General features: G+C 36.0%; 2 protein-coding genes across 3 annotated transcripts; both read left to right on the top strand.

Annotated features, from left to right (window-relative positions):
* Positions 1–13,803: 13,803 nt before the first annotated feature.
* On the top strand, positions 13,804–14,979 carry LOC131039335 (uncharacterized). Its single transcript, XM_057972047.1, has one exon. The coding sequence runs from the start codon at positions 13,864–13,866 to the stop codon at positions 14,527–14,529; it is 666 nt and encodes a 221-aa protein (XP_057828030.1). The 5' UTR covers positions 13,804–13,863; the 3' UTR covers positions 14,530–14,979.
* Positions 14,980–184,454: 169,475 nt separating this feature from the next.
* Positions 184,455–284,516, top strand: LOC131039339 (uncharacterized). 2 transcript variants are annotated; one of them, XM_057972049.2, is made up of 8 exons: positions 184,455–184,743; positions 185,962–186,031; positions 203,499–203,665; positions 203,837–203,939; positions 204,026–204,142; positions 204,552–204,722; positions 205,026–205,149; positions 283,920–284,516. In XM_057972049.2, the coding sequence occupies exons 1-8, from the start codon at positions 184,538–184,540 to the stop codon at positions 284,033–284,035; spliced, it is 1,074 nt and encodes a 357-aa protein (XP_057828032.2). In that variant the 5' UTR covers positions 184,455–184,537; the 3' UTR covers positions 284,036–284,516. The 2 variants fall into 2 exon arrangements, with proteins under 2 accessions (XP_057828032.2, XP_057828033.2); XM_057972050.2 differs by lacking the exons at positions 184,455–184,743; positions 185,962–186,031 and adding an exon at positions 188,233–188,379.
* The last annotated feature ends 3,842 nt before the right edge of the window (positions 284,517–288,358 follow it).

Raw genomic sequence — 288,358 nt, 5'->3', positions numbered from 1 at the left:
CCTGGTTAAGGGATTGACTGCAATGCCTTGTTAGAAGCAATACCATGTAAGGAGTAACCTCAGTAGAGAATTTGAAAATCCAAGCTAATGGATCACCTTGTTGGAGGATTTGAATAGTACCAAGCTTGTTAGAGCTTACCTAGTTAGGGGATTTCAATTCTGTTGTAATTGTTAGAAAACAACAGAAGTTTTTTTATTTGTTTGAATAGCACTACACTTGCTTGATCAGATCCATTTCATGCTTCTATCTGCCTTTACTCAAACTATAGATACACCATCTGGTTCGGCAACCATACACTCAACTAATCTTTTCCAACTCTTGCCAACTCATTAAACTAAACAACTTCATTGACCTTATAAACAAATCAATTAGGTCGGTAACACAATGAAAACCTAATTCTCATAGAGATTACAAACAAGTCGGTTCAAGTATGACCGTTAGATTACATAGCAATCTCTGCACATCAAGAAAACCTTGATCGCTCCTTGATCACTGCTTCATCGAACTTAGTAACTCATCACACGCTTTGCAGTATATGCAATACATTTTCTCATTCCCTAGACAAAAACCATTACAACAGTTCACCAAAATCACTTGAAATTGTCTTCATATAATAATTGTACATGTCATAATCATTTTCGCTCATCATCATATCATAAACCAATATAACCAATTCACCAAACTTAATTGGTTAGGGTTTATCAAATACAACAAGTAGGGTTTACCGGTTACCGGTTCAACTCTCCAATATATAGCAATATCAGATCACTCCACAAATTCTTCCTATGAGTTACAAAACAATATTACAATAATATCAACAATATCATTACCAGTTAGTTGACATCAATGACAACATAACATATCATTAATGCAATCTTCATGCAAATGCCAACAAATCGTATAGATGATAAGAGCTTGTTGATCACCCTTCACGGTTAGGGCTTCCACTTCCCTATTCAAAATTGATTTCTTTGTCAGAACTTATCTATTGTCGCACAAGTTGGTGATCTTAGAAATGATTTCCTTCATAATTGGATAGGGTTTATCCAACACGGTGCAATTACCTTGCCCACGACTAAGGATTAATTTGATTACCTTTGCATTATCAAACCATGGGAATTTGGTCCACATATTTAGACCTTTTATTTGAACTCTTTAACCCTCTACAATTCATCACCCTTCAAACCTTCTACAACAATTCTAATTTTCTGCAGGCTAAACTCATCCAGAAGCACTTTGTCCATAATCTGAAATTCTTCATTGCTAGATTCTCCGATGATCATTTTTCCTTCCATGGTCGCTCTTCACTACTCACTTTACTGCTTCTCTACTATTCACAATGATCTCAAGAAAATTTAACTAATATGAAAGAAATGAACTTCAAGAATTGATACTTATCTTGCTAAAGATGCTTCATTACGGTTTTGCCACCAAAAACTCTTTTTGATGATGTCATCATGATTCTTCTGATTACCGGATACCACACAAGCACTGTCGTGTCGTATTAGTGACATGATCCATATAGATGAGGAGGCTAGAAGATTTTTCTTTTAGATCAAAACTCCCCCTGACCCAAAGCTTTAATATTAGTTGCCAGAGGAAGAGGTTCCTGCACTAGATCTGGTACTATAGACTCACTTCCTTTGTTCTTATTTTTCTTTCTCTAGACCAATTTTTCCTTCTTCTTGGATTCATCACTCTTCATTGCAACCTTTTCAACAATTTTTTCTTCATTTTCTTTCCTACATTGGTTACCATAATGTTCGAGTTGTTTGCACTTGAAACAACTAGCAATTTTCTATTGGAATCAAAGAACATTGAGAGGGGGGGGTGAATAAGTTTTCTACAATTAATAAATTTATTAAATTGATTCTTTAACCACCAGATGCATAAGAATGAAAGTAAAGTGCAGAAACATAAACCAATAAACCACAAAACCATAACACCAGAATTTTTACGTGGAAACCCGAAAAGGGAAAAACCACAGTGGGTTTTGAACCCACAATATTATTATACTTTGATCAGGAGTATGATAATATTACAAAAAGGGGAATGCACTTGCATTCAGACACACTACCTAGAGCTCACTACTCAAATACAAAAGAGGGCTACAACCCCGAGGACTCGCTATCCTACAATTGATTACAAATGATTACAATAATGAATGAATTGAAGAATAACATCTACTAATGTCAAATGCTAGTTTTGGTTAAGCACAATCTGACTATCTTCCATTGTTCTACTTATCTGCTCTATTCTTCTATATAATCATATACCGAAGCACCAAATATTCATATTGATGATCATTCACTCATCACATATCAATATTCGCACATCTACCATACATCTACCATATCAAAATGATCATACAAGTCGATCTTATATATCTACACCACCAAAATAGATCAATTCTCATGTCAGCTTCCAAAATTTGCATAACACGCAACATGAAATGTGTAACCTTAAGTCGGCTCAATTCATCCACAAATATATATATATATATATATATATATATATATATATATATATATATATATATATATATATATATATATATATATATATATATATATATATGCGGACCTAAACAAGATGATAAAAATCTTCACATATGTCAATTCAATCTCCTCGAACACAAAACAAATCATTGAAATCAACCCAAAGATTTTGCATCATAGGTTACACAAAAATAGCTTTGTTCTTCCTGAATTACCGGATACTAGACCTTCAATCTCGCTCACGAATCAATATTGGATATCAAGATTACAAAATAAGCTTCCTCGAACCTTGAATCATCTGCCTCTATTACCGCAACCAAAGTTATGCAACCAAAATCAAGATCTACACAATGCACCTATACTCTGTCGGATATTGTATTCCACCTTCCAGACTTGTGCCAAATGATAATACAGTAAATTAAATCTACACATGCCAGATATGATTTCTGAACTGAGTTGCCATCAATGAAAACTCCTAAATATTTCTCATGCATCAATCTTCACCAAAATAGTGTCTCTTGCCAACAATCTCCCCATTTGGCATTGATGGCAACACTATGAAAAATGACACTATACACTCAAGACTGCAAATATCCAAAACTCCAAAATCTCCAAGACTCAACAAGACTCAACAAGCTCCCCTTAAGAATATACACCATTTTTCACCTCCCTCTCTCAGTCATTGCATCTTTCTTACTGTTGATCAATGTGTCTATTCGGGGAGTGATAAGGCTTCTTCTTCTCCCACTCTACCCAAAATAATGTTTGTCTCCTGATTTAGACTCTTAATCTTATCAATTATACCCATAACTTGAGCTTGAAAATTGCTAGCTTGGACTGATTGAGGTGCATAGGATTGAGATATGCTAGCTAACTTCCCTTCACACACTTTTATTGTCTTCTCAATGTCAATAGTGAATTTAGGCAAAATTAGACATGACTTGTATATTTGACCGCCTTCATCTAATGCATCTTGTATGTTTTTCATACCGGTTGTCAAATTCACTCTATCTCCTTCAATCATCTCCAAAATTGTTCTCAATCTCATAGCATTAAACTGAGTCAAAATTCTAGCATATGTTGCTTTCTCTAAAGACACAAAATGAGATTCTAGTGCATTAAGCATGGTTCTAAGCTTACTGGAGGGAGTATAAGTTGTATCCAGTTTGAACGATGACAAAAAATTCTCTAACATATCTACCACCATGGAGATCAACTCCTTATCTAGAGTATCAGTATCATTTGTAGAAGTGGTTTGTTCATTTGTTTGCCTTGCCAAAATGGCTTTCTTAGTTGTTTGATCAATCTGTACATCAGGAACCACTATATGCACTTTCGGAATGGAAGTATCTTGTGCCTGCTCTTCTGATTGGGTGTCATCTTGTGCCAGATTACATCATATCTATGCTCTTTCAAAAATTGTTTCAAAATTGCTTCGATCTCTTTAACAACTTCATCTATATTCCCAAGCATAATTTTTTTAACTCTCTTTTTGCGTCTGAATCTATCCTTTGCAAGATTAAGAAATCTATCAACTTTAGCTTTAGAAATTACAGAAGACAAATTGACTAACATATATTATTTTATTCTTTCATCCTCTACGATGGTTGTATTCCTCTTTGCATCCAAAATATCATATACTCCCTTTGGAATCATGGACAACAACTCTATCAAGGCTTTGCTATAAACATTCATGTATTTTACAACTGCTTCCTCTATAGATCTTTGATCATTATCGTCACAATTTTCATAATATACAAGTACATTCTTCAAATTGTTGGCAATTGACACTCATTTGATTGGTTTCATATGTTGTCATTGATGGCAACATGTTCTGGCTTCATTCTTTGGTTTGGTACTTCACCGGCACCAGCAGGTATCTTCACCAGTAGGAAGGATTCTATGTGTACTAGTATAGGAGGCCAACATCATTGGGAGATCCGGCAATCAGAAATTCATTTTTTTGTTTATGTATATATGTAATGAGCCGACATGTATAATCATTTTTGTATTATCTATGTAAGCCGACATAAGTCATGAAGGATTGTAAGGGTATATAGGTCAGTTATTAGATCATTTTGTGTAATAATAAATAATAGATATGATGATGTTGTGAGATTAGATCAGTAATGCAAAGATCATGTATATGAGGTCATTTATGTATGAGATCAATATTCTGTAATGATTTGTAGATGATTTTGGATGCACTCACAAAGTGAAGGTTATTTCTGTAAGGGTTTAAGGTTTCAGAACTAGAACAGTCAAAGCTTGAACCAGAACTCGATCAGGCATAGAAGATGCATTAAATGAGTTCAGTTTTATGTTTCATTATTCAAAGTGACTATAGTCAGTGAGACTCCTTTGTGTTGAGCAGTGTGCTCTAGAAGGTAAGCCTTCCTACATGTGCAAGCCCCCATATTATGTAATATCTTTTCATATGGCTAGTGGATTGATATTGTGGGTCACAAATCCCACTGTGGTTTTTCCTCTTTGAGGTTTTCGACATATAAATTCTTTGTGTTATGGTATTAATTTGTGTGATTGGTTCATTGATTGCTTTACTTCTTTCAATTATATATGTATCGGTTTACTGGTTGGTGAATGCATGTTATAATAAGGTTAAAACCATAGCCAACCATTGAGAAAGTCTAGGATATAGATCTAGGATAAATGAGGGAAGAAAGGCATAGATTTTTACTTAAACACTTATCTTCTTTCTTCAAATTATTGTTTGAAATTGTGAATGTTATTACTTGTTGTCCTTGCACATTAGCAATTGGTCCTTTACCCTTGGTTTGATCACACTCTAGAATCATCTTAGTTCATAATAGCTTCTCTCAAACTTCCAAACCTTTCTTTAGTAGTGAATTTAATTTTGGGATAGCCAAGATATCCCACAAAGACACATTAGTTAGGGCCTTCTTCATATTATCAACCATATTGAATGATGTAAGAGGTAACTTCAAGCTCTTTTGGTTTATAGGGAACAATTTCCCTTTGGTTTTTGAAATGGTTGTACCACCACATAGGGGTCAGAACTCTTCTCAAAGGTAAACTTAGGCTATTGCACTCAAGTTACAAGTTCTCTAGTAAGCCCTTTCTTTGAGTGAGTGTTATAATTGGATTGCACTCATGGATATTTTGATATGGATGATTTGTTTGCATACACATTGTCTTCACCCTCCATCCAAGAGAAGAGTGCATGATCTGAGGTGATTTCAACTTCTTTCTCTAAAGACATGTACCCTACATCTATGTAGTTAGAATAACAGTATCTATGCTAAGAGATGAATAGGCATAAACTGTAGCATCTGATATAATGCCTTCACTGTGTTTGTCTGCCACCTTTTGTTGCATATTACCTCATGGGAAATTTTGAGGCATGTTTACATCATTACATGGAAAGAACGAAACATTTGAATCATTTGCCAAGTTATTCTAGCCAACAATTATCTCTCTATTTTGGTTGGGGGGTATGGCCTAAAGAGGTGGGGGAACAAAAACAATTTGATTCAAGGCTTGCAGTTGATTGCTTGCTCTAATACCTCCTTGGTATTGAACCTATTGAAAAGGTGGCCTTCTACCTTGATAACTTTGATAGGGAGGTTTTGGAGGCATTTCTTGTTGGTGATTGATATTAATTATTTCATTTGAAAAGGTCTATAGTAGATTCTTCATGTCATTTATCTCAACAGTTAGCAAGGATGATGCAATAGCATTATACAGTTGGGTAGATATACATCACTTGAGGTAGATCTGGCATGTTGGGTGCAACTTCTTCTTGTGACTGAGTTAAAACCTCTAGGAATATTGGCATAGGTAGTCTTAGTAGGAATTTCCCCACATCAATCAAATTATTATTTGCTCTTACTATCATGTCATATGCATTTGGTAAGGTAGTGCCTCCTAATGATTGGATCATCACCACTAAATTAGAATTAAAATCTCTAAGATAAAACACAAAATCCATGTGAAAAGGAGGACGAGTCATCATTAGGATTCTTTCCCAAGTTCTATGAAACCTAGTATTAAAATTTATTGTATAAACAAGTTCATGTGACAGTCTCTTTAGAGTTATCAATTGTTGCAACAAAGATGAACAATATCCTGTCTTGGTGAATCATTAAAAGAAATAATCCCCAAGTTAGTATCAATCTCTAATGGAGTTAGGAGGAAGGGATCTATAACAATGATGGATTTCTAGTCATTCCTTTATTTCCATGATAGCCTCAAGCTTGGATTTTGGGGAACTTATTTTGATCACTAATGTTTACACTTCAATTGATCTCACTGGAAATAATTTTCTTTGGTCTTATATAAGGTATGTTCAAACTCTTTCTCCATTCCTTCCTTAGATTATAGCTAGTGACTTTGATACGGTGTTAAGCTTGGTAGAGAAAATCATAGAGAGACCCAGATTGGAACCTTATTTTAGACTTCTATGAGACAATATAGAGTTGAACAATCTAATTGATGTAAAACCATTTAATATAATCTACACTTGAAATAATAAGTGTTCATTGATGTTATTTCTGAGTGATTGGATATATTATTTGTCTCCTACTTTTGGGTAGGGGATAGTTGGACCACCAACTTTGAGATTCTAGATTGGAGAGCCTTTGATCATTGGCCAGTCAATCTTACAATGGCATCTTTTAGAATTCCTAAGAATCCTTTGTTCAAGTTTCAACTCATGTTCCTTTGTGATTCCTCGCTTCAAGATTTGATGGGTGTATGATGGCGATAAGGTAGTCCTCTTATTGTACAACAATGTATTCTTTGTTAAGAAATTGCAATTTGTGAAGACAAGCTCAAAAGGTCAAATAGGCAGTGCTTTGGTAACCTTGATGTCACTAAAAGAGAAATTCATGAATGTCTTGCTAGTATTACTCATAAAATTCATGATGATGGTTTAACAAAGGATTTAAGTAGAGTAGAGTCTCAAGTTATAAAGGAATTGGAGGAGTGGGAGCTTCAGGAAGAATTTTATTGGAAACAAAAGGCATGAGTTGTTTGGCTCTAGAAAGGTGACAAAAATATAGGTTTCTTTCATCATTCTGTTAAATCTCGCAAGCATGTGAGTTATATTTCCTCTCTAGTTAATTCAAAGGGAATTCAACTGACATCCCTACAAGAGATGTCCCACAAGACTAAATACTTATATTCAACTTTGCTTACTGAAGATTCTACTCCCGCTGGCAATGAAGAGACATTGATTTTGGATTGTATTTTGTTTTTAGTCATTAATGTGATGAATGAGGCTCTAGTTTGGCCAATCACTTTGTTATAATTGGAGGAAGTTGTTTTTGGAATGGCTAAAAGCAAAGCTCTTGGTCCTAATGATTTCTCAACAGAAAATTTTCAAGAGTTTTGAGATGTTATTAAATGTTATCTTTTGGTCACGGTTTAGGAGTTACAAAGTAGCAAACAAAATCTCTATGCCTTGAATTCTACTCGTTTGGTTCTTATTGCAAAAAAAGAAGGGGATAATAGTTTGGATTACTTTTGGCCCATTGTTCTTTGTAATGTGTTGTATTAAATTATTATTAAATTGATTGCAGAAAGGCTCAAGACTTTCCTTCCTTCAATAATCTCAAAAGAGCAAGGGGGATTTGTAGCTGAAAGACAAATTCTAGATGAGGTGGTGATTGCTATAGAGGTTCTTCACTCTATGTTAGTGTCTAAGGAAAAGGCTTTGTTTATCAAGCTAGACATGGTGAAATCTTATGACATGGTTAAATGAAAATTCTTGTGCAAAATTCTTCTAGATTTTGGTTATAGTACTAAATGGGTGGATTGGACTATGAGCTATGTTACTTCTACATCTTTCTCAGTCATTATTAATAATGAGCCTTCTAAGTTTTGGGGGCTTCTCGAGGTCTCCACCAAGGAAATCCTTTATCTCCATATCTATTTAAATATTATTATAGCTGAGGGCTTTAGTAGATTTATTAAGGCTCAGATGTCCCAAGGTTTGATTTAAGACTTGAATTGGGGTAATAAATTGCCAAATTAATCCCACTTGCAGTTTTTGTGTGATATTACTTTGATGGGTATAGCCTCCATTCAAGAAGAAAATAATTTTAAACAAACTTTGATATTTATCTAGCTTCTTCAGGCCAAAAAGTCAATAACATTAATAAACCTTCTATTTTTTTAATACTCCTAAGTCTATTCAAATACAAATTGCTAATATTTTGTGATTTTGAATTGGCTCTCTTCTTTTAGTTTATCTTAGTATTCCTTTGGCTATGAGTAGATAGCTTACTAGCAGAATTGTTGGATAAGTTATATAGAAGTATCGATCATTGGACTCATCGATGGCTCTCCACTACTATAAGGGTGACTCTTCTAAAGTCTATCATCCAAGCTCTCCCTATTTATAGGTGTTTTGTTCAGGTGACTCCATATTTTATTAATGAATTCAATGCTCTTTCCTAGCAATTCCTTTGGAGTGGCACTTTGATTTCTTCTAAGTGGAGTTTAGTTAAGTGGGATAAAGTTCGTAGGACATAGAAATAAGGAAGGCTTGGTCTTCTCAGAGTCTCTAAATGGGAAAGCTTTAGGTACTAAATTATATTGGCAATGGTGCACCAGCCAAGATCAAGTTTGGGCTAGAATTGTTTCTAATAAATATCTAACAAGATTTGACAACTTAGATGTTCCTCGATCTTGAGGGGAAGGGAGTTGTTATTTATCATTCTTTGAAGATAAAGGCAAAGCTAATTAAACAAGAGCCTTTTTGGATCTGTAATAAGGGCTCAGATTCTTTGTTTTGGCTTGATTCTTGGGATGGTCACCCTCTGTTTCTTTCAATGTATTCGCACTTACAATCCCTTTGTGATAGTTTTATTGCATCTAGATGACACACGATGGTTGATTATAAGATTTTTCTACATTTGGGCTCAATAGATGTTTGTAAATGGAAAGACCCCCATGAATGGCCACTTAGAGAAACTAAGGGAGCTCGATAAGATTTAACTCAAATTCTTTGTAGGAGGAAGTGCAATTCTCTTACAAGGATGAAACTCTTGGCATGGGGTAAGGATTCTATTGGTATGTACTCAATGGATTCAAGGTATTTAGAGCTAGATAGATAGATGTTTTTAGTGGAAACATGTGTGGAACAAATTTTGTTTGTCTAAGTGCATTTTTTCCTCTGATTGGTTGTTCAGAATAGATGTAATACTTGGGGTAATTTGTGCAAGTGTGGCTTCCAAGGACCTTCTATTTGTATGCTTTGCATTCATAGTGAAGAATATACTTCTCATATTTTCTTTCAGTGTTCTTTCTCTAGGGAGATTTGGCATCTTTGGTGGGTAGTTTGGAATAAGGCTTATGTGTATGCCTCCTCTTTGGCTGAGTTATGAGACCACTTGGGTTAGCCTCTTGTTAAGACCTCTTTTCTTCGAGTTTCTTGGGTTATGGGGCCTCCTTTCATTTTATGGCATCTTTGGTTAGAACGGAATCATAGGAAATTTCAGAATGCAAATTTGGTTGTTCAACAATTGTGGAGGGAAATTATTAATACTCTTTAAGAGGCATTCTCGGCTAAGTGTGATCTTTCTGGTGCTATGGATCTTGGTGATGTAGGTATTCTTCAAAGGTTGAATTTTTTTGGTGGTGCAAGAAGTAAGCAAGTTACGTGGACCAGATTAGACAGTCAAAGAGGAAGATTAATCAGGTAGGCCAATGATTCCCTCCTCCTTAAGGAGTTTTGAAGATAAATACTGATGGATCCTTTAGGGGGAATCCTAGTCATGCAAATATAGGTGGTATTGGAAAAGATATCTCTAGTGTTGTTCAATTTCTCTTTTTCATTTATAAAGGGTTTCATACGAATAATTTCATGGAGGCCCTCGTCATCTTGTATGCACCGAAGAGAGGTTGTGTTCTTGGTTTGAAATAGATTATTTCTGAATCTAATTCACAAGTGATGGTGCATATGATGAATGAACAACAATTGGATGATGTTGATTGGCATTTAGTTGTGGTTATTTGATAGATTCTATGGTTGAGTAGGTCTTTGGAATTTGTTACTTTTTGTCATATTCCTAGAAATTGGGATAGAGTACCAAATTTCCTAGTGAAATGAGCATCTAATGGAATGCAAGGTTGGAATATTGTAGAAAGGGGACATTTGTTGGTAGATTTATCTCATTTGTTAGAGAAATTAGTTGGGGAGGATAGGAATGGTTAATTCTTTGTTCTTTGTTGGGCTACAGGTCTTTCTTGCTTTGTATTCTTCATTTTTTATTAATAATTTTTTACCCCTTTTGAAAATAAATAGATAGATAAATAAATATTTAATCTAAGGTAGAGTCTCAATATTATTTATAAATGGATTTTTTTCTCCCTCTTAAATTACAAGAGGGTTCTTAAATATTTCTTTTCCAAAGTCCAAATAAATCAAACTCTTGTAGGGTAGGTCGAGCACTATTTTCTTTTGTAAGGTCACATGTTTGTTTTTTTCTTAGCTTTGCTTTATCATTCTAATTATAGGATGTGATCTAATCTTATTGTTTTTTTAGGATTTGTTCATTGATTCCAAAACATTTTGTCTTAACTTCACTAATAATTATTTACTAAGGGTAAATTAGGATATAACATTTATTATTATTTTTAATTAAATATTATTTGTTATCTTATGTATTTTTAAAACATTTTATTTATTTCATCAACAAATAATATTTAATCTAAAGTAGAAGATCAATATATAATGTCATTTATATACCATATCTTGATATTAAAAGGATTGTATTCTCCTTAAAATAGGATGCCAACTAATCTTAATCCTTTTTAAGGATTTATTCATTGATTCCAAAATATTTTGTCTTAACTTCACTAATATTGATTGTTAAGGATAAATTAGGATATAACATTTATTATTATTTTTAATTAAATATTATTTATTATCTTATGCATTTCTTAAACATTTTAATTATTTTCATCAACAAATATTTAATCTAAAGTAGAATCTCAATATTTAATATCATTTATATACTTACCATAAATTGATAAAAGGGATTTTATTCTCCTTAAATTACTAGATAGTTCTTATATTTTTTTTCCCAAGTCAAAATAAACTAAATTCTTGTGGGGTAGAGAGAGCACTATTTCCTTTTATAAAGTGGCATGTGTGTTTTTGTTCTTGACTTTTCTTTGTCATTCTAATTTTAGGATGTGATACTTTAACTATTTATTTTAGCACATTATCTTTTTGAATCACAAAAAGAAAATCTTACATTTAGTACACTCTATATATAAAAAGGATTTTATTCTCCAACCAGTGAAGTACTATTTTCTTTAATAAAGTCACATTTTTGTTTTTGTTCTTTTGTTGCTTTGCCATTCTAATTTTAAGATGTGATCTAATTTTATTATTTTTTGCAATTTAATTATATACCCCAACTATTTATTTTAGTATATTATCTTTTTCAATAACAAAAATTAAACCCTAAAAACGAGTTGATATATATCCTTTTCAACATTAAAATAAATAAAATTCTTATAAGACTAGACTATATTTCCACTTTTTTTTTTAAATCAACTATATCCTTTAACTATTTATTTTAATATAAAATATTTTCATTAAAAAGGCCAAACAAAACCTATATTAGGTAGAGTTGATTTTCCTATTACATACTTTAGAGTGTTCAATAATTCATGGTCCCCATCTACATGACAAATTTTCTCACATGAATAGGGAAAGGGGTCAAATGGTCCACACTCCATAAAATAGCATGGTGTGTATGTTGTTTAGGAAACATGGAGGTGACCTTTTGAAACAAATTTAAAAAGTGCACCTCACCCACGTTGAAATTCTACTGTGTCTTCACATGTCTTGCCTTATTCTCATCCAAAGATGAAAAAGAAATTAAAAAAGCATTAATGGTGCCCATTTGTTGGCTTCTACTTGGACTGCAACATGATTTGGCCATTGCTATTCACATTACATGCATGGCCCCTAGTGGATTACTTTTGTTCTCCATTACCTTATGTCCACATTTGAGCTTGTGGGCCTTTTATGTTGGCCCTTCCACTTTTTCTATTTGCATTTTGTACATTATTTGACATTAAATAATTGAATTTTGTTTTCTAGGCATAAAAATTATAATATTAATAACAATTCTTACAAGTTATTGAATTTTTTTTAAAGAGAAAATCTATATATAATAACATGAAAACATAGATAGTATTTGTTTAATAATTTTATATAATAAAAATGTTTTCAATATAATATTATTTAAATATTGTAAACTTTTTAATCATTTCATTTTAAATATTGTAGTAGTCAAAGAATGACTATTTTAAAGATTTTTTATATATAAAGAAAATCCTTCTTCATTGTAAAGGGAATTCTCTTTTATTTTAATTAAAGATGTGAAATTTCTAGAGTTTGTGATAATAGTTTGAAATGTTTTTTCATTTGACTATTTGATTTTTCTTAGTAAAAAATATAATATGATAATAATTTCAATTTTTCACAATCTGTTATGTTTAAAGATTTTTTTAACAACAGTATAGTTTATTTCTATTAATCTTACATCCTCTCTAATTTAATTTTTTTCTTGATTTTTGAAGAAATTTTTTTAGGAATATTTAGGTTCAATATATAAATAATTTTCTTTTTTCTGATTGAGAAGATAAGGCTGTTTTAAAATATATAATCATCATATATTAAACACATTTAAATCATTGTTAATACATTTTAATTATGAATAATTCATTTTTCTTGACAGGAAGAACAAGGATTGCAGACTAATTTCTAGATTAAATCGTCTTTAATTTTTTTAGTATCAAGGTTTCCCTCACACACCTTGATCCATCATCAAGATAGTAGATAGTTGTAGGAATAGAATATAGCTCTCTACTACCCTGATGATAGATCACTAAGTATGAACATTGATACTAAAAAAATCAGACACCTTTTAATCCAGAAACTACTCTGCTTATCATTATAAATTGTGGCAATCTAATATCATTAAAAATTTAAAAAAATTAACAAATTAAAATTAATAAAATACCACTAAGTACAATACAATCATATAAAACAAAATGAGTAATATTATATGAGAATCAAAGATTTCAATACTTTTTATTGATTGAAAGAATCGTGAGAAAACCTTGGTAAAGGTGGTTAATCCAATGTATCATCATTGAAAAATAAATAAAGGATAGGAAGAATCAGCTCACTAAGGTGGTAAATTCTACCTACAATCGTACAAACAAACAGTTAGTGAAATCATAAAAACAAAAGGCTTTCAACTTTTATTTTTTTGGTGAGTGACTCATGGTGGAAATGATGGAAAAGTCTACAAGTATTTATCTATGTGACATTGATCATAATCAGATCAATCATCAATGGGAAACAGAAGCTGTTCTTCTACCTGCAAGTCAGGTGATGCAGGCAAAATCAAGGTGTTGCATGCCAATGGAAGCATTATCCTTGTGAAAGGCCCCATCAAAGCAGGAGAGCTGCTTGAGCAGCATCCTGGATATTGGATCTGCCACTCTGAGGCATTTTATATAGGAAAACCCATTGCTGGACTGCCTTCTAATGAGGACTTGAAAGTAGGCCATACATATTTTCTCCTTCCAAGGAGAAGCTTTCAGTCTGCACTTACAGTCTCCACAGTTGCTTCATTTATCTCAAAGGTGGTAGCAACATCTGCAACACAAAATGCTACTGCTAAGGGCCCAAGGAGCAATGCAAATATGCAGGCCAAGCCCTTTAAGATTCAGAAAAAGGGTGATTCTCTGCAAGTCAAGATCTCAGCTAACTTTCTTGCAGATCTTGTAATGGAAAATGGCTTGTCTTTCAGAGAGCATTCATATGGTAGTGATTCTAAAAGGCCTTTGTGTGACAGTTATCAGCTGATGGAGGATTATGCAAAGTTGGTGAGGCCAAGAAGCAGGCCTTGGAAGCCCAAGCTGAGTACCATCAAAGAGACTGATCATGGTAAGCCAGCCTTTCTGCTAAGATTGTTCAGTCACAGTGTCAGAGGTAACTTTGTCTATGGGGTTTGATATACACAACACTGAAGAAGATGTTGCAAAGTTGTGTTTTTTTCTACTTACTAAAATTTGGGTGCCCTTTAGAGCCTCATATTGTAAGCTTGGATCACACTCTTAAGATTTGTAATATTGTCCAGACTCTAAAGTTCTTATAGCTCAACCTGGCCATAGTTCTGTTGGAGTTATAAGAAGCTCTTGTGGACAGTCTTTGTTGTAATTGAAAGATTTGTACATATGGGTGTAGTGTCGTAAATTGTATGTTCATACAATTTCATGTTCATTTGATTCCTAGTTTGCATGTTTAAACTGATAAACCTCATTCCACTACTTTACAATAAATTAGCTTGAATGTACCCAGTGATCCTTATACCATCATCTCACCATAGGTTTGGTGGAGTGGTGGAAACCCTTGGACATAGTCATACATACTCAATATACTGGTAGTAATATCTTTTCTGAATACCTCCTACTTGTCCAACTTCATTGTATTACTTCTTTTATTACAGTAATGTTTGTGTTTCACTGAGATATATACTGCTAAACAACTGAAATCTATGATAGTCATGTTTGTGTCTAATTGAGATATGTGGTGCTAAATAACTGATGAAATCTAGGTGGGTTTCTCATGAATTTACTAATTTTGTTCAGAATGCATGCTGTTTAGGACCTTAAATGATGAGAGCAGATAATTTTATTATCATTCAGCAAAAATTGCATTATAAGAATTATTAAAGCCTATTTAAGATTGTTTAAAAGATTATTGTATGAATCATTTTAAAAAATTGTTTACTATCCTGATTTAAGACCTCTTATATGAGATTTTAACTGTAGATGTCTATATATAATTGTATGCTGATGACTATACCAAGCACAAAATTTAATAATAAAATCTGTTCAAAGCTTTTGATCTTGACTTAAATCAATGCTATACAGATTCATATTCTGGAAAATCCAAAGGTGTCCTTGATTTAAATAAGTTTAAACAAACTCAGCTTACGCATAGATTAATTTTTTTTTGGTAAAGATGAAATGCATACACTAGATTTTCAATTTTTATCATTTTTTAAATGGTCTGCTTCTGTTAAGATTGGAGTGTTCTTAGACCAGAAGAGACTCCAGAAATCCCCATAGGTTGGAGAAATCCTATGAATTTTACTGCTTAAAAGTAATACAAATGAAACATTCGATATCCTTATTCATTTTCTTTTAGATCAATAATTTCTGTGTACTAAAATGTTTATGATATTTAAAGCATTTCAGTTTTTTTTTTTAATGAAACCAGTCACAAATATTGTTGTATCTTCATTATTATACATACAAAAAGATCAACAATTGACAGTATAACATCAAATGAAGCACAACCATTATATTTTTATTATTATCGTTTTCTTACAATTTAGTAAAAAAAATTCAAACATGAAAAGTATGGTAACTTAATATCTGTAAAAATCTAAATTGTCAATATGAAAATCTTCACCAAGATATAAATTTGATGGCTATACGATTATATTAAAGAGATTTTTTATAATATAATATAATCAAAATTTTAAGAGAACTGTATTTAATAAAGAAAAAGATTTTGTATAAACTATCAGAAATTATATACAATTATGGTTGAATTTACATATTTTAAAATAAGATAGAATTTAATATTTGAAAGAAATTTTTTAATAGATCACTATTATAAAATATTTGTTTTTGACAGTCAAATCAAAACCATGATTTCTATTATTTAATAATTCTAACTATAAGAATTATCAATATTTTATTAAAATTATAATATTTCATAAATATTCATTTGAATAGATGAAAATGGTATTTTTAACTTGTAAATTTTATATCATTAATTACAAATTTTAAAAGTAAAACTAATTTAAATATATTTTATAAAAAAATAACAATGTAATATGAATAATACAATACATAACCACTCAAAAAAATTCAATGAAATAACCAATATAAACATTTAATCATTTTTAAATCATAATTTAATTAATTAAATTAATAAAAGGCTCTTCATTTTTTCATCTTGAAGAAAGGCAACTTTGTAATAAATTGATATTAGGGAACACCCATAGTGAAAAAAAAAAAATAAGACATTTTTTTTTTTTCGTCCATAAAATTAAGACATTTTGTTTTTTCTCAATACGCGGATGTCATTGAAATATATATGGGGAGGACTATGGAATAGATCTTAAAACATTAAACTATTCTAAAGTCAGAGTTTTATGTATCTTTTATATTATAAAAAATTATTATTAATTGTATTAAGGAAATGTATTGTTATTTTGTGATTTTTTTTTTTGAAATCTTATATTAATAAAATAAAATAAAAAAATTGTGATTGCTTTTTACTATTGAAAATCTTTTATATTTATTTATAATAGATGGAAGCAATTTTTAATTTTGAAAGCTAGAAGTTGTGATATTGTCATTATTGTTTATCTAGATATCAAACGCATTTCACAAAGTTTTGAGAAACTAGAGGCATTTCACAAGTAATAAGAAACCCAACACATGACATATTAAAAACTAAACAAGGTTGTCTATAGTTTGTCTAATGATAGACTTGTGGAGGTGATGGATTGTCCAGGTTAACCCTACCATTTGTAAAAGCTACATAATGTGAATTAATTAAGCTAGGTTGAATCAAAACAACCCTTTTGTATTGTTGTGTTCTAAACATGAATTTAATTGTAGTTTTATGTGTTACATATTTGTGCACACTTGAAGCTGTAATGATGTTAAATATGTAGTAGGCTCCAATCAATGTGAGATTCTCCTAGCAAAAAGGTCACTTTCCCTTATAGTCACATGGAAGGATGAGAATTTGACAATTACAACTTGTAGGAAGTTCTTGGGATAAAGTGTGTCTAGAGAAAATCAAAACAACATGCACAAAGTTAGCTTTCTTTCAAATCCATAACATTAATATGAGTCTTTTTCTTTTCATGAATAAGAAAACATGTGTATTTATTTATATGCCTCAAATTACCTACATTCTTGTCCTCATTTTAGTTTGAGGGAGACACCATCTAATCCAACATTAATGATGACCAAAGCCATGTTTAGGAAAATCTTAGACTTGGCCATGATCTTGAACCCCAAAATAGCATTACATGCATTTCAACATGGGGTATCATACATGCTACCTTTACATTGATATTAGCATCCACATATCATTTGACATGGAGGCAGTTGGCATTCTCCTTTTATTCATTATTGCACTTTAGTGTAGTACTTTTCTCATATGGGGCCTCTTATTCAATTTATATTTTTTATGTTTATATATTATATTATTGTGTTCATTTAAGTCATGTCAATTATATGTTGAAGTATTATGCTAATCTCTCTCCTTCTTGTGAGCCTTTATCCTTTATCATGACTTATACCTTATGCTTTGGGCCCTTTCCCACAAGTTCAATTCTATACCTATGAGTGGCTACTTCCTTTATCATTCTTTGTGTGCTTGTTCTTTTGGATGCCACATTGGGGAGCATATATCTATTCCAGTTGCTTATATACTTTCATAGGTGTTACTAGTCCATTAAGGGGACTCATAATTGATAGTTCTGATAATTAATGTAAGTACAGATGCCAAGCTAATAAGATGAGAGGGGGGGGGGGGGGTGAATCACACAAACTTAATCTTCCATAAAAACATCAAATTCAACCTCGGTAACCTTTACTTCAATAATATAACCAAAACTGTTAAACATGTAAACTCACAAGCATATAAACATCATAACACTCATAACACCAGATTTAACGTGGAAACCCAAATAGGGAAAAACCACTGTGGGACATCGGACCCACTAAGAAATATACTCTTCTAGAGTATGCTCGGTTAAAAGCAAATCCTGTTAAAGATTACAAACACATTGCTAGATGTGACCCGATTAAGGGATTTCCCTCATATCTGTTAGGATCTTCACCTTGTTAGAAGTGACCTTGTTAAAAGGATTTCAAACACTCAATCAAAATGTCACCTTGCTAGAGGGTTTTACAAATAAGACTGTTAAGTTGACTCGGTTAAGAAATTTTCTGTCACTTCACAAAATAACAGTAATAAAAATCTATCTGCAACTTCACATCTAAAATTCTAAAGCAGATTCTTATTTTCTCAATACTATATAGACATAGAACTAATCTTGTCCATCTGCTGGGCTCTATACTCTGTTATTGAAAACAGGTCTTCAAGCTTTAGTGCTCAGTAATCACTATGTAGCATCCTTGTGCATACACTTGCCCACATACATTGTTTATCAACAGTTCCTTATTTATAAACAATAGCTAACCGCTTAATCTCCCTGATCACATTTCCCATGATCAATCATAGCCATCAGATCTTTAAACTTTGTCCAGGTTCAATGTATTCGCCGATCTGAAAACATGTTACCCCACTTTGGAACTTGCATACATTTCTTGGAACTTGTGCTAGGGTATTACAGTTCAATCTGAGCTATAGATCTTCCTGCCGATTTTCCTTTGCCATAGATTCTTTAACAAACTTCATTCACGACATACCAATCATTTAATCATAGCCAACTCATCAGCTTCCTTCATTAAATAATGCTTTTATTCATTCAATGCATTTTGTTATTACTCGGTTGCAACTTGGTAAATACTAAACTTCACTCGGTAGACATTCCGCCTTCGTTAACCGATAGCGATAACCTTAGGGTTTACCGACTAGGTTCTTTGCTCGGTAACATAGTATAGTATTAACCTTACAATCAATAACATATGTATGATATCAAAACAATCTAAACATCATGATCTCATCATTGTCTAACTCGATAATAGTTGCCCATTGAATAACTTATTTCTCCCCTTATTCATCATATTCTTTCTGTGTCTTTTACCGACATCTTTATACTCATCAAATCATACTTCTTAAGATATGGCAACATCATACTGAATTAGAAAATCAATTTCTTGACATCAATGACAGAATAATAATATTAAGACAGTAAACATCCTTAATCAGTTTTATCCATAATCATCAACAACCTTCTCAATATCCTTATTGAAATGCCAACAATCTCTCCTTATCTGTTATAATGCCAACAATCTCCCCCTTTGGCATTGATGGCGAAATCAATTGATTTGACCTAATTGATTCGGATTGTTGTGAGATTCTAAAATGCTGAAATGCTCTCCTTCTGTCATCAAAATTCTCCCCCATACATTAGTCTTCTCTTCTCTTCTCTTTAGTCTTGCTTTTATTCAGTCTTCTCCCCCTTTCACAACAATGCCAAAAAAAGTAAAGAACTAAAACATAATTTCTGCCTGTATAAAGTGAATTCCTGCTGTTATGTATCAACTTAGTCTCGGTCAGAGAATTTTGTCTTCAATTCATGTTCCCTGTATTTGTTTCCTGCACACTTTTTAGAAAATCTCCTAAAGTATGTAAATCAGCATCAACTCCTAAAGATATTATGTAGAGTCACCGAATTGATGCCTTCATCGAACTTGGTCAATGAATAGAAGATAGGGGTAGGACCCCTAACTTACTTCTGAGATATTCAAAAGCGTCCCTTGACAGTGGCTTGGTGAAGATGTCTGCAATTTGTTCCTTTGTGCTAACATACTCCAACACCACTTTCTTCTCTTGAACTTCTTCTCTAAGATAATGATATTTGATAGAGATGTGCTTTGTCTTAGAGTTCATAATAGGATTCTTTGAAATGTTAATGGCACTAGTATTGTCACAGAATATAGTTACTGGCTCGGTAAATTTCTCATTTATACCTTCCAACAGTTGTTTGATCCATGCTATGTTGGTACAATTCAATGTTGCAGCAACATATTCAGCTTCTGTTGTTGACTGTGAAACACATCCTTGTTTCTTGCTAAGCCAACTCACTAGTCTTTCTCCTAAAAAGAAAGCTCCTCCACTTGTGCTTTTCCTGTCATCAATGTTGCCTGCCCAATCAACATCAGTATAAACTTTTAAATCAAATTTATTTCCTTTCTTATATACTAAGCCATAGTCTTCAGTGCCTTTCAAGTATCTGAAAATTCTCTTGATCACTGTCATGTGTGTTTCCTTAGGATCTGCAGAGAATCTTGCAACTATACCTACTGCATGTGCTATGTTTGGCCTGCTGTGAACAACATATTGTAACTTCCCAATCATGAATCGGTAAAGTGTCTCATCAATAGATGCAGATTCATCATTCTTTGATAGTTTACAGTTGGTAGTCATAGGAGTACTTACTGGTTTTGAATCCTCCATTCCAAAAAATTTCAAGATTTCCTTTATGTATTTGGATTAAGTAATGAAAATCTCATTTTTCATTTGCAGTATCTGTAAACCTATAAAATACTTTATCTCGCCGATTAATGACATCTCAAATTCTTTTCTCATTTCATTTCCAAAGTTCTTACATAGAGAGTCATTTCCACAAAAGATAATATCATCAACAAATATGGCTGAGATCAGTATTCCATTTTCATCATTCTTCATGTACATATTGTTGTTTTCACTTGTTCTTATAAAACCAATCTTGATTAAATAAGAGTGCAATCTTTCATACCATGCTCTAGGTGCTTGTTTCAAACCATATAAAGCTCTGTTCAATTTACATACCTAATCTTTATTCTTGTCTTCAACAAATCCTTCAGGTTGTTCAATAAAAACTTCTTCTTCTAATATACCATTTAGAAATGCAGATTTGACATCCATTTGATATACCTTGAAATTCTTGTACGCAGCATATGCCAACAATGTTCTTACTCCTTCAAGTCTAGCCACAAGTGCAAAAGTTTCACCATAATCAATTCCTTCTTCTTGAGCATAACCTTTGCAAACTAGTCTAGCTTTATTTCGATTGACCTCTCCTTTTTCATTCAACTTGTTTCTGAAAATCCACTTTGTATCGATTACATTTTTGTCCTTCAGTCTTGGGATTAGTGTCCATGTGTCATTCTTCTTGATTTGATCAATCTCTTTTGTCATCGCATTTATCCAATCTTCACTGTTAAATGTCTCTTTCACTATTCTCAGTTCAAATTTAGATATCAGACATGTGTTATGTCTCGGTTTGTTCCTTGTCATCACTGGATCATCCTTATCTCCTATAATCTGACTTGATGCATGTTGTCTTCTGACATACTTGGCTAATACAGGCTCAGTAGGCTCTGTGTGATCTTCTTCATCACTCGGTAACTGGATATTCTCTTCATTTTCTTCAACAGTTCTCTCGGTAAGACTTGTCGGTTGAACATAGACAAATTCATCATAATCTTCTAGTTCTTTGGAGTTTCCTTCATCATTTCTTTCTGCAAATTCTTCAATTTTCACATTTGCACTTTCTACTATTTTGTTAGATGATTTGATCAGACATTTAAATGCTTTACTTCTAGAAGAATAACCAAGAAATGTTCCTTCTTCACTTTTCTGATCAAACTTGTCATTTCTATCATCTTTGTGTACATAGCATCTACTTCCAAAGATTTTAAAATAACTTACATTAGGTTTCTTGTCATACCAGATTTCATATGGTGTCTTCAAAGTACCTTTCTTCAGTTGTACTCGGTTTAGGGTGTAAACTGTTGTTCTTATTGCTTCTCTCCAAAATGTTTGTGGCACTTTCTTTTCAATCATCAAGGTTCTGGCACAATCCACAATAGATCTATTTCTTCTCTCAGCTATTCCATTTTGATGTGGAGTTCTCGGTGCAGAGACTTGTCTTTTAATACCATGATCATTGCAGAATAAGTTGAACTCATCAGATGTGAACTCTCCTCCTCTATCTGATCTAAGACATTTCAGTTGTCTTCCTGTTTCATTTTCAACTCTTGCCTTGTACCATTTAAACATTTGAAAAGCTTCTGATTTTTCTTTTAAAAACATAACTGACATCATCCTTGAATAATCATCCACAAATAATATGAAATATTTATCACCATAATAACTTTGAACTTTCATAGGACCACAAAGATCGGTGTGCACAAGATCTAAAATTCCCTTAGAAGTGTAAGACTTACTTGTAAAGCTTGATCTTGTCATTTTACCCATCTGGCATCCTCGACACATAGCATTCTCAGGTTTTTCAAGACTCAGTAGACCTCTTACTCGGTGCTTCTTGCTTATTTTGATCAGATTATCAAAATTTACATGACAAAACCTTTTATGCCATAACCAGGTATCATCTATCTTTGCATATAGACATTTATTCCAAGTTGAGTCAAGGTGAAATGTATTACCTTTTGTTTGTGTCCCGGTAGTAGCTAACTTTCCATGCTTGTCATAAACTTTGACAATTCCTTTCTGAAATTCTATTCAGTAACCTGTATTGTTTAGCTGTGCTACACTCAACAAATTGTATTTCAAACCTTCAACCCAATAAACATCATTGCATCTTGCATTGTCAATAAGTGTTATGGATCCTTTACCTTTTACCGGACAGGGTGCATCATTACCAAATCTTACATAGCCTCCATCATATTCTTCTAACATAACAAACTTGTGTTTATCACTTGTCATGTGATGTGAGCATCCACTATCTATGATCCAAGAGTCATTAGTATTTATGTGAGATATTAGGGATTTTTCTTCATACCTTTCTTCATCTGATCCATCTTTGATAGCCACATAAACTACTTCCTATGTATCAGTTTCATCTGATTTATCATCATTGGATTCCTCATCAGCTATTAAGCATGTCTTTCTATCTCTTCTTCTGAAGTCTTGGTGTCCTCTGTAATGATTATCTTTCTGTCTGTCATCTTGGTAATCTCTCTTTTTAGTAGAATCTTTGTCAGGACAGTTAGAAGCCATATGTCCTATCTTATCACAATTGAAACATTTCAAAGGTAGTTTTCCCTTATACTTACCTTTGCCTCTCGGTAACCTTCTGGCTAATAGTGCTTCAAACTCTTCTTGCTTTCTGATTTCCTCATACAATTTGTGTACTTCATCCATGTTCTTGCGAAATCTTTCACTTGCTCCACTATGATCTCCTTCAGAGTACTTATACTTTCTTTCATTGTAATAATTAGATTCATCAAGATGAAAAGAGCTAAATGCATGTTCAACTTTATTTACCGATGACCCACTGTTATCAAAGTTACTTAACTCAAATGCATGTAGCTTACCAATAGTAGCATCTAAAGAAATTGGCATATTTGGTACAGACCTCAATTCATTGATTGCAGAGACTCGGATTGCATAAGCTAGTAGAAGGGTTCTTAATAACTTACTTGTTATGCCCTTTTCTTCAATGGTTCCACCTGCTCCTTTGATTTGATTGACAATCTCCTTTAGTCTTGTATTGTACTGGGTTATGTTCTCACCTTCATTCATCCTCATAGATTCAAGTTGCCCTCTTAAACTGTCCACTTTTGCTCTTTGAACATGTTCATCTCCTCCATACACTGATATGAGCTTGTCCCACATAGCCTTTGCATCATTGCAGCCTTCTAGATCATTAAAATCTGAATCGGTCAATGCAGATGTTATTTCAATCATTGCTTGGATATGTTCTTGCTTTGTCTTTATTTCCTCCATTGACAATGGATAGGTGCTCGGTGTAATGAAATCATTCTCTAGATAATATACAGCATATTCTCCAACTCTTGATAGGTGCAGCTTCATCCTTTTCTACCATGTAGAGAAACTTGACTTGATCAGCGTCGGTGCATGATCCCTCTTATACTTCTTTGGATCTTTGCCTCAAGTACCTTTAAACTTTTTCTTTCGGAGTCCAAAGCTTTGATACCAATTGATAGTTTTGATACTTAATGTAAGTACAGATGTCAAGCTAATAAGATGAGAGGGGGGGTGAATCATACAAACTTAATCTTCCATAAAAACATTAGATTCAACCTCGGTAACCTTTACTTTAGTAATATAACCAAAACTGTTAAACATGTAAACTCACAAGCATATAAACATCATAACACTCATAACACCAGATTTAACATGGAAACCCAAATAGGGAAAAACCACTGTGGGATTTCAGACCCACTAAGAAATATACTCTTCTAGAGTATGCTCGGTTAAAAGCAAATCCTGTTAAAGATTACAAACACATTGCTAGATGTGGCCCAATTAAGGGATTTCCCTCAGATCTATTAGGATCTTCACCTTGTTAAAAGTGACCTTGTTAAAGGATTTCAAACACTCAATCAGAATGTCACCTTGCTAGAGGGTTTTACAAATAAGACTGTTAAGTCGACTCGGTTAAGAGATTTTCTGTCACTTCACAAAATAACAGTAATAAAAATCTATCTGCAACTTCACATCTAAAATACTAAAGCAGATTCTTATTTTCTCAATACAATATAGACATAGAACTAATATTGTCCATCTGTTGGGCTCTATACTCTGTTATTGTAAACAGGTCTTCAAGCTTCAATGCTCGGTAATCACTATGTAGCATCCCTATGCATACACTTGCCCGCATACATTTTTTATCAACAGTTCCTTATTTATAAACAATAGCTAACTGCTTAATCTCCTTGATCACATTTCCCATGATCAATCATAGCCGTCAGATCTTCAAACTTTGTCTAGGTTCAATGTATTCGCCGATCTGAAAACGTGTTACCCCACCTTGGAACTTGCATACATTTCTTGGAACTTGTGCTAGGGTATTGCGGTTCAATCTGAGCTATAGATCTTCCTACCGATTTTCCTTTGCCATAGATTCTTTAACAAACTTCATTCACGACATACCAATCATTTAATCATGCCAGCTCATCAACTTCATTCATCAAATAATGCTTTTATTCATTCAATGCATTATGTTATTACTCGGTTGCAACTCAGTAAATACTAAACTTCACTCTATAGACATTTCGCCTTCATTAACCGATAGCGATAACCTTAGGGTTTACCGACTAGGTTCTTTGCTCGGTAACATAGTATAGTATTAACCTTACAATTAATAACATATGTATGATATCAAAACAATCTAAACATCATGATCTCATCATTGTCTAACTCGGTAATAGTTGCCCATTGAATAACTTATTTCTCCCCTTATTCATCATATTCTTTCTATGTCTTTTACCAACATCTTTATACTCATCAAATCATACTTCTTAAGATATGGCAACATCATACTGAATTAGAAAATCAATTTCTTGACATCAATGACAAAATAATAATATTAAGACAGTAAACATCCTTAATCAGTTTTATCCATAATCATCAACAACCTTCTCAATATCCTTATTGAAATGCCAACAATCTCTCATTGTCTGTTATAATGCCAACAATAATACCATTTTGTTGCTCCTATTTGAGCAATATCCGTATTCATTTATTTTATCTTCAAACCATGTGCTTACACAATGCATTCTTTATATAGTCATTGATACGTGCTTTGATACTTATATGATTACACAATTAAATGCTTATATTTACACATGGGGCTTCACTAGCTAGGCCATATTATATCACGTGTGTTCATATAGGAGGGTTTAATATCCCAAAAAATGAGCTCAATATATTGCCTATCTAGTGAAAATCGGGGGGTTTTTAATTCGGCGTATGAAAAATGCAATATCTGGTGAAAATATGGGGGTTTTTAATTTGGGTTGTGTATTGGGAGGGGGTGACAAAAAAGATTTTAGGGTAATATTTTTTGAAAATAGGGGGATTCTTTAGTATGCCATGAACGGACGTGATATAAGCCAGGTTCACTAAGTGAAGCCCTCGTGTATTTATATGAATATATGTTTGCATGCTTATATTACATTTTTAACACCCCAAGTTTAAGTGCCTCATTTTGTTGCTCATTTGTATTTTGGATTTTAATACTACATTATACTTGTTAATGATGTTATTTTAGTATTTTCATCGAGGTGTATGAATCATGTAATTTGGATTTATATCTATATGTGTGGAATTGTACACGTACAAGATTATGTTGTGTTTGGTACTTGTATTGTACTTACTAATGTTACTTATAAGGATTGTCATTAAGGTGAATGAATTTTAACCTAAATTTTTGCAAATGTGGGAGTTTGTTTATAATTGGGCTTAGTAGTGTTTACCTTCACTATTTTCATTTTGATGTGATATTTTTTCAATACATATTGAGTTCAATATTGTGATGAGTTATTTCAGAATTTTGTACAATTAAATTATGCTAGTGTAGATGGTTTCCAATTGTATTTACATTTTGGTATCAACCCATTGGTGACTATTAATGTACAGTGTGATTTGGCTATTTTGTATTTGGAAGGTATCCTTGATTCTTTCCTTGAGTTTGCAAGCAAAAGTGTCTCCAACAAAGATTAATTGGAGGCCATCAATTAGCATATATGTTATGTTTTATTTCCTATTTTACTCAAGTTTGAGAACTGTAAGATGTGACCTATGTAGCCTTGTGAGCCAAAATCTAAATTGGTCAATTCTAGATTCTCAATTCATATGAAAACTAGTAAAATATGCATAAGTTTATTTTCCATAAAATTTCCTAACTCCTATGCTTGATTTTATTTAATCATTCAATTTTGTTGACATGTAGTGATGAAATAAATTTAATCATAGTAATGAGTTATACCATAATTTTGGGTGTTTCATATTGCAATTAAATATCATGTGTGAAATAATAAAAATGTGTATTTAATCTACTTAATCATATTATTATCTAATAAACTACATATAAGTTTGGTTGTGTTGTCTTCTTTCAATTATTTAAAGTAAAATAAAAGACTATTTTTTTTATAGATTAAGCAAGGAAAGGGCCCTAATCTCAAGTTAATACAGCATTTAAGAATCATGAAAAGTACCAGTGAGTCAAACTAGCCTCACAACCTATCAAAAAGGCAAACAACCTCAGATAATAGCAAGATTAAAACTAAAACAAATAGAGAATAGTAGAGGAGAGCAGTCCTAGATGCTTCTATCATAGTGAATACACAATGCATGAAAATATTTAAAATGGATAATATCCAGCCTCTTGAAAATAATATTGCAACTATTTAGACAGGCCTATCTTTCCCATAAGGCAATGAAGAGATTGGAGAATGGGACTAAAATGTCTCTTTTCATTATTTAAAGAAATCATATGTAGAACTTGCCATAAATTCCATACAGCTTTAGTTGCCAGCATTACTTGTACCTCCTGTCTATTCTATTATGCAAAATGGCTCATCCTATGTGAATTGTACTAGTACTTCATCTTATTTGGTACTTTCTTTATTAACATGTTGTCAAGCTTGATTTTAGAATTTTTTGATTTATTTTCTTTCATTTGAAATAAGGTCTTTAATTTTTTTAGGGAACTTATAATATGACCAATAATTCCAATATCTATGTGCCAAGCCCAGGTTGGAAACAACATCTATTATATCGAGTTCCCCTTATAGTAAACATGTTAAATTTTGGATTGAATGGAGCTCCTTAAATATTTTTGTTGTCTTACATAATATCTCTTTTTTTCGTGGGGAGGAACCTCACCATTTAAAATTTGGATATTAAATTTTGAGTCCCCTCCTATCTCAAATTTGTTATATCCCTTATTTTTAAGTCTATTATCCACCATATTGTAGTAGCTTTTGCTTCATTTTTAGTGGTCAAGTTCCTAGACTCTTTGTAAATCCCTCCACAAAATTTCTTTTGTCGTCTCTTATTATCCCTCCACTTGTAGCCTCATCTAGATATCCTTTTGAGTATCCATCCAAATTTAATTTAATCCATCTCATACCAGGAGGAGTCCATGTGGTGTTTTTTTTTTCTTTTAAGAATTATGAGCCAGTTTATTTTTGTAAATCATGGAAAAATCCCCAATTTTGTTTGATTCTTAGTTCTAGATAGGAAGGCATATTCATTGAGCATCCATGGCCTCTTGATTTTATATTTTCTTTTAGACTATTAAATATGCTTAAGTAGAGCTCCTTATTATCTCTTTTATGATCTCTAAAAATGTGGTTGTTCTTTTCTTTCTATAATCCCCAAACAATAAAAGGTGGATTTTTTTCCACAATTCCTATATTGTATGATGAGAGAAAGACGAATTAGAATACCACCTCATCATGAAATATTTTAGAGACCTAGGGGAGAACCAATGAGAAGAAAGATTTTGAAATATCTGTAACCAAACCTCAAACTAGAGTAACAACAATGAAATAACATGTGATTACTGCTTTCTTATGCTTGATAACATAAATTACATATGTTAGTGTAAAGTGGAAAATTCAAGTTTAGCAAATTCACCACATGAAAGGGAGAAATCACTAAGACAATTTTCACTTGGAGGACTTTACATCAAAAGAGGGGATGAATCCATTAGATCCAATCCTAAATGACACAAGGACTAAATACTAATTAGATTGATTGTGTTTGGAATGTGGGTGTGTGCACCAAGATGGTGTGCAAAAAGTGGACACACACCAAAAAAAACTTGAAAAAAAAGCAACCATGTTCACGGTTTTAAAATTTTAAAATACCCCGTACATGGTTAGGTTAGTTGTGGCTAAGCCTAAAGGGCATAAACCACGTACGAGGTCCTTTAGGAAATAATACCGCATACACGGTCCTTTAGGAACTAGGACCTCATACATGGTCTTAGTTCCTAAAGGACCGCGTACACAGTCCTTGCTAATTTAAATTGTTTTTTTTAACTATCGACTGTAAATTTTCTACCTCACGGCCGAGAGAGAGTTTGAGCATGTTTTACCCTCGAAACCATGCACGGGATCCATTTCGTCACACCCAATCGCCTTGGAAAGAGGTTAGTTATGCATTTTTTTGTTTTTTTTGCACATTTGATAAATTTTATTTACGTTTTCAATTTAAATTCGTTGATTTTGATTAGTTTTTTTTAATTTTTGTTACCAATATCAAATTCTGAAAATCCAGAACCACAACAAGACGCGCCTCAAACCCCACAACAAAACCCATAGCAAAACCCTCAAGATACACCTCCAACTCCTCCTTTAGACCATACAGTAGCTACACAAGAGGAATTGCTTAATGAATTAAGGCAAAACACTGCTAAAATAACTAGACTGATTAATAGATTGACAACATCTGAGCTTGAGCATCATTTATCCCTTGCCACTAGCCTATAAACATTGGCTAGTGGTGCCACTATAGTTTCGAGTCAGATTACAAATGGGGAAACCATAGGGATAGATGTTGCACTTATTATGCTGATGGGTTATCATATGATGCAGTGAAAAATTAAAAAACATAAGTAAAGCACAAATATGTGTTCATTTTGTTGATCCTAGAACTGGTGATTCCTTACCTCTTAATGCAAAGAGGTTTCCCATACATTGGTGTACCAATGTGTAGATGAAGAATCTTTTTGGAATAGGTGGTGGATGGTCTTTGACGAACCACCTTATAATAATTTTGAGGTTCCATTATATTTTTTGAGGAAAGTATATTGTGAGTTTGTCCTCAATGAGTGGCCTAATTATTTTGATTTGAGAGAGTTCCATGGTAGAGGTGGCGGCTCTGCCCAAGATAGACCTAGAGCCCGTAGGGTATTAGACCCGCAGAGTCATCGCCCCCCTAGAACCCAAACCCAAGGTGCATGCAACGGTCCCAGTAGCCCTGAAAGAGTCAATGGAGCTACAAACTCTTCAGGCGGCCATAGAATTGACTGATGCGATCATCCAGCATGGGACATAGTTAGCACACCCTCTTGTCCCAGACGATGATCCATTAGATGAGGCAATTGGCATTGGTCTGCCCATTGAGCATGTGTGTCCCACTTTCTCAGGCATATGCACAGGGATGGATGTCAAGGCCAGTACATATGGTTCCACATCCAATCTATGCACGATTTGTGGGAGCAGATGTTAGACCCGCATGACTAAGGATATGGCACTGATGGATAAATTTAAGGACATGTTGTTTGTTATTCACCCGTAGACACGGTTGTGTTGATTTGAATTCATAACATTTTATTTATCAGACACTTAAAATTTGTAATTGTAAATGAATTTTTATTTAAAGATCAATTTAAATAGATACAAATAATATGCATTTCAGGATGCAGCAACGGGTGTTAATACACCATCTGATATTCCTCCCGCAGTTATTGCAGCTGCAACTTCGACGCCTGGGGTATAAAATTTGTAACATGTTAAAATAGAATAGTACTTTGAATTCAAAAAAAATTATAAGATATACTAACTCTCTTTAATGCTTGACAATTTTTTGTTTTGTAGGTGTTGACAGGGGACCAAATGTCCCACATTCAGATATCCTTATTTATATCCTTATTTTTTGTTTTGTAGGTGTTGACAGGGGACCAAATGTCCCACATTCGGATATCCTTATTTATATCCTTATTTTTTGTTTTGTAGGTGTTGACTGCTTAAAAGTAATACAAATGAAACATTCGGATATCCTTATTCATTTTCTTTTAGATCAACAATTTCTGGGTACTAAAGTGTTTATGATATTTAAATCCATATGCATTTCAGTATTTTTGAATGAAACCAGCCACAAATATTGCGTTCTTGTATTTTCATTACTATACAAACAAAAAGACTAACAATCGACAGTATAATATCAAATGAAGCATAACCATTATATTTTTTTTTATTATTGTTTTCTTACAATTTAGTAAAAAAAAATTAAACATGAAAATTATGATAAATTAATATCTATAAATATGGAAATTGTCAATGTGAAAATTTTCACCAAGATTTAAATTTGATGGCTATATGATTATATTTGAAGATTTTTATAATATTATATAATCAAAATTTTAAGAAAACTGTATTTCATAAAGAATTCTTTTTTTATAAACTGTGAAAATTATATACAATTATGATTGAATATACATTTCTGTTTTATAGTATATATTTCAAATCAAAACCATGATCTCCATTATTTAATAATTCTAAATATAAGAGTTATCAATAATTTATTATTATATTTTATAAGTATTCATTTGAATAGATTGAAGATGATATTTTAAGTTTTGTATCATTAATTATAAATTTTAAAATTAAAACTAATTTAAATAAATTTTATAAAAAATAACAATGTAATATGAATGATACAATACATAACCACCCGACCAAAAAAATCAATGAACTTTTAACCATTTTTAACTCTTAATTTAATTAATTAAATTAATAAAAGGCTCTTCATTTTTTCATCTTGAAGAGAGGGAACTTTGTAATCAGTTGATCTTACGGAACACCCACAGTGAAAATCATAAAATTAAGACATTTTGTTTGAAAGTAAATACATCAATTTATCAAGACTCGGATGTCATTGAAATGTGCATGGGGGGGACTATGGAATAGATCTTAAAATATTAAACTATTCTAAAGTCAACGTTGAATTTGTTTAAGACTTCTCAGTATCCACAGTTTTATGTAACTTTTTATATTTTAAAAAAATTATTAATTGTATTAAAGAAATGTACTATTATTTTGTGTTACACTGAAATCTTATATTAATAAAATTAAATTAAATTAAAAAATTTGTGATTGCTTTTCATTATTGAAAATCTTTTATATTTATTTATTTTAATTTGTAATAGATGGAAGCAATTTTTAATTTTGTAAGTTAGAAGTTGTGATATTGTCATTATTGTTTGTCTAAATATCAAACGCATTTCACAAAGTTTTGAGAAATTGGAGGCATTTAACAAGTAATAAGAAACTCAACACATGACATTAAAAACCAAACAAGGTTGTCTATAGTTTGTCTAATGATAGACTTGTGGAGGCAATGGATTATCAACATTAGCCCTACCATTTGTAAAAGCTACATAATGTGAATTAATTAAGCTAGGTTGAATCATAACAACCCTTTTGTATTGTTGTGTTCTAAACATGAATTTAATTGTAGTTGTATGTGTTAAATATTTGTGCACACTTGAAGTTGTAAAGATGTTAAATATGTAGTAGGCTCCAGTTAATGTGAGATTCTCCTAGCAAAAAGGTCACTTTCTCTTATAGTCGCATGGAAGGATGAGAATTACAACTTGTATAGGGATAACTTTAAGAAAGCACCCCCCGAGCAAAACTGTAAAACCCTAGCAAATCAGGCATTATTTTTTGGGGGAAATTTTCATATTGATGGCGAAATTTTTTTTCAAAGTAGGAAAAAACATTAATTTGTATTGAAGAGAAAGCGGGGGGGGTATTATCCCAAACAAGCATATTATTGTTGATTTTTGTCATTTTATTAAGGAATTGAACCTGGTGATTGTAAAACTCATAATGGTCCTTTTACTTGGACAAACATGAGAAAGGATTTTTTCCAAATTACTGAGAGGTTGGATCATTTTTTGGTATCTAAAAGTTGGTTTGGTTTGGATTGGGAATTCTTTTCCTCAGTTCTCCCTTATACTGGTTCGGATCATTTTCCTATTTTATTTTCTATTTTTGAGGATAGGGCTCATCGGAAGCTTCCTTTTAAGTTTGAGCCGATGTGGTTTAGGGATCCATCTTTTTTGCCCCTGTTGAAATTGTGGTGGATGTCTGCCCCTCATGTCAATGGGTCTAGAATGTATAAGATTGTTAAAAAGCTGGCTTATCTTAAAGGAAAGATTAGGGAATGGAATTCTCTTCATTTCAAGAATATTTTTGGAGAAAAGGCTAGGATTCAGGAGGAAATTGAACAAATGAATGAGTTTATCTTAAAAGTTGGTATGGATTCTTTGTCCTTTAATAGGCTTAAATATTTGAAAGCTCGGTTTGAGGAGGTTTTGGCTTGTGAGGAATCTTATTGGAGATAGAAGTCTAGGATTTGTGGTTGTCAAAAGGTGATAGGAATACTAAGTTTTTTCATTCCTCAACTAAATTAAGGAGGTAGTGTAATAGGATATTGATGTAGAGGTTCAGGGTTTTTAGGTGACTTCAATAAAATATGTTTTCAAGTGCTTCACACTCCTTGCATTTGCCTAGTGTTTCCAAGGCACCTTAAGGCTTCAAAGGGGCAAATCAATACCCAACTCTCCACTATGACTCCTAGTGTCTTAAACAACTTATTCCAACCCAATTAAATAAGTTTCAATTAGTTTTAAGGTTTCAAGACTTCTCCATGCTCTTAAACCCCACTATGCCTGCTACTAGCCCTAGAGCCCCAATTAGCCCACTCGAGGCTAAATTAATTCAGTTTCTCCAATTTTTCCCAAATAACTTCCAAAAAAAAATAGCTTTTTGGATACCCTTTTCAGCTTACTACAACATATATCAAAATTAGGTATGGTTTTTTTGGACCATGCCTTTGTTGTCCTAAGACTTAGACTATTTTTTATGCAAAAACCCACACTTTTACAAAGCAAGTATATAAAATACTTATCCCCCAACCTTTAAACTCTCAACAGTAGTTTTTTATGACTCCAAACCAAGGAAAATTCAATTTTTTAGGTTCTATGATCTTGTTTAATGTGCAAACCCCAAAGCCCTCACCAATAGGCTCCCAAAACCAAGGGTTTCTTGATTAATCACTCTCCCAGCACTGCTGCAACTTAATCAAGGTTCATACACCTTCTCCTATACCATATTAGACATATCCAATCATTAAACTACCCCTTTGTTAAGGTAGATCTTCTGCTGCTATAGGCTTGCTATGCTTCCTACTCACTTCTCCTTCATCCAACTCACGGTGATCACCTATAAACCCACTCTTCCTGCAAGTTATATTGTTAGAATAATAATTTACAAGTTATAGGGAGCCCATTCCATGAGTATCAGATTACTACATTCAAGGAATGGCTCCAAGTTGCATTTTGTGTCTTCAATGCCAATGGCAAAACCCAAAAATTTAAGTACAGTCAGCAAAAAATGGAAAAATCTGATCAAAAACCTCTAAAAAAGCATTCAAAAACACTTATTACAATGCTCAATTATTTCCCAAGGCTTATGCCATGAAATATCAATCACTTTCAAGCAACAAAACACAAGAAATTGCAAGAAAATGAAGGTTTTATTCACTTTTTCTATTAAATCCGTACAACATCCGTACTATATCATCCAAACCCACCAAAATGGAATTCCAAGGTTTTATAATACCTTCCCCTAACTTCCCAAACTGAAATCCATCAGTTATTCATGATTAAAATGCTTAACAAACAAGTTTTTAGCTTTTCCCCCCAAAATGACACTAGCCACTATTTTCAAATTTTTGAATTTAAAACTCTTATGAAATGGACTTCTACCCCAACCTAATGACTTCTAAAGGATCAAAATGATTTATCAAATAGTTCTAAACACCTTTGAGACCCTTACCAATTCTATACCCATGAAATCCTATATTTGGTCCTATGGCCTTATTAGGTCCATTAGGACAATTAATCATTACATTAGGATCATTACAATAAAATGCCATAATTGGCTTCAAGACATCATAAATGAGTCTATTAGACCCATACACCTCCTTGTCATGCTTCCATGGTGTCCTCCAAGTTGTCTTCATTCCTAGTGCCCCTGCACCAGATATCTTTCATTCATGATTCTAATGGGAATTGCATGTCTGATGAGGGTGAAATTGCTTACGAGGCTGTTAAATTTTTTAAGTCCTTTCTTTTTGCTGATACAGTGGATTCAGATACTAACTTTGTTAATTCAATTCCTTCTCTTGTTAAGGAGAAAGATAATAAGATGCTTATGGCTCCTTTTACCAGTCTTGAGTTAAGAGAGGTGGTCTTTTCCATGTCCCCAGAGAAGGCTTCAGGGCCTGATGGGTTCACTGCTTTGTTTTTTCAAAAATGTTGGGATTTTGTGGGAAATTATGTCCTATTAGCTCTTGAGGAGTCTAGGCATAATAGAACTGTTCTGAAAGAGCTAAATACAACTCTTATTGCAATTATCCCTAAGGTGGAGAATCCTAATTCTTTTTCCGATTTTCATCCAATTGCTTTATGTAACACCTTGTACAAAATCATCACTAAGGCAATATCAGTTAGGCTAGCTAAACTCATTCCTAATATTATTTTTGTTGATCAGGGAGGTTTTGTTCCTAGGAGAGAAACTTCAGAGGGTGTTATTGTTGCACATGAGGTTTTGCATTCCATCTCTTTATAGAAGACTTCGGCTATGATTCTTAAACTTGATATGCTTAAAGCTTATGATCGGGTGGATTGGCACTCATTAGTTTCTATTTTGAAGCATTTTGGTTTTGCTCATAGTTAGGTTAAATGGGTTTTTCCCTGCATCTCTTATGCTCGATTTTTAGTATTACTTAATGGTTCCCCTTCTAGTTTTTTTACTTCCTCTCGAGTGTTAGGCAAGGCGATCCTTTGTCCCCTTTTCTATTTATTCTTTTAGCTGAGGCTTTTAGTAGGGCTATTTATGCTACTAGATCTTCAGGTTTTTGGAAAGGAATTAAGATTTATGGTTATCTGATATCCCAATCCCATTGTCTTTTTGCAAATGATACTCTTCTATTTGGTTTAGCCTCATTGGCAAAGGCTAAAGTTATCAAGAAAATTATTACAGACTACTCTTCTTTTTTTGGGCAGAAAGTTAATAGCTCCAAATCTAAGATTTTTTTTCTGAATGTCTCCCCTTTAGTACATAATAGGTTGACTCAATTTTGGGGTTTTGAGGTGGGATCCTTTCCTTGTAAGTATTTAGGCATCCCCTTTTTTGTTGGTTCGGATAAGACAATGTTTTGAGACAAGGTGGCTCATGTGGTGTCTTCCAAAATTTCTTCTTGGAATCACAAATGGCTTAATTTAGCTGGTAAGATTCTTCTGATCAAGTCAGTTCTTAATGCTATTCCTATTTATTTGATGTCTATTTTGAAGACTCCTCCCAAGGTTGTTCATGAGCTTATGTCATCTTTAAGATCCTTCCTTTGGAATGACAATATTGGAGGCAAGAAGAAGATCCCTCTCTTGCCCTGGGATAAGGTTTGTCTTCCTAAGGAGTTAGGGGGTTTGGGTATCAGAGATTTGGTTATTCTGAATAGATCTTTGGGGGCAAAACTAGTCTAGAAGCTCTATAGCAACCCCTCAAGTAAATGGACTTCTCTTATGTTTGCTAATTATTTGAGGGGGGCTCCTAGAGAGCGGTTATTCACAACTACATCTCTTCCAAAAGGGTCAGTTTTTTGGACTTTTATTAGTAGTTGTAGATCAGTTATTCTTCCCCATCTTTCTTGGGTAATTCATAATGGGAGAAAGGCTCGATTTTGGGATGAAGTTTGGAATGGCCATGCTCCTATGAATAGCATCTAGGATTGGTCCCCTTGATCCGATATCCTCAAAGATCATTGGGGTATGTTTGTTGTCGATTAGTGTTATGTTGATGTTTCAAGTCCCTATCCTGTCTTTAGTTGGAAATCTATTGATTCTGTGTTGGTAGACCAAGAACTTAAAGATGCCTATGTGTAGGAGCTTAAGAATAAATTGCTAGTATTTCAGGACAGGGAGGATGATTTGATCTAGACTAAGAATGTATCAGGTTCTTATACAGTAAGGGAGGGATATAAGGCTTTGTCTCATCCCTCTTCTTTCTCCTCTTGGCCTTCTCAGATTTTTTGGCATCCGGCTTGTCTTCCTAAAGTTGGTTCTTTTTCCTGGTTAGCAGTTTAAGATAGAATTCTTATGGGGATGAGATTAGATAGACTAGGGATTACAACTGTGTTTCTTTGTGTGTTTTGTGGCTTCTTTATGGAATCTTTGGATCATGTGTTTTTACATTGCCCTTTTTCTTCGAATTGCTAGTATTGGTTGTTTGGTAAGCCTGGATGGACATCTTCTATTTGTCCTAATTTATTATCTCAATTCATGGCTTGGCCTTTGTTGTATTCGACCTCATTCTATTCTTGTCTCTGGATTGTTGCTCTGTTTATTGTTATTTGGAATATCTGGCTTGAGAGGAATTATAGGATTTTCAAACACAAATTTGCTTCCTTAGTGGATGTGATATGCAGGATTCAATCTTCCATTTCTGAAGTGGTGCTCTCCTTTATTTATAAAAATTTGGATCATTTGTGTTCCTTTTTCTCACTAGGATAATTGGGTGACATGGAATTGGGAGGCTCTTCGAGTCATTCCCTCTCATGGGGTTGAATCATTATGTTTGTCTTCTGTTGTCAAGCGTAAGCTTGCTAAATGGTCCCCTCCTCCGCCATTATCTTTCAAATTAAATTTCAATGGGGCTTCCAAGGGCAATCCGAGCAAATCTGGGGTTGGAGCTATCATTTTTTATCATAATTCAAAAAATTTCAAGGCTGCTTGTAAGTATATTGGTCTTGGTTCTAACAATTCTATTGAATTCCATGCTTTATCATTTGGTCTGGATTTATCTATTTCTGTGAACATTAAGGATATTGTAATTGAAGGGGATTCTATGGTGGCTTTTCATTTGGTATCCAATAAGAAATGTGCCTCCTGGCAGTTACAATACCTTTTAGATCGAATTCTTGCTTAGTTATAGTTTTTTAGTTCCTTTACTATCTCTCATTGTTATAGGGAGATTAATTGTATTGCTGATTTTCTTGCTAACAAGGCATTAGTTGGGTGCTTGGAGTATTTGGAGGTCTCCCCCATAGATATTCCCTCTTCTTGCATAAGCATTTTATACTAGCTTTGTTTGGTCGATATTTTTTGCTTATTCTATTGATTCATGGGCAAGGGGGTGCTTTTCAATTTTGAATTGGTTTGGCATGTGTTTTATTTGGTCTTGTAGGTGTGATATTTGAGCTTTGACAGTTTGGTTTAATCATTAGGTCTGGTGGTGTCCTTTCAGTAAGTTGATGGTTTGATTCTTTTATCATGCATCTTTTTTGTTGTGGGTATACTTGTATGTGTTACATTAGGGAGGGTGTTGTCCACTTGTTTTTCTTGTGGTAATATTTTTGTTGATGCCATACATATCAAGTGTCTTCTCTATGAAAGGTGGTGTTGATGGAGTTTATCCGTGTGGTATGTCTCTTTCATGATTCCTTTGTCAGTTGGATTGGGTTTTTCTGGTTGCTTATTGGTATTTGATTGCTTATCATGCATGATCTATTTCTTTTTTCCATTCGGTACTACTGCAATCATTATTGTTCATTTTCCTTACTTATTATTGAGGATCGAATCTTGGGAGATTGGTTTTCTTAATTATCAATGTGTGTGCTCTTCATCTCGATTGCTGATCATTTCTTCAGATCATTGGCTTGGTAATCATGATTGTGTGAGTTGTTTATCTCAGCTTCTGTGAGATTTCGAGCATTGCTTCACGTTATATTTGTTATGATTTCTTCCTTCATTTGGTTTGAGATATATATAAGCTTGTTATATCTCTTATCTTAGCATTCCTTCCTTTTGGTGCTTCTATCCTTCTAGGGGTTGTCATTCTCATGCGTTTTAAGATGAGGATTTTGCGTGGGAGTGTAATCTGCTTTATCTGAATGATTTTCTTGAAGCTTGGAAGGTGGTGGTTGAGTTTTGAATCTTGGAATATGTAGGTGTTACGGTATATGCAGTGGTTTCTTGTTTTTCTTTTGTTTGCTTGGTTCTTCTTATGGTTAATCTTTTGGTTCAGCCTCTTGTTGATTCCATCGGGATTTCAGCATCCTGCTCTCCTTCTTATCTGGGTTATTCTCTATCTGATATCGGTTTTCACTATGGCATGCTCTCTTATAGTGGTTTCATTTCTTTTTTTTATTTTTATGCTAATAAATAGATTGGAGCATTATTCTGTGTAGCCAGGGGTGGTTCGAGGATCTTCAATTTTTTGTTGTTCTAATGTTGTAATTGGTAGTTGTTCTTCTATGCGATTATTGTGGTGTTATTCATAGTGAGATGATAGGATGATTATGCATCTGATATCTTTTTGTATGCCTCTTATGACAGCTTCTTTTGTATCTAATGGTAATGCTATGTAATATGGGGAGGGGTGTTTTGGATTATGCCCAAGAGGCCTCTTTATAATGGGTAGGTAGGCCTTAAGTTTTTTGGAGCAATACTGGAGGGTTTTCTTACTGGCTCTTTTCCTCCAGTGCTCGTTGAACCAAACACCATGTAAAAAAATTAAATATTAATATAATTTAGTGGTAAATCCACTTTTATCAAAAAAAAAAAAAATTGTATTGGCAATTTTTTTCTAGGGTACGAAAATTCCATTAAATTCTAGCGAATAATACATTGTTCTGTGAGGAAAATATATATTGTAGGAGGCAAATATTTTTCATTTAAAGGAACAAATATATAAGTGTATGGGCGAAAAATTTTACTCCGAAGGAAAAATTATTTTAAGTGTATTGGCGATTTTTATCCACCGCTTGAAAATTATTTAATTTGTTTTGCTAATATTTCGTTATTTATGGAAAAAAATATTTTTTATTGGTGATTTCATGAATTCATTGTCATTAATACACAAGGCACATCACATCACATTGAGTCCGGAGTCTGCACGATATATCGATAAGCATGGCCTCTTTGACACGTGACACATACCTAAAATCCATCATTGATTTTAAATCGTTCGATGATCATAGATCAATGGCTAAAGTTTTATTTCAGCCCAAATTTCTAAAGAGAATGTAGTTCACCAAAAAGTGACCGGAATGGAATTGGATTCAATAGACATGTATCAAATGTCACGGTCGATAATGTTGGTCATTTAATACATGTCTAGTCACTAACTGCAATCCACTCTATCCCCATGACTTCCAATGTGGTATTTGGTACTGGTTTATAGTTGTTTCCACTTTTGTACACTAGTGCAATTATGAGAAAGATTTGCAGAAATATATGAAAGATTTAAAAAAAATTAAAGGAATTAATATGGTTAGAGAAGGAATTATTACAATCAAGAGCTTCAGCTATTTATAGACGATCTCTGCTTCTTTCATCTTCAATTAGCCTTTGGTAGATAAATCATCGGAGCTCATGGTATTTAAATTGTGCCTCTTATTTAGGTCTATAGGCTCAGGTTGTATAATTTGGTATTCTGATTTCTCAAGATGGACACTCCTATTTGCTTGAGAAGCATTTTTGCGAATGGCCTTTTTGGGCTCCGTTAGAGACCCAACCCTCCAATCAGTCTGTAAGGTGGTTGGGATGTTCACTAATGAGGTTGTGAGGATGGTGTTGGGCAGAGAGTTTTTGCATAATAAAAATATAAGATACCATTTTAACATGGACGTTACATCCCAATTATTGGCATATCTTCTGGACCTCGAAGGAGACAAGGTGGATATGTTGATGTTGTTAAGGAAGGTGTTTAAAGAAGACTTCCTTGGGGACAATGTTATTGTTGTCATCTTTGCATAAGTAGGGGTGGGGATCCCTTGGCCCAATGAATTAACCAATCTTCTCCTCCCTAACCAAACAATGGCTAGGAAATCATTTTTTTTAAACCTAAATGTAAAGCAGTTGATGCGTCATAGGAAATGGGTGCAGATTGGTAGGGACTTTCTCTGAAAATGGTTCCTCCTGGATGACTTTCTAGACTACAATTGGCTTGAATAATTCTCACAGCTTTTAATGTCTAAAGAATTTGACATGGAGGGAGGGCAAGATTCTTAGGGTAAACCATGAATGTGTCCACTACCTATGCCCTAGCCCCGACCCCCTACTAGTTTTTTTTTTTTGGCTATTTCCTCGTAACCTCACTCATTTCGGTTTTAAAATTTTTTAGGGACTCCGACATGTAAAAATTATAAATTTGCGAAACATATATATTAATGATAATTTTGCAAATTCCAGTTCATTTTAGTTTGCCTCTTATGGATATAATTTCTATTTTATTTTATTATTTGTTGTTGCCATCATGGCATGGTAGGATAATTAGCATAATCATTATGTTTTGAAATAGCTTAAATAGTTATTAATTTGTGTGGATATAAGATTTAATTTTCACCATAAAAAAATAACAGGTCTATTCTAATTTCTTCTCTAAAGTTAAAGAACAAACTCAGTGTCACTTCTGAGATGACCTTTTCTAAAAGATATTTGAAGTGCTTGACAAATAAGTATTTGAAAAAACATAATGTCAGGGATTGGCTGCAAGTGATAGCATCCAATAAGGATCGTAATGTCTGAGCTACGTTTTTTTTTTGTCTATGAGCTACGTTATTTCAATATTTTGTTAAACAATGGAAACAAATTTAATACTGTGATCTTTTTTATGTAATTTTTCTTCCTCTATATTTAATATATATAAAAAAATCCAATTCGTTCCATTAATTATTTGTACATTGATTATAAATATAAAAAAAAAGATGTTTATCTCGTGAAAAACAAGTGAATTAAAAGTCCAACTTACTTTTTGTAATTTTTTCTGCATAATTTCAATATAAAAAAAAAGTCCAACTAACTAGATACATGTACATTGAACACCGAAAATACGTGTCATTGAACACTGACATGAAATAAAGGCTATGGCCCATGGGATGATGAAGCGCTAGGTGATGTGGCATTTGGGTGGTAGAAATCCTATGTATAATGGGACCCACAAGAACTAACAATGGATATGCAGTGATATTGCCTTATGGACCTATGGTACGCACATCACTATCATGAAAGTGAATGATTAACATTTAGCCTTTATGCAGCTTTAATGCCGGCTTCTGCAGACGAATTATGTGGTTGAACTAGTGCATGCAAAGGAATGATGGCAAAGTTTGTGATTAATACCGATGGTCGCCATGATTGGATGTCAAAAATTAGAATTGAGTGAGAGGTGTTTAAATCTTGGGTGGATTGGAAGTCTTGGTATCATACCGTCTACACTTGCAAAAATGTCTTGGGTTTCTTAAGTAGCATGGAAGCCAATTTCTCCTTCCATACTAATAAGAAATTATTATTTTTTCTGAGATGATTTATGGATAGGAAGTTGAAAGGTTTGTTCTTGTTTAAGGATGAGCGGTTGTACGAGAGTGTGAAAATGTTGTTGGGAGAGGAAATTGTCTAGGTAGGTCATCGCTACAGGACAAACATGGAGGCATATTCATTGATTATTGCTTGGGGTTTCCAATTTAAGGACAAGGTGGACAAGGTAAAAAATGCCCCGAGATTTGTAATTGATGGGCACTACCTGTTAAGTGCTCATGTGGTCCCGAAGGTGGGCATTTGATGGGCTGATGATGATTTGAAGGCAAGATGCAGAGCTCTTGCTTGGTGCAGGTGGAAGGTCTTCAAAATGTTTGCAAGGTTGATGTAGTGTGATGAGGTTTTAACAGTCCTTCATGAAGTGGCACATGCAGAGGTGGGTAGAGAGTTGCAGTCGAGACCCAAGACTACCTAAGCAATGAAGCGGCTCTCAGAATTCTATGATGACCCAAAGTACAAGTCATTTTTGGGTTAATCCTGCTATGGTTGGTGGTGTTTAGTATTGTCTATTTGTATCTTTTTGTTCCATGTTTTTTTTCTCCCCAGGCCCAACCTTGTATGTATGAGTGGATGTCTGCTACAAATTTTGGTACGCCGAATTGGAATTCTAGGGTTTTTGCATGTAGTAGGGTTTTATTTTTTGTTGGGAATGGTGGTTTTGGCCATTGGGGGTGTTTTTTGTAGTGGCAGAACTCTGGTGGTTTCACTATACCACCTATACTTGCATATTTGTAATATTTTATTTCCAAGTAATACAATACAAAAATTATCGATAAAAAAAAATGAAATATCATGCAAGTTTTGAAATTACATATTTAAATTATATATTTAATTCATTATAAATTTATATATTTAATTTATTTAATTCATATTCAAATCCTATTAATAATGGGACGGACGGCAAATGACAATAGATACTGTCATCTGTTGGATGAGCATGGATCAACGGCTTAAGGTGTAATGTGGGCCGAATATGGAATCTCTAAAAAAAATTGTAAACTTTCACCAGAAAAACGTATCATTGAACACCAATAGGAAAGAAAGGTTATGACCCATGGGATGATGAAGTGTCAGGTGAGGTAGCGTTTGGGTGGCAGAAATCTTATGTATAATGGGACCCACAACAACTGACAAAGGATACTATCGTTCGTTGGATGAGCACAGATCAATGGTGTGAGGTGTATTTCGAGCTGAATGTGGGAACAATAAACATTTTTTGCAAACTTCTAACAAAAGACTTTCATAAATGATAAACATTTAATTAAGTATAGTTAAATTATAAATTTGTAATTGTATACTTAATTAAATTTAATAAGCTCTATTTTGGGCAGAAGTTGAAAAGGATTAAAAAGTCTTCAAAACCATTCTCAAAAAGTGACTTGTGTCTATTGACGTGGCCAAAAAATCACAAAAGTCTTGGGACCCACGACAACTGATAACAGATACCATCATCCGTTGGATGAGCACAGATCAACGACTTAGGGTGGATTTCAGCCCGAATGTGGGAAGTAAACACATTTGTGAGAACTTCACCCAGAATTGAATGTTTTACATTTAATTAACTATAATTAAGTCTAAAAAGCTCTATTTTGGGCGAAAGTTGAAAAAGATTAAAAAGACTTCAAAAACAGTTCGAAAAAGTGACTCGGGTCTAGTGCCGTGACCAAAAAATGGAAAAAGTCATGGGACCCATGACAACTAACATCAGATACCATCGTCCGTTGGATGAGCACAGATCAATGACTTTTGGTGGATTTTTGCTCGAATGTGGGAAATAAACACATTTTTGAGAACTTGACCTGGAATTGAACGTTTTACATTTAATTAATTATAATTAAGCTCTATTTCAAGAGGAAGTTGAAAATGATTAAAAAGACTTCAAAAATAGTCCATAAAAGTGACTCGTCACTCAAGTCTAGTGATGTGTCCACTGTCCTCAGAATTTAGACTAAAGCAATGAATGTTTTGTCCTTCGACAACGAATAGATATTAATAATAATTTATAAAAATACACCAGGATTCTAGAAATTTTGCCCTTTAGGTATTACTTTTGAACTTTTCAGTGTTTTCAAAATAAGTGACTCATAATCTATTTCATTTCATGGACAAAACAGTAAATCCAAGGAGATTCAGAAATGGCTACTAGATTGAGGAATGCAACAGAGTTTGTTTGTGCCAATTTAGTGAAATAGAAATTTTGGGTAAAATCTAGAACACCTACATCCCGCATTTTTTTTTTTTAATCGCGTGGTTCAATTTGAGGGTTAGAATTTTTAGGCTTGTATCTAGCATTATTTTGAATTATTAATAGTAACAGCGATGGGGAAATCGGGAAGCAGTAGTTCAATGGGAAGCCAAGTGAATAAAAAAATATACCTAACTGAATTGGTTAAAACATCAGGTTTCACTGATGAATACCATGATATTTATGACCTTGTTATCCATAGTGAAAAGCGTATCATAGATATTAGATATGCATTGTCTAATAAAGCGGCAGATCCAAGCAAGGCAAAATTTACTATTTTCAACACAATGTTAAAACAAAGAACAAAAAAAATCGCATTGTGGGATTCTAGATTGGGAAACATGGTGTTACCTAAAGTATTCCCTTGCCTTGAATTTGTCATGGTCTGCGCTGAAAAATTGTGATGATGATAAAAAAGCAATTGTCAATAAAAATACAAAAGAGAAAATTCTATCCATAAATGAGGGAGAATTTGCTCGTTTGTTGAACCTAGGGTTTGAAGCACAAAACTCAAACGTCCACATTGACCTAGGAAAGTTGGTAGAGAATTATGAGACTCTCAATCCAAGTCATAGAGATTCATTTATCAGAGCTCTAATAATGTGTGGTTCTCCATTGGATCAGAATCATAAGCCTCCTTATGATTGTAACATTTTTGTTCCATGGGTTTGGGATACTATTTCCTTGCTGACATTTTTCCTGGGATTGCAAAATGATAGGGAAGTGGATGCTAGCCTTCTTGAAATGATTTTTAATATCCATTGTGTAATTCAACCAGTAAGATAATTTTGTTGAGCACATTTTTCAATCCATGCAAAAGCAATTACTAATTATCAAAAAAAGGTTCATGTAAGACATTAGGTTCTCATCCTACTTGTGCTATCTTCTTCTATCCAAGAATCGTGCAATATTTGAGACCAACAATCTTCACATTGTGAACTATAAGATTGATGAGAAGACTCGGAACAAAACAGAGTGTCCAATATATGAATAGACACCTAAGATAAGGATGCATGATAACAAAAAGAACTACAACCATTTTGTAGACTTCTTTTTGGCACCAATGTATAATGAAATTGCAAGCACTCCAATGCCTAGATTGCCTGTGTCTTGTAGAGTATGGATTCAACTCGGAAGTCAAATACAATTGGCTGACTAGTTCTTCATGGAAGAATACACTATGTTAAGGTTTCACGGATCAGCAGTAAAACCCTACAGACTTCCAATACATGTCAATACATTGTGTTAAGGTTTCACATTTGAGAGAAAAGCATTCAATGTGGCATATGATTTTTTGATAGTTTTTAGCTTTGGTGATGAGGGTCTTTAGCAGTATGATCCAATTGTTGTAGTTCAAGAAAAGCTTAAGAAAAATGGGAACTCTTCAGCATTATGTCAACATGAAAGTAAACCATTGCTAGAAAAGCTTAGAAACATGGACTCCTAGGATGAGGTAAAAAAAGGGATGAAAAAAATTGTACAATAACATTTCAACAGAAGAATTATCGTCACAAATTATGGCATTGCACACACGGAGGACAACAGAGGAGGGCATCCAAAATAGGAGGTCCTACAATTTCTACCAAAAATATACTAATCCATCTAACAAATCTATTCCCAAACTAATTTTGAAAGAATGTAGAGACAGTTGTTGGACTCAAACCAAAATAAAAAATTTTGGACTATGAGAAAGAATCTCGGTGAACCAAAGACCAGTGCAGAATTTGAGTCCATCGATGAAGATGAAGAGTTAAGAAAATTGTGGAATATGGAGCATCCCACAACATCATATGACATGAGTGATGATGAAAATGAGTATGAGGTTGAGGCCACTCCAACAACTACTACAGTCCCTGTAAAATTTGGTGCAGTCAATGAGTCCATGAAAGAAAAATATAGCAAAGGGGAAAACATTGTGGAAAAAAGGGGTTTTGAAGGTGGTGGTCTAGGTCCCAGAGGAGAAGGCATTTGGTTTCCACTTGAGGTACAAATTTCATCAGATTCAAAATCAAAATCTCATGTTAAACTAATCATTGGACTTGATTCGTCAGATTCATCACGGAAAGGTACTACTCATTACCCTCCAGCTCCACTTGCATTTGTTAGAGGTTCAAATCCAAAACCGCCACCACATCATGGTATTCCCATTGGTGGTGAATCAAGTGCCATTGCCACTGGTGGGGAATCTGGGGATAGTATTCCTATTAGTGTTCATTCAAGTGCCACTGCGATTGGTGGGGTTGGCATGGGTACTACTTCTGATACTAGTTGTCTTGGTGCTAGACAAGTGCAACAACAAAATATCTCTCACAAGAGGTCACTAGTGGTAGATACTCATACTATTCAGGATCCTATATCAAGTGTCATTTCCGCTACAAATCTATCATTTGCAGATTCAGAACAGACCCCTCAAAAGGCTATAAAAACTACACATGCAAGTGACAGTGGGACAGAATCAAGAATGGTTGTTGGTACTCCTCATAATGCATTAGTTAAAACAACAGGCATAGATAGAACTGGAGCCTCTGCTATTTCACCTTTCAAGCATTCAATTGCTTTAGCAAGCTCAGCTTTTTCAATTTTGTGATTACTATGAAAAATTTGAATACACAACAAATGCAAATAAAGAAAAAAAGAGAGCATTGCAGAGGGTTGCCCTGACTGAAGTTTTAGATGAACAGCCTACAAGGAACGAGGTATTTCCAACATATGACCCACACAAAGATATGATGGAGTTCGTGGTTGTTATGCCCCCAAATAAAGATAAAAATCCACCACACAGTCAGATAGATCCCTCTGAATTTTAAGTTAGCACCCTCCAAATGGATTTTTCCAAAGTATAAAATGTAGACAAAATTAGTGTGTCAAAAAGGACTAACGAACTGGTCTACACTTCACTACTAAAGGTGGAGAGAAAAAAAAAAATGGAGAAACAAATAGAAAAGTTACAAGCAAACCTAGCAAATGAAAAATCAAAGAGGAAAGCAACAGATAACAAGTGCAATGATTTACAAAAAAGGGATAAAAAATTTGGGCTCTGCAGTAGAAATTGCAGAGTGAGAAAAGATGGAGGCAGAATTGAACGAACTGAGGGAAAAACTGGCTAAAAGCAGTAAAAAAATTGATGATGAAAGAGCCAGTTTTCAAAAATTATACAAAAGTTATGAGTATGTTGCTGCTGAAATAAGAAAAATATAGGACCTATTGGATCATGAGAAGGAAAAAGAAAAACATTTGGAAGAGGAAGTAGAGGAAGAAAGAAAAAAATGTGCACAAATGAAAGAAGACCTACACAATGCAAATGATAAAATTAAAACTCCAGAGGATAGATTGAAAGATAATATGAAAAATACAATGAAGTATATACAAGAAAACATTTGGGGGCAAATAATGTAGAGGAGTGACAAGTTGTGTGAATGGTTTGAATTTAATGAAAGTCTGAGATTAATTTATATGAAAATCAAAGGGCACATTGAGAAGAGCATTCTTGTTTATTCAAAATAGGATATGGCAAAATAGATTTTGCAAGTAGTCTACAGTACCAATGACAGTTATTTTGCATCCAAGGGAATTAATAGCCGCATTGATGTCATAGTTAAGACATCATTTATCCTTCAAAAATGCCAGAAACTAAGGGAAACATCAGAAGTTATGGATAAATGTGGCAAAAGATATTGAAGCTGCAAGAAAAGACAACTAATTTGATTAAACTTGGTATGCCTAAGTCCGTTGACCCATCAAATAAATTCATTGAAAAATAAGCTTACAAAAAAATCATGGAGAAAAAAATGAAGTCTAATTTAGACTTGCTTCCTAAGAACACAACTCCCCAAAACATTCTGGAATTCATCAAACCATTTACAACTCTGAATGCAGTATTGGGTGAAATAGTGATGTCAAGTCACTCTTCTAAATATGGATTGTTGACAAAGTTGCAGTTGAATTTCCATAGTTTAAATAATATTGACCTTCCATCAAATGAAGAGTGGAGCACCCTACAAAAATTGGCATAGAAATCTCAAGAATCATAGTATGTATTGCACAGTTTTTTGCTTTTACTCTTAATTTCAAGGTTTTATATTTTTTCTGTTTGGAATTTGGCATCACTTGAAATAACTATGTTCTATGAAAAGGAAAAAACTAGCACTCGCTATTGCTAATCCATCCTATGAATCTATGATGCATAGTGCAAACCTTCAGCCTGTAAATTTGTATTCTCAAATTCTCCCAAGTTTTAACATTTTTGCATTTCTTTATTTCTGATTACTAGGTTTTGGCCACTGCTATTATCTATATTTAATTTGTCATGGCTTTTGTTAATATTTAATTTTGAACTATGTTTTTGAATAGGAGACATGTAGCAGTTGTTAAATTGCTAAATTGATAATTCGGCCTGTGATGGCCATGTAAATTTGTGTTGAGTTTGTGATACTGATGGCAGTTGGGACGATATATTCAATGTTCAGTGCCTTAGTTATTGATTTTGATGTTGATTCCTCACATGTTGCAAATCGACCTGAAGCTGTTGTGGCTCCCTTGTTTCTATAAAAGGGAATTCAAGGTCATTTGCAAAGGTATCTGAAACTTTGTATTGACTTTTGCATGGAGAATCACACAGAGTGGTGTATTGAATGAATTGTATCATATGCTATATTTTAAAATAATTAATGAAAATCTAAGTTCTCAACATGTCTAAATAAACATCTTTGTATCAATAAACACATTATGGTCTTTTATTATGCTACTTTAAATCTAGAAATAGAAAGTTGAAAAATACAATTACAAATCAATATTAAATTCTAATTGCAAAAAGTTGACAGACTCATAAAATATCATCAAGTTGTCAACCATAATAATATGATTTTGTAATATGAATGATAAGATACAATGATAATATTAATAAATACCAATCTCTTATAGTTGCCATTCATCCCCATCAAATTCAGAGCTTTATTGATTATGGTCTATGTTTTCTTCACTCTAAGTCTGCATACCTTCACTAAACTGCATCTCAATGCTACCAGTAGGTCCAGTACATGATTCAATAGTCCCACTGAAAATTTGGTTTGAAGTGTTGCCCAAACCTCTTCTTTCACATTTGGACCTCCATATTTTCAGTGCCATATCATAAGGAAAAGTGTGGACATCATACCTAGATGTATAGAAGCTCAAGCAATTTTCCAAATTTTTGTCTAGTTTGTTTCTTAGCTTTGATTTTAGGAACCTAAAAGCACTGAAATCTCTCTCATCTTCCACCGAACCCAATATCATGGTAAGACATAAATCAGCAAGCTTCATATATTCTGGTATTGAATCACGCAATGCTACATTCTCAGCTATATATTTTCAAAGCCTTGTTATTGATCCCTCTTCGCGAGGGTTCTCCATTCTGCCATATTGTTCTCGCATAGTGTATGCAAAATGAGATGATTTCTCTATAAGATGATTTTCATCTAATATTCTATTTATAGTTACTCCATTCAATTCTCGGGATATGCAAAATTGTTTTATCAAAGTCAGTAGCTTACTTCGAAAATCAGCTGCACTGTTGAGGCTCTAATATTGAGGAAACACAATAGACATGGCTTCAAGTAGGTTGTCAGGAAGGAATCTACTTCTAATCTATGAGGAAAGATCATAGGCAATTTTGCTCACAGAAATAGTTACAAACTCAATAATCTTGTTGAAATCTTCCCTTGTAACTCTTGCTAGTTGCTTCCTGGGGTGCTTTCCTGGTTCCTCAGGGTCGACCGTGGCATAGAAGTGCATTGGTATCTTAACTCCCCATACATTGGCACATACCTCCCCATTTGCACCAATTTGTAAAAAGTTATCAGGATTGATCAAATCTGTGAGTGTCTGCCACTTAACAAGTTTTTCATCAAATAGTGTTGGTTGATTTCGATAGAGATTGTTGAAAGCCATGCATGTCAACTTATGCAACGTAGCATATTCTGCAATATACAGAGCTCTTTTTTGGGCAACCTTCATAATATTCCTTATTTCCTCTAGCATGGGCAGAAGAGCTGGTAAAGTTAAGAGTGTCTCTAGATTACTTAACCTTTGAAGAAGGTCAGGAAATTTTGGTTGCTCTGATTCGTCATGAGTTGTGTGAAATAGTCCAATCAAGGATGGATATTCTGAAAAAACTCGATGTGTTGGACCATCCAAAGAGATCCATCTGGTATCATAATCCTTGAGAAGCTTGTTCCCATTAGTTATTCCATCAGTAGTGTGTTGAAATTTCATAAATCGCTTGGGACTTCGACAGAAGTGTGAGTAGAGCTCTCTGATTAAAATTCCAATTTTTTTACTAAAGCATACTTGCTCACAATTCCAAAAGCTTGATTCATTCTATGAGCCATGCAGTGAATTGCAGTAATGTATGATGCAAAAGAAGTTTCAATCTTTGTACAAATATTGTTCATGTGACCTTGCATTATTGAAGCTCCATCTGCTCCAACTCACACCATTTTTTTTGCAACCATCATGTCATCCATACCTCCATATTCAATTAAACATCTTTTTACTAGTTGAAATAAATTTTCCGTCGTCGCACTATCCTTCATTTTAGCAACAGATAGTAGATGAGGTTGGTGGGAATGATTATGTACAATATAAATATGCATGTATACCCATGAATTATTGTCTACTGTCGTAACTTTGTCTAAAGAAAATGCAATAAAGTTTGACTCTCTTATTTTTTCCTTTACGTCTTCTTTTTCAACCTCAACAAGATAACTTGCCCATTCCCATCCATTGTTTATTGATCAGTGACTATTAGGATAGTTAGGAACTTTCAAAAAGTGTAATAAACCACTAATTGATGGGAAATTTATCAAAGCATGCCCTCTACTCCAAATATAAAAACAACACTTAACTGAGCAACTTTTCCCAGTTGTTCTATTTGCATTGCTTTTCTAAAACTAGCTTCAATAGAACCTTTAACTTCAGTAGGCTTCGTCTATATTTTCTCATGAAAATAATACTCTTCGGCATTCCTCACATGCTTACATTCCTCCTTTGTTTTCCATCTTATCACTGATTTTTCAACTTCGTCTATCATTTGTTTTTTATAAACTTTATCCATATGCTTTTCTATGGTGTCAAATTTTAGCTACAACCTAATTTCCTTGTTATGTTTCCAAGTGCAAATCTTACACCTGTATTCTATTGGAGGCTCGCCTTCAATTGGATTCTCCACTGGTTCAATGAATGGATACTTTGATGCCCAATTAATTTGAAAAATTCCTCACTGACATATCCCACTCCTGATCCTTTTTTTATTTTGGTTGATCCTTTTTTGATCCGGCTTTTCTTTTCCCCTTCCATGCATTATCATCTATGATATTATCACCCAAGTCGATTATATCATTCTGGCTAACTTGGGTATCTACCAGATAATCTTCTTCAAGATCATCCCGATTTGAGATATCAGGTTCATCGTCATCTTCAACATGTGGTGTAGGTTGTGAATTTTGTACTTGTACTTGTGATGATGTACCTTCCTGATTTTCACCACAATCTTTTCCAAAGCCAAAGTACGAAGACAACGTTCTGCTTTTTGTTGGCCTCTCGTGGCTTTCCCCACATTTAGGTTTCCTACCCTTCTTCATGTTTGACATCTCCCATGAAATAAAGGCTACAAAAAAATATCAAATTTTTGAAGAAGCAATAATAGACTATAAAGTAAAATATATGTTTCATTGGCCCTATGACCTACAATCTAGATGTTTGAGGTTTGAATCTCCTGGCTGACCACTTGGCACGGACAGGTCCACACTAAATAAGAATGAACTCAACAATGCAAATAGATATAGATAAATTTAGAATAATATTATAACACTTCAAAAATATGATCGCTCACCTTTAGGTTACTAGCAATCGCCAATGCAATCAACAAGAATGATTTTCCTTGGTCTAAAAAGTTGCTATTGATCTGAATTCAGAGCCTAGAACCTACCAGATTGTGTAGGATAGATCTGATCTTTGAATGTATTTATACCAATCCTTATATGGTGAATTATACAAGAATTTTATATGGTATACAAATATTTGGCGAATCTCGCTTAACTATAACACGGCTTATGTAATTTTTGAGGTGATTATGAGTCATCCAAATAATTGGCAAATACAATATAGTTGGTGAAAATTGGGGTGAATGGAGACACGCGATGACAGAATGTCAGGTGAATTGGGTCCTCCTAGCTAATAAATCTTCATAAGCCTATAGGAGAATTATGGTCATCTATTAAGGTAACCTCAGAGAGTGTAGGCAAAAAAATTAAAATTACCGTGTGTCCACTGTATATTGTAATGGCGAAATCCTCACATAGAAACATTTAATTACATAAAACATATTGCAATCGGGCCATGAATTTGATGGAAATTGATAATGTTATGGCGACATGGCCACCCCTAGTTGGTACAAAATATTCGCCATTTCCCAGGTCACCGACATGAAAAATTTGCCATTGCCGAATATTCACCACTAAAGTAATCTTTGAACTTGTAGGAAGTTCTTGGGATAAAGTGTGTCTAAATAAAATCAAAACAACATGCACAAAGTTAGCTTTCTTTCAAATCCTTAACATTAATATGAGCCTTTTTCTTTTCGTGCTTATTGTCAATGCACAGAGAAATAAGAAAACATGTGTATTTATTTATATGCCTCAAATTACCTCCATTCTTGTCATCATTTTTGTTTGAGGGAGACACCATCTAATCCAACATTAATGATGACCAAAGCCATGTTTAGTAAAATATTAGACTCGACCATGATCTTGAACCCCAAAATAGCATTACATGCATTTCAACATGGGGTTTCATACATGCTACCTTTACAATAATATTAACATCCATGTATCATTTGACATGGAGGCAATTGGCATTCTCCTTTTATTCATTATTACACTTTATTGTAGTACTTTTTCTCATATGGGGCCTCTTATTCAATTTTTTTTTTTATGTTTATATCTTATATTATTATGTTCATTTAAGTCATGTCAATTATATGTTAAAGTATTATGGTAAGCTCTCTCCTTCTTGTGGGCACTTAACCTTTATCATGACTTATACCCTATGTTTTGGGCCCTTTCCCATAATTTTAATTCTATACCTATGAGTGGCTACTTCCTTTATCATTCTTTGTGTGCTTGTTCTTTTGGATGCCACATTGGGGAGCATATATCTATTCTAGTTGCTTATATACTTCCGTAGGTGTTACTAGTCCATTAAGGGGACTCATAACACCATTTTGCTGCTCTTATTTGAGTAATATCCATATTCATATGTTATCTTCAAACCATACACTTAAACAATACATTTTTTATATAGTCATTGATATGTGCTTACATCACTATATGTTATGATGCTTATATGATTACATCATTAAATGCTTATATTTACACACGAGGCTTCACTAGCTAGGCAATATTATATCACGTGCATTCATATTGGGTGGTTTAATATCCCAAAAAATGAGCTCAATATATTACCTATCTAGTGAAAATCGGGGTTCTAGAGAAAAACTACTTGATCATCCCTACCAATGTCAAGTCCTTATTGTTATCCCATTAAAAAAAGAAACTAGTAAAAAGAAAAAAGAAAAAATCAAAATGAGCAAAGCAAATTGTTAGATTTCATTTAAAAAATGAAATGAATACTTGTACCAAGTATGCTATGGCAAGCAATCTAACCCCAATTTATAGTCCCCAAGTCTAATAGGGGGATTTTTACTTTCCAATAGGAAAAAGAGGTTTTCCTTGGCAAGGAGAAATTGTACCATTCAACCATACCCACATTTGACTCGATATATGGGTATAATCAGCTCTCATCTCACCAATACACAAAGAAAACAGATTGTTATGAATCAGAACTAAATTAGGAACTAAATTTAATAATTGTCCCAATACAGTCTATAATGCTTCAACAATGGGTAAAGTAAGTAAAATTGTTTGTAAAGAAAAGGGTGGATATTCCCAAAAGTAAACCAACCCCTTGGGCTACTCCGAAAAACACCATCCGATTTCAAAGTAGCACGATCAGTAGGATGCAATAAAATTAGCATTAGTTAGATTGATATGAAAAAAAGGGTATAATAAACCTTTCCTAATTCCCAGGCTGACAGGGAACGGGGGACACGCTTCATACAAGCTCCTTAGGGTAGTAAGGTGTTGGTTTTTCTAGTGAATCCCATCCTTTCACCCCTAAGGGGATTCAATGAATTAATAAACCCCCATAGCCTCCTCCCACAATTGAATCGGCCCTCCAGTCAAGGAATTCTAGTTGCTAGAATATTTACTTAATTAGTACCATATAGTTGGGCGGGCGAGTCCCCTACTCTTCTCAAGGAATCAGCTCGCTAGGCCATCTCCTCCTAAGCTCCCACCCACAATTAAATCTGAGGGGGGGCCTACGTAGGGGCCATAGAATTGGGTGGGGGCTAGCCCTACTATTCTAAGGGGCATGCAGGGTGGGTGGGAACTAGAGGGTAGAGTATAGAGCAGTTGGCCCTACCATTCTATAGGCCCCTACTATTCTCAAGGGGGTGGGGGGAGATAGATGGGGCCTCCCACCCACCCCGAGAAAGTTCCCACCCACAATTGAATCTGAGGGGGGGGGCCACCCCTATCAAGGTAGGGCGAAAGATTCTATACTACACATTCCCACCCCCTACCCTCGGATAGCTCTCCCTTCCGTCCTTCCCCTACCCGCCCTACTTAGAAACTTCCTTTCCTATTTGGGGTGGGAAGAGGAGAGAGAAGTGGGAGGAAGCTCGAGGGGGTTTTAATTCGGGCTATGAAAAAATGCAATATCTGGTGAAAATAGGAGGACTTTTAATTTGGGTTTTGTAGTGGGAGGGGGTGACAAAAAAGGAGTTTAGGGAAATATTTTTTGAAAATAGGGGGATTCTTTAGCATGCCATGAATGCACATGATATAAGCCAAGTTCACTAAGTGAAGCCCTCGTGTATTTACATGAATATATATTTGCATGCTTATATTACAATTCTAACTCCCCAAGTTTAAGTGCCTTGTTTTGTTGCTCATTTGTATTTTGGATTTTAATACTATGTTAGACTTGTTAATTATGTTATTTTTACATTTTCATCAAGGTGTATGAATCATGTAATTTGGATTTATATCTATGTGTGAAATTATATACATACAAGGTTATGTTGTTTTGGTACTCGTGTTGTACTTACTAATGTTGCTTATAAGGATTGTCATCAAGGTGAAAGAATTATGAACCTAATTTTTGCAAATGTGTGAGTTTGTTTATGATTGGGCTTAGTAGCATTTGACTTCACTATTTTCATTTTGATGTGTGATTTTTCTAATACATGTTGAGTTCAACATTGTGATGAGTTATTTCATAATTATGTACAATTAAATTATTCTAGTATAGATGGTTTTCAATTATATCTATATTTTTGCGTCAGCCCATTGGTGACTATTAATGTAGTGTAATTTGGCTATTTTGTATTTTGAAGGTATTCTTGATTCTTTCCTTGAGTTTGCAAGCAAAAGTGTCTCCAACAAAGATTAATTGGAGGTCATCAATTAGCATATATGTTATGTTTTGTTTGAGTTGTAAGATGAGACCTATGTGGCCTTGTGAGCCAAAATCTAAATTGATCAATTCTAGATTCTCAATTCATATGAAAAGTAGTATAATATGCATACGTGTATTTTCCATAAAATTTCCTAGCTCCTATGCTTGATTTTATTTAATCATTCAATTTTGTTGACTTATGTGGATGAAATAAATTTAATGATAGTAATGAGTTATATCATAATTTTGGGTGTTTCATAATGTAATTAAATATCATGTGTGAAATAAAATAAATATGTATTTAATCTACGTAATCATATTATTATATAATAAACTACATATAAGTTTGGTTGTGTTGTCTTCTTTGAATTATTTAAAGTAAAATAAAAATATATATTATTTTTGATAGATTAAGCAAGGAAAGGGCCCTGATCCCAAGTTAATACAACATTTAAGGATCATTAAAAACACTAGTGAGTCAAACTAGCCTCACAGCCTATCAAAAAGTCAAACAACCTCAGACAATAGAAAGATTAAAACTAAAATAAATAGAGAATACTAGAGGAGAACAGTCCTAGATGCTTCTAACATCGTGAATACACATTTTACAAAAATATTTGAAATGGATAATATCCAACCTCTTGAAAATAATATTAGAGAATGGGGACTAAAATGTCTCTTTCATTATTTAAAGAAATCATGTGTAGAACTTGACATAAATTCCCTATAGCTTTAGTTGTCATCATTACTTGGACCTCCTGTCAATTCTGCAAAATGGCTCATCCTGTGTGACTTGTAGTAGTACTTCATCTTATTTGGCACTTTCTTTATTAACATGTTGTCAAGCTTGATTTTAGAATTTTTTGATCTATTTTCTTTCATTTGAAATAAAGTCTTTAATTTTTTGAGATAATTTATAATATGACCAATAATTCCAATAACTATGTGCCAAGCCCAGGTTGGAAACAACATCTATTATATCGAGTTCCCCTCTCAGTAAACATGTTAAATTTTGGATTGAATGGAGCTCCTTAAAATATTTTTGTTGTCTTACATAATATCTCTTTTTATGTGGGGAGGAAACTTCACATTTAAGATTTGAATATTAATTTTTGAGTCCCCTCCTATCTCAAATTTGTTATATCCCTTGTTTTTAAGTCTCTTTATTCTCCACCATATTGTAGTAGCTTTTGCTTCATTTTTAGTAGTTGTTCTTAGACTCTTTGTAAATCCCTCCACAATTTCTTTTGCCGTCTCTTATTATCCCTCCACATGTAGCCTCATCTAGATATCCTTTTGTGTATCCATTAGAATTCAATTTAATCCATCTCATACCAAGAGGAGTCCATGTGGTGTTTTTTTTTTTCTTTTAAGAATTATGAGCCAGTTTATTTTTGCAAATCATAGAAAATTCCCCAATTTTGTTTGATTCTTAGTTCTAGATAGGAATGCATATTCTTTGAGCATTCATGGCCTCTTGATTTTATATTCTCTTTTATACTATGAAATATGCTTAAGTAGAGCTCCTTACTATCTCTTTTATGATCTCTAAAATGTGGTTGTTCTTTTCTTTCTATAATCCCCAAACAGCAAAGGATAGATTTTTTTCCACAATTCCTATATTGTATGATGAGAGAAAGACAAATTTGAATACCACATCATCATGAAATATTTTAGAGACCTAGGGGAGACCCAATGAGAAGAAATATTTTGAAATATCTGTAAGCAAACCTCGAGCTTGAGTAACAGCAATGAAATAACATGTGATCATTGTTTTCTTCTTCTTGATAACATAAATTACATTTGTTAGTACATTGTAAACCTCTTTTTTGTACATTGTTTATGGTTAAGATCTTGTTATGAACCGATGTCCACCAAAAAGAAGTGTACTTTTGGAATTAGGTGGGGATTCTAAATTGAATTCTAGTCAAAGTTTGAATTTTGAATTTGTTGATCCTATAGAGTATTTTGATTTCACTAAGAAGCTTCTTGAGGGGAGGGCTCAGTCTAGATACATTCATCCATCCTAGTAAGGGAGGAAAAAATATGTTCTCCAATTTAATTTTGTAAGAGTTGCACAACATTATATAGAATTTTTTGTTTCATTCCTTGAAGCTCTATCTATCATCAATTGTTCCCAAAAAAAATTCCACTTTGGTCTTCCTTCCTCCCATTGAATACAGCCATGGAGGAATATTCCATTGATTCTAGTAAGGATTAATGTAAGTTGGTTGGAATTTTGATTAAAGGATAAGGGAGGACCTTCTAGCCAAGAGTCATTCCAAATAGACATTAAAGTAGATTATGTCTTTGGCATTTATTTTCTTGAATAGAATGCTCCAGCTTGAAAAAATTGAAAGTAGTTTTTATTTATCAATGAGTAACATCGCATAGGCATTTGAAACAATAATGTGATATCCAAAATTTAAAAAGGAGGTAAAAAATACGAGGATAGGATTAGAGATGTCACACTAGAAAAGAATAGGGAGACTTGATAATGCCACATGGTACACTTTAAACTATGTGGTACTATCTATGGATAGATTTAAATAATGTAATAGTAATGCAGCTATGCTTGGGTATGAGAAACAATAATGATGTCACATGCCCCTTTATTTTGTTAGATGGAAAAGATGTAAATAGATTTCAAAACATTAGAAAATAGATATAAATCAAGATAAAAAAATATAAAGGTCAATGATCATAAAAAAAGATAAGTTATCATATGATGTCAAAAATACAATAACATATGCTCCCCAGTTCAGTCAACAAACGATTGCAACAGTCAAGGAGATGGACACCACAACTTTTAAGGGTCTAGTGGAAAATGTTTTCAACATTGAAGAGTTACTTGAAAATAATGATATGTTTGATACAGTCATGGTTCTAAGAGATGGTCTTAGTGAAAAAAAAATTGGAGATATTTGAGTATATGATATCTGTAAATGGGAATATGTTTCTCCCAAAACAAATTGAGATAGCACAAGAAGTCATTGAGACTATCAGGACCCTAATGTTCTCTCTCTCTAGCTGAAATACATAACTCTTTTTTTTCTGAATGAATATAAAGGTAGCTACCCCTAGGAAGAAATTTGCCTAAATAATAACAATAACAATAACAATAACAATAGCAATAACTATAACAATAACAATGACAATAACAATAACAATAACAATAAAAATAACAATTTAACATTAACAATAACAATAATAATCAAAGCACCATAAATGGCAGGAAAGAATATATCCCAATGAAACCTCAAATAGGGAAAGAGATAATACTCCTACAGTGTTATCTACTCTACAGAATTAAAGGAAAGGGTGAGATATCATCATGAAAATCATAAATATCATAATTATGTGTGTAAGGTATGTGCATGATAACAATAACATGATCAAATTAAAATAGTTTAAATTGTTTAGTTTAGGTGTGGTAAACCTTACAAATATAGGTAATATTATAATTAATTAATATTTTATAAATTTAGAGATACATGGAAAAGGGCATCCCACTTGGGAGAAATCTCAAAATTCATGTGGATGACACACTATTCCACTTGAAATTTATACTATGACATGTGCATAAGAATCTATGATATTGGGGCATGTGCACAAGATGTGGAACAAAAAATTGGCCACAACCACTTTTGGGTCCATAGAAATAAAAATGTGTGTTATAATGCACTGATGTCATTTAATTATTAAAATGAAAAGAGGGGAGAGGGAAATCTCATTAGAGACCAACACCCTTTCTTGGAATCCCTAATTTGAGAAAGAAAAAATGTGAATGCATTTGTGGTATCTTTGAATGGATACAAGCTAGTACAATGTTGTTGCAATGTCCATGAAGTCGAGGAGGTAAAAATTTTACATAGTTAAGAAGAAGTGTACATACAAACCTACCTTGAAGAGTTATTGTGAAACCATATGTTTTGTACTTATATACAAGAAGCCATCAAAATTTTGAAGTAAAACATCTACAAGGGTAACAAGTTAATGTAATTACTATCTGCGATGAAATCTTTCTTTTTCTTTGTGTTGGGTTTTGATTTTATCATTATCATATACTTTGGTGGGACTTATCTTTATTTTTCCATTTGAATATACAATACTTCATTGTCTTAGTCATAGTATCATTACCTAGGAAAAGACTACAATTAATTGTGGCTTGGGGCTGGGGTTGTGCTAGTTTCAATCGGCTGGCCATTTTTCACCAAGCAAAACTTGTGAAAAATCATAAATAAAGAATTTGTTCAATGTTGCTAGTTATTTTAAATCAAGTTTAAACATCCAGATAAAATTCATGGTTTAAAGGCAAAGGTGCCAATTTAAAAAAAAAAAATCAAGAAAACCTACGGGTTATTTGATAACCAAAGAGGAGAAACTTTTCAAAAAGTTCAAGAAGAAGGTTCCATTTTCCTATAATTTATAATAAACTTGTCCTCTTTGCCTTTAAACCATGGATTTTTCACTTACAACGCATGTTTTCATTTAGATACTAACTTTTTTAATTTGATTGAGAATAACATTGAACAAATCCTTTATTTATGTATTATGTTTTTTTCTCTTTTTATACATAATATTTGGTACAAATTAAAAATAACATTTTTTTCTCTATTTTTATGAACTATTAAACTATTGTTGTAATATTTTTTATTTTTTATTCTTTAATGCTATTTTTGTAATATTGAGACCTTGATTCCCCACTTTTATTATATAAACAAAGAATTCAAATTAACCTAACAACCAAAGTTAAGATAAGTGATTACTTATTTTCAAATTTAAGTTGTAATAGGTAAATGGGTGAGTTTAAGTGAATTTTTGGGAAATTTAACCCTATTTGAACTTGATTCATTTGAACTATCAAAAAGGTAAAAGGAAAGTAACCAGTAAAATATTGTAATAAATCATCCCACCAATGATTCTAAAGTGATTAAGGATAGAATTATTCAGGATTAATTTTTTGATGAATAATCATTTCCATTGAAATTTAAATAAAAGTACACTATCCACAAAAAAAGGTAGAGGGATGTGAGATCGCCCCTCAAGGGTCATATGAGAAGTGCCCAAAAATAGCACTAAACATAAAAAATACACGAGTAGTGTTTGAAAATAGAAACAGCTAAAAACAAGCCGCTAAGTTGCGAAAGCAATGGTAGCAGGAGGCAGTAGGGGATCACGATTGTCCTTGGGACCTAATACATCAATGGGGTCAAGGTTGTCATCCTGGAGGGACCACTCTTCATTCGTAGTCATCTCTTCATTCTCCTTCTCCTTCCTAGATGGGGAAATAGCCAGATCAAGCTGCATGAACCCTTTGGAAGAGTCAAGCCAACTATTATCTCCACTAGTATCCAACCGGCCAGAATCGCCACCGATAGAAAAGTCAACACCCACATGCCTCACCCGGAGGCAAAGCCACCACATGGCGAAGAGGCTGAGTAGTGCCAAGTGAAATTTCTACCACCATTGGATAGACATCAAGAAAACTAGGCTCATGGGGGCTATGAACAATGAGCAAAGGAGCCACAACCATGCCATCGGTCCCAAGGCGGAGAATGGTCACAGGGTGAAGAGTGCTCACAAGAGGTAGAAGGGTTTGAAGGCACTTGTGCCACCATATAAGGGGCATTTACCTAATGATCCAATAACACTTGCAAGTGTGCCAAGTTGAGTGCAACCTTGTTGGCTTGCACTTGAATTTGAAGCATCACATTATTACAAATACACACTTTAGTAAAAATTGAAACATGAATATCAATAGGACTATAAAAAAATAAAACAACATTTCTATCCTTTAATAATGTGAAGATGATTTCCATCCTGAAAGCATGCCAAATCTGTGTGAATTTGAAGGGAATCTGAGAGGAATCTAATTCCACAAATGTTGAGCTCGGTAGCAGAACTAGAAAAGATAGGTGAAAGTTCTAGTTGACCACAAAATGGGCAGTGAGGGTCAGGAACTCCCAAGTGCTGCAACCGAGCTCCCAGCGGCAAGCCTTGGAAAAGAATACACCAAGCAAAATGAGCCAGCTTAGGCTCAACAATTACAAACCAAATAGTTTAAAATTGGTGATTTCATATGTGTTGCAATGACTGTAAATGCTACTTGAGATTCAAAGTTGAGACCATAGGCAAATGAGGCATGAGCCAATAGTAACCCAAATTGGACCTATAATTGCAAAAGGGTATGTTGGGAAACCAACACTAATCTTTCCACCAAGGTTAGATATACTAAATGCCCAGCTTGTGTAGCATATTCAGAGGCAAAGCCGACAAGACAAGGTCAAATGTTTGTCAATCTGGTTAGGCAAGATGAAATTAGACTTGTATGTCCTCCCAAGTACAGAGTTGCATGGTAGCTGGAGAAAAATTCCCTAGGGGTGAGAATGTCACATTTATGAAAACACAAAGTGCTAATCCCAGAAACATGGGTGAAAGGAAGCCCTTGAATATAAAAGAGAAGTGACCACCAAGTATTATGTTAATTGAAAGAAAGACAATCCCTAAATACAACTCCATCCCAAGGAAGCCAAGGTTTGACAACTTCCTAAGTACGTGAAATACTTTTGGCAATAAAAGTGCCTTGAATGTGCACTTTTTCTTTCATAACAAGAAGGGTTTCAAAAATTATTCCCTTTCATGAGGGCCTATTAGCCGGATATCTAATAGAAATACAATGACTGAGAAGAATTTTCCAGGCTTCATCACCAGTGATGGACCGAATGACCCATTTGGTGCAACGCAAGACCCTGGTTTTGGTTGGAGATAAGGCCAAGCCCTCCAGAATTCCTGGGGAGACAACAATACTTCCAAGTGACTCTACGAAAGCCAAGATGGACACGTGTAAGAAGGTTTCAAGGGGTCCCAACAAGAAGAGTAGTACACATGGGTAGTAGCAAGAACAACAAAGAGCCGAGAGGGAACAACAAAGAGACATTCCCTCAAAGCCTTATCATGTTCTAGAGAATTTCCCTGAGCATAAAACACCTTCTCATAATGTTTGACAAAGGCTTGAAGGATATCTAGTAGCTCAAAGAGTACTATTTGACCATCTTTAATGTGCTTAATACCAAGTGAGGAATGCCAAGCTTTGAGAGCCAATAAATTTCCTTTGGATGCACGATCTCTCACTTTAAGAAAGTGAAGCCTAAACTTGATCTGAGCACCATGGGCAACATAACTGTTAGTAATTTTTTTATCATTCCTGAGTTGAGTAACTCGAATCTCCAATGAAGGACATAAGGGGTTGGCAATGAGAGCTTTTGTGGCATGACGCAAGTCCAAAGTATTGGTGTCATAGAACTGTCTAGTTGTCTTCCATAGATGTGAAGAAATCGATCCATGTGTTGCATAGCATCATTCCACCATGTAATCCAACCAAATAGTTGAGTGGGACAACTTTCCAAGTTCCAAATTCGTTGAATGTGGGACACCATTGGAGGATGATTCAGCAAAGTATTCAGAAAAAACTAGGATTTGAAAGGTCGGACATGATCCACTTGCCAATTAATGATTAAATTTATGGGGAAGTGGTCTGATAGTGTTACCTCAAGGAGAGGTAAAACCAAAAGCTCTTGGTTATCTCCAAAAGAAAAAAACAATTGAGTTGTGATCATAGCATGATTGAGCCTTTTATCAATTCTGTCAGTACTTGCTCAAAAATTACATCAAGTGTACCAAACATGCTAGGGATGATAGCGATTGGTATTGGGATCAATGATGTAGGAGCATCCATGGTCAATTAGCAATCTTGCATCAACCAAAAATATTTCCTTTCAGTTCAGTGTTTTAGTTTTTGTGTTCTTTCAGTAACTGGTTATTTTTCATTGCAGATCAGATTTTCAGTCTCCAGCAATGTTCTTATGCTTAATTCCACATTCTCAGTCCATTTAGGTTCTTTACCGGTGAGACGTTGCTTCCAGTTTGACTATTCTGGTTCTCGGAGCAATTTTTGAGCTTAATGGCTAATTGATCTCTTGGCGTGTGGATCTAATTAGGGTCTTGATCGATGATCCTGAGTCCTTGGCCGACCTTCCTATTGATCCACACTCCTTGGTTGTTCTTTTTTGGAGGAATTTCCCTTCATTTTTGGGGCTGACCTATTTACATGTTTCATTTTCCTATCTTGGTAGATGTAATCTTTTGTGGCTGACCCGGATATGTTCCGGAGGGTATAAGTATTGTTATATGAGATCCTTAGGAGATAGTTAGAGGTTTATTAGTTCTTAGTTACAGGATTGATAATTGGAGGTCTCTCAAAGATTCAGATGGATTATGTTTTTGCCTATTAATTAGCCTGCATGTAACTGGTTGTATTCTAGCTTGTTAGCCTACATGTAACCGATCGATTACCGGATGATCTATGATGAATATATGATGATGCAAAAAATTGATTATGTAACTTTTCAATGTGTTGTCGTTGCTTCTGTTGTGTTACACGTGTTGCCTGATCTATTCCATGCTCTTTGAGGACTCACCGGATTATGGCTGCATCAAGTGGTATCGGAGTTGGTTATGAACCTATTGATGGAGGAAGAGCTAGTTATGAACCTATTGATGGAGGAAGACCTAGTTATGAACCGGTTGGTGGAAAATAATTTGAGGCAGCTTGTGGACTTGTTCAGATCGTCAAGAATTGAGGCAGTACAAGGCTTGCAAGTAGACCGTCGAACCTAGAAGTTTGAGCTTGAGGCATTTGGTAGGTGGGGACTTGAACAGATCGTTGAACCAAGGTAGGCTGTAGGGTGGTCTGGTAGATTCATCAAGGAGAGGCAATCAGAACCTATAGTTAGACTATCGAACCCCTGAGGCAGTTGCAAGTACCTACTGACAGATCACCAAACCAAATCAAGTGATGGGACTCACTTTTCAATTAACCCCGAGAGTTTGATGTAGGAGCACCGGAGTAGTTCATCTAGTTGAGGCAGGAGCACCAGAGCAGTTCATCTGGTTGGAGTAGTTAACCGTGGATTTGCTTGGAGATCGTTGCATTTCATCATGTTTTTGGATTATAAGTTGTGGATTTTGATTTATCAACTTGAGGTCTTTGTCTTGATCATATTCGAGGTTCATGGCATTTGGATTTGATTCCGGTGAGATATCGATTCTGGTATTGTTACAGTATTGGTGTGTTCTTACCAGTTGGTCTTGGAGTGAGTAAAGTGAAGCTGAATTGGATTTTGGATGGTTTCCATAACTTGCAGATCATTAAGAGATGTTAAGAGATGGTTTCCATAACATTTTTTTTGGCCATTTGGAGGAATTGATTATGTGTTGCATTGATGTTTTGTCATTGATGTCAATACTAGTTGTTTTGGATGCTTTACCGGCACCCTTCTCATCCCGGTAAGCTGAGTAGTTTCTGGTTGGTTTGAATCTGACATGATCTGGTATGCTTTGGTATGGTTTGGTTGTGGAATTGGCTTATTCATGATACTCATGTTCATATTCAGTCAGTTGGTTTTGGTCTGGTGATTGGATGCTATCCTTCTTGCTTGGAAGCTTGGCTTGTGGTTCTGGCGAGGGTTTCACCGATAGAGCTTTTGATGAAGATCTTTGATGAATTGCGTAAGTGGTGTTGGTGAAGCTTCTAGTATGGATTCAGGATGTTGATGGTGATCATATTCAAGACTTGGCGGATTGGGATCATTGCTTTAGCATGTGGACCTATATCGAGTCCCGGTTGATCTAGGTTATGGACCAACTTAATGTAAAATTTGGATTGGACCTCTCGATGTGTTTCTGGAATGTCTTATGTGCTGGATATTGTTTGTTTAGTCTAAGGCCAACATTTTTTGTAATTATATAATTGGTTTATTGTCTGGGGCCGACCTGATTGTTATGGTCGAGGATTTGTATATATATGATGTAAGATCTCATTGTATATCATCATGGTATATGGTCAGGGAATGGGATGTGGATATATAATATGTGAATAATGTAATATCATTCAGGTAGAGGATTTGGTCGATCATTAGAGATCAAATTGGGTTTATGGAAGAGGATTTAGTCCTCTGGTATTGAGCTTGACCGGAACTGTACTCAGGCATAGGAGATGTTATCTTTGTAGTTCATTCATTCTTTCGGATTGTATTCTGGATTTCTATGTAGTTAGTGAGACTCCTTTTGTGATGAGCAATGCGCTATAGGTTGTTGGCCTTCTTGCAAGTGCAGGCCCCTCAATTGTAATTCACATACTTATTGTAGAAGTATTATCTGACTATGGGTAGGCTTCCCACTGTGGTTTTTCCCTTTACCAGGTTTTCCACATATAAATCTTAGTGTCATGTGGATGGTATTTATTCTTTGATTATTGTTTATGCTTAATTGGTTTAACTGTTATTCCAGTATTTGGTTTAAGCATTCTTGTATTAATGTTTTGGGTTCCATTATTAAAGTTTTAATTGCTAAATATTCTGGTAATCTATGACAACTGATTCACCCCCCCTCTCAGTTGTCTTCTGGTTAGTTGAATTGTCTAACAATTGGTAATATATCTTTGGTCCTCTCTGCAAAAAGCTTAACCACTTGAGGAAGATCCTATGGTGACTAATAGTTAAAGTTCATCTAGAGATAACTTTAGGAGAGATATTCCTAGGCTTGATGGAACAAATTACACAGTATGGAAGATTCAGATGGAGACTCATCTGAGATGTCTTGGTAAGGAGATTTGTGAGATCACAGGGAATGGTGTTACACCTCATAATCTGGCATTTGGAAATCCTCCTCCAGAAAACCTGGATAAGGAGCTTGAGAATGATTGTAGAGCAAGAGAAACCCTCTTGTGTGCACTTTATGATCAGCAAATAATGGGATTAACTGACAAATCATCTGGAAAGGCTATATGGGATAAGTTGGAGACTCTTAATGAAGGTGACCCTACAGTGAAGATTGATAAAATTGATGGTTACTGGATGAGATATGAAAACCTAAAGATGGAAGAAGATGAAAGGATTACTGCATTCATGGAAAGGGTAAATGAGATTGTTATGGGAATTCAATGTTGTGGTGGAACTCTGAGTGAAGATGAAATTATTTCTAAAGTTCTGAGATCCCTACCACCAGCTTACAAGATGAAGGCTACTGCTATTAATGAGTTGAGAATAATGGCTAATACATATGTCAACAGCGATACCTTGGTTGGGAAATTATCTCCTTTTGAGCTTGAAGAATTTGGACCTTCTAGAGCTGTGAAGTCTGAAACTGCTTTTCATGCATCTGTATCAGCAATCGATAAGCAAGATTGGAAAGCTTTATATGCAAATGAATTGGATGATATGAAGAGAGAAGATGATGAGTTTGAGAAACTTGAAGCATTATTTGCTAGAAGAGTACCTAAAGGACCGGTAGGAAGTAAGTATGAAGGAAAAGCACCTTTTAAAGGTTTTGCATATAATAAGATTGGTCATTTTGCATCTAGATGTCCTGAAAGGAATTCAAGATTTGAAGAAAGAGTTAGAAGATCTTTTAATCCTAATCTTGGATATCAGAACAAGTATAAGTACAGGAAAAACATAGACAAATCATGCTACATAGTAGATGAGGAAGGTGTTACTGAATCTGATGATGAACTAGCAGAAAACTCTGCTAATGGTTCTGGCAATGGGAAGGAATGGGTGTTCCTGGCTATCAAGGAAGATGCTCTTGCACTGGAAGAGAATGTACTTGAAGTAAAGGAATTTGCTACTAAAATTAAAGACAAGGATGAATGGGTAATTGACAGTGGTTATTCACATCATATGACTGGAGATAAAGAGAAGTTTATATCTTTACAAGAATTTGATGGCAGTCTAGTTATATTTGGAGATGAAAAAGCATGTATGATCAAAGGAAAAGGAACTATATCATTGGATGGTAAGAACAATACTGAAAATATTTATTATGTTGAAGGTTTAAGGCATAATATTTTGAGTGTAGGATAATTGGTGGATAAGGGATTTCAATTACAGTTCAAGGATAGAAAATGCAAAATCATTAACAGATCTAGTTTAGAGATTGCGACTGGTACACAGACAAAAGGTAATATATTTCATTTGAATTTCAGTGAGAAGACATGCTTCATTGCACAAATTTATGAGAGTTGGCTATGACATAAAAGGTTGTGTCATGTGAATTTTGATTACATTGTGAAGATCAGTTCAACTAAGGCAGTTAGAGATATAACCAATATTGTGAAGCCCTATAATCCGGTATGTAAAGAATGTCAAATGGGTAAAGAGGTCAAAACCTCTTTTAGGAGTATACAAGATAAATATAATGATGTTTTTGATCTTATTCATACTTATTTGTGTGGCCCTGCTAGAGTTAAAAGTTTTCAAGGTGATATATATTTCATGCTAATCATTGATGATTATCCTAGAATGATGTGGGTTACTTTTCTAAGGGAGAAATCTGAAGCATTTAGAAAGTTTAAAGTCTTTAAAGCTAAAGTGGAAACTGAAACAGGACTGAAGATGTTTGAGGTCAGATCATGGTGGAGAATTCACATCCGGTGAATTTAATAATTTTTTTGAGAAGCATGGTATAAGGAGACAATTTTTTTTCTCCCCAGACACCTCAGCAGAATGGATTTATGGAAAGGAAGAACGGCGCTACCTTGGATGTTGCTAGAATAATGATGATGGAAGCTAGTCTACCTCATATCTACTAGAGAGAAGCAATGAGCACAGCGATTTATACATTCAACAGAGTACATATCAAAGGAGAAACCAGTAAGACAACTTATGAATTACAGTTTGGTAATACACCTACAGTTAAGTAATTCAGAATATTTAGTAGTTAATGTTATATTAGGAGAGATGATGTCATTGGAAAATTTGATCCTAGATGTGATGAAGGCATATTTCTTGGTTATTCTAATGAAAGCAAGGCATAGAGATGTTATAACAAGAGATTGCAGAGAATTGTGGAGAATGATAATGTCAAGGTGGATGAGCTGAATAGAAGTCAAATCAGAGTTTATGAGAAAGAACCGATGGTGGAAATGATTATATCTGAACCTGTAGCATCTTTACCGAAACACGGTGTTGAACTAGTTACTCCGGAAATATCAAAAAATTCAACAGTAACTGAATAACCGGGAAGAGGAACAGAGAGTCAGAAGACTCCTAGGTATGTGAGATTGAATCATTTAGAAGATCAGATCATTGGGGATAAGAACAATGAAGTGTTGAAAAGAAGAAGATTGGCAAATAATGAGGTATGTTTAATTTATCAAGTTGAACCGATATCAGTAATTGAGGCATGTAAAGATGAATATTGGTTGAAAGCTATGGAAGAAGAATTAGATCAGATTGAGAAGAATAACACATGGACTTTGGTTCCCCGACCTAAAAATAAGAATGTTATTGGAACTAAATGGGTTTTTAGGAATAAATTGAATGAGGATGGTCAACTTGTAAGGAATAAGGCTAGATTGGTTTGCAAAGGATATTCTTAGAAGGAAGGAATTGATTATGGTGAGACTTTTGCACATGTAGCTAGGATTGAAGCTGTAAGATTATTTCTTGCCTATGTTGCCCATAAAAACTACAAGGTTTATCAGATGGATGTTAAGTGTGCATTTTTTAATGGGGATCTTGATGAGGAAGTTTAGATTGAGAAACCTAATGGTTTTTCACTATCAGATGATACAAACACAGTTTGCAGGTTAAGGAAAGCTTTATATGGATTGAAACAGGCACCTAGAGCTTGGTATGCAAGGTTGGATAAATATCTTTTGAAGCTTGGTTTTACTAATGGTAATGCTAATAGTAATTTATATTATAAGATAACTAATGATGATATACTGATTATTGAAGTATTTGCTGATGACATTATTTTTGGAGGTGAAGATAAGTTATGCATGGAATTTTCTAAGAATATGGAAAAATAATTTGAAATGTCTATGATTGGGGAAATGAATTTTTTTTTAGCTTTGAAGATTACTCAGACTGATAAAGGTATTTTCATTTGTCAAACTAAGTATGCTAGGGAATTATTGAAAAAATTTGGTATGGGAGATTCCAAACCTGTAATTACTCCTATGATTACAAGTGAGAAATTGACAAGGAAAGAGCACCAGTAAATCCTACAAGATACAAATCTATGATTGGAGGTCTGCTTTATTTGACTCGAACTAGGCCTAACATAATGAATATTGTTTGTATTGCATCTATATTTCAAAGTGATCCTAGAGAAAATCATGAGAGTGCAGTGAAAAGGATTTTTAGATACTTGCAAGGTACATCAGAAAATGGTTTGTGGTACCCTAAGGATGATGACTTTACTTTATGTGCATATATAGATGCTTATTGGGCTGGAGATGTTGATGACTGGAAAATTACTTCCGGTGGAGCTTTCTTTCTTGGAAAGAAGTTGGTTTCCTGGATTAGCAAGAAACAATCATGTACTTCTTTATCTACTACTAAAGTTGAGTATGTTGTTGCTGCTACCAACTATACATAGGTTCTATGGATAAAGCAAATGTTGAAGGATATCAAAGTGCATTGCACTGGACCGGTAGTTATTCACTATGAAAACTCTGCTGCTATTGACATATCAAAGAATTTGGTATTTCATTCTAAGACAAAGCACATATCTATCAAGTATAACTTTTTGAAGGAGAAGGTTGAATAAAATGTAGTTAGAATAGTTTATGTGAACACTGAATAGCAGATTGCAGATATTTTCACTAAACCTTTGCCTAAAGAACCATTCGAGTACCTGAGAGACAGGTTAGGGGTTTCTGCCCCTCCGGTAGAGAACCACTTGATGCTTTTTGGTATCAGTCTGGTATGCATTATCAGAGATATTTTTCATTTCAAAACTGATGTGGGGATGCTAATGCTTAGGGGGAGTAGTTAGCTTTGTGATTTAGTGGTCTATGTTTTTACTTTGATATTTTTGTCAGATTTCTGGCATTGATGTCAAAGGGGGAGAGATATTTATGTGAAAAAGGAAAAATTAAGGAGGTGTATACATTAGGGGGAGAGATAGATGTGTAATTCAGATCTTTGCAGAGATATCATTCATAGGGGGAGTTTGGTCTTTGTTTTAAACTTCATTGCTATATCTTTGTGTTGAGATTGTTGGTTGTGTTCCATTGGGGGAGACTTGTTTGGCATTTCTTTGGCACTTGGATGTTTTTCGCATCTAGTGTTGTCATCAATGCCAAAGGGGGAGATTGTTGGCCATTTGGAGGAATTGATTATGTGTTGCATTGATGTTTTGTCATTGATGTCAACACTAGCTATTTTGGATGCTTTACCGGCACCCTTCTGGTCCCTGTAGGTTGAGTAGTTTCTAGTTGGTTTGGATCTAGCATGATCCGGTATGCTCTAGCATGGTTTGGTTATGGAATTGGCTTATTCATGATACTAATATTCATATTCATATTCAGTTAGTTGGTTTCAGTTTGGTGATTGGATGATATCCTACTTGCTTGGAAGCTTGGCTTGTGGTTCTGGCGAGGGTTTCACCAACAGAACTTTTGATGAAGATCTTTGATGAATTGCATAAGTGGTGTTGATGCATCTTCTAGTATGGATTCAGGATGCTGATGGTGATCATGTTTGAGACTTGGTGGATTGGGATCATTGCTTTAGCATGTGGACCTATATTGGATCTCGGTTGATCTAGGTTATGGACCGACTTAATGTAACATGTGGATTGGACCTCTCGATGTGTTTTTGGGATGTCTTATGTGTTGGATATTGCTTTTTTGGTCTAAGACCGACATATTTTGTAATTATGTAATTGGTTTATTGTCTGGTGGCCAACCTGATTGTTTATGATCAAGGGTTTGTATATATATGATGTAAGATATCATTGTAGATCATCATGGTATATGGTCAGGGAATGGGATATGGATATATAATATGCGAATAATGTAATATCATTTAGGTAGAGGATTTGGTCGATCATTGGAGATCGAATTGGGTTTATGGAAGAGGATTTAGTCCTGTGGTATTGAGCTTAACCCAAATTGTACTCAGGCATAGGAGATGTTATCTTTGCAGTTCAATCATTCTTCTGGATTGTAGTCTAGATTTCTATGTAGTTAGTGAGACTCCTTTTGTGATGAGAAGTGTGCTCTAGGTTGTTGGCCTTCCTGCAAGTGTAAGCCCCTTAATTTTAATTCACATACTTACTAGAGAAGTATTCTCTGACTGTGCGTAGGCTTCCCACCATGGTTTTTCCCTTTACCGGGTTTTCCATGTATAAATCTTGGTGTCATGTGGATGGTATTTATTCTTTGATTATTGTTTATGCTTAATTGTTTTAACTGTTATTCTGGTATTTGGTTTAAGCATTCCAATATTAATGTTTTGGGTTCCAATATTAAATTTTTAATTGCTAAATATTCTGATAATCTGTGACAACTGATTCACCTGCCCCCCCTCTAAGTTATCTTTCGGTTATTTGAACTCTCTAATAGTTTTAGTCTTGACCGATGTTATTGGAGGTTCACGTGAAGTTCTAAGCATTATTGGAGGTGTTCTTTATGATTTGGAATAACATATTATTATTTGCACATTTCATCATGAACAGGTTGATCTTTGGCCAACTTGATTTAGTTGTTGTTGTTTGCGGATGGTATAAAGAGGAAGTTTGGAGATTCATTTTGGAGGACAGAGGTCTGAGGAAGAAGAGATCGAGAGAAGATGTAGTTTTCAGAGAGATTTTGGTCCAGGGGGACTGAAGTTCGGAGGGACTGAGGTCTGAATCAATGCAGACTGTTACCAGAGGCCGAATTGTTGAGCAGATGATTTGCGGATTATAGTTCTGAGTTGTAAGAATTATTTTGTAATCCTGGGATGCGGTCCAGCATGTGTAAATCCTGAGGGCATATGTAATTCATTAAACTATTATAAGGATAGCTCTTTTCTGTTTTACTAGTTATATATTATGTTGTGTGAATAGGTTACCGGTATCTTTCATGTCGATTGTGTTATAAGCTGCATGGTGGGGTTGTCCTTCATTGGATCTCCCCACCTTGTCTTCATCAATCAAAAAGATCCAAATTATTATGCATGTAAAATCAGGTTTATCTCTCCCTAGTTGTCCATCAAAAAGGCAGAATACCTTCCTTATCAGAGACCACCTCAACCATATTAAAGTCACCACAAAAACCCAAGAAGCATGTGGAAATGAATCCGCAATCCACCATAAAAGGTAATATCTTTCTACATCATCATTGGGATCATAAACATTAATGATCCCAAAGAAATGATTGTCAGCTGACATGAAGGCCTAGACCAATCGCTGAGTGGGGTCTGCTCCATAATTCACAATAGAGGACTGCCAACATGGTGAGAGAAGGGTGATGACACCTCCTCGACTAATTTTGTGTTCTCAAACAAAAACTAGGTCATCTAGACAAATAAAATGGCATGCAATAGTAAGCATGAAAGCAATAATTTTAATCTCTTGAAGACAAAAAACATCAATACCAGGATATTTCAAATGGGTATCCCACATGGAATACTTCTTGGAAAGGTTAGTGAGACCTCAAACATTCCAAGACATGAAGTTCATGATTGAAAATCATACATATTATCCTCATCCTCAAGAGAGGACAAATTATTTTGCAAAAAAACTTTTGACTAGAAACCTAAGTGTGGAACCACTTGGCACTTTTTAGAAGTTCCATCACCATCCTCAACATGCCCAAAAGGGCTGCAAGAGAAATGCAAAGAGGAAGTTTGATTTGAAAAAAGAGAAGTAGGTAGGGGGTGCGAACTCAAGAAGAGCGGGCACCACTAGAACCTACAAGCTCCTTCCCCTACAAAAAAAGTTTTAAAACTGGCTGCTATGGTGGTGATGAATGCAGCTACTAAGAAACTTGGGGTTGTGTTTGAACAGTAGCAGAGCTTCACAATTTTTGAGAAGTGGTCAAAGAGCCCTTTCATTTGTGAATAATGGTAGTCCAACCGTCAATTTTTGGAGCTTCAGAAGAACGAGGAAGAGTAGCCTCCTTGGGAGGAGTTCTAGCTCTCAAGATACCCAATGGGTAGTCCTTAATCTTATTCTATGAAGACTAGCACTGAATGAAAGTATTGGGCAAGTTCAAATAGATTACTCATTGAGAGTAACACAAACCTCCTATCTGAATATCTATAGTCTTCTTGAGATCTTGAGACAAATCCACTTCAGCACAATACCCTTTTTTGAGGATGAATATAAAAAAAATGGTCGGGTTCCATGCAAACCACCTTGCTAATGGATTGGGCAATGGTCTGCAAAAAGGGCCAAGAAGGCAAATAGAGACTAGGAAACTCAATCCAGACTGGGACATTAAGCTTCTTGTCATCAGAGATAGAAAAGTCTTGTGAGAAAGGTTTTAAAGAAAGCAAAGAGGACTGAAAAAAACAAGGCCCATGATGCAGAATATCATGCACATGGGTGGAATTGACAAAGCGAAACAAAAAAAGCCTTTGGTGCGATTCTAGATGTTGTCAACCTTGACCTTATGAGGGGCCTAGGCCTTGGCAATCCCATTATGAAGCATTCTTTTAGGTGGAACCCTCCCCACAAAATAACCTATTAAAGTAAACTTTTCAAGCCATTGACAAGCATTATCAAAATCTTGAATAGGCAAGACAAAATTTGGGGTACCAGAAGGTGTACCTCGTGAAAAAATTTGGGAACAAATTCCTAAGTTGTTTGTTCAAGGTTTAAAGATTGTCAGATGCCAAAAATCCAAAACCAACATGAATAGCTAGGTTGAGGCTTCCTGAGGCCCTTAACAGGTCAAAAAATCCTGCAATAAATGTGGTATGATAGTGGGAAAACCACAAAGAGACATACAATACAAAGAAACAACCATGCAAAAAACCCTCAAGGATCACCAAGGAGATCATATTGTTTCTTTGTTTTTGAAAATATTGTGCTCCTTTAGGATTAATTTTAAAAGGATAACTTTCAAAGATGATTTAGTTGCACGTCTAGAAGAAGAATATCCATGTGCAAAATGGTTTCTCAATAGATTTAAAAGGTTTGATCCACCAATCTCGAGATTTAGGTATTTATCCATTTAAGACTTGATGATTTTAGAATTATTCAATCATTATCATTGTAATTAAATTTAAATTATCATTGTTCGGATGTTCTTATCTATTGAAGATGATAGTGAAGTAGTGTAAATTGTGATTATTATTCAATTGTGTAAACCCTTGAGTGCCATCTAGTTTTATCATAGTGATTCATGATTTCACTGGGGTTTGCATCATATTTTTTCTTGCCACATAAATTAATAATTTTGATATGTATTCAAATATTCTAATTCTATAGAATATGCAACTAGTTATCAATTGGAAAATATCCAAATTTGTAAAGGAATATGCTTTCATTCAATTTGAAAAGTTGTTGATTCTCCTAGAATATTCCAAATTCCAACTGTCAAATACTAATGTTGAGGGAATTAACTTCTATCCTTGTCATTTTGAATTGCAGTCATCTAGTATTTTTGATTGATTTGAACTATTGATATTTGTAGCTCACTAGTAGCACCTCATGTAAATAAAAGAGTCCTAGCTTTTCATTTTTAAGGATTAGAAATTGTTGATTAAATTGTGAAATATTGGTCAAATAGTTTTTAACACTTGTTTACTTCATGCTTCCCTCTTATTGTCAATGAGAATTCTTGTATATTCTTGTACAATATAGTGAATTTGAGGTGGTAATTTTCAAATTATAAATCAATCATAATTAAGAAATATCAAATTGTTGTACCAATATTTGAGCTAGTTTGAGTAATTTATTTGTGTGATAAGTCTCCTTTGAAAATTTACATCAGTTATGTATAGTTTTGAGAAATTTGGGTAAAGTGTAGCCTATTTTAGGTCTTAGTTCATTATTCTTGGAGGATATTCAAGAGTGATTCCTGAAACTTTAGTTTCTCTAACCCTTTTCCACTTTTCCCTTATCTAAATTTTATTTTAATCAAAATATTTAGGAATTTCCAAAATAGGCTTGATATTACAAAGGATTCCCATAAATATTTCAAATAACTTATGAAGTTAGAGAGAAAAGTGAGGTCCTATGAGTTTTTATAGATAATTTTAGGAATTTTTAGATATTTCCAAAACAAATCATCAAATTCATCAATCATCCTTGCAATTCTATCATTATAATTATTGATCTTAGTACATAAATGTAAAATTTCATGAATTAGTAAAGTATTATGTGAATCTGTGTCATATGATGCTCCAATAAATAAATTTACTTGCATGTAAATTTATTTTGAAATTAGTCTACAAAAGATATTGAGTAAACCTAGTATGTCAAGCCTAACCATTGAAGCCTTGGGATTGTAAATTCAACCTAGAATTTAAAATCATTCAAGAGAGATAGAATTGTATTTGTTGAATAATATTTTTGTTGTGTGTATAAAAACATCAACAAAAGTGGTTCTATAAGAAGATATTGAGTATTTATAGTAATCTTTACAAGCTCTAGAACTACAAAGTATCATCATGAGGTTCTTATCTAATGATTTTGGAGGATAATCCATTGAATTAACAGAGTTCACAAGAAATAAAGGGAACAAAGAAAAGTATATTAGAGATATAACTCAAAAACAAGATCCATTATTTCCTCTAGGAACTCCCATAGTTTTATTTAACATAGTAATGCATATCCATTTTGGCGTTTATCATGATTTAGCAAAAAATCCTAAAATTATACCCAAAGTACTAATTACATAAATTGTAGAGGATTATCTATGAATTTTCAAAGGCACGTATTTTTGTGCATGAATCTAGCATCAAGATTTCACTTTCCACCTTTCCACAGACACTTTCGAAAAAGAGGCACATGACTATTATATTTACCTTCCACATAATACTATAACAATCTAGGATCAAATGCAAAATGTGTTTTTGGCTATATTTTGAGTTATAATTAATGGTGCTACCTTGTATCATTGTGTAGTGTCGTAAATTGTAACCCTATATAATTTTACACTCCTTTTTGTTGTTGAATATCCAAGCAAATGAGAGGGAAGGTGAATCAGTTGACAATTAAAATCTTCTTTAAACTTAATTCACAAATCCAGAATAATTAGTAGATTAAATCAAGACAAATATAGCATGAAAACATATGCACAAAATAAATCAGACACGATGAACACCAGAATTTATGTGGAAACCCCAAGAAGGTAAAAAACATGGAGAATGCTAATTCTCAATATGAAAACATTGATTAAGGTGACACTAATTAAGGTGATTTTTATAAAAGATGGCTCAGTGCAAAGATGCTTACTGCAGGAGGGATCACTGCCCAGAAAGGCTCGCTGTCAGAGGGCTCACTACCAAGAAAGGCTCACTATTGAAGAAATAAAGAAAGAAAATAAAATCCACCACTAAACCACAGTTTGCACTACCAAAACTGCTTTCGATAATAATCCACAACACACTTCACAAAACAACTAGATTCTTTCAATCTTGCATATCTTCTACATAATTAGTCGTTCACTAAAATGCCACATCATACACATACATATATTGTCTTCAAAAAAACATAACCTTCCAAGTCAGCCAAGACAGAGATCTAAAATAGGTCAACACTAAACATTTTGGTGGTGGGAAGGAATGAGAAGTAGACCACATCACAACATTCTCCATCGATCCTATCAACACATTACATACATCACCAATATCGAACCCAAAATGCTATGCACATGCTATACAAATGTCGTTACATCATCTCAACTTTAGAAACAAAACCTCAAATTTTGGATCAAATCGAACCCCAAGATAGCACTAAGAAACATCAACAACACATCTTTTGAGAAACCAAATCTTTCAGCAAATCACCAAATGACCATCAACATCACATACATACCTATATTCCATCGTTGCTCAATATACCACATTCGCACCTAACCGGACCATAGGATTTGACATCAATAATAAAATACAACATGATACTAACAATTTCCCCCTTTGTCATTGATGGCAACATCCATCAAGATGAATCAACACACAACATACTCTCTCTCTCTCTCCCTTTGACAATAATTACAAAGGTGGGCAAAACTCGCCCTAAGAGGAAGCACCCAAGCATCAGTCTAGAAAAAGAATATACAAGTTGCTCACTAGACCAATGCACATCCAAATGCACATTATTTCAAACTGGAAAGGGGTAATACCCTTAACTTCTGCTAGAGATACTCAAAATTATCTTTGCACAACACCTTAGTGAAGATATCTACAATCTACTCCTTTGTAGGTACATATTCACGTCTTGCTTCATTATCCACTTTCTCCCTCAAGAAGTGGTACCAAATAGACATATACTTTGTTTTGGAATGTTGTATATGATTATTTAAAATATTAATTGCATTGGTATTGTCACACATGATTGAGATGGGGTCATCATACTTTACACCAATGTCCTTCAAAGTCTTCTTTCCATAAAATTTGTGTGCAACATGAAGATGTTGTAATGTATTATTCTTTATTTGTAGATAGAGACATAGAATCATGCTTCTTACTCAACCAAGAAACCAATCGGGAGCCAAGAAAGAATGCTCCTCCACTTGTACTTTTCATGTCATCAACACTTTTGGCCTAGTTCGCATTTGTATAAGTTGTTAAGGTAGAATCTAAGTTCTTGGGATACCACAAACCAAATTATTTTGTGCCTTTCATATATCTGAAAATTCTTTTTACTACTACAACATGTCATTCTTTTGGTTCTTGCTGAAATATGGCTACCAAGTATACTGCATACATGATATTTGTTCTAGTAGCAATCAAATATAATAGTCCTCCAATCATTGACTTGTATTGACTTGCATTTTCCTTAGGAGATTTATCATCTTTGGTTAACTTGGATCTAGTGGTCATAGGTGTACACACCGATTTGGAATTCTCAAAAACAAAATTCTTTAACAACTCCTTAATGTACTTAGACTGAGAAATGAAAATTCCTTTATCATTCTGATTAACTTGCAAACCAAGGAAGAAACTCAACTCACCAATCATGGAGATCTCAAAATCCTCTTGCATCTCATTAGCAAATCTTCCACACATACCTTCATTTCCTCGAAAGATTATATCATCAACATATACTACAACAATTAGAATTTTACCTAAATCAATCCTGAAATATAAATTATTCTCAGCTGAACCTTTCTGAAATCCTTGTTTAATTAGGTACTTGTCTAGCCTTCCATACCAAGCTCTAGGGGCTTATTTCAGTCCATACAGGGCCATCTTCAATCTACAAACTATTGGCAAATACACACTCCAATGAGATATTGTAGGTGATTGAAGGCATTGTCATTGATGGAAATCTTACAATCATATGATACCGGCAGGCAGACACCGACCTTAGCACCAATAGACTCTACACCAGTACCGAAAAGGAAGATTATCGGCACCCTGGCTGACAGCAATTTTGTATTAATGCATTTTGTAATTAATTGTAAAAAAAATTGTAAGCCAACATGGAAGATTGTAATATGACTCATATATGTATGAGATCATTGTAGATCATTTAATAAGGATATGATGTAAAATATGAATAGAAGGTAGCAGACCTAATATGCAAACCATTGGTTAAGGGTTTATGTATGTAGCAGAACTTAAACCGGTACTAAATCTGGCATAGAAGATGCTGATCTGAAGCAGTACAAGACATTGGATTAGTATAATCCAATTTTGTAAGTCAGTGTGACTTCTTTTGTATTTGAGCAGTGAGCTCTAGGCACTTGGCCTTCCTGCATGTGCAGGCCCCTATTGTAGCGGTAATATTCTCTTATTGGCCAGTAAGTGAATATTGTGGGTCACAAATCCCACTGAGGTTTTTCCCACACTGGGTTTCCTCATTAAAATATTGTGTTATGGTGTGCTTTTCATGTTGTGGTTGTTATTCTTATTTGTTGCACTATTTCTGGTTTACTGGTACATAGTTTTAATATGCTTTTCATGTTATAAGTTAAGAAAATTAATATACTGGTCAGATACTGATTCAGCCCCCCCCCCCGCTCTGAGTATCTTTGGGAATCCTAACAATTGGTATCAGAGCTTGGTCCTCTATTTTTAGAAGCCTAACAGCTTGAGGAAGATCTTGTCACCGGTAGAGATGGAAAATTTGAGAAAGCAATTGGAAACAGCTCTTTCAGACTATGATGCAGAAAAAGTAAAGAATATCAAACTTTAGGATGATCTGAAGGCTGCTCAGGATATTATTCGAGGGCTTCAAGAAAAATACACAATAGCAAGGAATAAAAGAAGAGAACTTTGTGAGAAGATGCAGAAAGAGGAAGATGAAAAGGAAACTCTTAATGATCTGGTGAACCAACTGAGACAAGATAATTGTACAACGAAGAATGAGATGCAAGATATGACACTGAGATTTTGTAAAGAAATTGAAAACAGAAAGAAGAATGAAGATGACTTGACTAGAAGACTAAATGATGCTAGAAATGAAAACACAAGACTCAGTCATGAAAATGATATGTTGAAGACGAATTTGATACACACACAAAATGACATAACTGAACTCATAAGATAGAAAGGAATCTTGGAGAATGAACTAGCTGCTGCAAATCAACACAAAGAGAAATTCAAGAAAAGTTCATAAGAACTTGTTGATGTGCTAAAGAATCAGAAACCTAATGGTGATACAAATGGCCTTGGCTTTGAAACTGGTGAAAGCTCCGATACTGTAAACAATCATGATCATAATAAATTGTTAAGACAACTTAATGCATACAAATTCAATGGGAAATGCTTTAACTATGACAAGTATGGTCATAGAGAAAATTAGTGTAGATCTAGAAATTATCATAACACCAATACACCCACTGGTCAATGTTCTAAATGCAACAAAATTGGTCATAACTCAGAAAATTGCAGAATGAATGTAAGATGTTATGTTTGTGGAAGATTTTGACACTTATCTAATCAATGCAGAACACATACTGGCATAGGATATGGGAAAGCTATTCAGAAATATAATGTGACTTGTTATGCTTGTAACAAAATTGGACATATTGCAAAATTTTGTAGAAGCAAGTCCCCACCGGCAAATAACACAGGTCCTAGTTTGAAAGGTAAAGAAAAGGTTGAAGAGGTAAAGCAAGAATTCTCAAAACAATGGATCAGAAAGTCAAATCAAAATATTGATGGGAATACCCCTCCACCAGTAGAATAGAGTAACACTCCACCGGCAGGAGACTCTTCATCTAACTGAATGAAAATCCTTGGGGGTTTAGCAACAAATTGAAAAACATGCTATTATTCCCTCGGTTGATGGTGAGAAGTTGAATTACTTCTATACTGGCAGATGAGTTAAGTTGTGACTTAACCGGCAAGCATTAAATGTGGTAGTTGGAGAAAATAGCATTATAAAGCAAGTGTTTTGGCTCCTTTTTCATTCACTGAGCATTCAAATCTTCGAGAGCATGAAAATTCCCGAGCGAAGGCATCCTTACCAAAGAAGTGAAGCAATTCATCCAAAAACTCATTATTAAGGCAGATTGAGGTATTTATAACTATGGCTTCTTCATCCACTCCTGAATTTATTGCAAACCCTACTGTGATTGAGGTTAAGCATCCTAGACCTATTTTCAAACTAGTTCTCGAAATAGCGAAGAAATATGATAGCATAGGTGCATTCTCTCAAATTCCTAAGGGAGTAGTATATGTTGAAGACCCTAGGATATACATACATTTTCATATAGAGGAACTAGGTGATGATGAGATCAAAAACATGTATAGCATTGTGATTTGTGATGAAGATGGTAATGTCAAGCCAAAACACAAGATAGTAGAAACCCTAGGTTTTATGGATATTCTTAGCATTCCTGATTTTCCTGAGGATATTATAAGAATTGTGCTAAGAAGATCTCATGGTGAATTCTTCTGGTTGGATTCAATCCATAAAATCACCAAGGAAGCCATTAAGGCAGTAACAGGGTTACCTTCCATCAGTAGCAGACCTGACAGAACCAAAAGAGTCTCAAATGACACAGTGATGGATTTAACCGGTGCAAATTTTGACAAAAGGTCTCTAAGGGTAAATGATGTAAAGGACATCAATGTCAAATTTGTTAGTATGATTTTAGGCTACAAGGCTACACATGCATATAGGTTGAACTCAGTTTCTAGCCTATGTATTAAAAGTGCATATGACATGGTAAATGATAATGCTAGAATAGATGTGTGTGAATGGCTCAAAGATGAATTGATAGACAATTTAAAGAAGATTAAGGGAGATAAGAAAGGAACCTTTAGATTTGGAAATTTGCTTGTTTGTCTAATGTTGTATATCACTAAACAAGTACCCTGTATTGGCAGAAGAGACTTTGGCTTTGACATACTGGTAGGAAAGAAACTATTGGATCTATTGAACAACATGGGAGAAAACAGGGAGAAAAACTTAAATGAACATTTTCAAGCATTAAAGGCTCGAATGAAAACAAGAATAAGACTGTCACGGGCTATTGTGGACAAATATCAGAAAGAAATTTGTTTTGTAATCAAGAAAGATGAAATATGGATGGAAGTAGTTTTCCCTAGAACTATCTGGGTAACTGAAATGGGCTATGAGATAGATGATAACATTATTGAAACGTATGCAAAAGCCCTCCTTGAAGCACCAAAGGAACCCACTGAGAAAGTCTTTGGAAATGTTGAAACAATAGAAAGTGGAATTGAGTCTAGGAAAAGGGTTAAGAAGGTTGAAGAAACAGTAAGGAAAGGAACCAGACAGGCAAAAGCTATTAAGGAAGATGTTTTGAAACAAACTGGTATAAAGGAAAGTGAGTTGGAAGGACTTCAACCAAAAGCTCATCTTTCACCGGTTGGAACCTCCTCTGAGAGTGATATGCCAGCGATATTTAAAAAGGTAGAAAGGAAGGAAAACCATCACCAGTACCCTCACCTACACCCAAGAAAACAAGGCAAAAGCAACAAGCAGTCAGGCCTCCAGTGAAAAAGAAGTTGACTACAAAGAAGAAAAAGAAGGTAAAACAAGATATTTCTCCACTAGATAAACTCTTAAGTGAAATAATAGAGGATGGTAAGTTGAAAAACATCAGCAAAATATATAACACACTATTTGCTGACGATAAGGAGAGCATAGAGAACAGTGTAATCTTACACTTGGATATATATAAGAAATTTTTGATGGAAATTGTTGATGAAATACCAAATGATTTGTATAGGAGACTAGAAGCTAGAAGGTTAGCCATTGTTGAGCTAGATAAGAAAATTAAAATTGAAAAATTACTTGCAGTGCATCCAGTTAACTCACCTGATGAGATAGACAAATTAATCAGTGAAGCAAACCGGACAGTATTTTCAACTGCTCACCAATATGTAGCAGTGATGGCAGGTAGAATGAATGAAGTATCTGAGGAAACAGCTGATGCATGGGATATATTCTTTATAGAAAAAGAGAAACAGGAAGAGTTACTAAGACCTAAAACTATTAGGGTATACCAAAAGGACAGGGATAAGGGGAAAGGTAAGGTAGGTGGACCTCCAAGCCTAAAAATAACTGATAACTTAACCCCACCTCCTTCGAATACTCCACCGATAGATACTATAGACAGTCAACCGGCCACAGAGAGTATGGAGACTCCATTTGAGGATACTAATCTTGAATCTGAAATTTTGTACATTGTAAATATAGATACTCAGGAAGTAAATGTTTTGGTTGACAGAGAAACGATTGAGGACAAAAAGAAAGATGTGACTATTGAGTCACCGGCTGCAGATGCTGAGGATGAGGTAAATGAAAGTGTAAATATAAACATAGAAAAACCTACTCAGATAGAGCAACCGGCAGAGGACACCACTGTTAAACCATTAGAGAAACTGGTAGATAAAAATGAAAAACAATCAAGAGAACCGACAATGGACAGTGCAGAGGTACAAACAGAGAAACCGAAAGTGCACACAAAGACACAGATTGAGAAACCGATTATTGAGAGCTAAGAGAAACCCTCTGAGATACAGATTGAAAAACCAGAACAGAAGCAGGTTGTGACACAAGTTCAGACAAAGACAGTGCCACCTGCTAAAACTAAAAATCCCAAACCTTTATTTGTAGAAATGAAAACACAGGCTGACCTACCAAAGGTCGAATCAAGCAAGGTGATTACTACAACCGGTAGTATGGATATTGTAAGAAAAGTTGGACAGACATCTGGTACTTCCATAGCAGAATTCTGACCTACAAATGTAATAGAGGTCTTATTAGATTCTATAAAGAAGATCACATAATGTAATGCACAAGCCTATAAGGCTATTGATGACACCATTCCTATTCTTAAATTGATAGCACCAAAATGTATTGTGGATAATAAGGATTCTTTAGGTCAACTAGACACATTGTCTAAATTCATCATCGGCAACATTTTGACTGTTGATCAAATAAATGAGGATACATTTAAGGAGAGAATGATTAAGGAAAAAGAGAAATTATTTGAGAAAATTGTAAAGAAGAACAAGGAGAAAATGGACACCCTATTACCAGATCTAGGAAAAACAATTTTGGATTTCAAGAAACTGTATAGAGACTCTTGTAAAACAAACATTCTGACAAAATATCTAGACAAGGAGATCAGCAAAGCACAAGAAAATATTAACAATATTGTTGACAATCTGATAGGTACATCGGATTCATTTTTGGAGATAGAAAAGAAAATGACAGAGCTAGAAGAGAAAATTGAGAAGTTAGAGAAGGACAAAGAGAGAATAAAGGATAAAGCAAAGAGATTAAAATGTAGACTTGGTCCCAAACTAGATTACCTCATTTCTTTGAGAAAAGAAATATCTGAGGCTCTGATTCCCGGAATTAAGACACCGGAAGAGAAAATACACATACTCACCGGAACAGTGCAGAGAACACAAGAGGCATTAAAAGATAGCAAAAGATTCAGTGATAGCTTCAATTTGGTTTTGACAGATATTTTTTAGATTGTAACCCACTAGTTACAAGAATCTAGGCAGAATTCCACTGACAGTGAATGACAACCTTTGCCATTGATGTCAAAGGGGGAGTAGTAGAGATGAGAAAAAAATCCGAAAGTAGAGATCATCTGCTCAGGGGGAGTACACATCTGGTACAATTTTTTGGTACAGTTTTTTGGCAGATTTTTGGACTTCAATTTTTTGATGCATTCTTGAATTTTTCTCATGAGTGTTGCAATCAATGCCAGAGGGGGAGATTGTTGGCAAATCCACACTCCAATGAGATATTGTAGGTGATTGAAGGTATTGTCATTGATGGCAACCTTACAATCATATGATACCGGCAGGAAAACATCAGCACTGGCACCAGCACCGACAAACTCTACACCGGCACCGAAAAGGAAGATTACCGACACCCTGGCCGACAACAATTTTGTATTAATGTATTTTGTAATTAATTGTAAAAAAATTTGTAAGCCAACATGGCTGATTGTAATATGACTCATATATGTATGAGATCATTGTAGATCATTTAATAAGGATATGATGCGAAATATGAATAGAAGGTAGCAAACCTAATATGTGAATTATTGGTTAAGGGTTTATGTATGTAGCTAAACTTAAACCAATACTGAATCTGGAATACCAGATGCTGATCTGAAGTAGTACAAGACATTGGATTAGTATAATCCATTTTTGTAAGTCAGTGTGACTTCTTTTGTATTTGAGCAGTGAGCTCTAGGCACTTGGCCTTCCTGCATGTGTAGGCCCCTATTGTAGCGGTAATATTCTCTTATTGGCCAGTAAGTGAATATTGTGGGTCACAAATCCCACCAAGGTTTTTCCCACACTGGGTTTCCTCGTTAAAATATTGTGTTATGGTGTGCTTTTCATGTTGTGGTTGTCATTCTTATTTGTTGCATTATTTCTGGTTTACTGGTACACAGTTTTAATATGATTTTCATGTTATAAGTTAAGAAAATTAATATACTAGTCAAATACTGATTCACCCCCCACCCCTCTCAGTATCTTTGGGAATCCTAACACAAACAATATTCGGATCATCTTTCAACCTGAAACCTTTTGGTTGTTCAATATAAACTTCTTCTTTTAATTCTTCATTCAATAATGTTGATTTTACATCCATAATAAACCTAAATCCTTAAATGATGTGAATGCCAAGAACATCTCGATTGCTTTCATTTGAGCAACCGAAGCATAAGTCTCATCAAAATCAATGCCTTCAATCTGAGTATAACCTTTGCAAACCAACCTTTCTTTGTTTCTTACAACCTTTCCATCCTCATTCAGTTTGTTCTCGAATACCCACTTAGTTCCAATCACATTCTTTCCTTTTGGTCTATTAACTAATTCCCATGTGTGATTTTTCTCAATCTGATCTAGCTCTTCTTTCATTGCCTTCATCCAATTGTGATCACTGCAAGATTCTTCTCCTATTTTTGGCTCAGTTTCAGATAGTAAGCATAACAAAACTTTTTCCTAAGTTGCTTTTCTTCTTGTGATGATACCTTTACTTTTATCTCCAATAATCTGATCTTTTGAATGATTCTTTTGAACATATCTTGGGGTTTTGGATATAGATATTGGAGCATCTTGAACATTCTTTTCTTCATTTTTGGTTTCCTCTTCCTTTTTCTTGTCATTGAATTCATCATATTCATATCCTACCAATATCTCTGAGTCTTTTGAAGTACTTTCATCAACTTTCACATTTTCACTTTCCACAATCTTATTCAGCTTCTTGTTGTAAGATCGGTATGCATTGCTCCTTGTTAAGTAGCCTAAGAATATGTCTTCATCTACTCTGCAGTCAAATTTTCAAAGATTATCCTCATCTCTCTAGATATATAACTTTTTGTTGTCACAGGGATTTGCATCTAATGCAAAGATGAAATTTTGCAATCCCATGCAACATGGGAATACTCTCAGGTTGTGGGTATCCTATAGTGAGAGTAGACCTCCAGATTGTAGGTTGGCTTCCCTTTTTATCACCTAAAACTAACTGAAATTCTGACTTGAGAAAGGGTAAGAAGGATATGCAGAAACTGAAAAATTAAACTTCTAGGTGATTCACCAATTGAAAATGATTTGAAATTTCCTTTAAACCTCACAAGGTAACTCGACAAATGAAACTATGCAATTTCACAACTCAATTATTCATGCCTACAAAAATTATTCTCATGAAAGGCTTTGACTTTCTGATGTTCACAAAAAGGAGAACAATGATGTTCTCACAATTTTGATCCAAAAGAATGAAAACACTTACATAGACCTGTACTATGACATGATATTCTTTGCATTCAACATTGAAGGAATCTGATGAAAATAAAGGATAACACAATATTCTATTATAAAACTCACAATCAATACCTAGGAACAAAGAATAATAGAGAAGGAAATAAGCTTTTTTATTGAAACTAGGAGATATCTGCATTACAAATCTAAAGAACTCACAAGAAATGAGTTATAAAGTATGAAAATTTTCTACCACAATAGGTACAAACTTAGAACTAGAGAGAAGATGAGAAAAGAAAGAGACATATACAAAAGGCTCCAAAAATTCAAAATTTGAATTTTGGCTCCAAAAATGATGTGTTGTCAATAACTCCAACCTCTCCCTCAAATTAGACATGTGACTGAAAGAGAACTCCTCCAAAACTGCACAAGGAGTCATCAATTTGCAAACAATTCCAAGGGGTCAAATGCAATTGAAAATCCCTCCAAAATAGGGATATAACTGAAAGAATAAAGTAGTTAAGTTCCTGAAATCCTCCTTGACTCAAACTCCAACTACTTGGACTCTTAACTGGACTTGAACTATCAAATAGGTGTCCCAAACACCTAATTTTCCTCCACATATTTGTAAAGAGCTCCAAAGATAGCCTAAAAGCATGCAAAAGCACTACAGATTAACTAGCTCTTCTTCTTTGGTCTATCTCTCATCATCAGTACTTGTCCTCTACTTTTTACTTCAAAAAATTATTTATTTAAAGTGATTTACATCACCTAAAGATTTACAAAAAGATGAATACAAAAATATAAGAATTTATGAAAACACCCTAAAGGCTTTTTGAATAAGTCTTATAAAGTGTTTATGAAACACTTAGAAAGAATTATGATTATCAAGAATGACTCATGGCAAGAAAATAATGCTTTTTAATTGTTTAAAGGAAAAAAGCCTTTCTTATCAAGTTCTAAGGGTTTTCAAACAGTAACACAAAAAGCAAAAAGATGAAAATATTTCATCTTATTTCACTTTGTTGTTTGAAGGGAGAGTTGCCGCCATGATGCCTAGGGTTTGAGCTTCGAAGCACTCCATTTTGAAGTTTCTTAGAAGATTTTCTTGTAGGGAAATGTGTGGTGAGGTAACCACACACTCTAGATATGTTCTTTATTCTATTTCTCATATTCTATGAATGGTGACTTAGCATTTTCTTACTTGATGCTCGAATCTGAAAAATGAATGATAAGTAACTTTGGCTTTCATTCTATACATAGTTGCACATTAGTTTGTCTTTGTTTTGATTGGTAGCCTTTGATCTCGATGTGTCTTCCTTATCATGATAACTGATATTTTGCTTGATTATACATGATTGATATGACTTCTTAGAGAATATGTACTCATATCAATATAAGGGTATGACCTCATATGTTATGTCATTATCCTTGTATGCTTGTTCAGTGTACTTACGTCACATGTGGTGACAAGGTCATTGTTTCAACTACCCTTTACTTTATTTGGACTAGGGCCTTTGCTAATCACTCTTTGTTAAGATCATTAAAGCCCATGGCTGCTCATTTTTAAAGTGTTGTATTGTCACAAGTTATCTTTTGAACTGTTGTGATTGCAAATATGGCTACTCTCAGATATGCACCGTGGACTTCTTATTCCTTATTGCAAAACTCACTATATCTCTTTGCTCATTACTAAGGTATTTGTCTTTATCAAAAGTAACTATCATTTGTTAAATTAATACTATTTATGAATGCATTGGATGCATGTAACTGGTTATAGTCATCATGCCTCTTTTCATGATATTGTATTTTCTTTAGAGTTCATTGTTTTCAAACATATGCACTTGGAGGCTCTTTCACTAAGCAACAACTATGGATTGTGCCACCATGATAGGGATCTTTGCAAGTATTATCCCTTAATACATATTTTTTTTCTCTTTAATCAAGCTTTTAGACTTAAACAATGCTTCTTTTGCTTTCATGGAGTTCTCATTAAACGTTGCTCCTAACTCACCTTTCTATGACTATATTCAATAGCTTTGACTATCACCAGTAATGTAGCTGCTCCATCTCATTTGCCTCTATGATCGGATTATTGCCTTGGGTTATAGCATGTGAACCTCTACATTAGTATTGTCTTTATGATCAACATTTGTCATTGTATGATCCTTCCTTTTCTCCTCTCTCTAGTTTCCTTGTCCTTCTCCTATCTCCTCTTTGCTCTGCTCGTCTCTTTGTTGTTTTCCTCTCCTTTCTTTTCTTTTTTCTTTTTCTATTGGTCTATTTTATTCGCAAAGTTTGGTAGTACTGTTTTGGTCTTAGCGGTTCATATATGTTTGTATGTATGTATGTTTGGTTGTCTGTATGTATTTTAAGTTTGTATGTTTGTTTGTAGGTATGTATGTATGTGCGTATGTTTTACTTTATGTGTGTGTGTGTGTACCTATATATGTATGTATGTATGTATATATATATATATATATATATATATATATATGTACATACATACATATATATATGTATGTATGTATTTGTTTTGTTAGGTTTCTATATACTCTTTGGTGTTTATTCTTTTGTTATATTGTCTTTGGTTTGTATTATTACTTTTATTCTTTGGGGTGTGTTCTTTTCTTTTTTCTAGGTTTTTCTTATTGTGAGTCTTCTGATTTACTTTTTATTTATTTTATTTTTATTCCTTTCCTTAACCCTTGTGCCTTCTTTCTCTCTCTCCTCTTTATTTTTAGTCCAGATCTATAACTTGTCATCATTCATCTCCTTTGAACTCTTCTCTCATCCTGATGATGAATCACGGAGTGTAATTTGAAATGTTGATGATAGAAAATTGCACACAATCTAATCCAGAAGCATCAAGAAATTTATAGCATGGATTGTGGAAATTTGATAGCTTTAAAATATATTATTGTTCTTTGGTCTTGATCTTATAGGATGAAGTTAACTCCACCCCTTTGTATTAGGATAGAAAACTATTCTTGTATACTTAACTTCATTCCTAGAATTGTAGGATTGCATCTTCCACATGGTTGATACTCATATACCACAATGAAGGTCTCTATCCTTCCATTACACAAAATAATGACTATATTTTCCATTGTCTTGACATGTTATCTGTGTTCACTCCTTTGTGATAGCATTTGATATCCAATCAGTATTATATGTTTGATGAAGTTCATGCTCACTATTTTGACAATGGATTGCTTTTTTATATTGTCTCTATGTTGTTGTATACTATATTACCTTGGATCTTAGCGCTACTTCAACTATTGGGTCACTATGCTGAAGGATTGATTGTCCTTGATGATTGTAGTTGTAACTTCTGGAAATATGATGCCACTATTTGAGACCTATACTTTATCATTCTTGGAGGTCTAAAAGACATTCCTTATGCTTATGTCGTGACTAAGAAAAGGTTGTTCTTATGATTGATATGGCTTCTTACTGAGATTATTGTGCAAGTACCTTCTTCCTTGTAGGCTTGTGCATTAATCTAATGTCACTGCCCTATCTCAGGCCTATACCTTGTCACTGTGTTGTCATTTTGATGATATTTATGTCGATGACTATTGATGAGCCTAAATAATGGCTCTATTTTGATAGATTTTTTATATAATACTCCTGCCTAGGTCTTATGATTAGATGACATTTGGATTATAATATTCTACTAAGTTGATACCTTTTTAAGTGTATCTGAAACTAGTTTAACTTATACCTAAGGATGTCATATAATGATTTTAAATGATCTATCTATGCAAATATCTAAAATCAATTATAAATATGGTTTACATTATATCATGTTAGCATTAGTATATACACATGTTTGTTGTACATATTAATATCATGATGCAGGGTCAGCAAAGGTGAAGTAAAGACAAATGGTGGTTTAAAGGAGCATCAAGTATGTAACTGTAATGTAGACCCAGCGAGAGAAATGCAGTAATGATCAAAACCACTTGACCGGTTCTTCATCAGATTGATTTATGAAACATTTATAACTGTTCTTAGTGGAGCTTAGATATACGAAGTGAGTCATACTATATTTTCTCAGCTATAGGACAGATGTTGTTCTGTTGTCATGTGCTGACTTCTTCTTCTCTTATTAATAAATCTTGTTCGCCTATTCTGTAGGAATGTGATCAATCAAATAGAAGTTTGTTATAATTTTTCCTATAAATAAAGGGATCTCTCTCCTCTCGGGGATAGCAAACAATGACTATAATATTTTTTAATACATGGTCTTCTGGTATTGTTTATGTATTTTCTAGTAAAGATGAAATAAAGAGATCAATGTGATTTTGAATGATTAGATAATTGTAATCTAAAGTTATGGAGATACTCACTCAAGGGGGCCCACTTGGTGAGTAATCCTTTGTATCTTCCAGTTGTTTTTATACTTTTGTAGTAGGTGTTTCTGCAGTTGTCTGTTCCTGCAGCCATAAGAAACAATTCTTGTGTCTGTTCCTGCAGCCATAAGAAACAATTCTTGTGTCTGTTCCTGCAGCCACAGTAGCAGAGTAGTTCCTGCTGCCCGCTAGAACTTTATCATTTAACAGTAGTTGTTTAAAGTAATTTCCAGATGTAAGATTAAGTATTAGTTCATTTGAGATTTTGTGTGCTTACTTTAAGAAGAATTTCCTTTCCTACAGTAATATAGAATGGTTGCAATATGAACTTGGTGCACATACAATGTTGGCCCATTTCAAGTTTACATCCCTGGTTGATAACTAAATGAGCCTTTTCCACAAGAAAAGTTAGCTATTTAAGGATATTGAATCTTTGAATTGTATTTTATTACCTAGTTGCCATTCTAGTTGTAAGGACAAACAACTATTATCTCCATGATAATCCAGCGACTGCCAAACAGTGTCATCTATAAGATCTTTGTGATTGCAAATGTTTTTTTATTCTTGGCATGAATACTGTAGCTAATGACTGCACATTTGACCCTATTCACTGATGTCTCCAACTTTGGTGATTGCTATACTTTAGTGATGGGCTGAGCACATACAAGGTTGTGTCCTTTTGTCTATTGATTTTGTTCATTGCTTTTCCTTTTCTATCTTTGAAAGATTGTACCTTTGATGCACAACATCCACATCAAAACCACATTAGGGATATTTCTTTTTCCCAACTTACCTATTCAATAGGTCTAATCCTTCCATAACTTCACAAATCCCTCACTAGGCTCTTAATCCACTCACAAGGCTACAATAGACCAAACACATCCAATCTCCTCAAACCCTTATCCAACCACTCACACACATTCCTCCATACATATTCAACTATCTTACACCACATCCATGCTCTAAAGAACTCAAATACCTTAAAACCCCTTTATGGTCACTCAACCTAGACTGCCCCTAATTAGGACCTCCACCTTTCACTAGCACCCCACTCACAACTTGCAATAAGCACCCCAAACCAAGAACTTCATAGAACCCTTGAATAATATTCTTTCTTGACCAAAACACATTTTTTCACACCCCCCCAATCCACCCTAAGGGATTCAACAACATTTATTATAGGTTTACTGTCTTTATGACAGTCAAACTCCATGTAGGGATAGTCATGTCTACAAGGATTACTCTCTTCCTAAAAACACTCAAAATGTTCATCACAAAGGTGGTAAACTCTTCTCATTCCTTCCTTACTCTCAACTCAACACCTACCCTCATCCAAATCTTGTCACATTGTTATATGTAGCAGTCCTAGTATGTTTTAGGACAGTCATGTCATTTTAGGACAGTCATTAACTTAGGCTATATTCCCACTTCTCATGCCTCCAAAGGCTTCTATTGACTCCTAGGGTCTCCTTAAACACTCACCAAAATACAACTACAAAACCAACCCACACTCATCCATACAACACAAGTTCTTATATACTGTCAAATTGTGACAGTCACAAAGCAAATTCTGGGACAGTCATAAAACTTGGGTATTTGGTTCACTTCCCCTTGGCTTATAACCATACAGGACTTGTTATTGGACTCTTCTCACATTATATCATGTCTTCACCACCTTTCCAAACCCTTCTCACACTCCAACACTTTTCAAACCTCATAACCAGCCCGTGTTCTCAGTCTGAGACATAGATTTCAGTACTTTTGACTGATCTGCACATGCCAAAAAATGAGCATGTATCCCTGCAAGTAAAACAAAAACAAAATGTATACAAGTACCCTCCATTCCACAAATATTTTGCCTTTTATTAACATTGAATGGAGGTGTAATACATTTTATATTTTCATTGTTTACCCTAGTAGGGTTTTCACAGTGTTTTACAAAATTTGTTAGATCTCTCAGAAAACTTGATGGAAAGAAATGAAATAAAGATAAAACTACTGAGGATTAAACCCCTCATGATTCCCAATTGATTTCAAATAAAAACAAATTATTTTTCAATAGGAAAAGAACTAGATATTAGACTATCATGTCTGAAACATACAACAAAAATGTAGGAAATCATAATCTTTATTGATATTTTGCCTATTACATCCACCAACAACATCTTCAAACATTTAGAAGGCTTTTATAATTCCTTCCAAGCCTTCATATGGTTGTAACCACCTTCATGTTGGCCATATGATGGAATTGATTATGTATTGCATTGATGTTTTGTCATTGGTGTCAACACTTGTTGTTATGGTTGTTTACTGGCTTTCGATAGGTGGATTAGATAGGGAAGATAATCAGTTGATTGCCACTGGTATGATCTGGTCGATGGAATATGTTTGTATGAATGGTTCATATTATTCTGAAGTATGTTTCAATCAGGTTGTATTGACTTGTTGATCGAATGCTATCTTATGTTCTAGTAAGCTTTCTTTACTGATCAGGTAAGGGTTTCACCGATAGAGCTTTATTGAAGATCTTTGATATTATGCATAAGTGGTGTTGGTGAAGCTTCTAGAAGGGATTTAGGATGTTGATGGTGATCTTTTTTTGTGCTTCATCTAATTGGTGTCATTACTTTGGCGTGTTTGTATCTAATTTAGGTCTAATGCTATCTAGGTTATGGAGTGGTTTGCATGACACATGGTGAATTCTCCGATGCATTTCCGGGATGTTTTATTGATTGGATGATATTAATTTGGCCTTAGGCCGACATGTGTTATGATTTTATTTCAGGATTATCTAATGGATCTATTGTATATCACTTGTGTGGCCAACCTAATTGGTTAGGTCCCGAGTTGGTATAAATGTATGTAATATCTCATTGTAGAAAAAGAAGTAGGGGCAAGGAGCGAATAATGTAATAATCATTTGTATAGAGGATTTGGTCAATCATAGGTGATAGAGTTGGGTTTATGTAAGAGTTCTTAGACCTTCGGTATTGAGCTTAACCAGAACTATAATATGGCATGTTTGATGCCATCACTGGCAGTTCTTCTTTCTGGATTGTAGTCCAAACATCTTGAGGTAGTCAACATCTCTGTAGTCAGTGAGACTCCATTGTGATGAGTAGTGTGCTCTAGGCAGTGTTCCTTCCTACATGTGTAGGCCTCTATTATAATCATATACTTGTTGTAGAAGTATCATCTGACTATGGGTAGGGTTTCCACGGTGGTTTTTCCTCATTAAGGCTTTCCACGTACAAAACATGGCGTTATTTGTTATGGTTGCATGGTATTGATTCTCTAGTTTTCATTAATGCTTTAATGCTTAATCAGTTACAATGGTATAAGGTTTTAAGTGCTTTAATTCACATAAATTTTTAACAATTGATTCACCCCCAATCCTCTCAATTATTCACCAGTTATCCTAACAATTGGTATCAAAACCTAGTCCTCCTTTTGTAGAAGATTAACCACTTGAGGAAGATCCTATGGCAACTAATAGTTCAACTCATGTTTTCTGGAAGGACAACCCTAGGCTTGATGGAACAAACTATGGAGTATGGAAGATTCAGATGGAGACTCATTTAAGATGCATTGGAAAAGAAATTTGGGAAATAAATCAGAATGGTTACACTCCTCATAATCTGGCATCTAGCCTTCCTATACCAGCAAACTTGGATAAGAACATTGAGAATAATTGCAGAGCTAGAGAAGCCCTCTTAAGCGCCTTATCAGATCAGCAAATCATGGGACTATCGGACAAATCATCGGCAAAAGATATGTGGGACAAGTTGGAGACTCTGAATGAAGTTTATCTTACTGGTAAAATTGCAAAACTTGAATGTTACCGGGTAAGATATGAAAGCTTGAAGATGGAAGAAGATGAAAGAATTTTTGTATTCATGGAAAGGGTTAATGAAATTGTATTGGGAATTCAGTGTTGTGGTGGATCTCTGAGCAAGGAAGAGATTGTTTCAAAAGCGTTAAGGTTTTTTTCACTGGCATATAAGATGAAGGTAACTGCAATTAATGAACTAAGAACCATGCCTAATTCTTTTGTCAATAGAGATACTCTTGTTGGGAAGATATCTTCTTTTGAGCTTGAAGAATTTGGTCCTCCTGGAGCTACAAAGGTTGATATTGCATTTAAGGCATCTACATCATCAACCGATAAGAAAGATTGGAAAGTTTTGTATGCAAAGGAATTGGAAGAGATTAGGAAAGAAGATGAAGAGCTTGAGCAACTTGAAGCCCTATTTGCTAGTAGGATACCTAGAGGTCCGTTAGGAAGTAAGTATGAAGGAAAATCTTCTTTCAAATATTTTGCATGTAATAAGATAGGTTATTTTGCATCTAGATGTCCTAAAAGGAATTCACAATTGGAAGAAAGGGAAAGAAGATCTTTTAAGCCTAACCCTGAATATCGAATCAAGCATAAGTACAAGAAATACAAAAACAAATCATGCTACTATATTGATGAGGAAGGAGTAATTGATGCCTTAGAAGAAGAACCGGTAGTGGAAATGATCATAACTGAATCCGTAATTCTTGTACCGAAATAGAATACTGAACCAATTACCTTATCAGCATTACAAAACTCAACTATAACTAAAGAGAAGCACAGAGAACCTAAAAATCAGAAAACACCAAGGTATGTAAGGCTAAATCATTCTTAAAATCAGATCATTGGAGACAAAAACATGGGAGTTATGACAAGGAGAAGATTTCCAAATCAATAGTTATGTTTCATTTCTCAGATTGAACTGACATCAATAATTGAAGCTTGTAAAGATGAATGTTGGATGAAAGTTATGGAAGATGAATTAGATCAGATAGAAAAGAACTATACTTGGACTTTAGTTCCCCGACCTAAAAATAAGAATGTTATTGGAACTAAATGGGTTTTTAGAAACAAACTAAATGAGGATGGACAAGTTGTAAGAAACAAGGCTAGATTGGTCTGCAAAGGATATTCTTAGAAGGAAGGAATTGATTATGCTAAAACTTTTGCACTAGTAGCTAGAATTGAAGTTGTTAATGGTGCAAGAGCACCTAGGACTTAGGCTAGCAGTGATTTCTTAATTTTGGCTTGTACTGACCCTAGCCAATTTAGTTAGTGAATAAGGACTCTAGGAGGGTCCAAGAGTTAGTGTTTAGAGTCAATGTAGGCCTAGGTTGAGTTCATTCTTCTTAGGTTTGCATATTGTGCATAAATAGTGGTTTGAGTAGGTAGTTGACTTTCTTGATGGTCAAAAGTGTAAAAACTTGGTATAGGCATTAGGGAGGGTTAAATTAGTCTTATAAATGTTTTAAAAGTCATGTTTGATGATTTAGAATAGGCCTCATAGGTTGAGAAGGCCAAAAAGTGAAAAAGTGCAAAGTTGCAAAAAGTTGTCAAGACAACTTTTAAAAGTTGTCATGACAACTTTTGTCCTAATTTGATTAGCGATGGAGTTAGGGATTGTACAATGCCCTAGAAAGACTAAACATGTGGTAAATTCTATAAGAACCCTCTCTTGCATGGTTACCAAGGTTGGAGACTTGGTTTTGTAAGTTTAAAAATCTATAACTACTCATTTTTCAGACTAGTTGGCAACATTTTGGCTTGTTTTGTTCATTTTTGTAAATGCAAATGGATTGAATCCATTAATACAGAAATGGATTGAGTTTCATTGGTGTTTTAAAGAGTTGTTAGATCCATTTCAAGATTTGTAGATATTTTACATTAGTGTTTTCTTGTTTTGGTTTGCACACAACCAGATTTGGCTTGTATATAGCAGTTTTATGTAAAATGGTTGTCCCATGAATTCCACACATGCTACCATCACAGCCTGTTGAGACATGAAGGGAAACCACTTTTATAGTGTACATATGCAAGGACAAGTGCTGGCGATTATTTTCAATATGACTGTCACCTTGTTCTAGGCGAGTCTTGGAGCAACCTGGCTAGAGGAAATAAGGTGAAATTGATGTGCAAAGTGCAGGGGTGAATGCCAAACCACCATCTAAGATTTTGGAGGGGTCCATGAAGTTGGGACATATTTTCCAATGCAAGGAGAAGCATTGAAAAAATCATTTGATTCCCAAACACCAACTTGACCAGTCATTGCTGGCTAGAAGGCCTAAAAACCCTTCAAAACCCTCATTTGGGGGTCAGCATATTGTACGGTGGATTAAGGAGCCAAAACCACAAAAATCACTTGAGGTTAGGTGTATCTTTGAAGAAAATCCAAACTTTCTAGGGGGTTTTTTGGACCATTTTCCTCCAAGCCCTAGAAAACTGGATTTTGGAGGCCTAATAGGGCTAATTCCTTGTAGCCCTTTTCTAGGCAAAATGGTGAAATCGGTAAGGAGGGAAAAGATTGAAAACCTCAAAAGGATCCAAAAGGCATTAAAAACATGTTAGTAGCCACCTCCATACCTCTGCATCAACTCACAATAGTAGCAGGTCAATTTGACAAGTTGAGGCCAAGACAGCCATAATGAGCACATGGGAAGCATTGTGAATTGGTAGGGTTCCTAGCTACGACACTTGAAGAAAACACCTTGAAGTGGATAAGAAGAAAGCCCTAGAAAATATTGAGAAGGAATTGGAGGTCTATAGTGCAACTAGGCCTAGAGAGTTGGTGGAATTGAGCAACACCAATAGGTGAAGTGTTAGCAAACTAGGTGAACCCCTACCAAATTGGTATCAGAGCCTATAATATTTGGGCTAGGTGATTAGATGTCCTCAATGGAATATGTAGGAGATAACAACATGGTGACCAATGCAAAGTTGGAAAAGAAAGTGGATGATTAGGAGGAAGATAATAGACTCCTGAAGGAGAAGTTGCTAGAATTGGAGAGTAAGCTTGGTGAGGTAGAAACCAAGGCAGATTTAGTGTTGGTAAAGGTTAAAGGAGAAGAAGGGAAGGGTAAAGAAGTGTCAGAGATAGACAAAGTACCTAAACCTGATCCTATCCTAGAACAAGAACCTTTCCTGAAGAAATTGAAGGCCTTGAGTGGTAAATCACTAGAAGGATTGTCATTGCTCACTAGTAAGATGGAGGTAGAAGTGGTCCTAGAATGGATAGAAGGAATGGAGAACCATTTTGAATGTGAGGGAATAATTGAAGCCCATAGAGTCAAGGTAGCCAAGTTAAGGATGAGAAGAGCTTCTCTCACGTGGTGGAAATTTGTGCAAGATGAGAGGAAGAAAATGGGCAAAGCACCCATCTCTTCTTGGAAAGGGATGTTAGTCAAAATCAAAGAAGTCTATCTCCCTGATGACTATGAAGTACAAATTCATAGGAAGAGGAAAAACTTAAGACAAAAAGACCTTGATGTCAGTAGCTATATGGAGGAGTTTCACAAACTTAGCCTTAGATCTCATGCAGTGGAAGAAGAGAGTCTCAAGGTTTCTAGGTAACTAAATGGTCTACAGTAGAACATCCAAGAAGAAATCAGTTTAATGAGCCCAAAAATAGTCCATAAAACCTATCAACTTGCCCTTAAGGTGGAAGAAAAACTGAAAAGAAGACATGACTCAAGCAGCAATAGGGGTAGAGGTAGAGGAAAAGATAATTGAGACCATAGGGGAGGCTTTGGAGGAAGAAGTTCTGAACAAAGGATACAAGGTAAGTCTAAACTCACTGAACATCAAGAGAGTGGCACTAATAGAGGAGGATTCAATAGAGGAAGGGGGTCCAATAGTGGTTTCAGAGGAAGATCTAGTGGCCAAGGTAGAGGTTCCTCATATTTTGCAACAATGAAGTGTTACCATTGCAACCAACTTGGTCATCTAGCATATAGGTGTCCAGAGAAGGGAACATCATCACATGGTAGTGAAAGAAGAGTGAACTATCTTCAAGAAGAGTCTTCAAGAAGCAAGACTTCAGAGGTTGCCTTAGAGTCAGAGGTAGGTGACAACTTGATAATAAGGAGAACTTTGATCAAAGAACCAGTCAAAGAAGAGCCAAGCCAAAGAATGTCCTTATTTAGGATCAAATGCAAGATTATGGACAAAGTTTGCAAAGTGATCATTGATTCAGGGTCTATAGATAACATTGTGTCAAAAGAGGCAGTGAGTAAGCTCAAATTGCAAACGATACCTCACAACAACCCTTATAGAGTCACTTGGTTGAACAAAGGCCAACATGTCCTGGTCAATTAGCAAGCATGGATGGATTTTACCATTGGGAGGTATAAGGACAAGGTGTTATGTGATGTCCTACCCATGGATGCACGCCATCTTGTATTAGGAATACCATGGAAATTTGATAGACAATCTATCCATGATGGAGCCAAGAATGCATACTCATTCAAGAAAGATGGAGTCACATTCAAGATTCAATCTATCCTTGAGGAAGGTGAAAAGAGGGCAGAAGGTCCTAATGTTCTTTTGGTAAGTGAAAAACAATTCTTGAAGACACTTGAGGAAGGTGAAGGTATAGGGTTTGCACTAGTAATAAAGCCTAAAGAGGAAGACAAGAAAGAGCAGCTAGATTTGCCAATAGAGGTTCAAGACTTGTTGAAGAAATTCAAAGGCATAGTAAGTGATGGACGGCCAGTCACCTTACCTCCTAAAATAACCATAAGCCATCGAATAGACTTCATTCTTGGAGCATCCTTGCCTAATAAGGTAGCTTATAAAATGACTCCCCAATAAAATGTTGAGATTGCCAAGCAAATCCAAGAGCTCTTAGACCAAGGCCTAATTGGGAAAAGCATTAGCCCTTGTGTTGTCCCTACCATGTTAGCCCCAAAGAAAGGTGGTACTTGGAGATTTTCTACTGATTCTAGAGATATAAATAGGATCACCATCAAATATAGGTTCCCAATTCCTAGAATAGAAGACCTAATGGATTGTTTAGGAGAAGCCAAGGACTTTACCAAGATTGACCTTAAAAGTGGATATTACCAAATTAGGATTAAGGAGAGTGATGAATGGAAAACTGCCTTTAAGACAATAGAAGGTCTCTATGAGTGGCTTGTAATGCCATTTGGATTATCCAATGCTCCAAGCACCTTCATGAGACTCATGAATGAGGTGATGAAGGACTTCATAGGTAAATTTGTGGTGGTATACCTAGATGATATTCTCATTTTTCAGTAAGGATAGGGTAGATCATATTAATCATTTGCAAGATGTATGATGAAAAGCTAATCATGAACTTGGACAAGTGTGTATTTGTTAACCAGGAGTTGGTTTACCTTGGATTTGTGTTGTCCCAAGGAAACCTCAAGATGGATCCCGGCAAGGTTGAAGCCATTGTAAATTGGCCTACTCCTAAGTCAGCAACAGAGGTGAGAAGCTTCCATGGACTAGCTCAGTACTACAGGAAGTTCATTAGGAAATTTAGTGCTATATGTGCACCAATATTAGACACCATTAGAGGTGGAATGAAGGAAAAGTTTCAGTGGAGTGAACAAACAAACAAAGGTTTTGAAACCTTGAAGGAGAAGATAGCTACTCAACCGGTGCTAGTGTTGCCTAGTTTTGAGAAACTTTTCATAGTGGAATGTGATGCAAGTAATGTTGCAGTAGGTGTTGTCCTAAGCCAAGAAGAAAGACCAGTATCCTTCCATAGTGAGAAGCTAAGTGATGCCAAGAGGATATACTCCTCTTATGATCTTGAGTTATATGCTTTAGTGCAGTCTTTGAGGAAGAGGAGACACTATCTCCTTCCTAAGGAATTTGTAGTCTATACGGACAACCAAGCATTGAGTTTTCTAAACTCACAAAACAAACTCAGTCATAAACACATGAAATGGGTAGAGTACATGTAGGCCTACACATTCACCATTAATCACAAGAAAGGGCAATTAAACCAGGTGGCCGGTGCATTAAGAAGGAGACTTTTGATAGTCCAAGAAATCCAATTGAGGAGCATAGGTGTTGACAATTTTAAAGGCTTGTACCCGGAGGATGAAGACTTCTCAAATGCCTACAAGGTGTGTAAGGACTATCAAAATCACTTCCATAGTGAGTATTCTTATTTTACTTTGCAAAATGGACTATTGTTTAAAGGGGGGCAACTTTGTGTGCCTAGAGGCTCAATGAGAGAACTCTCATACAAGAGGAGTATAATGGAAGCCTTAGTGGACATTTTGGGGTCAGTAAGACTCAAGAGTTGGTTCAAAGGTATTACTATTGGCCAAGGATGAATCAAGATGTGAAAAAGTATGTGGAGACTTGCATTGTTTTCCAAAAGGCCAAAGGTACTTCTTCAAATGCCGGTTTATACCAACCTCTTCCCATACCAAATAGACCTTGAGAATGCATTAGTATGGACTTTGTAGTAGGTTTACCAAGGACAAAGTAGGGATTTGACAGCATTTATATCATTGTGGATAGATTTAGCAAAATGGCTCACTTTGTGCCTTGCAAGACTACTCATGATGCATGCCAAATAGCTCATTTGTTCTTCAAAGAGGTAGTAAGGATACATGGTTTACCCATGAGCATTGTTTCAAATAGGGACTCAAAGTTCATGAGTAATTTTTGGAAGACACTTTGGCAAAATCTTGGCACTAACCTCTCTTTTGGATCAGCCTACCATCCTCAAACAGATGGGTAGACCGAAGTAGTGAATAGAAGCGTGGGAAACTTATTAAGGTGCCTTACTAAAGAATATGGTCAGACATGGGATCAAGTACTCTCACAAGCTGAATATGCATATAATGACACCATGAATAGGACTACTGACAAGAGCCCTTTTGAAGTGGTCTATGGTGTGCACCCAAGAGGTATTTTGGAGTTGAGGGACTTAGGTAGTGCAGCAGCAACAAGTGGATATGCAGAAGACTTTTCTCAATCAATGAAGGAGGTACATGAATCAGCCAAACAAGCATTGATGGAGAACACAAGCAAACTCAAACAAAAAGTTGATGAAAGAAGGAAGAACCTACAATTTCAAGTGGGAGATCTTGTCATGGTGCACCTAAACAAAGCAAGGCTATAGCAAGGAGTGCCTAACAAGTTGCAAATGAGAAGGATATGTCCATGTGCCATTATAGCCAAGTATGGATAAAATGCATACAAGGTGGATCTACCTAGTGACATAGGATTGTCATCATTTTTCAACATAGAAGACTTAGTTGCCTACAAGGTACCAACTCAAGGTTTAGATTGTAGTCACTCAGAGGTATTAGATGATGTGAACAACCTTCAGTTACTAGCCAAACCAATTCCAAAGGCCGAGAAGGTGTTGAGTTCAAGGATCACCAAGAAGACAAGGCATCAAACCTATTGGGAGCACCTAATCAAATGGCAGGGTATGGATGATTCTGAACCTACATGGGTGCTTGAGATAGACTTTAAGAAGCAAGGAATTGATCAGAATTTGATTCCCAGGGAGGTGACATGATTTTCTTTTGTTTGGGAGAATAGTGCAGGAGCACCTAGGACTTAGGCTAGTAGTGATTTCTCAATTTTGGCTTGTATTGACCCTAGCTAGGTTAGTTAGTGAATAAGGACTCCAGGAGGGTCCAAGAGTTAGTGTTTAGAGTCAATGTAGGCCTAGGCTGAGTTCATTCTTCTTAGGTTTGTATTTTGTGCATAAATAGTGGTTTGAGTAGGCAGTTGACCTTCTTGATGGTCAAAAGTGTCAAAACTTCGTATAGGCATTAGGGAGGGTTAAATTAGTCTTAGACATGTTTTAACATTCATGTGTGATGAGTTAGAATAGGCCTCATAAGTTGAGAAGGCCAAAAAGTGAAAAAGTGAAAAGTTGCAAAAAGTTGTCATGACAACTTTTGTCCTAATTTGATTAGAGATGGAGTTAGGGATTGTCCAACACACTAGAAAGACTCCACACATGGTGAATTCTATAAGAACCCTCTCTTTCATGGTTACCAAGGTTGGAGACTTGGTTTTGTAAGTTCAAAAATCTGAAACTACTCATTTTCAAACTAGTTGGCAGCATGTTGGCTTGTTTTGTTCATTTTTGTAAATGCAAATGGATTGAATCCATTAATCCAGCAATGGATTGATTTTATTTGGTGTTTTACAGATTTTTTAGTTCCATTTCAATCTTTGTAGATAGTTTACATTAGTGTTTTCTTGTTTTGGTTTGCACACAGCCAGTTTTGGCTTGTATATAGCAGTTTTATGTAAAATGGTTGCCCCATGAATTCCACATGTGCTACCATCATGGAATATTGGGAAATGAAGGTAAAACACTTGTACAGTGTACATATGTAGGGACAAGTGCTGGAGATTATTTTCAATATGACTGTCACCTTTTTCTAGGCGAGTCCTGGAGCAACCCGGCTAGAGGAAACAAGGTGAAATTGATGTGCAAAGTGTAGGGGTGAGTGCCAAACCACCATCTAATATTTTGGATGGGTCCATTAAGTTGGGACAGAGTTTCCAATGCAAGGAGAAGCCTTGAAAAAATCATTTGATGCCCAAACACCAACTTGACCAGTCATTGTCGGCTAGAAGGCCTAGAAACCCTTAAAAACCCTCATTTTGGGGTCAACATATTGTACGATGGAGTAAGGAGCCAAAACCACAAAAATCACTCGATTTTAGGTGTATATTTGAATAAAATCCAAACTTTCTAGGGGTTTTTTTGGACCGTTTTCCTCCAAGCCCTAGAAAACCGGATTTTGGAGGCCTAATAAGGCTAATTCCTTATAGCCCTTTTCTAGGCAAAATGGTGAAATCGATAAGGAGGGAAAAGATTGAAAACCTCAAATGGACCCAAAAGGAATTAAAAACATGTTAGTAGCCACCTCCACACCTCTGCATCAACTCACAATAGTAGGAGGTCAATTTGACAAGTTGAGGCCAAGATAGCCATAATGAGCACATGGGAAGCATTGTGAATTGGTAGGGTTCCTAGGTAAGACACTTGAAGAAAACACCTTGAAGTGGATAAGAAGAAAGCCCTAGAAGAGATTTAGAAGGACTTGGAGGTATAGAGTGCAACTAGGCCTGGAGAGTTGGTGGAATTAAGCAACACCAACTAAGTGAAGTGTTAGCAAACTAGGTGAACCCCTACCAGTTAAACTATTTCTTGCTCATGCAACCTATAAGAACTACAAGGTCTATCAGATGGATGTTAAGTGTGTGTTTTTGAATGAATAACTTGAAGAGGAAGTCTCTATTGAGCAACCAAATGGATTTTTAGTGACAGATGACAAAAATATGGTTTGCAGATTAAGGAAAGCCCTATATGGACTGAAACAAGCTCCTAGTGCTTGGTATGCAAGGTTGGATAAGTATCTTTTGAAGCTTGATTTTATAAAAGGTAATTTTGACAGTAACCTATACTATAAGATCACTAATGATGATATTCTGATTATTGAAGTATTTGTTGATGATATCATTTTTGGAGGTGAAGAAAAATTGTGCATGGAATTCTCTGATGATATGCAGAGTGGATTTGAAATGTCTATGACTGGAGCAATAATATTTTTTCTAGGTTTGTAGATTACTCAGAATGACAAAGGTATGTTTATCTGTCAAACTAAGTATCTAAGGGAATTGTTGAAGAAATTTGGTATGGAAAATTCTAAACCAGTTAGTACTCCTATGGTTACAAGTGAAAAATTGTCAATTAAGAATGTATCCCCTTTAGTAAATTCTACAAGATATAAATCTATGATTGGTGGTTTGCTATATTTAACTCAAACTAGACTAGATATAATGAATGCAGTCAGTATTGTATCAATATTTCAAAGTAATCCAAGAGAAAATCATGAAAGTGCAATAAAAAGGATATTTTAGTATTTGCAAGGAACAACTGAATATAGTTTCTGGTACCCTAAAGATGATGACTTTACTTTATGTGCATATACAGATGCAGATTGGGCAAGTGATATTGATGACTGGAAGAGCACTTCTAAAGGAGCATTCTTCCTTGGGAAGAAGTTGGTTTAATGGATCATCAAGAAGTAGTCACACATCTCTTTATCTACTGTTGAACCTGAATATGTTTCAGCCGCAACCAATTGTACTCAAGTTCTATGGATGAAGCCGATGTCGAACGATATACAAGTGGGTTGTAATGATCCGGTGTTGGCATTTTGATGATGATTAGTTGTAATTGTCATTGATGGACACACACTTATTGAGTTATTCTCAACTTGTAGTATGTGATGTATTGTTCAAACCAGTATTATATGCCATTGTATGCATAGTCTTTGTTTGTTGAAGACTATCGGTGTTTGCAGAAGGATCTTACCGATCATGCTACCTCAAGTGGTACGAGGACTTCAAGCAGTACGAGGACCCCAAGCGGCAGCCAATCTTTTTGATCGGAACACTATGTTCCAGTTTACCAATCTTTGTTTGTAAAATGGTAATCGGTATACTTGGTTTGTTAACCGACAAACTTGTAAAGTGTGATGAGTTATCATCCACCGACACCGATGCGGTGATTCTGTGTCATGTTACAAATTGTATCTAGATGCACTGTACCTAGGAAATTGTAGTCTAATCTTATTGGACCGACATGAAATCAGATTCCTATATGAGGACATCATGTCTAGGGTTTTGTATGTGCGTGAAGTGTTGTAGAGAAGATTAAGTCTTTGCAAAAAATGTATCTTGTGACAGAGATTGAACAGAAGACTGAAGTAATGCTGCAATGCATTAACAGAGAGCAATCAAGGATCTAACTAAGCATTTTGTGCTACTTTCTAGATCACTTACTTGTTGATTACTAATCTCTTCAACAAGTCAGAAACCCTTAACCAGGTAGGCTTAGTTAAGCCTATTCCAAATCCTCTAACAAGGTGGTTCACAGTTGTGGATCTGAAATCCTTTAACAGGGTAGTCTTTAACATGACTTATCTCCCAACACAGATCAGGATTCCTAACAGGGTCTGTTCTGATGAAGAACATTGTAAGGCCTTAACCGATCTGGTTGCTATTCTGCAGATAGTAAACTTGTGAGTTTTACTCACTGTGGTTTTTCCCATTTGGGTTTCCATGTAAAAATATCTTGTGTTATGGTGATTGTGTTATTGTGGGTGAATGCTTTATTTTCTATTTGGCTTGTTTGTGTATTAACCGGTTTACTATTTAAAGGGCTATACCGGTCTGTAGTAAAACTGCTTAATTGTTTGTTAAAGTTTTTGGGTATAATAATTCACCCCCCCTCATAGTATTCATCAATTGGTATCAGAGCCAACCTTTCTTTGAGTCTAACCACTTGAAAGGAGATATGGGGGAATACAACATGAGGGAACTCACTCACCGTCTGGCTGAATCTGAGAGAGCCTATGATGAACTTAAGGTCAAGTATAAAGCCTCTTTAGCCAAAAGAAGAGAACTTGCTGAGAAAATGTTGGAAATCACTGAAAACAACTCTTCTGATGAAGAAGACATGGATTCCCTAGTCAAAGAAGTGGATAAATTGAATGCGTCCAAAACTAACCTGAGGAGGGAGCTGAAAGGACTGACCATTAGGATGAGTCAGGAACTAGAAAACCGAAGAAAAGTTGAGGATCTAGTGAAGGACAAAGAGCACGAGATCTTTAAGTTGAAATAAGCAATTGGTACCATTACCACTTATCTGCAAGAGGGTAAGGAAGAGAAAGAAGAAATGCAAGAAGAACTCAATGCAGCCATTTCTTAGAATGAAACCCTAATGAAGACCAATGAAGCTCTTTCCAAAGAACTTGCTGAGATGAAGGAGATACTTGCAAAGTTCAACCTGAGTGCTGCAAATTTGGACCAAAAGTTGGAATCAATGAAGCCATCAAAGGATACCACTGGACTTGTTTTCTCTACACATGAGGAAGGTGAATCCTTTGGAACCAAGATTGATGCACTAAAAGAGCAACTGGTACCTGAGAACAGCAACAAAAGAAAAAGTAAGTCAAAGATCAAACCTGTATGCTTTAACTATCATAAGGAAGGACATACTGCCAATGTATGTAAGAGCAAGACTTATAATAATTTCCCTTACATGCAAAACAATGTGTATGACCACAAGGCTAGAACTGGTAGATTTAATCGTCATTGTTATGCATGCAACAAGTTTGGGCATAGATCTTTTGAGTGCAGATCAGTTATGAACAACCCTAGAGGTTATACATCGAGATCAAAAGGAGTTGTCCAAGAACCTCTTATGAACCAAAACCCAAACCGGTATAGAACCTATGACCAATGGTCAAATGGTTATGGGGCGACAAACGGTTGGAGAGCAACCTGTGTGATCTATCGTGGTAGCAGTCACACTACTGCAACATGTAGCAGAAAGAATGGAAATGTGAACACCGGACCATGGAGAGCACCTGGTATGGTGTGCTATCATTGTAACAAATTGAGACATCTTGCCAAAGCATGTAGACTAAGACAGAATCCATCGGAAGACAAACCGGTCGACCCCGAAGGTAAAGGAAAGGTCAATATTGAAACTATTCAGGCAGATATGGATAAAATTTGGAAAAAGAAATCTGAAGAGAAGAAACAAGATGCACCAGTTTTCGCACCCAGTGTGGAGACCCCTGAATCAGCAAATTGAGCTTCGAAAAGCTTAAGGGGGAACATATCGGTAAAAATATTTTGGACCCCCGAAGTATATCGATAAAGTGCTTTTATCGGTACTAGTTACCTGTCGACCGACAGAAGAAATGAAGTGGTAAAAGGTAAAATTAGAGTTTGTACCCTAACGGTGATGCATTTATTATGGTAGGTAGGAGCATGTATAAAGGTGAGTTTTGTAGTCATTTTTACTTACCTATTTTTGAAGAAGCATTTTTTTAACTTGAGTAGAGCAACAAAAGCAATCAATCTTGCATTCAAAGAAATCCAGAAAGGAATCTTGTGCAAGACTCAGCAGTCATTTCAAGTTATCTAGAGTGGAGGTCAGAGTGGTAAAGAAAGCTTTTGGAGAAGTGTGTTGTGCTCAACATCGGTGAACCCTAGTTTGGAGTGAAAAGGTATTTTTTTTCAAATCACTCTTATCATTCGGAATTATTTAGACATGGCCTCTACATCCAAAGTCTCTTCTAGTTCTTCCGCACCTGAGGAGTCATCTGAATCTCTTAGGAAGAAGTTGAAATACAATACCCTATCTCAAATTCCCGTTGGAGTTATTATCAAAGGGGATGTTTCTGGTTATATTGATTGCAGACTGGAAGACCTAGGGTCTCTAGTGATTCACTCCCAATTGAGTTTATACTGTGGAAAAGATAAGAATATTAAACCGGATTACAATGTGATCAAAAAGAAGAAATTCCACAATGCAGTATATTTTCTCGAGAAATTCACAAAAGATCATATAATAATTATTCTTAGTATGGTTCATGGTGACTGTTGTCACTGAGGATTGCACTCGTGATGCTAAGTTTGAAAACAAGCAATCCTGTGAAACATGGAAACACCTTCGTGCCTGTGGGTTGCTTAAAGTGAAAGTGAATCTCCAGAGATCAAGTCGGCTTCCTGTTTGGTGAATCTTTTGTAAATACTTTTGATAAGGAAAAGGGATAGAAAGGGATAGAAATCTTGCATGTAATGTAAATATATTCTAATGAAGGTGATGCACCAAATATCTTATTTGAGGTCTGCAACCTGCTTAACTTACAAAACCTTCAACAAATAACCTTGATTGCTTCACAACTCAACTGAACATGTAGATACATAAATATTTCCTAGAAAGGGGTGAATTTAATGCATGCATGAAGGAAAACAATGAGTTTTCACAACTTCAAGCAATTAAAATCAACTAACACAAACTAGAACTTGCAACTACAACGTATCTCCTTGCACCACAAATTGACTGAATGAGATAAATTAGAGGATAAAAATCACAGGAAATCATCAAATCATTCATTCACTAAATAATACAAGAAGTACCAAGAAGGAAATTTGCTGCTATATTATTGAAAAATAAAGGAGTGATGTTGTTACAAAACTCAAATATTGTTGAGCTACAATGCTTTTTTGCAAAAATGTGTATGCAAAAAAGAAATAACTAGAGGGAAAAAGGAAGGAGAGAAGTAATATATAGAAATGATGATGAATCCCCTTCAAAACCCTAAAAAGACTGCATGAGAAAGGCCTTGGGTGAATCTGCCCCAAAATGGCATAAAAACTCATGCATAATACTGTAAAATAATAATCTTTACTGCTCAAAAGGACTACCACTGATCCTTTTGTTTAACAAAATTTGCATATCTTAATGCGAAAAATAGTTATCCCCATGTGAAAGTTGTATGATGAATTGGACTATAACTATATTAAAAAGAAATCCTACTAAGAAAATTTTATGCATTCTCTAGCAACTGCTCTCCATGTTAAAACTTATGTTAAAAAATGATTGTGGAAATGATCTTCCTATTTCACGAGCTTTCCAACGATATGTAACACTTGCATATTTAGATAATCAATAAGCATCTACATTAATCTTTCATGTAGAAATTCATCTCCTTGCTTGGCGAGCTTTTCACCATTCAAACAACCAGTTCGGAGTCCACCGTGCAATTTTTATTTTCCAGCCACTAGATCGCCTACATGAACCATGGTCGCTTGCATTTACTTTTCATTTACTTTCTAGCGGGCCCCACCATTTGCTTTTATCTTTCTTGTTTGCTTTCTTCATCATGGGCCCACGAGAAACAAGCGACGACTTTGAACCATTGAACCACTTTGAACCAATGAACTTTGAACCATTTGAACCACTTTGAATCATTGAACCACCTTGAACCGGTTCAAAGTTCAAGTTCAAAGTTGACTTAACAAATGTAGACATTCGTTTGTCTATAGACTTTTGCCACGTGTCAACCTCTGATTTTCTCGCGGGTCCACTTTGTCTGCCATCTGGACTGGACCCACCTTGTCGCCAAGTACTCTTTATCTCGTGGCACATCCTCATTTGTTCTTATCCCACCTAGACGGCCACCTCTACTTCCACGTCATCAGTCGCCAAGTCGCAGGGGATAATCAACGAGCATCTTCATCATGCGGTATAGCGATGGTCATTGATCTTCCCTCAAACTGCTCGATCTTTAGCACCTTAGTCGCTCACCTTTTCTGCACGTACTTTCTTGCCAAGTCTCAAAGGTAACTAGTGAGCTTCTTTCTATAGCGGTATAGCGATAGCCCTTAGATCTTTCGGACTACCATTGATCTTCTCTTAATTTGCTCCACCTTTAACCCCGGTTGATTTTCTCTCTTATGTCGCGTGTCAACATGTGTCACCCTCTGATTGGCTCATGAGATCCGCCTAGGCACCACCTGTCTGCCAAGCCTGCCTCACATCTTTCTCTGTCATATATCATTTTTTGGCCAAACTATTCCCTCAGCGAGCCATTTACCAGACTCATTGAACCTACAGTTTCATCGGCAAGATTATGTCAATGAAACTGAGCCTTCGGTGAAACCTTTTCGGGACTCATCGTGACCAAGATCTGCTCGATGAATTAACCATCTATGCCATGTCACTAGCCACTGGACGACCACCTGTCTTGTTGAGTGTCACCATGTGTCACCTTGTGATTTGCTCAGAGTCCACCTCGGCACCACCTATTGTGAGGGTATTCATTTCGGGCACTTCACAACCGCGGTACAGTGACAGTCATGGATAGCCCCGGAATGTCACTCCATCGTCCGATCTCCCTTGATCTGCATTCGTTTTCACTTTCCTTGCACTACTCAGTACTTTTTATCGAGCTTTCGACATAACATATCATGGGTCTTACCGATGTCCGATGGACCTGGGCTCACCTTGTCGCCAAGTCGCAGCGATAACTGGGCTTGCATCTTTCCATAGCGCCTCAGCGACCACCGTCTGATCTTTTGCCTGACCGTTTGATGTGATCAATCTAATTGATATTTTCTCTTGGTCTTTTTGGTCTGATGCAAAATTTGGGTCGCCTTGAGATGTGCACGCACATGGGGTCCACTAGGCCACGAGCTACCTCTTCTTGCCAAAATCCCGTAAGCTTTGACACTATAGTTATATGTGACTTTAGTTTTAAATACAAAAAAATCTCCTCCCATGATCAATGTAGGATAAATGTTCTTCATGCCTGGTGACTGAAACCGCTTGGAAACTCTAAGGCCTTTTAAAACCCTCTTTGGCGCCCAAGTAAAAACTTTACACTGGCCGATTACATTTGCTCTGAGTTTCTTTTGTCCTTCATCAGGCGGCAAAGTGAATTAGGCATTCTTAAATCAACATGTTGAGCTCAACCTCTTCGGGGGCCCATTTTAACCCACATGTTGCATTGCTTTTCCTATATCTGCACATGAAGCAAACAAGTTAGACAAAAAATAGGTACTTTTGATTTTTTGCTCGTGATTTGGCCTTTTCAATATAAATGAATGCAAGGCTTCATTAGGGCACCAAATTTGGCATGTGCAAAATTTTGGTAACAGTGACAAGATGTATCACACCGGAGGCAATCCATGTCGTGACCAGTTTCTGCAATATTGGAGAAGTCCCTGTTTTTCGTAAGATAAAAAAAGCCAAAGTGACAGAGCTCACCAATTCAGTGACTGACAAGCAGGAAATGACTGTAAACACCATAAGTGATGACTTGGTGAAGTATATGTGCATGGTGATCGGGTATAGAGTATTCTATGCTACCAGAATGAACTCTGTTCCTACAGTTGCGGTGCATGTCGCTTATCGAATGATCAAGGAAGATGCAGAATGCAACTTGTGTACCTGCATGCAAAAACAACACATGGAGAATTTCAAATCCATCAAAGTGGACAAGGCACTAAGGTTCAAGTTCGGTCAATTACTTGTCAGGTTATTTTTCTACTTTCAAGGTTATTTTCTGGGAGTTGGTGATGTTCAATGGTCAAGTGACCTACCGGTTACAAGACAAATCAAGGAGAGTCTAGAAGCAGTGGGATCTACTTATTCGGAGACTCTGAACAAGTATTTTGATGATTTCAGATTAAAGATGAACCAAAGAACAATGATATCAAGTGACCTAGTTAAGAAGTATGAAGATGATATTTATTTCCTGATCAAAGTGGATCATTGCATAATGGAAGCAGTTGAGCCTAGAAAAGAGGAAGTTGAGCCTATGGGCTATGAAGTGGTGAACAATATACTCACTGGGTATGCCTCTACCCTACTTTCTTCACCGCTTGATCCAAAGAAGAAGAGGACCGGTACCTACTCTGAGAGGGTTAATCCTACTGAAGTATTGAAGTAGAAGAAGAGGAAAGTTGTGCCATCTGCATCGGCACTGGTTACATCTACTGCCAATCCTAAAGTGACCAAGAGGTCACCAGCCAAGAAGAAATCGGAGGCTATTCCGCCAAAGGTATTTGAGAGGAAGAAGAGAACCAAGAACAGAGCACAGGATTCAAAAGACACTGAATCGAAAGCTGAAATATCGGGTAAGAAGACCAAGCTAACCGGAAATGTACCTGCAACCTCTGCACCGATAAACATGCACATTCCTTCTTAAAAGCCTATGACACATTTTCAAAGGACTATAAAGAATATTAGAAGGAAAATTCTTGATGATCTTAACGATACTGAAAAGCGAGAGGTAGAACAAGAACTCTTTAAGTATTTATGTGATAATGATTGGTCTCCAACCGATATTAAACTTATAGTTTCTAATTCTTTGTATAATTCTTTGGACAACAAATGGTGCATTGTCATTGAAAAGGAGCAAGAAATTAGGGAGCATGTTTTTTCTCAATATTTCTCAGATGCTTCCAATTCTGAATTGTTTGAGATTCTTGATCGATTCAAAGGGATCTTTTTCATGAGAAAGAGAAGAATTCAGTTACTTGGAGGTAAAATATCTGAAGTAGAAAAGGACACTCATCTGCAAGCTCAAAAAGTTGTCAAGATGCAAAAGGTATCTGAAGCAAATCTATAGGCTGAGCAAGTGTCTACCCAATCAAAACCGGATGAAACCTTCAATGATCAGGGAGAAAGAGTTGATAACTCAATGATGAACAATAAGTACCAAACCGGTACTAAGAGGGGGGGGTGAATCAGTATAGTCACAAAAACTTTTCTCGAACCAGTTTGACTGCAAACACTGCAAATGTCTGATAGACAGTAACACCGGTCTGAAACAAAGTGCAACTAGTAAAGCTAAGAATAACTGTGACAAGCATTAACTGTTTGATCACTTAGCTTTCCACTCAACTTAATACTACACTTCCATTTCACCCTTATGCATGTATAGGTAATCTATCATCAGAAATATAATAATAGCTAGCTCAGCATGATTTACCTTCAAACACAAATCACTTAAATCATCACATGAAAAATACTACACATGACACACAGATTTTTCACATTGAAACCCAACTGGGAAAAACCATGGTGGGGATGAATACCCACAAGCTGCTTTTGAACTCTTTAGAAGTCTGCTCTATTAGAAGCCTAGTCTGGTTAAAGACTGTTACAACAAGTTCTACTAGGAACTGATCCTATTAGGGATCACCCAGTTAAGGGATGGCTAAATAACCGGTTAAGGGTTAAACCTTGTTAGAGGTTACCTTGTTAGAGGATTTCAAGAACTCAATTAGTTTAAGTCATCTTGTTAAAGGATTTACAGCAAGCTGATTAAAGCTACCCAGTTAAGGGATTTTCAAATTGTTGAAGTGGTTAAAGATCAACAGGTATTACAATGATCTGATAATAGCACTCAGTGCCTAATGCAAATTCGCTTAAGTTCCTTCCTTCTGCACACACACAATGTAGGAATCAATCCTCTTATCTCATCTGATCTGGAAAGAATCATGTATCTCTTCACTTAGATACACACACACCATTTGCCAACAACCTCAGAAAGAAACACAACATCGACCTTATAGGAAACGGATAGGTCGGTAGCATAAACCCTAAACCCTAAACATTTAGGTTAAGCAATTCAGGCAGTTCAATCTTGGTCATTGAACACTTTGCATTTGAATAAAAAAGTCTTGAACATATCTCAAGACATTCTCCATCGCTCATTCTTCACCGCTTTCATGGTGGTTTGTAACCCATCACGTGTTCTCCACCGTTTATAGAGACTTCGCATATTCCCGAGGTAGATAGGATCGATCTCCTTCATGCAAGATCCTTCATGCACTCAAGTTGACGTGGTAACATGATCAGATCTTCATTACAATACTAACTCATCACACAATGTCATCGGTTGAGTCACACATGCTTGGAACACTTCAACCAGAAACCATTAAGCTAAGACTACCAACCGGTAGTCATATCATGTTAAGTCTTCATAGAGAACATTTCATATGCCAGTTCACATTTCATCATACCGGTTCTCTTGGACAAACATACCACTTCACCTATTCCTCAATATACCGGTTTATACCACTATACCGGTTCACTTCGCCAACTATTTAGCTTCAATATACATGTTCACTTCTTTGCACATATATTGGTTCACCACATTATACCGATTCACATTTCAGCATATTGTCGGTTCACTCTCCAACATATTGACATCAATGACAATATAATATCATCATGTCAACATACTCAGCACAAATGCCAACAAGAGTAAGTGAGAAAAATGACCCTATCGATGTGGATGCATTAGATGTTGAAGGTACTAAACCGGAGGTAGTCAAGAAGGAGAAAGCAAATAAGGGGAAAGCTAAAAAGAAGAAAGCGGAGAAGGAGAAAGTAGAAAAAGAGAAAATGGAGAAGGAGAAAATGGAGAAGGAGAAAGCGGAGAAGGAAAAAGCAGAGAAAGAGAAAGCAGAAAAAGAGAAAGAGGAGAAGGAGAAAATGGAGAAGGAGAAAGCGGAGAAGGAGAAAGTGGAGAAGGAGAAAATGGAGAAGGAACAAGAGGAGAAAGAGAAAGCAAAGAAGGAGAAACTGGAGAAGGAGAAAGAGGAGAAGGAGAAAGCAAAGAAGGAGAAAATGGAGAAGGAAAAAGAGGAGAAGGAGAAAGCGGAGAAGGAGAAAATGGAGAAGGAAAAAGAGGAGAAGGAGAAAGCGGAGAAGGATAAAATAGAGAAGGAGAAAGCAGAGAAGGAGAAGGAGAAAGATGGGCCAGAGAAGAAGAGATAGGAGGACATCAAAGCAAAGGAAGGAGGACAGACTCCCGAGACTCCCAAGGCAACCAGAGATCAAGTTCAAGCTAAGCAGGTTGATCCCACCAGTCATAGTGAATTGACTCTTGCCTGTCTCACCAAATTTGTAGATGAAAATGAGCTACTTAGAAGTATTCAACTTTCTCAAGAAAGATTGGAGGAACTAAGAAGGAAGAAAGAAAAATATGTTATTCAACTTGTTGTTGATACTCTTTCAACCTTAGTCCCCGATACTGATCTTTCTGGTACCGACTCTTCACTAGCCCAGTTGAAGCTTCTATGCACAGTAGTGGGTGATCAAGTACAATCATTGGAAGATGTTACCCAGGCTACTATAGAGAAAAAGCATTCAAAGGAACTGTTGAGCATCAAATTTTAATTAAGTAAAATATTTTGATTCGTAAGATTGAATTACAAGAGTCCTCCATTTTTAGAAAAAACCATTATTTTTATTGATATCATCAGAGATTACTTTAGTGGCGAATATTTGCCAATGGCAAATTTTTCATGTCGGCCCTGTCAGAAATGGTGAATTTTTTGTACCATCTGGGGGTGGCCATGTCGCCAGAACATTATCAATTTCCGTCAATGTCACGGCTCGATCGCCATATGTTTTATGCAATTAAATGTTTCTATGCGATGATTTCGCCAATACAATATATGGTGGACACACGGTAAATTTAATTATTTCACCTACACTCTCTGAGGTTGCCTTAATAGATGACCTTAATTTGCCTATAGGCATGTGAAGATTTGTTATCCGAGGAGACCCAATTCGCCCGACATCTTGCCGACGCGTGTCTCTAGTCACCCCAACTTTCGCCAACTATATTGTATTCTCTATTTGCCTATTATTTGGACGACCAATAATCGCCTTGAAAATTACATAAGTCATATTTGGACAACCTATAATCGCCTTGAAAATTACATAAGCCGTATTTGGACAACCTATAATCGCCTCAAAAATTACATAAGTTGTGTTATAATTACACGGGATTCACCAAATATTTGTATACTGGTAAATTCCCGTGGAATTTGCCATATAAGGATTGGTATAAATACATGCAAAGATCAGATCTATCTCAACACAATTTGGTGGGTTCTAGGCTATGAATTCTGATCAATAGCGAAGTTTCAGACTAAGGAAAATCATTGTTGTTGACTGTATTGGTGACTGCTAGTTACCTAAAGCCTAAAGGTGAGCGATCATATTTTTGAACTGGTATATTATACATTATAGTCTATTATTGCTTCTTTAGCAAATTTGTATTTTTTTGGCAGCCTTTATTTCATTGGAGATGTTGAACAGGAAGAGGGGTAGGAAACCTGAATGTGGGGAAGGCCAGGAGAGGCCAAAAAAAGCAGAACGTTGTCTTCGTACTTTGGCATTGGAAAAGATTGTGGTACTAGTGAAAATCAGGAAGGTACATCATCACAAGTACAAGTACAAAATTCGCCACCTGCACCACATGTTGAAGATGGCGGCGAACCTAATATCTCAGATCAGGATGATCTTGAAGAAGATTATCTGGTAGATACCCAAGTTAGCCAGAATGATATAATCGACTTGGGTGATAATTCCATTGATGGTAATGCACAGAAGGGGAAAAGAAAAGCCATATCAAAAAACGGTGAACCACAATCAAAAAAGGATCGGGAGTGGGATATGTCAGTCAAGAATTTTCAAATTAATTGGGCATCGAAGTATCCATTCATTGAACCAGTGGAGAATCCAATTGAAGGCGAGCCTCCAATAGAATGCAGGTGTAAGATTTGCACTTGGAAAAATAAGAAGGAAAATAGGTTGCAGCTAAAATTTGACACCATAGAAAAGCATATGGGTAAAGTTTATGAAAAACAAATGATAGACGGGGTTGAAAAATCAGTGATAAGATGGAAAACAAAGGATGAATGTAAGCATGTGAGGAATGCCGAAGAGTATTATTTTCATGAGAAATTACAGACGAAGCCTGCTGAAGTTAAAGGTTCTATTGAAGTTGTTTTTGGAAAAGCAATGCAAATAGAACAACTGGGAAAAGTTATTCAATTAAGCGTTGTTTTTCATATTTTGAGCAGAGGGCGTGCTATGACAGATTTCCCATCAACTAGTGGTTTATTACACTTTTTGAAAGTTCCTAACTATCCTAATAGACACTGGTAAGTAAACAGTGGATGGGAATGGGAAAGTTGTCTTGCTGAGGTTGAAATAGAAGATGTACAGGAAAAAATAAGAGAGTCAAACTTCATTACATTTTCTTTAGACAAAGTTACGGCAGTAGACAATACTTCATGGGTATGCATGCATGTTTATACTGTAGAGAATCATACCTGCCAACCTCATCTACTATCTATTGCTAAAATGAAGGAGAGTGCGATAGCGGAAAATTTATTTCAACTAGTAAAGAGAAGTTTAATTGAATATGGAGGTATGGATGACATGACGGTAGCCAAAAAATTGGTTTGTGTTGGAGCAGATGGAGCTTCAGTAATGCAAGGTCACAGGAACGGTCTTTGTACAAAGATTGAAACTTCATTTGCACCGTACATTACTGCAATTCAATGTATGGCTCACAGAATGAATCTAGCTTTTGGAATTGTGAGCAAGTTTGCTTCGGTTAAAAAAATTGAAATTTTAATCAAAGAGCTCTACTCACACTTCTGTTGAAGTCCCAAGCGATTTATGGAATTTCAACACTTTGTTGATGGATTAACTGATGGTAACAAGCTTCTCAAGGATAATGATACCAGATGGATCTCTTTGGATGGTCCAGCGCATCAAGTGTTTTCAGAATATCCATCCTTGATTGGACTATTTCACACAACTCGCGATGAATCAGATCAACCAAAATTTCTTGAACTTCTTGGCAGGTTAAGTAATTTAGAGACACTCTTAACTTTAGTAGCTCTTCTGCCCATGCTAGAGGAAATGAGGAATATTATGAAGGCTGCCCAAAAAAGAGCTCTGTATATTGCAGAATATGCTACGCTGTGTAAGATGACATGCATGACCCTCGACAATCTCTATCGAAATCGACCAACACTATCTGATGAAAAATTTGTTAAGTGGCAGACACTCACAGATTTGAACAATCCTGATAACTTTTTACAAATTGGTGCAGACGGGGAGGGATGTGCCAATGTATGGGGAGTTGAGATACCAATGCACTTCTATGCCACGGTTGACCCCGAGGAACCAGGAAAGCGCCCCAGGAAGAAACTAGCAAGAGTTACAAAGGAAGATTTTGACAAGATTGTTGAGACTGTAACTACTTCTGTGAAGAAAATTGCATATGATCTTTCCTCAGAAATTAGAAGCAGATTCCCTCCTGACAACCTACTCGAAGCCATGTCTATTGTGTTTCCTCATTATTGGAGCCTCAATAGTGCATCTGATTTTCAAAGTAAGCTACTGACTTTGATAAAATAATTTTGCATATCCAGAGAATTGAATGGAGTAACTATAAATGGAATATTAGACGAAACTCATATTTGAGAGCAATCGTCTCGTTTTGCATACACTATGAAACAAAAATATGCCAAAATGGAGAACCCCCGCGAAGAGGGATCAGTAACAAGGGTTTGGAAATATATAGCCGAGAACGCATCCTTGCTTGATTCAATGCTAGAATATGTGAAGCTTGCTGCTTTATGTCTTACCATGATATTGGGTTCGGTGGAAGATGAGAGAGTTTTCAGTGCTTTGGGGTTCCTAAAATCAAAGCTAAGAAACAAACTAGACAAAAATTTGGAAAATTGCTTAAGGCTCTATACATCTAGGTATGATGTGCTGCAAATCTGGAGGTCCAAATGTGAAAGAAGAGGTTTGGGCAACACTTCAAACCAAAGTGCCAGTGGGACTAGTGGATCTACTGGTAGCATTGAGATGCAGTTCGGCGAAGATATGCAGACTCAGTCTCAGAGTAAAGAAACCACAAACGAGAATCAAAAAAGCACTGAATTTGATGAGGATGAATGGCAACTATAAGAGATTGGTATTTATTAATCTTATTACTGTATCTCATCATTCATATTACAAAAGCATATTACTTTTTGCAATTAGAATTTAATATTGATTTGTAATTTTATTTTTCAACTTTCTATTTCCAGATTTAAAATAGCATAATAAAAAAAAAACCATAATGTGTTTATTGATACAGAGATGTTTATTGTTTATTTATACATGTTTGAGTCTCAAATCTATGTGATATATTTCAGAACCATATGATAAATTTCATTCAATAGTAATACACATGTCGAGAACTTAGATTTTCATTAATTCTTTCAAAATATAGCCATATGATACAATTCATTCAATAGTAATACACCAATCTATGTGATTCTACATGCCAATTGCAAAAGTGAATAAAAAGTTTTAGAACCCTTTGCAAATGACCCTGAATTCCCTTTTATAGAAACAAGAGGGCAACAACAACTCCTGTGTGATTCTCCAATGTCCATGCAAAAGTGAATACAAAGTTTCAGAACCCTTTGCAAAATTGCAAATGACCCTGAATTCCCTTTTATAGAAACAAGCGAGCAACAACAGCTTCAGGTTGAATTGCAAGTTTGCAACATGTGAACACTGAACATCAAAATCACAAACTCAGCACATATTTATATGGCCGTCACATGCCGTATTAGCAATTTAACATCTGCTACATGTTTGATGTCTCTTGTTCAAAAAATAGAGTTCAAAATTAAATATTAATTCATGCCATGAGTCATGACAAATTAAACATAGATAATAGATATAGCAGTGCCTAAAACATACTAATCAGAAATAGAGAAATGCATAAATGTTAAAGCAAGGGAGAATTTGAGAATACAAATTTACTGGCTGAAGTTTTGCACTGTGCATCATAGATTCATAGGCTGGATTAGCAAAATAGCAATAACGAGTGCTGTTTTTTTCCTATTCATAAATTAGATTCATAGGCTGGATTAGCAAAATAGCAAACAGGAAAAAAAAAACCTTGAAATTAAGAATAAAAAAAGAAAATTGTGCAATACATACTATGATTCTTAAGAATTTTGTGCCAGTTTTTGTAGGGTGCTCCACTCTTCATCTGATGGAAGGTCAGTATTCTATAAACTATGGAAAGTCAACTCCAACTTCGTCAACATTCCATATTTAGAAGATTTACTTGACATCACTGTTTCATCCAATAGAGAATTTAGAGTTGTAAATGGTTGGATGAATTCCAGAAAGCTTTTGGGAGTTGTGTCCTTTGGAAGCAAGTCTAAATCAGACTTCATTTTTTTCTCCATGATTTTTTTGTAAGCTTCTTCTCCAATGAATTTATTTTCTGTGTCAACAGGCTTAGGCAAACCAAGTTTAATCAAATTATTTTTCTTTTCTTGCAGCTTCATTATCTTTTTTCCACAACTGTCAATAACTTCTGATGTTTCCCTTAGCTTCTGGCATTTTTGAATGATAGATGATGTCTTAACTGTGGAATCAATGCGGCTCTTAATTCCCTTGGATGCCAAGTAGCTGTCACTGGAACTGTAGACTACTTTTAGAATCTTTTTTGCCATTTCCTCTTTTGAATAAACATGTGTGCTCTTCTCATAGTGCCCTTTGATTTTTTAAAAAATTTGTCTCATACTTTCAGTCAATTGAAACCATTCACACAACTTCTCACTCCTCTGCATTATTTGCCACCAAATGTTTTCTTGTATATACTTCGTTGTATTTTTCATATTATCTTTGAATCTATCATCCAAAGTTTTTATTTTATCATTTGCATTGTGCAAGTTTTCTTTCATTTGTGCACATTTTTTTCTTTCTTCCTCTACTTCCCCTTGCAAATGTTTTTCTTTTTCCTTCCCATGATCCAATAGGTCCTATAATTTTTTTCATTTTGGCAGCAACAGACTCATAACTTTTGTATAATTTTTTAAAACTGGCTTTTTCCTCAACAATTTTATTACTGCTTTTAGCTAGTTTTTGTGTCAGGTCCTTCAATTTTGCATCCTTCTTGTCCTACTCTGCAATTTCTACTGCAGAGCTCAAATTTTTTATCCTTTTCTGTAATTCATTGCACTTGCTATCTGCTGCTTTCCTCCTTGATTTCTCATTTTCCAGGTCTGCCTGTAACTTTTCTATTTGTTTCTCCAGTTTATTTTTTTCTCTCTCCACCTTTAGCAGTGAAGTGTAGACCACTTCATTAGTCCTTTTTGACACACTAATTTTGTCCACATTATGTACTTTGGAGAAATCCATTTGGAGGGTGCTAACTTGAAATTGAGAGGGATCTATCTGACTGTGTGGTGGATTTTTATCTTTAGATGGGCTCGGGGGCATAACAACCATGAACTCCATCATATCTTTCTGTGGGTCATATGTTGGAAATACCCTGTTCCTTGCAGGTTGTTCGTTTACAACTTCAGACACGGAATTCCTATGAAATGCTTTCTTTTTTTCTTTATTTTCTTTTGTCGTGTGTTCAAATTTTTCATAGTAATCACGAAATTGAAAATCTAGGGTTGCTGAAGCAATTGAATGTTTGAAAGGTGACATAGGAATACCATAGGCTCCAGTTCCACTTATTCTTGTGGTTTTAACTAATGCTTGACTAGGATTAGAATTACCAACAACAGTTCCTGATGCTGTCCCACTCCCACTGACACTTTCATGTGTAGTTTTCATAGTCTTTTGAGGTGTGTGATCTGAAGCTGCAAATGATTGATTTGTAGTGTCAGTGGCACTTGATATAGGATTCTCAATAGTATGAGATTGAGTATCTACCTCTAGTGGCCTCTTGCGAGAGATATTTTGTTGTTGCCCTTGTCCAACACCAATCACAGTGGAACTTGACTGAACAATAATAGGAATACTATCCCCAGATTCCCCACCAGTGGTAGTGGCACTTAATTCACCACCAATGGGAATACCATGATGTGGTGGTGGTTGTGGATTTGAACCAGAAACAAATGTAGGTGGACCCTGAGGGTAATGAGTAGTACCTATCCCTGATGAATCTAAAGAATCAAGTCCAATGATTGGTCTATAAGGACCTTTTTATTTTGACCCTGATGGATTTTGTACCTGAAGTGGATACCAAATGCCCTCTCCTCTAGGACCTAGACCACCACCTTCAAATCCCATTTTTTCCACAGTGCTTGACCCTTTGATATATTTCTCTTTCATTGCCTCATTGACTACACCTAATATTTTAGGGACTTTAGTAGTTGTTTGATTTGGCTCAACCTCAGGCTCATACTGATCAACATCTTCACTCCTGTCATATGATGTTGTGGGATGCTCCATATTCCACGATTTGCTAAACTCTTCATCCTCGTCGATGCTATCAAATTCTGCACTTGTCTTTGGTTCACTGAGATTCCTCCTCATAGTCCAAAAATCATTTATTTTGGTTTGAGTCCAGTAATTCTCTTTACATTCATGCAGAATTGATTTGGGAATAGTTTTCTTAGATGGATTAGCATATTTTATGTAGAAATTGTAGGACCTCCTATTTTGGATGCCCTGGCCCTCCATAATTTGTGATGAAATTTCTTCTGTTGAAATGTTATTATTAGCTGCAATTTTCTCCATCTCTTTTTTAACCTCATCCCAGGAGTCCTTATTTCTAAGCTTTTCTAGCAATGGTTTACTTTCATGTTGACATAACGCTGAAGAGTTCCCATTTTTCTTAAGCCTTGCTTGAACTACACCGATTGGATCATACTGCCAGAGACCCTCGTCACAAAAGTTAAAAACTGTCAAGAAATCATGTGCCACAATGAATGCTTTTCTCTCAAATGTGAACCCTCCACATGAGAAAGGCAAGGAAGGAAATATGCTCTTCTTTTGCTGACCATGGAAGTGCTTATCTGTGCTCTCCAATTGCCGTACATACTCTAATGCAAATACCCTCTCTGTATGAAAATTTTGCCATCGATATGAAAATTTCCCCCTGAAAATAATGTCTGATTCGCCAGGATTTTACATAGTTGCCCGGGGGGGGGGGGGTTCTTAAAGTTATCCTTGGATATCATAATATTCCATAAGCTATCGAATAAATCTGATAGCATTCTATCGAAATATCCAAAATCCAAATAATATCGATGAGACCCAACGATGTCTCGTCGATATAAAAAGGGCATCGAAGGAAAGGGAACACTGATGAACTCTAGAAAGGACTCATCGAAAGCAATGATTTTTCCGACAGAAGATATCGAAGAAAGCAGAGATGTTTTCATCAACCGGAGAAAGCTTTTGAGCAAATAATACCATCGGCGCAACATGAAGGAAACTCACCGAAAGAAGCATTCTTATCGAAAGAGTAATATCGATAAAACAGAAGAAAACTACATCGATAAAAGATATCAATAAGCATATGAGTTTCGAGGAGGATAAAAGGCATGTTGCCGATATGTGTGGTTTCACCGATGCAACTTGATCGAGGAAGATTACTAATGAGCTTATCGATGAAAGATGATAGTGGAAGCAAATCATCAAAAGAAAATGGCTTCGATGAAACAATAGACCCATTCATTAAAGGAGTGTAGTGATGTCGATAGAAAAAGTTTTTTCGATGGAAGGATAAAAGAAGTCACCGAAGACCAAAGTTTCTTCGACATGAAACCCAGTGGACATTAGATATATATTGATGAGGAGACGGCAATAATGACCGAATGCAACATTTCGATGAAGGGAGAAAAGACCTAGTCGAAGTAATGTTCGAAATAAAAGTGTCGTATATAGAAACAAAACGGTCGATGGGATAAATGATCCAAAGACATATTCTCATCGAAATGATTATGGATTGCCGTGAAAAGTAGAGATGAATCCAGGGGAGGTCACATCGCCATTACTTTCAAACGTGTGCCCAGGCGATGAACTGGAAGAAGAAATTCGGTGATTTCGTAGATAAAGCTCAAAGGAAAAACCCAAGAGACAAGAAAGGGAAGGGTGTTCCTTGGCCCAAGTCTTGGATCGGGACAAAGACTTGTCACATTATGTGAATCAAATTCTGTCCAAATATTTCCTAATGGAAAATGACATGAGGATGCTAAACAAAGATATTGTGATGTATAAAGATGACAAGTACATTGAGCATACGGGGTACTTAGTTTGTTTATCTTCCAGTTTGTTAAAAAAAGTGTTAGTTAGCAGTTATATGTTGAAAAGCCACAATGCTTGGTGATAATGTATACTCTCATATAAAGGGGAAAACTTTTGTAATAGGGAAAGGGAGAATAATTAGAGAAGGAGTAGATTATAGCCTCAGGCTTACCATTTTACTTTTTGGCAAATATATGATATAATCAGTCATTTTCCTTTGCGTTTATGTTGTGGATTATTGCATTTTCTGCAGGCAGTTGCTTATGATACTACCTAAAGGAGATAAGGTTATTCGTGTTCTTCCAGTAAAATTATATGTTTCATGTTGTAGATTTGGATCAAAAAGATTTACTCGCGAATTGTAATTGTTCCCTATATTTCTTCCTTGGATGGTCTCTTAAAAGTTAGGGTTAAATTCATTCAAGTAGTTTACAATATAGACACTGAAGTAGAGCTCATAAGAAACAGTAACTGACAGACTCATCGAGAGGGGGTGGGTTTAAAAATTGTCTGATAAGTTTACACAATAAGTCTTAAAGAAAATATAAAGACTTTGTAGCCCAAACAGCAAAGAAAGGCACTGGTCATCTATAAAATACAACTCATCAATTCACATTTCACTTTAAAAGTAATAGGAGTAGCTGAGTAGGAAATATAGAGTAAACTAGCAATAATGTATACATATAAATTTCAAGCACAAAGATTGAATAGTTTCTACAACAACAATCTTGAACTCGTCTTCTATATCTCCATCCTAGAAATTTATGCCATTCTAAGATAGGAGGAAATCAGATCAAGATACTTAATCTGCTATAAAAAGCATTAGTCATTGTAAAACAACTAGTGAATAGGTATACCCGCCTAGGTCCTGCAAAGCCTAAAGTGAGAGAGTTAGTAACCAAATAGGTTCACTCTATAAGTTGGCCAAGTCAATTGGAGGGTTTGATCATAGGAGTTGGCATTTCCTTAGAACCTATCCAATCTATTGATTTGAGACCCAATAGATTGGTGACTCTGCTGGGGAGCATTCAAAAAAAAAATTACTTTGTTGTGGGAAAGAACTCATATACAAAATACAAATTCCTTTCGAGAAGAAAGGTGACGACTCTGAAATAAGAAATTTTATGTACGGAAGGAGGTCAATAACACAAGGCCACCCCATATTCCAATTAAACTTTGATTAGAAGAGAAGTAAAAGAAATCCAAAGGAGAAATCAATAGATAGTCAGATGGAACCTAAAAATAACTTTATGAATGGGAGGTATAATCAGCACTATTCTAAAAACCATTCACATCCAGCCTTGAGTAAATAGAATTATACAGTTCCCACATACCCCAAGGATGAGGACTTGGCAGCTGTGGATAGAGCATAGAAAGGGAAATTCCCTCTTGGCTTTGAGAATCGCCGTCCAAATTCAAGGACAAGAGCTTCAAGTTCCTCAGGCTCAAGCAAGGTGGATGCATCAGATCATATGGCAGATTTGATGAAACAAATGATGGAAGTAGCCATTGAAATGAAAGATGAGGGAAGAGTACAAGAATGTATAGAATCATGTGCTATATTGGGTATAAATATCAATGAAAATGATATTGATCATGACTTTGAAAGATACAGAGTGAAGTGTGAACAGGTAGCCCAAGGATCAAATAGAGGGAGAAACAATATAGATAAAACCAATGCAAGGAATAATACTTACAAGGTGTTTGAAAACCCTCTATATAATACTAGGCCAAATGACTTTCCATATAATAATATACCTCCTAAACACCAACACAATCACCCCAACAACTTACCATACCCCAATTTACCTCCTGAGTATCAGCATAACCAGATCAATGCCTTTACATATCAAAACCACTTTCAACCACAAAACCAATTTCCTCCTGGTAATAACAATGTGAGACCAAACTATGGAAACTTTTTCCAAGGTGGATACGGACTGATGAACACAGAACACATCAGGTAGTTTGACTTTTTCAGGGATGATGGTGTATCCTCATCCTATCCCTAATGAAATTAGGACTGCAATACCAAAGTTCATTGGGAGTAACGCCATCTCAGGGGAAGCACATTGCAAATCTTTTGACATAGTTATGGACGATTTTTGTCTCCCATATGAGGATGTCAAGATGAAGTTGTTCATGCAGTCATTGACAGAGGATGCCCGATATTGGTTTAGAGCACTGCCAGATTTTTCAGTAAACAACCTTACAGAATTCAAAAGACTTTTTCTTGAACAATACAGAGATCACAATAGCCCAGAGTTTGCCTTACATCAGATCATAAGCATCAAGAAGGATACAAATGAAGTAGTGGTCGATTTCAATAAGAGATTTAATAGAGTTATGAATAAAATCCCTAATAGAATAAAATCGGTTCCTGAAGTTAGCATTTTGTACTACATGAATGTTTTTGACAGTAAAAAAAACTATGAGCTCTGGACAAAGAATCCTACAACCCTTCAAGGAGTCATGAAACTAGCCATAACTATAGAGAATAATAGAAAAGCAGCTAGAACTATAGGAAGAAGGGAGGATGCAAGGTTGTTCAATCTAAAGGCCCCTAAATAAAGAAAGGATGATGACAAGTTGGACAAGGTGTTGAATGTTCTCAAGGATTTGTCTGTCAGAGTGAATAAAATAGAGAAACAACAGTTTTATCGCCATGATAGGCCCAGATTGCATGATATGCCTTATAATACCGCATGGAAAGATGGAAAACTAGTGGACAAGAACCCGAAAGAAGGTAACCAAATACCAGATCCTTTGAGAAAAGTGGTGAACTAGGTGGTTGATGAAGATATGTGGTGCTTAGCGTGTGATATGCCTCATTCTCCTTACCAGTGTGCAGTGGCAATGAAGTTGCATGGAAGAGAGGAAGAATGTGAAGAATATGCAGATGATCATGCGATAAACTTACTATCCTTTGAGGACTGTGACACATCTGAGGGGAGTGAAGGAAGTGATGTAAATTCTAGGCAGATAAATCAGCAGTGTTGTATGCAACAGGTATTCTCAGATGAGGAAGAGGAAGTCAGGCTGAGGATCTCTACTAAAGAAGAGCGAGAGAGGATTACTACAACTATTGTTGAACAAGCCAAAAGGACTTATATGCTAAGAAACAAAACCATAAACCCTGAACAAGGCAAACCATCAGGCATGTTCATAAAGGAGAGTAATAAAACATCTAAACCAATAACTAAGCCAAGCAAGACTCAGGGAGAAAACACAAAGTTAATTAAAGAAAAGGAGTTGCAAGTTTCTAGGATGCAAAAGGGTGATAAGAACGGTACGGTGGACACTTCAATTCTGCCTACTACAACTTCATTTGATATTGCCAACACCTTGGCACAGATGAAGGTCTTTGTTCCACTACTTGAGATGATGAAGTTACCAGAATACCGAGAAAAAACCTTGAAGGTGATCAATGGTGTATCTAAGGAAGAAACCAAGGAACATAAACAAAATAGCCAAAATAATGATAACCCTGTTCCAACCATATATTTAGGGTCAACAATACCAAAAAATCCCTCTCAAGTAGACCCATTTTATTTAACCCTGATGATCAATAACAAGATGATAAAAAATTGCATGATTGACTTAGGAGCTGCTATAAATGTAATGCTAGTAGGAGTCATGAAAGAACTTGGAATGTCAGTGGACACAAATTTTGGTAAATGCTATGCCATGGATAATCGTCCGTCCCAGTGATTGGTGTCATGAAGGATGTTGAATTCAAATTGGCAGCATGTCTAGAAGCATCTTATAAAATGGACATCACTGTGGTTGATGTCCCTCCTAACTATGGTATGTTAATGTCAAGACAATGGTCGAACCTGATAGGAGGCCATGTCTAGCTAGACTTATCTTATGCTACTATACCAGTAAATGGATAGGAGATAAGGATTGAGAGAGAACCTCGCTCTGAATACATCATCGAGGAGGCGGAACCTATTGATTTGGTATGTTTCATCCAATCAGATATGGACAACTTCAAAGTAGATTTGAAAAAAACAAAATTGAGAGGATTGACCCCGATAGAGTCTATAGTCAAGAAGAGTAAAGATCAAGTATGGAAGATGTACTTTGATGGATCATGCAGCAAAGAAGGAAGTGGGGCTGTAATTGTATTTATCTCACCAGATGGAGAGATGTTCAAGTATTCTTTCAAACTGATGTTTGAGTGTACAAATAGTATTGCAGAATACGAATCCTTACTCACTGGACTTAATGTGGCTACCAAGCATGGAATTAAATTTCTCAGTGTCTTTGGGGATTCAAAACTAGTAATATCTCAAATCAAACAAAAGTATGCCTCCAAACATCTCAGGTTGAAACAATACAGGGATGCTGTATGGGATACCATGGAGCTATTTGATGCTTTCCAGATAAGTTGGACTGACAAATCAAAGAATATCATGGCTGACTTCTTGGACAATGTTGCTTTGAAGGTAAATGATATAACACTGCATAAAGTCAGACCTTTTGTTCCACATAACTTGTATAACTGGCAAGTTTTTCATGATGACAATGATTTGTTAAAATTCTTACACTGTGTGGATCACTACCAAGCACAAGCTATCAACTTCAATGATTTTGTAGAGATGACAGATGGGAAAGAAACTCTGTTGGGACAAGAAATCATATAGTTAAAATCAAATAAAATACCTAGAGGACTAGTTGCACTGGAAAGAGCTTTCAATATACAAGACAAAGTTGAAATCAAAGGAACCTCAGTCAAAGAAAACGGTGTTGAGCAGATTAATTTGGGAAGAAAAGAATCACCAAGACATGTTTTTATTGGTAATAAATTGACTCCTAAAATAAAGCAGCAATTAGTAATGTTACTCAGAAAATATAAGCACGTATTTGCATGGTCTTATGATGACCTCAAAGCATAAAAGGAGGATCTCTTCCAACATGAGATACCTCTTAAGCCTAATGCTAAACCATTCAGACAAAAGCATAGGCCTATAAACCCCACTTTACTCCCTAAGATGAAAGAGGAAATAATAAAAATGAAAGATGCGGGGATAATTAAACCTTGTAGATACTCACTTGGGTTTCAAATTTGGTACCTATCAGAAAGAAAAATGGGGACATAAGACTATGTGTGGACTTCAGAAATCTGAACATATCATCATTAAAAGATAATTATCCTTTGCCAAACATGGATAATATGCTGCAGAAAGTAACTGGATGTGATTTATTGTCCATGATGGATGGGTTCTCGAGGTATAATCAGGTAAAAGTTAAAGAAGTTGAACAATATAAGATAGCTTTCACAACACCATGGGGCACATATGTATATGCAAGAATGCCATTCGGATTAACAAATGTAGGGGCAACATTTCAAAGGGAAATGGATGTAGCATTTGCAGAACTGATTGATGTAATAATGGTGGTGTATCAGGATGATTTAACAGCTTATTCAAAAAGGGTTGAAGATCATTGTGATCACCTTGAGAAAGTATTCAAGAAAGCTCTGGAATATGGAATTTCCCTCAATCCGAAGAAATGTCATTTTGCAGTTGAAGAAGGGAAGCTCTTGGGACATATAGTGTCCAAGGAAGGGGTGAAAATTGACCCTGAAAGAGTAGCTGCAATAAATGAAATACCTATCCCAAAGACTATCAAAGTTGTTCAATCATTTTTGGGACAAATCAATTTTGTCAGAAGATTCATCCTTAATTTTGCAGATATCATAAAACCTATAGTGAGGATGCTGAAAAAGGAAGCTAAGATTGATTGGGATTCAGAGGCATTAGATGCATTTCTTGATATAAAAAGGGCAATATCTGAGGCACCAATATTGATATCCCCAAATTTCAATAAACCTTTTTTATTTTTTTCATTTGCATCTCGTCATGCAGTGGCAGTAGTATTATTACAAAAGAACCAGGACAATTGTGAGCAGCCTATTGCATATTTCAGTAAGTCATTGAATTCATCTGAAATTAAATATGACCTAAATGAAAAACAATCTTATGCCTTGGTAAAAGCAGTAAAACAATTCAGACCATATTTGGTAGGCGTAGAAGTTATAGCATATGTTCCTAATGCAGCAGTGAAGGACATATTTAAACAAACCGAGGTCACAGGAAAAAGATGTAAATGGATCAACCAGATTCAAGAATTCAAAATTGAGCTCAAGATTTCACAAGTTATCAAAGGTCAGGGATTGGCTAAACTTATGGTAGGAGCAGGGGTTGAAGAATTTCAGGTAAATGAGATTGGACTAGATGAAGCCAGTTTCAGTATTGAAAATACACCCTGGTATGCAGATATCATGTATTATCTCAAGCACATAAGTTGTCCAGATGGTATGACTGATAATCAAAAGAGAAAATTAAAACTAAAATCCGCAAAATATGTAATCACCAATGGAGACTTGTATTGGAAAAATAGAGATGGTATATTGCTGCTATGCCTAGATAAACACCAAGAAGAGAAAATCCTACAAGAGAAGCATGAAGGGGTTTGTGGTGGTCAATTTTCAGCTAAAACTAGTACACACAAGATATTGAGAGATGGATATTTTTGGCCACGTGTCTTCAATGATTCCTATGCTTATGTTAGAAAATGTGAGGCTTGTCAGAAATTCTCAGGCAAAATGAAGTATCAAGGATCACTCCCACTGAGACCAATGCAGGTTGAAGAACCATTTCAATAGTGGGGAATAGATTTTATAGGAGAGATATCAGAAAAGTTGAGTGGAGGACACAGATGGATTTTGGTTGCCATAGATTACTTTTACCAAATGGGTGGAAGCAATACCTACTAAATAGGCCACCAGTAAAATAGTGATAAAATTCATACAGGAAAATATCATTACTAGATTCGGTGTTCCTGCAAGGATCATCTCTGATAACGGCATGGCTTTCAGGTCCAAAGAATTCAATACCTTTTGTGAAGGATATGGGATCACAATATCTCATTCATCTACTTACCACCCTCAGGGTAATGGGCAAGCTGAGTCTAGTAACAAAATCATCCTAAAGATTATCAAAAGAGTGCTAGGACAAAATAAAAGGGCATGGGACTCAAAACTGAATCTAGCATTATGGGCAGATAGAATAACAGTAAAAAAATCTATAGGGAGGTCCCCATATGAGCTGGTCTATGGTAAAAGGGCTAGACTCCCTTTGGATAACCTCCTACCTATACATAAATTCATAGCACAGGAATGGATAGAGATTGATGACCCTTTACATGAGAGGCTTATACAGTTGGTAGAGCTTGATGAAGTCAGGACAGAAGCACAGGAGCAAAACATTAAAATTCAGAATTAGATGAAAAAATTGTATGACAAAAGAGCAACAGAGAGAAAGTTTGAGGCTCTATGGCTTGGACCATATGAAATAATGGATAAAGTAGGGGAAGATTCTTATTTCCTCCAAAGTGCTACAGGAGAAGTTCAGGAATTGCCAGTACATGGACAATTCTTAAAAAACTTCTTTTCTTGAAAATAGCCTTCTCCTTGTATAGTAGTTTAGGTCTCGCCCCCATGGTAAAAAACACATTTCCTTTGATTTTGCCTTATATAAACCAGAGAGTCTAGATTCTTAAAGGTATTCCTAGCATACCCCCATCCCTAGTCAGAGCCACTGTTGAGCATCAAATTTGAATTAAGTAAAATATCTTGATTCGTAAGATTGAATTACAAGAGACCTCCATTTTTAGAAAAAACCATTATTTTTAATGATGTCATAATATTCCATAAGTTATCAAACAAATCTGATAGCATTCTATCGAAATATCCAAAATCCAAATAATATCGATGAGACCCAGCGATGTCTCATTGATATAAAAAGGGCATTGAAGGAAAGGGAACACCGATGAACTCTAGAAAGGACTCATCGAAAGAAATGATTTTACTGACAAAAGATATGGAAGAAAGCAGAGACGTTTTCATCGACAGGAGAAAGCTTTCGAGGAAATAATACCATCGACGTAGCATGAAGGAAACTCACCGAAAGAAGCATTCTTATCGAAAGAGTGATATCGATAAAACAGAAGAAAACTACATCGATAAAAGATATCGATAAGGATATGAGTTTCGAGGAGGCTAAAAGGCATGTTGCCGATATGTGTGGTTTCACCGATGCAACTTGATCGAGGAAGATTACTAATGAGCTTATTGATGAAAGATGATAGTGGAAGAAAATCATCAAAATAAAATGGCTTCGATGAAACAATAGACCCATTCATCGAAGGAGTGTAGTGATGTCGATAGAAAAAGTGTTTTCGATGGAAGGATAAAAGAAGTCACCAAATCCAAAGTTTCTTCAACATGAAACCTGGTGGACATCAGATATATATCGATGAGGAGATAGCAATAATGACCGAATGCAGCATTTCGATGAAGAGAGAAAAGACCTAGTCGAAGTAATGTTCGAAACAAAAGTGTTGTATATAGAAACAAAATGGTCGACGGGCTAAATGATCCAAAGACATATTCTCATCGAAATGATTATGGATTGCCACGAAAATTAGAGGCGAATCCAAGGGAGGTCACATTGCCATTACTTTCGAACGTGTGCCCAGGCAATGAATTGGAAGCAGAAATTGGGCGAATTCGCAGATAAAGCTCAAAGGAAAAACCCAAGATACAGGAAAGGGAAGGGTGTTCCTTGGCCCACGACTTGGATCGGGACAAAGACTTGTCATATTATGTGAATCAAATTCTGTTTTCCTGACAGAAAATGACATGAGGATGCTAAACAAAGATATTGTGATGTATAAATATGACAAGTACATCGAGCACATGGGGTACTTAATTTGTTTATCTTCTAGTTTGTTAACAAAAGTGTTAGTTAGCAGTTATATGTTGAAAAGCCACAATGCTTGGTGATAATGTATACTCTCATATAAAGGGGAAAACTTTTGTAATAGGGAAAGGGAGAATAATTAGAGAAGGAGTAGATTATAGCCTTAGGCTTACCATTGTACTTTTTGGCAAATATATGATATAATCAGTCATTTTCCTTTGCATTTATGTTGTGGTTTATTGCATTTTCTGCAGGTAGTTGCTTATGATATTATCTAAAGGAGATAAGGTTATTCGTGTTCTTCCAGTAAAATTTTGTGTTTTATGTTGTAGATTTGGATCAAAAATATTTACTTGCGAATTGTAATTGGTCCCTATATTTCTTCCTTGGATGGTCTCTTAAAAGTTAGGGTTAAATTCATTCAAGTAGTTTACAATATAGACACTGAAGTAGAGCTCATAAGAAACAGTAACTAACAAACTCATTGAGAGGGGGTGGGTTTAAAAATTGTCTCGTAAGTTTACACAATAAGTCCTAAAGAAAATATAAAGACTATGTAGCCCAAACAACATAGAAAGGCACTGGTCATCTATAAAATACAACTCATCAGTTCACATTTCACTTTAAAAGTAATAGGAGTAGTTGAGTAGGAAATATAGAGTAAACTAGCAATAGTGTATACATATAAATTTCAAGCACAAAGATTGAATAGTTTCTACAACAACAATCTTGAACTCATCTACTATATCTCCATCCTAGAAATTTATGCCATTCTGAGATAGGAGAAAATCATATCAAGATACTTAATCTTCTATAAAAAGCATGTCATTGAAAAACAACTAGTGAATAGGTATACCTGCCTAGGTCCTGCAGAGCCTAAAGTGAGAGAGTTAGTAACCAAATAGGTTCACTCTATAAGTTGGCCAAGTCAATTAGAGGGTTTTATCATAGGAGTTGGCATTTCCTTAGAACCTATCCAATCTATTGATTTGAGACCCAATAGGAACTAAAAGTTGCATTGGTGAAGCAATTTAACGAAGATAGAGCCAAGTTGATCCATCAGAGAGATGATATCAGTCTGGCAATGGCTGAAGGACATAAACTTTTGAGCAAAATCTGCCAGCCTGATCTATTATGTGATGATGTTATGAAGAAGAAAGGTCAACTTCAATCAGAATTAAAGAATTATATAGAGAACTTCAAAGTGCTATATGATTCCTTCATAGTAAATGGGCAGACTGTACAGACTCATAGGCAACAAATTGTGAGGATTGATTTAGAGATCTACAAGCAGACTCAAGACCTACCGAAACTTTAGTTGCTTTTATTACCTAGGTTGCAGATTCTTCAGAAGTGCTTTCTAAACATGGATTCCATTATTGTCACTCAAGAATTATGCACTATTGATGCCATGGAGGAATTAGCATTCCAGATGAAGACTCGGAGTGAAATTGTTGCCTGACTCCTAGATACTTGGTCTACAAACATGATGGAATTTCTGAAAAACTTTAAATTCATTTTTGAAAAGTTTTACTCATTATTGTCATTAACATATACTCTTTTTTCATGTTATGCAATATAATTTTGGCATGTTTGCATTCTTTGTCATTGTTGGCAAAGGGGGAGTGGTATTTATTGAAAATTTTATGCAAATGTTAGTAGTACATGCTTGTAATTTTGGAAAAGGGAGTAGTGTATATGCTTAGGGGGAGTAATTTGATTATGGCATCATTTTTGTTTTGTAAGCACTTAGATGTCAAATTTTCATAAGTGTTGCCATCAATGCCAAAGGGGGAGATTGTTTGCATTTTGATGATGATTAGTTGTGATTGTCATTGATGGACACACAGTTATTGAGTTATTCTCAATCGGTAGTATGTGATGTATTGTTCAAACCGGTATTAAATGCCATTGTATGTATAGTCTTTGTTTGTTGAAGACCATCGGTGTTTGCAGAAGGAGATTATCAGTTATGCTACCTCAAGCGGTACGAGGACTTCAAGCAGTACGAGGACCCCAAGCGGCTGCTAATCTTTTTGATCGGAACACTATGTTCTAGTTTACCAGTCTTTGTTTGTAAACCGGTTATCGGTATACCTTGTTTTGTTAACTGGCAAACTTGTAAAGTGTGATGAGTTATCATCCGTCGACACCGATGTAGTGATTCTGTGTCATGTTACAAATTGTGTCTAGATACACTGTACCTAGGAAATTGTAGTCTAATCTCATTGGACTGACATGAAATTAGATTCCTATATGAGGACATCATGTCTAGGGTTTTGTATGTGTGTGAAGTGTTGTAGAGAAGATTAGGCCTTTGCGGAAAAGGTATCTTGCAACAAAGATTGAATAGAAGACTGAAGTAATGCTACAATGCATTAATAGAGAGAAATCAAGGATCTAACTAAGAATTTTGTGTTAATTTTTAGATCACATACTTGTTGATTACTAATCTCTTCGACAAGTCAGAAACCCTTAACCGGGTAGGCTCAATTAAGCCTGTTCCAAATCCTCTAACAAGGTGGTTCACAGTTGTGGATCTGAAATCCTTTAACATGGTAGTCTTTAACAGGACTTATCTCCTAATAGAGATTAGGATTCCTAATAGGATCTGTTCTGGTGAAGAACATTGTAAGGCCTTAACCGGTCTGGTTGCTATTCTGTAGATAGTGAACTTGTGAGTTTTAATCACCATGATTTTTCCCATTTGGGTTTCCACGTCAAAGAATCTTGTGTTATGGTGATTGTGTTATTCTGGGTGAATGCTTTATTTTCTATTTGGCTTCTTTGTGTATTAACTGATTTAATGTTTAAAGGGCTATATCGGTCTACTTAATTGTTTATTAAAGTTTTTGGGTATACTAATTCACCCCCCCCCCCTCTTAGTATTCATCATCCGGTAGTTATCCATTGTGATAACTCTGCAGCTATTGACATTTCAAAGAATCTAGTATTTCACTCCAAGACTAAGCACATATCAATCAAGTATAACTTTTTGAAGGAAAAGGTGGAAGCAAAAGAAGTCAGATTGGCTTATGTGAGCATTAAAGAACAAATAGCAGACATCTTCACTAAACCTTTGTCTCGAGATTCACTTGAGTATTTGAGAGACAGATTGGGGGTTTCTACCTCTTCGGTAGAGACTAAATTGATGCAATTGTGCATCAATTTAGTATGCATTATCAGAGCTACATTTTGTTGCGGATTGATGGATCAGTGCTACTACTTAGGAGGAGTAGTCAGCTTTGAGTTTTAGAGTTATTTATTATGTTTGATTCTTTGGCATTGTTGTCAAAGTGGGAGGAATATATGTGAAAAACCATTGCTATTTATTAATTGCACTCCTTAGGTGGAGTTTTGCGGTATTTGGTCTTTTTGTTTCAGTTTTGGTTCAGAGATTCATTGCTATATCATTTCATGGGAGATTGTTGGCGGTCTTTCATTGGGAGAGACTTATTTGAAATTTTCTTCGCATTTGGATATTTTTCACATCTAGTGTTGCCATCAATGTCAAAGGGGGATATTGTTGGCCATATCATGGAATTGATTGTGTTGCATTGATGTCAACACTTGTTGTTATGGTTGTTTACCAGCTTCCAGTAGGTGGATTAGATTGGGAAGATAATCAATTGATTGCCACCAGTATGATCTAGTTGATGTAATATGTTTGTATGGATGATTCATATGCTTCTAAAGTATGTTTCAAATAGTTGGTATTGACTTGATGATCAGATTCTATCTTATGTTCTAGTAAGCTTTCTTTATTGATTCGGTAATGGTTTCACCAGCAGAGCTTTATTGAAGATCTTTGATATTATGCATAAGTGGTGTTGGTGTAGCTTCTAGAAGGGATTTTGAATGATAATGGTGATCGTGTTCGTGCCTCATCTAATTGGTGTCATTACTTTGGCGTGTGTGGATCTAATTTAAGTCGGGTGATATCTAGGTTGTGGATGGGTTTACATGCGTTTCTAAGATGTTTTATTGATTGGATGATATTTGTTTGGCCTTAGGCCGACATGTGTTATGATTTTATTTCAGGATTATGTAATGGATCTATTGTATTAGGATTTATGTGGCTGACCTAATTGGTTAGGTCTCGGGTTGGTATAAATCTATGTAAGATCTCATTGTAGAAAAAGAAATATGGGCAAGGAGCGAATAATATAATAATCATTTGTGCAGAGGATTTGGTCGATCATAGGTGATCAAGTTGGGTTTATGTAAGAGATATTAGACCTCCGGTATTGAGCATAATTGGAACTGTAATCTGGCATGTTTGATGCTATCACCAAGAGTTGTTATTTATGGATCGTAGTCCAAACATCTTGAGGTGGTTGACATCTCTATAGTCAATGAGACTCCATTGTGATGAGAAGTGCACTCTAGGTAGTGTGCCTTCCTGCATGTGCAGGCCCCTATTATAATCATATACTTGCTGCAAAAGTATCATCTAACTGTGGGTAGGGTTTCCCACCATGGTTTTTCAACCTTACATTTTCAATGAATAATCTGCCATGGTCTTGATTGAGGGCTACATGCCTGTTCCTCAAAATTCCATGCTTTTTCGCCTCCTCCTCTGCTGCCAACTTTGCAAAATATGCAACATGGAAAGTGATCATTGATGCCTCCATAGATGATGTGTCAGCGAGAGTCCTGATTACTACATCTCTAACCCTTCGTTCTACCCCAAATAACTCTATTGTCTTTTTTGTATTGGGGGCCTTTGACCAAATTGAGAAAGCCTTTACACTTGGATTTACTCCTGATAGATGCTCACCAAATTCTTGAGCATAAATGGGATCCCTTTGTCTCATGACCTAGTCAAGGAGGAAAATATTCTCTAGGTCGCACCTAGGGATAATCAAAATGTCACTTTTTGCCACAAGTTCCCTTCCCTCTTGAGGGGTACACATAATGCTTTCTCTGTCAAAATTCTAAAGTTCTTCTTTAGATAGGTCCTTCAACTTCTCCATCATCCAGAATGATTTAAACTCTGACATGTTGACAAAATGACCATCTGACATGAATTGCATGGAAGCAATCACCCTTTCATATATTGTCTCTTCAACTAGGATGGTGATCAGGATTAAAGACCTATCAAAGTCCACAAGAACTTATGTCGCTTCATCCTCCTGGAAAGTATCTCTTGGGGGAGAAGGCAGCCTAATGTTTGTATCAAAATTTGGCTCAATGAATTCAACAAAGTAAAAGATTTGTGCCTTCCCCTTCTCTACCTTTCTTACTGGTTCTGTTGTAGGGGCATCATGTGATGGTCCAGGCTATGAGGGAGCAATTTGGGAAGACTCTCCTATGAGAATTTCCTTCCCCTTTGATTTGGAAGGCTCATAAGATGGCCTTTCTTCTTGTCCTTCCTCTTCTTGTTCTTTTACCTGTTGCTCTGCTCTTCTTCCCAACTCAGATGCAAGGATCTTATCAAAGTTTTCTATCATGATTAGCATCCTTGAAAGTTTAGTATGAATGTTAGAACAAAAACCCTTGAACCTTGTGTCCCTTTCCTTTCTTTCATTTTCCAATTTCTTTAGATACTCCCACTTCCCTTTCATTTGGACAGCTTCAACTGGGCCAAAATTTCTCATGTAATCTTCCCTCTCTTCAAATTGATGAGAGTAGACCCTGACCTTGAGCCTGTGAGTTCTCAAATCATTCATATATCCCTTAGGATCAAATTTTTTGGCTCCGCCAACTTTGAGCCTGTAATTGCTTGTTATGAAATTTTGTACCCTCTCAAGTGTGTTGGAGCCTACAGAGATATCCTAAAAAATTGTAGACCTAGGGAGGTGTTGTCCCTTTCTTGGAACTCGAACCATCTCCCTTTCCATCCATAACATTCGCCACATGAATTCAATGAAGACAAGTCTTGGAAGGATTATTAATGGTAGAATATCAGGGGGTTGAGAGAACCCATAGATTCTAATTATTGTACAATCAGAGTAAAGGAAAAAATCTCCAAAATTATGAGAGAATGCCCCTTCTGGATACTCAGTATTATTATCCCGAGCATCTTTCATTCTCAAAACCTTCATAATGTGAAGGGTGTTGGCATTTGCATGAAGATTGCATTAATGAAATCTTATGTTGTCATTGATCGGTAATTAATCGGTAATGATATTGTTATAATGTTGTTTTGTTACCGGTAGGAAGAGCTAGTGAAGGGAACTATAACCGGTAGGTGAGTTTGTGGAGTGAACCGGTATTGCTAAGTATTGGAGAGTTGAACCGGTAAACCCTACCTGTTGATTTGATAAACCCTAACTGAATATGTTGGTTGTATTGGTTTATGATTTGATGATGAGCAGTAATGATTATGACATGTATGCATGTTGGATGAAAAGAGTTTCAAAGTTTTTTTGGTGCGTTGAGATAACATTTTTTGTCTAGGGAATGAGCAAGTATATTGCATGTAATGCAAAGCGCGTGATGAGTTACTGAGTTCGATGAAGTGGTGATCAAGGAGTGGTCGAGGCTTTCTTGAATGATGTGCAAAGATTATTATGTAATCCAATGGTCATACTTGAACCAACTTGTTTGTAATATCTATGAGAGAATTAGGTTTTTGTTGTGTTACCGACCTAGTGATTTGTTTATAAGGTCGATGAGTTGTTTTGTTTCAAAGTTGGCAAAGTTTTAGTTGAGTGTGTGGTTGCCAAACTAGATGATGTATTTGCAGTTTGTGTAAAGGTAGATAGGAGCATGAAAAGGATTTGAACAAGCAAGTGTAGTTCTATTCAAACAGATCAGCAAAACCCCTGTTGTTTTCTAACAATTACAACAGTTGAAATCCCTTAACCGAGTAAGCTCTAACAAGCTTAGTGGTATTTAAATCCTCTAACTAGGTGGTCCATTAGCTTGGATTCCAAATCCTCTACTGAGGTTACTCCTCATAGGGTATTTCTTCTAATAGGGCATTATAGTCAATCCCTTAACCGGGTGGTCCCTAACATGTTCTATTCTTAACGGGACTTTTTGTAAAAGCTTTAGCAGGCTTGGCTCCTAACAGGGAAAACTTCAAAAGAGTTCAGATAGTTATCTTGTGAGTATCATCTCACGGTGGTTTTTCCCATTTGGGTTTCCACATCAAAAATATTGTGTCAAGTGGTGAATGTTTTTGTCGTTATGTTTACTATGGTTGATTTTCTTAACTACTTAATCCACTTTGATATTTCATGATAACCAACAGCAATATGAAATGAGGTTTTACTTATGTCAGTAAAGTATTTGGATGTTTGTGGAGTTTCTAGTTGTTTATGTTGGTGTAAATAATTATTCATCGGGGATATTATTACACTATACTTGAGTTTACTTAGGATAATGCATTTCATATTAGTTTGGGCATGAGACACTTGGGTGTTTGTGCCACATTGGGATAGTGTGTGTAGGATAATTTCCACCTTTTATGATGTGATCTTGTTTCTACTTTATCATATCCACTTATTGTGGAGTGATAATTCCACCTTTGGTGGGTGATCCACCTCATGTGGAATATTTTATTGTTCCTCCTACCTACCACACCTATTTCCTAGCTACCCTTGTTTCTTATTGAGCCACATGTCATGTTTGTGTGCTCACATATCCATATAGCCTTGCCTATATATGCAGGCTCATATTCATTGTATGTAAGAACTATTGATCTATTGATGAGGATACAATTTATTCTTGTCCTATATTTTATCTCTCCATTTTGTACATTTCATTGAGCTCTATATCTTGGCAAAATCTCACAGTTTACTGTTAATCTGTTACACCGATTTATCTTGACAATAATATTGCATTTATAGTTCAGTGGTTTAACTTGTCAGTTTATAGTTTACTTTGAGAGGTTGATTCTGATAACTCAATGATGAACGAATAGTACCAAACTGATACTAAGAGGGGGGAGGTGAATCAGTATAGACAAAAACACACTCTTGAACCGATTTGTCAGCAGACATTTTGCATTGACAGATAAGCAGTAACACCAGTCCTTAAACAAAGTACAACCGGCAAAACCTAGAATAATTGAGACAAGCATAAACTGGTTGACACTTATCTTCTCATACAATCTAACACTTCATTTCCATTACACCCTAATGCATGAAAATGTAATCTACCATCAAAGATATACATATAAGCAACTAGATCAACATGATTCACTGCTTGACAAAAAACAACATAGCATCACATGAAGAAGACATCACACATGACACACATATTTTCACGTGGAAACCCAACTGAGAAAAACCACGGTGGGGATGAATACCCACAAGCTTGTTTTTGAACTCTTTAGAAGTTCGCTCTATTAGGAGCCTTGTCTGGTTAAAGACTGATACAATAGGTTCTATTAGGAACCGATCCTGTTAGAGATCACCCGGTTAAGGGATGGCTAGAATACCCAGTTAAGGGTTAAACCCTATTAAAGGTTACCTTGTTAGAGGATTTCAAGAACTCAATGGTTTTGAGTCACCCTGTTAAAGGATTTATAGCAATTTGATTAAAGCTACCCCGTTAAGGGATTTCTCAACTATTGAAATGGTTAGAGATCAACAAGTATTACAATGATCTGGTAACAACACTCAATGCCAATGCAGATCTTCTTAAGCTCCTCTTCACCTTCTGTACTTACACTCTGTAGGTATCACTTCTCTCCTTTGGTCTGGCAAGAATCACGTATCTCTTCTCTTGGATACACACACACAATTTTTGCCAACAACCCTAGAAAGAATCACAACATCGATCTTATAGGAAAACAAATAGGTCGGTAGCATAAACCCTAAACCCTAAACCTATTAGGTTAAGGAATTCAAACGGTTCAATCCTGACCGTTGAGCACACTGCATTAATCTCCATCGTTTGTTTTCTACCGATTTCATGGCGGCTGATAACCCATCACACGTTATCACCGTTTACAGACTTCGCACATTCCCGAGGTAGATAGGAACAATCTCCTTCATGCAAAATCCTTTACGCAAACAAGGCTTACGTGGCATCACGATCTGTTCTTCATTATCATGCTTGACTCATCACACAAAGTCACCGGTTGAGCCACGCAAGCTTGAAGCACTTCAACCGGAAACCCTGAAGTTGAGACTACCAACCGGTAGTCATACAACACTTCCATGTGTCAGTTCCCATAGCCATGTGTTAGTTCACCTACAACGCTTCCATGTGATGGTTCCCATAACCATATGTCGGTTCACCTTGAAAAAACACACCGCTTTACTTTGGCACAAATGTTGGTTCACAGTGTTATACCGGTTCTCACACATGCCGGTTCTCACCTCTTCAGCATATTGACATCAATGACAACATACAATGTCATTATGTCCTCATACCGATTCACATAATGCCAACAATCTCCCCCTTTGGCATTGATGGCAATATACAAAGATATCTCTCTGCTTCACATCTTCTCCCCATTTTCTGCAGATATCTTCTCTGCTTCACATCTTCTCCCCCTTTGACAACAATGTCAAAGTGGAGGCACAAGCTTCCCTGTTCCATTATGCTGCTCCCCCTGAGGAGTAGCATCTTTCAACACATCAATCCAAAATAAATTTGACTATCCAATACCTGATTGATGTGGAGCATATGCTTTAGTTTACCTCCTGAAGGGGTAACACCCCTAATTCACCTCTTAAGAACATAAATGTAGCCTTCGGGAGAGGCTTGGTGAATATGTCTACTAACTTCTCCTTACTAGAAACATGTTCCAGTGCAATCTCTTTGTCCTGAACCTTTTCCCTCAAGAAATGATAGTTAAGCTCAAAGTGCTTGGTTCTAGAATGTAAAACCGGATTCTTGGAGATATCAATTGCACTAGTATTGTCACAAAATATACTTACCGATTCAGATACAAGAACTTTGAAGCCATTTAATACATGCTTCATCCAAATTGTTTGAGTGCAATTCATGAAAGCTGCAACATACTTTGCTTCTACTGTAGACTGAGAGATACAACTCTGCTTCTTACTCATCCATGAGACCAGTCTACCACTGAGAAAGAATGCACCACCGGTTGTGCTTTTCCAGTCATCCACATTACCTGCCCAATCAACATCTGTGTATACTTTCAAGTTGAAATCCTTGCTATATGGATACCACAATCCATAGTCAACAGTTCCCTTCAGATACCTAAGAATCTGCTTGACTGCAACCAAGTGGGATTCTATTGGAGTTTTCTGGAACCTTGTAGTAATGCCAACTGCTTGTGCAATATCTGGTCTACTATGCACTACATAATGCAACTTACCAATCATGGATCGGTATGCCTTCTCATCAACCAATGCAGAGTCATCCTCTTTGGATAGTTTACAACCAGTTACCATCGGTGTACCAACCAGTTTGCTATCTTCCATGCCAAAGGTCTTCAACACCTCTTTGACATACTTGGACTGAGTGATAAATATTCCATCTCTCATCTGCTAGATTTGTAGTCTAATGAAGAACTTAATCTCCCCTATGAGTGACATCTCAAACTCTTTCTTCATCTCATCTGCAAACTCATTACTCATCTTGTCATCTCCACCAAAGATAATGTCATCAACAAATACCTCATAGATCAAGATTTGATCTCCTTCAGACTTCAAGTAGATATTGCTATCTTCACTTGTTCTCTCAAATCCAATCTTCACAAGATGGGAATGTAGGTGTTCATACCATGCTCTAGGTGCCTGCTTTAAACCATATAAGGCTTTATGTAGCCTACATACCATGTCACTGTCTTCAGATAGGGCAAACCCATCTGGTTGCTCTATATACACCTCCTCTTCAAGTACACCATTTAGGAATGTAGATTTTACATCCATTTGATATACTTTGAAACCTTTAAAAGCTGCATATGCAAGAAGCATATGAACTCCTTCCAATCTGGCTACAGGAGCAAAGGTTTCTCCATAGTCTTCTCCTTCTTCTTGAGCATATCCTTTGTACACCAATCTAGCTTTGTTCCTAATCACTGTGTCATCCTCATTCAGCTTATTTCTGAACACCCATTTAGTACCAATGACATTTTTATGCTCTAGTCTGGGTACCAAAGACCATGTACCAATTTTCTCTATCTGGTCAAGTTCCTCTTCCATTGCCTTGATCCAGTCTTCATCTTTATGTGCCTCTTTGAATGTTTTAGGCTCAAATTCAGAGATCATACATGAGTTTTCTCTGACCTTTCTTCTTGTAAGGATTCCTGCATCCTTATCTCCTATGATCTACTTAGGATCATGATTAAACTTAACATACCGAGGAATGGTCTTGATAGATTCCTCTTGCTTTTCTTCTTCATCTTCATCTACATCAGTATCAGCATCTACATATGTCGGTGTAGGAACACTTTTACTAGTACTTGGTTGACTAACAATCGGTTCCCAGAAGGTTGCAACCGGTTCATTTACCGCTTGCTCACTGTCAGTTTCCTCAATTTTCTCAAAGGTTTCATCAACTCTTACATTGATGCTTTCCATGATTCTTTGAGTCCTATTATTGAAACACTTGAGAGCTTTGCTGTTGGTGGAATACCCTAGGAATATTCCCTCATCACATTTTGCATCAAATTTGCAATGGTGTTCACTCCTCTTGATGTAAAATTTGCTACCAAACACTCTAAAGTAGCTAACCACGGGTGTCTTACCAGTCCAATACTCATAAGGAGTTTTATCCTTACCTTTCTTGATGAGTACTCGGTTCATTGTGTAGACTGCAGTGCTCACCGCTTCCCTCCAAAAGGTGTGAGCTACCTTTCCTTGCATCAACATGGTTCTAGCTGCTTCAACCACAGTCTGGTTGTTCCTCTTTGCTAGGCCATTCTGTTGTGGAGTCTGGGGGGCAGACAGTTGCCTCTTGATGCCATGTTCTTCACAGTAATTGTTGAATTCACCGGAAGTGAATTCCCCTCCTTGATCAGTTCTCAGGCACTTGATCCTTTTACCACTTTCCTTCTCCACTAATGCTTTGAAAGCTTTAAACTTTACAAAGGCTTCAGACTTGTCTTTCAAGAATGTGACCCACATCATTCTTGAGCAGTCATCAATAAGAATCATGAAGTACCTATCACCCTGCACACTTCTAATTTTTATAGGACCACACAAATCAGTATGCACAAGATCAAGCAAATTGTCAGTAGTGAAAGATTTACCTTTAAAGGTTGAGGAAGACATTTTCCCCAATTGACATTCTCTACACAAGGTATTATCCAATTTTCTTAGCACCGACAACCCTCTAACTGCCTTGATCTTACTAGCCTTCACAATGTTATCAAAGTTTACATGGCAGAGTCTCCTATGCCATATCCAGCTATCATCAAATTTAGCCATAAGACATGTACTTATATTTGCATTCAGCTGAAATAGGTTACCTTTGGTCTGCATGCCAGTGGCCACCAATTCACCATTCTTTCCTTTGATTCTGCACACTCCATTCTTGAATTCTAGAGTGAGACCATTGTCATTCAGCTGGGAAACACTCAGAATGTTGTGTCTGAGACCATCAACCCAATACACATTGTCAGCACTACTCTTTCCATTCAGAGAGATGGACCCTCTGCCTTTGACCATGCATGGTGCATCATTACCAAAGCGAACCATGCCACCATCATACTCTTCCAAGGATAGAAACTTGCTCTAGTCACCAGTCATATGGTGAGAATAGCCACTATCAATAATCCACTCATTGGAATTATCAAACTGGGAGACAAAAGCCTTCTTGTCTGACAGATCTTCCTTGACAACAACAAACACAATATCTTCATTTTCTTCATCCTCTAATTCCTCATATGTGACACCTTCATCAACTGCCACAAAACAGTTTCTCTGGTTTCCTCCTTTGAATTTCTTGAACCTTTCCGGTTTGTCCTTGTTGTCGCCATTAGGACAATTTACAACAATATGTCCTATCCGGTTACAAGAAAAGCATTTCAAATGAAGCTTACCTATGTATTTGTCTGTTCCTTTAGGAAGTTTCTTGGCAAGGAGAGCTTCAAATGCCATCAGAATCTCCTCATCATCCATTTCTTTGCTCTGTCTTGGTTCACCACTAGTGCTAGCTTCTTTTCCTTTTCTGGATGGTACAACAGAAGCTTTAAAAGATGATTCAGTCTTTTGAACACTGCCATCAAAACTATTTAGCTCATAGGCTGTCAACTTTGCAATGATGGAGTCTAGGGATACCTTAGTCTTGTCTATTGATCTCAGCTCCTGAATAGCAGCAACCCTTATTGCATAGACCGGCAATAGGGATCTCAGGACTTTGCTTACCATAGTGGAGTCTTCCATTTTACCACCTGCACTCTTGATATCTCCAACAATGGTTTTGATTCTTATTCCATACTGTTGAATGGTCTCAGCTTCAACCATCCGCATGTCTTAAAACTTCCCTCTAAGGCTTTCTTCCTTAGCTTGTTTTACATGCTCATCACCGCCATAGATATTTTCAAGAGTATCCCATACCTCTTTGGGATTTACCTTATCTTGGACATCAATAAACTCAATGTCAGATAAACTACTAATTAGGGCTTCCATGACTTGCCCATTCTCCTACATCTCTCTCTTTTGGGCATTGGTGAGAGTACCGGTAGGGACAACATAGGCATTCTCAACATAGCTCCAGTGTTGAGCACCCATGCTTCTGATGTATATCTTCATCCTATCTTTCCATATACTGAAGTTTTCCTTGTTAAACTTTGGACCTTCCCTCTTCATCATTAGACTAGGATCTTTGCCTCAAGCGGTTAAGCTTATAATACAGAGGACCTAGAGGACGCTCTGATACCAATTGATAACTCAATGATGAACGAATAGTACCAACCCAGTACTGAGAGGGGGGGGTAAATCAGTACAGGCAAAAACACACACTTGAACTAGTTTGTCAGTAGACACTGTGCATTGATAAACAAGCAGTAACACCGATCCTTAAACAGAGTACAACCGGCAAAACCCAGAATAACTAAGACAAGCATAAACCGGTTGACACTTATCTTCTCATACAATCCAACACTTTATTTCCATTACACCCTAATGCATGAACATGTAATCTACCATCAAAGATATACATATAAGCAACTAGATCAACATGATTCACCGCTTGATAGAAAACAACATAGCATCACATGAAGAAGACATCACACATGACACACATATTTTTCATGTGGAAACCCAACCAGGAAAAACCACGGTGGGGATGAATACCCACAAGCTTGTTTTTGAACTCTTTAGAAGTCTGCTCTGTTAGGAGCCTTGTCTGGTTAAAGACTGATACAATAGGTTATGTTAGGAACCGATCCTGTTAGGGATCACCTGGTTAAGGGATGGCTAGAATACCTGGTTAAGGGTTAAACCCTGTTAAAGGTTACCTTGTTAGAGGATTTCAAGAACTCAATGGTTTTGAGTCACCCTGTTAAAGGATTTACAACAAGCCAGTTAAAGCTACCCTGTTAAGGGATTTCTTAATTGTGGAAGTAGTTAGAGATAAATAGGTATTACAATGATCTAGTAATAGCACTCAATGCCAATGCAGATCCACTTAAGCTCCTCTTCACCTTCTGCACTTACACTCTACAGGTATCACTTCTCTCCTTTGGTCTAGAAAGAATCACGTATCTTTTCTCTTGGATACACACACACAAATTTTGCCAAAAACTCTAGAAAGAATCACAACATCGATCTTATAGGAGAACAGATAGGTCGGTAGCATAAACCCTAAACCCTAAACCTATTAGGTTAAGGAATTCAAACGGTTCAATCCTGACCGTTGAGCACACTGCATTAATCTCCATCGTTCGTTTTCCACCGATTTCATGGCAGCTGATAACCCATCACACGTTATCACCATTTATAGACTTCGCACATTCTCGAGGTAGATAGGAACAATCTCCTTCATGCAAAATCATTTACGCACACAAGGCTTATGTGGCATCATGATCTATTCTTCGTTATCATGCTTGACTCATCACACAAAGTCACCGGTTGAGCCACACAAGCTTGAAGCACTTCAATCGGAAACCCTAAAGTTGAGACTACCAATCGGTAGTCATACAACACTTCCATGTGCCAGTTCCCATAACCATGTGTCGGTTCACCTACAACGCTTCCATGTGAGGGTTCCCATAACCATATGTCGGTTCACCTTGAACAAACACACCGCTTTACTTTGGCACAAATGTCGGTTCACAGTGTTATACCGGTTCTCACATATGTCGGTTCTCACCTCTTCAGCATATTGACATCAATGACAACATACAATGTCATTATGTCCTCATACCGGTTCACATAATGCCAACAGATTCTAAGATTGGTGAAAGTTTATATCAATGTTTTATCTACTGATTCAACCCCCCTCTCAGTAGGTGACCAAATCCTTATTCTTTCATCATACCATCAAAGGTGCATCCTCGGCACTTTGAACCCCATCATCCTTAGGACCTTCATCACAAAATAATCATTGAATAGCTTGTAATCTGCAAATCTAGAACCCTTGTCCCAGATTTGAGTCCATCTTTGAATTGGCCATCTTTCCCCTGTCCTTGGATCACACTTCTTTATCTGCAAATTATCATTCCACTCTGTCCTGTTTTGAAAAAGCAACATGTGGAATATCAAAGAATAATGATTGAATTTTAGGCTTTCCCTCTTATCCTTAGTTGTTATTAATCCATCGTGTAGCTAGTCCTCTAAGTATGAAACAAAATCATAAAATTCACTGGTTTCCAAAAATTGGATTCTTGTTGCCATGACCAAGTATTCAGTTGGTATCCTAGTCAAACCATAGTCTTCCCCCATAACTTGACATATGGCATAATAAGTTCTGACAAAATAATCCTCAAAGATTTTAATCTCAAATGGATCCTTCTCTGAATCAAAAAGGTACCCCATGGTATTCTTTTATATCTTCTTCAAATACAAGGGCATAATCTTTCCCCTATAAAGCTTTGTCCTAGCTGCATATTCTCCCCTTAACCTGTTCTTGTTGATCTTAATTAATGCACTCATGTCCCGAGCAAAACATTCCACAATGGCCTCCTTGCTCACATCCAGCAAAATGGATCCATTGGCATCCTTCATTGTCATACTCTCAAGATGGTAATGTCAGGCTGGCTCCCTAATTAGCAATGGCTCTACAAACACATTGGGGACAATGAGCTTCCCCAAGTTAAGGTTCCAAGGATTTGAAACTAGAGCAGCTTTATCTCTATTTCCATAGAAGAAATAGAAGATATCCCACCCTTTCTTAGTGGTGTGGGCATCTCTGCATTCGGAGCTACTATCTCCAAAATTATCCTTGTAATTTTCCATCATGTTAGAGTCCTTGAACAACTCCTGAAGGTCTTGGTTGAGACTGTGGGGCTCCCTCTTCTTCCTTTGTTCCTTAGCTTCCAACTTTTTTGCCAATTCTTGGGTAAGTTCTTCTAGTGTTTTAGCTGGCACAGAAGAAGATTGGGCCTCCTCTATTTTCTCTTGTTGAGCTTCTGATGGGTTTGCAAGGGCAGAGGGAGAGGGCTCTATTTCAACAGTTTGTGCAAATGATGTTGTTGCAGCAAGTGCGACCTTCTTTGCAAAATTTCTTCTTCTGTTAGGTTTTAGAGATTCCTCTTGAGGGTTAGATCCTCCCTCTTGTGGGTTTTCTATAATTGGGGCCCTTTGTACAGAGGATTGGGCTGATGGCTCCTTAGGGCTAGTCTTTCTTCTCTTTTGGGTCACTCTTTTAGCCTTGGGAGTAGGGCTAGGCTCCTCAGAAGGCTCACTATCTGAGGATTCAACAATATTTCTCCTAACAACCCTCTTCCTCTTTGGTTTTTTAGCTTCTTGCTGAGGAGGATTTCTTGGTTCAATTTGAGGATTTTGAGCAGCAACCAGAGGATTTTGCTCCTCTGCAGCTTTATTGGCAATAGCGGGGATAGGTGGAATGGTTGCCAAAGGAAAGGCATGGGTAATATCAAGTTGGGCGAACCTTTCTCCAGCTTGGGAAGACTCAGGAGTAATTTTATCGGTTGGGGGTGCCATTGTTATGTTTAAAATAAGAAACCCTGCATAGACAAACCTTTTCCTTCCAAAACTAGGGCATGAGCTGCTAAATTCTCAGACAAGAAATCTCAAATCTCTTTACAGAAGCATAGAGAAAGAAAAATGGCTTAACTTATAGTTTTCAACATAAACGGGTGTTGTAGGAGGCTTCTGAGAACACTCTTGATTGCTCTGGTTTCTCTCGCTTGCTTTTTTGCTCTTTGATCGCAAGGTGAAGACAAAATACACTTTGAATTCTGCCTTTATTTTCTCACAAATGAATCATCATTAATTCATTCGTGTGAGCTTTGGTAGGTTGGTGGCCTTTAAGATTTAAACATGATTGTTCATCTTCAAATGGACAGATTTAATTTTGTGTTGACATCTTTGATCGCTAACATGTCTCCCTCTTTTTATTAATCTACCATCTTTGATAGCCAAAGTCTTCAACTTTGCAATATTTGTGAAAAATTCACCCATGTTGGATAGTGAGATCTTGATACTTTGTTGTCACTTGGTATCCCGCAAGGTCCTCAAGGTATCCTTTACCTTAGCACGGGATAGCGGGAATTACTATTCCCTTGTTGCCTTAGCATCCTGCAATATCCTTCGTCTACCACTACACACCCTGCAGGATAGCGAAGCTTCAATATTTCCTTTTGTTTCTCCATCCCGTAATGCTCCATTTCTACTCCCAAGATACCCATGGGATGGCGTGGAAAGCAAAATTCTCTATGCCACAACCCCACACCATATTCTTTGGATGCATCTTAGTCCCGTGGGAAACTCTTTCTAAGGGGTCCAAGATTCCCTCGCTATCTCGCAATGCACAACTCCTCCGCTTTTTTCTTTATTTGCCTTCACATTCTTACTCCCGTGGGATAGAGGGGTAGCATTTCTTTGTCTGAAGAATTCATCCCGTGAAGTCTATAGTTCATTGTTTTTGTCATCATGGGATGGTGGGGTTAACATTTCACTAGTTCACGTAATCCTGCAACGACACTTTCCTCATTTGCGACTCCTTGCGGAGAAGCGTGGCATTACTTTCCTCAATCCCGCTACCCCGCAACACATTCTTCTTCCCATTTGATGACTCACAGGGTGCACACTTTCGCCTTTGAAGCACATCCTACTATCCCGCAACCTTCAAAAGATGATAATTTATGACTTGCGGGATAGCGACCAAGGGTTTGCATACACATCCCGCAATCCTGCACTAACCTAGGACACAGAGAAGACTTAAGTAAAAAAAATAGCACATGGTTAACTTCTATGGGTAAAGTGGTCATGCAAGGGGCCTCTCTAGGGGATTTTAAGAAATTAAGTTACGAGGATTTTTTATAGCACATGATCACCAGTGAATGCAGGTCAAATGTGAAATACAACATAAGCCGGGAGAACAAAGGGGAGAATTTTGATAAGCATCTAACTCATTTTGAAAACCCTAAACCCTAAGTTTCAACATGTAGGTAGGGCACAAATTAAACCAATTTTTTAGCATTTCCAACAAGGGACTCGGACAATTGATATGCAAGACTTTGATCTATTGACTGTGAGATTACGTATGCAAACTTAAACTACTATGAGGACTCTCTACAACTAAGGAGTTTTTTCTTTGATGGTAAGTCTGGCAAGTTGTCGAATAACTTCTTGCTCTCTTTGTTTCCTGATTTCTTGCTCAGCTTGCCTTTGGATTCAGACCGACTTACGAACTCTGTTATCTAAGACAGCCTCAATCTTTTCATATTGTGGAAGATCAATTCTTAATTCTCAAGCAAGATTGTCTAAAACATCAATCATTTCTAATTAATCATTATCTGATCCAAGGTTTGGTTGCTCAAATGGAAATTCTCCATCCCCTAGTAGACCCATGCAAATGAAAATCTCTTAAGACTTCTAAGGGTGATGGACTATGATTGATGCAAATGATCACTATGCAAGATTTAAGATGATGAACTTGGTGGAAACCTATTGAAGTGTGCAAGACTGATTCTATCCTAGGAGGGACGTAAATGATGATTTTGCAAAGAATATTTGAATGTGAATTAGTTGACCTTACTTCCTAAGTATGTTGTGAGGACTTGTACAAAACAACGACCTAAGAAGTGACTATGCATGGACTAAGTGCATGGGACCTAAGATCACAAGATGTATCATATTCTCCATTTCTTTGAATGTGGCAAATTTGTTGAGTTTGTTGATTGTGGATACTTGGAGTTTTCTTTGAACTTTGAGATTTTTGTTGATGGTTTGACAAAACTTGGATGATATTCCACTTTGATTTTTGATAATATTTGAAAAATGTTTGATCTTGTAGCAAAGTCACAACAACAAAGAAATAATGAAAGGAAATAAAAGAGCAAGGAAAGGAAAATTAATCCAAGAAAGTTTATGATGAAGTAATTGTTACCAAGAGAAAAGCAATAAACTTGGATTGCCACTATGGTTGATGGATTGCCTACTATTTGTTCTCTAATAAAGTGGTGTTGGAGAGCAATGTGTTTTGTCCTTGCATGGAAAACTGGATTTTTAGCCAAGGCAATGGCACTTTGGTTGTCACAATACAATGGAGTTGGTTCGTGTTGAGGTAGACCCAAATCTTCAAGTAATCTTCTAAGCCACAAGACTTCTTTGGAAGCATTAGTGCATCCTTTGTACTCAGCTTCAGTGGATCCAAGAGAGGTAGATTGTTGCTTTTTACTATTCCAAGAAATTGCTCCTGAACCAACAAAAAAACAATAACCACAAGTAGATTTCCCATCATTGGGATCTCCACCTAGATCGGAATCAATAAAACCTTTTAAAGTAAAATCAGAATTTGCATCATAAAACAAACCTACATTCATTGTTCCTTTAATATATCTTAAAATTCTTTTAGCAACTTTAAAGTGTGTTTGTTGAGGTTTAGACATAAATCTTGAAACCAAACCAACACTATAAGCAATATCGGGCCTAGTAAGAGTTAAATAATTTAAACTTCCAACTAATTGTCTATACAAAGTAGGATCAACAAGAGGAGTTTGCATATCAAGCATTAACTTAGTGCCTAATTCAATAGGAATTGAAACATGATGAGCATCCTTCATTTTAAATTTATCTATGAGATCTTGAGCATATTTACTTTGAGATAAGAAAATTCCTTTAGAGGTTTGCCAAATTTGCATTCCTAAGAAATAATGTAAAAGACCTAAATCAGTCATTTGAAATTTTTGATTAAGTTGAAACTTAATATCAGAAATCAAAGTATTGGAACTTGAAGTAAGAATCAAATCATCTACATACAAGATAATAATTATAATATCATCTTCACTATGTTTAATATACAAGTTAGGATCATTTTTACTTCTAATAAAGCCTTGAGAAAGAAAGAATTCATTAATCTTTGCATACCACTCCCTAGGAGATTGCTTTAATCCATAAATTGATTTCTTTAATTTACAAACTAAGTGTTCATTACCTTCTTTAATAAAACCAGGAGGTTGAGACATATAAATTTCCTCATGTAAATCACCATTAAGAAAAGCACTTTTAACATCCATTTGGTGAATAGGCCAATTCATTCTAGAAGCTAAAGCAAGCACAAGTTTAATTGTAGGAATTTTAGCAACAGGAGCAAAAGTTTCAGTATAATCTAAGCCTTCAATTTGAGAAAAACCTCTAGCAACTAATCTAGCTTTAAATTTACTAACTTGATTATTAGCATTCAATTTAGTTTTATAAAGCCACTTGCAAGAAACAAGATTTTTACCATGAGGCAAGGGAACTAAATCCCAAGTTTGGTTAGAAGTTAAAGTATCATATTCTTCCTTCATTGCTTTTTGCCAATGTGGTTGATTTTTAGCTTGATCAAATGTTTTAGGATCATTAGAATTCATAATAGTAGTCATTAAAGCATAATTACAATAATTAACTCTCCTAGCTTGAAGTTTATCCATTCTAGCTAAGTATTCATCACTATCTTGAATTAAAGATTTAAACCATTTAGGTCTTCTTTTAGAAGTAATGGATTCATCACTAGAAGAAGAGTCATGAGGAGTAGAGTTATTATTATCATCATCACTATCACTAGAAGGAATAGAAAGAGATGCATTAGGAGTAGGGTTAAGAGAAGGAGGTTGGTCCTCCACAAGCACAACTTTGGTTTGACCAAGTTCATCATCCTCCACTTTAGAACAATCATGAATGCCTTTTTCTGCAATACAAACATCTCTTGCAACTTTTACCTTGTTAGTAATAGGATTGTAAACTCTATAACCTTTAGTATTTTCATCATAACCAACAAAAATAAAAGGAGAAGATTTAGCATCTAATTTTTTCCTTTTCTCCTTAGGTTTGTGAACATAAGCTATGGAACCAAAAATTCTTAAATTCTGCAAATTAGGCTTTCTACCAGACCAAGCTTCTTCAGGAGTTTTATCCTTTAAGGCTTTGGTAGGTGTTCTATTAATTAAATATGTTGCACAAGCCATAGCTTCAGCCCAAAACTTGTAATCCATATTTTTAGCATGCAATAAACATCTAGCCATTTCAACAATTGTCCTATGCTTCCGTTCTGCCACACCATTTTGTTGTGGTGTATAAGGAACGGTAAGCTCATGTTTAATTCCAAAAGATTTCAAATAAGCATTAAATGCATTATTGACATATTCTCTTCCATTGTCAGTACGAAGAATCTTAATTTTAGAACCAGATTGCCTTTCTACAAACATATGAAATTCAATAAACACATCAAGCACTTGATCCTTACTATGAAGGAAATATATCCATGTTCTTCTTGAAAAATCATCAACAAAGGTAAGTGCATACCTTGAACCTTGGATGGAGGGATTCTCCATGGGACCCAAGAGATCACTATGAATGAGGTGCAATTTAGTGTATGCCCTCCAAGATTGACCATGAGGAAAGGGTTCCCTATGCATCTTACCACTCATGCAACCATTGCAAACAATTTGAGAAGGAACAATAGTAGGCAATCCATCAACCATATTTTCTTTTTGCATTAGTGAAATATAATCAGAATTGAGATGGCCAAGTCTTTCATGCCATATAGTAAAATCAACAGTAGTAAGCAAAGAATACTTTGGAGGAGCAAATTCATAGAACTTGAATAAGTTATCACTATCCATTTTAGCAGTAGCAATAACATGATTAGTGTTTGGATCAATGATATAACATACGCCCCTATAAAAGTTAATCTTATAATCTTGACAAAGTTTAGGAACTGAGATCAAATTTGATTTTAATTCAGGAACATAAAGAACATCATGTAATTTCCCATTAGGAACATTCACATCACCAATAGCTTCAACTTTACAACTATGATTATTAGCTAATTGAACAGGAATATTAGAAGTATCGAGATGCAAAGATTCAAAACATTCTTTATGAGAAGTAACATGTTGAGATGCACCAGAATCAATAATCCACTCAAGTGGTTGAGAAACATTATAAGTACATGTAAATGCATGACGAGATGAATTACCATTATTATTATTACCCTTCTTATAATGAGGTTTATGTTGATTATTTTGATTATTTTGATTCATGGGCTTTTTACCATTTTTGTTTCTTAAAACAATTATTAGTAATATGTCCATCTTTCCCACAATATGTGCAATGGGGTCTTGTTTGAGAATTATTCCTTTGATTATTGTGATTATTATTATGATTATTATTATGAGAATTATTATGATAGGATTTAGAATGAGATTGATAATTAGGAGATTTGTGATTATTATTATGATTATTATTATGATTATGATTATGTTTATTATTATTGGATCTAAAATTATTATTATGATTTTGATTTTTAGACATAAAAGCATGTTCACTACTTTTAAGAGTACCAAATTGAATTAATTTAGCTTCCTCTTGACGCAATAAATTACGAAAAATATCATATGTTAATTGAGTAGCTAAGCTAGGAATAGCAAGTTGAGCATGAATATTCGTAATAAATTGTTGAAATTGATGAGGAAGACATTTTTTAAGAATAAGATGAATTAAACGTAAATCAGCTAGAGTAACTCCTAAACCAGTTAATTGACTATTAACATAATCAAACTTTAATAAGAATTCATCCATAGTTTTAAAATCCGCATACCTTAGATCTTCAAGTTGATCTTGAAGTTGAATTTTTCGGGATTCATTTGAGCTATCATAAGTTGTTTTTAAAATTTCCCAAGCTTCATGCGCTTTTGTACAATTTCCAATTAAAACATACAAATCAGGAACCATTGAAATACCAATTAAACCAAGTGCTTCCTCATTTTGAGCCTTCCATCTATCTAGGTCGGCTTGAGGAGCAGATGTGGTGGGTTCAAAGGTTTTATCAGTCGCAACATCCAAAAGGTGTTTGAAACGAAAAATAAACGAGATATGTGTTTTCCATGAATGATAATTGGAACTATTTAATTTAATTTCTGGGATTAATGTAGACATGATAGTAAAATAATGATTCGAAATAAAAAATGCCCCTTTTATTAAAAAAAAACACTTGAATAAAAAAAATAACCTCCTTAATAACCAATTTTGATTTAAAAATATTATAGATCGAAAAGGATGATTGTTTTAAATCATTAATAATAAATTTTAACTATTTTAAAAACTTTAATAATTTTTTTTTTTAAACAAACTTTATATTAAAAAACTTTAAATATTAATAATAAAACAATTTTATAAAAAACTTTTAAAAAATATATATATATATATTAACACTTAAAACAAATATAACCTTATATAGAGCAGAAAACGATAAAGAATATGAGTATTAAAAAAAACGTTAAAAAACTAGACTGCAAATAAGTTAACTAAACCTGCAGAAACGTTACACAATAGTGCAGAAATAATGATGCAGAAATAATGATTCTTTGCACAGGGAATATGACGTTACATCACAGGTTTTTGGTGAGAAGAACCAAGCTATTAAATAACCAACACTACAATCAATTGATATCATTGATGAGAAATAATTTAAAAAGACAAAACGAACAAGCAACGGTTATAATCTCTCAGATCAACTCAGGCCATGGGCACGTCATCTGACATAACTCTTCTTGAAGAAATTTTGTATAACTTTCATATAATGGTGCACTACAAAATGCCAACCTAGCTTCCAATCTTAGCAGCTAAGAGTATGGCAAACTATTTACACATTTAACATGAAGCTTCCAGTTGATTACCGGTCTGACCAGATTGGAGAAAAGATGAGGACCTCCACGAGGATAAGGAGAAAATACATTAACAGAATGAAAACGGTAATATCAAATATAGCAATCTATAACCATCGGTATTATGCTGTGAGTTTCAGCTCATTCGCAGAAAACAGAAAGAAAATGGTTACCTCATATAGTAATCTAGAAACCCCAGATTTATGGTATGAGTTTCAGATCATTCTTAGATCTAGTGTGATTAGAAAGGTAGCTGACAGTATACTATTTATTTTAAGGCCTCAAGCAACAAAACTCTCGAGTACAAAGATATTTCTCTTTTTGAGGATAAACAATGCAATGGATAATATATACTACAGTTATAACTGGCGTAAAAAAAATGTATGCGAAATCTGGAAGCAGAGACTGGGCACAATAACAGTTTGACAAGAGACAACAAAGAAATCTAACCTCGAATACTCCAAAGAAATCGCACAAAGATATAGAAATAAAAAATAGACGGGGGTTGTAGGCTTTTACAGATGCGTAGGGTTTTTGTGTCTTACAATGTGAATTCAAGACTTATAGCCAGCAGTTAAATTTAATATGTGTTGTGTACTTTCTGTATTCAGATGCATTAGTTTGAGAACAATTACAAAGAATTAAATTGCCAGATCTTTATCGGCACTGGTAAAAGCAATAATAAACTTATTTTATTTAACAATAAACTATAAAATATCTAAAACAACTCAAAATGATAACCACGGTATGGTTGAAAGGGACAATAGAGTCACAGTCCAATGACTGAAAAACAAAACAGATACAATCATACAAGAAGAACAAATTTAAGTTTGAGTTTAATCCTCAACAAATTTAAGTTTAAATAAAGATTATCCTTTTTATTTATCAATAACACCTGCAAATAAAGATGTTAGGACTGAATGGCAGATTTAAACAAATTGAATCAGAATAGTTGTAAGCAAGAAAAAGGTTAAAATCTGCAAGTGAATCAGAAATGAAGTTTAATGATAAATTAGTTTTGGCGGCAAGCCGACCAAATAAATTAAGGAGACTAAGTTTGGCGGTAAACCTTCCAAACTATGCACACTAAAAAAAACAGTAACTTTGGCGGCAAGCCTTCCAAAGATACAAATTTAAACAAAAAAAAAAAGGAGGAACTTTGGCGGCAAGCCTTCCAAAGCCCTTTTTTTAATAAAAAACTAACTAGAATAGGAGATTAAACCTGCAGGCAAACTTGTTAACAAGTTTGAAAAAAAAGTTAAAATTTGAAACCAAAACCTGCACAATAGAAAATATTAGAAAAGAACTTCTTCTCCTCTCAAGAATGCCTCCAACAAGGTGAACTCCACAGAATGGTAACCTTCATCAATGTCAACTTAAAACAAGGATTAGAAACCTGCTCTGATACCATGAAAGGAAATAAAAGAGCAAGGAAAGGAAAATTAATCCAAGAAAGTTGATGATGAAGTAATTGTTACCAAGAGAAAAGCAATAAACTTGGAGCATCACCCAAATGTGAAGAAGGAGGCACAAGAACTTTTGAAAGGGGAAAAGCAAAGAAAAACCCCTTGTGATATTATGAATGAGGCAATGCCTAAAAATGAGAGAGAGAGAGAGAGAGAGAGAGAGAGAGAGAGCAAGAAGCTCTTTACAATATTGTCATTAAGAAGAAATGAGAGAGGAGGCATCTCTTAAATAGAGATGAGGAGAGGAGTTACAAAGTAACTCCCAAATCTATGAATGCCACCATTCATAAAATGTGTGTGCCATGTGTCCACATCCTCTTATGGAGGAAATCTAATATTCCTTAATAAAGGAAAATAAAAGAAATGACTTGTCCTCACACATGTACTAGAGGACAAATTACATGTAGGAATTCCAAAGGAATATCCTAAACTAAATAAAAATAAACCTAAGCTAAGTAAAGATTAAATATTCTAACAAATAAAAGCAATCTGACATAAAGAAAGCATTGTTCAAAGGATTTTTTCAAACCCCTATGAATGTTGGAATCTTTTTCAAAACCCCATATTTTTGTTTTCGATAATTTTTTGTAATTCGATCATACAATAGTCAGACTCTACTAAGGTTAAAAGGTCACGAATAGTACCACAACCAACATCTTGATACTCCATCAACTCAAATGGCCCTGTCACACCCTAGGGTGCACCGTTGTTTTGCCTCTGTCCAAAAATTAATCTAAAGAGGATTGCTCCTCAATTGGCTCATTATCCTGGGAGATAGATGGTGAGTGTCTTGGGGGTATATTCTTCCCCACCCTTGCACTGTGATACTATAAGTGTCTCGTTACTGACTCAGATTGGCCTCTAATTTTCTAAAGATATTAGTCAGGGTTTCATTTGAGTGGTCATAATCAACAATGTTTTCCGCTCCGTTAAGGAGGTCTCCTAGTTTGTAGAGGTTACACTCTACATATTTTCTCGTACCATATAGGCACCGAGGGAGGCATGACGTTGTTATGATAGCATGTAACACTCATTTCTTACAATTTTCATTGTAAACACATTTATTTATAATGGCTTGGATTACTTGGTGTTAGTCGTTGCCACTTAGGTCATTCCCTCTCACTTGGCCTTATGGGCTACTTGGGAGGCATGCCTGCTAAGGGTTTTATCCTATTGCAAAAATTGACAAAAAGCATGAAAGGTGGGTCTGGTTTTTGGGTCACCCAATTAAGGGGAGAGCATATGCCTATCACCTTGGAAACATGAAAAATAAGAGTTCTTTTTATTCCTTAATTGCAAAATTTTCTAAACTATTTGGAGATGTTGCTCCAAAAAAAAGCATGATGTTCACTTTAGCCAACAAAGAAATGATGAGACAAATAAAAGCGGGTTTGTTTTTGTTCTTTTTAAAGAGAACCAAAGTAAGTATTAGCTAAACTAGGTCCAACTATCCCTACAAAAACTCATGAAAATGTTAGCACATTGTGGGCTCACAAGCCTAGTTTTCTCTTTCAGTTAGAGAATTGACTTCATTGTCTATTGGAACAAAACATTACAATGACAAAAAATGGAGAAAAGATAGAACATTAATCCTTTGTTAGCCTTTGACAAAATTGAATCAGGATCTGTACAAATGTGAACTAGCATCTGCACAATTGTGAATTTTAGTGTGCACAATCGCAAATTGATCTCTGCACAAATGCGAACTAATATCTATACAAATGCGAATCAATTAAACACAGAAAGAAAAAGACAAAAAATAGAAGTTTTTTTTTTCAAATGACACGAGTTGGATCCATTATCATGTTGGCCATGATCTCAATGTCATCAAATACATCAAATCTTTCTAGGTATTTTTACAAAATATGATAGTATCGGGATAGGACAACTAATTCTTCAAGATCTTGGAATCTCTTCTCTAGTCATATCAGCAGTCAATGAGCTCTTTGTTGTCTTCTGTGTTCTTTTCTCTCTCTGGAACCTAAAATTTTGAAGGTCACTCTTCCTGCCATACGATTAGACACATTTTATGCATAAAAAAAAATTCCAGAATTGAAAAAGATTTATGGGTTATCAATGCAAATGAATCAAAAACATAAACAACAATTAAAATTGAAATTTTGAATCATTCCTACAAATGCGAATTATCTTATACAAATGTGAATTATTGTCAATACAAATACAAATTGGTATTTGCACAAATGCGAATTAGTAATTACAAATGAAAATTTTTGCATGGACATATGCGTAGCACTTTTTTCGGAGTCCATACAGAATCTGCAAATCATGAAAAAAATATCAAAAGGTTAGTTCACATCGGGTTCACCATTGTTTTCAGGCTTTAAATTAATCATTAAAATAATAAGAAATGAAAGAGAGAATCACAAACTCTAAATCTAATTACAATTAACTCCTAAATGACAATGAAATAAAGAGGCAAGAATTGAATGAATAAAGCTAATCAAACTCCTGATTATGTATCATGGCTTCCATTTCTCTTCTCCAAATCATGCAGTGGGTGGCTCTCGCATGTTGCACTGGGATTCCTGCATATGATTGACATAATTGTTTTGAAGATAGTGATTCTCGATTGAAATTATGAAATGAGGCTTGCTTTTATAGATTTTCAGGTGAGATGGGGTGAGAAATTGAACTGAAGTGTTGATTAATAGATAACTGATTTTGATTTATCGGTTAAGTGAATTGATTGATCTGTTAATAGAATAGATTTATTTGTTCTCATTTGATTTATTAGTAGACTAAATTGATTGGGGAGATGACTGAATTGATTAGCAAGTTGACTATATTGATTAATTAGCTAGAAAAGGTGATTTGGAGTAAAAAGGGAAGATTGGAGAGTTAAATGGGTTAACTAATTAGTTAGTTGATTTGATCAATCAGTTATGATTTTCAACATGTACTGTATGAGATTGAATTGAAATTCATTTTCATTTTGATTCGAATTTGAATTTTGATTTTCGAATGATGAAATGCACATGAGATTAACTGTAATTTATTGAAATTCAGATTTGGTGAAATGTGGATTTGGGAGAAATGAAATTAGATGGAAAGAGTTGAAATTTGAATTTGGGGATTTGGACGAATGAATTAATTAAATAAATAATTTAAATGAAATTATTTAATCACTAGAAATAAGATTAATTAAATAATAAGAGTATTTAATTAGGAGAATTAATCGTAAGTAATTAAATAATTTATATTTAATTAATATTTTAGAAAGGGGTTTGATGATGAATTGATTAAAGGATAGAAATTAATTAATTAGTATTGTGTAGAAGGTGATGATTGAGTTAATATAGAAGAAATAAGGTTAAATTAAATAAATAATTAAAGAATTACTTAATTAATTAGACAAATAATTAGTACATGATTAGTGAGACATTTTTAGGTGTCTATAGAGGACATTTACCTTGACCATCTAAGAGCTCACAAGATCTCCATTTCTTTAGGAAATTGAAGAAAGAATCTTAAAAAAAATCAAGGCAATCCTCCTTTTTGCATATATCATCAAACTTGTGGTCATTCCAGCAACAAATGTCTTGATTTAGAATATATAATTCAAAATTTTATTTCTAATGGTACAATTAAAATAGTAGACGATTATCACTCCTTTGCCCTATTATGTTGCTCCTCACTATGTGACACTAGTAGCTTGATTTTTGGGACCTCTTTATCATTCATGGTGGTATAATATCATGTGTGATCATACTTGGCTAGAAACATGATAGCCTTGGTATTCTTCTCCCCACACTTGGTGGGAAAGAATGGTTTCGATATTTTCCCCACTCTTTTCTAAGGATTCATTTTTTCTTTGTTGAGTTGCATCTTTTATAACAATATCCTTTCTTGCATAGATTTTTTTTTCCTTTGTGGGATATTAACCTTTCTTGGAGGTGTGTTTCTTTTGTTAGAGCATCTTCCTTTCTTGAAAGTGTTTTTTTTTATAAATAATCTATCCTTAGTGTTGAAAGTAATCCTTCATCAACAATCCTCATTTCCTAGCAATAGAGAAGGTGTGCATTTTTGGTCTTCTTCCCCTCCCCTTTGGTTAAAGATGTTATTTTTTGTTAAATGTATCCTCTTGGAGGTAGATATCTTTGGTAAAAAATCTCTTCCTCATTTCATTATGCATCCATCAAAAGGATCCCTTTACACTTGTTGAAATATATCTCTTTTACAACTATCACTTCCTTGCTTAAAATAATTGAAGCCTCTTTAGCTTGGAGTGTATGTATAGTTTTGCTTAAAGGATATCTGCTTAGTGCTAATATTTTTTATCCTTGTTTATTTCTACCTTAAGATATCAACATAGGGCTATGTTGATATCTTAATTGGGGTGGGAGGGATGAGGGGGCATATATGTGGCCTCTTTGTTGCTTATTTTGTAGTTACATTTTGTGGATTTCCTTACAAACAACGGGTTTCATCTGGTTATCCTTGTTCAATTTTGTCTACCCTTGTCCTAGTGTCACTACAACACCCATTTTAGAATAGGATTTCCTTACAAAATGTTTTGTTTGTCTATCTGTGTTCAATTTTGTGGACCCTTGTCCTAGTGTCACTACAACACCCATTTTGTAGTAGGATTTCCTTACAAACATTGTGTTTTGTTTTGTTATCCCTTTTTAATATTGTGGACCCTTGTCCTAGTGTCACTGCAACACCCATTTTATGATAGATTGTCTTGCAAACAATATTTTTTTGGTAATCTTCCTTTTTTAGGATGAGTCAACTAGCATAACACACCTTGCCAAACCTTTTGACTATCCTTACCCTTTTCACATGGATCACACAACATAACACAACTTGTTGTCTCGTAGAATTTGTACTCTTTCATGGATCACCTAGCATAAAACAACTCGCTAGTCCATAAAATCCATGTTCCTTCCCTCTCTCTTTTCCATGGATCACCTAGCATAACACAACTTTCTAGCCCATGGAATCCATGCTTACTTTTTCCTCTTCCCATGAGCACATAACATAACACGCCTTGCTATTTGTTGGATCATAGTTTCTTGTCTCATTAGTTGATGTATTCTCTTTCTCTTTCTATATGACCACTTGTGCTCTTGAAATAGAATTTAAAGAATGATATTAGTGGTTGAGACATTTTGGTTTTTGAGGTCCCTTCAACTAGTTGACTTGGAGCCTTTGTATTTATCATGAACCCCTTTTTGTGTGTCTTTTGATTGGCTTTCCTTTGTTTTTTCTTTATTTTGTATGTCCTTGTAAGTGATGGTGTGAGATAAGATCTTAAGATTTAAGTCTTGTTCCCTTGAACTTATGGATGTCTAATCTCTTTGTAATCTTTCTTGAAGTTGCTCATATTTTTCTCTCTTTCTTCTCCTTTACCATGAGTATGATCATAAGTTCATACTCTAGTGCAAGAGCACCTTGCAGATTTTGATGACCATTTGAGAAATGAAGGCTCTTGGAGGATTTGTTAGGTTCTTTGAATTTTTTTTTGTTGTAATAAGGTCTTTGGGGACCATTCATTGCGTTTTGATCAGCCATGTCAGGCTTTGATGCCATTTTTGTAGTGTACACTCCCTTGGACCTACTTGGTCAATTATGGTAACATGACATCCAAAATGCCTACATGAGGCAAGAAATGTATTTTGGCTTCTATGTGTCCTATTTTTAAGGTCTATGATGTTTTCTAATAGGTCTCATAGGTAAAATTCATAATTTGTCAAGTTTGTGCAAAGTTGTCAAGTTGAATGACAACTTTTGTTGTCAATTTGTTGTCAAAATGTAACTAACCTCCCTCCAACGGCTAACTAATTCAAATTTCCATTGGAGTCAGTTGAGGAGGTTAGAGAAACCATATTTAAGGTCTTGGAGGTCAAAGGGATGAGTTGATGATGAATTTTGGATGTAATTTGGTGATCAGATTCAGTAAACACTCAGAAATTTCCTTAAATATGTTGTAACGGTTCCTTGTACGGATTTTGTACGGACTCCATGTGCAATGTAAGTCAATTATTTGAATAGGAATATGTGTTGATGATATTTTTTTTATTTTTTTTTTGAAAAAAAATTAATAACAAGGAAGATATCTGCATTTTTGTCACATGAAGTCTGAAAACCCTCCAAAACCAGGGTTTTTTAAAGAAATGCTCTCTTAACCCCACATTCCTTTGGCCAAATTGGCTCAAATTTTGAGGAATGGTAGGGGAGACCATTTAATTTAATATTATAGAGGTTTCTAAGTTGGCCATTGAGTTGGTGGAGTTTGGGATCATGCCCTAGGCTAGGCATCCTCATGTGACTAGCCCGTTTTGACTGCTAAAGTTGGTGCAACGATGAAGCCATGTGTGTTGGATCCTATATGACTATGGATTTTTTTTGTATGGATTTTAATATACCTTATACATCAATTTGTGTCATTGGATTAGGCCATTGGAGTGTGGTTGTTTGGTAAAAGTGGCCTAAAAGCCATTTTAGCCCTCTTGTAGCAGCAATATTTGACCTAGCAAATGCAAGAGTTGGATTCTAAGTTTTGGAAATGTTTTGTGTCATCATTTGAGGTTTCCAAAAGTGTCAAGATTTTGTGGCTTCCTTAGGAGTATTACCGAGTTCTGACTCAAGAGTTCAAAACAGGGCTACTAGGAGTAGGCATTAGTAGCGGGCTAATTATCTTGATTGATCTGCACACACAAAAAGGGTGTTGTTTTTCTTGTGAATAGTGTTCCTTGAGTTGGTCAAGTGGTACTATAGGGTCCACACCTATTTTCAATTTTGGTTGAGTTGTAAACCAAGTAGCCATAGGTGGTGATAGGAGAGTTGGTATCAAGAGCAATCTTGATGTGAGAAGTTGTATCTCCATGAGTTGTTCATGGACATAGTGGGGTCCCATTGAGCAAGGGGGATTGTAGAGGAGTATTTTCATGTTGCTGTTGGATTGTCCAAGAATCTATGAGAATGTTGAGACCTTAGTTGAGGGTTTAGTGGATTGAGTTTGTGTGAGAAGCCTTTGTTCCTTGGGGCTCTACACCATACTCCCACTAAAGTGGGGACTAAATGTAGTACCATAAATTGTAACCTTGTATAATTTTACACTCATTTTTGTGCCCTTGCCTTAGTGTGTTTCCTCTTGGATCTTTTTCAAGCCTATTTCCAGCCTTTACACTGTACAACTATCACCATATGATCTCATGGTGATCTAAGTCTTTGTCTTGAGCCTAAGTGTTGGCAATATGTTGGATTGGGTTAAGTGTTGTCATTGATTTCAACACTATATCCCAATTGGAGACTATCTCGGTTAGTCTTGGTGATCATTTTGGTTTTGGCTGCGATTTTGATCCGGTATGATCAGACCTCTAGAATCAGTTTTGGATGCTTATTCTGATGGTTATATGCTTGTTATATTCTAGTGATTTCTTGGTTTGGTTATTGCTTTTGGTATTTCCAATTATTGGCTTATTCTTGGCTTTACTGACTAGCTTTTACCTTAACTGGCTTCTGGCATTCCCGGTTAGCTTTACTAGTATGCTGTTTTGGTGACTTGGTCAATGGATTTTGGGTCCAGCTTATGGTATCGATTTCTTTCATGTTGTTGGTGCTTCTTGATCATATCCCAAGGATTTGGTGACTTTGCTTTGGATGGTGTGCTATTATAGTGGTCTTATTTGGATCCAGTTAGAGTTTCACTGAGGGTTTCTACCGACAAGTGAAGCGTGTTGGATTTCGGTCTTAGCGGAATCCCGACATATATAATTGTTTGGTTACTTGATTTAGGTCCATGCTATGTAATGTAAATCATAATATTGGTCTGGTGGTATCATATGATGTAATTTTGTAATTATGGGTTTAGGGTTTCGACCTTGTCAATAAGGTTGATGATCTATATTTATAGGTGACTTGTTCATGTAATTCATATGCTATAGATGGGATATCGGTGGTTGGCTAAGTCTGCATTATTAGAGAAGGATTAAGTGTGAATAAAGTCATATCATTCAGGTGAAGGTTGGAAAGGTCTTGTGTTGCAGAGAAGACATCAGTGCTTAACTAGAACTGTATCAGGCATTAGTAGATGCTACTTTCACAATTCATTGTATTCTGAATTGTAGTCCAATGATTTTGTAAGTCAGTGAGACTCCCCTTTGTGATGAGCAGTGCGCTCTAGGTTGTTGGCCTTTCTTCATGTGTAGACCCCATTGTAATTATTCATAATACTATTGTAGAGTATTCATCTGATTGTGGATAGGGTTTCCCATTGTGGTTTTTCCCTTTCCGGGTTTTCCACATCAAATATTGGTGTTATGTGTGTTGTGCTTTCATGTTATATCTTTCATTGGGTTGTGCTTTGGTTTAAGGTTTATAATTGAATTGATTGTTTTTATTGTTAGTAAACTGATTCACCCACCCTCCCCTCAATTTACTGCCGGTATCAGTACATTCCAACACTAAGTGTACCTAAACCACCTCTGATTCACCTTATCTTGGGTGGAAAAGGGTTCTAGGAATCCTTGTCCCCCAGATTAAGCCCATTTTTAAGTATGGCAATGCCTTGGTTATCACTAGTTGATCTCCAATCCCAATAATTCAATATGATCGTTGGAGGTCGACCTAATTTATGAAATACCTTGGGAACCCTATATAAGAGCATCTTTTTAATTCATTTTCATCATATCATTTTTCATTATCATTTCATCTCACCATATACTACATCATTTAGGAGAAGGCCTTCTTCAAATCTAAGCATCATGGAGCAACAAGTTACAACAATCTTCATACAAGCATATTTTCATGATTAATCCTTTATATGTCTTGTCATGTCATGTTATTGCATCAACACTTGTGGGTCACATTCAAAGAGCATTGCATCATCACCATTATCAACATCATTAAGCTTGAGGTATAATATTGTAGATCCATCATTTTACTTCAGAGCTTTCCTTTCAATTGTTTCATTAAGGTTTAATCCAAACTTGGGGTTTGACCCAGGAAAACCCCTATCAACCCAACACCTTTTTTACCTCTTGTGTGTACAGGTGACAGGATTTGAAGACAAAAAATATAGATCTTAAAAGAGTAGACTGAGATGCACAAGACCTAAATTTGAAGAACTAAAATCAATAGGACAAGGTTGCCTAGTATTAATGTCTAACACTTTTCTAATAAAATTTCAAGGAGATACTAAGAGCGACATCCTGATTTTGAAACTATTTACATTGTTTGCATCTAACTATTTTGGGACAAGGATGCCTAGATATTTGTCCCATATTTTTTAGCCCAAATTTTAGCCATAAGTTCCTCTCTACTTCCCATTTCTAGATCTATGCTTCATGTCTGCATATCTATTCTAAATCTATTTGTGCATGGTGATCATTTTCAATTGTACACCATCAACCCTAGTTCTTGCATTCAATCCATATCATTTCAATAATCATTTTTAGCTCAATCAAGGAGTTGAATTCACCTTGTGCTCATCTCTTTCCTAATAAGTTTGAGCCTAAGCCTATTGAGTTCATCCCCCTTCTAAATGTGATTGTTATGAAGTAGGTTTAATTTCTAGTTTACTTACATAAACTAGTGAACCTCATTTTCCAACATTACACACTGATTTGCTAAAATTTAAAAAGGTAAGGGCGAATTGATTACCACATTTAGTGATAAATTTAAAAAATAATAGTAAGGTTAAGAGATCCATATAATATCAATGAAGCTACCACTTTGTTAGTTTGTTATGTTTCTTAAGATCCTCTTACCTCCATGTTTATGAAAATGAGAGTGCTTGTACCCAAAAAAATGTTTAAAGAATATATAGAAGTGATAAAATTAATAAATAAATGGGACAAGTTGGTTATGGTCCTCTTTTGAATGTTGGAAACCTTGAGATGTGAAATTGAATATAGAAAATAATGGAGCTTTGACTAATCATACTCCTTTACTAAATCTAGAACCATCATCTCCTCAAAATGGAGTTCCTTAATTAGGAAAAAAGTCAATCCATAGTCCTTCATCCTAGAATTGCAATAATGGAGATAAATTCATATGGAAACTCTTTTTTTGCACAAACTCAATATATTATAATTGCTAAAGTTTATTAAGATAAAAAATATAATAAAGAAATATCAATTAAAGAGGCTTACTATCAAAGTCACTAATTCAAGAATCAAAGTTTCTACTCTCAAAATAATTAGAACCATCGAAATATGGAGCAAAATGCTTCTAGACCTACTCGAATATGGAATAAAAGACTAAATTATCAATGAATTTTGACTCCATTAGACAATTACAATAAATCTAAGAAGAGATTACCAAATAGGGTGATTTTGATAGAAGTTTCCTTGAATAATTGGTGTAGGATTCACAATAGTAGTGCACATGCAAAGCTGGACTATCCCCGGTTTAAAATCACCTCTAACATTTTATATAATGAAGTCCTAAATAATTATTAAGCCTAACACTTCACAAGGGGGAAAATAATCAACACTAATGGGATATGAGTCTATAAAGATGCTAGATAGGTATGTGTTTCCTTATAAGGGGGACAATGAACCAAAACAAGAAGAAAATGAAGTTCATGCTTATCAATAATATCAAAATGGACACAACTATAACTTGACAAGTAACAAAAGACCTTTGAATACTTCACTACTTCCTAATAATTTTTATATGCCTCCTAATATGTAACCTAATAACAATTTAGAGCCACCAAAGGTAGTTACTCAATCTTCATCTAGTTTTCAACCACAATTTAACAAGATAAATCCAAAAACTTTAAATGGATAAGTAAGCTAGATATATTGCTAAGCATATTTAAAATATTAAGATTAATCTACCATTGATTGAATTATTAAATTTTTATATTATCAATAAAGATTTCCTAAAAAATTAGAAGATCCTTCCCCAAAAGAAATCGCCCTAGCTAAATATACATCTATAAAAGACCATAGTTTCAAGCCCCGGGACAACACTACAATACAAATGGTAGATACGCAATTTTATTTGTACAAATAAAAAATTGAGTCCCCACCTTCCTATTAATTTTGAGAATATTTAGAAATAATTTATATAATTTCTTGGTAGATTTAGGTGAATCAATAAATGTCTCATTGTTGTCTTTTTGCCAAATGTACAATATCCCTAGACAAATATTCAAGGAAAATTAATCATTCAAAAAATTGAGGTTAGTGTCATTGGATAACTAACACATATTCATATATAGTTACCATTAGAACTCAAGGTGCAACACTAAATTCACATATTGGTGGTGGACATCGTAGAAGAATATGAGATTCTCTTGAGTAGAGACTAGTATAATTTCCTAAATGGATATATGGAAATGACCTTCTCACACATGAAGCATTTTAATTATAAAATATAATCAAAATAATGAAATTCTTTACTTTGAAGTTGAGCCAAGACTATATGGATATGAATCAGGTAAATATCAGAGTGAAGAAATCTATATATACCAAGTCAACTACAATAATGATATTAGAATTACTCTTGGTTAAGAGGTGATAATAGAATATAATTATGGATCATCTTTTCAAGATGAGGGGGGATTATTAAAGAGACTCCCAAAATTCATCTCTAGGAAAGTGAAGCAATACCACAATGATGTGATACTCTTGGAGGATGTGTACTACAAAAGAAATTATATAGAGTGCATAATGCTACACGATCTGAATCTACTTATGCACTATGCCTCACCATTTTCAACAAAGAGGAAGATTTTCTCTATGATGGAACAATAATATATGAAAACAAAGGATACGTGTAACAAATATGTCTCCACCAAAGATAATAAATCAAAAGAAGTCAATTATTCCACTTGGATGCCAATTGAGAGAAGAGAAAAAATATAGAAGATACAAATTTGGTGAATATGAATGAATCTCAAAGTCTTTAGGAACCTACTTTAAAAAAATCATTCAATTGCTTCAAAGATCAAAGTACCAAAAGAAGTGAAAGATCACATATGGATATTGAAACTTATTGGATCCATATTCAAGCAAGGAGCAATAGTAGGAGTGGAGTTGATAATTATTCAAGGTAAATATTTCCCTTTTGTTTTCTTTTACAATTTCAACATACCAACAATGTCAAGGAAATGAATCTTTAATTTATGTGCTAGTGTGAATGAGGTTATTTCCTAACTAGTCATTAGTGGGAACCTATTCACATGTTAAGTTAACTTAGGTTCTAGGTGTCACTATCTAGAAAATTAATGGGGCCATGTTCACCTCATTTACTTTTAGTTGTCTAGGCATTTAATATTTGCATTTAATGTTTGTATCAAGGATATTTGTAAATGCACCATCATGCCTTGCCTATATAAGCAAGGCCTCTCATTGTACATTTCATATTCAACCATTATTCAATCAATGCATTTTGAGTATGCAATTTATCTTTTCATTCTCTCTTGTGGAAGTTATTTTGTCTAGTGGGGATTCTTTGGGGCATTAAGGAGTCACCTATCTACTCCTACATGGTATGCACACCACTCCATCAACAACAGGCTAGTGGGGCTTTATTTTGCCTCTACCAACACCGGGGTCACATTGATGCCCAAGGGCTAGCCCCTTGGGGCCTATTTTTTTTTTTTTTGGCAACTATATCCCAATGAGAAAATTGAAATAAAATTTGCATATGGAGTTCATTTTTTAGAAATAAGATATCATTGGGAAGTTGGATCAATGTACTTTTGAATGAAGTGGGTTATTTTTGTAGGTTCTTCTATTTTGTGTCATTTTTTATTAGTTGAAGTGAGATCTTCATTTTTGGCTCCTAAGATCATGACTGTTTTCACAATCTCTATTTTTCGTCATTCTTGTGGCATTGAAAAGGTATAAGGAGCTCTCTATATCCATTCATCCACTTTTTCTATATTCAACCTCAAGTATAATTTATTTTAGATTTGGTCCAATGAGTATCCTAAAGCATTACTTGGACATATTGTCACTTGGGAAGGTTTTATTTGATCTTTGTACTTTGTTTTAGTTCCATATCATTTTTTAATTTATTGTTGCTTCATCAGATTCTAGGGTTGTGCTAGATTAGGATTTTTCTAGTTGCGGTTAGGATTCCCAAAGATACTGAGAGGGGGGGATGAATCAATATCTAACCGGTTAATGGATTTTCTTAACTTATTAAATGATTTGTACCTCAAAACAATATACTGGTAAACAAGAATTAATGTAGTAAATAAGAGCAATAACCACAACATAGAAAGCACACCATAACACAATATTTTTAACAAGGAAACCCGGTGTGGGAAAAACCTCGGTGGGATTTGTGACCCACAATATTTGCTCACTGGCCAATAAGTGAATATTACTGATACAATAGGGGCCTGCACATGCAGGAAGACCAACTGCCTAAAGCTCACTCCTTATATACAAAAAGAGAAGTCTCACTAACTTACAAAAGTGGATTAAGTAAATCCAATATCATGTACTGCTTCGGATCAACATCTGCTATGCCAGGTTCAGTACCGGTTTAAGCTCTTACTGTAATCATAAACCTTATTCCACAATCTGCCTTAATATTCACACATATTATCCATCTCGCATATTTCCTCCTTACAAATGTTCTTACAAGATCTTATACTTATAAGAGTCCCAATACAATTTGCCTTGTCACCTTACAAAAAGATTTTACAATTAAATACAAAATACAATAAACAAAATCTTGTTGGCCAGAGTGTGGGTGAACATCTTTGCCGGTGCCGGTGTTAGTGTCTGTGCCAATGTCAGTGCCTGTCGGTGCCATAGGATTGTAAGGTTGCCATCAATGACAATACCTTCAATCACCTATAATTTCTCATTGGAGTGTGCATTTGCCAACAGTTGCTCCTTCACAATGTGAGTTATTTTGTTTGCTTATTATGATTTTAGCGAACTTTCTGATCAATATATTTATAGTGTTTTTGTACATATTTATCTAATCCTTTGATTGCTTAGATTGAGGGTGTAGCATCCTAAATTGTACTAGCCTATAATTTTATCCTCACTAAGGCCTCACTTTGGTGTTCCATCCTCTAAGGCTTGACTAAAGAACTGATTCTGCTCACACCCTTCAATCATGTCACCTTTTTACCTGTTTGACCCCCTTGATTGAGATCCCGACTTTCAGGACTAGCGTGTAGGACCATGGTGCCCATGCCCTAGACCTAATTAAGACTGGGGTGTATAGGCCCCGAGCTCCTCAATTGGGCCCCAAACTGGCCCCTTTCATCAGTCACATTCCGAGAGTAGTAAATTAGATTCTGTGTCAGCATAGGTCAAAAATTTAATTTAATTTTCGAAAAGCAAGTATAAAAGGAGGTCTACCCCTCTTGTTTCAAACCTAACGAATGAATTCATGATCTCAATTACACTCTAGCAAATTCAAGTGAGAAAGAAATCAGTCTTCTATCAAGCATTGGAGAAAAAGTGAAGTCAAGATTCAAGCATTGGAGATGACATTCATGTTCTATGTTTTATAAAGACAATCTACACAAAACTCTAATTCCTTTGTGGAGAAAAACAAAACTTCATTAAAGGCATATCATTAAGTTTTCATTTATTCTTAGCATTTCCCCTCAAAATGAAAGTATTTTACTATAGTACTTCATTTACATTTTCAATTCAATTTCATGGTTAATTCCAAAACTGGGGTTTGACACAAGGCAAATGTTTATTCCCAACAATTTCTCCCTTCTTTTTGTGTGGAGGAAATAGGTATAGAGTTGTGTTTAGGAGGATTAACAGGATTCGTAGAGGCAAACAAGTTCATCTTTTGACCACGGGAAATTCATAGGATCGTGGAAAATTGATACTACTTAGTCTCAAAAATCAAGCCAAACATTTGGGAACATATCTAAATCATCCTCTTCTACTTAAATCCAGGTTTGTGGCTCCATATGACATCTATAGCTTATCATTTCTATCAAATTGCTTCAATAATTCACTATTTTGCCCAAATCTTCAACAATTCAAATTCAATTCAATTTGAGGAGGAAAGAACCCCATCTAGGAGGCCTGAAATTTGACCAGAATCTAGATCTATCAAGTTTATATCTATTAGATTTATCTCCTCCTCAATGTGATGGTGAATCTAGCTTGTTAATGGTTTTATTATCTTAATTTAACCCTAACCCTAATTTTTCACCAACACAGAGGTTTTTAGAGTTTACTCCATAGAGTGCTTCCAAGGCTTCTTTGCAATAGGTTATCTCATTGTGTGGAGTGTATGTCTATCTTGTTTATCTTTTGTAAGGAAGGATATTGATTGGATTTGTGATGGATCTATTTCATTATAGGACACATTTAATGACTTCTTAGCCTCTCTCTTTCCCTCTCATGGGAGGATATTGATTGGATTTATTTTCATGATGTATGTAGTTCTTGGGGGGTATTAACGAGACCCCCATACATCACTCATTCTATTAGTAGTACATGATACTATTTGATTTTCTCTCTTTTTGAGAGGACTTTTGTCCCACTGGGTTTTCCCCTTTTATCCATTTGTGAGAGATCATTTATACATGGGTATCTAACATGGCCTTTTTTAGGGACCCATATTCATCTTGCTTCTTGAATCGTTTTTATAATAATTTCATCTCCTTAAGTTGTATTTAGAGGGGGTGTTAGTGTGAATGAGGCTATTTCCTAATGAGACATTCATGGGAACCTATTCACATGTTAAGTTAATTTAGGTCCTAGGTGTCATTATCTAGAAGTTAGTTAATGAGGCCATGTTTACCTCATTTACTTTTAGTTATCTAGGCATTTAATATCATCATGCATTTGATGTTTGTATCAAGGGTAGTTGTACATACCCCATCATACCTTTCCTATATAAGTAAGGCCTCTCACTTTAAATTTCATATTCAATAATTATTCAATCAATGAATTCTTATTATACGAGTTATCTTTTTATTCTCTTTTTTGAAAGCTATTTCATCTAGCAAGGATTATTGGGGGAGTTGAGGAGTCACCTATCTACTCCTACAATATGAACTATTTTTAGCTTTGAATATTAAAGTTAAAATGTTAAGATTCTAAAGTGACTTAAAACATTTTGTTAAACAAGTCAAGAAGAAATATATTTATCATTACAAGAGATTATCCAATTATAGGCATTTTTTCTAAGATCTTATTGAAAATTTTGACAATTCCAATATCTAACATATATTTAAAAAACTCAACCATAGACATGATCCAATAGCTACTACAACCAACACATTAGAAATGTTATCTTTCTCTAGAGTGAAGAGATATTAAGTTGATCTAGTTTTAGTACCTTCAATGCCACATTACATGAATAGCTTCTAGGTCTTCAAGGATGACTAGCATATCCCAAATTTTATTGTAAATATAGGAGTTCTTGAAGCCCAAGTTATTGATGAAGAAGAAAGAGAAGAAATTGAAATGGAAGAAGATAAACTCATTAACTAGAAGAATAACATGATCTACAAGAGGACTCATTAGTTGGAAAGGTTATTTAACATTATTTAAATGACAAAGTAGAAAGATATTCTAAAGACTAAAGGAGGAAAATATGAACCTTTGAATGTCACTAATGAAGGTGACAAAAAAATATGCTGATTAGAAAAACTTTCACTCCAACAGAAAGAAAGGGCATTGCCAAGGGACTCAAGAATCACCATTACATCCTCGTGTAGAGTTATGATCTGAAGATGTATGATATGTTTATTATTATGTATACCATTCATTTAAAACTAAGAGTGAATCCATTTTGATAGAACAAAAGCTTATGTCATGCACTCCAAGAACCTTTCATTTACCAAGAAGTTAAGAAGGTTCTTTCAATAAGAATCTTATTCCTAGTTAAACATTCAAAATGGGTAGCTAATGCAATCTCCATTAGAAAGAAAAATGATGATATACAACTCTGTGTTGACTTTCAAAATTTGAAAAAAAATGCCTCAATTTTTTTTTTATCATTTTGTCATCGATATTTTGTTATCATTTAAATCATTTCATCATTAATCATTCACTTCCTAACATTAATTGAATAATCTTTATTATTTGATTAGTTCAATCCCACTTTAATTAAATAAGCTTTATTATTTAATTAAATTCAATTTCATTTTTCTCATAATTGAATAATTTCTTTAAATTATTTAATTAGATAATTATTTCATCATAATTAAATAAATTTCCTTTAATAAAATCTTAATTATCTTCTTCCAAAAATCAAGAATGGAAACAAATTTTTATTTTAATTAATTTAATTTCTAATTATCCTCATCCAAGTTCAAAAATGGCAATAAATCAAGAAAATGATTTAAAAAATAAAATAAATCATTATCCAATTTAAATCAATTATTTTCTCATATTCTCCCAATTTTTGAAAATGGAAAGTATGTCATCATTTGCTTTATATTTTTTGCAAAAAACATTATCATATCTTCCTAAAAACTGAAAATGGATTTAACCAGTCAACTTTTGATTTTCTTGATTTATCTTCTTGGAAAATATATCTTTAATCTCAATTTAAAATTCAAAAAAAGAGATATGCCCAGTCAAAATCCACTTTATGCCATCTTTTTGAATCCATCTTGATTCTCCAGTCTTGTCTTCAATCTTCTATAAATTCATCAATCTTTTCCATAATTTGGACCATGAATTTGTTGAATATATTTGCAATTATGCTGGCAAACTTTCATCACAGGTGCACAATCTATTGAGAGTGACATCCAACTTGCATTTGAAGAGAAAGAAAGATAATGGAACCAAGGCGAACAAATTGAGACTAGGTTTGCATAAAGTTTTTAGTTTCAATTCTTGTTTGCACTTTCATTGATTGTCATTAAGGTTAATATGTTTTAATTAAGCTTTCGTGGTAGCTTAGATTTAGATTTTGATTCCCCTTTTTTGATGACATAGAGAATACATGAATAGATATCCTCACTCAAAATAATGAATCTAAAGAAGAGAAGCCTATCCCATTCATGAGTGCTCCCTTTAAAGATGAAGAAATAGGTACCTAAATTTTGAAAGATAAGTTTTAGCTCTAGTTAAAAATGTGAATATTTTTTTGTTGAACATGCTAGAATACTGAGAGGTGGGGTGAATTAGTATTCCAAAAAAAAAAAACACTTTGATAAACTAAAAACTTAACTTGATCTTAAATAACCTTGGCATGAAATGAAATATGCAATAGAAGTAGAATGCACAAAATAGACAACCATAAGAGAGACACTAGATTTTTATACTTGGAAAACCCAAATGGGAAAACCCATGGAGAGGGTTAAATCTCAGGATAATATAACTAGTTATATGAGATCTTACAAAAGGAGGCTCACTGCTAGAGGGCTCACTCCCCAAATTACAACGCTTCATTGTCGAAAGGCTCACTGCCAAGAAAAAAGGGAATGAACTAAGCAAAATTGCATCTACATATGCATGGGATCAATTCTTATTAGGCTCAGACAACACACCAACTATTTTCTATGGTTAGGAAACTCGACAACTCATTCCCTATCAACCAACACACACTCAAAATACTGTCACACAAACATTGTCCTTCTTCTTCACCAAACTCGTCACCTTCTTCGCTCACACCTCACTCTGCTCTCTTAGACAAGTATCTTATATTCGAACATAATATGTATATATATGTGTGTACCAATAAGAATATACATCAAGTTGACCTCAAAAATATTTTCCCAAATGATATTTCAATGGTCAAATCACACACTACAATAACCAAAGCAAAACAACAATATAATCTTTCAAGGTTAGCCTGACCTAGAATGAACATATCCTCAAAATTCCACAATAAAATGCTACCAGAGCATAAAGATCTCGATCCAGCTCAACATTATGAGGTTAAAGACATGAATAACAAGCCAACAAAAGATTATCATTAGATATTGAAAGACCAGAGGAAATTGGAGCATATAGAGCTACCAAATACTGCATAACCGAATTTATTTCTGAAGCACAACATCGAGAGTGCGACTTCTAGAGCACCAAAACATGAACACACCAATCTCAATCAATGACAATAAGAATATCAAAAATTGCACTACCATATCTGCATCAAGACATAAAAGCGAAGGACTACAAATTTGAAATAAGTCAACTACATACTGTTAGACTGCATGAATGACTGGAGCACAAAATCAATTGCCACAACCAACACTAAATCTCTTATATCACAATAAACGCATCCACATACTGACAATACATATTTCTGGAGCAATAAACATGTCTGCAATACATCAGTAATAACTAGGATCTACCATCTGCGTCATACATACCTATCTTCCACTATTCTACATACCATCATATCATCTGCAACATACATACCTATCTTCCACTATTCTACATCATATTATCTGCAACATACATACCTATCTTCCACTATTCTGCATCATATATGAACTAATCCAGATAACCGAGTTTGACATCAATGACAACTAAGACAAGTATTCTTAACAATTTTAACAATATATCTTAAGGCAATAAGTTTTTACAATTGTACCAAACTCTATAATGAAGATTCTCTTAATGCAAAGTGAACCTAGGGAAAAAAGAGCCAAATGGATCACTATATTACAAGAATTTGATTTGGAGATTATTCCTATGAATCTTGTCAGAGGTCAAGCCTTAACATAGACCATAGCTAAAATTGGTCCTTAGCTCATGTAATGTCCCCTCTTAGCTCATTCCTATTTTTTATGCTTCAGCCTATTATTTTGGCCCTTGTAAGCTAAAACAAATGGTTAGAGGGCCCTAGTGGGCAGTTGGTAAAGTGTTCTCTTCTTCGGAACTCAGTTTGGTTCGGAATTGGCCTTCGTTTGACTCAGTTTCACACACTTACTATTTATAGTAAGTTAGTGGATGATTAGAGGGACCCTTACTATTTTTAGTAAGGTTGTTGGATGCACAATGAAAACAATGGTTAACCCCCAGGTTCGGACGGAATTGAGAAATAATGATTATTTGTGGAGTTATGTTATTTAATTATTAATAAAGTGTTTACTTTATTAATAATTAATTATAAAGTGTAATTATTAAGTTTTAAATTCACTTTATGTCTAATGGGGCCATGACCCTCAAAAAGAACACTTAAAGTACGTTAAATATTATTATTATTTGTGTGCCCATTTATTAAAGTGAAGGAAAATATTAAATATCATTAAATGAGTTAAATGAGACTTCTAGAAGGGGTTGACTTAATTGGAGAAATATATAAAGGTCATTGAAAAGTAAATGAAGGCATCATTCGATCATTTTATACTTGTACGTTTGGAGAGCTCTTCTCTTGGAGAAGGAACCTTAGGGTTTCTGCTTATTTGGCATTGGAGAGTGTAGCTTCTTCATTGGGTCAACATTTTGAGGTTGTGAGATATTAGTTGAAGATTGCTTAACTATTGGCTTCATCCAGAGGTCAAGTTCGAGCTTAATGGTGAAAGATTATCCAAGTTGTTTGAGAAACTAGAAGGGTTTTGAAGAGCAGATTGAAAGAGTCGTCATTGGAAGGCCATGCTATTGTTGCTAAACAATCTTCAACATAGCCATGTGGAAGTTTACAATCTATTGTCAATATTTCTAGGTTCATTCTCATACTAGTTTGTATATAGTTAACTCAATCAAATCGATGCTGAGACATCCTTGTAATTGTTTCATCGAATAGTCTTGCATTGTAATCAATCTTGCCTTGGTATGACGAGACTTGGAAATCCACTTGTAATTAGGTTTACTAAGTTTAATATGCAAGACAACTATTTGTCTTAATAAATTATTGTTGCAACATCATATGGGTATTAGTTTCAGTCATAATAGGTTTGCATGTCAACCATTTGTGATAATTCCTATATATTTCTAGTCAATATAATCAATTTGAAGGCTACAATAAAGGATATTGGAGTTGCATTGAATTGTCTACAAAAATACCCTCTTGATTTAGGTGTTTATTTACTTTGATAGGTTGCTTGCCAAGTGTTTGCATTAATACCCTTTGGTTGTAGTGGCACATGAGCTATAAAATTACATATATATATATCTTGCATTACATCCTCATTTCATTTAAGTCATTTGCATATATTCTTTGAGCCTATTGAATGCATATTATCATCGTCTTCATTGAAAATACCGAAAGAAACATCAATCAATAATTTTTGACCTTGGGTGCAAAGTGTTTGACAATATTCCTTGGTGTTTAAATCAGCAAAACAAGGGCATATTCCTAAAGGATATTACAGCTCGTAAGTCAATAATATATTGCAAATACAGTTTCCATAGATGCTTAATACGTGAATATCATATAGTACTTATTGAACAATAATTGTCCACCCAATCTAATGTCTTCAAAGATAAGAGCTCTAAGATTAAATGTTAGAATTATATGATTAAAGGAGTAGTCTTCTTCAAAATGAACCATCATTGCAGTTGGGATTCGATCATGCACCTTGATTACATGAGTTCTATCATTTTTATATTGATGCGCTTGTAGTATTTTCTATTAATTGGTCTTCACTCTCATGCATCTAGAGTAGATCAAATATTTAATGAGAGGTTTAGTCCCTTAAACCCATCTGTACTTCCATCTTCCACCTTGGTTCTTGTGACTTGTGTTGAGTTTCCTCCTCCTCCACCTCCTCTTTTTTAGAGACCAGTTTAGTTCAATAAGATGATACTTCCCTTCCAATTTTTGTGTTGTGGGATGACCTCTTACCAGATATTGTAGAGTTATTTGTTGAGTCACACATTGTCACCATTGGGGACATATTTGAGGACATTCACTTCCTCTTTGATGGTAGCTACAACCCACCTATCATCTCATCTTTAGCGCTTTCCAAGATTTTTCTGCAATTATCTTCATAGTTGTTTGGATTTTCTTAATTTGATTTGGCATATATCTTAATTCATAAGTGTGGATAGTTGAACATTCTTCCATGGCACACATCTTGAAGCTCTTCTATTTCCTTTCATGGAGTTTATTCTACCTTGGCCATTGCATTTAGTTCTTTCTAAGGGGAGGAACATAGTTTGCCACTCTTGGATCATTATCATTCATCTTTGAGCATTTATTCTTGGTATTGAAGCTTCTTCCTTATCGGGAGGACACACCATTTCTTCTGGTATCTCCTATGGGGGTATATTGATTATACTTATGTGACTGAATCAATACTTGGGGGGACATATCAAGTCCTTCATTCTTAGTCACACATACACTTTTTTATTTCTTTTTTAATCTTTTTTGAGAGGATTTTTTCCCATGTGGATTTCTCCTTTTCTTTTGTGAGAGATATCATTGGTTTGTACATGGGTATCTAATCATGCCTTGTTGTTAAGACACATTCATTCTTGCATTCATCATAAAAAATTTTAGATTCTCCCTAACTTAATATTAAGGAGAGGTGTTGGAGTAATTAGGATATTATCTCATTTGATTATCTAATTAGGTCCCTTATTACTTTATTCACTTAAGGTAAACTTAGGAGTACTTTTTTTTAAATTAGATTAGGCTAATAATAGTTCATTTCGTCTCATTTAATATGATGTGGACACTTGGCACTAGATAATTTAATCTTGTTTAGAGTTCAGATCTAGAGTTTCATTATTCTATCTATAAGGATTCATACTTCATTTTAATTCATAAACTTTTGTGCATCGATATAATGTTCAGGTTGTTGAGAAAATCTATCTTTCTTGATCTCCATTTGTGATGAGTGTTTTGCTTGCACTTGATTGTTGTACTTGGGGGGTTGAACCAATAATTCCAATAGGGAGAGAGAGAGAGAGAGAGAGAGAGAGAGAGAGAGAGAGAGAGAGAGAGAGAGAGAGAGAGAGAGAGAGAGAGAGAGAGATGTATGTAGAGAGAGATGATAGGATCTTGCTGATTACTAAGATTTGACTGTCTGAAAAATTATAAGATCCTATGAACCTAGAATTTTTATTATAACTCCTAGAGATCTAAAACCTTTCTCAAACATCTTGCCAATATATACATGAGTATAACTTAAGTATAAGAGAGAGAGAGAGAGAGAGAGAGAGAGAGAGAGAGAGAGAGAGAGAGAGAGAGAGAGAGAGAGAGAGAGAGAGAGATAAATAGATGTATGTAGAGAGAGATGATAGGATCTTGCTGATTACTAAGATTTGACTGTCTGAAAAATTATAAGATTCTATGAACCTAGAATTTTTATTATAACTCCTAGAGATCTAAAACCTTTCTCAAACATCTTGCCAATATATACATGAGTATAACTTAAGTATAAGATTACATTTTTATTTCATGCATATAGTCTAAAGAGAGAGAGAGAGAGAGTGAGATATAAGGAAGTAGAGAGAGATATGAAGAGAGAATTTTCTTCTTCTTCAAAATATGGGCATTATAATGCGTTTGTATTATTATCTTTTTGGTATTTCCAACTTTTAGGGTTGGATTTTCCTTAGGCATCCAACCCAAAGGATTGGACTTACATCTCAATGCCCATAGATGTGATTTTTGCAATTTTTTTTTAAATGACACAATATCATGCGTGTTATCCATTATCTTTGCAAGTATTTCAATGTCAAGTAAAAAAATGACATAGTTACGTAGAGATCTTTCTCAGTAGTGTAAACATGCAATTTTTTTTTACACTTTTAATATGTTAGGTTTTAATTTTTAATTTCTTTTTCTAGTGTCTCTATTTTTTGTCAAAAAGCTACATATATGGTATTTTTGGATATTTTTTCCCCCCCTTGTCAAAATTTCAAATAAATTACATTTTTAGAAACTAAAATCTCTTCTATACACAATATAAAAAAATAATTTTTGATTAGTTTCTATAAAAATTAGACATTTGCATGCTCAATATTTTGGTTTTTTAGGATGTTTCACTTTGAAAATTAGTAAAAAAATAGCAGAAAAATCTAGCATAAACTACATGGTGTTAGCTAATTTTTCATTGAAGCTATTTTTGAAATACTAAAAAAAGTTGACATTCTAGGGGGTCACGCCATATGCTATGTTATATTTTTTTTTATAAAAATAGGAGGAATTTTTTTGGCTCCCTATTCAAACCCCTTAATCTCCACCATTTTCAAAAAAAAATTATTTTCATTGCATCTTCAAATTTTGAGTGTAACTATCTTCAATTTCTCACCCAAGATCAGTCTTTATTTCTTTTTAAAAAAACAGACACTTAAGACCCCCTTTTGGTCCCCCATTTCTTTGCACATACCCTATGCGATAGTTAGAGTGTCATATGTTTGTGAAATGAAATAGCCCTTCATATGAGGACTAACCACTTATATGTCTATTGCCATTTTGTTCATGACATGGTAGAGGATGTGAGGACAATACTAGAGATAGTTAATACTTTGACAAATGTTGTAGATGTACTAACAAATCTAATAAACACAAAGAACTTCAAGAGGTGTTGTGAGTCTATGAGCCTCAAGGTTATTAGCAGTTAGATTTCAGATTTCAGTGTTGGAATTTATCTTTTGCTTTTTGGTAAGGTATTCAACAAGTGGGAGAATACTGGTTTCTAATTTATTAATTATCTATATTTATTATTTTAGCCTCGTATTGGGAAATGAGTATCCCTTTTGTATTGACATTATTTTCCATCTGTTGAACACTTTGGGAGGTGTATAAAAGGTTCTAAGAGCATTTTATATCATTATGCTAGTGTAAGATGGTAGTTACTTATGAACAATTCTTATGATTTACAAAGAGTTATATTGGAATCTTGACCAACATTATGACAAGTCATAATGCATGTTTGACTGGAACATGTTAAATTGGAGCATCCAAAGTGAGGAGTTAACTATGACAAAAAATTATATCAAGTTATAATATATATAAGAACATCATTGTGACACCATTCTTTGGTCATTGTTTAGAATAATGGTTTTAATAAACTTGTGGTATGTGGTTTTAGTTTTCCATATTTATTGGTGCTTGAGGATTGAGTATTGAATAGGTTGAATGGTTGACTTGTAGGCACTGCTATGTTGCTAACATTGCTCTAAAAAATGAATGTTAGCCTTACTCCTATAAAAGACATAGCTTGAGATTAATAAAATAATAAAATTGATTTTTCTTGGAGTGGAGGTCCTTTTCTTAAAAAATTTCCCCCCATAAATAATATAGTCAAGATATAATTTTTTTCCTATATTCTTTTTTGTAACTACGAGATATTTTATTTTTATACTTATATTTGCATTATATATTCTTAAACTCACATATTTTAGTTTTAAATTAGATTTTAGTTTATCTCTCTATGGCAACATTACATACATCCAAATTCATATTCTATATAATTTTAAATAAAAAAAACACCTAATTCAATCCTATTTCTATTTTTAATATACAATTAATTTATTTTAATAAACTACTTATACACAATACTTTTTTTAAAATTTAAATTAAAAAATTATTAAAATACCATTACTGTAATCACAAAAATATGTCCCACCATATCTTTCGTTCGTTGAAAAAATATCTACTTTAAAAGATGATTCATGAAATAGGCATTATGTTACAGTAAATCAGGCAAAGCTCCATGCTGCTTCCAAATTTCTGCTTACCAGTCTACTGCTTGAGCAATGGAGGAGGGCAATGGAGAATGGCTGCCATTTATAGATATAGGACCCTGCGATTCTTATCAAATGGGTTTTGTAATTGGACAAAGATTTGCTCATTTGATAGAGAGCAGAGTTTCTAAGGATAAGGCTTTGCAAGAAGAGATGCTCCCTTTTGCCAAATCTGCTGACGGGCATTCTCTTATTGAATCCCTTTCAACTAATAATAGGTAAGTTTGCTTGAAGTCTCTCCTTTTGTGATGATGGTATTATTGTACTCAATTCATCATCCAGCATGCTGTTGCGTTCAAATGAAGACTTTATTTACGTGTTTTTAGTTTTATGGTTGGATTTAATTAACTTATTCAGAAATGGTTTTTAGAGATAGAAGAAGTGATTTTTAGCCTTTATAACAAGCACTAGATGTTCTGCAGCTGTTTGAAATGTTTTAACGAATAATGATAGTTATGGCTTTCCTCAAATTTTAATAATGATGAACAAAGTTGGAATAAAACCAGCTTATCCGAAGTATATTGCTGCCCATAGAAGCCAGGATTATTAACCGTTGACAAGGAATGGTTCTTGTTTATCTCGGGGACTTAATGTTTCTGCTTTTGTTTAATAGGAGGATACTGCCGGCCAACCTGAAAAAGTTTGCCGCATTTCAGTAGTTTTTGCCTGCTGACTCCAAACTACAGATAAATTTGTGGTTATTTTTGAATGTTTGTAAACCACATGAATCTATGGAAATTCGCTGACAGTTGTTGCTTTTCGATTTAAAACTGCATACACGGCAACATATGCACCTGAAGTCTGGTTCATTAAGAACACCCAATAAATTGGGGAACACCCTCTTGAAATGATAGGCACTTTTCGTGATGTCTATGAATGTATTTGAATCATATAGATCGAAGCACATCCACTCTCAGGCTTGACCATACAATTTAAAATTAGACACACATCGGTGGTAGGCTGTGGACCTGTATGGACACCCATTCAGGTAGGGAAAACCAACTTTCTGGGTATGCTACTATGCTAAGGTAAGACGAGTTTGATTTTTCTGTTCACTGGGTTGATGTGACTCATCATGGGATTGGCTGGAATACTCTTGCCACCCTGATTGCCTTGACCTGTGTTCATCTGCTGCTGGAGAATTTCTTTGCAGCAAAGCTCTGAATACAAATCTTCTAATATGTGTGGTTTAGCTAGTGATACCTGAGTCTCATAATTTGAAAAAAATGTGCTTGTTATACCGATAGTATGCCTGTCATCTATCTCAAATTTTTCTTCACTGAACATCGATATATTCAAGAATACCTTTTATAGCCTCTATGTTTGCTGTGCAGCATTGACAGGGTTAATTATACCAAAATGCTTCAATGATCATTTTCATTTTTATGCATGTTTATAGAGTATTTGGATAAAATTCCTTATGGATATTCTTCCAGGAACAAATATCCAAGATACTGGAATGAATTGCGTGGGACCGCAGAAGGCAGTGGTGTGCCATTTCTCCAAGTATGTTTTATCTGTATCCATTGAACTCTTATTATTTCTGACTACACATCATGCATGATTTCTGCTCTCATAGGAAAAATAAGTCCATTTTATGTATGCTCCTGTAAAGATTGTCTTGGTAAATACTGCGGACAATGCTTACTTCAAACAAGCTCACCACTGAACACATGAGAGCATAATTGAAACTATATTTTCTTCTTCAGACTTTTGAATTAGTGTTTAATGCTCTTGCATACTTTCTGGATGGATAAGAAATAATTTTACACAAAAAATTAGAACTTCAGAATGGGATGAAGCAGGCATTATAATAGCTTTATGTTGATTATTTTCTCATCTAAGATTGAACTCTTCATCATATCAAATTGTGAAAAATGAAAGTACTTCTGGCAGTATCAAAGTTGTGTAGAGAGTTGCATGCAGAGAACAATTTAATTCCGGATTTAAGGAGGAACTTCTGAAAGCAAGGAACCTATAGATATTTATGTGGCTCTGCATATAGTCTGCAATATATTATATAACCATCAAACTATGCTTCATCATCATGTCATCTCTTGGGTTTCTTTATTATATAGCATTTTTTTTATTGGAGGAATAGCGCTCTTTTATTAGATAGATAAGTATTAGTGTCACATGTACCGAGTGCTATCTAATTCTTGAGGAAGATGTCCACAAGAAATAACTTTATTTTCACTTTGCAGCATCTTTGAATCCAGTTAAGCTTTTCTTTCTAGTAGATAAATAGAGCCAGGGGAACTGCACTATTGTATCAAAATATTCAATTTAAAAAATACATAGTTTTGCCTGGTTTGTGACAAAATACCAGAACAGTGACAGCTAAGAGGTAAACAACAAAACACCCCAATACAAAAAACTGCCTAGATTTGTACAGACAACCATCATCTATATGAATTATAGCCGTGGAGATTTATAGGCTTTCATTGCACTGCATACTACTATCTATAAACAATAATGCTGCTATCTATAGTAAACAGTACCAGTGGTTTTCTTCATATTTGGAGCTTTCAATTAACAGTAACATCATCCACTCAATCCCTGGTTCCTCTGTTATTCTGGTAGCCTGCTTGAGATAATCCATATCCACTTGGGCTTGTGCTTCTGATGAACCTCACAAGCAGGAAAATCCATGGAGATGAAAGGCTTCCAAGGCACGGTGGATGAACTAGAGAGTGAGGGAGCACCACCCACGATTGGAATGCCCAACCTCGAGCTGCCACAGACAATAACCCAGAAAATTCTTCTTTACTAGAGCCTTTGCCATGGTATGAACCGCATCAGGGTCTTCACCCAAATATAGTGTGACAGCCATGAACATGGAGGCAATAGCAGAGTTAACGCGATAGCAATGCTCTGCATCCATGAATTCATTCCCCAAAAGTTACTAAACTGAATACAGGACGAACCTGGACCTTGTTTTGAAACTTTTTTTAACCTTAACTTTGAAATATTCCCTTGAAAAGCCATTTGCTGGCCTTCACTCATTAGTCCACACAAGTATCCATTACTACGACCAGAGGCAGCATCAAAATGAAGAGGAACATGTTCTGGAGTGCAACTATATCTTGTTTTTCATGCCCCCCCCCCATTATGGCATATGGGGCGGCTTTTATTATTTTCTTTTGTAGGTGCATGCCACGAACCAGTCAGTCTGAATATAAAGATGTGTAGTTCAAGTTCATGGTAATGATTCTCATAAATGAGTGGCAGGAACCAGTCAGTCTGAATACAAAGACGTGTAGTTCAAGTTCATGGTAATGATTCTCATAAATGAATGGCAGCCCTATTTAAACTTATTTTGATTCTAATATTGTGTTATGGACTTTTTTTCCTTTATTTTTTGAAGCATGCTTCTTACTTTACATCTATTGTTCCACGACGACAGTCCCCCTCCCCAAAATCATGGCGTTTTGGCAACAGGGACATCTCCGAGACGTGTGGACACTGGGGGGATGTCCCGCCACCTCTGTCGGTTTTCATGGGGCACCGCCGAGACGGCGGAGATGCCTGGCCGTCCCAGGGATGTCCAAGCATCCCTTGACCGTCTTGGGGATGCCCAAAAGAACACCATGGAAAAAAATAAAAACCAAATTGCCCAGGGCCAAATTCTAATGGCCAATGGGCCCCACTAATGCTTCCTAAACTCTATTTAATACTCCAAATCCCTCAATTTTATTCACAAACTCATTTCAACAGCTAGGTTGAAGAGGAGCAAAAGAGTGAGTGAAGGAGTGTGATTGAAGTGGTGCATGTGCAATAGGGGTGAGAAGGAGCAAGAAGAAGAGGAAGGAGAGGGATTCTACACCAAGTTTAGGGGATTTTCCAAGCATAAGGTAGGATTGTGTGAATTTTTTTGTTTTTTTAAATTAGTTCATTTTCAAAATTTAATTTTAATCATAATTTCATAGACATGGCTGCAAATGCATATTCATAGATTCATTGCAATGTTCATTGTTCATTATTCATATTGTCATCAAGATTCAAAATTGTAATTTAAATTTTATTTTCAAGTTTGTCAAACTAGGCTGAAATTTTTGTGCATCCTTTACATCTGCATTTCATGCGACTCGAAGTAAGAAATACAAAAGTGAACCATTGGTTGAAAAGATAAGAATAATGAACTGTTTTGTGTATCCCCTGCTTCTGTGCTTTGTGCAATCTGAAGTAAGAAAAACAAAAAGAAAATCTTTGTCTTAATCCTTTGGATTATGTTGTTGCATCTTGCGATTATGTTGTTGCATCTTGCATGCATAGTTTGAATTTTAATTTTAGAGTTATCCTAAGTTGCTGAATCGTGACCTTTCCCTATCAATTTCGGGTACGAAACGTCCCGGAATCAGATTTGGGCACAAACCGTTGATGGTGTCAAGCAAGCCCTCGAAACGAACCCGCAACTGCATCAACGTTGAGATTCCAGGCCGTTTCCAAGCTGACATGATTAAAAAACTAGCAAAAAACAAATTTACTTCAACTTGCTTGTTTTAAATGGTTAAAAATTAACAATAAATCCTTGGCAAAAATTAGCAACAAATCCTTGAGAGGAAGCCTCTCATTATAAATTCTGCACTAGAGACAATGTGAGCAAGCATGCGAGCCAGAGAGGCATAGACGCGAGCTAGGGATGCAACCACAAATGCGAGTAGAGATGGGACTAGGTATCAAGCCAATTTTTTTTTGTTCAACTATTGAAATAACTTTAATCACCTGCAATTTTTTTTTTTAATATAGGCAATGAATTTTGTTTTATAATATAGGTTGTGTTTTGTTCAATAGTTTTGTTTAATATAGGGGTGAATTTTATTTAATAGTAGGTGTAGGTTGTATTTTGTTTGATATTGAAATAATTTATATAAAAATAACAATATAGATAATTTTTAAAATATTTATGTTATAATTATATTAATATATTAATCTATAATATTTGTTTAATATTGAAATCTATAGTTTTTTTTTGATAGATAATGGGCCGTAGCCGAAAGTGAAATCTATAGTTTTTAAATGCTTATAATTATATTAATATATTGAACTATCAAGAGTAAATATATGAAGTTTTTTGTTAGATTTTATGTGAATTATTTAAATTTAATTAATTAATTTGTTTCCCAAGCTTCTTGTACAAATTGCAGGGTCTTATATAAATTTACTATGGTATCTAATTCTATTGACACTTCTTTGTTCACCGCTGACCCGACTTCACCGTTATGGAGGTATGTACAAATATTAGAGCATGTTCCAGGTGGGGGGACATGTATTTGGATGTGTCTTGGGTGTGGTACGAGGTATACAAGTTCCTATAGTTGGGTGAAGGGACATTTGTGTGGAATTCCTGGAAAGGGAATCAAAGCATGTCTAGGAAAACAAGATGCACCTATACCAGCTTTTAAAGTAGTAGAATATAATAAGGAGCAAGAGGAAGCATATGCAAGGGTTGAAAGTAGATTGGGGCATCCCTTGAACATAGGAAAGGGCTCACGTAGGCCACATACTTCATCATCTCATATAGATAGTGATGAGATGAGTAGGGGTTGACCTAACATTCGAGTTCCCGTAGGTCAATGACATGGTTAGGGGACTCATTCTGAGGGTCATGGAGCTTTGCAGGGGTTCTGTGAGCCATTTCGGACCTTCAGACGAGGTCTCCTATTTTTTAGGGAGAACTGGCAGTTGACTGAATGACCACCTGGGGGACCAAGGAGTAGAGCAAGATCCTTTTGAGCAGTTATAGGTGTTTGGAGAGAGCTTCCTACTTTTTAGGGAGATTCCGTACTTTTTAGGGAGTTTCCCTACTTTTTAGGAGGTTGTGGCAGTTTCCATATTTGAGGTTCCACTGGACCATACCATGGTTTCAGTTTCAGGAGATTTGGGTGTGTTTCCTAGTTTCTAGGAGCATCCCTAGATTTTAGGGATAAGACTGCCAGTGGATCCATGATTTCCGACTTCAGTCACAGACAGGTGGCAGGTTCCATTTCAGGCTTTTGGAGTCATTTGAGCCTTCTGTAGCTATTTGGGTTATATTTTTAATATATTTAAATATTTCCTAAGTTAGCGTTTAATTAATTAAATAAGGCTATGTTTATAGCCATTTTGGAGTAATAAGGGGTTTTTGGCTTCATCTGGATGCATATGCCCATGTGTTATAGCTCCTTGGAAAGGTCTTGAACTTTTCTAAATGTTTCCCATTTGTCAGGGACCCTTTTGATGAACGGAATTCTTTTATATTAAAAAAATGGCGTTTTCTCTATACTTGGCGACTAAAAAATGAGAAATAAGACTTTATAAGCCTAAGCGCACTTTTCATACACTTTTAGGGTTCGAGCTAGAGGGAAGGAGTTATAAGGAGATGGTAACCTAATTATCAATCATCTTTTACACATTTTCATCTTTGATTCGGAGAATTTGCTCTGGAGAGCGATTCAGCATCTGGGACGAAAACCCCAGGGTCTTGCCTGTCTGGGACGTAGCCCCTAGCACAGTGGTTATTTGGTTCTTGCATTCAGTTTTCAGTGCCTTAGAGTTGGTATGACATCTTTTCTGGAGGATTCAGTGGATAGAGTTAGGATTCAGCATGGAGATTGGGGTTTCCAGCTTGGCATCACCTAATAGCTGTACGGTTGTACTTTGCAGCCATTTCTCTTCCCACGTGGAGCTATGTAAGAGCTTTGGATGTTTGCCGCAGCCTCCTTCTTGATTTCAGTATTCACTCTTCATTCAGGTTGGACTCATTGCTTATTGTAATCTTCTTGGAATTGTTTGGAATCACTATCTGGATAATTATTTGATTTGAATAATCAGAAATCTGCTTGGTACGATTCTGATTTGACTGTGTATGGACATTTATTTCCAGTACTCTTTTCATGTACTTGTTCTTCAATTATTACTTGCTGAAAAACTATCAAAAACACAAAAATAAACAAACTTTCTGCAACTTCTGTCTATTCTCTAAAACCATCAAAGGAAACATAGGAAAATATAGTTTATTAATTTAAAAACTACAGCAAATCAGCAAGGGGATCCATCAGGGATCTTTCACCTATATCAGCTTTTAAAGTAGTAGAATATAATAAGGAGCAATAGGAAGCATATGCAAGGGTTGAAAGTAGATTGGGGCATCCCTTGAACATAGGAAAGGGCTCATGTAGGCCACATACTTCATCATCTCATATAGATAGTGATGCTCCTAATATCGTAGTAGAAAGCTACCCATTTTTGGGAAGAAATAAAGATGCGGCTAGTATTCCAAAGAGAGAAAAGGGACCATTGGAGAGGGCATTTACGAATGATGCTAGAGATATTGTTGACCAATCAATTGCTAGATGCCTCTATGCAAACAGTTTATCATTCAATGTGGTTCAATCCCCCTATTGGCATGACATGATAAGAAAAATAAATGAAGCTCCAGAGGGGTATAAGAGCCCAAGTTATGAAAAGGTGCGTACCAAATTATATATATATAGTCTTCTTTATTTTTAATTGCTTAATTTTTCATTTTCAAATAGGTTGCTAAGACTAGATTTGCATCCAACACAATCGTCTTAAGACGACTTGTGAAGGTTCGAGAGGTACTTTCTGGTATGGTCATCAACCAAGCATGGAATACATGGAGGCAATCCAATACTGAGAAGGCAGCAAATGTGAAGCAAAAGATTCTAGATGACACTTGGTGGGATCGTGCAAAATATCTTCTTAGTTTCACCGAGCCCATCCTGGGTTTGATCAGCTATACTGACATGGATAAGCCATGCTTGGGGGAGGTTTATGATGAGATAGACTCAATGAAAAATAAAAGTCATCATATATCCAAAAGAGTAAGACCTTGAAGAAATCTTCTTCAAAGGGGTGCAGTCAATTTGTGTTGAGCGATGGAACAAAACAACCACCCCACTCTATCTTCTTGCCTTCTCATTGACTCCCAAACATTATAGTGAAGAGATCCTTGCTATGCCAACAAGGGTGCCTCCATATTGTGATACAGAAGTTAGTGAAGTGTTTAGGAAATCTCTTACTAAACTCTCCCTTGATGTTAAAATGGAAGATGCAGTTGCAAGTTAATTTGCTGATTTTGCAGCCTCCATTGGTCATAGTCTTACTGCTCTTCGTGACAAGTATAAGAAAGATGCTCGCTCTTGGTGGTAGCTCAATGGCTACAAATCACCACACCTCCAAGTTCTTGCGATCAAAGTTTTATCCCAAGTAAGTTTATGAAAATTTAACCACTCTCTAAATTTGATTAATAGAATTGTTAATTTAAAGACTCTAATGAGAGCTCCCTTTTCTTCTATAGGTTGGTAGTTCTTCTTCAGTTGAACGGAATTGGAATACATACTCCTTCATCCATTCAGTAAGCGCAATCGATTGGCATCAAGCAAAGAAGAGGATCTTGTCTACATGCATTCCAACTTGTGCCCTCTTACAAAAATAATGAGTACAAGCAAGGGGCAATGAAGTTGTGGGATGTAAAACCAGAGCGTACTGACTTGGATCTTTCTATTGATGCACAATCTTCAATTGTTGAGGAGTCGTGTAGCCAACATATTTCTAGTGCAAGTGGCATTGGGCTTCCATCATCTAGTATTAATGTTGATGACAAACTTGATATTGATGATGACCCGTATGGTGTTGATTAGTGAACTTAGAACTTATCCATATGAGATTCTAGTTTGATCTTTTTGATATTGAAAACTGAATAGGGTACATGGCTAGTGATATTCTAACTATTAATGGTATATGGTATATTTTAACTATTTCTATATTCTTACTGTTATGATATTCTAACTGTTATTGGCTATCATTTGTAATGACATTTTGTTTAGCATATGTATTGATATATGACATTCTAAACTTAATTCTTTTTTTAGGAGCATATATATACATAGATATGTATGTATAGATATGTATGTATAGATATATATATATATATACATATATACATATATGTATATATACATATATACATATATGTATATATATATATATATAAATCTCTATGTATGTATGTATGTATGCATTATCACAAAAGCTTGTACCCTTGCTGAGCTATCAACTCAGCAACCTCGTGAAACATGGAAACAACCTTGAAGTGTGGGACCTTGCGCAAGGGGGTTGAATCTTCGGAGAAGGCCGACTTCCTTCTCAATCTAGGTGTAGGTGTTGAACCAACTCAACACTTCAAAACTTACTCCTAAGCCTATCCTAACAACTTGTAGAGGTAAAGGGAAGAGAGAAATGCTTGAAATAAAAGGAGGTGATGCACCAAGAAGAGATTGTTTCTCTCCCTACCGAAAATGACACAAAGAATCAACTAAAATACCCAGGAGATGCACAAACTTCAGTTGTATGAGTGACCCCAATACATGTATGGAGGTTAGAATTCACTGAATGCCAAGAGGGGAGAAGGTTTCCCACAAGTCACACTCAGAAAAACAAGTTAACACAATATATATGGAGAGAAGAGCCACAAAACATACACTTATGATGAAGGTAAGTAAACATACACATCGTGCATAAGTTGAAAGAAGGCAAGAATAGTGATTTCAATTAATTATAAGGCCAATGGCCAAACTTACAGTTGCATAAATGCAAGATAAATACAAGAGAAGTGGGAGAGCATAGAATAGCTCAAGCCAGCAGAGAGAGAACCCTTTACAATGAGGCATAACAACCTTTATATACTTTTCTAAATAGTTGCATCCAAGTGGGAAACCCCAACCATCCTGGTCGAATTTCCCCAAAAACCCTACTTTTAGGGGTCAAAACATGTCTAGAAGGGAATGGGCCTAAGCCAAAAGTCAAACCAGCCCATACCTTGTCATAAAAAGCTCTCAAATCCGCATATATGACCCCTAGAATATTCCCAGACAGGCCTGCAAACCTCAATAAATGCGCCCCAGTAGCTCATGAAAAGAAGGTAAACAGGTCGTAATAGTTGGTAGAGCATTTAGGGCCTTGAGTGTTGATCACGCCGTCTGAAATGTCGCAAGCTGGAAGTTCGGGGAATAGAAAGCCTACTAAGGAAAGGAACTTCGGAACCTCGGGGTTCCGGAGTTCCGGAGAGAAGCAGAAAAGGAAAGGCAAAGGGACCTTGAAACCTCGGGGTTTCGGAGTTCCGGGAAAAGAAAGGGAAAGGGCTAAAGAGAGAAGGGGAACTTCAAAACCTCGGGGTTCCGGAGTTCCGAGAAAGGAAAAAAAGGGCAAGGGAAAGGAACTTCGGAACCTCGGGGTTTCGAAGTTCCAGGCAAGGATAGAAGAAAGGATACGGAGAGGAAAGGAACTTCGGAACCTCGAGGTTCCGGAGTTCCGAGGAAAGGAAGGAAAACAAGGGAAATAACTTCAGAACCTCGGGGTTTCGGAGTTTCGGAGACAGAAGGAGAAAATAAGGACAAGGAACTCCGGAACCTCAGGGTTCCGAAGTTCTGGAGGAGGAGGGAGAAATACTAAGGAGAGGAGGGGCTAAGCTAGGGAAGGAACTTTGGAACCTCGGGGTTCCGGAGTTTCGAAGAACGAAAGGAAGGGGAAGGGAGAAGAACTTCGGAACCTCGGGGTTTTGGAGTTCCAGAGAAACTGAAAAAAAAAGCTAAGGGAAGGAAGGGAACTTCAGGACCTCGGGGTTTCGGAGAAGGGAGAAAGAGGGCCTAGGAACTTCCGACAAGGCAACACTTCAAACCTCATGATTCCATCGTCTTCTCTTGGATCAAACTGGGGCAGCGCTGGTCCATGGAACATATCTTTGATCGGTTCTCACTGATGGACCAAGGTGTCATAAAATGACAACAGTATGTATACACACACACACATATATGTATATATGTATGTAGATACATTTTATATATGTATGTAGATACATACATACATATACATACATACATACATACATACATACATATACACATATACATATGTATACATGTGTGTATATATATATACATACGTATGTATATACATATATATATGTATGTATATATATATGCATGTATATATATGTGTATATATATATGCATGTATATATATATGTATGTATGTATATATATATATATATGCATATATACACATACACACACACATATATATATATAAATATATATATACACAAATATATATACACACATATATATACATATACACACACACACACACACACACACACACACACACAAGAACGCACCCAACCCCCAATTTTTTTTTTTGCTGTACTGGTGTTTCATAACCATCCTCGTACCCAATTCAACAACTTAGGAATTATCATAGTTCCATAGAGTTTCTTGACGGGTGTCGGGGAAATGGTTTCAGGGATGAGGGGACCAAAGGCCTAAGTTTGGGGATAGTAGAGGATGGTGGTAGGGTGGCATGATATACATATAGTACTTGAAAAAGTAGTTATAAAAAGATGTATAAGAATTACAGTTTTGAATTTTCAAATGAAACTTTGGAATTTTATATTTGTTTATTGCAGTTTCACAATGAGTTCTCATGACATGAGTAAGGATGAGGTTGAGGTTAATAGTGAAAGTATTAAACTCGATAATGCACTTGAGGCTGAGATTGAGAGGGGTGAGAGTGAGGATGAAATCCAAACCACTAGTTCCATGGCGAGAGCAATTGCAAGTACTATTAATTGCCCCATCCACATTATTGGTAGAGTATGCTAAGGGTCCTTTTGATGGTAAGTCTCCTTTAGAATAGCTCACAACAAAATTAGTGAGCATGCTTATTAGGCCATTTGGGAGCACAAGTTTGTGGAATTGCCACTTTTGTGCCCTTGAATTTTTCAGCAACATGACCAAAGTTAATGCCCACCTCCTTCATATCTGAGGAAAATGTGTGGAAGCATGTACATTTTTGGGGAGACTAACAAACCTGAAATATATAAGCTATGGGGTGTCAGTGAAGACAATCCATCTGCACCTTTATTCGCTTCTTTGTCTTAGATTCCATAGGGTCATCGGGGCCAGCTACACAGTTCTACTTCTACTTTGCAAAGTGTTGTGACGTTTTCACACATCGCCCCATTGCAAATGGGGACCCATGTTTTTTGCTTTTTAGGGTTTGTTCTTTAGGTTTTTTAGGGTTTTGTTAGCTAGCCTTTGCATTTTGAACGTCGCCCAGGGGATCACATGGATAAGCAAGTCCGGCTTGAGTGAGGTCCTGATCCTGAAATTTGGCTAAGTCTGAAACTGAAAAAACCTCCAAAAACTAGATTTTGCAATATAACTCCTGGAGGTCTGAAACCACTCTCAAACATCCTGAAAGTATATATGGAATATAACTTAAATGTTATATTCCATAAAAATTATCCTGATAGAGAGTGCGAAAAGTCACATCAAAGAGCACTCATTCACACAAGCAGGACACTCAAGTTCGAAAATCCTAGCGAAAATGGCAAATTCAACGTGGAGATGAAGATTTTTGGACGTAAAAAATGCAAGGATCAAGACAAAGTTGATGGATCGCTCCTGTCCCTCAGTCAGGGACCAGGGCGATGAGGTACGTATCTTTCATCTTCAAAATTTGGCGCTCAAACAAATATTTTTGAATCTATTTTAAATGCTAAAATTCGATAAATTAAAAGATTCAATTAATTAGCATTTAAATATTGCGTTTGATATTTATTAATTATTTTTGCCTTTGTAAAAATCGAATTTGACAATTTAAAAATGAAGGCATTTAATAATTAATTATTAATTTAATAAAAATCAAAGGGAGCGCTTGGTATTTCATTGTTTTATGAAAGTCGGCCTTGGTTTTTTTTAATTAAAAATGGCTTTTAATTATCTTTGTTTTCACCAAGTCGGCCTAAGGTAATGCATGAGGAAAGTGCTTATAAAAGGAGGTGTTTATTTCATTTTTAAATCATTATTCAAGCATCCTCTTTCATATGCGAATTTCAAAGGGAAGGTGCAAGCATTATCAAAGGAGTTCGAGTTTCAAGTTAGGCGAACTTGCCAAGGACATTGAAGAACACATCAAAGATATCCCCAAGGGTAGCGAATTGACAAAGAGGACGTTCATTATCCTTCAAGATCACATTGAAGCCATCAAATTTTGATTTTTGCCTAGGCAAATTCTTTGTTTTGCATGTTAGAGTTAAGCTCTCAAGTAAGGTATGGCAAGATCTCTTGTTTTAATTTCGAATTTTGATCGTCATTGCCTTAAGCTTGAATTTTGAATTTTGAATTGTATTGGCCCAATTGTTTTTTAGGAAATAATAACTCAAGGATTTATTATGAGGTTTCCTAAAATTAATTTAATCTATGTTATATATTGCAAAATCATGTTTCTAATTTTGAAATGTTGTGTAGGCATCAAATGGAGATCTCATCAAGGAAAATCAAGCCGGATCAAGGACGGTCTTCGCCGGGACGACCTTCTTTGGACTAACGTCATCAAGGGCAACCTCTTTCAATCCAGCATTCCAAGGCGAGGTACATCATCGTCTTGCACATCAAGGACAAAAGGAGTTAGAACAAGAGTTAATTAAAGATAGCCTCTCAACGACATCAAATTGAATATCTAGCAAGCTACAAGTGTCAGATGAGGTGGCATCCCAGTCATCACTCCTCCAGTCAGTGTGGTCCACCTCAGCATGTCCAGATTCAATGTACTTAACTCATGGAAGGTGGCACAAACTCCGATGTACCTACCCCGGCTATCCATTGGTCGATTTTTCTAGAAAGGACATGTGTCCAAGCAATACAATTTTATCATTGGTCAAGCATTAAATGTTATGTAATGGTTGTAACAAACCCTAATTAGGGTTTTCATTGTTGAATCTTGGCCATTGATCTTGAATTGATCTAAGCCATCAAATTGTATTGTGGGCACTATATAAGCCCAGGCATTTCATTTGTAAAGGCTAATTAGTAATAATTAGAGAGAGTTGTAAGTAATAGAAAGCAGTTAGTAGATAGAGAGTAGTTAGAAATTGATAGAATAGTAATTAGAGTAGAATAGGAGGACAAGGCAAAAAATTGTTGCCATTGATTGTAAACAAACTCCATTTTCATTGAAGTAATGGTGAAGTGTGTCGTTTCTTGCAATTTGCATGGTTTCTTGTTGAGTCTTCAATCCTAGATGGTAGATGATTAGATGAATGGAGGAAATGTGATTGATTAATGGTGGAATTCGTATATCCATACTACTAGCAGTTTGTTGATTGCAGACTTGCCTTGTGTAGTCAACTGGAATCGTTCAGCTTAAGCTCAATTTCAATTTGTTGCTTCTTCATTGATATGCATCAACTTGGATGGTATCTATGCCTGTGGTGATGATTTGAACATCATAAAGCTTCCCTTAGAAGATCGCACTAGTCTTGTGTAGATGTTCCATTGATGTCAAAACAAGATCTAGTTAGAGTTTCATCAAAAATCAAGTCATTGCTCCTACATTCTTAGTATTAGGATTAGATCCTCTCTTCGCCCTTATCCTTTTTTCATTTTTTTTTCAAATCTAAGTTAGTAAGAGCCTGTGTCCAGCAAAGCAGATCGGAAGTTCAATCATCACATGTAAGTCCCCTTGTGATCCCAGCAAATCACATCATACCACTGGAGCTTGTCCACACGTAGAGACCCTACATCACAGAACCTTGGAGTCTTCCTAACTGATCCTTTACGCGAATCTTCAGCAGTTAGAGACTATTTTCTCAAGAGAGGATAAGATGCCTATTGGTATTTTATTCTGTGTATGATTGTGTACAAAATACACGTCAACACAAAGGCAAGTTACAAATATGCCAGGTTTTTCTTTAGGGTCCATGCAAAAGAGGCTAGGGGGAAATGCAAGTTGACAAGTTTAGCTGCTAACCCAAAAGCTGAATTATTCTATGTGCGATTGAAGGATGATATAGATGATGCCATTGGCAAATTATTCTTTACCAATGGCATTCCATTCCATGTGGCTCACTCCTCATTATAGGGAGACAATGGCGATGGTAGCAAGGGGAGGACCATCATATGTGCCACCTGGAGAGACAAAATCGAGGACTACAATCTTGGATAAGAACTATTGCAAGATAAATGTGTTAATGGAGAAAATGAAGGAATGTTGGGTGGCAATAGGATGCACTATGGTATGGATTGGTGGACTGACATTAGACATCGTCTACTCGTCAATATCATGGTTACATGTATAGAGGGCCCATATTTTCTTAAGGCAATTGATTGTTTAGGGCATCGTGAAGATGTTGATTTTTAGTTTCAAATCCTCAAGGATGCAATTGAGGAGGCTGGGCCACAAAATGTGGTCCAAGTAATGACAAATGCGGCCCATATGTGCAAAGCAGAAGCGAGATTGATTGAGGCAACTTATAGACATATTTGGTGGACTCCTTGTGTGAATGCTATGAATAATGTACTCAAGGACATGGGAAAGATTGAATGGATCAAATCAATGGTCAATGATGCTAGAGATGTGCAAATGTTTATCTCCAACCATCACACTTCACTTGCACTCTTTAGGAGCTTTTTTAAGGAGTTCTTGAAACCTATTGAGGCTGGATATGCATCCTATTTCATTTTCTTGGAGAGAATTCTTGAGTTGCAAGAGGCATTGCAACTAATGGTTATGATAGCAAAATGGAATTGGTGACCCAAGTCCAAGACAAATTAGGGAAGGAGGGTGAAGGATGTAGCGAAGAGTGATGCTTTTTGGGGTGATGCAAAACATATAATCTCCCTCATTACTCCAATTTCCTAGATCAATAGATATGGGGATCCTGATGCACCTAACCTTGGAAAGGTGTATGAGTGCATTGATAGTGGTGTAGTCATTGGTTAGGAGGGACCTCAAAGAGATCAATCTGGACCAGGCAGCAAGAGTAAACACAACGAAAACAAGAGGTTATGATGGAGGCAATGCAGAATTGAATATATTAGATCATGAAAACTGATTACAGATAACCGGTAACATTCGGGTTACAAGATTTGGCTCACTGGCCTGCTACAAACATGCTTAATTATAGGACAGGTCACTCCCGGACCTCCAAACCTAAGATCTATCTACTATATTCTATTTGATTTCCTTCTTACCGACTTCTAATGCTCAATTACAATGATTTATATGATCTAAGAGGATCCGGTCGGCCCAAAAAGGGATCAAATGCCGAAGAACAAGACCAAACGTATAAAACCAATAGATCGGCCTCCGCCAAAGAGATTCCTCTAGAAAATCCAAAGGATGAAGTGTGGATCAAAGGGAAGGTTGGCCACACGCCAAAGAACATTGGAATCAACACACAGGGCTCCGCAAGCTACGGAAGGGATCCGGTAGATTCCCTAATGCAAATAGGTCCAAACGGTTCCGGTGCCAAAAAATGTCTCGGAATCCGGAATCGATAACTTGCCGAAAAATGATTCAAATGCTCATAAGAAATATGATCACGTCCTCGAGCAAAATCCAACTCCACAAGATCCGGTGAGCCAATGCAAGAAAATGCAAAGTGAAATGCTGAAACTGCCAAAACCGAAAAGAAATATTTTTGGTTGATGCAAGATTGTTAAGAACCGGGGATGCTCCTGCATCAGATAGTATACTTTACGAAATGAGTGTTGTTGTGCGAGAGGACCCCACATTAGCATTCTACAATGAGCATTCAGCCAATCATTCATCGGAGATGGGAGAAGCTCAACACTCCCTTGCACATGGCTGCCTATGCATTGAACCCCAAGTGGTAAAGGGATAGGCTTGGTAGAGTTACACACATATAGGATTCTGAGGTGAAGGTAGGGTTCTTTAGGGCCATTGAAATGATGTGTGATCCTGTAGAGGCCAACATCATTAGTATTGAGTGGACAAAATTTGCCACCCTTAGGGGTTATTGTGAGGCGGCCAAGATGGATATGACAACTATGGTGTAGGAGGACCCAATTTTGTGGTGGAATTGCCATGGATCGGTTTCTTTGACTACCACTCTAGCCATTCGATTGCTATCTCAAGTTTTTAGTTCTTCAACTTTTGAGAGGAATTGGCCTACTTATAGCTCCATCTACTCTCTTAAGAGGAATAGACTTACCTCTAGGAGAGCAGAGAAGCTTGTGGTTGTACATAGTGCTTTGTGTCTCATTGACTACAAGACACATTTGTACAAAAAGAGTCCAGCAACAATTTGGGATGTAGAGCCAGAGGAGCCAACACAGGTTGACGAGAATGCTACAATTACAAAGATGGGGCTGGTTGATATTAGTTTAGAATAGATTGACCATGTGGATTCTAGCAATTTTAGTGATGAGGAGTTTGGGGATGATTAGAGGCCTCACTTCACTACATTTTGTTATTTTGACATCATTATACTCATTGTAATCATCTTTATGAAATCTTGAATATAATATAGATTTCGAATTTGACATTTTCATTGTTCAAATTTCAATGTTAAATTGTTAATGTTGAACATTCACTTCAAATTTTAGCAGTATCCAAGTATTTTAGTATTTAGTATTTTACTAATTTGCCAAACTCTAGGCTCCCCATCCCCAAAACCTGTCCTCTTATCACCCCATCAGTAAACTCCATGGAACTATGCTTGTAACATTGTGACTTGTGAGGAATGGAGAAATTAGGAGGGTAGTTTACATGGGTTGAATTCTTCTCAATTTGAGTGGAGAAATGCCAAACCTATGGACCAAAAAGAGAATATCCAGATGAGTCAAGGGTGACTCTGGAATTCATCACTGTTGCAACCACTTCTCTTGTCCTCTTCCTTTCAATTTTCTTCTTGTCATAATTAGAAAGTAGGGCATTCAATTATCTTTTCAATTCCTCCACTGCACAACTGAACATCCCAGCGAGCAAGTCAGGCAAGGTGGTATTTCAATCGATTGATACCTTCTCTCATATCAAACATGCAGTAATTGCAGGTCAGCATTCCTTTTATAACACCCTGTTTGCCATGCTTCCATGCAGGGTTGTTTCTGCCTGTGCCTTGTATTGCATGCTGTACATTCTAGACATTGAAAAAAATTCACCATTGTAACAGCAGGGTTTTCATCCTTTTGAATTTGAAATTTAGAAAAAGATGAACAAAATGAATAGAAAGAAAAGCAAATAATTATCCATTTGCACTCCAATCACTGATAGATATTTCAAATTGCATCCCCAATCAGGCAACAATCAATTCGATCCACTGAGATTGCAATTGCTGAGGAAGGAAATAAAAATAAAATTCTCTTTTTTAACACTGGCTGAGTTAGTAGAGAAATTCACTTAGACAGAGTGATTTTTGAGGCAATACTTGCTGAGTAGCTTGTGATTTTTTCTGCAATGCATGAATCGCAAGTCAGTAACAAGTTACTTGGCCTGTAGACAGTAGACTTACGAGTTTGATGAGAATTCATCATGTTTGCAAATAACTCTGTGTATTGTGAAGATGTTTTCTAGGGGAAATAACTCTTTGTTAAGTTAATGCTAGATGGTACACTTAAGAACTCACATTTATTGTTCCTTTATTATGACTGAAATGTAATGCATTAGTAAATTAAAATTTCAACGAGGAGATCAGATTGGAATGTTTCTCAAAAAGCTCAGAATGTGCATTAGTTACTGCAGTAATGCAATCAATGCAACGGTTTTATCTAAACTTGCCAACTTCAAGCTGCAGTGTGAGCGTTCTGCCTCCAAATTTGACATAAATGATCAATTATTTAGCCGACAAAAAATAGCACATAAAATAGTTCTTGTGGAAAAGATCATATGTAACATGCAAATTAGTTTTTGTAGCATCATGTTTCTCATTGAGGAGGCTATTGTGTAAATAACAACAGTCTTGTCCAATTGTGTCCAAGCAATTTAGTAAAACAATCTTCAATATACTAGATAATAAGTATTTGATCAATGATAATGAGAGTGCACGGACATATGTGTTAGAAAAATGTAGCTATGAATAGCCAACTTCACAGAGAGTCTGAGAGATCTATACAAAACTTACATATATGTAGGGGCATCTGATTAAGCTGTTAAATTGCAAATGCAGGTATTGTTACTAAACTTCAGGAAGGAGATAGCCCCCTTTCTACCAGAAAAGATACCAGCTTCAGAATTGGCAAATGCTGAAGAGTGCTCAGACAATCTTGTCCTTAATAGCTCCACAGCACTTGTTGTGCATAATGAGGATGCAAGCATATCTGTGATAGGTCATGTGTAATGTACCACACCCATACTGATACCTTTATAGTTGCCCAAATAGCTTCAATGAATTCATGTTTATTTTATACTAATTTGTACATTCCTTTTCTATATTTTACTCTTGAATATTGGTTCTAATATCTATACATACCGAATATAGTGACAGTTTTCTTTTTGAGAATTCAGGTATTTGGTAAAAGCAACTCTTCAAAGTGGAGCTTCATTCACAGCATACACATATGCTGGTGAGCTTCCTAGCTGTGCGTTTGGGTTTAATAGTCATGGGGTGGTAAGTCTGTTTATATGAGAAGGTATCGCGAGCTTTAATTTTTAAATTATTACAATGATTTCATAAACTGAAACCTTCATGTGCAGGCTTTTACATTGAATGCTGTTCCTCCAACTAAGGAGGAGGTTGAAATTGGGGGCATTGGGAGAAATTTTATTTCTCGTGATTTACTTGAAGCGGTCAGCATTGAAGATGCATTAAAAGTATGTGCCTAGAAAATGAATATAATTTGCATATCTCTTTTGTCTTTTCTATACATTGTCTCACATAGTTTTGTGTATAAACTGTTCTTTTTTGTCAGGTTAGGATCTTATTAATCATTTCATTGCGTAAACCGATGCCTGATTTTCTCTTTTTTAAACAGAATAAGTTTTGATGACTTTTGTTTGATTCAAAATAAATATTTTACAACTCTGATACTTGGTCTATGTAATCCTAGTTTGATTTGCTGTTAATGTTGTCCAGGTTTAGTAATATTGTTTGCTTCATGGAAATATTCATACGTTTAACTTGTCATACTTGTTTTCCTTGCTTAGTGAGTTCCTATTCAATCCAGTAGAATTTCATAACGAGCACTCATTTAGATTGATTTCCATTTTCTCCATTTACCAGCGTGTTCACTTGCCAAATATTTCAGTCGGACATAGCTATAATCTGATTGATGTTAGACAGCGTAGAATCTTGAATGTTGAAACTGCATCAAAAAATCGAATTTCAGTGCTGGAAGTAGGCTCAATTCCATTCTTCCATGCAAACATGTATTTGCACCTTAAGATCGGGCAGGTATAATTGTTTCAAATTTTGTGTCAATTAATAGTTTTGTGAAACATGTGACTAGTTTCTTAAGATGTCAATTTCAAAATTTTAGACAAGATATTTGTAATTCACTCAGGAACAAATGTCATGAAATAGTCATGCTTTATGACATATTATAGTATGTTACAGCTTAACATTTCAACACATCTTTCCAGAATGGCTTAGTAGAGTGTTTAGTAGAAATGCCTAGTTCAGAATATTTTACACAAATTTGGAAGTGCTGATTGATTTGAATGCTAACTGCATCTTGTGGTCTTGTCATGCAATAAGGCAAATGATAAAAGTTCCATAAGCAGACAGAAACGAGCAGCTGAGCTCCCAAATTCAAGCCTAGTAGAATCACTATCTCTTCTTGGAGACACAAGTGATGAGAAAAATCCTATTTTCATGCAAGGTATTTTGGTTGCTTCTGATAACCTTTAGTATGGCAGTTCTTCACAAAAACAGTAAGCTTTTTATATTTAGGATGCAGTCATCATTGATCCTTCTATGAACATGTTTACAAATTTCTTCTTACTTTCTAGAACTAGAACAAGCTCAGTACTCTACCCTTTACACATATTCAATTCACTAAATTATTGTTTCTCATATAAATCCTTTGCTGACTTGAAAATATATTTTTATTGCTAAAAATCTATGTTCCACCAAGTTCCCGGAAAGGGCAACAGCAGGGGATGAGGGGACGTGTTTTGAGGATGGATTTTTTTGAGGCCATTTTTGGGGATGGCAGGGGGTGGCAAAGGGGAACGCTATATAAAAAATACAGAAATTTTAAAAATATAGGGAAATTCCAAATATTAATATGATAACATTGATAACAATGATAAGGCATTCATTGTTTTGACATATACATTATAGAATCCTTAATACTCAATGATAGAGTTCACATGGGAGTCGAACAAATTAATATTTGATTGCTTTCATAATTCATTGTCAATGTGAATATGATAAAAAATGAAAAATAGTAAAACAACAAAATGCCCAAAGTCTACAAGTTTGAACATATTTAATAATATTTAGTTATAATGGTCAAATAAGTTGTTGGGATAGACTTTAGGTATATTCTCTATTATTTTAGTTTTTATCTGCTTTTGTTAGTTATCAATCTTATCCTTATCAGATAAATCATTTGTAACTCTTATTTAAGGAGACATCCACACTTTGTTAAGATAAAATATATTAGTAAACATTCTTTGTGTCATCACTTTTCATAATATGGTATCAAAGCTTGGATTTTGAAAACCTTGGGATTGGTGAATGCGAGTTTGTGTTTGTCAAAGAGAAATTATCAAAGGATGCTATATGATTTTGTACAAAGGTTTTTGACGAATTTTTATAATAAAATTCGTGGGGATTTTTTGCCTGAAATCTGTGAGGTTTTTGGTGGATTTTTTTAAAATTCGTGGGTTCGTATTTGCTAAAAATCACATGTTCTTTACACAAAAAACACAAGGGTTTTTTAATTAGAAATTAATGTGTATTTACTATATGAAAATTGTGCACTATTTTTTGCACAATAACGTCATTTTAATTAGAAAAATCCTACGTTACCCCGAGTTTTCGGGACAGGGACGATAAAGGATGGCGGGATGAGTTTCCGGGAGGGCAAAAATCCTACCTTACCTCATTCAGTGGAATCCCAACCAATCCCTGTGGTGTCTCCTCCTCATCAACCTGGACCACATCTTCGGGATCAATATCCCATTCTAAAGTCCGAGTTTGTCAATACTTTGGGGTCTGACAATCCTAAAGTCGAAGAGCACCATGCACAACCACTAGCTTCTCTGCTCGTCTAGAGGTAAGTCTATTCCTCTTGATAGAGTGGATAAAGCCATATGTGGACCAATTCCTCTTTGCAGCAGAGGAACTAGCAACCTGTGAAAGTAGGCGAGTGGCAAGCAATTTCAATTGTGGTGTATCCCTCCCATGCCATGTCCACCATCCAATAGGGTTTTTTTGGGCTAATATGTCTATGTCCAACCTCGCTTGCGGTTTACTCAATGTAGGACCACAAAGATTTGTGAAGTCAAGGAATTGTGCACGAAGTATGGGAGCCTACTCCTCTGTATATATCTTATCAATGGCCTATGTGAACCCATCTAAAACCTCATCATCATCACATGGAGGCATCCTTCCATCCCTTGGTGCATACCATTTGGGATTCAATGTATAGGCTGCCATATGAAGCGAGGTGTTCATTATGTTCCACCTCTGTGTCACAATGGGCCTAATATGTTGCTCATAGAACCCTAAAGTAGGATCCTTAGCTAAAATTGTTTGCTTAATCTTCCCAAGCATACTGTCAAATGTCTCATATATCTCTCCAAGACTAGGAGAGTTTGTATCAACATATCTGATGACATCTACAATAGGTGAGATGATAGAGCAAACATATCTGCAAGTGCATAGTTCAAAATATTAAAACTAGAATATGAAAATCAGCAATCTAATATTTAATTTTTAAAACAATCAGCAATTTAATAATAAAATCAGTGATGTCTTACCTCACAGTGGACCACCAATTGTCATCAAGGATCTTTTGTTTGGCAGATTTTCCTTCAGTAGAGTTTGATTCCCACCATCTAGTCCATTCAGGATTCACCACTATCAACTGTAGAGGATCATGCACCTCAAGCATCCTCTCCAACAAGATGAAGTAAGTGGCATACCTACATTAATTAAAATAATAAAAAAATTAAATGGCATATCTACATTTTATTCAATGAGAATTAAAATAAAAAATTGGAAGTTTGATACAAAATTAAGTGGCATTAGCATACCTTATTTCAACGGGTTTGAGGAACTCCTTTGAAAATGATCTAAAGAGAGCAAGTGAGGTATGGTGGTTGCAAATGAACATTTGAATGTCTCTAGCTTCTGCCACCACTTGCTTCACCCAATCTATTTTTCCTATATCTTTCAATGCATGAACACAACATGGGGTCCAAACGATGTGCCTGTAAGCTCCCTCTACCATCAAAGCTACTATTTTGCACATGTGCTAAATCAATGATCACCTGTACAACATTAGATGCCCCAACCTCCTCTATGGCATCTCTCAAAATGCTAAATTGGAACTCTGCATCTTTACGCTTCCCTGAACAATCCACATCTTTCAAAAAATAAGAACCAACAGGGCATGTGAAATGATATTGATGAGTGGCCCATGTCTAACATCAGCCCACCCATCCATCACAATAGAGCAACCAGTCCTCATCCAAATTCGTTTCATATCCTCCATTAACACATTAACCTTGGAATACTCTTTGTCTAAGATAGTAGTCTGTAGCTTATGATCTCTAGGGGGTGTGATTGTGGGACCAAAATTGGCTATATCCATGACCATTTGTTTGAAGTAAGAGGAACGTGCCAATAGCATTAGCAAAAAAGAATCTACCTACAGATGACTCTAAAGCTTCACGTCCTTTTACATTAAACAAAGCTTCTACTGATCCTCCCTTCTCACTACCCATCTTCCTTTTTCCTCTTGTCTCAATTTGACTACTACTACCAATAATGGATGTCGTAGGCCCAACTGTTTGTGAAGATGCAAAAGAAGGTGGCAGTGTTACCACACCTTGTTTCCCCATTTCTACCTCCATATGCAATCTATGACATTCTATCCTCTCCTCATCTTTTAGTTCTGGACAAGCTTTGACCCCATGGCCTGGAACACCCAAAAAATGAGATTTTACCCTTGTGTAGTTGCCCCTAAAATCTGTTAGACAAACATGATAATTCCACAACCTACTACCTCCTGAATTTCATTTTTTTTCACCCTTAGGTGTAACATATTGGAGAAGAGGTTTTTTGCATATGTTTCCATAATTTTTCAAGGGCGTTTAAATACAACAGGTTGCTGCCCACTACTTCTCCCAGCACTTCCACTTGCATTTCTACCAATCACTTCCACTTCATTCTCACTACTACTATCACCCCCACTGCCCCCACTATTGCTCATTTTTTTTGAGTTTGAATAAGTTGATAAAATACAAAAAATAAAAAACAATCAGACATTGTCACATTTCTCTCAATTAATATTTTATATTTATAAAATATTAGTATTCATTGAGAATAAAATGAAAATGCCATTGTAGCTACAACAATACATGCCCTAGAAGGCTAGAAAAAAAAAACTAGATTCTCAGAGATCACATAAATGATAAAAGTTTTTAGTTTTATCAATTATGTAATCTCTGAGAATGTTGCAATCAAATATTAATACTATTATACTGGGGAATGCATATACTATCTGTAGACATCTAAAAATGGTCAACGCTTGGGGAGTCATACTTTAACATTTGCGCATTGCCTTATTTTAGGTTTTTTGCGTCGCATTAACATTTCTTCTATGTTACGCACTTGGTCTTTATTATTTGCGAGCATCGAGTCCTCCTTCTGCATTCCTCATTTTTATCGCTTTCGAATTAGGGTTTTGCCCTCTTGTCAATTTTGTCATTTTACGATCGATTCGTCATCGATCCTTGTCCTCTTCAATCATGTCAATTGGCGCCTATCAATTTGATCTCCTTGTCAATCTTGGTCAATTTGTCATTGATTTTTGTCAACCAATCTCAATCATTTATCACCATTGGTCCTTTGTCAATTAGAATCATGATCAAACCTACATTAATTTCTTGTTGTCTTGACCTAATTCCTTGTCCCCTTATTTCTAGGGTTTTATGATTTGTTCATTTAATCCTTTTCTTCTTCTTTGTGGGTTAAATAAATCTATTTATTTAGTCCTAGGTCTCTTTCATGAATTAATTAATGGATGAAAACCTATTAATTAATTCACCTAATTTCTATTTCATCATTTCTAATTTTCCTAATTCCTAATTTCTATTTCATCATTTCTAATTTTCCTAATTCCTAATTTCCACCTCATTTTCTAATTTGCTAAATTCAATTTCCACCTAATCAATTTTTCTCTAGTCTCTCCCTATTTTTGTGCTTCGGTGGAAGCATGAATTTCTCATGCGTCATACCTTTGGCATAGCAAGATGTCATAGGCTTTTAGTCCTCTAACCTTTGCATTGGCAATATGTCATAATTCATGACATAGAAGGTGTCATAACCTTCTTCCTTCAACTCAATTTTGCCATTTTTGAAATCAATTGTCTCTAATATCAATTTCATGCTAATCTTATCCTCTCTCCAATTTGTCTATAAATTGGATGAGTTTCTGAGATCGAATCAATCAATCACATTTTCGAGTAACCTTATGCTACAAATTTCATCAACAACTTGCTTTCCACTTGCAAATGCACTTTGTAGGTGAGAACAACATCAAATTGGAAGGTGAAAGAAGAACAATGGAGGAACAATGAAGGAGATACAGGCTTTGGTTTGCTTTTTATTGTAGTATTTCATCTTCATGCCTTTATTGATTGTAATTAGGATTTCTTATCATTGCAATCTAGTTTTTGTGTGATTGAGCTAGTTTAATTTCGATTTGCTTTGATGGTTTCCAAATTCTTATCTACACTATCATTCCCTTTCAAAACAAAATAAAAAATGAAAAAAAGTATAAAAATAAAAACCTTGCTGCTGTTGAAGGAACAACAATGGCCAATCAATGAAGCCACTACCCACTATCCACGATAGACTTTCCAGTTTCCATGGCAGGCAAAGAATACTGCGATTTCTAGCTAGACTGAATGCGATTTCAAGCCAGTCAAACTGTCAAAGTCTAAGCTATTTCTAGTTCCACTTTAAGCGATTTCCACTTCCAACTTGGCCCGTAAGTTGCAAACCCTGATTGCATAAAATGATAAAGTTTAAAATGAAAACTTTTTATGTTTGCCAACGAGAATAATAGATTATAGCGCTATGTTCGGTAGGGAAATTTATTTTTATGTTCGCCATAGGCGCAAACATAAAAATAAAACAAATGTTCCCTTCAAAAGTTCAAAACGTAAAAAAATTCGCACTCCACTATTATAGTTTTAAGTATTAACTTATTAAGTTTTAACTTTTAACTATTAAATTTAATATGAAATTCAAATTATTAAAATTTAATAAGATAGTTTGAAGCATAGTTGAAAAACTCGGACTCGGCAATGATTTGGCAAGCCCAATTTTTTTTAAAAACTCGGGACTCGCCAAAACTCGGGGAAAACTTGGCAATACTCGGCAACTTTATCGAACATTTGAAAATACATTTAAAAAAAAATATTATTCAAAAACACACATTTACACCAAATTTGTATAACATATATTGATTTCCATGATATATAAATCAAAGTCTGAGTTAAATACATAGCAAAAACCAAAAAACAAGTGCAACGTGTGAATAAGAGTTCAATACATATCAATGTATCATAGTGACATAGAGTCATAGACCACAAAACAACAACCTCTAAATTCTGATACATATCAAGTTTAAGTTTTGGTATCAATGAAAATGAGAAATCATAAATTGCGCCTATGACTATAGCTCAAAACTGAGTGTTGCCACTGGGGGGGTGGTTCTGAAGTAGTGGCAACATCCTCAATAGTTGCCTCTTCTGCATGATCAACCTCACACTCCTCCTCGTCACGTGCTGCCACTTTCGCATCCCATTCCTCTCCTGCCCTCTCCAACTCATCTTGCTGCTCATCAATAAGGAATGGATCCAAATCATTATCAACATCATCAAGAGCAACAACCCATTCTGCTGAATATGGATCAATGTCATCCAAGTCAAGTGCCTCATGTGAATCTTGCCCTTTCACCTTCTTCTCATGCAATCAAAGGTTGTACCGCACATAGACAAGATCATTCAAGAGTCAACCTATTGCGCTTTTTTGTGTGGATGGCCTCTAAAACACTCCAGTTGCGCTCACAACCAGAAGCACTACAAGGCTGCGATAATATGCGGATGGCAAGCTTTTGAAGATTAGGTGTTGTGGCACCATAATCTTTCCACCACAAATCTGCAAGGATAAAAAATGTCATTTATAACTTGCAAAGATTTTAATAATCTTAAAGAGAGAAATAAATGGTAAAATAAAATTAAACATATGTTTTTTTTACCTGGTTGTAGGGTGTCTCTTCTACGTTTGCAATCAGATGAAGAAAACAATGTCCCTGTGGCCTTCTTATAGCTCTGCAACTCATCAAGTATCAGGTCTCGGAGGTTCTCATCATTAGCTAATCTCCGAATGCATGTGTCGAGGCCAACTTTAACCTCTGCATCTGCTCTAAAACTCGGGGAGTAGAAAAACTTGGGATTCAAGTAGTAGGAAGTAGCATGAATATGTTGGTGGAGTTGATGGTTCCACCTCCAATCAATTATGCGCCATATGGGTTCATACTTGGTCTTGTTTGACCCATACAAGTGTTGGATCGCCTCTTTGGCCTTATCCATGGCCTCATATAGATACCCCATGGAGTTATGATCCCCATCCACCATTCGTAGCACCCTCACCAACGGTTCGGACACCTACATATAAAAAATTTAACAAAATCAGCAGATTGTAATATTAGAAAACTAACTAATAAATCATCAATTAAAGTTTCAAAACTTACATTGATGATCTCCTCCACCATCTTGGCAAAATTAGAATAAAAAATGGAAACCACAACCTTCTTTGCTTCAGGCTTCGTAGCATAAGGACTCCCCAACCATCTTTCACTCACGAACATCCGCTTCAGGTTGGACAATGCAGCTAGTATGCTCTGCAAGGTGAGGAAATTGGTAGCAAAGCGTGTGACCCCCGATCGCACGAGATCCTTACCATCAATGTGCTCTCTCATAAGATTCAAGACCCATGTGTGATTGTAGATGTATTTGGTGATATTCCTTCCATCTTCAACCACTTTCTTCACCCAACTTAGTTTCCTTATGTCCTCAAGGAGAAAGTCAAGACAATGGGCAGCACAAGGGCTCCACAATAATGTCGGATGCCTAGCCATTAGAAGTTTGCCGACTGCCACATATGCAGCTGCATTATCAGTCACAACCTGGACGACATTCCGCACTCCTACGTCTATCACCACCTCATCCAACATGTTGCACAAGGTCTCTGCATTCTTCACTTCATTGGAGGCATCAATTGATTTTAAAAATACTAATTGTCCCCTTGAAGCAGCTAGAAACTTGCTGAGTGTCCTATTCCTACCATCTGTGCACCCATCAGAAAGAATGGTGCAGCCATTTTTTCCCCAAATGCTCCTTCGCTCTTCCACTAATGGATGAGTGTTTTGGACCTCATCCTGCAATAACGGCCCACTCATCTCATAACGACTTGGGGATTTGAACCCCTTACTTGCCACAGTCAAATGTGATGACCAATTGGTCCCAATATAAACTAGAAACAACATTGAACGGAATATCGTTGTAGATCCAGAATCTAGCACACACCACCTTTGCCTGTTGGTGAGCCTCTTTATTCCATGCAGTGCCTAGCAATCCAGGTTGTGCCCCAGGAGTGTTACGTGGAATAGGGTAGTTTTCCATATGGCTGCCCACACTTCCCATTCCTCATATCCGTGGCCCAAGGGAAGAACTAGATGCCCCCACATCTGTATGTGACCCTATAGAACTCAAATCTGCCCTTGGAGCTGCCATTGCCTCTACTGTTCTCTTCTTTGTTGCCTTCCTTTGATCATATGCTTCAAGCGTTGCTATTGCATCCCTCGTAACCTATTCAGGATATTTCATCTCGGCATTCAATCTTTGCAAGGTGATATTTGAACCTATTAATGCCACCCTTTATAATCTTGGTGCAATGGTTACAAAGGATGTCTCCTTGTTTTGGACCTGGTGTACCATGTTTCCAACAAGGGTCTCTCTTTCTGCCAGTAGGCCCACCACCTCCACCTTTAGAAGCCATTTTCTTTCAGAAAAATGAGAAGAGAACCTAGCAAAACAAAGAGACTACATTAAGACATATGCAGATGAAAAATAGTACAACTACATGTTAACTAATAAAAACAAAAAATTGTATCCAAGCTCCACAATTCCTAGAGGCTAGCTATATTACTAATTTTCTTATATTTCTAAATGTTGCATTATTACTAATTTTCTGATCATTATTGTTTGACAGTCAAACAATAATGATCAGAAAATTAGCAATAATGCAACATTTGATCTCTTTATTTCAGTCAAACAATAATGATCAGAAAATTAGCAATAATGCAACATTTGATCTCTTTATTTTGATCATCTCCGATTCTCCACATACTAATTGTTATTTAATAATAAATATAATATTATAATCTGCGATTTTGCAGTGTTATTGCATTCGAGGTCAACATTCTAAAGTAATTCTTATTTCTTTCAAACGTGTTGATTAGATTGGATTTTTGGACTGAAAAACCTTTCAAATAAAAATTCGATGACTTCTAAGATGTTTTCTAAATTAACTATGTGTTCTAGATTCTAAATGGTACGAAGTTTGTCGGCTGAAAAAGAAGAGCATAAATTTATAAATATTAAAACCTGTAGTTCGAACTTCAAACTTCGCGTTTACTGTGCTTCACATCGGCTTAACTTTTGTGCTGGAAAATGACGGAAACATCCTCTTCACATCCTGCAATCCTTCGGTTTATTCGTGCCTTGGAAAATGACAAAAACGCCTCCAATATTTTTGTCCCGTTAAAGTTTAACAAGACAATGTAAAATAAAAATTAGGTTTTTCGTTTTGTTGCACTTTATTTATTTTTACTGCCGAATTTTCCGCCAATTTTTAGTGTTTTTCCAGTGTTCCACGGGCGTTGGGGACGGGGGGACCAAGGGCCTAAGTTTGGGGACGACGGGGGGTGGCGGGGTGGTGGTGCTGATATAGTTATACATATACATATAGTACTTGAAAAACTAGTTTTGAAAAGATGTATGATAGTATTACAGTATAATAATTACATTTCAAATGAGACTATAGGAAATTTGAAATACTAAATCTAAATACCAAGATTTCTAAGTTGTGTTGTTATATGGAGCCTAATCAGACTTGGAGGTTAGATTTTCCCTACTTCTATTGGCCCGGTTTCCCCCTATATTTTTCAACGGGGGTTTGGGGGTAGCGCCCCCAAGTTGGGGTCAAGGGGCGTTGGGTGTTATTTTTCTATTGGCCCACGTCCAATTAGAGTTACCCCTTAACCCTCAAAAAAGTCACTTTTTTTTTAAAATTTTAATTTTAAACATTGCATATACGTGGGGGCAACATGAGACGTCTGGGCGTCTCCCCGTCCCTGGAGAGACGTTTGCACGTCTCTCGAAGGACGGGGAGACGCCCAAATGTCTCCCAAGGAGACGTGGAGGCGTCTCCATGTCTCTCTGGGAGACGCCCAGACACGTCTCTCCAGGGATGGGGAGACGCCCAAATGTCTCCCAAGGAGATGTGGAGGCGTCTCCATGTCTCTCTGGGAGACGCCCAGACATCTCCCAAGGAGACGTCTCCACGTCTCCACGTCGTTGCGGTGGCGGTGGTGGGACGGCGAGGGATGTCTGACAAGGGGACGCGCCCAAAAAGGGGGGGGGGGACGCATCCCCATGGAACATTGTGTTTTTCAACGATTTTTTGGTATTTAATCGCCATGAGTTTTTTGTTTTACTCGTTGCCGAGTATACAAGCGAGTGACTCGCGGCCTGAAATGCCTCATGATTACTCGCGAGTTAGTGAAAAACTCGCAGAGTTTTTCATCACTGGTTTGAAGCATTAAAAAAATAATATAATAATATTAAAATCGTTTTCTTTTTTTTTTTTTTTGTTTTTTAAGAATTCAAACCATTTAGGTCGAAGATGATACTTTTAATTTAATTTTTAATTATTTTATAACAAAAAATAAAAAAATGACATATTTTAATGTTTTAATTTAGTCCAGTCATGGGGGACGTCCAGTCGTCCTTGAGACGGATTGGGGACTTCCCAGTCGTCCCCAGGACGTACGGATGTCCCCCATGACTGGGAAAACCGTCCCCCCATTTCCAGGACGCCCCCTGCAAATACCCCTATATTTGGGGATGGGGGGGATGTCCCCTGGCCGTCCCCAAGTCCCTGAAATGACCCCGGGACCGGGATGGGGGATTTTAGGCCGACGACTCGTCCCCGGGTTACATAGGAAAATTTGTGATTGTAAAGGTAGGAAAGACTTGTGAATTTTTTTTTTATGAGTCTTTTTGGATAATTTTTTAAAATAAATTGTGGATTTTTTTTGTAAAAATTGCAACATGATTTTCATTCTGCTAGCAACAAATTTGTAGTGTGTTGAGTGCTTTTTGACAAATAACAGGTTTATTCTAGCACGTGACTCATTTTCCTACACAACTCACTACCATTTTGGCACACAACTCATTTTCTTGTTTTTTAGGCCGGCGTGATAGTTCTTTGCAACTATTTGGTGCATCTTTCTACCTATTCAATAGTTTTTTTGGTAATTTTTGCCAATTTTTTGGAAAAAATAGTGGGTGTGTAGATGGCTTCCAAAAGTTTTTAGCACCTTTTCAAACAATTTCTTGACAAAATTGTGGTCATTTCTGGACGACCTAGGGTTTTTCACTTTTTTTGCAATTTTATGAAAATTTCCAAACTTGTTTTATAGTTTTTATTTCCTATTTTTTTTATAAAATTGTAGGTTGTACCTTGTTGGAGTTTTGAAAAATAAAATTTCCAAAAATTTCTAAAGTCTTCTTTCAAAAACAATGAGTTCTTTGTTTTTTGTGTTTTTGGAGTACATGAGGGATGGCTTCATTGATCAATATCATGTTGGAAGGCAACTTGTAATGTGTTGGAAGTGGATTCACTCTGAGAGGGGGGGTTGAATCAGAGTGAGTGAAATTCAGACCCAAATTGAACAAATAAAACACTGAGCAACATTGTGACAACTTGCAAACAATGAGTATTAAAACCAATCCCTAGAGATTCAGACAAAAACTTTATTAAATCATATGAAGTTGATTATTCAATATGCATTTTGAATAACCTTTGTCATGCTTATAATTATAACTGATTTTTGCAAATGGAAATATAACTTGAGCAGTTTAAAGTAATGCAGAAAATAAACAAGACATGATTTGTGAACAACAAACCATATACATAACTTAGGTATCAGAGCATTAACCTTAATGAAACAAATTGAGACAAACATGAACCCATAACACAATAGATTTCATGAGTGTAAAACCCTCTTGGGGTAGAAAAACCACTCGGCAATGAATTTCCTTTTATTAACTCAATGAGCACCAACTCAGTACACTGCATTTAGAAGTATTAGACTTCAAGGAGCACCCACCCCTATATCTCACAATATCTCTATAGCATCTCAAGTTACAAGCACTGAAAAACTTATATCTACACTATATTTGTGCATCTACAAATTTGCCAGTGTTTGAATGAGATTTCCAACACAATGATATGCAATAATCTCAGTTACAGGGTATTGTTATAATAGTACAATACATCTCTCTAAGTCACTGTATTAATAAAGGCTGAGAGTTCAACATATACTGTTTTATTTTCAAAGTATACCTCATAATTTTAAATATTTTATACACTCTGTTACAAAGAAATCATCATGTTTTCCATTCATACTAAAATACACCTCTCTGTTTCAACAAAAACCTTCACTGTCTGTTGAGAACTTGAGAGTACTTCAACATTTATAACCTTCGAAAACAGTTATCATACCCTAACCAGGGTTTCATCAACTAATCTTGAAAAACTTCTCTTTCTGTTTTAGAAAGGAAAACAAACTGATTATGCAAAAATGATTTCCTCTTATTTTTTAACAACTCTTTAAAAAATGACATTTAACCAAAGAATCCTTCATAACTAACAGGGAAACACCTTAACAGAAAATAATCCCTTCGAATAACCCATGCTCTTTTTCAGATATGCAAGAAGAATCAATAAACAAATGACATTGCATCTTTTACATCTTTTACCACAACACATATTCCCCCTTTTGTTTTTTGAATAAAAGACTTGAGATGATGAAACAATAATACCTGACAAGAAGATGCTAGTTTTGCAGACAAGAATCTGTAAAAATCGGGATGAAATCCCCATATATGCGGCCATAAAGTCCACCATTGGAATTGCCTTCGACTGCAGATTAACATATGCAAAACCCACCTCAAGAAATGATCACAATCGGTCATTGTAACTACCTTCTCCTTACCGACGATGATGGCCTATTAGGGTTCACAGTGTAACAAAAACAAAACAATCTCTTGCTTTAGAAGAAAATACCAAGCCCTTTGTCATATTGAAATGTATTTTTGATTCCGTAAAAAATATCACTTAAATGCCACTCCATGTCAACCAATCACCAGCTCACCTCCAAGTCATCGGGACCCACATCTCATATTGCCGACAACACTATACAAAGTGCTTTTTAAACAACATGCCAATAGTGCAATTCTTAAGCACTTAATGTTCATAACATAAACCACTTGTTGTCCTCATTTTTGTTTTAAAAAATGAAGGACCATTACATAAAATTTTTGTGAAAAAATGAAAATTTTACTCTATGGCATACTTCTCGAGGCATAATTTCGACTAATCCTTGGACTGGCTTAATCCTCAGTCCATCCTCGTACTACGTTTCGAATTTCGTCACATTCTGGATTCGTTTGCTATGTCTTTCCTTCAATTTCGGGTTTTTTTCTCCCTGACTACAGGTGGGAAATTTCTCTTGAATTGCAAGTTTTAATGATTTCCATTGTTTTGGTCTTTGTAGGGAAATTTTTGGCTAATTACAAGTGCACTTTATTGAAAAATAAGAACTTGTAATTTGCTTTTTATGTCCCCCTTGATGCTTTTTGGCTTTTTAAGTTAAAATAGGGATTTTTTGGATAAGTTACAAGTAAATTTGTAATTCTTTTCTAAAACCCCTACTTTGATGTCTTTTGCTTGTAATAGGGATTTTAAACCTCTATTACATATGTGCAAGTTATTAAAACTTGTTGTAGGGATTTTATTTTCCCTTTACAAGTAATTTGTAACTTGCACATCTCTCTCCAAACCTCGATTTTGCCTAGAATTGAAATAAAGTGACATTTTAAACTTGCTATGTTGCCCAAAAAACCCGATTTTCTCCATAAAGTGCAAATTGGGGAATTTTAAACTTGTAATTGCATTTTTAAAACCCGATTTTGCCTTGTTGATGGAAACAGTGAAATTTTAAACTTGCAATTGGATTTTTAAAACCCAATTTTGCCTTGTTGAGAGAAAAGTAACATTTTAAACTTGTTGTTTGCTCTCAAAAACCTGATTTTCCTTATTGCATGCAATTTTAAACTTGTTGTTCTTTCCCAAAAACCCGACCAGCAATATTGGAGGATTTTGTTGAAGATTTCCAATGATTTTTGTGGAGAAATTCAAGGAGGAGGAAGGCGTTTTGGATTCCTTGCTATTTTCATGCATTTTCCAACTCTCTTCAAGCCATTTGGAAGACATTATTGCTGGTTTTATGGGGTTTTAACAGCAAAAACGTTTTTTGCCAAAACCACGATTTTCTTTCCTAAGTTGCCACGTTTTCATCTCTCCTTTAGGCGTTTTTTCTTATTATGCTAAGACGTTGGGGTTTGATGGAGGATTGATCACTTCTCGTGCCATTAAGTTTGCATTTGGTGCCACGTTTTGCTGCCCAAGGCGTTTTGGTAAAATGTGGCTAGGGTTTTGGAATGCGGTTAATTTCTTTTTAAGAGTTCTCCTTCCTTCTTTCAAAGATTGATCATCTTTTTGAAGAGGCATTTTCAGTTTGAAGCAAGGTTTGATTTCTTTTCTTTCTTTGTTTCATTTTCTTGTTTTCTTGTCTTCTTGTTTTTTTTTCTAGTTGTAAATTTGTATATGATTATTTTGCCCCAAAAATCGGTTTTGTGAGAGAGATTTTCCCCTTGCAAGGTAATTTGTGGATTGCATTGTTCTTCCCCATTTTCCCTCTTTACTTGTATTCAGGATTTTAAATCCCGATTGCAAGTTGGATGAAAATAATGTTCTTCCCTTACGGTTAAAAAAATTTAACCATCTTTGGTTGAAATTCCAAGTTGCAAAGATGAAAAATACCCATTCTTTCAAAATCGGCTTTTTAGAACCGGATTACATGTTGAAAGTTCTTCCCATTTTCTTGAAGACGATCTTCCCAAAATCTTTTCATTTTCACTCATATTCATTTCCATCATCCGTACATGCCATTTCATCCACCCATTTCATACCTTCATTCATTTTCCCCATTTAAAGTCTACCTGCGGTCAGCCATCCAAAACCCGAAATTGGTCCAAAATGCACTCAAAAAACACTTGAAAATGAGTTCTAAATGTCCAAAACACAAGTGCAAACTTGTAGTTACCCATTACACATATGAAGTTGCATGTTTGTTCTCCACAATTGCAAGTTAATGCTCTTGTTTTTCCCACACGTAATGCAACTTCCAAAACCCGAAATTCACTTGTGAGCCCATTTTTGCATCAATTTATCCCTTCCCTTGTCAGTTCGGTTTGCACACACGATCTACCAAATCAATGGATTAAGGCATGGGCCTTATTTTGGAAGTAGATTTCAAGATTGGAGGATGATACAAAGAAGAGATACAACAATAATTCATGGTTGAGAGCATAGAATGCTTTCAAGACAAAGATGGTCATGACATAAAAAGAGCAAGGCAACCCTTTCCCTCTTGAAAAGCTAGTACTACCCCAAGCAAGAAGATAAGGATGCAAGTTCCGGTTCCGGTTCAAGATGTCTTTACCAATCCAAAATACTTCAAGTTCTAGCATCCTGAAGCGACATGAAGACCATCACAGACAAAGGATGATGCAGTTAGAGTCACGTCTTTAGACACGTGGAATAGTTTTAGTTATGCATTTGTAATTTTTTTTTGACATGTTACATGTAAAAAAATAACTTTGTAATTGCAAGTTAACTCATTACTTGCACTTTTGTAATTACATGTAAAGCAACTACAAGTTGTGTTCAATTAGGACTGTAGTTGGAATAAGTCATAGTTAGTTATTGAATAAGTCTTGGTGGTTGAGAGAATTTCTCAAGTTAGTTGAGATCCTCTCACCTTTTTCTCATGGCTCCTCTCCTATAAATACTTGAGGGGGTCTATTGTAATTTTTATCTTTCTGGAAAGTAAGCAAAAACTCTGACAAATTTACAGCAAAGAAGTCTTTGAGCTTTCATGGGTAAATTCAAAAATCGAAAGGAATAGAAGGAAATTGCTCAAGCTTTGGGTCTTTGTGCTACATTCTTGAGTTAGTGTTCTATATTATCTTTCTTGCAAGTGTTTCTTAAAGAGCTTAATCGATTTTGATTTGCAGTCTTTGTGCTGCAAGTATTTGAGGTTAATATAGATTAAAATAAATATTTTGTTGAGAGAAGCTGTAAGTCTTTGTGCTTACACTTATTCTTGAGAGAGTTTAGAAGCAGATTTTGTGAGAAATAGCTGTGAGTCTTTGAGCTTATACTCTTTCCCATTGTTTTAAGTAGAAAAGAATAAGAGGTTCCAGTCTTTGAGCTGTTCTAATTTGTTCTGGAGCTGGTGGTACAAGAAAAGGGTAGATAGCTTGATATTGCTATCTCGTCCCGAAGGAAGTGACGGAAGTCTTTGAGCTTTCAGGAAACTTCATTTCCTTTCTCTCATTTCATTTCGAAAGTTGTTACTACTGTTTTATATCAAATCGCTATCACTTCTTTGAAGAGAAAAGGATATTGTCTTTCTTGAAAGAAGAAGAAAGATTGCTGTCCCATCCTATTTTTTTTTCAAAGTTGTAGTTAGATTGGGGGAGCCTTCCCTTAATTAGGAGAGTTTTACTCACATGCTGTGGTTGAAACCACAATTTTGTATATTTCCCCAAGTGTACAAAATTTTCAACCAACACCACTAGTACCTAGGCGTTAAGTGAAAGGTATACGCCATGACAACTGGCATTAAACAAAGCCTCATGATGTCACCCTTTTTGTCGTCAAGGACAACTAAGGGACAACAAACTCCCCCTTTGTCCTTGATGGCAAAAATCATGCCATCATTGACTTTGAAATGCAAATAAAATACCACTGAAACAAAAACTGCAGAATGCAAAGTGCCAATGCCAGACAAAACCACTGTCAATAAGCATATAAACCAATAATACCAAATGTCAATCTGTCACCTGCCATCTGTCAATACAAAAAAATGGATGCCAAGAATCTCATCTGTCAAAACAATCAAGAATGCTGTCAAACATGAAACAACTGTCAATACCAAGATGAAAGCAATACCAAATGCCAAGAATTCTGTCAATTATGAATGCAATGCTCTGTCAATGTCAACTGTAATCATGTCAAAAATGCCAAATGCCAATATCATCTCATGAATACCAAATAACATCCGATGTCAATATCATTTGTCAATGATGCTTTCTCCCCCTTGATTCAAGGACAAAGGACAAAAACAACAGAATACTGCTTGTGGAGAGCAAAGCTCCCCCTGATTGAAGTCAGGAATTTAAGAAAGAGTAGATTGAGAGATGACTCCCAACCTGTCCGTGAAACGTTCAAATGCTTCTTTAGATAAAGCTTTTGTAAAAATATCAGCTACTTGTGCCTGAGAAGGCACATACAACATCTGAAATTCATTAGCTAACACTTGTTCTCGAAGAAAGTGTAATTTGATAGCAACATGTTTAGTGCGAGAATGCATAACACGATTCTTAGAGAGATTGATGGCACTAGTGTTATCACAGAAAATGGAAATGGGTTTGTCAACTGAAATATTCATATCAACAAGTTGATGAGACATCTAGATTAGCTGAGTACAACAAGCAATTGCTGCAATATATTCAGACTCTGCATTTGATAAAGTGACACAATCTTGCTTTTTACTGTGCCAGGCAACAAGACAATCACCTAGAAAGAAGGCTGCACCACTGGTGCTCTTTCTGTCATCCATACAACTAGTCCAGTCAGCATCAGTGAAACCAACAAGTGAAAAATTGTTTTGCCGAGGATACCATAAACCATAGTCTAAAGTACTCTGAATGTACTTAAATATTCTTTTCACAGCAGTCAAGTGAGATTGTTTAGGTGCAGACTGAAAGCGTGAAACCAAACATACTGCATACATTAAATCAGGTCTAGATGCAGTTAAATATAGTAAACTGCCTATCATTGATCTATACTCTGATTGATTTACCTCAGGAGAATCATCAGACTTAGTCAATTTGCAGCCAGTCTCCATTGGAGTGCTAACTGATTTGCAATTTGGCATGTTAAACTTCTTAAGCATTTCTTTTGCATATTTAGTTTGTGACAGAAATATGCCCCCTTCCAGTTGCATTACTTGAAGACCAAGGAAAAAGGCTAATGCACCCAACATGGACATTTCAAATTCAGATTCCATGAGTTTTGAAAACTCTTTAGACAAAGAATCATTATTGCTGCCAAAAATAATATCATCCACATATACTTCAACAACTAAAATATCATTACCTTCAACCCTGACATACAAGTTACAGTCAACTCCACCTCTAGTGAATCCATTTGCTGTAAGGTGGGCATCCAATCTGGAGTACCAAGCTCTTGGAGCTTGTTTAAGGCCATAAAGAGCCTTTTCAACCTATATACATAATTAGGTTTATCTGTAGAGACAAACCCTTTTGGTTGTTCCATATACACCTCCTCATCAAGATAACCATTTAGAAATGCTGTTTTAACATCCATTTGATAGACATTAAAGTTTTTATAACAAGAATATGCAAGAAATATTCGTATTGATTCTAGCCTAGCAACAGGTGCAAATGTTTCACCAAAATCTATACCTTCTTGCTAGGCATAGACTTTACAAACAAAACGTGCCTTATTCCTAACAACTTTACCAAATTCATCAAGTTTATTTCTGAAAATCTATTTTCCCCCTATAACATTTTTATCATCTGGCCTAGGCACTAGTTCCCAGGTTTTATTCTTTTCTATTTGATTGATTTCATCTCTCATTGCATTTAGCCAACATCATCAATCAATGCATCAGAAACGGATTTAGGTTCAAAATCAGTTACCAAACAATAATGCTCAGCCATTTGAGCTTGTTCATCAGCTTTTTCTCTTCTCCTAGTCATGATTCCTGCATCTATGTCACCAATAATCTGATTTTGAGGATGTCTTTTAGTAATGATTCTGGAGGGTGTATGTAGAGGAATTTCTGCTTTAGAAGTAGATGCAACTTTAGGACTAGATGCACTCTCTACATTTGTTATTTCTGCTTCAACAAATTTAGGAGCTTGATCAAGTCTTATTGGTGTATCCTCCTCAACATTGTACATCATCACTTAGAAGCAATTGCTCATCAAATCTTACATTAACTGTTTCAACAATTTTGTTCAACTTGTTATTGAAACATTTATAAGCTTTGCTATGAGTCGAGTATCCAAGAAAGATATCCTCATCAGTTTTAGTATCAAAGCTTCCTAGATTTTCTTCATTTCTTTTAATGTAGCACTTGCATCCAAGAATCTTAAAATATTTAATGGAAGCAGCTTTACCATACCAGAGTTCATACGGAGTAAAGGTAGGATTTACCTTGATTTGTACTTGATTTAGAATGTAAATTGTTGTATGAACAACTTCTTTCCAGTACCTATCTGGCAGATTTGCTTCATTGAGCATTGTGCGAGCCATTTCTTTGACTGCTCTATTTTTTCTCTCAACTACTCCATTTTGTTGGGGTGTTCAGGTAGCAGCATATTGTCTTTAATGCCATGTCTTTCACAATAATCTATAAATTATTGTTATGTAAACTCACCACCCTTATTTGATCTTAAGCATTTTAATTTCAGATCAGATTCACTTTCAACCGTCTTTTTGAAAATCTTAAACCTGTTAAATGCTTCAGATTTGTGTTTAAGAAAAGTGACCCATACCATTCTGGCATAGTCATCGACAAAAAGCATAAAGTACTTTTCACCATTTATTGACTGTGTCCTTGTAGGACCACACAAATCTGTATGAACAATCTGTAATGGTCTTGTGGAAGAGTGTTCTTTAGATTTGAAAGACACTTTTATTTGTTTACCTTTCAAACACTCTTTACAAATTGAGTTTAAAGGTTTACTTTGATAGGCAATTCTCTAACTGTAATATCCCAGTTATTTTTTATTGTTTTTAGGCCAATAATAATCATCCACAAACAGATAACCCGTTAAGGTTAGAAAGGGAAATATCCCAGACCAATTTTTTCAATTTTTCAATTACAAAGAGTAATGCAACACACATTTGTTAGGGTTAGCACTTAAACCAAAACGATGCAGAATACAACTCTAACCAAGAATGTACACCAGGATCCCGGGCTGGGCAAGGCGTGAGCATATGGTCAGAGGGTCTTAAAGCATTCCAAAAGTAACTCTAACCAAGAATGTGCCCAAGATGGACTAACATATGGTCAGAGAATCTTAGTGCATGCTGAAAGCAACTCTAACCAAGAATGTGCCCAAGATGGACTAACATATGTTCTGAGGATCTTTACAATTACAACCGCTGAAAGGAAAACTTGACACCAAGCATGTGCTTTCAAACCCAGGGTGGGAATGGAGCTACCATATGGCGGAGATGCTAAGAACTTAGAAATGGAATTAAATGTAAATAACAAGCGTGAAATGAAAATGAGAAGAAATGCTGCCAGTACTACTGTTCAGCTTACAATATGATAGTAAATGCTTGCCAAGATCATAAGATTAAGACTATACAATGCTGCAGTAATATAGAAGACTCTCCCGCGCTTAACAAAAATGATAAGTCCAAGAAATTCTACTCAAGGATCAATCTTAATATTTTAATTTATGACAGACCTGCACTTGAAATGCTTAATCAGCAACACATGGAAGCACTAAAATGCTCATTACTCTCTCAATACTAGTCCGAATGACCCAAAACCAAAAGCAAAGGCTTCCTATGAAGGAGGTGACCCAACCAATACCAAGAAATCAGACATTAACCCCACAGATTATTTAACATGAACCCCAAGGCAATTCCCAGTAGTGACGCCAGGCAAGAATGGCGATTCTTCTCTATAAAATAAAACACTTCATATTAGAATCTGCAAATTTGCACAAAGGAGCGCCCAACCAAAACAAGAGGAAATATGCAATACCCAGAATGAATATGTTTTTATTTTGAAATATATGAGTGAAACTACAAATCTGCCCTGCTAACCGCGACTCCCGAAAATGAAATGAAATGCAAATAACTGAACTTCAAGCACAACTCAAGCTACAATGCAATCCCCACTACAAACTCTCACAACTACACTAAATCACCACTAGTTGCTATCTTTCAAGCAAGAAGCAATGCCAAGGCTAGGAGGCATTCATTCCTCGAAGCAACCCCAATACCATTCCGGCAGAGTAACATTACATTAGACATAAGATGCCCAAATGAAGGGAAGAGGCCTCCATTTATAAGCTTAACAAGGAATCTCAAGAGGCTTTTAGAAAGTGCGCCCTAATTTCACATTTGAATTTTCCTCCAAGAGATGATGCCACTTTTAAAAGCTTTAATTAACCTTTATTTTAATTCACTTCTCTTCATAAAGTTGGCACCCCTTTTCATAAGCAAGATTTTAGACCTTAGGAAATATTAAATCCCTTCCATGATGCGTCCACCCTTGAAGACCACCTTTTAAAACAACTTGAAGTGATGAAGCTAGGCCAAGGGGTCAACTTTAAAATATAACATTAAAACATAACATTATTTAAATGAAATGAACTTATCTCTCCAAAAACATCCCAAGGCCAAAAGTGACGAAGCCAACTGAACCAACTGAAAAAGAGAACCAACTGTGCTGAAATAATCAGGTCCACTGCTAGAAATAGAATTTACTAAAAATAGTAAATTCCAAAAAGTGCTTGGAACGCAAAGCCGGACATACCACTGCGAAGCCCTCTAAAAACCCAGAAAGAATCCGCGATCCAAACTCTAATTCACTAGCAACAACAACCTCAAAAACTGGAAACCCTAATTTCACCATTGAGTAGCCTACAGGTCTCCAAAATAGGCCATCGGTCAACTGAAACATCATGCCTGAGAAGGGGACATTACAATCCGCCCTCCCCAAGATTTCTTGTCCTCAAGGAATTGCAAGTTTGGATGCTGCAAAATCTCCTCATTCTCCCAAGTTGCATCCTCCAAGGGCAAATTCTTCCACCTCACCAAGTATTCCTTGATTGTTCTTCTTCTCAAAGAACGCTCTCTGGAATCAATAATCTCTTCCGGAATCAAAATCAACTGCCCTTCTTCGTCCAAAGGTGGTAATTGCGAAGAAGCAATAACATTATGTCCAAGTGCCTTCTTGAGGCAAGACACGTGGAAGACATTGTGCACTTTACTACTCAAAGGTAGCTCCAACTCATAAGTTACTGCTCCAACCTTTCTGATGACTTGGAATGGCCCATAGAAATGAGGCTTGAGCTTCTCAACTCCACTCTTCTTGAGAGTAGACTGTCTGTATGGTTGTAGTCGAAGATAAACCATATCTCCAACCTCAAAAGAGCGCTCAACGCGTCGTTGATCAACGTACATCTTCTGCTGATTCTGAGCAATCTGCAAGTTGTTCTTCAAGGATTTCAAGATGTCTTGACTTTGCTGCAACAAATCCTTGGCTTGAGGGGCTTTGCTATCACCAAACACCAAATCAGCAAAGCTAGGAGCCTCATAACCATAGAGAGCCATGAAGGGAGACATCCTTATTGACATGTGAAAGGAAGAATTGTAACAATACTCGCCTATGTGGAGCCATTTCACCCATGCTCTTTGCTACTCCGAAACATAGTTTCTCAGATAGCCTTCCAACCACTTGTTCACTATCTCTGTTTGTCCATCGGTTTGGGGGTGATAACTAGTGCTTGAAGTAAGCACCGTACCACTCATCCTGAAGACTTCTTGCCAAAAGGTGCTTAGGAACTTGCTGTCCCTATCACTCACAATGTTTTTCGGCAACCCATGCAATCTAAACACCTCATGAAAAAACAAATCTGCAACTTGAGCTGCTGAAAAAGAGCTCGTGATGGCAAAGAAGTGAGCAAACTTTGTCAATCTGTCCACTACAACATAGATACAATCTTTGCCTTGGGCCTTTGGCAACCCAGTGATGAAGTCCATTGATATGCTTTCCCATTTTTGGTTGGGAATGGGAAGAGGTTGCAGCAGACCAGCAGGTAGAGTGTGCTCATTCTTGTTCATCTGACAAGTAGGACATTCCTGGATGTAGCGTTGAACTTCCCCTTTCAGCCCTTTCCAAGCAAATCTTTCCCGAATCTACCTATTTGTCTTGAAGAAACCCTGATGACCAGCAAGTGGAATGTCATCAAAATCTTCTTTCTGAGTTTAAAATCAGCCACCACAAAGATTCTACCCTTGTAGTGTATCAGCCCGTCAACCACCTTGTACCTTTCGTCATGAAAAGTACCTTCAATGATGCTAATTGCCAACTGATTTTTGGCATAATCAGCGAGCAACATGTCCTTCCAATCAGCAGTAAGCTCACACAATGAACTCAGATGAGGTCTCCTAGATAGAGCATCAGCCACAATATTGTTTTTCCCTTTGACATACTCAATGTCAAAATCGTAAGCTTGAAGCTTACTCACCCACTTTTGTTGTCTCTCGTTCAAATCCTTCTGATGCATGAAGTGCTTGAGACTATTGTGATCAGTCTTGACCACAAATTTGCTCCCCACCAAATACTGTCTGAACTTAGCTAATGCATGCATGATTGCAAGCATTTCCTTGTCATAGATGGAGTAGGTCCTTTCAACACCTCTTAATTTTCTGCTCTCAAACACAATGGGATGCTTGTCTTGCATCAAAACAGCCCCAACACCTTCTCCAGATGCATCACACTGTAGCTCGAAGGGCTTGGAGAAATCTGGAATTGCCAAAACCGGACAAGAGCTCATGATCTTCTTAAACTTATCAAAAGTAGTTTGAGCCTTTTCTGTCCAACAAAAAGCTCCCTTTTTCGTGAGGTCAGTAAGAGGAGCAGCGTTTTGTGAATAGCCCTTCACAAATCTTCTGTAAAAACCACAAAGACCCAAGAACCCTTTCAAATGAGTCAAGTTCTCTAGGGGTGGCCAATCAACTATTGCCTTGATCTTTTCGGGATCAACCTTCACTCCATCAGCACTGATTATGTGACCAAGGTAAAGTAGCTCCTTCATTCCAAATTCACATTTGGATTCTTTGGCAAACAGACTTTCTGATTCAAGGATGCTAAGCACTTCCTCTAAGTGCTTGAGGTGTTCTTCCCATGTCCTGTTGTAGATCAGAATGTCATCAAAAAAGATTAACACGAAGTTCCTCAACTGCTTCTAAAATACTCTGTTCATACAAGACTGGAAGGTAGCAGGAACATTAGTCAACCCAAATGGCATGACTAAAAACTCGAAGTGACCATAGTGACATCTAAATGCTGTCTTCTCAACATCTGACCCTCTCATCCGAATTTGGTAGTAGCCCGACCTCAGATCAATCTTTGAGAAGAACTTGGCTCCATGTAGCTCATCTATCCTTGGAATGGGGTATCGATTTTTGATGGTGCTTTGATTCAAAGCACGATAATCCACACACATGCGAATGGTACCATCCTTCTTCTTCACAAGAACAATTGCTGAAGCGAAAGGACTCTTACTTGGACGAATGAAGCCTATCTCCAAGAGTTCCTTAATGTTTTTCTCAATCTCATCCTTCTGCTTCTTAGGGTACCGATATGGAGTTGTGATAACTGGTTTAGCCCCTTCCTTGAGCTCTATGACATTCTCTGAGCCTTGTTCGGGAGGTGGCCCAAGAGGTAAATCAGCAAACACTTTACTCTTCCTGGTGAGTAAGGACTGGATATCAGGAGGGTAGTCCCTCTTTGTTTCAACCGGACTAGCTGGGAGAATCATACATTTCGCAGCCCACTCAACTTGATCATGCTGAATCAACTTTGCCATTCGCTTGAATGACACAATCCGAGGTCCACCGTTAGACATTCCTCTTAACACCACTTTCTTCCCATCGGATTGAAACTTGAGCTCCATGGTTTGCAGATTTAGGGAGATCTCTCCAAGTGAACGCAGCCATTGATTGCCTAGGATGGCATCCGTATCTCCAATGCTGACTACATAGAAGTCATCCTTGACTTCGTAGTTGCCCAATTGTATAGACATATTTGGGATCTTCTTGGTGCAAGAAATGTGAAACCCATCAGCAACCATAACCTTGAAGCCTTCAAAATCTTCTGTTTGCAGCCCTTTCTTTGCCACCACAACTTCATCAATGAAGTTATGCATTGCTCCAGTATCAATCAAAGCAACTATTCGCTGCCCCTTAATCATCCCTCGAACCTTGAAGGATTCATTTTTTTGAAAGCTCGAAAGTTGAGCCAAGGTACTCCCACTTCCTTTTTCACCTTCAGATTCTTCGGGAACTCTTTCCACTTCGCTGTCATCACAATCTGATTGCTGGTCTGAAGAATCAGAATCACTTTCTCTAGCTGAATAGTATTCAATTTGATGAATTTTGACTCCCTTTGGGCAAATATGATCTTGGGACCATTTTTCTCTACACCGGAAACATAACCCGTTTCTTCGGAGTTCGTTAAGTGTCTTTGGATCCAGCTTTGTGACATGAGTGTTATGCTGTTTGAACTCCTTATGGTGAGGTCCCTTTCCTTTATCCTTTTGTGAAATAATGGCTTGGATTGAATTTTTGCCTTAGAAGCAGCCCACTCCATATTTCTTGCTTTCTTCATTGCCTCTTGTAAGGAGGGTGGATCGAAAGCTTTAATCCAACCCTTGAGTGGTTCCATAAGCCCTTCACTGAATAAGATCACCAACCACCTCTCGGTGATTCCCGTGACCATTACTGAAAGCCTCTGAAATCCAGCTATGTAAGCATCGACTGTGCCATGTTGTCTAAGTTGTGCCAATTCTCTGAAATGCACTTTTGGATCCTTTTTCTCGAATCCCTCTGTGAGCTTATTGGTGAACTCATCATAGGTAGTGATCGACTGATGCCCCAAGGTGACTAGGCCATGGTACCACCATTCGTGTGCTACCCCATCTAAATGAAGCGTAGCAAACTTGATTGCCTCCTCTTCTGTCATGGGTCTAAGAGCTAGATAGTTGTCTAACTTCTGTATCCAAGCTCTAGCTGAACTACTGTCACTCCCGTCAAAATGTGGAAGCATAACCTTGTTGATTGCTTGATGCAAATCCCTCTGTACTGTTGCTTCCCTATGTTCACGATGTCTCCCATGTCCTTTATTCTTCCTTTTATGGTCCACGAAATCATTGTAAGACATGTCTAACTTGATTTCATCAGGAAGAGACTCATATTTAGCAGGATCAAGTCTCAACTGTTCCACAAATGATGCATTCTCTCTCGGATCAGGTTGAGGGTTTACTGGTGCCAACAAGGTGGGTTTAAAAGGCCTGGAAGAAATGTTTGTTCCATTTGAGGTATGCGGAGCAGCATATTCATTATGCTGGTTGGAGCCGCTGTGTTCTTCGGTGTGCCCTTGATTGTTCTGTGAATTAGAACTCCGACCCATTTTCCCCATCATGAGAGATACCATATCCATTAAGGCATCCAGCTTCCTCTCGAACCTCCTTCCCGGACTTGGTGTTCTTTCTCTTCCTTTTCCACTTTCATCCCGACTGCTTGTAAACCTCTCAATACCACCCGCTGGCCTCTCACTGCCCCCCATTTCTGTTTCCGGAGAAGACTCCCAATGAGCCCTCAAAACCTCTGATGCTGTCTGACCTTCAGGAACCTGATACCACTGAAACTGACTTGCAGCCCTCTTATCTTCCCTTGCTAAGTATCTTCGTTTATCTTCCCTTGCTAAGTATCTTCTTTCTCTGTCACTCATAGAAGGTTTGTTTCATAGGATGGCAGGATGTGAAGCTCTAATACCACTGAAATATCCCAGACCAATTTTTTCAATGTTTCAATTACAAAGAGTAATGCAACACACATCCGTTAGGGTTAGCACTTAAACCAAAACGATGCAGAATACAACTCTAACCAAGAATGTACACCAGGATCCCGGGTTGGGCAAGGCGTGAGCATATGGTCAGAGGGTCTTAAAGCATTCTGAAAGTAACTCTAACCAAGAATGTGCCCAAGATGGACTAACATATGGTCAGAGGATCTTAGTGCATGCTGAAAGCAACTCTAACCAAGAATGTGCCCAAGATGGACTAACATATGGTCAGAGGATCTTTACAATTACAACTACTGAAAGGAAAACTCGACACCAAGCATGTGCTTTCAAACCTAGGGTGGGAATGGAGCTACCATATGGCGAAGATGCTAAGAACTTAGAAATGGAATTAAATGTAAATAACAAACATGAAATGAAAATGAGAAGAAATGCTGCCAGTACTACTATTCAGCTTACAATGTGATAGTAAATGCTTGCCAAGATCATAAGATTAAGACTATACAATGCTGCAGTAATATAGAAGACTCTCCTGGGCTTAACAAAAATGATAAGTCCAAGAAATTCTACTCAAGGATCAATCTTAATATTCTGATTTATGACAGACCTGCACTTGAAATGCTTAATCAGCAACACATGGAATCACTAAAATGCTCATTACTCTCTCAATACTAGTCCGAATGACTCAAAACCAAAAGCAAAGGCTTCCTATGAAGGAGGCGACCCAACCAATATCAAGAAATCAGACATTAATCCCACAGATTATTTAACACGAACCCCAAGGCAATTCCCAGTAGTGATGCCAGGCAAGAATGGCGATTCTTCTCTATAAAATAAAACACTTTGTAAAGCGGAAAAAATCGAACCCTAGTTGCTCTCCCCTCTTCCAACTCCAAGGAGAGAGAAGGGAGGTCACTAGGGTTGACGGTTTTCACTTAGGGGAGACTTTACATTCAAAAGAGGGGTTGAAACCCACAAGATCCAATCCCACACAATGCAAGATTGGATTCTAGATGAGTTTCAAGGGTTAAGACAGCAAGGCTACCCTCTTTCGTAAAGATTGTGGATAGAATGATTAAGCTAGGAATGCATAGAAAGGTGAGAAAGATTCACTTATAAACTGAGATAGGGATATAGGATGAAGTTGCGGACCTGGAATTAGCAGTAAAATGTCGAGACGGCGCTGTCCTGCAAATTTGAGCAAAAGTTGACGGGACGATGGCGCCCAGCGTGCACACGGTCCTCCAAAAAATCCGCGAAACGAAGGGGGATCCGTTCGTCTCTGCACAAGGATTCCAGATCTTCAATTTCAGTCGCGTACCTGCAACCTACACACAGAAAAGCGAAGACGATTGGGGGGTTAGGGATTAGGGGTTTGCCCTTAGGTCAAACCCCGGTTTTGGAATTAACCAAGAAATGAGAAATGCTGTAAATGTAATGTAAAACAAGTACTAATACCTTGTTGTAAGGATGTTTGTATCCTTATATGCGAAGGTATAGATGTTGTTGTATGTTGTAGTATGTGATCTCCTCTTCAATGGTTGAATCCTTGTCTTGAATGCAACACTTAGCCTTGAATGGAGACTTAGAATGATCAATTGCTTGAAGGAATGCTTGAATGCTTGAATGCTTGAATATCGTTTCCACCTTTGTACACATATGTCCTTCCTTTTTCCATCCATCCCAAATGAGAGAGGAAAATGTAGTTTATATACTTGCCAATTAGGGTTGATAGACTGATTTTTCCGACCTTAGGCCGACCAGGAAAGGCTATTTTCCAATTTGCAAACAAAAAGACCCGAAGTCCCATAGGAGACCGGGCCCAAAATAGGGCCAGGGACCAGGGCGCTGGGCGCCATGGTCCCACCTCCAGGGACAGCAGGGTGCAAGGAGGATCAGGCCAGGGTGCTGAAAAATGCAGTTTTTGATGTCATGGACAAGTTTCGGGGTCTCCATTCAGGTTCAGTGTTGCGTCGCCATCATGAAGACCCAAATGCAGTCGAAATTGCAAGTGTCGCAATTTTAGGACGCTACATTTAGCCCCCACTTTAGCGGGAGTATAAGCGTACGCTCATACTTCCGGTAAAGTACAAGGAAACAACATTGAAAAACTTTCACCACGTCAAGGAGGCAAGACACACCAAGCCCCCAGTGGACTAAGGATCTTACGACTTCGATTGACAAAGTAAAAGGGAAGATCACAAGGGAGAACCATGACTGTCAGTAGTAAGGTTCCCTCACTATGAGTCATGCAAGAGAAATACCAAAAATTTTCAAGGCAAAGCTAAGTTCGCCAAGAAATTTTCAAGTATCCTGAAGGGATAGACGGGATGTATGCCCCCCTACGTTAAAGCGATCGCACACGCCTCAACGGGGGTGATTGCTTTAACGTAGTGATACATATAAGAAATGAGAAGGAAAGGAGCACGTTATCACAAGGATTTAGCCCCCAAGTGTGAGATAAACCCAAGGATAATAGACACAAAACACAAAGCACAAGGTGATTTCGCTTTCCTCGGGGTCAGTATGCTGTATGATAAGTCATGTATATCATATGTATGTATGCATAATTGTTCTTTATTCCCCAATCAAGGAAGGTCACCTAGAAGAAGGGAACACATGTGTCTTTTGAGTCAACATGAGAGAGACCAAAAGAGATCTCAATGCTTTGCATCGTCCTCAAGTAGACAACACTAAGGACAACAAATAGAAGGATGAAAATAACACATAGAAGAAGTAACAAAAGAGAGGAGGAAAGAGTCTGCTATGCTAATGAAACTAGTCTAGCACGTCATCTACCCCCCGATCTTGCTGATCAATGTTTCGGGAAGGCAGGGAACACGCTAGAGGAGGAACATCCAACACAGCAGATGGAGCTATCACAAGATCCAAACAAGGGCTATGTTCATGTTCCGAGCCACGTTGTTCTTGTCTAGGAGCTAGGATAAGTGCTTTAGAAAATTCGTTAGATAAATGGTTATCAATATCAACAAGTTCATATTCACTATCAGAAGCAAGAGAAGTAACATTTTCATCTATATCATCATCAAGATTTATAAAAATAGGGTCTTTAACTCGCACAGGATCAAGACCATCATGCATCTTATGTTTAGGAGATTTTGGCTCAATTTCCGGCTGAGGAGAAAATGGAATAATGCTTGTTGAAGGTGTTTTTGGAGATTGCAAAGTTTGAGAAGCAGCTGCCTGAGCTCTAAGACGACGCTTTCGTCGGCGTTCACGTGCAGAATGATTTCGTCTAGTCTTAGTAGGAAGTGGAGAAGATTGAGGAGGAGGAATGTTCTCATCCTTATCACTTGGGTGTTTAGGTTGTGGTCTCTTAGGTTGGATAATAGGAGAAGAAGAAGGTCTCTTCTCTCTATAAAAAGGAGGAGGAGGAACTGCTCCATATAAAGGAGGAATATTTGGTTTAGGAAGAAGACCAAGTCCATCATGACGAGGAGGTATAGGTCTACTTCTAGGAAGTTTATTAGGCATATACATAGTCACATCCATAGGAATGGGTTGGGAATCTTCTTGAGGAAAGACATTAGTTTTATCTTTCAAAGGAAGAACTTCCTTCTCAAGAATGATAGGAATATCAAGTTTGGGTGTTCTAGGTTCACTTAGAGATAGGATCATATCTGTTTTCCATTTTTGATAAGATTTGAAAAGATGATCACTTCGCGGAGGAAGAGACTGGAATTGTTTAGGCCAAAAATAATCAATAGGAACGCTAGAAGTTCTTTCAGCTGGTTTAAAGAGACTATGATTGACAGTAACAACTTCACCATTATGGGGAAATTTCAAACATTTATGAATAGGAGAAGCAATAGCTTTCATGGAAGATAGCCAAGGATAGCCAAGCTTCACATGAAATTGTTCGGATGAAGGAATAATAGCAAAGTTCACATCAAGGGATTTGTTATGAACTTCAATAGGTAATGTAATAGAACCAATTGCAAGAGAAGAAAATGCATCAAATAATTTCACAACCACATCTGTTTTGTCATAGATCACTTGATTCAATTGCAAAGTAAAAAGAAATTCTTCAGTAATAACATTAACCATGCACGAAGGATCAATAAGCACTCCACGGCAAGGTGTATTCTTGACTTTTGCAACTATGTATAAAGGACCATCAGGTGCCCTGATAGTTTCACTAGAATCAAATGTGATGGAAGGTTCTTTAGGGTTTTCTTGCTGCTCTACAAAGTTAATCACATTCGGAGTCATAGACACAAGACCATCAGGTGAGAAAGAGGAATCATTAGTCTCAATCGCATTAGAGGTATGGGAAGGTAATGGATCAGTAAAAATCTGAAGATTTTGGTTAGGAGGAGCTACAGATGTGTTGCCTTTATCATTCACTCCAGAAACAGAGATAGTATTATTATCAATCAAATCTTGAATTTTACCCTTTAAAGCAAAACATTTTTCAGTATCATGCCCAAGTTGACGATGAAATTGACAAAAAGATTTGTTATCAAAATAAGGTGAAGTAATCTTTGCAGGATCAATTTGCCTTATAGGAGGAAGAGTAAGCACATTTTGTTCCAATAACTTATTCATAATACTATGCAATGATTCATTCAAAGGAGTAAACTTTCTTTCTTTCTTGAAAAACTTAGAAATAGGAGGCACACCTGATGCTGCATTCACATTGTTGTTGATGATGTTTTCATTGAATTTGATGGAATCTCTGTTCGGTTTAAACTTCCCAAATGGTTGTTGACTACTGTCACCCTTATCACTCGGAGCCATAGGATGTGATTGTTCCATTTGACTCACAGTCAGTTGATAATTGTGAAGAGTTGCACACAACTGTTGGAAAGAAGTAAACTCAGAAAACAGAAGTTTGTCTCAAATATCTTTTTGTAAATTAGAAATAAAGATTCTTTGAATATCATTGTCAGGCACTGGAAAAGAAATTTGAGCATACAAATGCTTATATCTACCAATGAAATCAGTCACTTTTTCTTTAACACCTTGTTTACAATGCATTAAATCAATCAAAGTAACTTTAGGACTTATATTGTTTTGAAATTGTTGAATGAAAGCATTTGCAAGTTGTTCGAAAGAAGTAATAGAGTAGGAAGGCAACGAGCAATACCATTGTAGGGTCTTATCTCTTAATGTCCTAGTAAACAATTTTGCAAGCAACCTTTGGTCATAAGCAAAATCAGTACATATTGTTTGAAAAGTCTTAACATGTGTTAGAGGATCTCCTTTACCATTATAAAGTTCCAAATGCGGGATTTCAACATGTTTAGGGGGAATAGCTCGAACAATGTCAAGAGAAAGTGGGCTCGCAACATCAAATGTGGGCACACTAAACTTAGATTGATTCATAGAGGCAATTTGTTGCTGTAAAGAAGAGACAGTTTGTGCAAGATTGTTAATGGTCGCTTCAGTCGAAGAATTCATATTAGATGTGTTAGATTGAGATGGAGGTGTTATGTTATTGAAAGAAGGTAGAGAGTAAGGTGGCGGGACACTATGATAGTTAGTCATAGGAGATGATTGAAAAGGAGGAACATTACAAGGAGGAATGGAATGGTTAAATGAATTGCCCCCTTGCGTCATGTTCATTTGTGAAGATGTAATAGGGACATTCATTGAAGGAATGAATGAAGAAGTCGGATTGAATGAAGGCAGAGGGTTAATTGAAGAAGAAGGATTGCCCCCATGACTGGTGATCATAGGAGGAATGTCTTGTATTGAAGTAGTCATTATGTTTGATGTAAAGGTAGGTATGCTAGCAATAGAAGTTGTCAAAGGAATAGAATGATTGTCTTGAGTAGGAGGTTGTGTATAAACCAAAGTTTCAGCACAACTCTTCATAGGCATCACATTTGAATCCACAATGTGTGCAATACCACGCAAAATATCAATTCCATTCTTATCACTTTGAAGCATACGTTTTAGACCCTCAATTAAAGGAAGAGCTTGACTATCGGGGTACTCTTGAGACATCCATTGTCGAAAATCGTCAAATTGGTTATCCAATTTCGAAAGTTGTTCTTCAGAAACCTCATGGAGAGCTTCTTCATCATTAGGAGGATTAGAGGAATTACCCGTGTCCTCGTTAAAAAGGCCATTCAAATTAGGTTCCATCTCCTCAGTAATTAAACCTCGGAAAGACTTAATTCTACGGCTTCGTCAAACGGGAATAGTGTAAGTAGGGCTTATTGTTGTAAAACTCATGCACTAGAGAGGGAGAGAAGATTTTGAATTTTAGAGGTAGCAAATTTCAGAAAAATCAGCCAATCTCCTAGATTTAAGCTGTTAAATGTAATCACGATAATCTCCCGAAATTTCGGAAAAAATGTTAGGGACCGTGGCGCTCGGAGTGCACACGGTCCTCGCAACTTTTTTTGAAATTTGCAGGGATGAAAGGTATGATGATTTTAAAGCTAATCTGAAAAAATTGAGTGATTTTACGATCTGTAGATAGGCCAAATTAAAGTTGCAATCTCAAAATTGAACCCTACCCAGATTGTCGAAAAATGCAAAATTTGAATTTTGAAAAAGAGAGGGAAACTGAAATTTTGAATTTTATGATTTTAGAGGGAATACCAAAAGCAATGCAAGTTTTGAAATTTAAAAGTTGACTCAATTTCATGCAAAATTCAATTTTGAAAGCGGAAATCAAAGTTGTTGTAATTAAGCACTTAATTTCAAAAGTCACAAATTGCAAGAATTTGAATAAAGCACTGAAATTTCGAATGAAAGCCAACACACTTTTCAGATTTAGGACAGTAAGAAACACAATTTCGACATGAATTTCAATTTCAACAATTTTTGAATGTTTAGAAGCCTTAATCCAAGCAATCACAAGACCAATTTTGATTTTAATTTTGAAAGTGTTATAATTGATAAAATCAGCCAAAATTCTGGATTTTAGCAGAAAAATACAGTAAGATCTAACTCCCGAAATTTTGGAAAAAATGTCGGAGACAATGGCGCTCGGGGTGCACACGGTCCTCGCAACTTTTTTCCAAATTTTCAGGGATGAAAGATATTATGATTTTATTGCGGAATCCAAAGTTACAGCTGATTTGGAAATGTTTTGATCAGTGAAATTGTCGGACAAAGGTTGAATCAAGAGGGTTTTAAAAATTAGGGTTTTGACACTTAACCACTTAATTTTCAAAATTAAAGCACAAATATGAATTGACAATTTGTACTAGAAGGGTAGATCTGAAACAAGCATTAACAATTAAACATTTCGCAAGCTCAATTACTAAAAAGAAAATTTAGGGTTTTCATGCAATCAACCTCTAAAATTTTGCAAAAGATCAAACGTGGAAATGCAATTAAGGAAGCAAATTTTCAGATCTAACCATGAATAATCAGAAAGGATGTTCACGTCGGGTTCACCAAAATGTAAAGCGGAAAAAATCGAACCCTAGTTGCTCTCCCCTCTTCCAACTCCAAGGAGAGAGAAGGGAGGTCACTAGGGTTGACGGTTTTCACTTAGGGGAGACTTTACATTCAAAAGAGGGGTTGAAACCCACAAGATCCAATCCCACACAATGCAAGATTGGATTCTAGATGAGTTTCAAGGGTTAAGACAGCAAGGCTACCCTCTTTCGTAAAGATTGTGGATAGAATGATTAAGCTAGGAATGCATAGAAAGGTGAGAAAGATTCACTTATAAACTGAGATAGGGATATAGGATGAAGTTGCGGACCTGGAATTAGCAGTAAAATGTCAAGACGGCGCTGTCCTGCAAATTTGAGCAAAAGTTGACGGGACGATGGCGCCCGGCGTGCACACGGTCCTCTGAAAAATCCGCAAAACGAAGGGGGATCCGTTCGTCTCTGCACAAGGATTCCAGATCTTCAATTTTAGCCACGTACCTGCAACCTACACACAGAAAAGCGAAGACGATTGGGGGGTTAGGGATTAGGGGTTTGCCCTTAGGTCAAACCCCGGTTTTGGAATTAACCAAGAAATGAGAAATGCTGTAAATGTAATGTAAAACAAGTACTAATACCTTGTTGTAAGGATGTTTGTATCCTTATATGCGAAGGTATAGATGTTGTTGTATGTTGTAGTATGTGATCTCCTCTTCAATGGTTGAATCCTTGTCTTGAATGCAACACTTAGCCTTGAATGGAGACTTAGAATGATCAATTGCTTGAAGGAATGCTTGAATGCTTGAATGCTTGAATATCGTTTCCACCTTTGTACACATATGTCCTTCCTTTTTCCATCCATCCCAAATGAGAGAGGAAAATGTAGTTTATATACTTGCCAATTAGGGTTGATAGACTGATTTTTCCGACCTTAGGCCGACCAGGAAAGGCTATTTTCCAATTTGCAAACAAAAAGACCCGAAGTCCCATACGAGACCGGGCCCAAAATAGGGCCAGGGACCAGGGCGCTGGGCGCCATGGTCCTGGGGGACCAGGGCGCTGGGCGCCCTAGTCCTGAAGGACCAGGGCGCTGGGCGCCATGGTCCCACCTCCAGGGACAGCAGGGTGCAAGGAGGATCAGGCCAGGGTGCTGAAAAATGCAGTTTTTGATGTCATGGACAAGTTTCGGGGTCTCCATTCAGGTTCAGTGTTGCGTCGCCATCGTGAAGACCCAAATGCAGTCAAAATTGCAAGTGTCGCAATTTTAGGACGCTACACACTTCATATTAGAATCTACAAATTTGCACAAAGGAGCACCCATCCAAAACAAGAGGAAATATGCAATACCTAGAATGAATACGTTTTTATTTTGAAATATATGAGTGTAACTACAAATCTACCCTGCTAACCGCGACTCCCGAAAATGAAATGAAATGCAAATAACTGAACTTCAAGCACAACTCAAGCTACAATGCAATCCCCACTACAAACTCTCACAACTACACTAAATCACCACTAGTTGCTATCTTTCAAGCAAGAAGCAATGCCAAGGCTAGGAGGCATTCATTCCTCGAAGCAACCCCAATACCATTCCGGCAGAGTAACATTACAATAGACATAAGATGCCCAAATGAAGGGAAGAGGCCTCCATTTATAAGCTTAACAAGGAATCTCAAGAGGTTTCTAGAAAGTGCACCCTAATTTCACATTTGAATTTTCTTCCAAGAGATGGCGCCACTTTTAAAAGCTTTAATTAACCTTTATTTTAGTTCACTTCTCTTCATAGAGTTGGCACCCCTTTTCATAAGCAAGATTTTAGACCTTAGGAAATATTAAATCCCTTCCATGATGCGTCCACCCTTGAAGACCACCTTTTAAAACAACTTGAAGTGATGAAGCTAGGCCAAGGGGTCAACTTTAAAATATAACATTAAAACATAACATTATTTAAATGAAATGAACTTATCTCTCCAAAAACATCCCAAGGCCAAAAGTGACGAAGCCAACTGAACCAACTGAAAAAGAGAACCAACTGTGTCGAAATAATCAGGACCACTTCTAGAAATAGAATTTACTAAAAATAGTAAATTCCAAAAAGTGCTCGGAACGCAAAGCCGGACATACCACTGTGAAGCCCTCTGAAAACCCAGGAAGAATCCGCGATCCAAACTCTAATTCATGAGCAACACCAACCTCCAAAACTGGAAACCCTTATTTCACCCATTGAGTAGCCTTCGGGTCTCCGAAGGAGGCCATCGGTCAAGTGAAACATCACACCTGAAAAGGGGACATTACAGAAAGCGTAAACTGAAAACTTGCTGGAAAATGCAACCCTTCCACTTTCTGATCACCAAGTGCCCAATGTGGGAAGGTGAGAGCATACGGTGTTGAGGGGATCGTTAGCTTCAAATAACTGGAAATAATACAATGCTTGGGTGGAAAGCCAGCCTCTTCCGCTTATCCAGCGGGAATGCAAGAAACTTGGTGGTGAACTAGCCAAGAGAAACATACAAAGGCACGAATCACTCAACCGCGATATTTTAGCGGGAGGACTGAAATTACAAAACAATCTCAACTCAACCGCTTATGCAGCGGGAGGACCATTACAATCAGATATCACTCGACCACTTATGCAGTGGGAGGACTGAATTACAGTTTACTTGAAAATAAGCGGCAAGCCAGCCTCTTCCACTTTTCAGCGGGGTGAGAGTTACAAGCCAGAATTGGTTAGTAGTATTACTATCAAGATAATGTGAGAAGAGAGTAATGCGGAACATCCAGATAAGAAACATGAAATTTCTGCTAACATAAAAAATGTGTAGGTTGGAATTGCAAAACCAGCAACCTATGGATTCACTAAAAAGCTCATAGCTCTCTCATTACTCACCCAATTCACCCAAAATCTGTTCTAAACAATTGCTATACCCACTACAATGAAAACAAACCCAAGGAAAGCCATCGAAACACCCATATTTATTTTGCACGCTTCCCAATGCATTCACAAAACCCAACGCCTAACCTGGGAAGTTCGATTTGCAATATAAAAATCCACACTCAAAATAAGATGTTAAAAACTTACAATATGCATCGCCAGTGGTAGGAAGGAAGGATGAGCCAATACCCAGAATGATGGAATCGCCTGGTCAAGAGGTGTGAGCAAAATACATTTTCAGCAGTCTCGCAACCAGCAACCAGAAAACACTCCAATCCCAAATAGAACACTCCACAATGTGCAACTCACTCACCAACAACACTGGGAATACATGGACACAGCTAGGTACTATCTTGCAAGTACAAAACTGAGACTTAGCTAGGAAGCCACACTTCGAAGCTCAAATTTTTCGATCACCAATTCAGCAGCATAATGATGCAAATTCATTTGATACTAAATGAGAGGCCAAGCACCTGTATTTATAGATTTTTCCCTTTGAAATTCAAATTCAAATGGTGCCCAAAACCATTGAAATTCAATTTCATTTCATGTCATAGCCTGCCCTAGACATGGCGTTAATTTTCCCAAACTCCCTAGGCAAAGTTCGAATTTTTTCCTAGGTGATAAATTTGTGAAATAAAATAATATAAACATGAAATATTTCATCTTTCTCAACGCCACCTTTTTAAATGCCATTGACTTAGGAAAATAACAATATTGCTGGCAGATAGATATTTTTCCTAAGTTGCCCTATAACACAATTAATCAGTAATAAAAATAATTAAATATCAAACCTTAGGATAAGGAATTAATATTAATTAAATAACTTATAACTCCAATACTGATTAATACCAAAATCAAGGATGAAGCTGTGCGATGAAGACCACTGAACTGTGCCGAGTTAGGACCCTATTCGAGACTACTAAAAATAGAAATGTTCAACACAGCCACTTACTAAAAATAGTAAGTCAAGAAATACTGCTCTGAAAAAGATAATCTTCGCACACAAAGAAAGAGCTTGGAAAGATCAGAAGAACTGTATCAACCACATAGCCAAACCTTAACTTACTAAAAATAGTAAGTTTTGACTTCACCAAGAATCAAATGCATGTTATGCCACCCTGAAGTTCATGGAAAACTCAGAAGGAAACCATAAGCAGAACTGAAGAATTGCCTCCTGACAAAGCCTAAAAAGCACGTGCAGAACTCCACAAAGGTTGGAAACCCTAATTCTCTCTTCCAAATATCCTACGGGTCTCCGTAACAGGCCAATGGACCACTGAACTAATCACTGCGGAGAAGGGGACATTACAATCCATACTTCTCAAAATTGCTTGTCCTCAAGCAATACCATCAGAACTCTCGAAAATTTTAAACTGGTCTGCACCAAAGCAAGTAAGATCCTAGGGTCCCATGCTCGTCTCAAGAAGAACCCACCATGCTGATGTTGTGCCACTCTGATGACATCAGTGAAAACATCACGCCAAAACTGCATTAACCTCCCTTGTAACTCCAAAATGTCACCATCCATGATACTCAAACTGAAAAATCTTAAAGGACTGACATCACTATCGTGCAACATCTCATGCCCATAAAGCTCCGAGTAATCAATATCAACAGTGCCACTAGCTATCACAAGCCTGGGCAATAGGGAAGATAGTCTACTCAACTCAAAATCAAACTTCTCAGCACGTCTCCATATGGTATCTAACAGAGCCACAACTGCCAATGTGACATCTCCAAATCTTTTTGCAAATAGAAAAGCATTCCTTTGCAAAAGCTCGACAAACTCATACTCATAACTGCACATGAATCTACTAACCCACCCCAGAATTATTCTGACAAAACCATGGAGACTTCTAAAATCTCTTACAATTCCCACTCCAAGAACCTCAAAATGAAGAACCAAAGAAAGCAAAGGTTTACTGTCCCAATCATAAGTAGAAGAAAGGGCATAAGTATAACCACTAGTTAGAGCTTCAACACTTCCCATACACAGATACTGATTGCCCCAACTCGCCATACCTCTCATCTAAGACAATAAATCCGTCTTGCCAGAAGACTGTGAAGTCTGAAAAAAAGTACACCAGCAGCCCACCAAGTCTGAAATGATTGACTTGAGATCTAATTTCTAGGAAATGAACATCCAAGAAGATGAACAACTGCTGCAACATAGGAAATCCTCATCCAAAACAACACATCTGCTCACGTCCAAGGCTGGAAATATCTTCTCTAGTGACTCCAACTCCGCATGGAACCATCCTTTGCTCAGAATATCTTCCCAATCCACTAGTTGATGAGCAAAAGGAACCATCAAATGGTTGGTAAAGAAGGGAATAGCACCATCAATTCTGAAAATTTGTTCCTTATCCCTCCAAAGATCCTTCTTTCCACATGTAATAAGCTCCATTAGACCATGTTGACAATCTCGAGCCTGGACACCCAACTGACAGTGATCTTCAACATACAGAAAATAAAACTCCAAACATCCCCAAGTGTTAGTAAGAACCAAGAACATACTTAAGAAATTGATGTCTCCTCTAGCAACCCCTTGAAGCCTAACCATGAAAGCTTCAACAACATTGGAGTATGGAACAAGTGTTGCCCTCAAATCCAACTCCCAAAATGGACTAGTATGAGCCTTATTATTATTCAACCCAAGAAATGGGTTATTAAGCATGCAATCACCATGTTCTGGTCCATTCTCCCTTACTTTGTGAGTAACAAATCTGAAATCTTCACTCCTTGCTGCTGCAATGAAACCTTGGACGACTTCTAAACTGTGTTCAGACAACATCTTGATGCCAAAGACGTTGAAATCATCCAGCACAAAGAGAGGGTTTTCAAGAACTTGGAAGCCATCACTTCCATCTTGCTGATCCAAATCTGCACATGCAACCTTTGGCTTTTTTTGTGAAGTTCTCAAGATCAAACTCTTCTTGAAGACTATCAAGCTCGCCAATAACTTGCTTGATTTCTTCAGATCTTTGTGCATTCTCTTGCTCCCTGAAAAGTTTGAAATCAGCAAACTGGTCTTCTAACTCCATTAGAGCCAATTGAGTATTTCCTAACATGTCCTTTGTTGACTCAAGCTCAAGAGTAAGCTCTTCAACTTTCCTCTCTTCCCCTTGGAATGCACTAGTGGTCTTCCTTGCAAGTTCAAAGGCATAATCTCGATCTTTAATCAAGTGTATGTAATCTGATTTCATTATTTCCAAAGAGTCTTTGATAAGTTGCAGATTAGGGAGAGTAACTTCATCCTTAACCCCTTTTTGTCTCTCATCCATTTGAGCCTTCCAGTAGAGTTCTTCAATCAAATTATGTGTGTGATCAAATTGGGATAGAGCTTGCATTTCTTTTTCAACAGACACCTTGAGTTGGGATAGAGCTTGCATTTCTTTTTCAACAGACACCTTGAGTTGACCATCCCACTCATAAGAATGCAAAGATGGTGTACTGCTGATAGGCAACAAGAAAAAATCAGAACTTTGTTTCTTGCAAACGTGACCCCCATAGCTGCTCCAAGACTCTCGTCTAACTCCACCAACTAGCTGTAATTGCTCAATATCATGAAGAGGATCAGATTCTACTAAATCTTCAACTTTTTGCTTACTACCAACTTCATGAATAGGTGAATCAGATTTGCATTTTAGAACCTCTTTAAACTTTCTAGCATCAAAAACCATATGGTCCTCTAACTCTACAACACAATCTGCTTTTTGAGCTTCATCAGGATCAAAGGGAAATTCATCCCACATAGGTTCCTTGTTATCGCTAGGTGCCATCATACCCGGATCCCAAGTGCTAAAGGGCTGATTACTTTGTTTAGTTAAAAAGTGCTCACCATAGCTCCAAATATCCTCCAACTTAGATCTTGAATCTTCTCTTAGTTTCCACTTCCACACATTGCTATTCTCACCAAGAGCAATGCTAGAACCAAGTAATGTTCCATCTTCCCACTCAAACAGTGGATTGTCATATGTTTTCACTTTACCCATCTCAAACAATAGGTTATCAACAATCTGAAAAGTATTTTCTTTTTCCAACTTAGACCAACAATCCTGCTGTCCTTAATCTGAAAATTCCAATTTAGGACATTGCTCAAAGACTTTCCGAATTTGGTCAAGCTCATTCTTCAAACTATGAGTCTCAACACCATTGTTCTGAAATGTAATTTCTGATTGGTCCTCTAAATCTACCCCTTGAATGTCATCATTTTGACATATTTTAAACTCACAAAATAGGACAGCCTCTTGGTCATTAGGAACTTCATCATTAGCTGCAGTATTTTCAGCTTCATAACCTGAATCTCCATCCAACAATTTCTTAACCTTTTCCTCTTGTTCAACATCTTCAATTTTCATCTGCTCTTCCTCTAGAAACACATGATTGCATTCAACATTGTCACTGTCATAACCCCTCTTTGGACATTGGATTATTGTGATTAAATAAATACGATAATTAAAACATTTATTAATTAACATTTAATAATATGGGAAAGTCGTCTCATTTATGAGACTTCACGATTTTCCTCTAAAGTGAGAGGGTTGTCATAACCCCACATCTGGTGACGTGTGATGTCCCCGTATTGTCAAATAATAATAATAATTTATATCTGAATGGGCTTATGCACCAATTATTTAATTATGAGTTATTTGTTCATTCAAATTAAAGATTTGAATGAACCTCTTAATAGTAAACTGATTATTATATTATCAATTTTATTAAATAACATCTTCATATTTAACTTAAAAGATTATAATAATAAACTGATTATTATTAAATAACATCTTTATATTGAAATTAAAGATTATATAGTAATTAAATTATGAAGTAAATCCAATTGAGAGCAATAATAACAAATATATGTTAAAAACATATATATTAGGACTGACTTAAAAGATTACCACCAATCAATGATAATTATAGATGCATCGGTTAAGGTTAGAATATATTAATTCCAAAAAAAAAAGGCACAGCACCTCCCTCTAATGCTCACGTCTTCTCGGGGAAAAGTCATAGCCATCCAAATACTTTAATATAGGATTAGTCTTTCTCTAGCGAAAAGGAAGGAGGGATTTTACGAAGAAAAAAAGGAGGAAAACAAGGGGACAAGAAAAGAGGAAAATAAAGAGAGGTCAACAGTCCCATGACCTGGGTAATACGGCTGGTAAGAATATGAACATCTAAGATTGCTAATAAATCGTAGGACGTTATTAATACAATATGATGGCCGATAATATAACAATAATACTATTAATACAACATGATGTTGTTAATATAATATTATTATTGTTAACACATTATGACGCTTTAAACATTATATCATACTATTAATAAAATATAATACTATTAATGCAGCAGTTATACAGACTGGTAAAGTATGAATATATGGGACTGTTAATTCTGCTTGGTATTAAGAATATAATTAACACTAATAATAAATCTGACTTTGTTAATATTAACACTTCTAACATAACCTAATATGTATCTAATATGAATGTTAATATATGAAAGCCCATAACATTCTTACGCAGAATTAATAATGGTATAAATTTAGATAAAAATAATAATAAAATAATAATTATTATAATAGTTTATAAGAACTGCTCTGAATTACAATGTATATTACAATACTATTTAAAATAAGTAATAATACAATTATAGAGAATAATATAATGGTTGTAATTATTATAATATTTTATAAGGGGTGTTCTCTAGTTGAATATATATATTAATGTTAATTGAAAATAAATAATAAATAATAAATATACTTATATATTTACATATATATATATATATATATATATATATATAGTAATTTGAATGAGTAAGTAAATATAAGATTATAAATCAGATGGAATTATTAATTTGATATCAACTAGAAGGTTATGTTTCTCTGTTATGAAATGTGATGTTTAAGATAGTTTTGCCTCCTAATCAATTTGGGTTTAGTCATAAGTACATTGATATGGATTAATTATGGTTAAAACGAGACTAAACCTAGTAGGGGACATTACAATCACTAGCTCCATAAGAAACATTAAGAGATTCATCATGCACAACCTCAAATATTGTTTTTTCTTCTTCTTGAATGTCAACCTCATCAATGGTAGGTGCATGCATCACCACAGAGTTTTCATGAAGCACTGTCTCAAATTTAGGTGTCAAAACACCAACTCCATCATTTGTCTTTGTATTAAAGATATTGTTTTCAGACTCTTCCTTATGTTTGGATTTTGCAAGAACCTTTACGAATGCCATTTTAATATCTGGATCCTTCATCAAATTAATCAACCCTTGCATTAACTCACAAATAGACTTACCTGTAGTAGACATTCTTCCAAACTCTGATATGCAACCAAACAACCATGACCCAACAGGATGGCAGGGACAACTTGTGCTCTGATCAATTTGAACACACAGGCTGGCAAGAAAACCAGTTCTGATACCACTGTAATATCTCAGTTATTTTTTTTTGTTTTTACGCCAATAATAATCATCCACAAACAGATAACCCGTTAAGGTTAGAAAGCATAAACTGAAAACTTGCTGGAAAATGCAACCCTTCCACTTTTTGATCACCAAGTGCCCAATGTAGGAAGGTGAGAGCATACGGTGTTGAGGGGATCGTTAGCTTCAAATAACTGGAAATAATACAATGCTTGGGCGGCAAGCCAGCCCCTTCCACTTATCCAGCAAGAATGCAAGAAACTTGGTGGTGAACCAGCCAAGAGAAACATACAAAGGCACGAATCACTCAACCGCGATATTTCAGCGGGAAAACTGAAATTACAAAACAATCTCAACTCAACCGCTTATGCAGTGGGGGGACCATTACAATCAGATATCACTCGACCACTTATGCCAGCCTCTTCCACTTTGCAGCGGGGTGAGAGTTACAAGCCAAAATTGGTTAGTAGTACTACTACTTAACCTTACAATAATCAAGATAATGTGAGAAGAGAGTAATGCGGAACATCCAGATAAGAAACATGAAATTTCTACTAACATAAAAAATCTGCAGGCTGGAATTGCAAAACCAGCAGCCTATGGATTCACTAAAAAGCTCATAGCTCTCTCATTACTCACCCAATTCACCCAAAATCTGTTCTAAACAATTGCTATACCCGCTACAATGAAAACAAACCCAAGGAAAGCCATCAAAACCCCCATATTTATTTTGCGTGCTTCCCAATGCATTCACAAAACCCAACGCCTAACTTGGGAAATTCGATTTGCAATATAAAAATCCACACTCAAAATAAGATGCTTAAAACTTACAATATGCATCGCCAGTGGTAGGAAGGAAGGATGAGCCGATACCCAGAATGATGGAATTGCTTGGTCAAGAGGTGTGAGCAAAATACACTTTTAGTAGTCCCACGACTAGCAACCAGAAAACACTCCAATCCCAAATAGAACACTCCACAATGTGCAACTCACTCACCAACAACACTGGGAATACATGGACACAGCTAGGTACTATCTTGCAAGTACGAAACTGAGACTTAGCTAGGAAGCCACACTTCGAAGCTCAGATTTTTCAATCACCAATTCAGCAGCATAACGATGCAAATTCAAATGCAAATGGCACCCAAAACCATTGAAATTCAATTTCATTTCATGTCATAGCCTGCCCTAGACATGGCGTTAATTTTCCCAAACTCCCTAGGCAAAGTTCGAACTTTTTCCTAGGTGACAACTTTGCAAAATAAAATAATATAAACATGAAATATTTCATCTTTCTCAATGCCACCTTTTTAAATGCTATTGACTTAGGAAAATAACAATATTGCTGGCAGATAGATATTTTTCCTAAGTTGCCCCATAACACAATTAATCAGTAATAAAAATAATTAAATATCAAACCTTAGGATAAGGAATTAATATTTAATTAAATAACTTATAACTCCATTACTGATTAATACCAAAATCAAGGATGAAGCTGTGCGATGAAGACCACTGAACTGTGTTGACTTAGGACCCTGTCCGAGACTGCTAAAAATAGAAATGCTCAACACAGCCACTTACTAAAAATAGTAAGTCAAGAAATACTGCTCTAAAAAACATAATCTTCGCACAATTTCTTTTTCAGCTTTCTAACAAGTAGGGCTTCTATAGCATCTGAAAGTTCTTGGTTCTTGGTTCTTGAAAGTTCTATAACATGCATCTGAACATACTTCTTTTTCAGCTTTCTAACAAGTAGGGCTTCTATAGCATCTGAAAGTTCAGATTCACTATCATGTTCTTCTTTCTTTTCTTCTTTGAATGCAGTCTCTTTAGAAGTGGAAGGATTACTGCCTATCCTCATTTCATAGGTTGTGAGCATGTTTTGTAAACTATCAAGAGTCATTGTGGAAAATCTCTTCTTTTCTTCTAAGGTTGAAACCTTAGTTTCAAATTTAGGTAATAAGGTTCGAATGACCTTCCTAACAACATCTTTTTCATCAATAGTTTCACCAAGACTTCTTCTAGAATTTACAACTTCATCTATTCTGAGAAAATAACTTGCAATGGTCTCATCTTCTTTCATTGTCAAAGACTCAAATTGATTTTTGAGTGTGAGAATCTTAGACTCTTTGACCTTTGCATCCCCTTGATAAATAGTTTCAAGTTTGTTCCATATCTCATGAGTAGATGCACAATGCATGACCTTTACAAAAACATCTTTGGTGAGACCACACAAGATAGCATGCTTAGCTCTAGCATTTAATTCATATTGTGTTTTAGCATCAGGATCAGTGGGAATAGTAGAAGGAACAACATATTTTGTGGTTACGATGTTCCATACATTAAGATCAACCGAAACCAAATAAGTTTCCGTTCTGATTTTCCAGAATACATAATCTGAGCCATCAAAGAGAGGAGCTCTGGAAAGTGAAGCACCTTCTTGTGATTGGGCCATATGAACTTCCAAAGACCAGGATCAATCCTAAGGATAGACCTATATGAAGGGACCCTATGCTCTGATACCACTTGTTGGAAGTGGATTCACTCTGAGAGCGGGGGGGGTGGGGGGGGTGAATCAGAGTGAGTGAAATTCAGACCCAAATTGAACAAATAAAACACTGAGCAACATTGTGACAACTTACAAACAATGAGTATTAAAACCAATCCCTAGAGATTCAGACAAAAACTTTATTAAAGCATATGAAGTTGATTATTCAATATGCATTTTGAATAACCTTTGTCTTGCTTATAATTATAACTGATTTTTGCAAATGGAAATATAACTTGAGCAATTTTAAGTAATGCAAAAAATAAGCAAGACACGATTTGTGAACAACAAACCATATACATAACTTAGGTATCAGAGCATTAACCTTAATGACACAAATTGAGACAAACATGAACCCATAACACAATAGATTTCATGAGTGGAAAACCCTCCTGGGGTAGAAAAACCACTCGGCAATGAATTTCCTTTTATTAACTCAATGAGCACCAACTCAGTACACTGCATTTAGAAGTACCAGACTTCAAGGAGCACCCACCCCTGTATCTCACAATATCTCTATAGCATCTGAAGTTACAAGCACTCTAAAACTTATATCTACACTATATTTGTGCATCTACAAATTTGCCAGTGTTTGAACGAAATTTTCAACACAGTGATATGCAATAATCTCAGTTACAGGGTACTGTTATAACAGTACGATACATCTCTCTAAGTCACTGAATTAATAAAGGCTGAGAGTTCAACATATACTGTTTTATTTTCAAACTATACCTCATAATCAAAATTTTTTATACACTGTTACAAAGAAATCATCATGTTTTCCATTCATACTGAAATACACCTCTCTATTTCAACAAAAACCTTCACTGTTTGTTGAGAGAACTTCAACATTTATAACCTTCGAAAACAATTATCATACCCTAACTAGGGTTTCATCAACTAATCCTGAAAAACTTCTCTTTTTGCTTTAGAAAGGAAAACAAACTGATTATGCAAAAATGATTTCCTCTTATTTTTTAACAACTCTTTAAAAAATGACATTTAAACAAAGAATCCTTCATAACTAACAGGGAAACACCTTAACAGAAAATAATCCCTTCGAATAACCCATGCTCTTTTTCAGATATGCAAGAAGAACAAATAAACAAATGACATTGCATCTTTTACATCTTTTACCACAACACATATTCCCCTTTTTTTTTTTTGAATAAAAGAATTGAGATGATGAAACGATAATACCCGACTAGAAGATGCTAGTTCTGCAGACAAGAATCTGTAAAAATTGGAATGAAATCCCCATATATGCGGCCATAAAGTCCACCATTGGAATCGCCTTCGACTGCGGATTAACATATGTAGAACCCACATCAAGAAACGATCACAATCGGTCACTGTAACTACTTTCTCCTTACCCACGATGACAACCTGTTAGGGTTTGTAGTGTAATGAAAACAAAACAGTCTCCTGCTTTGCAAGAAAATGCCAAGCCCTTTGTCATATTGAAATGCATTTTTGATTCCGTCAAAAATATGTCACTTAAATGCCACTCCATGTCAACCAAATACTAGCTCACCCCCACATCTCATATTGCCGACAACACTATACAAAGTGCTTTTTAAACAACATGCGAATAGTGCAGTTCTTAAGCACTTAATGTTCATAACATAAACCACTAGTACCTAGGCGTTAAGTGAAAGGTATACGCCATGACAACTGGCATTAAACAAAGTCTCATGATGTCACCTTTTTTGTCGTCAAGGACAACTAAGGGACAACATAATGTCCCCTTCTCAACAATAATTAGCTCAGTTGATCGTTAGCCTATTCCGGAGACCTATAGGCTAGTCGGAAGCAAAAATTAGGGTTTCCTACCTCTGGGAGGATGTTTCAGCATTTTTGGTGGCTTGCATGTTGGAGTTTGTCAGTTGGATTCTGGATTCCTTCTTTGGTTTTCAGAAAGCTTTGGAATGATGGTACATGCATAGCAAGCAACGGAGTTTGGCAAACTTACTATTTTTAGTAAGTGGAGGCGAGGGTAGCTTATTTCTCTAGGTTTTTTCTGGGTTTTCAGAGAGCTTCGCAGTGGTATGGCATGCAAATGAATCTGAAGATCTTTTCTGCACTTACTATTTTTAGTAAGTACGGCAATTGCTTAGAATGTGATGAAAATCACTTTGGAAACACTTACTATTTTTAGTAGTACGCTATTTATAGTAAGTACTATTTTTGGCAGGTTGTTATGGTCTAGTCCCGAAGCTATGTCTAGCAGTGCAGTTTTCAGGACTTTAGCCTTCAGATTATTTTGAGCAGTATTCAGTATATGACAATTGAATTATTTTTTTAATACTTTATTACTTTTCCCTTGGCCTAGGCATAACTTGTGTATGACATTAAGGGGGGGTCGACTTGGTGCTCAAAATATTAATTTCATAATGTTGGGTTGGACACCACTATGGAGGTATTTCTCATTAAAAGATTATAACTTTGCATTGACTTAATATTTGCCTATGTGGGGTGGCCACTTAAGGAGAAAATACTTTTGTTGCTAAATGAAATATTATTATTCCTTGGGCGATTTTGTGAGGAAGTGAAATGAAACACAAATTAAAAGGGATTTGAATGTGTTGTTTAATCCCATATTGGACGGAAAGTAAGTTCGACTTGGAGAGGAAGCTATAAATAAGCGCCTTGGCTCTCATTTTGGATCATCCATGAATATTATAACGAAGTGCTGCTGAAATGCTGTTGGAATGCTTCAAGGAATGCTTACCTCCTAGACTGTATGCTTACCTTCTCGCTTGAAAGATAGCGACTAGTTGAGATTTGGGACTGTTCTTCACTCAGAAGAATGGATGGATTCATTGCAAAGTGTGTTTTCGAGTTTTCTGATTTTGGAGTGTTGTGTGTGTTCCAGGTTGTTGGTTTTGGTGTGGCTGTAGCTTATTTTCATTCATATCTCTCTGCCCATGCATCCATTCATTCTGGGTACTAGCTCATTATTTCTCTATGCTATAGGCGATCATATATGTAAGTTTTTAGTGTCTATCTTTGAGTCTTGAATTTTTAAATGCAAATCGAATTTTCTGTCTGGCCGTACCTTGCTATAATTGCCTTGGGATGCGTGCAAAATAGTTTGGGGTCTGTTTGATGCGTTTTATTAGTCATGGCTTCATCGCCTATCTTCTAGCTTTCATTTGCATCTGATTTGGCGTCATTCCGTTGAGTGTGGGCAAAGTTGTGAGCATTTTGGTGAGTTTTAGGTTGCTGGTCTGCTTTTTTCCAGCGCGTGGTTTGCATATCAGAATCTGAAAACTGATAGTGTGGAGTGTGTTCTTGGTGTGGTTGGTTTGTGTTGGTTTTGGGATTACTTATATTATCATTTGCAGCAATGGACAGTAATGTTCTTAATCTAAAATCTCATGCTCTTTATTGTAAAGATGATCGGTAGCACTAACAGCTACTTCTTTTTGGATTGTAACATTAGACCCGCTGAATAAGTGGAAGAGGTTGGTTTGCCACTTTTCTTTGTTATTGTAATACTGTCCTCCCGCTGAATAAGCGGTCGAGTAGATTGTAATTTCATTTTCAGTCCTCCCACCGGATAAGTGGTAGAGTGATTGTTGCTCTATCACCCATTGGATAAGCGGAAGGGGCTGGCTTGCCGCCCAACATTGTAATTTGCATTGAAATTTCCAGTTGATTATTAAGCTAACGATCCCCTTATCACCGTATGCTCTCACCTTCCCACACTGGTCTCTTGGTGATCAGAAAGTGGAAGGGTTCCTTTCAACAGTGTTTGATTATCATTTCCTAACCCTAACGGGTGTTTGTGTTGATTGTAATTGGGAAAATCCAAAAAAAATCAATGGGGTTATTTCACAACCATAGGTTCATTGGCAAAAATTACAACACTTGATAACAACAAATTATCTTTGAACATTGGTGCATTGATCAAATCATCCTTTAGACTAAGATTCGACCAACAGCTGTGAGTAAAGACCAAGACAAGTTTGATGAGCATAATTATGAAGCTATTATGCTCATTAAATTATGCATCATAGATGAAACGCTTTCAGAGATCCCTTTAGGCAAATCTTCTTTGGAGATTTGGAAACACCTCTGGGATCTACACTGGATGTTAGATAAATGGAGGGCCTTCTTCTTGAAGAGTATGTTATTCTTGATCATGATGGACAAGGAGATGTCTTTGTAGGATCATTTGATGAAAATCAAAGACATTTATGATCAGTTAACAGCTATTGATCATGTGATGGAAGAAGACATGGTGGTCATGGTGCTGAAAAGCTTACCACAGTCTTACGAGCATTTCATAGAAACACTCAACATCACATCTACCAATGTTGACCTACAATTTGATGATCTGTGTAAAAAACTCTTGTAGTAGGATAGATGGAAGAAGTGGTTCGGTAGCAATCGTGATTCAACAAGTACAAAATAGGCCTTCGTAGCCAAGGACAAGGGCAAAGGCAAGTGGCCTCAGAAGAAAGATCAATGACAAAATGTAGATACTTCAAAAAAAAGAAGACTATCACATGTCATTATTATGGAAAACTTGGTCACATGAAGAAGCATTGCAAAAAGAGGTTGGATGATAAAAAAATTCAGTGAGGGAGGGTCTCCACCAAAGACTCATGTTGTAAAGCATTTTGAGCAAAAGGAGTCAGCCTTGTATGTGTTTATGACCAAACGACCAACCAATCACTCTAAGTCTTCTATGTGGTACATCGATTCTAGAGCATCTAGACAATTTTCACACAGGAAGGATTGGTTCACTGAGTGTGTGGCTTGCTTGGATTCAACGATCTTGGTGGTGGTGAAGAGTATACAATCTGTTGGCAAAGGCAACGTTCAGATACACTGTGGAGGTAAATCTTTTATTTTTTTCAATGTTTATTATGTTTTGAGAATGGAGCTGAATCTATTCTCAGTAAGTTAGCTTATGTGCCACTATCCCAAGTTGGATGTTGTCATGTCCCCTTTCCAAAAATAGACACTTACTGAATATAGTGAGCCTAGAAACAACTTGAAATCATATGACAGTCTGAGAAATAATAATAAAATTGATATCTTATTGATTAAAGCATAAATCTGATTTATTCAAAATTGATATTAAATTAATGTTTCCCTCATTTGGGTATGTGAATTTGGAGAGTTTCTCAGGGATTATTAATGGCATTTTGTAGCATTTGACAATTATGAAGGATGTGGCAACTCATTGGCTGATTGACAGGATGCTATGACACTTGTAGAGATCACAATTTCTTCACATGCAAGATTCTCCCTCTTCTTGGGTGTTGGATTTGGGAGCCCAAATTGCTTTTGAAAGTGATTTTTAATTGTGCAAGGTTTGGCTTCAGCAGATTCATTCTTCATTTTGCATTTTCTAACAAAGCTTATGTTTGTTCTTCAATGGTTGTCAAACCAGTGGAGAAGGAGACCATTGGATGGGATGTTCAAAGTTTCCAAGTGATCTTAGGACGGGAGTAAGAGGATTACAAAATAGTAGTCTCATCCAGAGATTACCTATTGTGCTGAATAGTTGAAGGTTTCTTCAGTATTTTTTGTATTTTATTTGTAGGTGAGTTTCTAGTAGTTAGTGTCATTTTGGATTATGAGTAGTGTTTTGACGTTTTCACACATCGCCCCATTGCAAATGGGGACCCCCACTTTTTGCCTGTAGGATAATTGTCTTAGTTTAGTTGTCTAGCTTAGCAGTATTTTCTTTAGCTATTAGCCTCTTTCTTGAGAGGGGATGCAGTGCAACTTCTAGATTAGGTCAAGGTATAGGTCTTAGATGTGATAGGCAGTCAAAGAGCAGGTGGATGCCCTCAGGTTAGAATTTGGAAGTGCTGAGCAATCAATTGAAGTGAAGTGATGATGAAAATGCCTTGATGGTGAGTGACTAGATTGACTAAGAGACGAATTAGCAAGACTGACCAAGGAAGGAAGACATTCCTCACATCTCCAAATTCACGTCCAAGTAGAAAGGTGATGATTTTGTCCTTATGATCTATGTCTTAAGAAAGGAAGGAGCAATATTGATATTTGATCAAGCAAGTGAAGAAGTGGATGAAGGCTAGAGGTGGTTGAAGCAAACATGATTTGGAGGAGTCTAAGTCCTTGCTGCCTCCTAAGCCTAGCACATTCTTATCAAGCTTCCTAACCCATCCTTACCCATGACACCTTCCTCATCCACCGAGATCCACGACCTTCTTGAGCATGACCTTCCTTGTCCTTCAAAAAGTACGACACATGCTTGACATGCTCAAATCCACGATTGAAGGTGGAAGACAGACTTGAAATGAGTGAAATCAGGCCTAAAATCAATCTTAGAGAACATTCCTTATGCTTCTAAGAGCCCGGCCAGATCTTGAGGACATTCCTCATGCCTTAAAAAGCCCGACATTTTCCTTTCATCCCTAAATCCCCGACCTTACACAGAAAGGAACCTTCCTCATTATCCAAAAACCCCGACCTGGCAAGATGATTTGAAACTATTTGAAAATTTGAATATGATTGCATTGGCGATTCAAGAAAGAATGTTGTTTGAAGATGATTAAGTGAGAGAGCTTCCAATGTTGAAGGTGAGATCAATGAAAATTGCAATGTGCCTCATACCTTCCATTCCACGGCGTATCCTTGGCAGCATTCCTTGTACCTTCAGATCTGTAGCATGTGCTTCATCACTTCAAAACCCCGATCCTTCCCAAAGAACATGCCTCATCACCTAAGATCCATGACACATTCTTAGCAATGTTCCTCAACATCCAAGATCCCCGGCACATGCCTGACCTCCTCAAAACCCCGACCAGATCTTGAGGATATTCCTCACCATCCTAAATCCACGACATAGCAAGATGACTTGAAATTTTGAGAACAAAATGTGAAGGAAGATGAAAATGTTTTGAAAGAGATTTAAGTGAAGAAGTCTTAAAGATGAAGGAGAATGACAGAAAAAGCCACACATTCCGTGCAGCTCCAAAAGCCTGGCATGTTCCTTGCTTCCCTAAAACCCTGTAATGTCCCCTTTTATTAATACTCAAAAATAAGAGAACAATTAACCTAAAAATCAATTGCAAGGGACTTCTTTCTTATCCAAACCCCAAATTCCTTATGAACCTTGATAATTAACGCTTAATAGAATGTTAATTGGTACCACTGAATGCAAGAATAATACTACTTATAATATGTTGATATAATTTATATTATTGATCAATTGGATAGATTATCACTGCTATCTCTGACGTAGCACTTAGATATGCAAATATGATCTTACATTGTATCTGCTATGATTAGTGCAATGTAATCAATGTTGAGTATGGATAGAGTATCTCTGCTGTCTCTGATATGACAGTGTAAACTTTGTTGCTTAGTTTGTTGTTTCTGATTAAGACTGTTGATGTACACAATAGTATACTGTATTGGTTTGATAAGACCTTCAATCTATGAATGCTTTCCTGAATATGTATGATGATGTAGTGATTCTATACTATCTTCAGATATGGATGGTTACCCGTTTTATCTGGTGACTTACAGCAAATCAGATAGGTGATGTGTCTGATATGTTTCACTGATAAATGTGCGTCCAAGGGTCGAAGGCTGCTTGCTCCAGGTGAGCAGATTCACAAAGGAATAAGGAATAGAAGATGTTCGATGATCCCTTGGAATGATCGGTGGATGTCCCTTTAATAAGTCCAGAAACGACGTGAATGAAGGGGTTGTAACCCAAGGTCACATCACACCTTTTTACTAACATTAATTAATTATTTAGTTAGTTCCCAATCTAACTTAGTTCTCCCAGCTATTAACAACTTCAATTTCTTATGTGACTAATTATTTTATATTGAATTGACGCCCTCTCATTAATTGATAGCAGATCTCTAATAATCGCTGATGATCAGGGAATGGCACTGCCTTCAATATTTCTAATGGATTAATTCCACAACCCTATATGATCGCTTTCCTTCCTTCCTTTAGCAGCTTATTCCTTATGTTTGAGTTGGTCAATTGTTGTCTTAAGATCTTTGATTCTTTTTTCAGAGATCGATTGTTGCTTGCATATTATCGTAATTGGTGAAGAGATGCATCCTTTAGTGGCACTGAATGTTTGTCCTCCATCGACATAGTAGCAGGAGTTCATGTGCCTGTCATTGGAAAGGATGGTTATCATATGTTTGGAGATTACCATTACTAGAGACAGTAATATCGATCTCGATTACTACCTAGGAAGCTCGAAACATCAAATTGCCTTATTGTTTAGCATTTGAATCTTATTACCATCATCTGCGTTAATATTTCAACTTTTTCACAATATAATCGCTGTCTTTCTTTATATGATGGAGATACTCTATATACTTAGTATTATGATCTTTATTTTGGAATCTTATGAAATACTCTCATTTATAATATTTCATGGTTCCCTTAATATATTACAATCGATATCTTCTTTCTTTTAATTTTCTTATTGAATATTATATCTTATTATTGCTTATTTATTTATATTATTATTATTATTTATTATCTAATCTTAGTTCGGAAATGGGATATTACAAACCCCGACACATTCTTGAGCACATGCCTGACCCCTCCAAAAGTCCAACACATTCCTTATGCCTCTTTCCGCATGGCATGTTCCAGTTCCTTATCACTCCTCCCCACGGCACATGCCTGATCCCTTCAAAAGCCTGGCACATGCTTGACCTTTCAGAATCCCTGACCTCAGTTAGTGGTGAAGTGCAGCAGGCTTGGTAGAAATCCAAATCAGACCTAAGCTTGGCAAAATTAGACCTAATCAGGCGCAGTCCTAAAACTTAGAGCAGACGTAATTTTATTTGAAGGAAAAGGATGAATTGTGGCACTGGATCTCTCTTATATACCCTTCCAATGAAGAAATATTATCCAGCCGACCTGATCTTGTAGGAAGGAGAAAACAAATCAAAGATATATTTCCGACTTGAAGAAGCTAAGTTCGTGCAAGCACTAGCATGAATGCGCTCAGCCTTTATGCTTAGTACTCTTTCAAATCCGCTCAGCAAGCATGATCTAAGTTGACCTATTTTAGAGGAAAAGGTTCAAAATTTAAGTTACAAAGTTATAGTTGCTAGGGCAGTCGACTTGATCTTGCACTCCATCAATTTAATTTCAGACATTTAAATAAACCCTAGTTGGCTAAGGAAGAGGAGTTGTGACTCAAACACAAATGCCTATGTATGAGAGGGAAACACTTCATTTGCACACCAATTCAATAACAATTCAAATCACGGATGCTAATTAAAGGTAAAGCGTAGATGCTAATTGCACAATTGAGAACCGGGTCACACCACCTTAGATGCGAGACCGGTAGGTGGAAGATACCTAAAGAAGCATGGGAGGAAAGAACTTGCATATTCTGCAATAAAGGGGTTGTAGAAACAGAATGGCACTTCATCATGGAGTGCACGACTTATGAGGACATCTGCACTCAGTATGAAAATGGATTAAAGGTTGACAACATGCATCAGTTATTTGAAGAAGATAGAATTAATTAGATTGCTAGCCTCCTAATCAAAATCAATAGTAGAAGATTGGATAGGGAAAAGAATCTAAAGATTAATTAAGAATGCTATCCTCGGTCCTGTTGGTGTCTGTTTTATCATCTACCAAACATTAGAATAGGATGCCCGAAGGCATTCTATCCTCTCTTGAAAAATCACTACTGATTCCAAGGTCTATATGTGCGAACAAGCGACTTTAGTGGAATAGCTTCTTGGGTAGTGTATGCTGAAAATCTCTAGGGGGACTTACGTTAACAAGTATCTTGAACTGCTAGACTTAGATGGATTTAGCAATTTTAGGCTCTTCTTTTTTTTTTTTTTTTTTTTGGATTTAGATTTTCAAAAGAAAAGGAAAAGGGGATAGGGTTTAGGAAGACTAATCTAATCCTACGAATTCTGGAGACGGTATCAACTGGGTGCTCTCGAGAAACCAAACCTTGCTTCGCCACACTAGGGACAACTACACAAAGCTGGTGCAATCTTCGATGGATTGTGCTTATGATTAAGATGTTGGGATGCACAGAGGATGGGCTCAGACTAACTTTGCACGGTAGAATGGAAATCATCCATTTACCAAAAGTATGAGCGAAGATACACCATCAATTGACACTTATCAAATCCTTCATTCAAATTAACAACAATGAAAGCAAATCTAAATTAATTTTAACTAAGTGTTGAGGAATTTGAAACCATGCAAATCATTCAAACAATAGGGATTACAAAGCAGCGCACATGCAATATATTATTTGGAAATGACCTTACGCAACAATACATCAAAAACCTCACACTCTCCAAATGAGAGGAGGTAGCCTTATATAGTTTTTCAGAAATCAATGAACGACCGAGATCAAAACAGTGATCAAGAGCCAAGACTGAAAGCTACAAACCCTAATTAGGGTTTCCCAAAACTAACTACCCTCGACCAATGAGAAGATTACATTTGGGACACTTGTTCCTCTTGCTAAATATGAACCATCAATGAAAATAGAAGGTTGTTGCATTGTGAAGTGTGCCCTTCTAAGAGCTTCTGGATAAGTTAGGTTCATTGAACCTGGACATGCTGACTTGGAGCAATCTAATTGGTCAAAAAATGATGAGGCGCCACCTCAACGTGCTGGATGTCTTCCTTGAATTCTCCAATTTGTGTCGAGAAATTGTCTAAGTATGGAAATTTGATTCCTTCTTGTCACCATTTGATTCTGCTTGGGAGCTTGTCTTTTAGGAGATGAAATCTTTTCCATATTTTCACCAAGTCTGAGAACTTTTCTTTCTTGATGCCTTGAGATTCTTTCAAGTGCCTTGAATTTGGAGAAGAAATCCCTTTGTGAAGTATTTCTCATACTTAGCCAAATTTTGGCCCTCTCTACGCTTGGATGAACCTTGCTCCTGGTCCTGTCTTCAATTTTGAATTTGGCTTGAAACTCCATTTGTGTTTTCTGTGACGATCCTGCCTTCAACTACCAATTTATTTTGCGCGGGAGGAGGGTAAAAGCTCTAGATAACCTCTTGCAAATATGAAATGATAGGATCAAGCTGTTAAGGCATTCGCTGTGATCATGCCCTCCCTCTCAATACCCTAAAATTTGGAGAAGGATTTCTCCTTGCCTTCATCATAATTGAGGAAATTGGAATTTTTTCTGTGAAACATTTTCCACATTTAGCCAAATTTTGGCTATCTTCACGCCCGGATGAACCTTGCCCGTGAACTTGTTGAAACTCCAACTGCGATCTCTATGATGATCCCGCTTCTACTACCATCTGCCACCTATAAAACCAAAGGAAAACAAGTTAGAAATCTATCTTGGATTAAAGAAAACCGAGGCTACGAACGGCTAGGTGTTTGGAGATTTTAAAACCTTTCAATCACAAGGATGGTCGTGCTCGTAAATCAACACTGAGTGTTATAACTTTGAAAAACTTTCTATACTTAACCAAAAAAAATGATTTTCTTTCCCAAAATTTCAAAAAAAATCATTTCTCAAATTCTGGAAAATATTCAGAAAAAACCCATAAATCTGCATCATGAATTTAGTTTCACCTTCGAATGGGTGGAAGTAGGGCTAGAATTCTCTCAAGAGAACTTAGAAAATTCAGAAAAGGTTAAATAATCCTTCCTCGTACTAGTTGTCTTTCTCCAAAAATCTGTGAAACTTTTTGTCAAAAAAGAAAAAAAATTATCCAACTTCCAGCAATGTCAAAAACTTTCTCCAGATGATCTTCGAACTGAAATAATTTACTAAGCTCTCCTTAGTAACTTCGAACTTGTTGGTGTAGAAATGAAGTTTGTAATGAAGTATTTGTAAATAAAATTAACTCCTCAATTGGAAACCCTTAAAATCTTCCAACTCATACTTCTAATTCCATCTTCAATCTTTAGGAAAGTGTTGTCATGTTTCCAAGTTTGAAGAAAATATCTTCCAAAGTTTCCAATTTGGTTTATAAGTTGAAATATTTATTAATCTTCCAATATTCTCTTTTGAAAACTTTCTATTTTGGATTTAGGTTCGAAATCCTTACCAATCTTCCAATATTCTCCTTTAAAAACTTTCCATTTTGGTCTTTGAGTTCGAAATCTTGGAGGAGCTTTGTGAGATCACTTGCATTTTGTTTGACTTTCATGTGTAGGTGGACTTTTGGGAGCTCACCTTCATCTTCTTCCAGTTTTGGCGAACTTTCCTTACCTCTCTAAGGTTTGGCGGAGTTTGATGGCCCTCCCATATGGTATGGCGGAGTCTTGGAGGTCTCCACATAGGGCTGGCGGACTTTTGGAGACTCGCCTTCATGTCTTTGGATAGGGCGGAGTTTTGGTGTTACTTCCACCAACATGGGCGGACTTTTGTGTCACCTCCACCAAGGCGGACTTTGAGGGCTCCAATATGCTTGGAGGGCGGAGTTTAGACTTGGCTTCTATCTACCTTGAGCGGACTTCTAAGACCTCTCCTCATGGGCGGACTTTTGAAGACTCTCCTACCTTGTTGCTTGCCAAGGCGGACTTCTAGATAACCCTTCATCAAGACTTGAAGGCTTAGGGCGGACTTTTCATATGGCTCTTCTTCCATGACTTATCATCTTGGGCGAAGTTTGAAGACTTCTCCAACATGGGCGGACTTTCCTTGAGATCACCATCATTTTGCTAGGGTAGGGCGGACTTTAGAGGTGGCACCAAGGAGGGCGGAGTTTTGGGCTCCCTCTCCTTAGTCTTCTTGACCTATGGCGGACTTTGGAGACTCCTCTACATGGCGGGCTTTAGGCTAGACCTCTCCTCATGGGCGGACTTCTAAGATCTCTCCTCATGGGCGGACTTTTGACAAGGCTCCCACATGGCAGACCTTGGAGGGCATTCCTTCATGGCGGACTTTGGAAGCATGACTACCAAGGCGGAGTTTGGAGATAGCTCAACCAAGGCGGAGTTTAGACACCTCTCAAGGCATGGCGGAGTTTGACTATTTCTCCATGGGGCGGAGTTTAGAGCTCTCTCTTCAAGGCGGACTTTTGGAGGCTCTCAAGAGGATGGACTATATATGAAATATAACATTTAAGTATTATACTTTAAGTTATATTTCATATATATTGTCAGGATGTTTGAGAGTGGTTTCGGACCTCTAGGACTAATAATGCAAAATCTAGTTTTTGGAGGGTTCTCCAATTTTCCAGACTTAGTCAAATTTCAGGATCAGGATGACATTCCAGACAGCCAAATTTCAGGACATTTGAGGATCAGGATGATTTTTTGAGCTGATTATCTTTTGAATGTGCCATGACCCCCTAAAATATAGGAACTTAGCTTTTTGGGTCAAAACTTGAAATTTTTGGATCGCAGTTGAAGTAGATCAGTGGTATCAGTGCAAACCCTAGGTCCCCATTCCGAAAAAGCAAAAAGCAGACATCCCTAAAAAATAGGGAAAACTTTCTAAAAATAGCCATATTGGGGATTGGGCTAAAAATGCCAAAAATGAAACTTCCTAAAAAATAGGAAAAAGCAAAAAACAAACTTTCTAAAAATAGAAAGTTGTCCAAATTCATCCAAATCAATTGCGATCTTCGTCCTTTGGCCTTTCTAAGCACTTTGGCGGTGTTCGTATTTTGGAATCACATGATTTGCAAAAACTAGTTTTCAATCGTCAGGACCTGAACTGCTCAAAACTGAAGCAGAAGGCCACAAGCACTAATGAAAACCCTAGGAAGTAGGAAAAGAGAGGGTCCCCATTTGCAATGGGGCGATGTGTGAAAAAGGTCACAATAGGTCCCATAAACTGATCAGTCTCGTGGACATCATTAAAATCTTTCATTCATTCAATCATAAGCAAACAGAGAGAAGGGACCTAAGAGGCAGATCCCAAAATCTGAGTGAATTTGATCAGACATCAAAGGGGTTTTATCAAGCATTGAAGCCAGTGTTGCAAGTCTAAACAAAGGCAAATTTCTGCCTAATTGTGGCAAATTCAAAATCAGACCTGAAACATAACAAATCAGACATGGAAATCAAGGATCAAATCACCATTTTACCATCACCTAGGATGCATACCAGGTTGAAGATGTTGAGAAATCTGTCTATATCTTGTATGTTTGACATCTTATTTGTCTATGTTGCAGAAATGATCAAGGAAAGGGATAAGGGACAAATTATAGACTGTGTTAGGGAGTTTGCCATTGCAAAGGAGGATTGTGGATTGATGAACGAGTGAAGGAGAAGGATATCCCACAACTACAAACATACAAGGAAGCTGCTCAAAGGGAAAAATTTCACAAGATTATACAAGGCAAGGAAGCAGATTGCTCCACATGATGAACACGCCAGCATTCATCAACATTGCAAGGGAGAGATAAAGGCTCATCATCATAAAGGGAAGGATTTCAGCATCTTCAAGGCAGGTGTAGAGATCAAGTAAAAGGAAGGAAGATATGACTATCTTGAATTTCCTCCAAAAATCGAAGAACTATTGCTAGTACAACGAGAGAGCAATGCAAGGACAAGTTCAAGACATCATAAGGAAGGAGTTACTACGTAAGAGAAAGAGGATGCAAAGGTGATCAAGACAAGAGACAGTTCTAGAAGAGTTAATCAAAGTTATAAGATAATGCAATTTGGGAGTATCTCCCATCATCATCTCATTCATCACTGCAGGTGCTTGGAAATGTTGAGTATCAAGAGATATGCCTAAATCACCTACATTTGTGATGAGTTACAAGGAACAAGATGAGGTGGCGCCTAGTCATCATCTATCAACCTAATCACTTTATCCCAAGTCAAGGCATCTAGATTCAATGTACTTGACTCATCCAACGAAGAGGATAACTACCACATGTGGAGGCACAAAGTTCAATGTACCTAACCTCATCATTCATTGGTCGACATTCAAGGGACATGTGTCCTATTTATTATAATTTTATCATTGGTCGAGCATTAAATGCTATGTAATGGGTGTAACAAACCCTAATTAGGGTTTCTATCTTTCAATCTTGGCCATTGATATTGATTTGATCCTGGCCATTCAATTGTATCGAGAGCACTATATAAGGCTCTGTTGGATGGTTGAATGGATCAAAATACTTAGAGGGGGGCTGAATCAGTATTCCCACAACAATAAAACTTTCCACTGATTTTAACCTTAGTAATTAATCTCATCAACATGAAACAACAAGCGCAGAATAAATGAAAAACATAATCACAAGATAGACACCAAATTTTTATACGTGGAAAACCCAAATGGGAAAAACCATGGAGAGGATTAGCTCTCAAGATGATATAACTAGTTATATGGTGTTTACAAAAGGAGTGGCTCACTCCCTGAGCACAAACGACTCACTGTCGGATTACAACATGGCTTACTGTTGGAATGCTCATTGCAATAGAAATAAGTGAAGTGAAGAAAATTGCATCTCCAATGCATGAGGTCAGTTCCAAGATAAGCTCAGATATCAAAACAACTTACAGTAGATCCGGTGAGGGATCTCCATAATACTGTCTCCAACCTACCAACACAACTGCTTGCAACAAATCCGGTAAGGGATTACTGCAACACTACCTTCAATCTGTCAAACCAATTGCTTGCAGCTGATTCGGTAAGGGATTACCGCAACACTGTCCACTTGCTTGCACTTTCCACACCTACACACACATCACACTTCTGCTACTCACATACCTTTCACTCTCTTCTCTTGTTCACATGCCACATGCACATACTCACACTCACACACCTTCCATACTTCCACATTCATTCATATATATACCGGTAAGCACATATACCAAGATAATATGTCAGCCAAGCACAAAAGATTTATACAAATAATGCATTGCTCGAATCAACATGCTACTCAAATATGCCTTGACCAAAACAGAATAACAAAGGTTTGCTAGACCCATAGACACGGACCCACAAACACAAATTCCAAAAAAAAACTTCCATCTTCAAGATATGAATGCCACAGATTTCGGAGCATAGGGTTCATAGATCATATTGCAATACTAACATTCGGGTAACAATTCAAGTGTCACAACTAATACCAACACTTAATACAAAAGGAAAGCTCAACCATGATTAGCAAAACACTAGATTCCGAAAAAGGATCTTCCGAAAACTACTCCTGTAAATCATACATACCTCGCTGCTTAATATCACATACATACCTATCTTCCACTGTTACATACATACCTGTCTTCCACTCTTGCTCAATATGCTACATCCGGTCCTAGCCGAATCATAGGGTTTGACATCAATGACAACATTCACACAAATCTAACATGCTCTACTTCCTCATTTGTAGAAGTTAATAGTGAATAGTTACCAGGTAGATTCTTAGCAGATAGCTAGAGTAGAGTAGGAGAAAAGGAGATTGTTGCCAAGACTTTGTTGCAAGAAGCATATTATTTTCATTGAATATATGGTGAATTTCATGTGTTGATTCAACATTTGCATGGTCTCTAGTTCTCATTTATTTTCATGTTGATTAGATGGGTGGAAGCTATTGTGGATGATTAATGGTGAAATTCGCATGTTCATACTACTAGTATTTCACTGATTGTGAAGTATCTTGTGTAGTCAACTGAACTCCTTTAGCCAAACTTAACTTCGATTGCTACTCACCCATTGATATGCATCCTCTTGATGGTGTCTATGTCATTTGTGGTGATTTGAATATCATAAGATAACCTTAGAAGATCGCACTAGCTTTGTGGAGTTGTTGCTTTGCATGGCAAAGCAAAGTCCAGTAGAATTTCACTAAGTCATTCATAGTCTTGTGCATTCCTAGGATTAGACTAGCTTTCTAAACCCTCATTCTTTTTATCCTTTTTTCAAGTCAAGTAAAATTCTATGTTCCAGCAGCATGCAAACATTTGAGTTCAATGTAAATCCCCCTTGTGATTCTAGCAAAATCACATCAACACATTGAGCCTAACTATGTATAAAGTCAAGACCCGACTATTGGAACCTTGGAGTCGTCTTGTTTGATCACATAGTTTAGCATCCGAGAGGATTTTGTTCAAGAGAGGATAGAATAGTTAGTATTTTATTCTATGTTGCATGATGTCATAAAAAACACATCAACAAGTAGTTTTGAGTGTTGCAGAAGTTTAAGGCATCTTTCAAGCCGTGGATTTGCTTCTTTAATTGTATTTTCAGTTATTTAATCAAAGAAACCATAGTTGTGAAGTTTGGAGAATTTTCTCGGAAGTTGATGTAGTTTACAATGTGTGTTTGGCTTCATTTTTGCTCTCTATTTTGAGTGTAGTTGCAACAGATTGTATGGACTGATTTTAGAAGGAAATTTTAAATTGAATATGTATTCTCCATTACAAATTTGTATACAAACATTATATTTCAGGTTGAGAAGTTATTGGCAAAATTGGGTTAATCTCTTCTAGCTCCAATTGCATTGTTTCGGTGAAGTTGTTGTTGAATCAATTTATTCCAAAAGAGAAGTTTGCAAATCCGGTTTAAATATATATTACACGGGACAAAACAAACGACATCTTTAGTGCACACGAGTGCCATATTGTTGACAAGGAGTCCAAGAAAAGTAAAGCCATTGCACTTGGCATAGAAAATCATGGTTTGTATTGGCTTGTTGACATTGGTTAGGCTCAAGAGCATGCATTGGCTGCAAAGAGTTCATCTGCAATCAATACTCTTTGGCATTAGTATTATGGGCATCTCAACCTTACTTATCTCTCTCAGTTGGCTTGATAGAATATGGTTGATGGGCTACCTAAGATCTAGCAACATATACAGGGTGTTTGTGGAGCTTTCCAGGTAGGGGAGCAGCACAAAATCCATTTTCCGTAGCACAGGCTTGGAGAGCTTAGAAGGCCCTTCACTGGTTCATGCAAATGCATGTGAACCAATAAATATTGCATCAGTCATCGGTTCTAGGTATTTTCTTTTGTTTGTAGATGATTACAGTAGGAAAATGTGGGTGTTTTTCCGAAAAGCAAAATCAAAAGTGTTTAATGAATTTTAGAAGTTCAAGTCATTAGTAGAAAAAGAGTTTGGTTATTCAATAATCACTCTTAGGTCAAATAATGGGGGTGAATTCTATTCCAACAAGTTCATTGACTTATATGCTAAACATGGTATTGAACGCCAATTTACAACACCTGATACTCAATAGAATGGCATAGTTGAGAGGAGGAACCATACAATTACAGAGATTGCTTCCGGCATGTTGGAGAACCAAAGTGTTCCCAAGAATTTTTGGGCAAAGGTGGTTTATACTGTAGCATACCTTCTCAATAGGTCTCTGTCACAGGTAGTGACATAGAAGGTCATAGAGGAAGCATGGTCTAGGAGGAAACCAAGAGTCGTCCATCTTAAGGTTTTTGGTTTTACTGCATATGTCTAGATTCTAGATACCAAGAGAACCAAACTTGATTCCAAGAGTTAGAAGTTGATAATCATAGGGTACAGTGACAATCATAAAGCCTATAGGGTGATTGACACGGACACTGACCATTTGACATTGAGCAAGGATGTGGTGATTGATAAAGAAGTTGGGCATTTTTCAGCTCTCTTTTGACATCAAGAGTTCAATATATCAGCCTTTGAAGGCTAAAGACTTTGTTTAGCTTCCAATAGCTACACTTGAAGGGGGCACTTTTGATGATTCTAAACATTTGGAATATCCCAAATAGGTACTAGTACCTTTACCAAAAGAGTTCTTCAGGAGCACTTGGATCAGCATCTAGATGATATAATACTAGGCAACCCAAGTCATGATGTGAAATAAACCAACTTATGCAGATTTGCAATTCTTAATAGCCAATAAATTCTCAATAGTATTCTCTGAGTTAGAAAGGAAATATTATGCAACTTAGAATCTATTTCTCGTATTAATAAGAATGAACCAACACATAATTACTTAATAGCTTCAAAATATTGTCTTAGTTGATATTCACTAGTTTAGTCCATAAACATCTAAGCTCATCTATGCAATATCAGGTACTCGTGATATACTGAGATAATTAAATTTCTTACATCAAACATCCTATTCCATCAGCATACATACATGACATTAGGAAGTTAGAATTATAAAAGCGCCTCTCAAGTGTATAATCGACCTTTGTGAAGGCAAAGATGAATGCCCTCAATCTTCCACACATCTTGCCTTTGACTGGTAGTAATGAAGTTGATGAATAGATCAGATGCTTGTGTTTAAAGGCGCAAGCATTTATGGCTATCTTGTGCAACTTGCCTTCCACTTGATCCATTCTAGAATATTAAGCAATTTTCCTCCAACATTATCGTAGGTCCTTGATACTTAAAACCTGCTTCTAGCCTCCTCCTCAATGCATCAGAGTTGTGTAGTGGTCTTGCTAAAGACTACAAATAAGGCAATGTTGGGTAGTATGGCAAGGATTTCATCTTGCTAGTCATGGAACTCCTCAGATTGGCGTTTTGAGTCGTTTCCTACATTCGTTTGATGCTTTCTACAAATAAACTCATTGATGATCTACCTTCTTCCCTTGAACTCATATTAATACTTGACTTACATAGGTTGGCTGGGCAGAGGAAGTCGACTCACAAACAGTTTGCACTAGTCAGCTCAAGCTTTATTTAAATCTATTTAATAATTATCATTTAATAACAATCACCACAGTTTGGCCCCTTCCAAGTATTTGGTAATTTTTATTTTAGTATTGGTGTTGGCTGACCTAACCACCAATCAAGGACATTATAGTCCTCCCATCCCAAGTGCTTATCTTAAGAAATTCACACTTGCATGCCAAGCTAAATGTCAAGATCCCATATCAACCTTGGAATCATTGCTCCACCAATCTGCTACGCTAATCTAAGATAAACATTTCTCTTCCAAACTAGATCACTGATTTTATCGATCTTGGAATAGTGGAGTGTGAATGTTTCTTGGCCCACCTCCATGCAGTTAGAGTGCATGATTATAGGGTTTTCTAGATAAACCTACCATTCTTCTTCATGGCCCTCAATCTCACACAAACCCATCATCACATCATTGTGCATTATATTGCATGGATCAATCATTCTCATATACTGTGAATTATCACTACCAAATGCAATTATATCCATACCTAAAGTTTGGGTTGATGTTGCCTGGAAAATACTATCTCCTGCCATTATGGAGTCCTCCAATTTTACATCGTGAGATTTTGACCTTTCTTTCTACTCCACTATCACTTCTTCCTTGACCTCCTCTTGTGCTCCTGTACTCTTCATCATTTCAGGTTCCACTTTTGCTGCTGCTGAATTTTTCTCTTCCGTTCTCACTCGTCTTATGTTGTCATAAAGTTCCCTTTCTCTTGGGTTTATCTAATCTAGATATTTGTAATATCCAATTACTTTTTTTTTTTTAACACAACAAGATTCACCCGTTAAGGTTAGAATAATCAAACCTGTGCAGAAAGGAAATGCTGAAAGTAACCCTTTCACTTTTTGATCACCACAAGCCCTGTATGGGAGGGTGAGAGCGTACGGTGTCAAGGGGATCGTTAGCTCAAATAATTGTTGGAAATGAAATCTCAAATACAATACAGGGCCGCAAGCCAACCCCTTCCGCTTATCCAGTGGGTGTAAGAACTTCTACAACAATATGGCGGTGCAACCAACCAATTAGAAGATTACAAACTGAAAGAACAACAATCACTCGATCGCTTATGCAGCGGGAGGACTAGAAATGAAATAGCAATCAACTCCACCGCTTATTCAGTGAGAGAACTGAAAATGAGATTAAAAATCAGCTCTATTGCTTATGCAACGGGAGGACAGTATTACAATATTCAAAGTAAGCGGCAAAGCCAGCCTCTTCCACTTATGCAGTGGGACTAAGAGCAATAATCCAATTAGATAGCTGCTAGTACTACTAACTAGCTTTACAATGCACAATATGGATTACAAATTAAGAGAAATCACTATCCAAAGATAGGGGGCAAGGCCAGCCTCTTCCACTTTGCAATGGGTCTAAGAAAGATCAATAGAAATTGTTGTTAGTACTACTACCAGCATTAAAATATGAATCATAGAAGATAAGAAGGAAGAACCAACAGCTGCAAACAATTACCAAGATTTTTCTCTCCACGCCAATGATCCACACACCCTAAAAACCAGCTCCACACAAGAAAGACACTCCAAAATCAGAAATCTATAAATCTGATATACTCCTAGCACGCTGAAAACACACAGACTAGCAACACCAAATCCCACTAAAACACTCACAACTCGCTCAATTCTTAACCAAATGACATGAAACTAAAAGAATAAGATCACTAGGAGGTAGGCGATCAATCCTAAGACAATAAAACATGGCAAACTGACCCCGATAATTTATGCACACATCCCAAAGCACTCAGCCACATGGTATGACCAGCTAGGGTACGATTTTGCAAAAATAAAATCCAAAACACCATTTTAGACTATACAAACTCACAAAATGAATCACCCAAACCAAAAAGAGAGATAGAAGAAATACCCAGAACGAGGAGAATGACACACTGAGACCTGCGACCAATAATCTACTTCAACACACTCCACGACCAACAACAAGAACACTCTGAAACCACACAAATTTTCACCAACGTTGAGCCCAATCTGCTCCTCTGGATGAGAAACAATCATACATTCAGCTAGGTGCTATCTTTCAAGCACGAAACTGAGGCACTAGGAGCTATGCATCCCTCGAAGTAAGAGTCTGACGGCATTTCGACAACACTTCGTTAATATAACAAGATTGGATACCCAAAACAAGAGCGCAACACTCTTTTTTATAGCTTTTGAAGCTCCAAATTCAAATTCAAATTCATCCCAAATGGATGCCAAATCCAAATGCACATTCAATTCTCTCAAATTTGTAATTTGCATTTCATTTCTTTTTTCTCCAAGTCGACCTTCTCATAGAAGCAAATATACTTTATAAAAATGACAATAAAATCACAATGTGGCATCCAAGGTAGATAAGTGAAATATATTATAAAATTAACTTATTTTCCATAAGGCGTCCATCTTGCCTTATTAATATTTCACTTTATAAAGTATTTTTCCCCAACAATAAATCGCCCAAGGAATAATAATATTTTATTTGGCAACAAATACATTATTCCCTCAAATGGATGGCAACTTTAGCCAATGCTAAAATAACACTAAGTATAAACCTTTTTAATGAGAATTTCCTCCAAAGGCGTCCAACCATAAGTTATAAAATTGAACTGCATTTTGGCACCCCATTATGAAGGTAAAATATTTTGCCAAATAGACGGGATAAAAATATCATTTCTCCTCTCCAAATCGTCCAAGTCTAAATAAAATAAATATAAGGCTTAACCATTAAAATATACCTTCAATTACTGACAACTGCCAATGTTGAGCCGAGGCCAAAGTACTGAACTGCATTGCTAAAAATAGCCATTTGAGCTAGAACACAGGAACCTGCCAAAAATAGAACTAAATCTCTGGATCGTCATGCCAAGTTGGACTGCCATAAATAGCCTGTACTACACTGGCTCAACCCAAAACCCTAAAAATAGTACTTACTAAAAATAGTAAGTGTCTCCAAACTCCATTAGGGCACAAACCGAGAAGCAACTGTCACTTACTAAAAATAGCACTTACTAAAAATAGCATACTACTAAAAATAGTAAGTGTGTCCAAATGCAATTTAACCACATATTGAGCAACCATCACAACTTACTAAAAATAGTAAGTCCGAAATTTTTTTCAGATTTGTTTGCATGTCACACCATCATGAAGCTCTCATAAAACCCAAAAAAACCCAGAGAAATAAGTTGCCTTCGCCTCCACTTACTAAAAATAGTAAGTTTGCCAAACATCCCTGCTTGCTATGCATGTACCATCATTGTGAAGCTTTCTGAAAACCCAAAAGGAATCTAGAATCAAAACTGTAAAAATCCAACATGCAAGCCACCAGAATTGCCAAAACATCCTCCTATAAAATAGGAAACCCTAATTCTGCCTTTGACTGACCAACGGGTCTCGGAATTGGCCAACAGTCCTAAAAACAAACTAGAGCAAAATAGGGGATATTACAATATTCCAAATAATCATCAAAACAAAATATAGATTTAATTTGATCAGGCAACCCTTATTTTCTTCAAATATTTTGATGGATTCAAATGTGTACCTCTTATGATCCCATTGCTCCAATTTGACACTCTCCTTGCAAGGTTGCTTCCCACATCTTCTTCTCCTTCGCCTATATGTTTGAAGCTCAAAATATTCATTTAAGGTCAGATCTTGTCAAATAGTTGTGCATAAGTTCAAATATTTGTCATGACATCTTGCCACTTCTTTAGCAGGTTCTTCTGGTTGTTGTAATGGCATTAGACCCAAATTGTCTTTTTATGAAGCTGCAAAAACTCCTCACAGGCTGGCAGGAAGGTGACTCTGATGCCACTGATATAAACTAGCTTATGTAGATTTGCAATTCTTAATAGCAAATGAATTCTTAGTAGTATTCTTCAAGTTAAAAAGGAAAAATTTTGCAACTTAGAATCTATTTCTTAGATTAATAACAATGAAGCAACATAGAATCAATTAACAGTTTTAGAAAGTCCTCTTAATTGATATTCACCAGTTTAGTCCATAAACGTCTAGGCATATCTATGCAACATCAAGTATTCATGATATATTGAGATAATCAAAATTCTTACATCAAATAGCTTATTCCATTGGCATACATACATGACATTAGGAGGTTAGAATTGTAAAAGTGTCGCTCAGGTGTATAATCGACCTCTTTCAAGGCAGAGATGAATGGCCTCAATCTTTTGCACACCATGCCCTTGACCAATAGTAATGAAGTTGATGAATAGATCAAATGCTTGCATTAAAAGGTGCACGCATTTATGGCTATCTTGTGCAACTCACCTTCCACTTGATCCAATCTAGAATGTTAAGCGATTTTCCTCCAACATTATCGCATGGCCTTGATACTTCAAAACCTTCCTGTAGCCTCCTCAATGCATCAAAGTTTTACTCAGGATTACGAATAAGGTAGTGTTGGATAGTATGACAAGGTTCTAGAATTTCTTAGATTGGCGTTTGTGTTGTTGCCTGCATTCGTTTAATGCTTTTAACAAATAATCTCATTGATGATCTACCTTCTTCCCTTAGACTCGTATTAATACTTGAATTACATAGGTTAGCCAGGCAAAGGAAATTGACTCAAATGGTTTGCACTCCTTGGCCCAAGCTTTATTTAAATTGATTTAATAATTATTATTGAATAACAATTTGGTCCCTTCCAATTATATAATAATTTTTTTTTTCTAATTTATTTATATAATTATTGGTGCTAGCCAACCCAACCACCAATTGGGGATATCACATGATGACCACTCTGATTTGAATGGAGAAGATTCTTCAAAGATACCTAAGTTGTGGGAAAAACTCATTGGTGATGTTTGGGATGATGAGATGATCAAGGGTATATCATCCAAAGGCAAGAGCAAGCCAAACACAATTAACTTTGCTCTTATGGCTAACATTTAGAGTGTTTATGGACCCCAAGATTTTGTAGAGGTGATAGGTAGACCTAAGTGGTAAACAAACATGAAAGCCAAACATCAAAGTCTTATGAAGAATAAGACTTTGGGTTCTTTCAAATCTTCCACCAAGGAAGAAATACACTGGTTGCAAATGGGTGTACAAAGTCAAGTACAAATCTGATGGTACGTTTGATGAGTACAAAGCATGATTGGTGGCTAAAGGATTCTTGTAGAGAGAAGGTATTGATTATGAGGAGATCTTTGCTCCTACAACAAAAATGAGCACCATTCGATTGGTTTTGGCCATGGCAGCACAATTTGGCTGGAAAGTCCATCAAATAGACGTAAAGAGTGCCTTCCTCAATGGTGACTTAAAGGGAGAAGTGTACATGACTCAACCTCAAGGATTTCAAGTTGAAGGAAAGGAGGATTAGGTTTGCAAACTAACAAAGGCTCTTTATGACCCGAAATAGGCACCCAGGGCATCGTACATAAAGATTGACAAGTTTTTTGATGAATGGGGGTTTCAGAGAAGTCCTTCATATCCTAACCTATACATTAAAAGCGTAGGCAATGACATCATCCTTCTAGTCATTTATGTGGATGATATCATCATAACAAGTAGTGAGGCACATTTGATTGAGAAAATCAAATGAAATTCGAGCAAAGCTTTTGACATGACATACTTAGGCCTCCTACATTATTGCCTAGGTGTAGAGGTTTGGCAAACTAGTGGTGGCATTTTCATTTCTCAGTCTAAATATGCTAGGAGTTTGCTCAACAAGTTCAAAATGAAAGATTGTAAGATCTCGTAACACTGAGAAGGGGGGGTGAATCAGTGTTTTGCCTGATAGAGTAATTTTAACCTTATTAACAAATCCACTTATTAACTGGTATGCATAAAATAAAATAACAAGTAATTTCAATGCAACCACATGAATCAACACCATAACACAAATATTTATACGTGGAAAACCTCAAAGAGGAAAAACCACGGTGGGATTGATGACCCACAATATCTATCCACTGGCCAAATGAATAAATATTACAAGAGGGGCTTGCACATGCAGGAAGGCACACTGCCTAGAGCACACTGCTCATCACAAAAGGAGTCTCACTGACTACAGATCCAAATATTGGATTACAAACAAAATTGAACTCAAAATGTGCATCTGCTATGCTGGATGATTTCCGGTTAAAGCACTATCTGTACCCGTTAAACTGTAACCTCCCTTACCGGTATCTTAGATCGCTTCCCAATTCCCTAGACCAATAATCAAGACCGATTGTGGATCTTTACATTCGCATTCTATCGATCAAGATAACATCACAAAACCTTTCGCGTCACTTATCTCCCATATATCTACATCATTATTAAATGACCTAACCTGGATTGACTTATATACCCATTTACATAAAAAACACAAATGCCTTATGTCGGCTTACAAACATATCAGAAAAGATAAGACACATGTCGGCCCAGATAAAATATAAACATAAAACAATATGACCGTTGCTGCTTCCACGCTTGCTGAATCAATCTCCTATGTTGGCCTTAGAATACCGGTTCCAAGTTTGCCGGTTCCCTGAATGCCGGTTACCTTGATTGCCGGATCTCCCATGAAGTGTGTTGGCATCAATGGCAACACTTATAATCGGGATGAGTGTCAATTGCCAACAGTCTACACCTATGGAGAAATAGCTCAAGCTTTCAGCTAAAACAGACTTAAAGGTGATCAACGACTCAACATTTAGGCAACTAGTGGGTATCCTTATCTATCTTACAACCACTAGACTTGACTTTAGCTATGTTGTGAGTTACATTTCCAGATTCATGATAGCACCTAAGCTAGAAATTGGGTTGCGGCAAAGAGGGTGTTGAGATATGTGAAAAGGACACTTGACTTGCATTTTGTATAGAAGAGGCAATGGTTCTAGGTTGGTTGGGTTTGTAAATTTAGATTGGGCAGGTTTGATTGATGACAGGTGTAATATAGTGGAAATGGGGTTCATAGTCTAAACATGCAACCTAGGAATCAAACCCATTCACATCAACATACATTAAAGAATAACCAATAGGCCCAACTTTAGATCTTTGGGAGAGCTGGGCACTTTGATTGGTTATTCTCTTTTGTGATTTGATATGATTGGATAAGATAGAATGAGAAATGATGCAAGAATTAGGGATTTTGACAAAAAACAACATAAACAGGAAGATACAAAACTGTAAATCAAAAGAGAAGCTCAAATATGGAAATGGGATACAAAGAACCTGTGTTTGTAATCTGGGCTCAAAATGGTCGAACATTGGAGCTAAGCGCCATAATCGAGAGGGTGTTTTCGTTAGCTCAGGGGCACAAAATTTGGATCAGAATACTCAATAGACCTTCCTCCCATAATTTTTGCCAAAAAGCTTTGGACACTGTTACACTTGTAAGAGTGTCCAGGGTTTTTCGCCTATTCTGAATCTAAAATTGTGTATCTCTATCTACATTCTCTTCCGTCGAATTTGTCACCTACACAGAAAAGAGGGAAAAGGTGTTGGGTTGTATAGGGGCTTGCTTGAGTCAAACCTCTAGTAGGTGTTAACCTCCACTACAACAATGCTGATTAGGAAAACATAGCTTACTCTTGCAAGGCATAGGCTAAATCTGAAGTAAAATGCTGAAATTGATAAGATTATTCCTCAGACTTGATAATGTTTGTGATGCAATGCTCTTTGGATAGGACCCTCAAGGGTTGATGCAATAACATGACATGACAGGGCAAGATCAATCATGAAAACACACTTGTATGAAGATTGTTGTAACTTGTTTCTTCATAATGCTCAAATTTGAAGATATTCACTCATAATACTTGCTCTAAGAATTGATCAGAATGTAGGTAGTAGGGTGAAAATGAATAAGCAAAGATGCTCTTATATAGGGGTTCCCAAGGTAGTTCATAAATTAGGCAGACTTCCAATGGTCATAATCAAGTATCTAGATTAGATAACAACTGTCAGGAACTGGCACACCGACAAATTTAAATTTGGGCCTATTTCAAAGGGACTATGGCACCTAGCGCCCTAGTACACCTATATTGGGGTGGAAAAGAGACAGGTGTGGAATTTACAGGTTAAAGGCACAAGATCTTATCACCTTATGAACACATGATGACAATTTGGCAATAAATGGGTCAAAAATAGGCTTGGGTATAGCTATGAGGGGGCACACTAAAGTAAGGGCCCAAAAAAGGAGTGAAATTGTAAGGGGTTACAATTTACAACAATACAACAAGAAGTCCACTTTTGGGTACGGTTTCAGTCTTGGTATGGGTGTAGTCACATGGACCAGTAAGAAGCAGCAATTAGTAGCTCTTTCCTTGACAGAAGAAGAGAATTGGGAAATAGTCAAAGCAACATGTGAGGCAGTATGGCTATAGAGGATTTTTTCAGACATGCAAATGTCTCAAGTAGGTCTTCATCCTTGTTTTGTGATAATCAAGGGGTGCTAAAGTTGGCCAAGAATCTAGTCTTCCACAAGCTTACAAAACATGTGGAGCTTCATTGTCATTTCATACGGCAACTTGTTTAAGATGGATCAACAATGTTACAGTATGTTCCAATCGAGTACCAGACCATGGACATTCTTACTAAGTCTTTGAGTCTTGACAAATTTGTAAAATTTTGGGATAAGCTTGGTGTAGTTGACAAATTGACCATTAAGGGACTATTAAAATTATATAGTAATATTTAGTTATAATGATCAAATAAGTTGTTAGGATAGATTTAGGAACATTTTGTATTCTTTTAGTTTTTTTTGTTGTTGCTTTTCTTAGTTGTCGATCTTATCCTCATGGGATAAATCATTTGTAACTCTTATTTAAGGAGAATTTCACTCCTTTGTTAAGATTGAATATCTTGGTAATCATTCTCTGTCATTACTTTTTGTAATAGAAAAACAAATGTCAAAATGACAAAGTCAAAAACTATAGTGATAGAAAGTATGAGGTTACCTCTATTCAACATCTGTCGACACTACATCAAAATCAGAGTAAGACTATGAGTCATTGCCATTATGTGAGATTCCCTGATCTAATGGAGCTCCAACCAATCCCTCTTGTGTCTTCTCCTCATCAATCTAGGTGGCATCCTTCGGATTAAGACATCCCACTATAAAGCTGGAATTTGTCGTTATTTTGAAGTTTGATGATCTTGGATTTGCAAAGCATTATGCATGACCACCAACTTCTCTATTCATCCAGAAGTCAGCATATCCCTGTCAATAGAGTGAATGAAGTTGTATGTGGACCAATTCCTCTTTGTAGCAAAGGAACTAGCAACTTGTGAAAGGAAGCAAATAATGGGTATCCTTAACTCTAGTGTATCCTTGTTGTGCCATGTCTACCATCCAATAGGATCAATTTAAGCTAATGCAGCTCTATCTATATTTGCCTCTTGTTTGTTAAATGTTGAACCACAAAGATTAGTAAAAGTAATCCATTGTGTGCAATGTAAACTCAACTCCTCAATTGAGTACATCTTTCGAAGGGCCTTTATTAACCCTTTTCCCACCTCTTCGCCATCACAAGGAGGTGACCTACCAGCCTTTGGTGTAGACTATTTGGGATTTAGAGTAAAGGTTGCCATATGAAGCAGGGTGTTCATAGTGTTCCACCGTCACATCACAATAGGCTTAATATGTTACTCATATAATCTCAAATTAGGATCCATGTTACAAATTGCTTGCTTCATTCTTCAAGCATGCTATCAAATGTCTCATAAATTTCTCCATGACTAGGAGAGTTCGTATCAACATATCTAATGAATCTACAATAGATGGAATGAAGGAGCAAAGATATTTGACAAAAAATTGAAAAAAAAAAGTCGCAAAATTAGAATTAGAAACTTGTTAATAAAATCAGCAGTCAAATTATATAAATTTATTAATAAAATCAGCAAGTTATTAAAAATCAACAATTTCTTACCTCACAATGAACAATGAATCATCATTCTAACGCGCTTGCCTTTCACAATGTTTGTCGTAGACCATATACTTCACTCTGAGTTAACCATCATCAACTATAGAACCTCTTGCATCTCAAACATCCTCTTTAATGAAACAAAATAATTGGCATACCTTGTCTCCACAGGTTTGAGGAATTCTTTCTTTGAGAATGTTTGAAAGAGAGCAAGGTGTGGTTGTTGCAAATAAACATCTAAATATCTCTAGCTTCTGCCACCACCTATTGCACCTAATCTATCTTCCTTATGTCTTTCAATGAGTTATTCAATGCATGAACACATGGGTTCCAAAAGATGTATTTGTAAGCACCCTTGACCACCATGTTATCTGATTTGCACATGTGTACCAAATCGGCAGTCACCTATACAACATTTAAGGCCCAACCTTCTCTATGGCATCTCTCAAAACATAAAATTGGAATTTTGTGTCCTTTTGCTTCCCAAAACAATAAATAGCTCTAGGAAAATAAGAGCTAGCTAAACATGTGACTACCCATGTAAATCAAACTTTGTCTCATGTCCTCCATCACCAAACTCCCCTTGGAATATTCTTTGTCAAGGAAGGTAGTGCATAGTTTATGTTCTCTAAGGGGGTGAATGAGGAACCAACAAAAGCTACATCTTTGAACATTTGTTTAAAGTAAGGAGAGCATGCTACATGGAATGGGATGGCATGGGCATATAAAACTTTGGCAATGGAAGACTCTACCATATCTCATGCCTGCACATTGAATAAACGTGCAACTGTCCCCACCTTCTCGCTAGCAATAGTCTTCCTCTTTCCTCTTGTGGAAACATTGCAACTACCAGTATCACTACCAACCATAGAGGGCATGTGCATAGTTGATTGTGTGGATTGTGTTGGCATAGAAAACCCCTTAGACCTTGATTCTACCTCCATATGCAATCTATGAACCTCTACCTTTCATCCTCTATATCTTTACAAACCTTTATCCATTGTCCCTTATAGCTTAATAGATGACAATACACTCTTGTGTAGCTTCCTCTAAAATCTGTTTTACAATTATGACAACCACATTTTAGTACATTCCAATTTTACTTTTTTTATCTTTGTCGAGGAGTATCACAAATTGAAGAAGAGGTTTTTTGGAACTAAAGGGGCCTTTAACATAAGGTTTGAGAATCTCAATAGGGCAATCAAATGGATTTTGTTGCTGTCCCCCTTCACCCATAGCACTCCCACACTTTAAAGAACCTCAAGTGAGTTTGTAACTCTCACATTTTGATTTTCATTTCTTTCTTCCATCTCATCATGCCAAGTGCCAACTACTTTCATTGCTACTGCTCATGTTATTTTTTTTTGTGCAACAATATACAAGTGGAATTTGGAAACTGAAAATAGAAAAAATATTAAATAATCATATATTTCTTCCTTTAAACTTTGAAAAAAAGAAAAGATTCACTTACCTCTTTCACTTTTCATGCTACCTCACTGCTAACCAATGTTGGTTTTTCCAACTGCACCATCAAACCGTACTGGCTCACCTTTTAAACTTGGCTGCAATTTCTTTTTTTGCATGTAGAAATAAAGAAAAATTCAAAAAAAGAAATTAGATATGGAGGCCACCTTTTATTAGGTTGGGGATAAGAGGGATGTGGGGGCTCAAAAAACAACAAATAAAAAACATAATTTTAAAGCTGCGGGATTTTTTATATTTTTAAATGGCACTACTACCATAGAGGATGGTCGGCTGTTCCCAAGACGGTCAGGGGATGTTTGAGTGGTCCTTGGCATCCAACCATCACTACTCGTCTCCAGGTTTCTACATTTTTTTTTTAATAGGGGTGACTAGGAAACATCCTTGAGTTGTCTTCATGTCCTCGTGACATTCCTAGTACAAGTATGCCTTGAAAATTCCAAGGGATGTGTCTGTGGGGAACATACATTAAAATAAAAATCAGTGGCCAATTACCGGCGACCTAAGACTTTGTACGAGCATACATCCTTCTTGTATGAACTAGATGATATATCAAAAGTTGTATGCAAATGCCAATATGAGGTCCTAAACAAATGGCAACATGTAAAGGACAAATGTATATCTGATTAAATTTACATCTTACTCACAAATAAGCATAGACTGAAACCTACAGAACTAATGTTTTGCAATATGAATAAAACATAAAATAAAATAGCAAGAAGGTTAACTATATGTGCTGCTGAAAAAAGAGGTTATCTCTAAATATCATCTTTAATCTTGACCTCATGCAAACCCTTGGAATTTGTCCTGCTTGGAGCAATCTGAAATATTGCAGATGCATTTTCATTCGCAATATTATTGTGTTCAGTGGATGTGAAAGAGGACCTAATCACATTTATGAGCCCAATGTTGGCACTAAATATGTGATGCTCCATTAAATTAGTCTTAGTTGTGAATTAACTACCATTAAACAACTTAATTGTAGGATTAGCTAATATGTATGAAGACATCAGAAAGGAACAGGTAGAACTAGAGTGACCTGCTGTGGGTACTAAATATCATTGTTATTCCCCATTGCAAAATCTCTGCATAGTGGACATTTGCACACTATTTCAGATCTTTTCTCCCAGATTTGGATCACATGATAGCAAGAAATATGTAACTAGAATAGGAAATCTTGTATAAAACTAGTTACAAAAATATAAAATAGTGTTACTTGTTTTTTAAGGCTATAAAATGACTTGAGAAGACAACAAAGATATATCTAATGTGCCATGCCTTGTCTGATGTTAAAATCTAGATTTCTTTATATTTATTTGCAGTCATCACCTCATAAGAATATGGCAGGGAAAGTTTATTAATCATAGTGCAGTTTGTTTCCTCCCTAAAAGATTTTCCTGGCTAGCGTTAGGTTGTGAATCAAGTTTGTTTTTCCTTTTTCTCCCATGGAAGTCTCCAATAAGTTATGCAAAACAGATTTTGTTGAAGTAAATTCTCAGCTGATACTGTCATAAAACTTTGGTAGTATATTATTAGGACCGCAACTGATGTTCATATCATTTGATGATCAATCAGATTTAAAAGGCACTTCTCTAGAAGATAGCACCTCTACTTGTTTAGGAATCTCCTAATTACTAGTACCCAGACATATCAGCTTATATTTGAAACGTGTAATGCATTTTGAGTGGTAAATGTTCCAAAATCTCAGTTCCATTGGGGCATAAGAAGAGTGCTGTACTATTTCAAGATCATATCAGTGAACAACCTCTACCTCAGGATTTCATATGTGCATTTTATATTTTAATGTTATTTAATTTTCACCTGAAAGTTGAAACCTTTAGTGAGTTTTCTTATCTTTTGTCCTATTTAAATTGTTTTTCAGTTTTGTTTTTTTATTCCATTTGTATCTTCAAATATTTGTTCCTATACAATTGCAGTTCCTAGACATGTTTGTGGGTGTGTGAAGCTCTACTGAATCTAGCAAAATACTTTAAATACTAGAGTTTCAAAAAAATTGAACACATTTTGACTTGATTGTGAGTTGAATTGAAATTTGCAGGACCTATTCTTTGCACATTGTGCACTGCTGTGATCGATCTGGACCAAAAAATGTTATCAATTTACCGTGGGAATCCCAAGTTGGAGAAAGTTGTATATCTTTTTCCTCTTACGTAGGCACAAGGCATATACCGAATTATTTTGGCATCAATTCATGAAATAATATTATAAGCAGTGATTATTTCTGTGAACATTTGTAACAATCTTTAGGATTATAGAGTGGGGCTGAACAGTTGGGCACTTTGAGTAGAGTCCTTCATGTCTTTGTTTTGAATCCTGCCTATGCATGATGCATACCACCCAGAGGTCACTGTGGGGGACCGCCCTTTGATTAAGAGCACATATACTCAAGGTCGCTGGGCTACCTTTGATTTCTCTGTCTGCCGAAAAAAAAGAATGAAAAAACGACCTACTGAATTACAATTTGTTGTCTTATGGATGTATTTGAGGGACAATAAGCTAAATGGTGTTATGGCTGTTTAACATGTAGGTAGATTGGCAAGTATGGGTTTACGTCCAACCTTGGGTTACATGGAAACAAATCACGATGTGGACTTATACAAGGGGGATCTTATATGCAAAATTGGCGTTTGGTTTGGCCATCATCCATAAAAACAGCTTTTCCTTTTTTAATCTAAAATTTCATTTCCATTTGAGAATAATTTGGTATTGAATCCCTTAAATCATATGATATATAATTAATAATCATTGATAAAATAATAATAATATATCTACATAAATCAAGGTAGTTTATACATTAAAAAAACTGACAAAGAAGAAGACAAACAATCACGTCATGTTTCTCCAATCGCTGCTGTTTTTTATTCCTTTCCTGCATTCGTGATGACATATAAGCATTTCATTTCTGATCCTACAACTAGATTGAATGTAAATGTTGGCTTCTTGAAACCCTCTTTTGTTTGCTTGCTTCGGCAATTATATTTTGATCATCAAATGTGCATATGATTTGGCTAACGAAAAAGTTACTTCCATTCAGGGCTTAAAGTGCCTTAAGAGTGATTTTTTCAGTGGATACATTATTGTGATATTTTACTTAGATATTATGTAGTATGGTGATATGCTTTAATTTGATTTGCAGTATATGTCTTTCATGCAGTATTTCTTTATGGATGTAAAATGTGATTTTTATTGGATTGCTGTCATGGATTGACACATTTACTATATACATGCAATGCGTTATATTCATGTTTCGTATTTGTAAGTGTATGGAGTGCGAGGGGATGATTTTCCTTCACTCACTCCGGTGAGACAGAGAATGCCACGATTCTCCTTTATCGATGTGTGTGATGTGTCTTTTATATATATGTCTATATGCACGTGTGGTTTTTTGATGTAGGACATTGCAGGTACAAGTACCAGGTAGGTACGGAGTATTGACTCCATCTAGTTTCAGAGGTCTGAGCGTACCTTATTTGTTCGATGGGAGTAGTAGAGATCGTTGCTAGACTCTAAAATTGACCTGTAGTTACACTCGTGAGTGTCGTCTGTTGGTCGTCATTTTCCATTTGACCGGTATGCGAGTCTTGATTTTTTGACATTTTCGTTTTGTGAGTCTTGTGGTTATTTTTCGTTTTACATGCTTCCAGGTAGTTAAAATAGTTAGTTTGAGTAAATAGTGTTATTTCTTATTGGTGCATTTAAATTAAATTAATATGCCTTTGTTATTTCATGTTGGTGTATTCAAATATTTTCAGTTTAAGGAAAAAGAAAAGGAAAAGAGAAAAAGAAAATATCTCCTATGACCTTTTGGAGAAGATTAGATTTTATCTTTTTAGGGAAATTTTTTCTATTGGTTGATTGGAACTTTAACGTAAAAGTTTTTAGGTTAAAATTTTTCATATATTACCTGAGAGTTCACGGGAAGAGAGGAGGAAAATTTTTGAAGCCATTTTTTGAAAAACAAAAATTGAATGTTGGATTTTGGTGTGCAGGTTGAGGCTCATCTCAATTTTTCTTCCAGGAGTGCATTTACAGGTTGGATAGATTTATCTTCCTTTTTGTTTAAAAATTTATAATGGTTTGAAAAAACTTCCCTGTGTGTGCGTTTGAGAATTCATGAAGTTCTTTTGGAAGTTTTAAATTTAGTTTGAGTTATGAGAATAGAGTGATTTAAATTTGAGTTAATCTCTTTCCAAATTAGTTTGTTAATTTTGAAGAAATTGGTTTTTAGAACTAGAAATTTAGTTCTCGATTTGTGTTTTTCAAGTTAAGTAATTTTTGTTAAATCTCTTCATTTCTAGTTTGGAAGTAAAAGATTAATTTTCTGTTTGTCTGGAGTTTTCAAATTATTAAAGAACAAGGGTTATGCTGGCCAAATTTTTACAAATTGACCTCCCTGTGTGTGTTTTTGATTTTTTTTCATTTGTGTAAGAACAATGAAAATTTGATTTAAATTCTTTCTTTTTTTGTTTAAATTTGTCATGGATTTTGCCCAAAATCATTTGATTTGGGTCTTATATGCTTCTTTTAGTTAACATAAATTTTAATTCAAAGAAAAATTTCTGTGTATACTCTGTTTTAGAGTGTGATATTTTTGTGCAACAATAATTTTTTATTTATTTTTTGATAAAAGTGGTTGACCCACTGAAATTATATTAAATCTTTATATTTTTTACATGGTGTCTAGTTCAATGAGCACTGAAGGGAAATAACCAATACGAAAACCCTTCAATATTGCTCAAGAAAACATAAGCCTATCTACCCATTATAATAGCCCATAGGCAACCCAAATACAACCCCTGATTACATCATCAATTGCATTAGATATAAAGGAAACTTTGAAAAGCTTGTAGGAACCAGTGAACCAGTGAAGAAGATATCATCCCAAAATGAAGTCACCATATCTTAAACAAAAACAGTGCCAGGACCCCAAAAAACCAATCTGCCTATGCACCACATGAATCCAAGGCCCTGCAGAGAACAAAACACACAACCAAAAGGGAACCAAGAAAAAGCAATCCTGACAACATAAAAATGGGTAGCATACATATGCCTATCCATATAAGTAGTAGAGAAGGATGGAGAAAACCTTCAGGAAACAGGGTGAAACCAATCCATAAAATAGTCCAAAGCAAAAGCCATATCAGTAACATGATAAGGAACCATCTACACCACCAAATAAACTGCACTTTCCAATTTCTCAGAAAAAGCCACCAACCACCAACTTTGCCAAAAAAACTCCAAATAATGCAGAGCATTGTGTAATAGAGAAAAAAGAACAGAAGAACGAATGCCATACCTGCACACCTATCCGGAATATAACAGAGGAGGATAACCGATGTATGATCACCTTGTCATCATAAGAGAAAATGTCCAGCAAGAGACCTCATAACAAAAGATGGAAATTTCCTCATAGCTTACAACAGGCCCAATCATTAAAGCAAATGCCTAAACAATAGGGCACCCACGAAGCATAATGATTCAACAGAAGGATTAGTTCACAAAATGTGAAAACAAAAACTCATGGCATGGTCACCCAAATCTATCCGCAAGGAGAAATGATTACCAAAAAAGCAGAGCATCAAAGCATTATAACAAAATTCATCCACGAAAAATAATGATTAACATAGAATATCCGATGCCAAATCAGTCCCCACGAAGTCCAAAGGAAACTGAGGTATCCATCTACCGCGATGATAATCCCATAAACCCATCATGTAGCTTCATGGGACAAAACAATGTCAAGTAAAAAACCAATAACTACCAAAACTGCCAGCCGAACATAAGGCATCCCTTCTCTGACCATTTGGGAACATAATTACACAAGACCCAAAACGATCTCACCCATATAAATTGCCAACCAACATGCCACAAAGCTGAAAGATAAAGAAAGACCAAAAGGTAATCTCCAAAGTAACAAAAGAAACGAAGATATCCATCAATAGGGGTATCCATAATATTAAAAAATGTAGCCATAGAACAAAAATGGGAATCGACCCAAATCCCATTCACTATCAAATAAGTGTCAACTGGGCCTAAATTGCCCCTCCATCCTCCATACTTAATAAGAAGCTACTACCAGAAATAGCTAGAACAAAGATGTTGTCATAAGGCAAGACAACATCCCCCCTATAGCCATACAAGGAAGTAAACTCCCCACAAAGCAAGGAGATGGGGGAGGCCAGTCGAACAAAAGGTAGGTCAATCCAAAAAAATAGAAACCACAACAAACTCCTTCCTTAATGAGGAGATTCTCCCAATAAATGCCAGTAACAATGATATTGCCCTAAGGGCCAACACCCTCATTATAAGCACTTACGAAAGAACAACCACACCAAGAAAGGGGAATGAAGGAAGTTTCTGAATGGAAGGACTGTTAAGAGAGAATTTTCATGCAGGAGATAGGAAAGTCCGAATGGGCAAGTTCTATATAATTAGCACCTTCACTAACAACCTTGTTTGCAAGAAAATCTGCGAAAA

The sequence above is a fragment of the Cryptomeria japonica genome, chromosome 9 (genome assembly GCF_030272615.1).
Source record: "Cryptomeria japonica chromosome 9, Sugi_1.0, whole genome shotgun sequence".
NCBI lineage: Eukaryota > Viridiplantae > Streptophyta > Pinopsida > Cupressales > Cupressaceae > Cryptomeria > Cryptomeria japonica.
This window is presented reverse-complemented; position numbering and strand designations above follow the sequence as displayed.

Coding starts and splice junctions, on each gene's coding strand:
- LOC131039335 (XM_057972047.1), top strand. CDS start 13,864: ATGGGAAACAGAAGCTGTTCTTCTACCTGCAAGTCAGGTGATGCAGGC.
- LOC131039339 (XM_057972049.2), top strand. CDS start 184,538: ATGGAGGAGGGCAATGGAGAATGGCTGCCATTTATAGATATAGGACCC. Junction 184,744..185,961: donor TCCCTTTCAACTAATAATAG/GTAAGTTTGCTT, acceptor ATATTCTTCCAG/GAACAAATATCCAAGATACT. Junction 204,143..204,551: donor GCATTGAAGATGCATTAAAA/GTATGTGCCTAG, acceptor TCCATTTACCAG/CGTGTTCACTTGCCAAATAT.